The sequence below is a fragment of the Antennarius striatus genome, chromosome 16, assembly GCF_040054535.1.
Source record: "Antennarius striatus isolate MH-2024 chromosome 16, ASM4005453v1, whole genome shotgun sequence".
Taxonomy (NCBI): Eukaryota; Metazoa; Chordata; class Actinopteri; order Lophiiformes; family Antennariidae; genus Antennarius; species Antennarius striatus.
Window position 1 is genome coordinate 9,508,124 of NC_090791.1, and position 229,489 is coordinate 9,737,612.

The window sequence follows — 229,489 nt, forward strand, 5'->3', positions numbered from 1 at the left end:
AGGGCTGTTGCTGGAGCTCAGCGCTTTTCTTGTGGTTTTACATTCGAACATATTAAGAGCAACTTGTCTTACTTCCCATATTTCTTATACAGCCTACTTTGTACGTCACATCATCTATAAATATTTTAAGGACATCTAGAAGTTGCCTGTCTAGTTGCCTGTCATCTCTGCAAGTGACTGCTTTTCACTACCTGTTAAAAACAGCAGTGTCAGAATATCCCACACAGGAAAAGCACGTTTGATTTATCAGTTTATGATATCATCCCATTATGCAATCCGATCGAGTACTGTATGCTAAATGCTGTTTTAATCCAGCTGTGTCTTATTCCTCAGCGCTGAGGGTGCTGCTCCCTCTCTATAGATAAGAAGCAGCTGATACAATAAATCACTGTTTTTATCCTGAAGGAGCTCAGGATTGTCATCAGCTGCAGCTCCTTGATTAGTGCGGCGCAAACACACGCTGCTCTTTGAGAGCATAATGATGCAGTCCGCCTTTCCCCACCCAAGCTTTACCCGCTAATGGATTCCATGTGCAGTAATGGGGAATACTGTACTCCACACGGGGATTGAGGAAAGTGCAGTGTGTGCAGTCAACCAGTTGATAGAGTCCTTTATATTACTGCTAATAAATTTGGCCTCATTAAAGTTAAAGTACAATCTGTTTGGGGAAATGGATTTTAGTTATATTATACGTGTTTCACTCAACAACGGTTGTGTGTTTTTCTGCGTCTAGTGAGCAAAAGAGCAAAAGAGACATGACTTGACAGCAGGGAGTTCCTATTATCTCTAATTTACAACTATACGGGCCCCGTGGGATGTATCATCAGCTGTGCATGCATGTTCGTCATTCCTCGTATCGATGTGTGTGTGTCTTTTCCTTCTCGGCAATTTCTCACAGTCTTACACCCACAGTGGGTTTATGATTGGATATTGGATGAAAACCAGGTTGTTTTTTTGTTGTTTTTTTAGAAATGGGGCTGAGCCTCTGAGGCTCTCAGTTAGGAGACACATACAAAACATCTGCAGGGGCCCAAGGTGGTGAATAATTTTTACGGACCATATAATACACTTTGAAGATAATAATGAGTCTATCCTTTCTCTGTTTGAGCTTGAGATCCTGATTTAATTTACTGTATTAGATCTCATTCATTCTTTCATTCTTTCATTTAGCTTGCTAGTGTGAGATTTTACAGTTTTCACTATTTTCTGTCACTGTACAGTAAATTGAATTTGTCTGAAAATATGAGACACTTTCTGACATTGACATCTACATAAAAAAAACTGTCAAGCTTTTATTCTGGGTTTGAGGTCATAACATTATTGACACCAATGAACTGTTTGACTATGTGCCAGCAATGGCTGAATAGGAGAAGACAACTGCTTGCTGGTAATTACTGTGTGAACAATGCACATTTCAAACTGTTCAAGGATGCAAATGCATTCAACGCATGTATGAGACAAAATGTGTTTTGGTTCGAAACTTTAAATGCAAATCAATTGTTTTTTCTACCATAAAATTCCACATAATCAACAAATATAATCTGAAACCATAAATGAGATGTGCAGATGTTAAATATTTGTTGGAAACCAGAACACAGACACAGCAGGGCTCCGGGCACAGTTCAAACTGTTGTTTGCACCTCTATGTCTTCGTTTCACTTAAATGTTTCTTCTGTCTCTCTGCTCTGCTGCAGTAAATGTCTGCCTCATCAGTTCTGACCTATAGGTGTGGAGAGACATTTATTTGTGACTGCACATGCTTACACTAGAACAAGGACACAACACACACACACACACACACACACACACACACACACACACACACACACACACACACACACACACACACACACAAACACATGTGCAAAGAACACTGCAGATAAAACAGCACAGGATTGCTCCTCAGAGAGCGCTATGTTCAATTCCTCTTGTGAAATACATTCCACTTGAGACTCCTCTGCACCATAATGAATGTTTGCAGGGACATTAGTGAGTATATTGAAGCTGAGAGGGGGTCAGAGACAAAGATGACGGAGGAACTAGGAGATAATTCAAGAGAGGTGAAAAAATCTAATAGAATTGATGAATGTCTCACACTCTCAGATAAAGGTTAGCTGCACTGACAGAAGTATATAGGACCTGGTCACCTGCTGCATGAAAGGATAAAATACAGTGAGATTATTCAAGCGTTAAGCTGATTGTGACGGGGAAGGCTCCGCTTAAACTTTTTATTACTATCCCCCAAGAATGAAGGCAGAAGGGGCACAAAGAAATCAAGTTTAGTGTGTCGGTCATGGTCTTCCATCACTGCATCAAATTGCCTTTAATAACTGTAAAACTATTCATTTTTTCTGGAAACTTTCGACACATCAGAGACTTTCGTCTTTATTCTATTAGTCTTCCAAAAGTCTCCCCATAAGCAGACACAGTCGTAAGAAGAAGCCGCCCTTTAATGGAGACACGTCCTACAGAACCTAACTTCAGGTAGGGGGCCTAGCGTGTGTGTGTGTGTGTGTGTGTGTCTGTGTGTGTGTGTGTGTGCGTGCGCGCGCGCGTGTACATACTTTTTTTTTCTTCATGAAACATTCCAGAGCGTAAAAGCCAGTGATAAGATTTTGGTTCATCATTCATATTGGCTGAAGATCAAATGAAACATCCATGTTTTGCAGCTCTTCTCATCTCTAATCCCAGCTGTATATGTGGAAATAGGAAATGATCAATAGAGCTCTCATAATTAACAACAAATTATTCAAAAACAATATCCTACGACTCTTTAATCCCCTGGCTGTACATCGGCTGTATTACTGAGTAAATGAGCATGTCTGCCTGCAGGATTAGCAGGCTGTGTAATTCCAAAGTCTATCAGGAGACTCTAAGTATGAGAGAAAATGAGGTGATCAGCAGCAGGGACATAATCAGAGGCGACGACCCTCCTCAGGATCGCTTTAGCGGCAGCAACTCCACCCAGCTGCCTTGTTAGTGTTGTTGTTTTGCTGTTGTTGTTTTTTTCTACAAATGCAATGCAGTGCAGCCTGAGAGCTCAAAGGTCACAGGCATTCAGTGTTAGTATTTATCCTTGTGCCTTATGTAGCCGGGTTAAGTAACACACAGACTTCAAATGCAATTTTTTTGTGGGTCTTTATTGTGTTCCCCAAATCAAGATATAATATTGGAAATAATAATGGATGACAATTTAAGGTTGTTGTTGAATAAATTTGTCAATTTACCAAAACAAAATACAGTACATAGAAAAAAAATATGTAACAAAAATACGACAGTGGCACCTCTGGCTACAGAGAAAATAGACAACATTCATATCATTACCCTGTACAACTGCAACACAGTATTTCAGTTTATAAACAAAACAAATCATGTCCATATTACTGATTATAGTTTACAAAAGAAATACAGAGCATGAATCCTGAACTTGTCTTCAGTCTCTTACCTAGCTTAAGTCACTGAGCTTCGGTAGCACACATGCTAATGTGATCCAACAGCATCAGCGATCCTCGATTTGGCATCGACACACAAAACGTGGTTCTATGACAACATCGTAAAACCTTACAATAACAGATGTGTATATTGTGCAATCTTATCGTTAAACAACCTGTTAAAGTCCAGAAATCTTCTCACGGTTGTTACAGGTGACTCAACTCCGTGACAAAGTGGCACAATCTGCTGTTGTCCAAATTTAATTCCCACAGCAGGACTACTACGACTAAGAATATATTAATTACAGTGGTTTTCGTTCCCTGAGTATCTTTAAATGCACAGTTTTACCACATGGTTACACTGAAATGGAAAGACTTCTCCAGATGTTCTGTATACGGAGCATTGGACAAACATCCTTAAACCCTTGACCTACTATGCGTGAACATAGAAAACATGTCTTGACAATGCGCCTCTTCACCTGTGGAATAACCCTATCTAGGTTTTTATTTTTACAACTTTCCCAGTTTATTTTTCTCAATGCTTGGTTGTGTTGCTGACATAAACCTCATATGTATTCACAAAAATGAGTTTGAATTATAATTCAATATATGGCGTTTTTGTGCTGTTTTTAACTGAGTGGGATGTCAGAAAGGATTATAAATGATCACATTCTCTTTCATTGATGTTTTACCAATCTTCCAAACTTTTTTTGGAATCAGGGATGTAATATGTATGAGTTTGTGGATCATGAATTTTTTTTTAACATTATATGCTTCTGTATTATATAAATCTCAACCATTACTCTTCATCCTTGATCCTTTTATCCTTCTTTATCTGGCCCAGTCGGGAGGTGCTCTCTCTCTCCATTCTCCTGGGAGGTTATGTGTTTGCAGCTCATTCCTGACACAGAGACCCTCAGCTTTGTGCTAGACTTGTCTTTCACTTAACCTCACATGCCCGCTTTTCCTCTTATATTCTGGGACAAGACGATTCACAGCATAATCCCCTGCCTACACTTTCATCATGCCGCAGTGATAGCTGCATTGAAACAGAAGAGGACTATTCATTGAAACATAAGAGGCTGGGAGCAGCGATTCACAGTTTGTATAATAACAGTATAAAATGAGGGGTGGAAAAAGATCTGTGCAAATAGGTGTGTTCAGGGTCAGCCGAAGGACTGTGGGAAGAATAATATTTGTAACCTACAACATGCTATAACAAACCTGAAGACACTCAAGCATTTGAAACTCAGGGCTTGCATTTAAAATTCACATTGGAAGGTTAAATAATCTACAGTACCACATACAGCATACGTATGCTTTATGGTTGGAAAGGTTTGCATGTGCAAGCTGTGACCTTAATGTGTGCTAAGAAAATGAGAAAGTAGTTTAAAACCAGTCTGATTTGCAAATGTGGGAAACTGTATCCAACAGAAAGCCGACTAGACGGAGATACTCACCTCAGTCAGTTAAACAGAAAGGTCTGCAGAGTCTGACCCAGAAACCAGCTGCAGTGATGCTAACTTGGGGCTTACATAGGAAATCTCTTGCATCAGGACTCTGGTTGGCTGGACGACACATCACATCAGCAGGGTTATTCTTACACCTGCATATGAGGATGAGCTGGAGCAGCATTTTTTTTTTTACACTCTTTATTTACTACTCTTAACATGGATTCCAAATACAGGAGACATCCACTGATAGAAACAGATAAGAAGCAGGATCAATTAACTGATTATTAAAATACTAAATACTATTTCTTCTCATTCAACTAAAAATATTCCACGATATGAGATCAACATATTGCTCTTACAGATTCGATTACAGTATATCCTTCTTTCCCCCTCTAATAAATGTAGTGGCCTATGCAGGTATGATGTACCTCATTTAGTCTTGCCTGGAAATGAGCCAAAGAGCTTTTTGGTGACTCAGCATCATGCTTATTCTATGCTCTTACCAATATGAAATTTACTGACTAAATAAAACGTGTGAAGCAGGAAAACAAAATATCAACTACATAGTATATCAATCACAAACACACACACGCACACGCACACACACACACACACACACACACACATACACACACACACAATATGTTTGCCAATTTGATGGTTTTCATCTAAAATAAACCACTGCCCCCTTCAAATCAATCCCCTCCAGTCCACTCAAAAAAATAAATAAATAAATACAAACATTAAAACAATTATGGGAAAAATAAAAGAAGAAATCAGAAGCCTCTTGAAAAAAGACAATCAAATTAAAATGAAATTTTTTTGACATCTGCATTTTGCCACTGGAACTTGTTTCGGTACAATAATGTTTTAAATTCCTGTTTCTTACCATCATAGCCAGTGAGACCCAGCAGTGAGCTGGAGAAGAAAAAGAGAAAGAAGTCATGGAAGATAAAAGAACCAGAGAAGCAGGATCCATTTGCAACCTGACTGTCATGGTGACCATGTGGTTCTGCTCAGCCTGTGGTGACAGGGATTAAAAGGTGGCTTCTCACATTCTTATGAAGAATGCAGGCAGGCCTGTTAGCACACTAATTAAGGTCGATTAAATCCAAACTTGTTGAAATCTAGTGTATCTTAGTCCTGGGCATTAACATTCTTCAAACAGATGGTTGAGGCTTCACCATGAATTGAGACACACATAAGTTACAATACTTTCATGTAGCATACTTTACATGCACCAACAGAAATGCGCAAGTTGAGAAAAAGCCCAAGGTTAAGCAATAACGTATGAGCTTCATGCCAAACGAGAAATTTATAAAGACTATTATACATTATGTCTTCATTAGAGGCAGGCTTCAAACTGTACTCGAAGATTCAACCCAGACAAACTTTTTTATTTATACTTCATTTATTTGATTGATATTATTTATCATCAATCCATTTTCACAATCGTCTTGTCTGCAGTGTTATCTGTGTTATTCGGGTCTACTGGAGTCTATCCCAGCTGGCTACAGATGAGAGGCGGTTTCACCCGGGATAAGACACCAGCTCATTGCAGGGAATAAAAGTCAAACAAACCAACGAACACCTACTGACACATGGACAATTTGGTGTGACCAGCTGAACTAAGTTACCTGTTTTTGGAGGTGGGAGCAAGCTGGGGAACCTGTAACCTTCTTGCTGTGAGGTAACAGCTCTACGCACCACCGTGCTGCTCATATTTCAAATATCTTTAATTCATTTTTACAAACATTGCTCTATATAAAGTATGAGACATCAGTCTTTAAAGATGCTGTGTTTCACTTTAAATGCTGTAGGGGTTTTTTTTTATTGAAGGTGGAATTACAAATCAGCTCTCAATTATATAACTTGGTCGATATCCTTGAAAGAAGTAAGTTTGGTACACAACCTGAGAGTTTCATTACTGGTTGCTTTGATTTTTAGGTAAAACAAACTGATGGACTGATGTGATTTCAGCAAAATGAAGTGCCGGTGTGAGGCAGAAACACAGTATGAGGACAAAGCAGAGCACACAAGTCACAGGTACCATACACAGGAAGCCAGGCATCCCGAGCAATAGTCCAAAACAACAGGCAGAGGTAAGATGGTTTGGTTCATAGGCTGTCAAAGTCCAAATCCTTTAACCTAAAAAAGCAGGACACACAAACAAGGTCCAAAAAACAGGCAGAGTCAAATCAATACCACAAAAGAAAATCATTGGCGATGAATTCACATACAGAGGAAAGCAGGAGGAAATGGTCTGTCACAAGGAAACATTGACAAACTGACAACTCAAAGGGCAAAACACACAAACTATATTCACTGAGGTAGTGAGAGGAAAAAAGCAATCATAAAGGGGGGAAACAGACAAAGAAAGAAAACACAGTGACATGGCATCATGGAGAATGGTACGAAATAAAGCAGAATACTAACATGGAAGTTCTACTTCTTTCAAGCCTCAGAACATTTTTACACAATAAATAAAACACATTTTTGAGTTAGTATTTAAGGTTTACCTGTTTCATCATTCTGTAACAATTACGTAGGTAAGGCCTAATTCAAAAAAGGGAACCATTGTTCACGTCTCCGTCATTTTAACGGCCGATCTGGTTGTGAAGTTTGTCACTGAGCACTTAGCTCTGGTCAACAGATGTCCTCTCAGTAGAGATGTTGCCAAATGTTGCTGAACAAAGAGTGACCAACTGTTCATTATGTAAAGTGTGAGCTGGCTGCTGGTGATGATTATGTAATAACATGATAAGTGTTTTGTCACATCTGAAACTTTACTGTGATTCAACATCAGTGCTCATGACTCTTGTGATTTTAGTCACTCAACATTTTAACCCCCATGAGCATAAAATCAGCCCTTCAAAGCTGCTTCATCACAGCTTCTTTAAAATCTAAGCTTCTTTTTCCAGACACATTTGAGGCCAACTTTTAACCATCGTTCACAATTTTCTCTCACATTTCCAAAATAAATAAAAAAATTAGTCATATTTGTAGGTGTCGTGTTTAAAGTTTTCTGCATTGGAGGGATCTAGGTTCTGCTGATTATGATCAGTCACTTTATTCATTCATTGCTGGAAGTCTCACAATGATGCAAAAAATCAGAGAGCATTATCATGAGCTCTTCAGCATCAGACACTTCTGATAATTTCAGTTCAACTTGTTGAATACAATATTTACACACAATTGAAATATTACAGTTTCCAAATCTTTTATAATGGCACAACCTTAAGTCTGACCTCCTGAAGGAGACCACTAAAGGCGTATACGCTGCAGTTTCACTTTTCCAGTAAGTCTTCGTTTACAGCTTCACACACAGAGACTTGAAAATATATACACTGACATGGCATCTGTTGAGAATGTGTATAAAATTCACCAGCTTAATGAGTACAGCTCATATTTGAAAAGCGCAGATTAAGGATTTTGATGAATTACTGCCAGTAAACGAACTAGATTAAAGTGGTTTATGATGGCGTCTACTAAAAGAAAACATTTCTCATCTGTTTCATTCCCACACAGACACAAACATTATGTAGGTGTAATCTGTTATAATGAAGCTAGCCTTTGTATCTTCTTGTTTGTTTGCAGTTTTCAAGCTGTGAGCTTGATGTTCACAGTCTTTGGAGCCCTGGCTGTTGAGCAGTGTTGTCACGGAGACACCTGCTGTACCAATCTGACTGACCAGCTCCTACTGGGCCAATACGTGGCCTCCACCTGGACTGAGTGAGAAAAAGAAAAAAGAAAAAGTTGAGGAAAAGCAGCAAGAAATAATGGATAGAAAAAGAATGTGTGTATCAAAGGGAAGTTGCTGTCAGATAGGAACAAAGTGGAAAAGAAGAGGGAGCGTAAAAAGATGCAGCCCGTCAGAGCAATTTGAAATAAAAGATTCACAATAAGATAAACATTTTTATTTTTTACTGTCACAGAAGAGGTTTTTTTTCAATAAAATTATTTGGTTTCAAGGCAATAAAACCTCCGGGCTAGGTTGCATTTGTCATTTTCAATGTTAACTCTTAAGCTGAAATCCTGTTAATAAAAACCACTGCAGTCATGAAGGCAGCTGCTCCGTTCTCCTCTCGTGGCCCTATTGCTCCAACTCAACTGATGAATATTTGTGTTGTGAATACAAACACCTTCGATCAATCCAGAGCTAAAACTGCACCTGATTTAAAGTTTAAGGCATTTCCTTTCTTGGGTAGAGAGTCTGCAAAGTGCCTCTGAGAGTCTCCTGTCCATTTGTCTAGACCTACATTTAGAGATGACCTGCACTCCTGTTGTCAATCCTCTGTACTCGATCATCTCTACATCTCAGTGTCCACTCAAACAAGCTGGGACCTTCTGGGATCTTAATGCACATTAATGCAGCAATGACTATTTCTGATATTTCCAGCTATGGTCATATTTGAGTTTCTGTGGTTTTGCAGGTCCATCAAAACTACACATTTCCTTTTCCAAACCAAGACTATCAACTGCATTAGCCAGAATATGCCATCATAACTGCTCCTTGATTGAGTGTCTGACTTTACAAACCTCCATCCTATATTTAAGAAATCATTCACTCTGCAGCATCATCAAATATCTACACAAATACCCATGTGTGTGGTAGCAAGGTTACTGGGAAGCATCTGCACCACATTTCTCAAGTTCAAGAGTTAGTCTCTCCTTCTGCACCTGGCTCCCCTCTTATGATCAAATGATCTAGCCGCCAGCCTATAGCATGCCTCCAGGGGTATTATCAGGACCTCAGCTTTCTTCACCCAGAAGTCTTTGTTGATTAAGCACCCTCTTGTTCTTTCTCTTCAGAGAGGTCTGTGGTAGTGCTCCATCACAATGGTCCATAGTTGCAGGGTGCAACTGCATTCACAGCTGCTCATCTCAGGTTTGTTGCCTCTGACTTCTGTTTTATTTTTATGTCTAATTTCTTTCTAATATTTTTTCCTGTTTTTTTCTCAAGATAATCAAAACCAACCATATTCTTATTCTTATATCATTATTCTTCAGTGAAACCTGCTACATGCTATTTCAACCTCCGGACCAAACAATGCAGTAACGTTGTTGCTGTCTATATTCGAGTGCAGATCAACTGTTGTACACATTTGTATACGTATCATATCTTATATTCAATCTGACTTTTGCTGTAAATAGTAGACGACACATTAGATAAATGATGATAATTAAGCATTTTCAGGAGAACCTTTAACCAACCAAGAGCACTTGTAGAAATAAGAACAACCGGCTGGGGGCTGATGGGAATCAGCCATTTTGATTGGACTGTGTAATGTCAGAATTACTGTAGTTCAAAAGGTGCCCACCAGGGGATAAGACAAGTAACCGCTTGTACACAACAGGGTTCAGAATAGAGTCTTTACCACATCATGTATGAAGTAACTGCATTCACAGCTGCATTGTACATCACAAATGTGTCAATTATGGTACCCACATTATCATAGGGTTTAAGTAGAAAAGATGACTGTTAAAGTCAACAATGTAATAACGGCTGATAACATAATAACAGCCAATAATGTAATAAAATTCTCTTTTCGAAATGTAAAAGGCCAATAATGTCATAACTGGCCATTAGGTAATAAAAGTCCTTAACGTAATAATGTAATGATTTTTGGCTTATAACGTAAAAATTTATCATGTAATCCTTTAATACTGTATTGGCTAGTTATTTTGTTATTGGCCTGGTGAAGAAAAAAACTACTTGCTTAACTTAACCCTTAACCCTAACCCTTAGCCAAAAGTTATTGTTGTCTTTTACATTATTGACTTCAACAGATGTCACAGACAAACTTAGTTCTAATAAATAGGAAACTTCATTAAGTTTTCATTTACATATATAATTTGTTTATTGACCTGAAGGAATTTATTTATAAAGTGTAAATTGAGAAATGTTTTATTGCACTTTGTCTTTCATGTTTTATACATTCAGTATTTCTGACTTCATTAAAAATTTGACTTTCTAGACCTCTTGTCATTTCAATTGAAAACTGCTGTACAGGCGCCAAAGCACTTTACAAGCTTGTCAATGATTTCATTACATTTTTATTCATGTTCCACACCACTCCTCAACTTTGGTGCACACACACACACACACACACACACACACACACACACACACACACACACACACACACACACACACACACACTATTGTTATGCTGTGGACCACCCAATACACTGAACACATTGGAATACTTCTCTTTATTACTGCATCCAAATGACATTCTATGACTTGGGGCGTTTCATTTAGCATTGATACTCCTGGCTGCTCAAGGAGTATCAACGAGTAACTAAACGCTTACAAAGTGATCACGCTCCTGGAGCTGGACTTCTCTCCAGTAACTCAGTTATCCCATATTGCGTTCCTAGTAATTGTTCTGAGGCTGGTGCAGTCAGGTGTGGTGGAGAATGGGAATGAAGGGCTTACAATGAGCGGTTAACATCATCCTTCCACAAAGATATACACATTTAAAAGAAGCCTGGGCAAACTTAATTAGGCTGCCACGTTGTGTCCTCCCTCTTTCCCGACTCTTTTCTGGAGAGCTTTAGGTTGTCTCTCAGGACTCTGCCATCATCAGGAGGAGATGAGTGAATTGAGGGGCTTTGGCACAAACAGGAGTGCACAACGTGTGACAGATTAATGTTGAAGGTCAACTTGTCTACAGTCAACAACTAAATGGATTGGAAATGACTGAAGTTGTTTGGATCATAAACATCACCAGAGGAAACATGAAAAGTAATAAAAGTGTGTAAAGCTTGTCCTGGCCCCACATATCTATAAGTGGAACTAATTTGATAGAATAATATTTAACCTACTTTGTTTATCGTATGGCTGGTTTAACAGTTTAGAAGCATGAATGTCACTGGAGAATTCCTTTAATGGCTCTTCCTGAACTTTTGTTCTTTAATTTATGGAACTCCTGTTGGAACTCTTTTGCTCAGAGGGAAATAGTTCTATTAGCTCATGTTTATTCAACTTTAAACAAAAGCTAACTACAGTATAACATATTACAGTTGCCTTTTCCTTATTATTCCCATGAGATATTAGTCTCCTGTAGAGCATAGACACATCATTCACATGATTAGATTAGTGAGCATGTGTGTGTGTGTGTGTGTGTGTGTGTGTGCATATATAATTTGCATCTTGAGTATATTTGCATGCTCACTTGCATGGGTAACACTGCTGTGAAATCATTTGAGAATAGAGACTGTATTAGCAGCTGTAAGGGGTATACAAATGCATGGATAATAAATGTGACACACATGTATAGACACTGGTAGCAATAAGCCAAGAGATTAAAACTGATGCAGAGGATGGTCACTTATGTAACACTGACTAATGCTGACCAATAGGAGCAGTGTGGGTTTGATTCTGTGTACACTGCTGTTGACAAATCAGTTTGCTCATCAAAGTGATCTTGGTTTTGAAGAACTCTCAAAGAATGTTACTGTGCAGTCTTTTAGGAGAACACAAGCAGAAGTACATTTGAGGTTATATTTGGATGTACCTTTTCCTCTATGTACATCACCATGCACATGCAAATTTAATAAACTCATGCACTGATGCACTGATTCCTTACAGCAAAGCCATCTTCAAGTTCTTCTTTTATAGGATGTGCAAAGGAAACTCTCCCCAAAGGCTGAGCATTGAAACAGCAACATTTCCTCTCATCACGATTCGCCTCATGCTTCAGCTGCTCTCAGATACTGCTCACAGTGGCGAGTTTGTCATCACAGTGATCATTGGTTTATGAAATTGAAGACATTAATTGATCCACTCATTTTCTACTGAAAGGAAGAGTCAGCCTGACAAGTCTTTACTTGACCATCAGCCTCTCTCTGAAGGAAGCTCTATTATTTATTGATATGTCACTTGGTAGGAAAGAAAGACAAGAGGTAAGAGGCTCTCTATGAGTTTGTGACACATTTTTCATGAATAGGTTGCCTTCCATTGTAAAGATGTCTGCAATGGAGACAGGATAAAAGAAAGTGATGTGGGAGGGAGAACAAGACCAAATTTTCAAGGTTGAATGCTAACATCTATTTTCTATGAAACTATGTAAGTATGACACATCATAATACATCACCCCTTCTCAATCATTATTTAGCTCTGCACTTTTAATGTCCTTGTTTTGTCGTAACTTTTATTTTATTTTATTAATTTCTTATTATATTTGGTTAGATAATTTTTACTGTCATTCATTTTGTTCAATGTTTATTTTAAGTGTTTCGGGACTACGACGCTGGCAGTTTTGCACTTTAACTAAAAGTGGCTGATTGACTGATCAAGGCCATGGAAAGTGGACAAAAGGATCAAATAAATAGTTTAATGCTGTATAATATTCATGCCTGATGAAAAATGAATGAATTATGAATGAATAAAATGTTTACCATGAATAAATGATGTGACAATGTGGTAATATAATTTGGTATAATAGTTAAACATGAGTGCCATACCACTAGACCATTTTATACTTTGGAGACAAGTTTCTTTCCTTGTTTTCAACCTACTCTTGTTAGTGAGACGTCCCCCAGCAGAGTCTAATACTGATCTATTCAAGCCTGTTGCCACCAGCTCGCCATTGGAGTCAAAGGGAATTCCAGTGAGGCATTCAAACTCGGCTCTGACATCTCATCACCCACGCTACCTCTCTGCCCGTGGCTGTTTCTAATATAGTCATTATATTTTTATTTTTCACATGTGCAGTTGTTGTTTAAGCGAGCAACATCCTTATGATGCTTCTAAAATTCCAAATCCAGTGTTGTCAGAGCATTATTGACATGATGTAATATTTAGAACCAGACTAATGAACAGCAGCAAATCCTCCACTTTCACTTTACTGAAGGGGTTTATTAAAACATAAATCCATCATTCATAAAAGATGAATTTTGGGAAATATAATTAATCTTCTTTACAGATTTACATTAAAGTAAGAATCTCACATCACAGTGAAAGAACAGCCCCTACAAAAACTGCTGTTTATAACATAAATCGTGTAAATATTCCAAGCACTTGATTTCATTTATCTTACAAATACTTGATTTTGTTTATCCATTCATCCATCCATTCATCTATCTCCTTCGAGACAGGATAACTGCAACCGTCTGATCTACAGCCGCTCATCCTGCCTGCGGGTCACAGGTTACCTGGATCCTCATCTCAACTGGCTATGAGCAAGAGGCGGGGCACACTTTCATAAGATGTGGGTACACCCCACATAAGATGCCACATGGCCACACAAAAGAGAAACAACCATGCACGCTCGCACCAACACCTACAGACAATTTGATATATATTCTAGGTGGTTACCTATATACTGTCGATTAAAATACAGCGTTCAACTCAAATTGAATCAAATTAAAGATATGTTTTTACTCCTGCAGGAAAATGGTTACTGGAAAAACCTCCATCAGTGTGTGGGACTGTAACTACAGCAAAAATGTAAACCAATACTAAGCTGCTTGCTTCTGTGCCCACCTCTGCCTTAGTGCTATCTAGTGTGAAATCAAAGCTCAAGGCCATGTGACAGTAAGTGCTGTTGATAAACCTTTCATAATTTACTGGTATTACTTTGACAAGTTTGCAGAAATAAATGTTTTTGGTGTAAGTGTAGCTACATAAGGATGCAGCTTTTATTTACTGGAGCTTTGAAAAAACCCAGCAACCATTCTGGCTTTATTCAAAGGTAAAGTACAGGGACGTCTAATGCTCATGATGGCCTCATAACAAATAATAAAAAGCTCACATGGCCACAAAAGGTCAGGCATATTACCCCCACAGTGTCAATTTTATTTGGCCTTGGGTGGTCAACAAAAAATTTACAAATCGCTAATTCTAGGCCCTTTAAGGCAAGTTTGTTTGCGTTTTTCCATTTTTGGCTGCTTAAGAAGTCTTTCAAACACCCACTGTAGCTACAAAAGTATTGTAAAGACATGATTGTCCCATATAAGAACACAGTGCATTTTGTAAAATCTCAAACCTCTGTAAGCATTTGCAATACACAATGATAGAAATCATCACAGCATCACATTTTTATCTATGGCAACCAGTAGAGATGTTGTCATGGTTACCAGTCAGAAGAAGACACACACACACACACACAATTGAGGAGATGGTGAAGCTATACTGTACTTATTTTCACACTCATGCTTGGCACTTCTTTCAACTTCTTTCTTGTGTTTTATTAGCCAGTTGGAATAATGAACAAGACTCACAAAGAGGTTTACAGCCCACCATCTGGACCAAAAGGGACGCCTTGGCCCTCTGTCAGTCTGAGAGCCTCAGGTTTGAACAGGGTGTAGACTGTACCGTCCATCAGCCACTTATTAGACTGAGCCATATGGACGTCCCAGACTAAAGGAAATATTTTGTCCTCCTCAGACTCCCAGTGTCTCCCGGGCTCGTTCTCAAAGTGTTAACTTTATTGTGCTGATAACCCCAAATGACTTCATCAGTCCCGTGCTATACAGCAAAACAATTACATACTGTTTGTTTCAGGTCTCCAGAACAAAATGTCCCTCATAACTCATTTCATCACACCACCATATCAGTTTGACCTTTTCACATCCTTCTTCCCTGTTTCCATGTGCTCACTCTGCACGTTCCCACCTGCATTCGTAATCCATTTGTATGCACTCACAACCTGCTGCCATTGTCCTCGTTTCTGACAATCCTCTCACAGCTTCACCAAGTTGAATTTTAATCATCCATTATCTCTACTTAACCATTCTGCCATTCTGCTTTTCAGTAACATGACACTTCAGTTCCTGCAACTAATATCCTTTGACAGTCTACATATAAAATATGTATTACCAAAAATATCTGAAAGATAGTTCAAGAAAAGTGTTTAAGTTAAAAAAAATATTTGGATTCATGTTGTTGTCTAAATCCATTTTCTAGGTCTTATATCTGTTGTTCCTCCAGGGATTTCTTCTGCTTAGGAAAATGTAGTCAATTGATGATGCTCATAAAATCCCAAGAGATGGTGTGGGCTCCACTGAGATTGTATTGATCTACCAGCATTACACATGGAGGCATGCACAAGAGCAAACGTTTTAATACACCTCATTCCCAGTATATTTTACGATAATGGAGGAGCTCATGCACAGTGTGAGGGGTCTCATCAGAGATGTGTTGGAGGATCCTTGTAGTTTATTTCCATCTTCCCATTGGAGTTTCAGGATTCAATCCCACCTGTGAGTTGCAACGCAATGAAAAACTGTACATTGTCAGTTCAGCTAATGAATCCTCACACCAATGATTTCTTTATAGATTGCCAACCACACATGCTGGCATTCATCTTGTGACAAGCAGGAGCCTATAGATATACACAGTGTGCTGCGTATACAGTAAGAACAAAATTTACATAACCTGGAAAGAGAGACTTATCAGGTGCTCAGTTTTCTTGGATTGTTAAAAACAGTTTCCTAATGTCTCTCCTTTAAAATTTAATCTGCATCATATGCATTCATATTTTTCCAGAAAATTAGAATTTTCCCTCTGCAAAATCAAACTTTTTACTTTTAGCAATTAAGACTTTAGGGATTCTTTTTTTTTTGGCACATTCAGGGAAAGAATTTTTTTCTGTGGCCCAATACCTGAATAAACCTCCCCTGACCTGCTTACCAATCTATTGTCCTTGACTTTCACATATTTTTTCTCTTTTTTTTGTAAGATATTCGACTCATCCTGAGAGAATAAGCTCTCCATAATGCTGAAAGCAGAGTCTGCACCACAAAAAATATTGTTTTTATCCCCTCGCGACTCAGAGGATTTGATTCAAAATTCTACAGTCTGTTTGATGCTAAAGACAAAGATCAGAAAAATACATTTCCTACATTGATAGCAGAAGTTTAATATGTACTTTTGTATTGCAATATATAACACTATTGTCATGAGTACCAAAACCACCAAACAGAACCTTTTTGCAATAACATTTGACAAACACATCTTGGTCTCCAGAAATAAATAATTTAGATTTAATTAGTATAATACTAGAAAAGAAAGCAAAATGGAAATAGGAGAGAAATCATGTGTGTGTGTGTGTGTGTGTGTGTGTGTGTGTGTGTGTGTGTGTGTGTGTGTGTGTGTGTGTGTGTGTGTGTGTGTGTGTGTGTGTGTGTGTGTGTGTGTGTGCGTGTGAATCACATTTGATTAAATAAGGGTTTATATAACCTATAAAAAAGTTATAATTATTTTTTAATACTTTACCTTGGTCATTCTGGAACCATTAGTAATAGTGTGATACATTCCAAAGTGTTTCGGTGTGTGTGGGTGCACACTTGAGGCCAAACCAACCTGTGAAAGCACTGAAATGTTGAAAGAGAATCTGTCAGCATTTGCAGACCTTGGAAAGCAGAGGTTAAGCCAAAAGGTCTCTTCAAAAACAGTTTCACATCTTTCTATTTTTTTCAGTGACGACATTTGCAAGGCCGCCAGCCTATTCACACAGAGAAAGCCCACACATTCGGTGCTGTGTTGAACTGTGCCAAAATCTACGAGTTTCTATGTTTTCCCGTCGTCAGTTTGTGCCCTGAAAACTTAAGAGGAAGAGAGAAGGATGAATAAGTGAATTGGGTTAGAGAAAAAAATAACCAGAGTGGTTTTCATTCCATGTTCCTTTTAAATCTTTGGGCAGTAGAAATCAGATAAATTAATAATAACGTAAGGTTTAGTTTGCCTCCTTCTCCCCCGCACCACTTCTTTGCTTTGGGTGTTTTCAACTCCCTTGTGTGTATATTTGAAATTTGCATTATATAAAGGTTTGAAGAACCTGAGAAGAGTCAGTCTTGAAAGGAAACAAAGAAAAAATGGAAGATTTCTATACTTCCTGTCCTGTTCTCCTAACAGGTCAATAGTGTCATGAAGTCACATCCTGTAAAGACAGCTAGCGTGTGAACGCATATTGATTCTGCAACTAGTCAGCAGGTTGAAGAGTAGTTATGTTTTAAAGAAAAAATGAAACAATTATTCAGCAACAGCACTGGTGGGATGGAAATGACACTTATGCCTCAATTAACCTGAATGGAAATCACATATAAACGGTGTGTTTATATTTCATGAGAAATAGCCATCATTTCTCATGATGGCTATTTAGAGGCTCTCTACCATCACGAGAAAATACAAAATCTCTGTGATACCAGCTAAATGTAACTACCTCATGTATCCCTCACATTTGAATCCCTTCTTTAGTGTGAATATATGCTCGAAAACACTGTATTAATGGTGAGGGAAAAACATTGCTATTGTGTAAGTATTATGTAATGAATACATGTAGGATGGCTGTTGTCATTAATTATGCTAAACTGAGCTAGCCAGCTGACTGATAGGAAAGAGAAATGAATCTCCCGAAAATAACTATATAACTCTCAGCAAAGAGTTCAACTATTCCATTAAGAGTGCAACCACACAATGAAAAATCACCCTTCCAAAACATAACTGAATGATATATAAAAGCCCATCTACTGCAGGTTTTTTTGTTTTGTTTTTTTGTATTTAACAGTAAAAGCTACAAACACTGTAAAATAGTTTTTGTATGAAAGATATTTTAGCACAGTTATGTAAAGATATTAAGTGAATTTGGTAAATATGGAGAAAGTTTACAAGACATGCAGAAACTCATGGTGATGCAAGAGCCAGAGAGGATGTTGTGTGCTTGATCACACATGATCACATGTCACTCCCTCTCCCTGTAAACGTGTTGTTTCCATCCAGACATGGAGAGGGAGTGTGGATAAGCCTGAGTAGCGCAACCTGGATAACAGAAGGCACTCCTCGGGCAAGGAGCACCTTGCTGTGACCAGTCATATCTTTAATGCCTGTAAAGACGGAGGTGCCCGTGGATGCATCACAGCTCACGGTATGCTTTGTGAAAAGCAGCTGGAAAATTTAGCCTCTCCTTATTTCTCCTACAATCCTTGAGATAAATTGTGGATTATATTCATCTTTCACCACCATATAATGAAATAAATGTGGCTGGCTTACATTATACTGCATGCTCGTGAATGAAATTGCTTCCTCGGTAGGTCTGTGTGTTGGAATAATGGCCTTCGTATTCTGTACTGTATGGTAACTCCTGTCAAAGTGACAAAAAGCACCTCTGTTCGCCCTGCTGCTGATGTTGCAGATGAGAGCCTCAGGCTTATTCCTCCTAGAGAGAGAGAGAGGGAGATGAGGAAGAAGGGAATGGAGCAATGGAAATCGGCATAAACATGGACACATAAATAAACTGCAACCTCTAGGGCTCCGCCACCCACATTCTCCTTTCTTCTGCATCTGCTTACACTGCCAACGAACTGTTATTTATCCTCTTATTTACTATTATTATCATATTTCATCTCTGTGCTGACCCTGTTCCACCAACCCCTATAAATGTTGCTGGTAGCAGCTGAGGTCAGGTACACTGGTCCTTTATTTAAGAAGCCACTGGAGTTTCATCCTTGAGTGTTCAGAGTCACAGGAACAAGTCCTGAAATCAAAACCTAAATAGAAGTATGTCAGTTCTATAAGCAAAATATACTTAAATCAAAATTGAGTGTAGTCATTATCCAATCAGGAGCCCAGGTCTTCTCAGACACCCACACTAAAACATTCCCTCTAGAGCAATGGTTCTTAACCTGGGTTCGATTGAACCCTAGGGGTTCGGTGAGTCAGTCTCAGGGGTTCGGCGGAGACGGGGTTCAAGACACAATGTGTCGGGTGCTTTGTCGAATATACACGAATCACTGTGTCCACTGTGTCAAATCGTGATGACACGCCCCCCTTAGCCATCACTGGCTGCAGGTGATCACGCCACATCGATTAGCCTACCTGTGGTGCAGGGGATTTTGCGCACTCAGTAGTCGATTTATGCCTGTCATGATGGTCCGTCATTTGATTTCTTTCTTAATATTTTAATTCATAGTAACTATGTTGAGCAAAAAACAAAGTGGTCGGACAAATATGTGCAACGTGAATTTACATGTACTGTATAATGGAACGTGATGGAGTCAGCGTTCTGCTGAATGTCAAGTTGAGCAACTCTAGTCTCGCACTGGCAAAAATAAAGGAACACTTCCTTAAGCTGCATGGAAAACAAAAGAATCAGACTTTGCTGTGAAAATGATAGAAGAGCAGCACTTGTCAAGGTGAAGCCACGTATATCTGAACTGGTTTCTCAATAACAACAGCAGAAGTTACACTGATTTGCAGGTAGGTCATTTCATGTGAGTTCATGCACTGTCTTGGTTTTGTTGTTTGAAAAAGGTGACATTAATGCACAATTCATTAAATACACCAGTAAAACATATACTTATGTCTTAAATTTGAAAAAAAAAAACTTCGATGAGAGAGCATATGAAACCGCCAGGGTTCGGTACCTCCAACAAGGTTAAGAACCACTGCTCTAGAGTCAGTGAGTGGATCTGTAAGTGGTGCCAGTTAAAGAAAGCACACTCTAGTTAGTATTTCAAACGCATGCATACATATTAGTGAGTACAGGCCCCTGTACTCCACATAAAGGGGGCTGTAGGCATGCAATGGGCGTTAGAGTGGCGGGGCAGCTCGTTCATGGTGCCCTCCTCATTAGCAACTTGTAAAGGGGATGGCGCCTTGCTCAAGGGTGCCTCAGTAGTGACTGGGTGGGAGCGGGAATTACACAGCCCATTCTACCGCTGAGGCACTGCCGCCCCAACTTTGATTGGGGGAGGCAAAGTATGTGAACAAAGTACAAAGGTGTCATGTATGATATGTTTACATTAAAGCTGTCCTTACATATCTCTGTCTGTTTGTAGCTCATGATAGTTGTCCATAGACAAAGGACATCTGCAGAAAATTGATTTGCATCTCTCATTAAAGTTTTACGAGGATTAAGGTATATTAAATCACACATTGTCGTTATCATGCAGATGCCGCAATCATTATCACCACAGACTGCTGCAATCATTGGTTCAAGCACTACTGATGCACTCAGAGTGCAATTACAGTTCTGCAAAAGAAACAATGAAATATGGCTTGAATTAAACTCTGAATGCAGGACTGCTTTCAGCTTTTGTGCACTTGGACAATTTCCAGTCTGATTTTTTTACCGTTTGAAAACTGTTTGGATGAAAAACTGTTTGGATTCTTGATAAATAAAAGACCATAATCCAGCTAAGCAATAATGTTTTTCTTCGATCCAGTAAAGCTGACATTTTACAGATTTGACCTTCTGTGAGGGCCCCTGAGGCCCCAAACAATTGCTTCTGTTCAACTTTGTCTGTGTGCATAATGAACAGAAAAATGAAGAATACATTTCTGAAAATCTATTCAATGAACTTGTAAAAGATGAAAATTGTAATGCATATAATGTTCTCATTTTGTAAGTTTAAGTTATTTATCAGATTTAGAATGCTTTATTTGACAGTATTTCAAATGGAAAGTATTTTATCTTGTAGCCATTCTATCTAATCTGTATTTTTACTGACGGTAGTAATTTAGCTAATAGTGATTTAGAAATTTCAAAAGCTTGATAATAATAATCAACACTTGGGAGACAAAAATTGTTTGAGGTGACTATAACGCATTGTTCACTCATTGAATGCAGAAAACCAGAAAAATGAAATTGGTTGCTCAGCTAATAAGCTTATCATCTCTTTTTTTATTTCATTTTAATACTATAATATAACTCTATATAAAATACAAAATAAAAATTGTGTTATATCATTGAATCAATACTTTTACTGAATTGAAAGACTTTTGTACTTTGTACTTTCATAAAGCTATCATGCTGCAAGGAAAATTATTGTGTCAATTATGGAGTTCTGTTTTGATAAATCATGAAAATCAGAGGTAGGAATTGTTTTACCATAAATCATGTTTGTCTTAATCAAACAAATTTGTCATATTCAGGGAAAGTTACAGCTAAAAGACAGTGTGACTACTGTTCACTGTGATTGTCATCACAGCAGTTTTAAACACCTCCAGTTCAATCACCGCCCTCAATCCTGGCGGTGAAATGAAGGACAAACAACATCCTTTATATACAGGCTAGACAGACATGCGTACAAGGATTAAAATGGGCAGTAAACCTGCAGAATTAAAGTTCTAAGACGTGAATAGTGTACTTAGAGTTGAGATAGTCAAGGTCACTGAGAAAAATGTGGAAACAGCCTGATTGCTTGCTGCACAGTGTCAGGTTCATTAAGTGACAAATTTACAAATAAATCCCTCAGAGCGTCATGGAAAATATCCATCCATCCATCCATCCATCCAATCATCCATCCATCCATCCATCCATCCATCCATCCATCCATCCATCCATCCATTTTCTTGTAGACAAGATGACCTTAAAAGATAATTGAACAAATTAAAACAGATAAGTGTAATGAAGTGTCCATCAGGTCTGATGCTCATAATGACCACTAATAGTAATGACATAAATAATAATAATATTTCTTTTTTTTTTTTTTTTTTTTTAAAGAGGTTTTGAAAAGCACAAAAAAATAAGCAAAGGGCAAAGGTTGAACTTTGGTCATCTGGGTGACATAACTGTAAACCAGTTCAGCGAAAAACTTCATAAAACTTTGAGTCTCTGAAGCATCATGTGATCTAGATCAGTTGCCGATGGCTGCGCTACATCATGTCATCAGTCTACATGAGGATACAGCACATTTCACTTGTCTGGAAATGATGGCTCTCACATCCACTCATCTGCTAAACTCTGCTGTCAAACCTGGTTCCAGCACACAACAGGGACATCCTACTTAGAGATTAATCCATGTCTCATAAAACACCCCTGGTCTGAAATATTTGGGATGTTTGGGCTGTCTGGGCTCTGCCTGCACAGCTGAGCGATGACAGTGCATTTAACCTGGTTTTGTTTCCTGCGGTCACATATTCTCAGCTGGCATCCCAGGGTGGATTTACTCCATGTGATTATTTCTGTCCTAGCTTGACCTCCCTAAATGAAACACAGTGGGACCTGGATGCATTAATGTCACTCAAGCAGCCAAATAGCTTACACTTACAAAAACAGCTATAAATGTAATTGTGGAGATGTGGTACGATGTTTGCTTTAGGTAGACAAGCCACTATCTGTCTGATTGAGCGTGGTATAGCACTTTGTTTTCCAACTGAATAGTTAAAAAGATCTGAATTATTCACCAGTGCTCCTCATCACTCCCAGTATAATCACATTATTGTCAGTGGAGAGTTTTAGTGTCACGTAATGCTCTTCAACCCCTTTTCCAAACGTAGAAACTTAGAAAAACACTTTTCTGGGACAGAAACATTTTTGGGGTCAAGTTTCTGCTGCCATATCAGCTCTCAAAGCTCATACCAGTTAATTTGAAATAAATATTTGATGCTGGAAATATCTTTACTCTCACGATCATCAGGATATGCCTTTGTTTTCCTGCCTTTACATACTCGAAGCATTTCAAAAAGGCTAATTTCTTTGTCTTTCATACTTGCAGGCACCTCTGAATGACTGTTTCTTGGATACCTCGACGAATGGATCGACGAGTAAAGATCTGACGGAGGGTATGTGGTGATGAATATGGTCTGACAGGTTTTTGAGAGATATATTGTTTTCTGAGGCATTGAGCAACATTTCAATTTCAAAAGACATGTTATGAGAGTATGATTAAAGGCAAGGTACCGTTGAGGCGTGAATCTGTGCACAGAGTTATGAAAGAACTTCTGAAGAACACCTGTGGGCGTCTGAGGGGCTCAGAGGCTACACTGTGTTAGACTCCTAATCATTTTCTGGGTTTACTGTCCCAATCCTTCATATGTAGAGGTGTCACTCAGTTGAAGCCGAGAAGATTCACTCATGTAAAAAGCCTTCATGCTGATTATATCATTTTCACATATGCAGCTGACAGAAACACTATTGACATGAATACAACAACAAACAGACCTGAATATTATCTTTCTACCTTTTTCCCACAAGTACTGATGTAACAAGAACTTGCTTTAATGGAAATTATCAAATTTAGTGTATGCGGGAATTATTGGAGCTTCTAATTTGTGATATTTTAGGATTCCACATGTCAAAAGTTGGATTTGACTTCTGATATTAAAGTTATATATATATATATATATATATATATATATATATATATATATATATATATATATATATATAAAGAGAGAGAGAGAGAGAGAGAGAGAGAGAGAGAGAGAGAGAGAGAGTGAGAGAGAGAGAGAGAGAGAGAGAGAGAGAGAGAGAGTGTGTGTGTAGGTCTCCAGCAGGATTAGATTTCCAGCTGTCTGCAATGTGTGATTCAGCATTTAGAATAAGATCAAGTCACTTTATTTTATAGATGTAAATACATTTCCTCCTGAGATGTAAAGAGTCTAGAAAACAATGACGATGGAAGGCAAGGCAGAAAAATCCTGTCCCACTTGTATCACCTTGAAAGAAACCATTTCTCTTCAGACAAAGTGATGAACTGACAGCACAGTTTGATTTAAGTGTCATAATCAACTAGGTGCATTTGTTGCTGTTCAGAGAATGATGTTAGTGAGGCTGGCATGAAACTGTCCAAGGAAGGCAAACAGTGTTGCCTTGCGTAATAAAAAGCCCACCCGAGTTTACTCTGGCCCACCCAAATTTAAAATCCTGGCCCCATGCTTGAGACAGAGTCTAAATGAGGATATGAAACAACATGATCCCTATTTCCTCCATATTTTCTTCCATGTGCTTGCAGTTGTCCCCTCGCACTGATTTGCAGGGAGCAGTCCATTGCACTGAGACTTTGCCCTTTAACAGGTTTGATTGATTCAGCCCTTCTCGCTCCTGCAGAGTAGAAACTACTGTTGAAATTTGCATGTGTTAATCCTGCAAAGAACTGTGTAGGAAGTCCTCGAGGGCTGACAAACCCATGACCTCTCTGTGTTGTCTTCTCCAGCATGATCCCACTATGCATGAAGAGTCCTCAAACGATTATCCCTCACCTCCTTCATTGTCAGAGGCTTGCTTAATTCTGAAGTGCTCCACATTAGCAGACAACCACATTTGCATGCCTTATCAATGCTGTAAAAGTTGCATGTAGTAAATTGTCTCCATGTAGTATCAGAGATAACAAGATTCAGTATATTAAGCTAAAGGGTTGATGTGGGTTGGTATGACAATATTTAATTGTTTCTTTTTAATTAATGGAGATGTAGTGTGAAATATGCATGGCAGCATACCATGATACGTGATACGTGGCACCTACATGGGGGGCTTTACTAAAACAGCAACTTATGCGTGTTTTACCTATACTATACTTTCAAATTTGTTGCTCGTGGCTTTTCATTTTATGTTATTCAATAACAACTGTGGAAATGTACGATGATGAAGCTCCCTTTCTCTGGGGCCTGTTAGTCAATAAATTTAGTAATTATAGCAAAATTGGATGGTAAGAAAAGATGAAGTGAAAGATGTGGCAGAAGCTGAGGGCAAAGGAGTTACAGTAAAGTTGATCTTGTGATAACAATTATTCCACTTTGTGATATCCATGATTTTTGATGCAGTTTAATTCCAGTATATCACTTCCTCCTCCTTCCTTTACAGCTGTATGTGAGAGTGTCAACCATTAGTGGAGCATCATAAATAGATTTCTGCCATGAGTATACCTCTACAAATGAAATTAATATGGTTTGCCGCATAAAGTATTGCACATTTTTATTCCTCTTTAATGGAGGATTAGGATTAAGCAATGTGAGAGTCATCTGATCTGAACAAAACGTTAGGAATGAATTGCAGTTTTCTTTTAGCTTCATGTTCATGATATTGTATTTATTGAACTAAAACATTCCTTCTTGCAACAATACCCTTGTTTTACACAGAATCCCAATGGAGTCATAGATCACTGGAGGACAGATGACTAAACGCTTTCAGAGCTGCAAAAATTTCATTTTACAAAGCTGATGGTCACAATCAGAATTTCAGTGCACGACGATACCTGAGATGAATATCTGTCTTTTTGCAGCTGCTTCACCTGAGATCCGTCTGCATTATGAGACAATACATCACTGTCATCTACAAACCATGGCGCATGTGACAACATACCTGTGCTGTTAAACCTTAATTTTCTACTTTTTCTGTACCCATCCTCTCTTGCCTTCTCACCTTTCCCCTCCTCTTCCAATGGATCATTACTGTGGTCCTTGTCCACACCACCCAGCCTGCCTGGTATTTATTAACAGCTGTCACATATCTGCTGCATCAATAATTAGGCACCGTAAAGCCATTTGGGTCCTAATTACGCGTGGGGTTCACCGTCAGAGTGATCCATCAACTTGTCTCATAGAAAGTATGCATGCAAATGTAAGCATCATTTGGCGTTCATGTCAATGCCACATTTCTGCAGTGCATAATGAGGTGATACAGTAGGAAGATACTGTAATGACTTATCTCTGGCATATCCAGCATCCAATAAATCCTAACGTAATCACTTGTTTTAATTGCAAGAGATGCTGGCCATAGTAATTTGATTCAACAATGCTGGACAATTATTCCTTCCTTGCTTATTTACCAGAATAAATTTATCTTTATTGAAAAGCCTGTGTTGAATTTATATACTCTGAGTCAAATGGGAAAAAAGAGGAGAATCAAGGTGAAACTAATTTCTCTTCAAGAGGGTGATGAATTTATCACATCTATTTGATGTTTGGTCACCTTTTCTGGAACCTAATTTTATAGTTTTTCCAGATTATTTTCCTTGTGAACTTCACATTTATCTTTGGCTAATTTTTCTTGGGAAATGCTGGTGATACTAATACTGTTCTTAGCAGAGCAGTTGCAATTTTACGGATATTCTGCATCCTCTTTTGAGCTCTTATGCAAATTACTGTAGCCCATTGGGCGTTTACCTGCTCTGAATAGCATCAACAAATGATTAGCAGTGTGGTTAAGTGTTGTACTTAATGTGGTCTTGCAGGAGTTTTTGTGTTTGCATGTGTACGTGCATGATGAACAGTCTGTCGACATTCATTGATCCATAACGTTTCCTGCAGTTAAAGTACTGTATGTATGTGAGTCTGTGTGTGCATGCATTAGTTCTCTTTTCTTGTGCACCATTTATCTATTAATCTATTAACTGTTAGCCAATGCTGTGAAGATTTTCATGTTTACATGTTTTATTTATTTTGGGCTAATGTATTTCAGAATGTGATTTTTCCAATTCAGTTTCTCTTAAAGGCAGTCACACCTGCCTTGTTTGGTATGGATTTTTTTTTTAAAAAAGCTTCCTAAAAAAGATGGAAGAGAGGCAACAGGAGGAGCAATGACACATGAAGGTAAAGAAATGCAGGAGCAGGCTATGAAGGTTTGTAATGCTATCAGAAAGTGTTGCATCCAAAATGAGGACAATTTTCTTTTTTAAAATGACCTGGACAACATTCTGAATACTCCCTTGAGCCAATCAATCACCAGGTGCGGCCCAGACAGATGATGATGGCAGAATGTAGATACAAAGTTCTTTAGTGTAAAATATACATAATGTGATAAAAGCCAAAAACCTTGTTGCTGACCTCCAAACTTTCAGGTGTGAAAACACCTCAAGATGAGCTGAAAACATCATCTCAGCCACACAAAGCAAGAAATTCCATCGGCGCTAAAACCATAAAATTGTCCAGAAACAACTCTTGAAATGGATAACAAAATGAACATTAACAAAATTGGACTCTTCTCAAGAACTGACAAAGACATGTGCAAAGATGCACGCCTATTGGACTGAATGGACAGTTTAAACAACAATGTACCAAAATAAAATAATGGAAATTGATTTGTGACATGCAATGTATGCATTTGGTTGATAATATGCTGCAATGAGAGATGTTGTTGATGAGTTAGGGGACGGGAACTCTACAAGCCAATGGCTTCTACCCGTCAACACTTTTTTTTTTCTTTTCGGATGTTGTTGCTGATGTTCCAACACTGATGAAAGTGAAATCTGTTGTAATAACATGTCTGGAAAAAAGAAAAAATAAACTGACTAAATAAATAAAACCAATGCCATGCTCCCTACGCTAAGTAGAACTATTTCATGGAGGCATGACAAAAGCAGTTCTGTTGTATTTACGGTTTGCTCATATGGTCTGATATATTTTTACGATTTTTTTAGCACTTGAAAATGAAGAAAGGCAAAGAGGCCTGAACCTTTCATTCACCCGACCTGCCCCGATGCACCGACCAAAGGCTTTATGATGGGACCTGAGCTACAATTGGCCAGGTGAAAGTTTGAATGTACTCATAAAAAAATCAGAGTTCTGCAGTCTTTATCTAATATTACATTAGGTTCTGTTAGAGAGTGTGTGCATGTGCGTGAGTGTGTGTGTGTGTGTGTGTGTGTGTGTGTGTGTGTGTGTGTGTGTGTGTGTGTGTGTGTGTGTGTGTGCGTGCGTCCGTGCGTGCGTGCGTGCGTGTGTGTGTATGTAATTCAGAACTATAGGTATATGTAAGAAAAGTTTTATTTCCATCGAGTGAAAACGGAACTTCTCGGCTGTAGCAAAGCTAAGGGTTCTTCATGTTTCCTTCCTTTCTGTGGGTGGCCATTGAGATATGCTTGTTTATGTTATGCACTTTATGATCTTTAGTTATGTATTTCATTTCAATTGTGTATTAACTTGTCTTATTGTATGCGTTTACTTTTATTGTGTAAAAATACATTGAGCAGTAAAATGAGAGCCACTACTACTGTCATTGAACTGGAGGGAGCCACACTGTTCAAAATATATACACTTGTTTAGCACTGCATGCTACTGTACTGTTGTTGTGAACACCTATATCACTGTGTGTGTGTGTGTGTGTGTGTGTGTGTGTGTGTGTGTGTGTGTGTGTGTGTGTGTGTGTGTGTGTGTGTGTGTGTGTGTGTGTGTGTGTGTGTGTGTGTGTGTGTGATGTGTGTTGCACATGACAAGTCATAAAACACGTCTGATAGGGCCCGGTGTGTTTGGTGAGCACATTATCATCAGCTGGCCCCAGGTTTTTATGGCCTTCCTGCCACCTCCCTGAGCCATACCACAGCTAACCAGTGTTTTATGAGCACTGCTGCCACATGCAAGCCAGCAGGAAGAGCGTGGGTTAAGGTGGGGGCTAAGATGTAAGTTATAGACTATGCTAAGGGTGCAGAAACCATCACAGAGCTCCCGTGAATTATGGGTCCCCGGATAGAGAGGGAATGATGAGGTGGGAAGGGATGATAACATGGAAAGTACAGCTCTGACAACGAACACTACCACAATACCGACCATTGCCTGAACACAATTATGCAGAGTGGAAAATCATGAGCCAACAGAAGTAGCAAACTGAGATCTTGGAGTTATTGAGTGAACTGGAGGGTTTAATGATTTAGTGCCACATTTGGGTTAACAAATGTTGTTGCCTCCAAAATTCTATTTATCTTAATTTCAGAAAGTTTTTCATGGCTGGGTGTTCAGGTAGTGTGACCCAGATACGGAAGAGTGCCACCAGATGCATTATTTTGTCTCTGATCTTAGTCTAATTCCAGATCAACTCAGTTTATTCTGGTGGCACCAGCTTTCATCATTATGGTGCTCTTTCTAAATGTGTTTGGCCTCATTGGGACATTATTCAGCTCCTATGCCAAAAGACCACAGATTCATGTTCCCACAGATATGCTGATATTTGGGGGATTATGGGATCAGCAGAAATTAGGACGCTCCAGCTGCCGTGACTCTTGACTAATGTTAAAAATTGGCAATGTGCACTTGTGAGGGGGCATGGTCACGCCATTACCGCCAGTCGTCATCAGTCTGGCTGCATTTGTAAGCTTTAGTTTCATATTAATGCTTTTCTTATCGTACCAGACATGAAAAGATCTTTTACGTAAAAACTGTACTTTAGTAAAATTTGAGATACTTGAAGTCAACGTTACTTTGAACAATTTAGTTATTATTAATACTCCTAGTTGCTATGTAGTCTGCTGAGAAAGCTATGTCTGTAATTGCTACAGATTAAATAAAACGTCATATACTGTATTTCTACTGCTATGACCAAACTGTACTGAAATGATGCTGAGACATGAGTGCATGAGGATTAACAATAATGCTGATAATAAAAAAAAATCCTTCTGCTGCATGAGTGCTTTCATATTTGATATTAACAGGGTATAAATCCTTTAAATTTCCCATAAAATCCCATAAATTTGCATTTATGTAATTAAAAATTAAAATTATAGTATTTCACGCAACACTTAGAGATAAATAAATTAAATATCCTTTTTTTATTGATTCTGCAGCTGTAAAGGTTTTTACTTCCGAATTAAATTCAGTGGAACTGAGGTTAAAAGAATAAAGCGCAATTGTAAAGATCTGCAAAATGGCCATTTACACTGGTGTCTACATTACTTTGCCATCTCCTACATTATTGATAAGCTTCATTAAGGAGAGATTAATTGTCTATTGGCAACTCCATCGCCCACAGTTACCAGTGGTGAGATGTAGGACTGCTGACTCTGCAGTAGTGCACGGTAACGGGATCTTTACTGTCACTATGAATGATGCTACACCTCCAGTCATCATACAAGTTCTCAGTAAACCTCATCCAAACCTTTAGGCTGCACAGTGCAACATAATGCTGCCTCATGCATACATAACTTTAAGGAGACGTCAAAATGTTTGATGGACTGTTGCTATTTTTTCAAATTCACTTTGATCCAGGACTCAGCAGCATCAAGCAGTTTGTGGTAACGCTGTGTCTTTATTCTAAATGTCAAGGCTCTTCATCCTTCCCTGTTTAGCCTCGCAACATCTACAAGTGTGATCACTGTGAGTGGTGAATGGCCGTCAGAAATCAGTCAGCGTTGAGACATCCTGACACTTTGTTTTCCAGAGGGAAGGAATCTATCACCCGCAGGAGCGACACAACTTATTTAGCCGGGAGCCAGCTTACTTAAGTGAACTTCAACCCACAGAATCCTCCTCTTATTTGGTCCCCATGCCTGCAAGGGTTTTACTGGTTTTACAGAATTGTCAAGTCCATAAAAAAGAGCCGGGTGAGAGATAATATCCTCAGGCTGTAGAGTAGGGACGTTCCAAAGCCCAGTGAATAAATGCTTTTCTGATGTTTATCTTTGGCAACTGGAGTTCAGGGTTCATGATCCCAGTACAACATTTACTTCTAATGAATTAATATTCAAAGTAGCTTCATTGGTAAAGTTAGTTTCTGAAGATTTACACTGTAAGTATAATAATGATGAATGTCAAAACATAATAAATGGCATATTAACTCAATATTATAAAAATTAAAAAAATCCATAAAACTGCTGCATTCACAGTATGTAATTCTTCATGTTCCAGTATAATATAGGCTTTAAATGTCTGTCAGCTCAATTTCTTGGATTTACAACTGAAAACTTTTTTTTCAATTAGTCTCACTGCCCTCATGAGTGCTGTTTCTAGCTGCAACAGGAAGCTGTTTTCAGTGAAAACATTTCAAGTAAGTAACCAAGCCCATGCTCCTGACCTGCAGCAAATGCCACATACAAAAAGTGAACAGCTAGCTGGTGAAAATGAGTACATTTCACAGATAGACACGTATTTCCCTCAGGAGCTAGAGCACATCAGAGAATAGAGGAGATTGAATGTAGGACTAAAAAACTAATAACAATGTTACTTTTGAATTTAGTATTCATTCACCATATATACTGTATATTCAAATCATAGCATATTATTTTTACAGCAACAATTGGCCCTGACAATCCAGCAAGTTTATTTTTGCTCATTTCCACTTTCATCGAATTCATGAATGAGTATTTTACTTTTTTAAGATTAATGAGTTTAAAATAGATTTTTTTTTCCTCCTGATGTCTTCCCATCACAAATGACACATACTTTAGAATGTATTTATGGAAACTAAATCCTAAAAGCAACATCCCTCTCATGAATTTCAATCTCATATCGGTCAGTGCCACCAGATGTAACAGCAAAAACTCCTTTCCGTGTCAATATGATCTCATTTTTGAGCTGTAACCTTTATCCAGCTGACCACGGCGTTTTCTCATATTCGAGTCATAAATCACACATGACACGCGTCACACAGGGCAGAGGTGCTGGTCGGGTCGTGTGATTCTTGTGCTTGTATTTCTGGTTCGACATCACACATCATCCAAACGATAATCCCAACGGTTGTGGGAGGCCATGTCTGGAAGTGTGGGAGTTTTGTCATTTATTGTCACTCCTCTGGTGTGTGTGTGTGTGTGTGTGTGTGTGTGTGTGTGTGTGTGTGTGTGTGTATGTCTGTGTGTGTGTGTGTGTGTGTTTGTGTGTGTGTGTGTGTGTGTGTGTGTGTGTGTGTGTGTGTGTGTGTGTGTGTGTGTGTGTGTGTGTGTGTATGTCTGTGTGTGTGTGTGTGTGTGTGTGTGTGTGTGTGTGTGTGTGTGTGTGTGTGTGTGTGTATGTTTTTCATTTTTTTTGTTTTTTTGTCTAATAATATGCACTCTGGTTTTGTATTTGCATAATGTGTTTTTTATCACACTGCATTTGTTAATAGTTAACTCTTTCATCACATTTTATACTATTAGTCGTGCACAGTTTTTGCTTTTGCTACGTTGTCTTATCTCTGTGTTTTTCCATTACACCTGGAAGCTTGGCTTTGGTGATATCAAGGACTTCCAAATTGTAGCCTTGGAATTTTCCTGTTTAGTATAGACAACTTTTTTTTTTTTTCAAAATAGCCATGATGCGGCGGGTCCGGGTTGGAGTCCCGCTCTGTGCGGAGTTCGCTCTCCCCGTGTCCGCGTGGGTTCTCTCCGGGTTCTCAGGCTTCCTCCCACCTCCAAAAGCATGCGCTTCAGGTTGATTGGCTGGTCCCAAATTGCCTGTAGGAGTGACTGTGTGTGTGCGTGTTTGTATGTAAGACAGACAGACAGGCAGACAGGCAAGCAGACAGATAGACAGACAGATAGATTCTGAGAGGAGATTAAATTAAAAGTGTGCCTGAGGGAACAGGGATGATGTCTTACAGCATAATGATGAATTTAACCAGTAGGTGAGTGAAAAGTGGAAGAGAAAGAATAATTCTGCAGTTGAATGACGTGAAGGATAATGCACCAAATGAAGGTACAGTTTTATGGGTGCTGATTGGAACAGACTTTATTGGGCATGTGGGCAAAAACAATATCCAAATAGAAAGTGATTAGCATGAAATACAGAAGGTGATGCTGGATTCTGCTGGAGGTGATGCAGGAGAGCACAGAATGATGCTGAATGAACAACAAGACATTATGAAAACCTGACAGCTTACATCAACCTGACTGGATGTGACCAAAGCAACTACTCTGCCATGTTTCCAATTTCTTAGGTTCTTTTTAATCTCAATATACTTTGCATTATCTTATAATAAAATGGGTCATAATAATCATGATGTGCTTGTTTCAGTTTTTATATTACTAATGAAAGCGCAAAAATTGGTCCTGGCCTGAGTCAAACGTAGTTCAGCCAGTCCACACTCCTTCAACTGTTCCGTCAGAAGATCTGTTGCATTGGCTCAACTTTGTTTGAGGACTCGAGGAAGATATTTATTCAGAAGGTGCAACTTTAAAGAGATTCAAACGCACAAAGACACCCGGCAATAATGTAGCTCGACAGCATTAGATGCTTGTCAGTATGATGACTTTTGAGATCAAGAAGCAAAGGAGATCAAAAAAGCTGAGGATCAAATGTTGAAGCTAGGCAAAAAAGTTGTGTGGAAATCAAGGTATTGGTCGATGCTGGGACAGCTGCAGAAATGGTGTGGCAGATAGCTGGGTAGGACAGGAAGACATGGTAACTCGTTAGAAGTTCAAGAAAGTATAGTGAGGAAAAGTCCATTGATGAATTAGTCGTGGGATGGCCTGAGAGATGAAAAACAGACAGTAGTAGAAGGTATGAGGAGAGATGCTTGGAAGGTAAAGGGAAAGACATGTGGCAGTTTGTATGAGAGGTTGGACACCAACGAAAGAGAAATTGGCTAGAAAATAAAGACTGGTTTGAGAAAGATGTGCAGTGATTAAGGCTGATTAAGTATAGAGAATAAATTGTGCTCATAAGTGAGGGGAATGTACTGAGAAGAAGGAACACTGAGTAATCATGATACAGGGGAGAGTTCATCAGAGAGGCAAAGCAGATGAAGAATGGAAAGTATTTCATCCAGATGGCGTACCTGTGGAGGTATGGAGATGATAGAAAGTTTGAGGAAGCCTGAAGATGAATATGATCAACCATCAGTATGAATTTATGCAAAACACTCATAAAGCTATGAGCAGCATAAGACGTTTCAGACCAGGATGGAGGTTTCCTGGTGCAACGTTGATGGAGGTGTATAGAGAAGGTCAAGGTTGCGATGTGTCATTGCAGATTTGTAGAAAGCCTCATGATGTGGTGTGGTATGTGGAGTGGCGGTGTGAGAGCATGGTGTGGAGAAGAAGCAACTGATGGGTTCAAGGTTGAGATGGGCTTGTTTCGAGGATTTGTTTTCTGTTTGCAGTGTTAAGGGACAGTTTGACAGATGAGATCTGGCAGGAGTCTCTATGGACTATGATATTGACAGATGGCATTCTGATTTGCAGTGAGGGTAAAGAGCAAGTTGAAGAGGACCTGGACAGATGGAGGTATTCACTGGAGAAAGTACATGTGCACAAATGACAAGGACATCTTACTGTTAAAGATGAAAGAGCAGAAATGGCAAAGAGGGAATTGGAACATTTGGTTGCAACTTTTCGAAAAAATAGGGGTGTGGATTAAAGATGAAATAGATATGCAAGATGAAGTAAATGAATAGAAAAGAATTTAACTAACCCATCCAGACTAAAACAGAGGGGTTTTTCCCAGATACCCAATAATGAGTTTTAATTTAATGTATGGGACATGAATGTACATTGCAGCACATACTGTATTAAATTAGTAGTTTTAAAGGTTCATGATATAAAACTTGGGGTCAAGGCTTTCTATAGATGCATGCCAAAAGCGTCCATGCATTGCTGGTTAGGATCTTGCTGCATACCAGAGTTTTTTGATGTGACTTCATATGGCCATTGCTGTCCATCATGGCCTGTCGTTTCTCTACAGTTGACTGCTACTAAAGATATAGTAAAAAATAGAGAGTGCATGATTACAATAAGGAAGGAGAGCCTCATCGTGCCAGATTATCTGGAAGAAAACCTGAAACCTGTCACTGTCATATATAATTCGTTCTTTAATGTAATAATTGTTTTTTTTTTATTCAAATTCTTAACCGCATTTGATGGATACAGTGCGCCCTTGAGCATTCACGCATCAACGCTCATGATGGATTTTTGGTATGCAGTCACGTGATACGGTACACACATTCTATTGGCTGACAGCATGCGGAAGTGCGCTCGGTTCCGTGAGTCTCGGACTTATGTGAGAAAAAAAGATGCTTAAAACAGTCGATAAGAGTGTGGGAAAAGGTAATACAGATAGAAGGTGGTTTAATATCAGTATGGGAAGGGTCATAAATGTTTAAATTATCGTAAATAATAAGATAAATAGCTTGTCGCTCGATCGCGGAATTTCTTAATCGCGTGTGGTTCCTGGAACGCATTAACCTCAAAGAATGAGGGCGCACTGGAGTTTAAATTGGACTTTCATTGACAAATACACAATAGAAAAGATAGCTGTGAAAGAGCTGAATAAAGCCAGAGGGATTAAGACCTTGTAAGAGCAGCACGTGAGCAGGAGGTAGGCGAGTTTTAATCCTCTGGGAGAAAGAGAACGGGATTGAAAACGAACAAATCAGAGTGGTGGACATTTACGTCATGCAGCTTTCCATCACAACATCTGGAGGAAGGCAAACTCAGGTGGACAGAACAATCCTTTCCACCGAAGCGTCTCCCAGCCATGGCACCGCTGTTTGTAACTTACAAAGACAGAATGTAGTCTAGTGTACGGTACATCAGCTGCAACATATGCCCCCAAACACAACACTATACACATTAAACATACATCAGCAGGAAATGTGGGTGTTTGTGCTCCAAGCACAGAATAATTCACTCATCTGATGGTTTGTACATGTGATTAAAGTGGGCTTTGAGGCGCACTGAAGGTTTGTTTGAGAGAAAACAGGGGTTTAGATTACAGGCAATCATACAGCAGCTGAGATTTCACAATGTGGTTTATGAATGATGCTTTATGAGTTAGATTTTTACAGATAATGTCAAATAATTGGTGCCCAAACAGATATGCAAATTCTAGCAACGCTGCTGACTAATGTGGTCATGAACTTCTCTGAAAGGCTCAGCATTTCCTTACGAATGCAGTAGGTCTGAAAATGCCACCACATATTAGTAGACAAATTAGCTGTTTAGATGTTCGTGTTTATGACATGACTATGAATAATTTGACATTTTGGCCTGATGATGACAGCAATTTCAACAAAATGGGGATAACATGGTGACTCACCTGCCATATCACACCATGTAGCTGAGGTTTCATTTAGCTGCATGTCAGCCCTTCTCTCTCTGTTCCTCTCCTGTCTGTCTTTGGGTGTCTATATCAAGTACTTTCAACTCTACCTGTATTAGAAATCCATCATGCTGTAGTACCAGCAGTAATGAGGATGTTCAGTCAGATAATTGCAACAAAGAGAGATCTGAACCAGAAGGTAAAGCTCTCAATTTACTAGTCGATCTATGTTACGACCCTCACCTGTGGTCATGAGCTTTGGGTTCTAACTAGGAGAATGAGACGGTGGAGATGAGCAGCTGAAATGAGCTTCCTCCACAGGGTGCCTTGATAGTGTGAAGAGCTCTGACATCCAAAGGGAACTCAGTGCAGAGCTGCTGCTACTTTGTATGTGAAGGAGCCAACTGCTGTACTTCAGGCATCCGATTACCATTGGAGGATTTCCTGGGAGGAGACCCCAGACCAAGATCTTCCTGGAGGTGTTGTATAATTTGTCTGGTGTTTAGCACTCTAGGTTTGTTGTTGAAGTTTAGTGTCCTCATTTTCATATAGGTACCAAAATATCTCACATTCAACAATATATTTTGGTGGCACAGCATTGTAGTAACTGACCAAATGTAACCATCCCCAGAGATTAACACTCATACTAACTGTATTCTAAATCCAAATTGGAATATTTTCCCATCCAACCACCCACTGGAGGCAGAGTCTTATTGATGGGACTCAATCCTCAGACACCTTAAGGCTCCAGTATTCAGAAGTGGCTTCTTGTTAACCGCATACAAAAACGTTCCACCTGAAATGAGATACGTGCTGTTAAAAAGCACATCACGTAGGCTGACTTTAGCTGGCATAAATATGAATGTCACTGTTGAATATTATTGAAGCTGAGCGGTCGTGAGGCTTTTTACTTATGAATAGTAACATTTCAGAGAATGTCATCATCCTCTGACTGAACATCAGAATTCAATATAAGGTAACATTTTCACCCCAAGCCAGTACATATCATTCTAAAATAAAATTGATGGTGTGTTTCCAATAGAATAAAATGCAAAAGAATATATTTATGTGTCCCTGGGCTGAAAGGTAGAGAAGGAGATTAACCTGATTTTTTTTTTCTTTCACTTAGCCTATATTCAACCTGCAACTCTAATCAGATCCCTGCATGCAACCATCTGTCAGTTGTAATCTCCAACTATTGTTCCCCACCCTTTACTCACTGTCAGCTTCATTCACTTCCACTTCCTGTTTGACCCCCCTGCCCCTCCACCCCCTTCTTTGTTGACTGAAATAACACAGAACAGGTGGGATATTTTCAGACTGAGCTGAACTCTCCCCAACAGCATCCTTAACTTGGGCCACACTGTGAACATGATGCAGTTTTACCTTGACATAGATGGAGCTCAGTAAATGCCAAACCTACAGAGATGGGCTGATAGGGCACTCAACCAAGTAGCTCATTATTTTCTGCATAGGTTTTAATTTAAATGATGAGGTATATATCGCATTAAGGGCCCCACAGAGGCTGAACTAAAGGCCACCATTGTTAAAGATGCAGTTACTATAAGGAGTGCCCCTCAACTCGACTATTCAGTGACTGTCACCCCCTCACCTCCACCTACTCTTTCTGAGGAGACTGAACGTATGAATAGATATTATGATGATGAATTTGTGATATCTTAATGACCCAGTCAGATTCTTAATAGAAATGATTTGTGTATCATTGTAGTCAGTCTTAGGGCCATATCAAAGTTTTAGTGTCAGTCATCTTGTAGTCATCACAATATTTCAGAAACATAAAATGAATATTTTACAATCACTCAATCTTGTAACTTGTCTGGTTAGCAGACAAGTTACATTCATGTCTAAGATGTTGAAAGTCATGAAATCTTTATCGTGCATATTTGTACAAAGGAGTCCAGAGCTTTGTCGCATCATGCCACATCAATCATATAAAGCATAAGCTTGATACAAAACTCTTCAATTATGGATGCTGTTGCAAAGGAATACAGTTAGTCTTAGGGGAAATATTTCAAATACTGTTCAACCTGACCACGCAGAGTATCTATGCAATGAGCAGATAAATTAATGTCACCAGATTAGTATCAAAAGCAAATGTGACCTGCTCATAACCTCCCTTCATTTTTTAGAAGTAGGCCATTGAATAATTGCTAGAGGTGTTTCTAAGTTAAACACTCAACTTTCATTTATGCTCTCATTCTCTTGTCACCGCTTTATCCGCTGTCACTGGTCACGGGGAGCTGGAGCCTATCCCAGCTGGCCTAGGCCATGAGGCAGGGGAAACTCCAGGCACGAAGCCAGTGCACTGCTGAGCCACACAGAGACAGAAAAACACACACGCACACACACTAGGGTCAATTTGAGACTGGCCAATTAACCTGAAGTGCATGTTTTTGGAGGTGAGAGGAAGCCGGAGAACCCGGAGAGAACCCACGCAGACACAGGGAGAACATGCAAACTCCACACAGAGCGGGACTTCAGGGGTCGCTATGAAAAAGACAACCTATAAGTGAGTTGCTACAGATTCCTATCTAGATCCTAAATCCAGTGATGTTGAAAGATGAACAGACAATAAATGAAACTTGACCCTCCCAGTTGCTGAACACACAGACTCACACACACGTGCCCTGTAGTTTTCCTGTAATGCTTCTCGGAAATCTCTCAGTTGTGGTCTGAGCCAACTCAGCTGATGGCTTTGAACTTGGCTCCTCGGGGGGGTCGTCCAAGTCTTCATTTTGATGCATGTGGAGTCCCCAAGCCCAACTCTTACTGCTGTGAATTCATGAATAATGACAATTCACAGGCCCTCTGATGCGTATGAACGTGATCAAGTTGACACAGCACCCATGACCTTCGTTGACGGCCGAATAAGAAGAGGGTTAAAGGAGAGGAAAAGAGAAAGAGCTGCAATGGTGCAGTGATCAAAGGAACATTTGCAGCGGAATGAAGGCATCTGATCAGAAGACTGGTGAATTCACTTAGACAGCAGGTTGTTCTATCCCACACGCAATAAAATATAGCATGTGGTATCGGTATGTTATCCCAGTAGACAGATGTATACACAATAACCTTGATGATTGTATCACTCTCTTTCTGTACTCACATGCAAATTAAATATTTTTCAGAATATAGCTGAAGGTCTTGAGAGTATTTTCAAATAATGATAGAGGAATGATACGCTGAAGAGACTACCATCAGCTGGCCTTAAAATACACATCAAGTCTCCTGAGAGTGTCGAATGAGCAGTATGCTAAACAGGTGGCTTTGCCAGCAGATGGCAAGGAGCTTGAGGTTATGTTTGTGTAAAAGTCTCAGGGGTCAATTACCAGATGGACTGACTTATTCATTGGATGCAGAAGTGGGTTATGTAGCAGATTTGTGTTGGAGTGAGTTTAAAAATAGTTCAATAATTCACTTTGGGTGTTTGATTCAAACTCTTCAGTGTGACCATCTATGTTCGCACCTTCAGGTGTCAAGACGCACCAGGAAATTTGTTTTCCAGAATGTTACATTATATTATAGCATAGTATTGCTGAGAAAAATAAATCCCAGACTTTTACAGAAAATGTATGACATCAACTACGAGATAATTTTCTTGTTCACTTGAATGTGTTCCTTTCCTGCTAATAATAATCAAACAAGAGCCAATCAGAAGAGAGCATGCCCCCACCCCCCCAGCTTGCCTGCCTGTAATGTGAAGTAGATTAATTGCCTCCTTTGAATCAGCTATGTTTCCAACCACTGTTAAGGTTGTAATGGTGACAGCGTTTGATGCTACTTATCCTGGTCCAGTCAAGGAGATAAATCAGTGTCTAACCTCTGAATAAATTAGGCTCTGAAAGAAACCATAGGTTATATTGTTATATAGTCATCATAGTGATGACACAGTCATCACTGTGTATAATTATATGAATGCAGTGGTTATGGTTATGAGTGTATATATTGTGGGCTGCTTTTGTTTTCCAGTTAAGATCTTGTTTTTCATTCAGGTATTTTATTCATAATGTAACATTAGCTTAACAATGGCTAATGGGTCACCAGTATTGCTGGTATTTATTTTAAATGGTGAATAGCTGGGCTTGTGTGTGATCTGGTACATGATGACATGTTCTGGCTCAAAAGAAAAATTTGCAGCGTTTAAAATTGCAAGGATTAAGAAGAGGAGTGTAAAGTCAGTCATCAGTAGTCTTAGGGTGAGTCTCTCTCCCAAACTGCTGAGTAGACCGGGTATCTAAACAGCTCAAGTGATCTCTGGTCAGGTGCGTTCCATTAATGACTCAGCTGCTCTCAGCCAAACAGCAACCTGAGGAGACACAAACAGACATGGGGAGGACACAAGTCCTCACACAGTCCCTGATTGGCTGAGGATACTGGCACAACGAATTACATGTGTTCTCCATCTGTCAGTGTTAGCCATTAAACATTCATTCTCCAAAGAGAGTCCTCATCTGAGATCAATTCCATGTCTCACACAAACACAATGCAGAAGGGGGCAGGTTGCACTTGTTGGTTTGGAAATGTAACCCAAAAAAGTCCAGTATGATGCTTCTTGTGCAATCTACTTCTAAGGAGTGTCACTCACCCAGCTTTATATATTTTCATAGACCACTAATGTAATTACATCTGACACACTCGTTGTTTTCTCTCAGTTCTACACCTAATGCTCCGATGGGCACAAACATAATGGCATCTTTCCTGTTTTTTTCCAGCGTGTAAATTGGATCCAGTAATCACCTCAGGCTGCAAACAAAATGATTTAGAGAGTAATTTGAAGAAGATAACTTTGAGGTCAGTGGAGTCCACCCGTTCATTTGCATTTAGTTCTGTTTTTGTCTTGATTCCTGCAGTTTTGCCAACCAGGTATTTTCTCGCAGACAAATTTCTGTTACCATCTGTCGGTATTTAATACCTATACTAACTTCCTATTAGAGAGAGTGTTTCTGCTTCAAACAATTCATACCATGAATTCATTTTTAATGTTACTGACGCCCATTACTATTACCATTTACTCAGCAAACTTTTTCAATTCTTTCTCTGCAAGGGCATAGGTTTGGTCTCAGCTTTAGCAAGAAAAAAAGCAAAGACTGAAAAGTGTTGTTGGCATAAAATTCAGATGATTAATAGTCCTCTTTAATTAAATTGAGACCCGTTCCAAATTCCAACAGGAAGGTAGCACCATCAAAATGCTGCCACAGATTTTGCAAAGTTACAGGAAGTAAAAATGTTTTCTTCTTTATCTGGATCCACTTTGAAGTTCAATTGTTACTTCTTTGGTTCATAGTCTTCTCAAGGTTGATCTGTAAACAGCAAATTTCCCGATAGCACACTGAGTATGATTGTGTCTGACAAAGGAAAAAAGTTTTCAGAAATATCAGCATGCGACATCAATAAAATGATGGAGAATATTCAGTCAATTTAATCCATCCTCCGCATTCTGTCATTTCTGTTAATATTTCTTAGATGTTTTTCATGTGCTGTATTATTGTTTTGTCATTTCTCTAAGTTACACTCTTCCTAGTCTGTGAGAAATGTCGATTCATTCTTTTATACACTGTGAATATGGTTTGAATGACAAATAAATGAAGTTGAGTTGAAGCTGCAAAGTTAAAATGATTCTTGCCGTCATATTTATCTCTTTGTTCACTGGTGTTGAAATGAGGTGACATTGATTTCCACGAAACATATTAAACTAAAAAAATGGGACAATATAGCAAATAAAGGAATTAGAATTAGAACTTTAGAACTTTAGCATTTCCAACTGAGATTTAATCTTTGGAGCACCTGTTTTTAGTGTTGGTGTAGTAAAAGTTGTGGTGTGTTTTGGATGGATGAACAGTTGTTACACATTAAGAAAAGGTGATGTGGGAATTAGAAGAAGGTGATTCCGGGGTCAGAGTCAACTAGACTGCAGAGCACAGATTTCCCAGTTGCGCCATTGCTATGAAGCAACCATTCCGATTATGAAGCTGGGTCTTTGCTTGTCATTGTATTTCTCTTTTTATTAAATTTAGCTACTGCATTATGCATGTGAGGGGATATTACTGCAATATGTATTAGATTTTTGAAGAGGTTGGCCTTGCTTTTGATCGCCTGAAGGCTTTTTTGCCTTCAGTCACTGAGCGCGTGAACCACAATAACTCAAGGCCTGTGGCCTTAACATCACAGGATGTTTCCACCATGACTCTCTGTAGCCCCGTGTTCACAATTTGGCATTAATGACTCTTTCAAGCTACCAGGCAGTTCCTCATGGTCCCTCATCCATAATTATAGTGTCAGTCTGCTTCAGCTGCTAAACAAGGCCATCGTTCTGCTGTTGCTTGGTTTGTTTTATAGTAATCACATGCACTACTGCAGAATATATTGTGTATCACAGATTTTGAAAGGAAAATGTCTTTTATCTCTAGGGGGAGGGCACTGTCCATCCACCACTATGGTCCAGACTGAAGTACTTTTGTACCTCAGCGCGGTGGGATGGATGGCTGTAACACAAATGTATTTCAAGATACAGATTTTTTTTAATTTCATCATTATTTAACCAACATGAAGAATGACTGTAAAAAAATGCAACTTTATATATATATATATATATATATATATATATATATATATATATATATATATATATATATATACACGACTGTATTGCCCATAGGTTCCTTTCACCTATACAGCATGAACTCACATGACCAATAATTTTGATCTCAAAATGTAATCTGTGAATTACAAATTTCATGCAAAAACATAGCTATGTTTTTGCTAACACTAGCCTCCATTTCACAACATAAAAGAAGGAGAATGTGTCTTCCTATTACTTTCCATAATTATTATGGCCTCTGTGTCATTTACATGTTGTTACTGCTGAAACAAACATTTGATGGCTGTGATTACACAGTTTTAACCTTTTGAGCCATTGTTCTGTTGAGGCCCCAAACACCTCACATTTATCCACTGAACACACTTTGCAATTTATAGAGAAATGTTGTAATGAAAGAGGACATGAAGGTAGTTGGTGTGAGAGAATAGGATGCAGAAGACAGGGTCAGATGGAGGCAACTGATTCGCTGTGGCGTCCCCTGAAGGGAAAAGCCCAAAGGTCAAGAAGAAGAAGAAGAAGCCCTCAAAAACCAATGAAACTTTATCTCTGCTGTTCAACGCACACAATCCTTTTATAGTTTAATATAAAAACGTAGTTAATAGTTAACCAATGCTAATAAATATTAGAGACTATGGTGTGGGGGAATTTTAGCCTGAGTCATTCTATACAGAGTAAAACAAAAAGACTGATGAAAGCTGATGTTTACAAGCTTACAAGTGATAATCTATTTGACTGAACCACTGTTTGAGTCAAATAATATTAATCTATTCTATGGTAAACGGCAGGAAAACGTCTGAATTGTCTCATGAGTGGAGGTGACATTGGGAAATTATCCAGACACTTCAGAAACAGGTAAGAAATTTATTTTGATGTTGATGTTACATTCATATTGTACCATATACAGTATATTCACATACATATACATTTTCATGTTAAATACAAGGTAACTCCTCTAAACTCTAAGTAATATATTCATGTTGAACAAGAATTGAATACTGTATAGTCTGTATTTAGCTCCTGGTGGAGCTCAACCCCAAAGACATAAACTAACTCAGTGGATTTATTTAGCCATTGGAGATTTCCCTGCATTTTGTTGTGGTAGAAAAAGACAGCAGGGGTTTGTGCTGGTACAGCATTATTGGATGTGGGGAGTCATGTTGGTGTCAGAGTTATCTCCTACCCTAAGGACACGTTCATGTTCAAAAACCCTGACCACAGTCCCACAGGCTAATGTACTGTACTGTCCTCTTTTCCCAGACTACTGTTCAGTTTGTAATGTTGTATTTCAGAGTGAACACCAGCTGTACATCAGGTCAGGGCTAATTTGTATGTGTAGCTCAGGATGAGGCTGCTATTTGCATTTGTTTGCCTCAAGTGCAGGAAATAGAAACTGGAAAGAGTTCCTGTCTTATTGATCCTTCATAGATCTGACTCTGCAGGCAAAGGAACCTTTGTTGTTATGTAAGTAATACATTCATCAAGGAATCCCACAGCTGCCCACACCTGAAACTCAAAGCATGGGCTAGCTCAGTCATCCCTGCAGCGTTGGCTGACATGGAGCTTCAGCAGTGATGTGAGTCCTTCCCCTGGGTCCTGGAGACTTCCGATATTCTCCAAAACAAACAGACCAGTAGGCTTTGAAAAAAGAAAAACTTTGCTGTCTTTGTCAGAGAGAGCAGAACAAAGTTATGTAATGCTGGCTGAATTAAAATGGCTCACAAGTTCATGATCCACTGATAACATTTAATAATTTCCTCCTTTTTCAACCTGTAGCTTTGTTTTATCATCAGCTTCATCTTTTTATTATTATCCATAGATCTTTATCAATGATTCTTATAGTTTTGGACACCAGTGATGATGATTCACTTTGTTTTTTGGGCTGTAGTTTGGCTTCAGAATAAGTGGGATGAATGTGGCACTGTGAATAAGTGTCTAACAGTATGTAATATTGAACCTTATATCCATCAGATACTTACATGCAGGCATATCTGTCTGTTTGCATATATAGATCAACTAAATGAATATAGTTTTGCAACAATGTTACATTTGCGTTGTTGTCAAAAGAGTTCAAAAGTTAATTAATAACAGAATTATCAATGGGAATTACCACAGTAAGTGGTTCTGATCTATGATGGAAATGTTATTCTGCCTGAGGAGTTCTACAGCGGTATTGACACCAACACTGATAGTGAAGAGAAGTGGTTTAAACTTTCACCAGAGCTCATGAGGTAGCGTAGCTGTGTGCCATTGCAAGATTACAGGAGATGTACAAATGAAAGACTGGCTCGAGAAATGTGAAAACCTTTGTTCAACAAATACACAAGGTTTAAATTTATCCACCCTAATATACGAGGCTCAATAACTGATTTTGCTTGACATGGTAATGGGTCACAATCTCATGAATGGTGTATGTTGATTTGTGTGGAATGTGGAATCTGAGGTCTTACTTGATGGAATGTATGGAATATATTTCATATGTGCACGTGTATGGCCGAAGTAATGAACAAAGTCACTACAAGAGATTGCAGGAGAAAATTCAACTGCAACATGGAACGAACCATTTTAGGGTAATTTTCATACTGTTTTTTTCTGGTTAATTTCCATATTTTGTCTCCAAATGTCTTCATACAGTATTGGCATTTTAACATGTATAATGCTTGGATTCACTGACATTACTGTTTCTTTCTCTTTTCCTCTTATTTTCTTTCCAGCTCAAATCATGACTTTTAGGTCAATGCGAGTTTTCTCCAGTGGTTTGTTGTCCTCCTATGTTTTGTCCAAATATTTGTGTAGTTTCAGTACTAACAATATCCTCATGAGAACCTCTCCAGTGTCCACACATAACCCATCAGTTCCTTCTCATTTTTGGGCATCATTCTCCTGCTTCTAATATCCCATGACTTTCAAAGTCACAGGTGAAGTAAGGATTCTTTCCCAGAGGTTGGTACTCAAGGGATAGCTTGAAAATCCCACAATGCATCATGTTGATGGATCAATCTGACTAAAGCGCAGTTATCTGATTATGTTAAGGAGTAGTTGTCACTTGGTTTGAAGAGAATCTCTAATCTGCCACTCACTTGTTGGGTGTTTTCTGCGGGGTTAGAGGTGCTTTTAAAACTGAGTTAATACGATGATTTGTTCTCATGTGCCATATTAAATGCTCTCAATACTGCACAGAGAAAAAAGGATGTAAATCATCCACAAACCTTTAACCTGATGTCACATCATCAGGACATGATTGATGCCCCTGTGATTGTGCACTTTTCACAAGACATGGCATGACTTGACACAATCATTTCTCGAACCAAACATGTTTTTTTATTGTTTTAATACTTAATAGCTTAAAATGGATATATAAGATTTTTTTTTAAATATGAGTTTTAGTACTCCAATACTTTTGACAGTCTGAGCAGGCAAAGCTGTATAACCACAGAAAGATGGAAAAGTCCTTTCTCTTGACAAATGATGTTGTTTTGCAAAGGTAAAATGAAGACAGACAAAAAAAAGAGCAAAAACATGAAACAACACTGTCAGGGTCTCCCGAAGGAAGGTGCATGTCAGGGTGAGGCAGATTGCTGCCGCTCTTCCTTGAGTTGCTCCACGCCTCTCTGCGCTTGGCCGACCAACGCAAGAGCCGTGCCTTTCTTAAAGCCTCCCTGCCAAAACATCTTTTCAAATCACGCCTGAGTGGGGGGAGGGGGGTCTAGCCCACTGCTGTTTTGGTAACATGCTTCTCATTTCATGTTCCTGGCTTGCTTTGCAGCACTCCAGGTGAGATTTGGGAATAAGGCAAGCAGCATCCACCACTATCCTTCACAACAGCTGACTTCACCACATGCATTTCAAATTTTGGGTGTGAGAGGAGAAAAACATGAGGCTGTTTACAGAATTCTCTCACACACTTAAATCCTTCTCTTCAAAGCGAATTATCACTGACAGCTCTCACCAGCACTTAGGCCTGTCAGGAGTATAGAGGAAAGTTGGAGCTAATGTTGGTGCACTGAGTATCACAGAGCTTCAACTTAGGCAGACTTTCAAAAGGGATGATGATAATATTAGGGGTGTTACATGTTCATGATCTCGCCTCCTTTTATGGTAGAAAAGAAATGGGTACACCAAGGTCTGTCGCTAGCTGTAACACAGATATACCAGATTAATTGTCTTCAAAAGGTGAATAAATGCTAGACATGTTTTTATACATTATTCAGCATATTACTCCTCCCATCTAGACATGGGAAATTATCAAGAGAATAAAGTTGACAAGTTTATAGATTCTTTTGCAAATTTTTACTGTGTGAATAAGATGAACATTTTAATGTGACTGAATTCATGACAAGCGGCTGCAGTTCAGGATTCCAGTCAGTTTTAACTCATGCCCACTCTGTTGTTCTCAAGTAAGCTGTACAAGGCCCATAGTGAATTGCAGCAAATAGAAACCTGTTGGAAATAATGTTATTATCACCATAAAAGTACAACACAATTAGCAAACACAAATACATTTAGGATAAAACAGCATTTGCAGTATTTTTTTTTTTTTAAATCCCATTTTCCTTTTTGACCATATTGACCTGCCAAAAGATGTCAGATATGATCCATTTTCACTTCAGCTCTGGAGTAAATCAAGGTGTCAATTTCAGATTATCTGACAGATACAGAGAAAACAGAGTTGCATCACCAACAACAATTGTCATCTTTGCAAGACAGCGCTCTGGAAAGTGTTACAGTAAAATGACCAGTGCCTCAGTTGCTTAAATTCATTCATTCATTCATTCATTCATTCATTCATTCATTCATTCATTCATTCATCTACTTTATCCTGTTCTTACACTTTTGTGGGTCATGAGAGTTGCTGGAGCCTATGCCAGCGGACTTACAGGCAAGAGGCACGGAACACTCCGGGCGCGACGTCGGTGCACCGTGGTGCTTAAACCCAACTATATTTAAAATCTAATCAAGCCATGTTGTAGTTTCCATGACCTTTCTGTACAAGACACTGGGGTCCTGCCAGTCTGACCAAAAGACAAATTATAAACTCTTTCTACTGAAGGGATTCAAATCTAAAGTCTTCTTCAAAAGCACTATCACTGTGTGATAGCAATATACTGCATATTACATATTTATTCATCAAAGAAGAATTATTTACTGTTCATTAGCCATTACCTAGTCCCAGAGAGTGTCATTACCTTTCTTCTCTTCTCTTTTTGAGATAATATTTACCCTTCAGTCTGCAGTACCCTCAACCTACATACATCTGGCTCTCACTGCTGCAGACAGATTGAGTTGTTAAATCCACCTTTTAATCTCAGAACTCTGAGCTCTCCTCCTGCTGGTAAATGGGTCCAGATGAGAGCAGACTGATGTCATTGCAGGTATTAATAACTCCAACACCCAGCTGTCTCCTCCAAAGACCAGCGGCTCTCTGGAGGCGCTCCACCTGGTCCTCGCCACACAACTGTATGTGTCCACCAACCCAGTGGCACAAGCTCACTTTAACTCACTTGAATACTTGGATTTACGTAGTTGTGTAGACTGATTTGCATCTTTGTCTTTGCATTGACATTGACTTTGTATGATCTCACTGCATGAAAAATTCAGTTTTATTTCCAAACTAAAAAGGCTCTCTTAAAGATGACTTTTAAGGTGATATATTAGGAAACATTTTAAACCATTTTTACGATGGGTCCAGCCTCCATTGATTGACTGTAATGGGAATTAGGACCCAATCTGTGATATAAGAATATAACTGCATAATGTAGTGCAGTTAGGACCCTCTGTGGGGCTCTGATTCCTGTTCTTTTGATAATAATCCATCACAGAGGCCACTTTATTATCAGATACATTTTATTATCCTCAATTTGAGTAAAAAACTACAGTCTAAACCCTTAATTTCCTGTGCACTATTCTGTCCAATGTCACTTAATTCTGTGTACTGCATGCAGACCCTATCTACGCTTTCTATCAATCCAATGGAAAAAATTGAGAACCACATTATTGAACAAGCTTTCATACTTTTTCCTGGTGCAGATTTGATGCATTCAGCATCAAACACATGTATTGTAATGTTCAGTATTTATCAAGCTGACGCACCAGGCTGGAGTCGCAGATTGCATGTCATGTGTTTGATTGTGTGAATTTTTCCTCATTTGATCTCCATTGAAGATCAATTATTCATTCAGAAGTAAAATCTCCTTCTCTGAGGCAATCACACAGGCACGGACATGAAAAATTTGCTGCAGGTTTTCAACTAAATTGTTTTGTTTCAATTATATCTACACTTCTCAACAGTCATCCAAAATTTTTTTTAATTTTGTAGGTATTCTACCCACACTGATGAAAATTTGAAAAGATTGCAGCTGTGTTCTACTGTTATATTCCATGCATACATATGCTTTAAACTGTGACTTATAATGAGAGAATGGCACTCCCTGTTAACCGTTAACATCTTGGGAAGTTAAAATGTATAGTGTAGAAAAAAAAACCTTAAAGTGAAACAAACAATTTCATAAATTTCTTCCGTTTTGAGTGCCAGATGTTCAGAGATGGTCAAGGAAAGAGATTTAATGAAATAGATGTGAGGCTCAGGTCTATTTTACAGCTGAAAACCTTGTGCGTTCATGTTCATTTAAAACACAGACCATTAGCTGTCACCCCTGTGCCTTAAATGACAAACCAACACGGTAGTATCAGAGTTCACTGTGTTATAACAGGACACATACAATACATTCAAATACAAACTACAAACTTGTGGGTAGTATTGTGTTGTGATTTACGAGAATTCACAAATGAGTTGTGTATTTACGTCAATAAGCTGTAACTGCCAGTAAATGACTAACATTGTAGTAGGAAGTGCATCTTTGGTGTATCTCATTCTTCATCTCCTATTTGCCACCCCTGAATGCAATTACCTCCTAATGTGCCAAGGCTAATAGGTTGTATAAAAGAAAAAAAAACCTTATTCTTCTCAGGTATATTTGGTCAAAAAAAATAATTAGGCATAAGAATCATTAGAATACTCCTCCTTTCTGAGCTTGGTAATCAGCCCCACCTCTGTTCTACCCTATGTACTCCTGTTCACTGACAGAATTATCGTTCATCAGTACCAGGATCAGTCCAGGAGGTGGCTGCATAATGAGCCTCAGTATATTCCACACAGATTGCTGCCACCAACTCCCATAAATACTGAATCCAGGTTGTTCCTCTTCCTTTCATGTTCTTATACATTACTTTATTTTGCACAAGAGCAACACATTCCGGTCTGAAAGCATATTTGACCCAATCCTCTACAAGAGAGAATATTCAATCTCATATTTCTGCATTTGAGTTCTGATTTCCGATCCCATCAATATTACTTTGACTTCATCTTGAACCCGCAGTGGCTACATATCATGAACTATTCCGCTCAAATGATGAATTAAATTTTGATCAAAAAGCACTGTCAAATTCAGTTGGATTGAGAGTTCAGTCTGTCAGACTGTACAGGATTTTATAAAACCTATCTGCAACACAGTCCTACATATCATGATTATGGCTTTTGCATTCACAAAACCAACTTGGAAATACTTAATAAAATTTACCCATCACTGGATTAAAAGATATGACTTAGAGGACAATGATAACCTGAGACAAATCAAAGTTGAGGACAGGGTGTGATTTAAGTCCACCTCTGCTGTGTGTCTTTGCAAAGTATGTAACAAAAACTGGCCTGTGGTTCTTGCCTCTAAATTACTTTACACAGATTTCCCTTGAGTCTTCCGCTGGTCATGTATTTGGTTTGATACCACACAGCAGACATGAATGCCCTGTGCTTAGCTATAATTAAAATCCTTAATTGAAACCTGAGGGATTCTATGTTTATATTCACCACTCTAATCCCTCCTTGCAGCTGCATGTCACTCCATCTGATTACAATCGTCATACTCTTTTCATTATGCACTGCTGTAAAGTTGTAAAGTGACAGACCTGTGGGTAAATGCCATTGCTTTGCTGTGTCCCCACTTTCTCTGCAGCAGGAGGGACGTTGTCTGAGCCATCGCCACAATAATCACTGGCTGCACAGACAGGGGTTTGTCCTTCTTTAACATCTTCAGAAATATGTGTGTCAGCTTGTATCCTCCCACCAGGATGAAGCTGCCCCAAGCCTTCAACTCAGGCTCTCTTTCTGTAAACTTTTTTTTTAAGTCCAGGATTCGCTGCAGCATTATCAACAGTAACGCCGTGCGACAAAGTCAGTCAGTCTCGAGTATGGACTGTGGATGAGAACAAAACTGTTTTTATAACGTCCATGCATCGATGAGGGTGATTTGCACCCGCAACACCCAAATAGCCTTTGGAGCCCCACAGCAGTGTGAATTCTCAAACACACAACTGTGCATATGCAGTTTTTTCTCTTTCGAGGCAGTTCAGGTAAAGTTCAGGGGGAAAAAATCAAGTCAGAGTTGTGTGTTCCTCAGCCTGACATCTATTATAATAAATTATCATGTGGTAGAACTCAGGCACCATTGGCCTCATACCTTGACTAGTTTTTCTCTTAAGTCATTTCTCCCATGCAAAAGTTAGACATTGCAAAGAGTATATTCATACATTAGTGCTTCATTTGAAGGGAGAAATGTAAACAGGGAGGTTTCCTGTCAGCAGCTGCAACAGTATCCTTCACATGAAGTGGAGAGTGACTTAAGTTAATTCCTTTTAACCATCAATAAATTGTCAAGGTTGTAACACACATTTTTAACTATTGCAGGACCTAAATGATCCAGGCTGGATCAGGATTACTACAAGATGAGTTAACTGAACTGGGGTGTGTGTGTGTGTGTGTGTGTGTGTGTGTGTGTGTGTGTGTGTGTGTGTGTGTGTGTGTGTGTGTGTGTGTGTGTGTGTGTGTGTGTGTGTGTGTGTGTGTGTGTGTGTGTGTGTGTGTGTGTGTGTGTGTGTGTGTGTGTGCATGTGTGTGTGTACCTGAACTAAACTAGAAAGTCTTACTCTGTTTCATACTCACTAGTGATTTTTAGCATGAATGACAGGATTGGTGCATTGCAACACTTGAACATAGTTCCTTGCATACTAAAAAGTTTGCTCAGTTTTGCTTTTCTTCTCAAAAGGCTAAAATTAGATCTGAATTAGAATCCTGAATCAGTAGAGGATTGTGCATACTTTAATTTCTTCTCAGCCACTGCAGTGCATTGTGAACTTACTTTTATCAAAAAGAGGTAAAACCAAGGAAGCCATGTCTCCTATTTTATTGCTTCACTTCTGGATGTTGGGTGTTTCAGATCATTTAGATTTTTAATATTGTGCTTATGCATTTGCATAGTCTGTCCTGGAGGTATTTCTGAACTGTGGATATTTCTCCAGTTTTTGTGCAACCCAAGATTCTAGCAGAAGCCTCTTGACTATTACTGTATAATGTCAAATAAATAAATACATACATACATTCATACATACAGTACATACATACATACATACATACATACATACATACATACATACATACATACATACATACATACATACATACATACATACATACATACATACATACATACATACATACATACATACATACATACATACATACATACATATAGACATGCATACTTAAAGTTAATGTGAAATAGAAATTTGCTGTCCTGTTCATGCAAAATATTTTGGGGAAACTTACAGTAACCATCAGCAGGTCATTAAGTATATTCCACTTTACTTGCATGGACAAAAAATGTAACAAAAAATTAAGGATGAGTTTATTGTTTCCACTTAGCAAAAATGGAATCCGAACAAGGGAGGACCAATCTAATAAAGGATGATGATTTAAAATGAGTAAATCAACCCTCACCTACAGTAGATACTAAAGTATTTAGTATAGTTACTGTACGGTTAAGGGTTGTAACATTCTATACACATGTCAAACTCATGGCCCAGCCCAATCACCGATTGATTTTGATGAGGAAAAACTAAATGTAATCGTTTAAAATTGAACTTTTGAGGTAATATTTACTGAGCAACCAGGTTTGTATCTTGGATTTCATCACCTTCTGTGATCAAATTCACTCCTGCATGATGATTACATCTCCAGACCAAAAGCTACAAGCATTTTTTTTCATTTTAAAATATTTTCTTGCGTGTTCCTGTGGTTTATGCCAACATTAACCCGTTTCTAAAAAAATATGTGTACTTTGATCTTACAGCAGATAGATATTTTGTGTGTGTGTGTTGACACCTGTCTGAGCCCTCTTTAATACTACATTCATTTTAAAACAGAATATCTCAGCGTAACAACCACGAGAAAGTTTTTGAAGAGTGCATGAGAGCTCAGGATACGTCAGAGGTGACTGGAAAGGATTGTGGTTAGGGGTCAAAAGAATGTAGGTTTGCTTCCATCTGGCAACCTGTTCTCCAGGAAAAGGCCACATTCATTTTAAATAGATGCACCATGCCGTCTCTGATGTAATTAAAACCGTGTCTTATGTACTCTAATAACTCATGTTATCTACGGTGGAATTATTCACTCAAGAACTACTTGTTAACTCTACATTAAATCAACGCGTGTAATGATTTCTGAAGCATACCAACCACTCAATGAATTCAATATCATGGGTAGTTCTGATGAATCATCTCATTTAACCACATATGTTTTGAATTAATGATGAACCGATCTGCAGCTCCTACATTTATGTGTGTGTGATTTTTTCCGAATTAATTAGAAAATGGCGCAGCACGTCCCTGACTTGTTCAGCCTCTCGCACGCCTCATGCTCTGTGCCACAAGGGGGTTTTGTGCAGAACAAACCTGAGCCATGTGCTTTGCTGCAGTACAAAGATCCAGGGTTAACCCCTGAGAGAGGCGAGCATAGGTCCTAAAAACTTAATCTCGGTTTTGTTTTGTTTTTCCTCTTGGCCTGGTTTCTCTCACATTTGCTTTACATATCTCCATTTTCTTTCATAGTTCACCCACTAGGGATAACTACATCAAATCAACTCATTTTGAATTCATCATGGCCAATTAATGTACAGTATCTTTCATAAATTCAATGTGTTGATCTGGTGGGTCGTCGATCGTCTATTTTTATACATGGAAAAGGAGGACATGTCCAGATAGGTCAAGAAATGTGCATAATTATGTTTGCAATCCATTTCCCTGAAGAGAACATTTATTTCTGTACACGCTGCTTCAGAATCTGTTCTTCTTCACACACAGTTCTGCTTTCAAAAAGCCAGTGTGACTGGCTATAATTGGCAGTAAAAACTGAAAAGCACGTATGATATGGTGTCCTCCTAAAACCTGCACATTTCTACATATGCAAGTGTGTAATGTAGAAAGTCTGTAGAAGTCTGCAGAGGTGGTATGGATTGGTACTTTGGAGCTGGGGCCCTAGATCATCATGGTTGACTTTGTCAACCTCAGATCCAACTTGGTCAACTTTGGACATGAGACTGGAGGGGGATTGGAGACTGGCTGTTAACATCAGTAGTTTGATCACCATCCCTGTTCCAATGGTGTGTAAGTGATTGTGTGAATGGTTACCCCTACTAATGAGAAGGAGGTGCCTTGTATGGCACATATGCCACCACTGTATGAGTATGTGTGAATTGCTCAGACTAGAAAGGTTTAATAGAAGCATAGCAAGGGTGTTTGTGTTATTTGACATGTTTCCGTGCACCATACTGAGAATTATCCATCAAAAATCTTCACCAGAGCTGCTACTGGTGATCTGATAACATGCATAGAAGGTTGATTCCAGAATAAGAATATAGAGGTAATAGGAATATCAAATAAATGTATTTTAAATATCTGCAGTAGTCATACACCATCCACTGTACGTGGTCCTCAAAGAGTTGATGACCGGATCGTCTCCCTGGTCAGAATCAACCTCAGGGTACAGGGCATGCATAGGTGGGTTGTTGCTTTTCATCTTGTTTATGAACTCTATGCATCATAGCACATTCATCTTTTTTTCCCTGTTGATCCCGTGAAATCAAAGCTATTCACTAGCATCTTTGAATCCTTTTGTTATTCACAGATGAAGAGGACTGCCCTGAAGAGAGCTTCCTCATTATTGACAGAGCCATTACTATGGTTACAGTTTCTTTATGTTCTTCACAGATATTTTCTATTATCAATCCTTAACAAAACTCCCTGTCATTTTTTTTTTTTTTTTGCTTGGATACATCAAGAAGAACCAAGGGTACATGAAATGAATAGATGGAATGCAACACATCTCTCTGGTGATTTCAAAGAGACATGAATGGCTGGAGCGAGGTTTCAAAGCAGATAACAAGTCTCATGTCTGAATACAACACAGCAGAGGTCTCAGGTTTTGTTCAGCACGTTGATTATTGGCTTGTTTGGTCTTTTCATCTGCTCTGCAATTTGTCTCTGGAAATAGGCAAAAAGGTTAAGGACAAAGAAGAAAAAACTTTTTTTTCTTCATTCTTTTTCTTCCATCACTCCAAACCCTGGTGGGTCTCATTTCCATCTAAGGGTTTGGAGACATTCACCTCCTCTTAGCACTATAATCAGTCTCTTCAAACCGAGCAGACAGTCAAGTGCTGCAGTGCATCTGTTCTCCATCACATGCTTTTATCTCCTCCTTCCATGGTCCCTCCCTCCTTGTGAGACTTTTCAGTGTTGATGGTGGTCTGAAGCTCTGCAGTCATATTGGGTTTGGTTTTTTTTCAAATGAAGAAACATATTTATATGTAACTGAAATATCACATATCTTGTCTTTGTATATGTGAGTGGTGGGGCTTCATTGTGAGTCTAACCTATCCTGAATTTTGAGTTGAGCAGATTTTGATCCCCCCTCTGCTTTTTGTGCAGATGATGAAATATAGAGCAAAAATGATTCAATGAAACACATATTCTCAGCATAGGTATCCAGAGAAATTGACTACTGTTAAATAAAATCGTATTTCATTCATGACGGGTCTCTTCTGCAAGATTGTGTTCCAGGGAAATAAATTTTAAAAAATCAACATAAAGAGAGTTAGATCAGCAGTGGACTGCTCTGTCCGGATTTAATCTTCGGTTAAACTAATGCTGAACAAACCCGAACATGGCTGAGTGCAAGTTTGATACAAGTTTACAAATGATTGATTATGCAGCTTATGTTTCTTGATCGAAAGGCAGAGACAGGCTGTGTTTTCCGACTGAAGGGTTGAATGTTCCAGCTACAGCAAGAGGTTCCCATATGGACATCATATTCCTCAGCTCAATAAAAGGAGAGAGACGAGAAAAGTGACATGAGTTTTATTTTAAGAAATCTGAGTTGTTTATTAGGTCTGTCTATATATTGTTAGCTAACATTTAAAAACTTAAACATTAAAATAAAACATGGTAATTTATACATATATGACATATGTACAGTATGTGTGTGTATGTGTGTGTGTGTGTGTGTGTGTGTGTGTGTGTGTGTGTGTGTGTGTGTGTGTGGGTGTGTGTGTGGGTGTGTGTGTGTGTGTGTGTGTGTGTGTGTGTGTGTGTGTGTGTGTGTGTGTGTGTGTGTGTGTGTGTGTGTGTGTGTGCGTGTGCATGTGCATGTCTGTGTCATTGAAATATATCTTTGATCATTGATTGGCTGTTGAACCGAATTCACGCCTTGCTTTTTTTTTAACCAGAGTAAACTCACAGCTAAAGTCCAGTTTGAGCTACACAGCTTTTCAGACCAACGTACGTGCGGGAAGTGTCTGTCAAAAGAAATACACCTGCCAAGAATGTGAATTATGTGTGTACGTATCTATGATTAAATATAATTAAAAGTATAATCAAAAATTTAGAAGTTCAAAGGTGACTATTTGAACATGGATAGTTGGGAAGCAAATCCTTCTTCAGGAGCAGTCATATATTATAATATTATTTAAAAATTTATTCTTTTATATTACTACTTATACAACTTTCTAAACCAGCAGTTGGGTTTTATAACCAGGGGACGAATTCCAGGAAACTTAAGAAAGTCATCCTCACTCGCCTTTTTCAGCTGCCCTCTCTCCATCTGCATCAAGGTGGCCTATAGGTGGACCTCAGACCGACTGCAGAGCTGGACGTTATCCTTACCTGACCTGGAGGAAAGTGCAGTGGAAGCAGAGCTTTTAATCAAGAATGTACAGAGTTTCTCATGTTCAGTCTTCCCTCAGGCTCTTCAGAACTCTTTAGTGTGTTATGAGATCTGGATTTTTCTTCCTTTTAATTACAGTAACATTGAAAAGTATCTTTTAACAATGGTTCTTTTGATTTGATTAAGGTTGCTGCTTGGATCTAGCATTTAATTGGTCCCTTGCAGTGACTTCAGGGTACATGTGGGGGCTTGTTGGCACTAAATAACAGATTAAGATGTGTTTCGTCCTGTTTATTCTCCCTCTGTATTCAAGGACATTTTGATTGACTCATGTTCTGGTGGGATGCTCCACTGAAGTAAATAGAGACACTTAAAATTAGGATGTAAATTTTCAGCATTTAATTTGCCAAGGGGGGGCAGAGGGTAATTCAGAGCCAAAATCATCCATTTTAACTTAATTTTGTCCTGTGTCTTTTCCAGCTAATTAGTGTTCCCTCCAAAGGAGACACATTGTTCTGCTATAAAGGCCAAACTCGACAAATGCTTAGAGTTATGTAACACTGCATGTTCACGCTCAATAGTAAATTACTTTCTCTGCACTTCCTTTCTATTAACACTTTTGTCACCAAGTGCATCTCCCCTGTGTGCTGGTATTTTCTTTATAAAAAATCACTTGTTATGACATTTGCTGGGGAAATAAGCAAAAATGTCAAGCCGTGTAGATTCGGCCATATTGCTATCTGTATTTGCACAATAGTTTCATGATTTAACGGTGAAGAGAAACTTCAAATACACTGCAGCTCAGTGGTAAAAATACTTTGCTGCTGCTTCAGTGAAAAACTTCATGACCTTTATTCAGTTTATCTAGCAATTTATTTTCTGTCCAAGTACACGGAATCAACTCACAGAGGGAAATCATGCATCTATTCACTAATCAGAGGCTACTTCTGTTAGCTGTACCTGACGTAGCTCAGCTCGCTGCATGATGCTAGGAACAGCAGATCAGCCAGGATTGCAAACATTAGGGAAAACACGCCAAAATAATACAGATGATAAATATTGCCACTTTTGTGGCAAAACGTTACAATTTAAAAAATGTTGCACTTATTCTAAATTTGCAATCTGAAATATTTCTAAAGTGTCAAGCACACAGTAACTCTTGAGATGTTGTGTGGTAGGTGTACAGAAGCACGCTTTTCTCTCCTCTTACACAATGCTCTAAGTCTGACTGAGATCTGTACTGTGATTCTGCAGAGGAGCGACTCTAGCCTTTTATCATAGGATTTACCATAATGAGCGTATGGATTGTCAGCACGTTCTCCCAGATGCCCTCCTACCATTAGATGGACCCTCAAGATTTCATCTGGGGTTAAACGCAGACTTTAACCAGAACTCATGATTCACTGAGGTGGAACAGCTCTCGTGAGGATTGATACATTCTCTTGTTGATGCTGGAGAGACTATCTTGTGAAATAAATCCAACCTCTGAACAGGCATCCTCCTTCAGCTAACAACTGCAAACATGTTCTGGGTGTCATAGGAAAAACTAAAATAAGATATGCTGAATATCATTTCACCATTTGCTCAGCCTCTGAAGTTGGAGCACTAACAATACACCTCCATGACAGATCATGAGCCTTCTCTTTGCCTCCCTCATTGCTGGGCAGACTCTTCTTCACTCTAGTGTGTCAGCACTTTACTTTGAAGACAAACCAGCATCTATCTCATGATGTATGAGTACCCAAACAAAGATTCTCCTCTCTGGAGAGAGCTCTGTACGGAGGAGGCTATTTTGAGCTTGTTCTCCACCAATAATCTCGCGTACATGACACACATACACACACGCATTGTATTCCTAAAGCTATTGTCGGCATTTTTCCCGTGGGATTTGATAGGGCATTCCAATAAAACGATTGACACTTTGGTCCTGGTTGTGGTAGCACAAGAAGAATGTGAGGTATGTGGAACCAAGCTCAGCATCTCCATTAGGAGACCTATCATAGACAGAAAATTGAGTAGGATGTAGGTAATGCGGTCTTGCATTAATGCTGGTTGTAAAACAACAGTATATCAACTTTAATTATAGTGTTTTAAAGCCAAATGTAAACAGATCCTGGATGCTTGATAACTGTAGCTGGAGGCTTTATTGGAAATGCAAGGTTTTACCTGGGGAACCACCGAGCTGCTTTAAAAAGTATGTTGAATTTGGTTGAGGTATTTTAATGAACAAAATATCTTTAAATAGCTCAAAATTGCATTTGGAGAACTACAGGAATAAATAAAAAAATAATAAAGAAATTAGATTAAAAATATTAATGAACATAAGTACTTACATTGCAGTGCAGCTAGTTATAAAACAAACAAACAAAATAATAATAATAATAATAATAATAATAATAATAATAATAATAATAATAATAATAATAATAATAATAATAATAATAAACAGTTTGAATTACTGTCTTGAAATAGTTCAACAAATTAAATTCCTAATTCCAAATATAGGATGATTGATAAACTGTGAAGGAAACCACTCAAAGGACTCTCACCCACCGCTGGTAGTCAGTTATTGTATGTGTCAAGATTCTTGTAAGGATTAATTATTGTGATGTTTTTAGTTTAAATTGAATTTGTCAGGATATTCAGGATGTTTTTTTGTGATTTCTTTTGTACCAGGAAGAATAGCCACTGCAAAGGGGAAAAACTAAACAAAAACTGAACAAAGTGCATTTCTATCCATCTGCTTAACCTTTATGGAAATGTCAAAAGCACACAGCTCATAATGTAATCGTACAACAGGGGTGGATGAAAGCATATTATTTTTACTTTTTTTAAATATCTTTTTAAATGTGCTTGTATGTATAATTTTAGAGTGCATTGCTCAAGGACACTTCAGCCTATGTTAGATTCTGCTGCATCTTCCAATGAAGAGAAAAAGGCATGGGACAGAAGATGAGTTAGGCTCATGCTCAAACCAGCATGTGAACGTGAGGAGGCCTTGGATCCAGGTTTTTCTCTGTGGTGAGTACACAGCATGTGACTCAGAGAAATAACCCCCTGAGGTAGTTGTGATGGAGCTGTCCGCATACTGCACACTGTGATGCATGTGCTGTGTGAGAGAGCAGCAAGTGGAGGTTTGAAGGCTAGCTGTGCCGTGATGCACACATCCGTTAATGTTTTTCAGTACGGAACAATGAGCATGACTTTTCAGCGTGTCACCTCTGCTTCATTGTCCCACTGTAAACCTGCTGCTGTACCAGGACCTGGAGCTTTGTGTGATTCTCTCCAGTAAGCCTGTGAGAGTGAATTCAGAGAGCCTGTCACATCCAAGCCTCTCAGATCATTTATTATTGATTCAGCAGACATGAGGTGGGTGGAACAAGGGGGACAGACGGAGACAGAGAGGAATAAAGTCAGCGATAAGACCTATTTAGAAAAGAGTGAAAGGGGAAAAGCATTGCAAAAACAGACAGTGGAATATAGATTGAGTGTGATAAAGATGAAATGAAAGGAAAGAAAAGTAAATAAACAAGAGAAACAGGAGTAATGACACTTGAGCAGACAACGTAGAAGAGGTTGCGTGCAACAGATAGCCTCAAAGCTTCAGCTCTTGCAGGCTGCTGCGCCAGAGGCAGAAACATCTCCACATTGTCCCTTATCAACACAGTTCCCATTCTCAATTCATCCAACCTGGTAAGAGATGCGCAAACCCTCAAGGGATGCAACTGGCTTAACTCTGTCAAAACATGCTAGGCAGGAGGAGATGTAGAGTGGCTTTCTGCTCATTTGCCTGTAGCTGTGACAGTTAAAAGAAAGCACACACTTTCAATGTACAGACTAGTTTATGCAATATAATGTCATTAAGGTTCCAAAAAAAGTAATGGCAGCAATCATCTTTATAGAGGAACTGGACAAAGATGTCAGGAAGATATTTGGCAATGAGCAGGAGCAAATTTCACATATCAATATAGTGTTTTGTTATTCTGTAGTATGTCACATAAGTAGAAGTTTAATTCAGTTTTTACTCATCCCATAACTCTCTTTTTCTTCTCAGGCGTGTGTTAAAGCAGTTCTCGTGTAATTGAGAGCGACATAGGTAAATTTCTTATATTACTATTAAAACTTTTATCTATAGTGAAGCCATTGTCTTTAATTTTTTGTGCATTTTTCATCTCTTGCACAAACTATTATTTGTGTTTGAAATGAAGGAAGGCATACAGACCACAGTTTCTTTCACTTCTCAGGTCTACCCACACACAGATTTTGCAATTACAAATTACCCAACCGCAGAAATAAAAATGTTTCCTTGGCAAGCATTTTGAAACTCCTCTTTGTTACAGTAAATCATTTTAAGCTCCCCGTGTCTGCGTGGGTTCTCTCCGGGTTCTCCGGCTTCCTCCCAAAAGCATGTGCTTCAGGTTGATTGGCCGTTCCAAATTGCCCGTAGGAATGAGAGTGTGTGTGTATGGTTGTATGTCTTTGTGTGTGGCTCCGCGGTGCACTGGCGTCGTGCCCGGAGTGTCCCCTGCCTCACGCCCTATGCTGCCGAGATAGGCTCCGGCTCCCCGTGACCCGCTGCGGCGGATACAGCGGTGGTAATCTGAAGATGATGACTGGTTTTTGTTCCTGTGTCATTATAGAGGTTTCATGTCTGCATGCTTGAGTCCAATAGTAGTTTGACACCAGAAATTGTTTGACAGTCTGAGAGGAATAAGGTCAGTAAAGAGTTTGGGGGAAAGATATCATTTACACCATGACCCTTAGCAAGTTTGTGTTTTGGTTTGAGGAGACAACACACATGCACCTGCACTCAAAAGTCAGACGCTTTCACTAAGATACAGGAGACATAAAGAATCACACACACACACATCACCTCACAATTTTTATTCTTTTTTAAACTTTCAGACTTTCTGATTTAGACACGGAAAAACAGCAGACAGGTTTTGTGCTTTTGAAACTCTTGTTGGCCAACTCCAGTCCCATTATGGCAGATTTGGATGGAATCAATGAGAAATGTGCCACAGTGCACCCTGCTGGGACACTATACTTCTTTAAGTGAAATTGTTCACATTGGAGGACATAGAAATCATCAGCAAAAATGCTTGTTCAGTTTTGTATAGTGTGAAACCTTTTGTAAATAAAAACAACGTTGCTCCCAAGGCAACCAAAACCTTCAGTAAAAACTTACTCCATTACAGTAGTGGATGGGTGTGAAAGAAAGAGTGGAGAGAAGAAGCAGTCCACAGTCATCACTCATTCAAGGAAAGGAGGCCAACAACTTGCATATCTCTCCCTGATATTTAGCTAACATTAGTACAGTCCGGTTAAAGCTGAAAACATATGGCATTAGATTACTGAATATGAGCTAAACATATTTGCTAACCTTCGGTAGACATTAACATTAACTTTTGCATTAATTAATGCTCCTGTCATACGTTTTCCGGTTTTCCTAAGTTTGGGAGAAAATCACACATAGTTGTAGCAACAAATTCTTTTGGATTTGCATAATTGTATACTGTACATTGCATATGTGTAAAAATGTGAAATTGTGACTTCAACATCGGCTACATAGTTTAGCTAGGGCTATCCAAATATCCAAAGCACAAGTGATTCAAATTTCTAGAAAATATTCTAATAAATACTGACCTTAAAGATGTCAATTTGGAATGGATCACCTGTTTTGAAGTCATGGGTTACATCATTGATTGGGATTTTCATCCAATCCAGTAAGAGATGCACAAACCCTCAGAGAATGCAAATGTCTACACTCAGTGAAAACACACAGTCATGGAGAGGAGGAGATGTAGCCTGGTTTTTTGAACATTTGACTGTAGCTGGAACAGTTAACACAAATGTGGAGATTATTTTATGCAATATAATGTTATTAAGGTTCCTCAGAGAAGTATGTTAGAGCGGTGCAGGACATGTATGAGGACTGTAAGACAGTGGTGAGGTGTTCTGTAGGTGTGACAGAGGAGTTCAAGGTGGAGGTGGGACTGCATCAGGGATCAGCTCTGAGCCCCTTCTTGTTTGCTATGGTGGTGGACAGGCTGACAGACGAGGTTAGACAGGCATCTCCATGGACTATGATGTTTGCAGATGACATTGTGATCTGTAGTGAGAGCAGGGAACAGGTGGAGGAGAACCTAGAGAGGTGGAGGTTTGGCCTGGAAAGGAGAGGAATGAAGGTTAGCTGCAGTAAGACAGAGTACATGTGTGTGAATGAGAGGGACCCAAGTGGAATAGTGAGGTTAGAGGGAGAAGAGATCAAGAAGGTGGAGGATTTTAAGTACTTAGGCTCAACAGTCCAGAGCAATGGAGAGTGTGGAAAAGAGGTGAAGAAGTGTGTACAGGCAGGATGGAACGGGTGGAGGAAAGTGTCGTGTGTGATATGTGATAGAAGAGTTTCAGCTAGAATGAAAGGAAAGGTGTACAAAACTGTGGTGAGACCAGCGATGTTGTTTGGTCTAGAGACAGTGTCACTGAGGAAAAGACAGGAGACAGAGCTGGAGGTAGCAGAAATGAAGATGCTGAGGTTCTTTCTGGGAGTGACCAGGAAGGATAGGATCAGAAATGAGTACATCAGAGGGACAGCACATGTTAGAGGTTTTGGAGATAAAGTCAGAGGGGCCAGACTGAGATGGTTTGGACATGTCCAGAGGAGAGATAGTGAATATATTGGTAGAAGGATGCTGAGTTTTGAACTGCCAGGCAGGAGGCCTGGAGGAAGACCAAAGAGGAGGTTTATGGATGTAATGAGGGAAGACATGAAGGTAGTTGGTGTGAGAGAAGAGGATTCAAAGGACAGGGCTAGATGGAGGAAAATGATTCGCTGTGGCGACCCCTGAAGGGAAAAGCCGAAAGGAAAAGAAGAAGAAGAATGTCATTAAGGTTCCAAAAAGAGCAATGGCAGCAGTCGTCATTACAGAGGAACTGGACATGAATGTCAGGAAGACATTTGCCAATGAGCCAGAGCAAATTTCACATATCAATGGAGTGTTTTATTATTCTGTAGTATTTCACATAAGCCCATAAGTAGAAGTCTAATTCAGTTTTTACTCTCCACATAGCTTTCTCTTTCTCCTCCAATGTGTTCCTGCAGTACTGGTGTAATTTACAGTAATATAGGCACATTTCTTTAGTTCACTTTTAAAATGCTCTACCCACACACAGATTTTGCAATTACAATTTTTCTAACTGGAAAAAAATATTTCCAAGGCAAGCGTTTGAATATTCCTCTTTGTTACAGCATGTACCACAATCCAAACCAAAGACAAAAACCTCTCCGGAGTTGAGCTTTACATGCCGTTCAACCAATTTCTGTAGTTTGCGAACATTTGTTACACATTCCAGCTGAAAACCTAATAAAGTTAGTGGGGGCTGTGATTTTAATAAAGTTTATGGAGCACTTTTTTTAAATTTTTTGGACAGTAAATGTATTTGGGGGTAGCTCAGTCCACAAAGTCTGGGACTAGAGACTGGAAGTCGCCGATTCAAGACCTGGGTGGGCCAAAACATCTGCAGTGTGAGCTGGCAGTGGGAGGTACCAGCTCACCCCCCGAGCAATGCCAAGGCACCATCCTGCCTTGCTCAGGGGCTTCAGTCTTCCCTTCTAACTAGATGTAGCACACAACTGTCAACCTGAGCCTTCTGCCTGCTCACTGCTTACAGAACTTATCAACTTTTTTCTTTGAATTTGCTTTTATAGAATATAACAGCTGGTGATTGTGACATGAAATTAGGAGAAATAGTGTGAGGCTGACATGAGGCAAAGGGCCTTTAGTGGGAGCTGAACCTATAGCCACCACAGTCTCCATACCTGGGGTTTATGCTGAAACCACTGTGCTATGAGCACACCAACTTAATTTAGCTTAACTCAATTTTAAACAATGCCAAAGTTAGTGGAAAGAGGAGTTGTGCAGGTTGTGACTGTATTGAGACTTTCTTAGCTTTGAGCTCTGTTATATTTTGCTGCACAGGTAATGATATTTCCTGAAATGGGTTATTTGTAGAATCCCTCTCTTAGCACACTTGACACTAGTGGCACCAGGGGAGTCCTATTTCTGCCTTCATGCTGGCTGACACAGAACATTCAATGTGGATCATCTTCTGCAATCCATGTAATGAGCAGACTTAAAAATACCCAATTAATGTTTGACTGGACACAACTGCCTCATGGGGCAAGCTTGGAAGCAATCATTTCTGCATACTTTGAGCAAACATCTGCAGTGTTAGACAATGTCAAGTTGGATGAAATGTGAAACCCACCCATAAAAATGCAAAATCTACATTCAAATCTCCATCTGGGCTCACATTTTCATTGGGGACTATTATCAGAAAGACTGAAAAACATGTCCACACCATTATCTTATTGGCTGTGCAAGGACATACTTTCATCAACAGCAGGATAACACGACTGCAGCCCTTTTCAATGTGCTGTTAACAAATACAAGCAGTGGGAACTAGCCTGACCAGGCTGATTAGGACCATGTATGGTCAGAGGGAACAGTTTGTGTCCTTGTAACACACTAGTCTCCCACCTCTGTATCAGCTCAGGGAAAAATAAAATGTACCTATCTGCAGCCTGAAAGCATTTGCTGTTTGTAAAATGTGGGACACATGAATGTGGGAGGGAGAGTCATGCAGATAGAGCTGCAGAGCGTGTGGACTTCTCCTGCACCTTTCTCTGGTTAGTCTTCAGCAGCTCTTAGTGGTCACACGAAAGGATTGCAGGTTGCAGCACAGCATTGTATCCTCACTTATATTTGGACACACAATTTGAATAAAATCAAAACAACCCTCTCAGCAATAAAATCTTTGCACAGTACAGCATTTGGCAGCGAAATGGAGAATTTACTATTGCAGTCCATTCTACATATTGCCGTTAGTGATATTGTGAGGAATACACTGTACTGAGTAGAGTGACTGCTCCTCAGAGGATTCCTTATTCTAATGGAGAATCCATAGCGACCACTGTACTTGAGATTAATCTACAGCTGTCCAGCATTAATGCCTACTCTTCTTCAACTGGATTGCAGATTAAAAGAGGATCTGGCATTATGTTATGTTGCCTGATGATATATAAATCATTACCATGCCCTTAAAGCTTGCAACATTGTAAGAGCTTCGACTGAATGGAATGTTTTGAATGGTTCTGTTGCTCCTTCAACCCATGGTTTTAACAAGAGGGACTTTTTGCCAGAGGAAATATATTGATCTTATAGTGCCGTTATCATCCACATTAACTGGGAATGTGATCATGACTCAGTGGAAACTTTAAGTAGTTTAATAAAAACACAACAAACAGCGTTAACAATTATATATTGAGATGTTTGGGTCAAGTAGAGTCAGGCCCTTGCATGGTTCCTGTTGTTGTGGATAGTTTGATTCAAATCAACCCTCCAGTCTCTAATATTGCTGAGTGTGAACACAGAATGCGTAGTTATATCATAATGGTGGTAGAATTAATAGGAAACACCCTCCACACTAGGCTTAACTGAGAAAGTCAGAGGGTTTCAACAGATTTGTTCAAGTTGTTCTACTTTCACACAAAAAAGCACAACAAATGGTCAATTCCCGATGAACTAACAACCATTTCCTAGTCAGACAAGCAGCACAAGGAGTTTACATGATAAGACAGGGAACAGCCCTCCACCACTGTCTGACACAGTTTCTCCACCTCTGCCTTCCTTTGTCCCTCCCATGTCCTTCTGACTGCCCCTCTGGCCTCTGTCTCCTCAACTATCCGTATTTTAATCATACCATAGTGAACCACCAACACTCAGTATGGACTCCAGACCCCCCAACCTGCTGCTGCTCCTCACATGTATCCTACACTTCTGTAAGGAACCAGGGTTCTGCTGTTTCAAGAAAAACTGATGTTCTTACAGTAAATCTGACTCTCACTTCTGTCTTTTTTCCTTTTCTCCAAACACAGGGCAATGTGCCAGAGGGCAGTCATGTAAGTAATACTACATCACATTACGTTTGATTCTTGATTGTTAATTGCTCTAGAGAGTTGCTGACGTGAAAAGATCATTTCAGATTATTCAATTTTGTTGAATTACAGACTACAAGTTCTCACCACTTCACAGTTGTTTTGAGCAGGAATGGGCATTGGCTCATGCACTCCTGGTCTCCTTGCTATTTTCAACTCTTGAGTTTGAAGTTTTTGAACCTATTTTTATTTGTCAGGTAAAGCTGGGTAAACTGCCAATCAGCACGAGCTTGAAGGAATATACCACAGTATATTCTATTTGGAATAGCATTAGAACACGAGAAATTTGGGTTGAAGTGTTTGTGTCTTGTGTCACAATATGATGAACGATCCTTTCATAGAACAATTTTACTACACGTTAAAAAAGAGATTTCACTATTAATTAGTGAGCACTGGAGGTTGAACAAACCATGTTGTAAACTAGGGTTAGCTAAGCAGCTTGTGACTCTTCTTTCATGTTTGATGAATTTACATGAGATCAATCTTTTGATCACCGGGCTAGAAAGTAATGTTTCCGGAAATAATGAATGAATTCATTCATTCATTCATTCATTTTCACAACCTCTGCATCCGCTGTCATGGGTCGTGGGGTGCTGGAGCCTATCCCAGCTGGCTCAGGATGTGAGGTGGGGGAGCGCGACGCCAGTGCACCGCGGAGCCACACAGAGATGCAAACACGCACGCCCACACACTCACACCTACGGTCAATTTGGGACCGGACAATTAACCTGAAGCACATGTTTTTGGAGGTGGGAGGAAGCAGGAGAACCCGGAGAGAACCCAGACCATGGAGAACATGCAAACTCCGCTCAGAGCGGGACGTGAACCAGGAACCGCCCTGCTGTGCGGTGACAGCACTACCCACTGCGCCACCATACCGCCCATGATGAATGAATTACTCCTTTAAAATTGCTATACCTGTATGTGTTCTTGAAAATGATCTTGTTGAGAGATCAATCATTATCTAGTATTTTGAGTCATCTAAATGTGACATTCCATGCCCCCTCCAACTTTACAACATGCTTTTGTGGAGCTTTGAATCAAGATGATATGGTTTGTAGAAGACCAACCTCCAGGGTCACCTTAAAGACAGTGATTCCATGAAAACAGCAACATTTCTTCATTAGAAGATGACGAAAATTAAAATTGTACAACATGCCCATTTGCTCATCATAGTTGTGTAATAGATGGGTTAAACTAAAGTATACAGTTTAGGAAACAGAAAATTTTCCTCCATCAGTTTTATGCCTGTCGGGATGAAACCCAGTTGGCACATCTTGAGTGATGATTATTTTACAAATTATTAACTCTGTTACTCTAAACTCAGTTTGTACAAACCTCCTACAGTGGCTGAGTTGGAATCTTTCACTGCCTTGGTCCCACTTCTGCCACGGAGCCAATACTAACAGGACTACTTTCAGGATGTGGACTAAGTAATTGTTTCACAGCTCTTGAGGCAGGTGATACTGAACTGTTTTTGCTGAAGGAGAGCAAAAGCTGGGATAAATCAGCACAACTCTCCCACAGGAGTCAGGCAGGGTCACACACTTTTTATTTGAGGTTTTTTTTTTCTTCATTCAGCATCTTCTGCTCTCCCTGCAGTAGATTTGCAGCCTATGAGTGCCCTCTTTTAGATTTCAGCTTTTTAGCAGAGGGAATAGGTGACCTTGACTATTGTTCTGTATTTTCCACTCATGTAGTCCAGCTGACATTATTCCTTTCTGACCCTTGTGCATGTTTGTGTTGCTATGTGACATGTGTATCTACAGCATACACTATAGACACCGTTGGTCTTTCAATCAAACCCAGCAGCACGGTTCAGAGCGGGACGCCAGTGATTATTCGCTGCCAGGTTGGGGTCAGCCTTGACAGCATCCCTAACCTGACGCATACATTCCAGTTCACAAGGGACGATGTTGTCATCCACTCATCTACCACCATAGAGGACTTGGTGGAATACGAACTAAACCCTGCCAGGGCAGCTGACTCTGGTAATTATGAATGTCGGGTCACAGTCAAGGACAAAAGCAAAGCCAGCTTCATCCAAAAACTCGATGTCACAGGTAATGTTGGACATGAAGATGACGTTTTGATGCTATGATATTATTATTCTAAACTGATGGTTGGATTTGACTGTGATTTTTCTTTTGGTTGTGAAGGATTTTGGAATCTATATACTGATATTATAAAACTAAACCTGAATATATTCAATAGAAATCATAGCAGATGTTCAGGCTTTGCGAATCTTTTGCAAAGGTTATGCCATGGAAACTGCTCTTTTTTTTAATGGTTGGTGTCCTGGTCAAGGAATTTTCCACATTTTGTAGGGAGATTAAAATTAATTTATTATTAACATTATTAAAATGTATTAAAATTAGCAAACAAACTGTAGCAAACCCCAAAATAATAATTCCAGTCTTAAATTATGTTACAATAATCCTGCTGACATTCAAAATTGAAATTGCTGTAGATTTAATTACTCCGACTTACCAATGTGTTGTAATAAAATGTATTTGAACTTAAAAGCAAAGGATTCATTTTAAATATAAATGCATATTTATTAACTGTACAAAAGAGGGGTTCTCAAAATATCCATGGGGTGGATCTTTTCTACCAATTATAGCAAAATACACTATTTCTAATAATTTCTGTTCATTTAGAACACTTGTAATTGTTGCTGATCATAGTGATACAAGAATGTCCACAGGCCCTGCAGTTTTAAAACCTGTTAACATCCATCATCCAAACATAATGTGTTTGCAAAAGGACATATTATGCGCTGTTATACTTGAGGGAAAAATGTGGGTATGTATCAATGACTGACACGGCAATTAATGTTTGACTGGGGGTTTTTTTTCTGCTCAGGTCTGCAGACCCCCATTCTCCATTTGAATAAGACTATGCCCTACGAGAGTGAGGAGTTCATAGCCACTTGTAGTGCCCCAGAGGAGAAGGGATCCCTCATCTTCCGGTTTTACCAAACATTTAGGAGCGGAGAGTCTCAGAAGATCAAGCAGACAGCACCTGCTGGGAACTCCTCAGAGACCACACTGATTTTGAGGGTGATTGGAGATAGCTTCCTGACATGTGACTTTGAGATCAATTTGGTTTCTGGGCCCAGACGCTCCAACCGCAGCGAAGAGATTCCTGTGATAGTCAAAGGTGAGTGGATTGCACCAGAAAAATATTTGGTCTCAGCGAGGAGCATGTGATTGATTGTTCTGAGCTCTGTCTTGCAGGACTCTACATTTCCCCAATTATGAATGTGCTGCCCTTCTCAAATGTCTATGAAGGGGATGTAATTGAGGTGGTCTGTAAAGTTGTGAGTCCACTGAAAGACATTGCAGTATTCCTGACAAGGGACAGAAGAATCCTCAAACAAGCTCCTATCAGCCTCGTTCATCGATTCACTGCGAAGGAAGGCGACTCTGGGGAGCTTGTATGCAAGGCAGAGTGGGGCAATGTGCAGAAAGAAACCTATCACACAATCACAGTCCAAGGCAAGAACTGGATTTACTCCATCAAAGTGTCTGTCATGACATTAAGTTCTCTCTTATCTGAAAGTTAAAGCATTAAACACTTAAGAAATTGACCATGTATAAAGTTTGTTGAATAATGTTTGACATTTATTATCCCTGTCCAACAGAGCTTTTTTCAAGACCTCATCTGATGGTGGATCCAATTGACATATTCCAGGGAGACCGTTTAAGGTTGACCTGCTCTGTATCGGTTTATGTTCCAGAGCGGATCAACAATGACACACTGCAGTTCTCAATCTACAAAGATAATACCCAACTCATCAATGCACAGACATATATTACTGTGGCAGACCCTTCCAAAAATGGAAACTACACCTGTACAGTGCAGGCCAATTCACATACACAAACTTTTGTGAAGGAAAGCCAAACAGTTGTTGTTCAAGCGAAAGGTGAGCCAACAAATGCATAAAATTGCAATAAATTTTATGCTTTCAAGCAGTAAATATGTGTAAATGCATATGCAATATGTATTTCTATTTCTATATACTGCATAGAAAGAAAGATAATGATGAACATGTGAAACATGGGAAAGTATTCCAATTTAACATCAATATACTAGCATGGTTACTGCAACCAGGTGAGAAGCTGAAATTAGCATTTAACTCCAAGCCTCTTAATGACCAAGCAGAGTTGCTAGCATGATTGCATGCTTGTTGAACTGTGTCTTGTTCTGCTGCAGTGATTAACTTGTCATTAATCTAATCCCCAGTACCAGTCTCAAAACCGGTGCTGACTGTAGTGGGAGGTACGCTAGTCTTGGGGAAGCGCTTCCAGCTCCTCTGCCACAGTGACAGTGGTACTCTGCCCATCACCTACACCATGTTCGGGCCCAACAGGCTGCTTGAGACCAAGGTGGTGAGCGAAGAAGACGAATGGGCCATCTTTAACTCCTCAGCAATCTACAAGATTTCAGACTTAAACAACTTTCTCTGCCATGCTAAAAACAGTCAACATAGGACCACCAAGACGGAATCGGGGCAGCTAGGACGTTCAACCAACATCATTGGTGTGTTTGATACAGCAATGACTACAAGGCACACAAATAAATTGATGTTAACTCGGTCTGCATCTTCTGCACAGAGCCGGTGTCAAAACCAGTGTTGAGGGTGCTTCCCAACATGGGCGATGTCTCTGAGGGGCAGGACGTGACTCTCATGTGTTCTGTTCAGAGGGGCACTCCTCCCATCAGCTTCAGCTGGTACCGCACTAACAAAAAGGATGCTCTCGCTTCCCAGACCTCCATGAATCTGGAGGGATCACACAGCATCAGTAGCATCGCTGGGGAGCAACAGGGAGAATACTACTGCATGAGCACGAATCCTGCTGATGAGGCAAAACAAAGTTATATTGTCATAATTGGAGGTGTGTTTTATCCTCAGTGAAGGGCAATGATGATGGTTCAAGGTCTGTGTTCATGTGTGGCTATCACTGTCAGGATTTTTTTGAAAAGCCTTTTTTTTTTCTTTTTTTTACATTTTGAGCATTCTTCAACTTGACTAAATTGGGGGAAAAAACGTACAAGTTTTTTATAGACAAATTTATTGGAATACTCAGATAATTTACTGAGTATAAATATTTGAGGTATAATAATTTTTAAAAAGTAGAAGCTGGAATTTGCATTCATCCACATCTGCATGTGCGAAATAAATACAAATTAAGATTGTGAAATCATGCAATGATTGATGATTACAACTGTAATACAACTAAATAATTTTTATTCTGCAGTGAAAATGGCTGGCTGGAAGAAAGGACTTATCGCAGTCTTCTGCATCCTTCTGCTACTGGCTTTGATACTTGTTATCATTTTTAAAAAACGACTCCTTCAGTTTAAAAGGAAAACCACTGTTGAGCTATCAGTGTAAGTAACATTCTTTATGTTCTTAACAGGAGTCAGTGTTCTGAAGTTAACATCTGTTTCAGGAGTCGGTCATATGATGATGCCTGCCTAGCTTCCTGTTCTAAGAACCCGATTGTGTTTTGTGTCTTAGGAAGGCAGCCAATAATAAAGTGGAACGACTGAGCCTTACCCAGGCAGAGGTCAATAAGGATGCCAATGGTAGAGTATAGCATGGATATAAATACTGCATTACTGCTTCCAGTGTGTCTTGCTGACTGTTGATGATAAAGACAATTGACTGGCATTGTTTAAGTAAAGTATTTCTCTACTCTCTCTTTAGTCACTCCAGGCATTATGGGAAAAAGTGTTTGGAGTGAACATGTGTCAGGCTCTGGTAAGTAGTCTGTGTACTTTTCAAGGCCAGTCTTTTTTAATAATCTCATCAGAAAATCCAAACCAGTGGGCGTACGTGTATGCGCACATGAGTGTGTGTATTATGACAGAGAAGCATACTGTAACATTTAGTACAACAGTAATTTATGGTAATTAATGGGTTTTTAATACTTTTACTGAGCAGACAATATATGTTTAAGTGATTTAATGAATGTTTTAACATAAAATAAATATGCAATGACAACATTTTGTAGTTTAAACATCACATAAATGTTTTTGATCTATGTTTGCTACTGTATTGTAAATATTGCAGAGTCTGATGACCAGAACAGTGTGACTGCTCCAGAAAAGTCAGAACCCCAGTACACTGAGGTGCAGACCAAACAGACAGATCCAAACAGAGGTGAGACTAAGTCTTATTTTTAGAAATATACAGTATATATTTTGTTTAGTTTAGAAATAGTCAGACAATCCTTGTCCAAAATAATCTTGGATTTTATATTATTGCAACAGTTCCAGTGAAAAAGGGAACAGACACTGTGTACAGTGAAGTGCGAAACTCCAAGCAAGGTAAGACTGTCATGCTGTTCTGCATTCAAATCTCTCATTCATGTTGCAGACTGAGGGAAATCAGGCCAATGAAGAAAAAAAACCTTCAGGAAACAGGATCAACCCTAACTGTAAACATGGGCATTGTTAGTGAAAGAATGTAACACAAAAACAGAAGGCCCAGTCGCCAGGTGTCCACTTCCTGCTTTCGTCAACATTAACTTCCTGTTCTTACAATCAGAACCAAACAGTGTGTGCATCCGTTCAGACTAAGTCAGCAACACACTCCATTGTTTGATACTCATAAGGGAAACTCTTGCCCATTGTTCATTCATTGGCTCCTAATAACTTAAATGTCAGCTGTATGTAAACCAACAGTGATGCAGCAGAACTGGAGGAAAACACAAAATGAGGCGCACATTCGTGCTTGATGCACGTTAGAAGAGCTGTTTTGTACATACAGACTGTTGTGCTTATGAGTGTGAATGTTTAAGACATGATAAGCTCCCTGTTTCCTGGGATCTGGGAGCTCATCTGTGGGAGTTGTGATGATGAATAAACAAGCCTCTATCATCAGACTCCTCTTTTATTTCCTGTTTGTCCATTTGCTTCTTTTTGTAGGTGTTCCAGACCAGACTGATGGCGTAAGTAGACACACACACACACACACACACACACACACACACACACACACACACACACACACACACACACACACACACACATACACACACACACATCATACTTACAGTTCATGCACATAACACAAAGAGGCACTTAATCTGTTGTGTCTTTGTTCAGAGAGACCTCTCACCGAAAGACTCAATGCAATAAATGGAAACCCAGTGGAGTCAGTTTTTATTGTTTGTAGACAGGTAACTCAACACTTATTTTAATTTTACTGCTGCCTAAAAATGCGCAAGTTTATTGATTTGTATGATAAACGTAACCTGGAAAGAACATTGCGTTTTGCCCTAATTATGTTTTATTGTTAACCTAGAGCAGTGGTGCTCAAAGTGCAGTCTGTAGGACACACATGTTGTGTAGAACTTGACATTTAATGTAAATTGAATTTTGACATTTTTGAACTTTTAATTTCTTGTATTTAATACCCTACTTAGTTACTGCATCAAACCTCCGGTCCTACATATCTGTCAAGGAAGGAATGTGTTAAGAAAGCTAATAAGTGCATAGCAACGAACAACACATCACGACAGTAAGAGAAATGTTGTCAACGTTTTGTCATCAAAGTTAATGTTAATTTTTTTCGGAGGAGATTTCAACCAAAATTGGCTGTTATTTTGTCAGTCCTCAGATGACGGATTAAATGATCTTTTTTATCTGCAATGTGAATCCTGTACCCAAAAACAGTTTGGTGCAGCTGCAATAATTTGTGTCCAGTGATAGATAGCAATTCTAGAATGTGTCAATGCTAGATTAATTTAGTAAAAAAATCAGTAAAACCTGCTAAATATCATCATGTTTTCTTTATTACTGTGCACTTTAGCTTGCTGACATTTCTCAGCATTGAAAGCACCCCTTTCCCCCAACCCTCACAGAGAAGACAACAGACCTTTTTTCAGCACAATTTAGACCAGTTTTTTTGTTTAACTTTCCATAAACTATTACAAAACTTTTGGAAAATAACAGTCTCATAACTTTCCTCCCACAGTTATTTGAGTTGTTATATTGTTTTATCTCTCACCATAAGACATCAGCACTAGACAGCCTTTTGAAACTCCTTAAATTGTAACTCTTCCTTTTTATTTGCATATCCTCTCTGTTTTGTTTATTTCTTTTAAAGAAAAATGGTCTGACATCATGGTATAATTTGCAGATATGCAATCCCATCTGTCATGCCTTAATCTCTTTTTTCACAAAGCTTTGTTCTCCTTTTTTATGTTCCTTCTCAGCAGGGCACAGTAGAATATGCACAGCTAAATCGTGAAGCAGATCACAACACTGACCCCAGTAACCTTGATGACCACAGTAACCATGATGACTGCAGTGTCCAGGATGGCCGCACAGATGAAACTAACTGTGGCATTGTCAATGATGACAAAACTGCTGACACACAGAATGAAACTGTGTTGCACTGCCAACCTTTAAACTGACCAGCAAGAATATTCTCTTATTTATCAGGCTTGTTAATATTTCATGCTGAAAGACCATAAACATTCCTATGAAAATCATGTGTTTAATAATTTTTTAAGAATCACTCCACCCTGTAAATCCATTTCAAGGGCAAATAAAATGTTTCAGTGAAGTAAAAGTATTCTGCTTTCCTTTAATGGCTGTTTTCTTGCTAAGAGGATGCATGCCGTCACCCCAGAGGAAAAGACATTCATGTCTACATCCTTCCACGGTCAACAGTCTCAATGGGAAGAGAGGTTTTGAAGTGAGCCGGGTGTAGATGTCAAGTCCTCTGTGTCGAGGTGGGGGTGCATCCCTCGTGGGGGGTGCATCACTCAACCTCCTCTGCTGTGGGACGAGCGCAGCTCTCTGTGTAATCTAGTAGAAGACGGCCTTCAGGCAGCGCCGAATGGAAACTTGGTGCCACCTGCCTGTGATCTGTGTTACTGTGATAATAACTCCCAGTGTTGTGAAAGGATATCAATTTCATTTAGTATTATCTAACATTTAATTAAATTATGCAATATGAACTTGTTTAAGGTTGTCATATGTCAGATATGTCCTGCAGCGATGATGTTAGATGACCGAGAGCCTTTCAGCAAATATGAGATGTCAATTTATTCAAAAATTTGAATCCAAAATAAAAACGTTAGTTTACTTTAACCAACTACATCAGTAAAATACTGTTGGTATATTAATGTAAAATTTGCAATAATCCCTTGTTATATGACAGCTACCATTCTGCAATAGGTGCTTTTTTTCCTGTGATACTTAACAATACATTTTCCATATGCTCCTTGCAGTTATGTGGAAAGTTATATGCAGGACCAATACTTCTAATAAAAATTATTATAGTATGGTACTGGTACTTTCACTCAAGTAGAAGATCTGAATTCTTCTATCACTACTATTTAGAAGTTGGACATATTTATACATCCAATGTTTACTTTACTTTGTAACTCAAAAAAGTTGCTTGGCCTGATCAAACATCTGTAAATTTCTTTATTTCCATGTATTTTGCTAATACAAACTTGTCACCTATTAGCAGTTGGAAGAAAATCATAAAGATGCTGTGTAAACTAAACCAAATCTTTGAAGGAATCTATAACACCTGACACCAGAGTCAGCATGCCCTGCATGCTTTTCATTTCTGATATCAGCACTGACATACAGTACAGACCGTTGTACATGGTCTGTACAAATGTGCCTGTCTGACGTTGGTCCATGCACTTCAAGATATGTATGAGATACAGAGCATCTGATCCCTCCTGCTCCACAACCCATGAAATTTGTTCACAAGTCTTAATGAATCTGTGTGTAATATGTGACACCAGGCCATCTACAGTATTTCCAGGGTTTGCACTATTCTCTCAGGTCAATGTGGCTTGTGGGAAGTCCTGACATCTATTAATGGATACAACCTCAGCTGCAGGGCACCAAAATAAAAATCCACCCTGTTCCAGGGAAAGGATAGTCGGCTCACAATTCATTATGACATTACTTAACCAGAGGGTCGGTCATGATTTGAGTGAATAGCATGTTCTCAGAAGCATCAGGCACATTGATGGACATGACAGAAACATCAAGATTCACATAGTATCAGAATTGTTAAAAATAAGATGTTTCAGAAGGAAGATCATAGCCTGAAGCAGAATTGGTTTTATTTTTTTATTTTTGGAGTCACACATCTTACTTTCAGGGAGAATAGAATAGAATAGAATAGAATAGAATAGAATAGAATAGAATAGAATAGAATAGAATAGAATAGAGTGCCTTTAATGTAATCATACACAAGTGTACAACAAACAACTGATGATGTAAGATGGTGGATTTATCTTATTTCCCAAAGCTGTACAGTAACATATCCCAGTATTGTATACCTGTTACATGTAAGCACCCACCAACAACCCCAGAGAGTCACACAGTCACATGAGTCAATGCTCATGATCCCACTAGTGAGCTAACTAAGGTTAGGTTATTTGGTGTGAACCATGCAGGTTCCTCTTTACTGCTGCACACATGCTGTTCACGTCGCCACCATGAAACCCAAGACACCCCTCCTGTATCAGGAGCAGAACTGCTAAACAGCCATTGGCTACTGTGCTAAAATTAGCGTACTGACCCCTGTGAAATGCATTCTGGGAATATCCTGTTTTTTACTCGTAATAGGATATTGTTGTAGCTAAAGAAGCACCACCTCATACTGTGTGTGGGGTTTTATTCGTGAAGAAAATACAAAGAAATTTAATTACTATATGAATTGAGTGATTATAATTATAATCAAGTTATAGTAGAAATTTCTAATAATTTAAAAGCGGAAAAACAATCAATGAAGATGAGGTATGTAATTTCCTTAATGTAAGCATTTGAGGAATTGTTAATGTGCACTCATTTCCACATCTACAAATACGACAAATACTTAATATGACAAAGGCTCATTTTATATTTTTCTATAATGGTCCTTTATACAGCCAATTTCACACCAGTCAACATTATGTCTAACAGTCACAATTTATTGTAGAATATTAGTTTTAAACTGTAAATTGGTCATTACAATGACCTCAATTCAATGTCAAAACTGCCTGTGGACTTACAATGAAAATTAACTATCAATCCATGGAGTGTGTTATCAACAGGAGGATATTTGATGGCCCATTTATCTTCCTTTATACAACTCACCGGTATGAGACTCATTAAAGAGATATGCTGCTGGAACATTAGCGATGAAGTCTCATTGGGGTTCACACTGGGCTGGTGCTGTATTCAATAATGCACTGAAGGTACAGAACAGCAATTATTCCATGTAATGCTGCATTTTCACAGCATACACACACACACACACACACACACACACACACACACACACACACACACACACACACACACACACACACATACACACACACTAATGGGAACCCATGGAAATTCCACCATAAAACAATAATATCAGACTTTGTTTTCTTTTTTTTCTTCGCCATCGCACGAAGCCGTAGCGGCTCCATGTGTGTGGGACGGATGAACACGAAGACGAAGCGTTACGGTCCAGTTATTTGCTAAAGGAAATATCACAAGAGGTTAGTTAAAGAAAATACTAATTAGAGATATTAATTAGGTTAAATGATAAAGAAAAGAGATAGGAATTGGGTTAAGAAAAAGCGAAACAGAGAGTAGCAGGAGTTGATAAATACTGGTATAGTGGAAAAAGCAATGGTGTGCAACTATTAAATAATTCATGTGAATTTATGTTTATTGATGTACATCATGAGGAATACTGAACAGTTTAATTGATGATATGGTCATAGTCTGTATACAAGAAATAACTGGACAAATGTGATGCGAATTGTTTATTAATTTCATTGTTTGGGTTTTATCACAGTTGTAAGAAAATAGTAATGATGATTGTTGTTTATTTCTTTGTTTGCATTTCTTATTAGAAAACAAATTGATGATGTAATGATTGCTTATGCATTTCAGGAGTTTTGTTATTGCAATATGAAAACCAGTTTACAGTGATTTCTGCGTGGATTAAGAATGTCTGGTTCTGTCTTTGTGAAAATGGATTGGTTTGGTCTGTGAGCAGACGGGAGAGATTTGTGGGGTTTTGTGTGAAAAAAATAAAGCCAAAAAAAAAGGGAGAGCAAAGACGTCAAAAGAGTTGGTAAGCACTGTGTGGACGGATGAAGAAACAAATAAAATATACACCTGGATTAAGAAACACGGCATCGCTCTTGTAGTGATATCAATCCCTCCCCCTTTTCCGGAGTTTAACATTTGCTATTGTGTGAATGTGTGGCACTCCGTCCTTCATATACTAAATAAAGGTTACATTTAGCCAGCACCCCTGCTTAGTGTCCTCAGTCTTTCATTGCTTAAGCTCTGGCAGATTTTGAAAATTAAATCATCATAGCCTTGTGTAAACTGGCCACAATGGCCAGCAATGGAGACCGAGGTGCCCTCCTCCTGACCGACCACTAACCACTTCTAGGATGAAACACACACCCTCATTGCGCAATACGGCTTCAACAAATTAGGCTCAGATATGCACAACTTTTAACCTCTGACATCCTTTTCAGTGGATGCTAGCTCCAGCAAAGGTAACCCAATCCTCCAGCAAATATTCAGATTGCGTTATTGCTGCTCCCACTCCCCTCTGTGCTACATCTGACCCTTCTTTATTTCGCCGTGTCCTGGACAGCTGCAGTGCCTGTTTATTGCTGTTGCCTCTTGACCTTTAGATGCGCTCACAATGGGACTGCAGCTTTCCCCCCTGAATAACAGCTTTGATCCTTTTCATTAGTCTATTTATTCAAAGTTATATGGGAACCCTGATAATGAGTTGCACTCTGTACAGCACAGAGGTACTTGGGTCTAGATGCTGATTTTCATCTTGTGCTGACATTTAGACAGGGCTTGACCAATTCCATTTCTTTTTGCTCTGGTATACTAACAAAAATGCATCTCATGGCAGGCAGCCTGTCGAGTGGATTCACCTCCACCGGTCTGCACCAGTTATTGTTCAAGTTCACATGAAAGCTATGTCATTAGATCAGGATTTTATATTATAATACCTGTTTTTGACCTGACACTCCGGTGAATCAAACAGAGGTAAGCATTTTTAATCTTATACAGTCTGAATACACCCTATTATTTTAAGCAAATTTCTGATGCAGGCCCAAATATAGCTCTTTGTCACCACAAACAAGTGAATCTGACACAGGTGTCGCATAACTGTGAGACCTTATTGTATAAAAAAATCTCAGTTATAAGCCATGATGGAATTCAATAAATTGACTTATAATATATTTTACACTATACTCCATACGTACTACAACTAATTAACATATATCAGTAACTTCAATCAGTCTCCACCAGGAATATTTAAATCTGTATAATAATCAAATTTAACAGTAAGATTCAAAAATTGATACAGATTTGGCAGCAGGGTCATGCGCAGAGATGAGAAATCAAAGGTGAGCCCGGATAGCTCAGTCGGTAGAGCATCAGGCTTTTAATCTGAGGGTCCAGGGTTCAAGTCCCTGTTCGGGCGCAAGGATTTTGGTCAGCAGTACCTCAGTCCATTAGGTCTTGGACTGGGGACCCAGATTGGCCAGAACATTTGGAGTGTGAGCTGGCAGTGGGAGGTGTCAGCTCACATCCTGAGCACTGTCGAGGTGCCCTTGAGCAAGGAAGCCCCCCCCCAAGCTGCTTATTTGGGGCACACCAAAGAAGGACTGCCCGTCACTCTGCCTCCCATTGTATATATTGCATGCCTATAGGCCCCTTGTGTGTATGTGTGGTTGTTTCAGGGGCTTGTACACACATATATGCATGTCTCAATATACCAACAAAATAACACAATGAGTGAAAAAAATAACAATAAAAAATAAAGTGCATTTCTTTCTTTCTTTCTGAAACAGAGGTTGTTGTGGAGGGAGTGCCCTCCTCCATGTAATTATTCACCTGCAGTCACTATTTCTTGCTCTGTTCATGACCAAATCATTCTGTCTCCTATATTATGTTACAGTATCAGCCATTCATTGGCCTACTAAATATTCTTTAGTTTATTCCTCATATTTCCTTGTGCTATTTGCAGATATTTTTATCCCTTGCCAGGACCATGAGCATCCACCTTCAGCCACCCACTTCCCCTGTCACCTGTTGGCCGTCTGCCTTCATCAGCCTGATCATCTCTGTCTTTGCTTTAATGAAGTCGGCTTGTATCCATCAGCTCTGTCTGTATCCACCTTTCAACCAGTTTAAAAAAAACTTCCAACCTAACATGGAGAGCTCGGCCACGTAAGAGGCACGAGAATCACGACTGACATGCTATGCATGTGGGGCCAGATGGCATTTTGGCTCATTTTCAATAGCAAATGGCTCGACTGGTTTAAAGTTGGGGGACATGTTAGGGGACGTGTCCATTTGACACGTCCCCTAACAAAAGCCAATCTAATAGTCTTGCTCCACAAGCAAATTTTTGCTTTTTTCACTTCAGGTATCACTTTAATCAACTTATCATGAAGCTATATTCAACATTCTGTACATCCTCTATATGAATTTAAAGGCAAGGTGTGAGGATTGGGTGGTTGAAGTAGAATAAACGTGAGACCTTCTGGAGATCTACTACACATCTAAGTATTGCACTTCCCACAAATACCTACTAGTTTTTAGAGCTCAGATTGAATAACAGGGTCAATGTGCTTCATTAAAATCCTGAATCTATATTTCCCAAGATGGAGCCATCTCCAGGGTCACAGCAACCCAGTATCTGTCTTTTGCACAAAAGATCACATGCTCTCCTCTTTGCAGCCCAGTGTATTTGCTGCTACCAGATACATTTCAGCCCTTGTATCACCCAACAGTCTGTGGGATCCAGATAGAAACTTGTCCAATCAGTGTTTATAGCCCAATGATCCAGGTACATTTAAATGTGGGCTGTTGACAACACACAGAACCGCCCCTGTTGTCACCCCAGTGACTGCATGTGTCCTCATCAGTTGGATGGTTTCTCAGAAACAGACTTTGCAAAACGTTAAAACCAGGCAGTGTTTCCACAAAGCCATACCTGTTAAAAACTTGTGCTGTTCACCTTACAGCATAATCTGTTTAAAATTCCCACTGGGAGTCGCAATAACGCCATGAAATTTTGCACATGAAGTGATAATTCTACCAGAATTTTCACAGATACTGAACACAGGTATTGTTACACTTTTAAACTTCGGTGTTTATGATAATTGATTTCAGTATATGTTATACACAGAAAATGTGCTGCACAGTTCTTATTTTTAGTCACCATGCGACCTACCTGCATCACGTGAGACAGATGCATGTGAAGGAATGCATAGCTTCCTTTTCTGTAACATGTATAGCCCAGTGTTAAGCTTCACTGACAAGTCACTATTAGAACTGTCATTTGTTTAACTTCAGCTTAATGCCTTCAACTGTTTGTCCTTCAGCACCATCAGGTGTAGTCATAAGGCCACACAGCCTGACCCTTATGGAACACTCTGATGGACTGTCAAACATATTTTTCTAATAATAATTCAAAAATACCAGCAGAGTTTAAATGTCCAAGTTCATCTGTTCTTGATTTTTAGTAAAAGAAAGCAATAGATTTGTGTTGAACAAAATTAAATGACTGCTCCCTTAACAGCTCTCTTAAATAACATTCAACTATAAAAAAAAAAATTTTTTTAAATCAAAGTGCAAAACCTCACAATCTGACTTCAATTAATTCAAGAGTATAAAATGAATAAGGTGTGATGCTATCAAGAAACTGAATTTCACTTTTCTCTTCCAAACATATTCTCATCAACACTGACCAGTTTGTGATATTTGCGTTATATTTTTAAGTTTATTGGTCATCAGTTAACTGTTCATCCTTGTCCATAACAGCATCCCTTATAGTCAGAAGCTTTCAACAGTGACTCCTTGGTAATGTGACGAATCATAACATGTACCCTAAAGGGGTGGTCAAGGGGTGGAGGATGGCGTGGGACTATGTATAGCAAGTATCTGTAATGCCTGACACCTCTCTCTGGTGTTTGTCCGAGAGCTGGCCTAACACCATGTTACAGGAAACATTTTCCGACAGGCTGAGGTTCTGGTTTCTCCTGGTGGGGAGGCTCCTGCCTACATTAGCGAGGGAATGGGAAAGGACTATCACCATTGCATAGGGACACCTCTGAACCCCCTCATTAACATAAGGCAGGAGGTGAAAACTGATAGCTGCTTGTGAAACTTTCGCTCCTAACTTGCAAACATCCACATACTCTTACTTCAATTAGTCTTGACATTAGCTCAAAGCCTGTATCCCCTTTTTCCCACTGTTTAGAGAGCGGCACTGAAGGGATGTGATGAATAATTAATCATGCTGGCATTCAGAGCAGGGGTTGGCTCTTAGCACGACAGAAATTAATTGATCATCCTGCAGGGATAATCTGAGTCATGTGATCCCCCTGGAAATATGTTCAAAATGCTGCTAGTGTAAGAGTGGTCCTTATTGTGGTGAAGATTGCTGTGCAGATGCAGTCAAGGGAATTAATTATTTGAATGAAATGCAGTAAAGTTTTAGAGATACATCAAAACAGCTTCAAGTAAAATCAGACATTATACCCTGGATTAAGGTCGTAACTTCAATGCTTGCATTTCTGTTGAGAAACCAAAAACCTCTGTTACACCGGCAGCATGTGAAATGTCCGAGTCCTCTTCCAAAGGTTTTGGGACCTGTTACAAACTGCACTGCCCATCTTAATGGTCTGAGCGAAGGTGGAGCCAGCAAGACAATGCTAAAGCACAATTCAAATGCATTATTTGTCACTTGGGGACTAATCCTTAATATTCTTATTCTTTGGAGATCTACGGTATTTGATCAATAGGATTTTTGACCTTTGGACATCAGTCTTAGTTAGGAAGTTTTCCTGTGTTTATTTCAGTAGGTGGTAAAAGTTCAGTTGTTGTAAATAGCTGCCTTTCTGGAAACCGTGTGACCTCTCTGTGGCATGTGAAGGGAGTACTTACGGTAAATATTGCCCTCTCGGTTGTTGCAGAGTACACTGCCATACATAAACTCCTCAGCAAGTGAAGTTAATTGGTGTATCTGGTTATGATGAAAAGTGTCACATGACAGACCCATGGGTCAGCAGGGATGGCAGGAAGGAATGCATAAGAAGGAAGCAAAACCATTCCACAAAGATCCACCCATTGTACTGAAACTACAGAACGTTTAAAACACGTGTTTTGTTTTACAAATTTCTGATCCTTCAAGGGGGTAGCTGAAGTGTTTTTATAGTTTTGAAGATATTTCCCCTCTGATCCAAGAATTTTGTTTAATTCAAAAGGAAGAAAGTCTTTTTGTTCTTCTATTTTAAGCCTATTGTGTTTTCATTTTTAAGGATTATCATGACCACATGAGAATGTACAAAAACAAAGTGTAATGTCACTTGTGTTATATTACGCTGTCAGGTATGATGTAAGTACACAAATCAACAGCACCTGTTCAAATGACATCATGTCCTGTGGCTGTTTGTTATTTATTACATCCCGCTTCAAAGCAGTGATGTGTTGTAACTGTCAGTGTTTGTCCATTCTTTTGTCACAACTGTTGCAGATAGACAGATGAAACAAAAAGCACATTACTCGGGCAGCAAAGGGGGTGAAAATGAGATGATAACCTTGAACTTCAGAAAAGTAGGTCACGGTCAAATTTCAACTTTTGAACACTATGGAACTGAATAAGATAGACGAGGGAGAATGCCAGTGTGAGTAAGACCATAGATCTAAGATAGTGCTATGATCAATGCCAGTAAGTCAGAGCACTAGCTTTGATCTTTGACCTATGCAAGTTGGTCAGGGTAAATTTTTGAATTCAGGGATGTTGCAGGATGTTGCAGTCTTTGCCTGCCTTGTTGGTCTTGTAATAAATCTCCTTAATGGTACAAAGAAAAGAAGGCATTTGCAAAAAATGACTGCTTATAATAGGCCAAAATAATTGAGTAAGTAAATTCCAAGAGACCTACAATAGGAACTTGAGGTATAATCTCCCTCATTTTCCAATTTTTGGTACCAATACAACTTGATTTGCTGACTTAGATGTTTAAATGGGAAGTTTGTCTCAGGTAAAACTCAAAGGAAAAATTTGCCTGTCAACATTTTTTATGACCCAGGGTAGATGTGTTGCAACAGGCATGTGACTGTTCAGTGGGAGGAGTAAACCAATGGCCACTCATTTCTAAGCTGAAGTCACCAGATCTTTAGCCTTAAAATAGCCCTGCAGAGGATATATAGGGGTGCTCTTCTACTTGCACCATTGGAACATGGTTTTGTGCAACAGCAAACACTTTGCAAAAAAACCACCAATAACTTCAAACTCAGATGGGAGAGTTTCACAACAGATGACAAAAATGACAAGATGGTGACTGGATCACAGTGAAGTGACGCTAAGGATTTGGGAACATATTGTTTTCTACAGTAACAGCAGGAGATACTGCAGCTGGAGATTTAAAGGATAATAAGCAAGACGGGGATAAAGGAAAAATCTTTTTTTTTTCTTTTTTAATTTGCAATGGTGGTGTCTCTCGGATTCCCCACTTCCCTCCTCCTGGGCTGACAGGAAACAGAGCTGAAAATCACTGCAAGGATGAAGTACAACAATAACTATGTACCAATGTCAACATATTCACGCAGCTCACAGTACACACCTACATACCGCACAACTACTCACAACACCACCTCACTTTACACACCAACACACTATACATCATCATACCCCTCAACAACAAAGTACACTCCTGCACAACATAACACAACTCATTACACCACATCACGATACACATCCTCTTACAGGGCTGCATCAACGTACGTACCTTCATACAGCAAAGTGTCACGATGCGGTTCAACTGAGCGCACGCACACAGGGGAACAACCTGCACCTGTACTACCTGTCACAGCAGCCAAGAGGACTGTGCACTTCCCCAATGACATCATCTTCCAGGATATTGTAAGACGGGGAGATATGGAACAGATTGGTCGGTTCATGAGAGCAAGGAAGGTTCGTGTTGACACGCTCTTCCACTCAGGTGAGTGAAGTCTGCACAGCTACCATTCTGTGCGGAGTTTGTATGTTCTCCCTGTGCATGTGTGGGTTGTCTCCAGGTTCTCCGACTTCTTCCCACCTACGAAAACATGCAATTCAGGTTAACTGGCCGGTCCCAGATTGCCCGTAGGTGTGAGTGTGTGTGTGTGTGTGTGTGTGTGTGTGTGTGTGTGTGTGTGTGTGTGTGTGTGTGTGTGTGTGTGTGTGTGTGTGTGTGTGTGTGTGTGTGTGTGTGTGTGTGTTTGTATATCTGGTTTTGAATGAATGAATGAATGAATGAATGAATGAATGAATGAATGAATGAATGAATGAATGAATGAATGAAAGCTTACCCTAGTGCCAATGAGGGACATTGCTACAAAACTGTTATAATAATATAATTATTGACTGTTCTTGAACAAAACACATGACTGTGTGCAACAGGATTTGTCTGTGTAGCTTCTCAATTCTATTATTACTGCACAGGAATCTATTATTACTTTACATGTCTGACATGGTTTCATGTACAGGTATGGCAGCACTGCATGAAGCGGTGCTAACAGGCAACCTGGAGGTGGTGAAATTGCTGGTGAAATATGGTGCTGATGTACATCAGAGAGATGAAAATGGCTGGACACCGCTTCACATGGCCTGTAGTGATGGCTACCCAGAAATTGCCAGGTAACAAATGACTATTTCAACTTTTTGGTTTGAATACACACTTGAAACCGTAGTAACCGTCATACATGAAAGAATCAAGCATCCCTCAAAGAGGAAGAGTAAGCCACCTAATTGAAATAACCTTACAAAGACTGTTGTCTTTATCTGGCTATGTCACTGATAGTTAGACTATGATCATTGAAACAGCTAGTACACAAAATATAAGTTACATCTTCAAGCAAATCAATAAATTAAAAGAGAGGAACAACGTTGGAATGGAGAGAATTCACATCAAAACATTAGGATTGTATTTTGTTTTTATTTAGTTAAATCCATAGAGAGAGCTAATCCAAAGCGTGCATCTTAAACAATAAAATACCACTTTTGTTTGTGGTAATTTGAGATTAGAGTTAAACACCAAAGAGTATTTTTGTAAACTATAAAATGTTTTCTTTACATACAATTTACAGCTGTTTCATACCTAATCAGGTACCTGCTGTCAAAGGGAGCCAGCACAGAAGCAGAGAATGACAGTGGAGAGAAGCCTGTAGACCTCATCGACCCAGATTGCAACGAGCTGGTCAAACTATTTGAGGCACTCTAAGTAAATGGTGGCTCTGTTTTCTTAGATTGAAATGTCCAGGACAAATTGGACTGGAGAAGTTTTTGGGTTTTTTAATTATAGCCTTACAGCAATATTCAATTCAACTGTATTTTGTTTTGTGATTCCATCAATTTGCTTGAGCCTCTCCCAGTCGGCTACTGGTAAAAAGTGAGGTACACCCCAGGTAAGATACCAGCTCAGTGAGGGCCGCATTAAAGACAAACAAATACATACACTCACACATATGGTCAATTTGGTGTGACCAATTCACCAAAACTGCATGTTTTTGGATGTGGGAGGAAGGAATATACAAACGCTGTATAAAAAGGCATAAAACACAGAATCTTCTTTCTGTGAAAGCATTTTTGCATTTATAAATTCTCATAGTGCTACTGTCTATATGTCGATGTAAATCAATGTATGTCTCACTCTCAGATTCAACATGTCATCTTATTATGCCTTTCTCAAGAAAATTACATAAATTCCAACACCTACGACAATTTCAGCATTTAAATGTTTTCATCGCTAAGAAGCCAGGCACTGTGTATTGAAATCAAAGAATGGAATTTTGTCAGAGATATTTTTGCATTATAGTGGGAGTTATATATCCTCACTGCTGGGCAGAAAGAGGGTCAGTTAAATTAACTGATACTTAAGTGACAGTCAGAAGTAAAATTAGTAAATAAATAAACACTGCTTATGATATACAAGCACTGCAACATCTGCAGTAATGTACCCTAATTTATTGATGTTTCTTTTGCTATAGAAGTACAATTGTCAATGATGAAAGTCTTATAATTTCCTCATCAATGATTATTTTTTTATGTGTTTTCATTAATAAACATTTTATAAATATGACACTTGCGTGAGTTTCTGTTGTGTAATCTTGTGTATGACCTATTGCTGTTTTGTTTCTACTGCTTTCTACTGCTTACTTCTATGATTACCAAGAAAAAATCTAATTGTAGGATAAGATGTAAAGCAACATAAGGAACGGGAATATAATGTAAATCAAAAATACAGTTGATGTGCCGTATCTCAATGAATAAGACATACTTGTTCTAGGAATAAAGTGAAAATGAAAAAATAGGAATACCATTACAATCAAAAAGACTATTGTGTCCTATTTTATAAAATAGGGCAAAATCATTTTTAGAATGAAGTGATGTGAAAGTGTGTCATATTTAGTCATCCATTTATTGTTTTAATGAGTAGTAATTATTATTATTATTATTATTATTATTATTATTATTATTATTATTATTATTATTACTATTATTATTAGTAGTAGTAGTAGTAGTAGTAGTAGTAGTAGTAGTAGTAGTAGTAGTCGTAGTAGTAGTAGTTGTAGTAGTAGTAGTAGTAGTAGTAGTAGTAGTAGTAGTAGTAGTAGTAGTGGTGGTAGTAGTAGTAGTAGTAGTGGTAGTGGTAGTAGCAGCAGTATTGACGTTATTGACTAAAATGCGAGTTATAGCCTGCGCGTGACAGAGGTGTGTAAATTGTTTCACTTCCGTGTTTCCCGGAAATGATTGGTTGGCATTGGCAACGTTTTAGCCAGGTCTAACGGCGTACTGAATAAAGAAAATTGAAGGGAAGGAAAATAAAAAGGTTTGTTGGATATATTAACATGGTGTGCTTTGCTTGATATTTTAAATTACAGCCAAGTGTCTCCCTGATGTATACATATATTTGTGATCAATTACGCCCGCAACATATTAGCTTGATGCTAACGTTATTACACATCATTAGCTAGCTAACTGGCTAAAGTTAGTTGAAATTAATGTGTCAGCAGATCTATAGTTAGGCGTCCAACGAGGCAGAATTATAAGAGCACACTAGTGTTTTAATTCATAAAATTGATTTTTTATAATCTTAATTTACTGGATCGAGTTCTCTAGTGTTCTGCTAACACCAAAACCACCAAATTCAAACGTAAACAAAGCCCCTCGGCAGGCTGACGCAAATGTGTGTTTCTATCTTTCCAAAGCATGACTTACTGCAGGTGGAGAGGAATACGTTAACGCTGGTATCTATGACTAATCAACAGTCGTATATTTCCATGATTTATCAGAACTATTCAGATTATATAGTTTTTTTTTATCAGTACAAATGTAATTGTGGGCAAAGCAGCAGTGTCACTGTTTCTAATAGTTAATCAATGTGATGTAGCCTGTATTCTGCCATTTCTGAGATGAAGTGGGTTTCTATGATACAAATTTCTTTATACTCATAGGTTTCAGCCCAGGGCCAGTGAACCTTTGGATTCTTCAAATACACTCACCATAGAGGAGCGAGGAGCGAGTAAATATTGCAAACAGAATGACTAGGTCTGTAAAAAGCACTTAACTACACAGGTACAAAGATGTCAGGTGTAATAGCCACTAAAATTTTATTAGATATAATTTAAAGTATTTACTACATTTATCCTGACTCTTAAGTTTAATGTATGTTTTCAGATTGTTTTTTATTAATTTAGTCATTTACTTGTTTATGAAGCTCATCTGCTCCCAGGATGGTGAACAGTTACAAGCGGACTTCAAGCCCCCGATCTCCTACTAACACTGGGGAGCTTTTCACCCCAGCACATGAGGAAAATGTGCGTTTTATACATGATAGTAAGTACACACTTTGAAATATGCTCTTTTTTCTATCATTCATTCGTCTTCAGTACCCACTTCTTCGGCTGTCTTCGATCACTGTAATATAATTGTATTACATAGTATAAGCTCAGCATTTTGTTTACTAAATACCAGAGTAATAGACGTCTCTAAACTGAACAAAAACGGTTTTGTCCTTAATCCGTTTTCATTTTCCTGTTGACTCAACTGAAAAAAAAATAATTTCACTCTTTCTTCTTTAAACATATCTTGACACAAATAAGTGGGTGCCTACTGTTAGGTCTGTCAGAGATAACTTTAAATGTAAAGATTAAACTCCACTTTATTGTCTCCAATGGGGGAAATTATCTTTTTTATGAGACTTGCCTTCTCTTGTCTCATAAGAGTAAGAACATTTAGTATACAAGCCCAAAATAAACCTGACCATGATTGGATTATGTAATTGGTACGCTGTTGAAATCAGAATCGTCATTCTTCATCTGTGGCATGTTAACATATCTCTTGTCAAATTGTTTGTTGCACATATAAACACAAGCATAAAGATTACCAGTTGAATTGCTAGTCAATCTCAATTTGATCATGCTTTGCCTTTCATTGACAATTCTTCTTAAGTTCTAAAGGGATGGAGGAGCGTTCTTGATATTTAAGGTAGTTGGTGTAGTCAAAGTATTTATCTCACAAGGAGAGTTGTCACATAGGCTGGGATGTAATGTCCCACCTCTGAGGAAGGTGAGGTCACCTGGCAGTCGTTCAGATAATAGTTGTATCGTTTGTTCACCACAGTCATGTAAATAAGGGGCGAGAAACAAAGACTGCTACTCCTGAGCATGACCAAGCCTTTGTTTCAAATAGTTCAAGAGCATAGAGCGTACTTGGATGTTTTGTTTATTAAAGATCCATTTCAGTTTCTGAAAATACTCTGCCGCAAATAGGATGACAACATCATTCCATTTGCCTTCCCTCTATCTGTGTTGCATTTTGGGTCTTCTGGTGGTCCAAACAAAGCCCCCAACACAACATCCCAGTTCACTTTAAGGCCACCAAAACCCTGAGACAGGCCTGTTCAGACTAAGAATTAGACACTCAGACACAAGCTGAGTGGTGTGGTATATGCTGTTCATACAGTGGGAACTGCCCAAACATGTCCACTTGGGAGACAAAGCAACAACTCCACAAGCAGCAAAACACAACAGATTAAGCGCCTTAAGGCAGGACTCAACAGTCCATCAGCACCCGAAGGACAGAAGCCATTCGTTTGAGGATAAACATGTACACATGTTGGCCAAGGAAGAGAAAATGAGTTGATAGAGAGGTTAAAAAAGTCATCTATTTCCTATGTTTATGTTTATTTATTTGACATGGACATAAAAAACACATTGCTCATTGCACAGTTGCACAACTTGTAGATGCGTCATTTACAGTGTGTCAAAGGTGACTAGGTTTCAACGATTCTCCTTATTAGTTAATGACCTCGACCACTTTGATCAGTTTGATTAAAATAACATTGATGAGTGACTTACAGTGCAACACTCATAACCAAAGAACATTCTTCAAATCACTCATCAGAATTAAAAGTATAGGTAGTTGTATATACAGTATCTGAATAAGACAATACTACCCCCACTTAATTTTCCCATTCATTGGAAAATCAGGTAAATTAACTCAGGGTCATTGAAGCCTCAATGAAGAGTTTTCAGGCTACAAAATTTAATCACACACTCTGATGCAGTGAGATGGAGATATGTCTTTTTTTTGTTGCTAAATCTGACCTGTGATGAAGGGAAGAACACAATATCATATCCTATCCTATGTTGTCTTTTCATTCGTAGCCTGGCAGTGTGTGCTGAGAGACATCAGATCAACACAAAATAGTGAACGTAATGACCGTGGACCACAAGAGTATGTGGAGAAAAACCCAAATCCTAATCTACATTGTAAGTCACAGTACAATTTAATTGTTAAAGAACTAAATTATTCCAACACAGACCATTTTACAACTTTTTTTCTGTTTGGTAATGCAGCTTTCACGCCAGTGGACCTGAGTGACCTCAAGAAACGCAACACACAGGAGTCCAAGAAGTCCTAGTCGTTCTGATGATGCTACAGTGCTTTTTTTTTCCACCCATTGTCCTTGAGAACTTTTTTCCATCAGCCAAGTCAGCCCTGTTGGCCCTTCCAGCACAGAATATAATTTCTAAACTCTGGACCATTGCCATCCCCATCTCTTTCTTTACCCTCAATAAATGACTATGAAGAAAAGAAATGGGATTCCAGGGAGCACAAATTCTCCCATTTTGTTTTGTTTTTTCCATGCCATAAAATATTTATATGTACATTCTTTTTGTGGATGGGACGGATGCAAGCATTTGTCAAAATTTCCTGACATATGATGCTGAGGAACAAACTGTTGATACTCTCCACAGGACACAAAGACTGCAGTCTTAAATACAAACCCTGTTTTCTTTACTACCTTTTACTATTTTAGGAGGAAAATGTGAAGGGCTGACTTCTTTTTTCTTCTTTTTTTTCTCTTTTTTTTTTTTAAAGATAGTTTGATCAGAGAGTTGTAGAGGTAACGTTCACTTTGGAGACACTTGATGAGCAAGTTTCTGAAGCCAAATGCCATGCAGAAGGCCAACCCAACATTTTTATCATAAATTTTAAATAAGTAGAGATCTCCTAGAGAATGCCACCCCTGGTTAACTTCCTTCCTTTAAGCCTTGAAACAAAATGTTGAATAAAAGACTTTTACAGTTTTCCTGTTGTTTTGATCCTCATAAATATCTCCCACATATGAAAAAACAAAGTGAAACATAGGTAAAATTTTGCACTGAGAGAATTCATTTTATATTCAAGTTTTCAAAATAATGTGTATGATTTTTTTTGAAGTCCTGGTTTCAGTTTTCATTCTGCTAAAAACAAGTTAGAACTAGAATCAAAGCAGTCAGAGACTGCAACATCCCACAACTTACCCTGACCTACTTTCAGGGTAGGTCAGAATACCCTGAAAGTAGTACCTGACTAGTGCGTAGCTTTGACCTTACAGGGTAGGTCAAAGTTATGTACTAGCTTTGCACTGGCTTCAAAGATCAAAGCTAGTGCTCTGACCTACTATCATTGATCAAAGCACGGACTTTGATCTACTGTATGGCCTTACACTGGTGGACAAACGAACGGACAAACATACGAACACTGACATTCATAATACATCACAGCTTTGAAGCGGGATGTAAAAAAGTATAAGAATAGTACGAAAAAGACAATTATTATCAGGTTACAATCACAATGTTTTTATATTTATTGATTCATCACAACGATGTAATTAATGAGGAAAACTACAGTACTTTTTAAAGCTTAAGTAGCCTATGTAAATAATATATCTAACCAGTGATAAATGATGTTGAATATGCATGAAGTAGTAAACTTTCATCTTTAGATGAAGATGTTTGAGCTTGATCAATTGGGAAATGTAGTGGGGTTCTGTTTTTCTTACGACAGGACACAGTGTATAAGTACAAGATATTTATCAATCAAATCATGCATGGTTTGAGCAGAAGTCCAAAAATATCATCGATGATATATATCGATGATGAGATCTCTGGAGATGAAGAACAGTCTTTCGAAGCTTTATTGCAGAATATTTCTGGGTACAGGAGACTTACAGACAAGAGCTGCAGTGGTGTTCAAGTACAAAGATGTGAAAGGATCACACATTATTTATACTCTAAAAGGCATGTCTGTGGGTGGTATGAATCTGTTGTTTAACCTTGACATATCTGCTCTCAACCAGTTCTTTACTGGTTTCAGTTGATACATCATGACCTCCAGACGTTAACAAAAATGTCAATTTGAAAGTTTCACAAAACTATTTGGTGACACAACATAATCAGTCACGCGAACCCCGTGAGGACATATCTGCAGACAAAATTATTCCAAGGATACCGACAGTCATGCAAGCATTTCCAAATATGTTCAAACAGTAGATTATATCCATACAGAGCCTTCATGACCTCGGGACAGCCTGGTGCCATCTTCACAAGCGCTGATGATTTAACACACACACACAGATATAGATATATTGATGCAATACAGATCACACCAGAACACCAATACGGCAATCCAGATCTTTGGTTCTATGAAATGATATTATTTTATTGTATTATTTTATTGTATTTAAAACATTCCACCACATAAACCAGTTCCATGGCACATCTTAAAATATCCATGTATTACGGTCCCTTAATCAATTGGTGCGTATTTATTAAGATCTAACGAAAAAGTACATCTTTTGATTACAGTAGATGAGAGAATAACGCAATAGATTGCGTGAGGTTAGGAAGACAGGTTCAGACGTGTACGCTCATACGTGATGACGTTGATAACGTAAGCACGCACCGAACATGAAAGCCAATATACGCTAAGAATGAGCACGCCGTGTCTTCAGTCAGTGCAGTGAGCGAGCGTCGAGCGGAGAAAGGAAGCAGAGAGGGACCAAACTAGGCCAGGGTGTACTTTTAAATCTTTCGCGGAGAGTTTAGTGTTATTGGAGCAGCATTATGACCGACAAAATGGATATGTCTTTAGACGACATTATCAAGCAGAACAGGCAGCAGAGAGGTGGAGGTCGGGGAGGAAGAGGTCGAGGCCGCGGAGGCTCACTCGGCGGCCGTGGTGGAGGCGTAGGCCGCCTTGGAGCCGGCGGCGCAGGATTTGGAGGCCGAGGAGGCAGCGGATCCGGCCCCATGAGGAACCGACAGAACCTGAACCGCGGTAGAGGCAGACCAACGCCTTACAGCAGGGTATGAGAAAATTAGAGGATTGGGCAGAAAAAGGAAAATCCTTCGGCAGTCCTGAAAATGCCTGGTTAACGTCCTTCTGTTCTACGCAGGCTTGCTAGCTAACGAGCTAGCCAGTTTGCTAGTCAAGCCATAAAATGATTGCTATAACCGCCAATTGTCCCTCATGTGAGCGCTCTGGTTTGCGGTTAAGCATTTATGGAAATAGTATGCATAATGTATCTCTTCTCCATCAACCCATGTGTTTTACATCGCTTTTCAAGAAGAGGCCTTTGGAGAGTGCATTCTTTAGCTCTACTGGCTAACTAGTTACAGTTGGCCTCGGCGGCGCCATTTTGAATCCAGCACCTTAAATTACAGCTAAGTCGCCCACGGTCAATAATAAGGTCTTTTCAACCCAAGTGTCTGTATGATGCTAAGAAGAAACCACTTCATCGAGAAATTTTCGCATCAAAAGATTTTTTTCACATCTTTTGAGAATATAAAAATCCCACACACGGAGACCGGGTGGCCTTTTGTTCGGGAGTGGCTGGCGGGTTTCACAACAAGGCCTGTTTGGTGGCTTTTCAACCATTGTCGCCCTGCCTAGTGGATGGATCGGTGGACTTCAACCCCTCCCCCAGTAGTGTTGATGTAATCTTCACTCCTTAAGTGTGAAGGAGAATGTAAACGACCCAAACAAAGCCCCAGTCAAAATGGCGTGGTCTCAAAATGGACGCTTTAATCATCGCTGGTTAAGAGGGAGGAGTATCCGGCCCTAGTTGGGTTTTCTGATCCAACCCGATTGCTCTTATGGACAATTTGCCCCTTCACGAAAGCCCCTTTCGTGCCTTGATAAAGAACTTTTGAGCGGGCAGGAAGCCTTGGTGCGACGCTGGAGGCCACGCTGCTTCAGATGGCGACCCCGTACCCGAGGATCTGGAGAGCATTTGGTGGAGACGCAGATGGCAAGATTGGTATCTAGCTGGGGAGGGCAAGCAGTTTAGGACTTAGTTTAATGCTCAGTTTGTATTCTGTGTAAATGTATACGTTCTGTATCCCAGAATTTGTAATGCTTGAAATAGTATGCATCATTTGTACAAGCCATGTTCAACTTATCCCCTTGGTAGTTAGATTTGTATATATTTCTATCGGACCGATTCACTTGCTTGTGATGGGGTGGGCAGGGAACAATGGGGACCGTCTTGGGGGAGTTGAGCACCCTGGCCCTTGTGGAAGTGGAGCCCCTGCTTGCCCCAACACCCAGCCCTGTGGACTGTGAATGACAGAGGCAGGGGGATCCTGAAGTCAGCAGGTGCGTTCTCTTTCATCTGTTGCAGCCGAAACAGCTTCCAGATAAGTGGCAGCATGACATGTTTGACAATGGCTTCAACGGCTTCAATGGTGCTGCTGGCAGCGGAGGAGCCGGTGTGGAAACTGGAGGGAAGCTCCTCGTCTCCAATCTCGACTTTGGCGTCTCAGATGCAGATATTCAGGTATTTTATAAGGAACTTTTATCTAGTGGGTTGGTTTATTGTTTGCAACATTTTTGGAATGCCAAAAAAATGTTATCGCTGACACCTGTTTCCATTTTTCTTTCACTAGGAACTCTTTGCAGAATTTGGGACTTTAAAAAAGGCTGCCGTTCATTACGACCGATCAGGAAGAAGCCTGGGAACAGCGGACGTTCACTTTGAAAGAAGAGCAGATGCCCACAAGGCCATGAAACAGTACAATGGCATCCCACTTGATGGTAAGTCTTATTAGGGTCAAGCACGTAATGATATATATTGTTGTGACATGAGACGCACTCGATCCTTAAGCATTACAACCCAATTAAAATTGTCTTGTCTTCTAGGACGGCCTATGAACATACAGCTGGTCACATCACAGATTGACACACAGAGACGACCTATGCAGGGGTGAGTAAGCTTTCTTACGATTAAAAAAAACTTAACAGAATTGCAATCCTATTAATGCATTTTAGCTCATGATTTTTTTATATTCTTGTTTCCAGTCTAAATAGAGGTGGCGGCATGAACAGAAATCGTGGTACTGGTGGTTATGGAGGCATGCAAAGAGGACGTGGAGGACGTGGCGCAGGCGGCTCCAGAGGGAGGGGTAGAGGCGGACGAGGAGGGGGTGGCGGCAAGCAGCAGTTATCAGCAGAGGAACTCGACGCCCAGTTAGATGCTTACAATGCTAGGGTGTGTTTTGATGTCAATACTTTGACTTATTAGGAATTTCATATTTGCAGTTTGTCTAATTTCTTCTTTTTTTCCCCCTCAGATGGACACCAGCTAAGGGATGAAGATCTTGTGATTTGTCCCATCCTGTCTTCAGATTGGTGGTTGTTACAAATGTGTGGAATATTTTACATCTTATCACGTGATTGAATTTATTGTTCCAACCCATTTCTTTTAAATGCTCCATAATGTTTTTTACCAGTATTTTTATTTTATTGTAATTTTTCTTTTTTCTCTCACAAAGAATTGTTTTGGCTGTAGGTAAATGTGAGTTGGGTTTTCCCCAATTCCTCCTTGTACTCCTGTAGTTAATGGAACTTGTAATAAAACCTGCAGTGCATAGTAAAAAGATGTTGTCTCTCACTACTATGTCCATAGGCTTGACAACTTGGCATCTTTTTAAAGTCTCATATTTAAGGAACGTTAATGTTCATGATGCCAATTTGATTTGGTTTACTGATGTGTCAATGCTTGGATTTGTAAATGGTTTCTAATAGAGTAAAAAAAATGTCAACCACAATCAAATGTACATGTATTTTGTTATAGGTTTAACAGAAGATGATGTAATCAGAAGTATCAGATCTTGATTGAGGTCAATGAGGGACTGTGTGATTGGCCAGCTGATCTTTTAGAATAAACATTTTCATTGGGTATTTCTGAAGCCTTTTTATTTTGTTGTTGACTGAAATTTCACTATGGTGGTGCAGTGGGTATCGCTGTTTCCTGCAGCAAGGCTTCCTCCCACAACCAAAAACACAAGCTTGGGTGAATCCGTTACTCCTTGTGTGTGGCCTTGCAATAATCTAAGGTAGTCACGTGTGAAGACGTCAGGGTGACCCAGATATGTAGAAGCGGCTGTAAACTGACCTTCAGGAATATGAAATTCAGCACTGAAGCTCTAGTGACTAAAGGAGACTAAAAGCTGTTGGTACAAACGAGTATTAACAGAGCCGTGCAGTAGGACACTACTTCAACCAGTAGATGTCGTGCCGGACCTGAATCCACACGGAATTTCACAGCATCCCTTCTTGGAGGGATCTGGGCGTTACTTTGGTTGCCTGTTTTCTGCGAGGATGAGCTGAAACATGAAAGGAATTTTAAGCGTAAAACGTCCGGACCTGATTAGAGGAAGATGCAAGTCTATGCAGCACAAACCTGCTTGGCCTTGTCACAAAAAGCCGGAATTATGTCTACAGAGAAATTTCTTTTTTTTCACCTATAGATCCAACTTCCTTCTTGCTTTTCGTGATAGATGTTGAACAGCTTAAAAAAATGTAGGATTTGGTTGATTGAGTCATTGCCTTAAAATACTGTATGAATAAAATACTTTGGGGAATTTGAAAATGCACATTTGCTCACCTGTATAAACGATCTCCTTAATAATGAGCGATTTGATATATGCTCAATTTACATTTACTACATCGAGCATGTTTGTTCGTCTGGAGGGTGGAGGACATCATTTTATATTGAATGACTTCCAGGTGCAATTTGCGGATCACTTTTTCCTTTCGTTCAGAAGTGGACATTATCTTCATTTTTCCAATATCATAAAAAAATATTAATAGTGAAATTAAAATAAAAGATACCGGGGTACGGTATCCTACAGAATTTAATCCGGATATAGGGGCTTAAGTTTTAATGCTTATGAAAAACTATACTTGTGTTGATAAACATTTTAAAAAAACTGATATTTGTTTTATTCTAACAATTGACAGTACACGTCTGTCTTGTCTGACTGACTGACTGCATTTTTCATGTTTTCAGGTTAAAGCCAGCTTTTATTTTGAAGGCCTCAAACTGGATGCGTGTTTTTTTTTCTCTCCCCTTTTCGTTCACACCTTTTTCTCTGTCGCTTCACTTCGATCCATTTTCCCACCTTTGGCGAGAGTCGGACCTTACCGTCCAGCAGTACAGCGGTAAGAACGGATAAACTACTTTATAAACTCGTTTTCTGACTTGTTACCCACTGTTCACACACACACACACACACACACACACACACACACACACACACACACACACGCACACATCTAAATCGGTGTGAGGGTAGTTTCTGTATCTACACTTGAAGAAGGATTTAGAAACTTTCCTCATGAGCGTTTGCTGCGTTCACTTTCACCAAATACCTTGCGACTTTTGAATTTGACGGAAATTGTTTTAGCCAACATATTAATGTGTATAAAACATTGTCATTATTTAATAACTTATTTATTTAGAGAGGTTGTGGGGGGGGGGTCATGATAAATATTGTGGTGGTAGTGAGGAGTGTGTGGAAAATCATACGCATTTTCTGGGTTTACAATCTTATTTCAGATTCCATTCTGTTCTGTGTTTTAAGAAGTCTGGGTGTTTGTCATGTGCTGCAAGGAACGTGTAAGGCCACTTCCTGAAACTTTTTTTTACATTTAAGCAGGCTGGTAGAGCTCAAGATCCACCTGCGGAGTTCCTCCATAAGTTAGATGACATGCGACAAAATCATTTTCATTCACCCACCCGGACGGACAGGATCAATTAATACACTTAATAAATTCATTAAGTTCCAAAGGAACAAACGGACCGTCTGCAATCTGCAACGCGAATAATGAAACACAATCTAAATGATTGGGTTTGCACGATCTGTTCTGCGTTTGGGGCTTTGCAGACGGTCCCTGTCCACACAGACCAGCAGGACCCGTCCAGGTGGGATTGAGCTGGAGATGAGGAAAATTAAATTATAACTGATTGTTCTCTTGACTTTTCTCCAACGAGTCTTTGCTCTGCAAAAGTTTGACTCTAAGAATAATCTCCAACTTGACTGTGACACACCTTAATCACACATTTTGCAGCAGCGCACATGTGTCTCATCGGCTGATTTTCAGAATGTCACTTTTGTGCAATTCATAGCTTGACAGAAACAGACAGAAAGACTCGAATAATGATTTCCTGTAGAGGTCATCAAAACGAATAATGCTCATATGCCTTCCTGTTTTGTGATAAATGGCCCGGATGCTGGTTTTTTTCCACCCTTCTAGGCCTTGAGTGACTTTCAGATGTATTTCTGTTATTGCCTCACGTTTGCAGTTTTAATTCTCTATTTAGGCCTTGTGTAATCCATATGATGAACTTTTAACTATCAGATAAATCGCATGTATAATTTCAGTTAGGAATTAAAGTCAGTGTCAAACACAAATATGAAAGAGTGTAACGGTCACAACCACCAGGCTGCCCTCATCTACTTCCTATATGTGTAATACTATCTTTTGAAATTTAAGACATCCTTGTCCCGAGTTTAAAAAAAACAAAAAACACTTTTATTGTTTTGTTAGTGTGTGGCATTCAGTAATTGCTATCTAAGCAAGCACGTAATGGAGAGTATTCTTAACACTTAAGTCCAGTGAACAGGAAAAGAATTACCCAAAGCAATGCTTTGTGGAATGCAGCTAAATTAACCTGACACAATTATGTCAGTAAATAAAAATGTCGTTGAGGCTGTCGTGCTGAAAAGGTTTGAGGAAGTGTTGCACCAAGAGCTGGTGGCCGAGCTGATGAAACAGAGAGGAACCCAACGGCAACAGAAATGGAGAACGGGCCAAAAATAAACACAAGGGTCAGTAGACAGAATGAACAGAACAGTAAAAGCCTAGCAGAGAGATAGTTGTCAGAGGAAATGGGACGGAGCACGAATAAATAGGAAGTTAAAAAAAAAAAATCTGGTGAGAAGTCATTCTGTAAAGGAGGAAGCTGCCAGAGATCAGGGCTTATACCTCTGATCAAGGAGTCCCTGCAACGTGTCTGTGCATACAGTGGCTTGCAAAAGTATTCAGCCCCCCCCCAAGAATTTTTTTGACATTTTGCCACATTTCAGGCTTCAAACTTCAAACTTAAAGATAACAAACTGAAAATATTTTTCAAGAATCAACAAGATGGTAGACACAATCGTGAAGTGGAACCAAATTTATTCAACCATTTTATATTGTGTTCAGAAATAAAAAACTGAAAAGTAGGATGTGCAAAAATATTGGCCCCCTGTTCTCTCAGCTCATCCAACTGACTCCAGAAGTTCCCTGATGACTTCTGAATGATCCAATGTTGACCTAAATGACAACATTGACAGAGTGCCCCTGTGTGTCATTTGGTCCCACGTTTGCACATCCTACTTGTCAGTTTTTTTATTTCTAAACACAATATAAAATGTTGAATAAATTTGGTTCCACTTCACGATTGTGTCTACCATCTTGTTGATTCTTGAAAAATATTTTCAGTTTGTTATCTTTAAGTTTGAAGCCTGAAATGTGGCCAAATGTCAAAAAGGCTTGGGGGGCTGAATACTTTTGCAAGCCACTGTAATTATCAGGCAAGGTCTATTTTTGAGGAGTAATATATTATTGAACAATTACCATGGTCGTGGTCAAATGAAAATGTTAATAATCCTCAAACCCAAATACAGTATTTAATAATGTATTTTTCCTTCTCACTTATTTATTTTCATCTGTTAAAGTGACAATAATATATAACTCAAATTTTACAAATATGTATGTAATGTAATGTAAATAAACATTTCTGATAGTTTAAAATAAAATCAGTGACCAATCGCCACCTTTCTTTTCAATGATAAGCTTTGCATTCATGGATTCTGTCGGTTAAGAGCGTTGGCCTGTTTTCCTTCACGGTCAATCTGCCGCTGAAGAATCGCCCACAAGGTCTCCGTTGGGTTTAGGCGAGGTGAGGAAGGGGTCATGTCAGTGCAGTGGAGTCCTATGATGCATGCCATGGAGCTGACCACTGCTTGAAGAAAGTGTCTTTTAATCAGTTCATAAAACTGCTGAAAAATCAATCTTCTGATATTTGATGGCTCAGTCTTGATGTTTCAACTTGTGTGTCTTGTTTAACAGTTGTTACGTTTCAGCCGTCCTCACTTGGCCATGTCTGTGAGAACATTTTGTGCTCCTGGGCACTCAAGGTAGATTGCAGCTCTGGAATATGAAGGCACTGGAGGACAATATGTTCATGGTAGTTTCACATTTGATTTTTCTGTTAATTCACTTTTTTTTTCAACACTTTTCTCGTGACTCCGTTGACTTTTTACAACAAAACGTTTGATGGTTGTGTGATCACTTTCCATTATCTTGGGAATTTCAAAAGTGCTTCATCCCTCTGTTCTCAAATAATTTTTGTCAGTTTTTTGCCTATTTTGCCAGAGGAAAAGAACCTAGTTAATAATTATGCACACCTTGATATAGGGTGTTGATCTTTTTAGGTCGCACTCTCCCTCATTACACAACTGATATGCTTAAATCCATTAAGTATTCAGGTTTATACAGCTTGGAGTTGGAAAAAATATGCACAAAAATAATGATATGGTCAAAATACTCTTATGTGGTGTCCTCACAACATCTACTGGATAGTAGCAACACACTAAGTGCAGATAATTAGATGTGAAGGGTTAAAATCAGATAAACCTGGAATGTATATATCAGCAGCTTTGAGGCCTCTGACATCACTGATTAATGTAGGCTTAATGTTGTCACTAAAACACAAACAATGAACCTTTGCAGTTTAGATCGCTGCCTGAAAATTAGCAGTAAAGTTTTTACATTCCAAAATGGCCCGTTGGCAGACACACTAGTTCCATGACTACTTTAGAACGTGTAAATGCTTGGCAAATTCTCAAACCACAGTACACTTTTTGTATTTTGATATTATTATTATTATTATTATTATTATGGTCTATATTGCTAATAATATTTGTTTGGCGAAAACTAGGACATTCTCTCTCCTCAAGAAACCCTTGTGGATCACATGTTGATAATTCAGTGGCATTATCATCCATCCATTTTCTGTGGCTACTGTTCCGGTGCAGCTCATGGGGGTGGATGGAGCTCTTCCCAGCTGACATTCGGCAGGCAAGCATTTGTTTTGTGGACATCTAGTTGAAGATGTACCAACTTCAATGGCCAAAATCATTAATTCATAGAAATCTAAGTAGGGTCAAAATGCCAAAATTTGATAGACAAAAAAATTATAGCCAAAATATAGTTTTTCAGTCAATGGAAAGCAGCATGTATACGATGCATTCAAAAAAGAAACTGCATGGATAAAAGAGACAAAGAACAAACAGACCTTAGATGAAAGTGCCGTGGATCTGTGGCTGACATCTACAGTGCAACCGGGAGTAGAAAGTGAGGACTGAATGTCACCTCCCAAAGGTTAATGTTACTTTAAACAAGGACACACACACATACACACCCACACACACATGCACACAGATTATAGTGTTTAATACGTACCTACAGTATTATCCATCATTAAAAGATGGCTTTGCATTGCTGTAGCTGAATTATCTGGCAAGCTAGTGTCTGAGGCCGATACCGACAGTTTGTTCGACTTCACACCTTTGAGTATCCCTCACAGGAGAGGCAGTTGTATGCTTTGCAGTGAGAGTAGTCAGCAAGGCAACATCCATGGTTTGCAGTTTCTAAATATTTCGCCTAAGGATTTGTTTTGACTTGCCTTTCACTTCACCACATGGGTGTTCGTCATCAGGTATTCCTCCTGGTATGAATGAGCGGTATTACTGCGGCTGATTCCATGCCGATTATATGCAGGCCCCGCACAACAGTTAATGTCACACACGCATCGCATCACAAGCGCACACACAACAAATAACCATGACTGCTGCAAACATATCATCACCAGCATGGAATTTTCACCGTGAAAGAGGATAACTCAATATATGTTTCATAGTAGTCTAAGATATTATGAATTTTAATTAGACTTTTGAAAATTAAACCTTGAGAAATTCATACACACACACACACACACCAATGTCATTCTGCAGGGAGTTCCTGATCCTGTCATTGTCAGTGACATCTCAGTGAAGTTTATAACTCAAGATGATCCTGATGTGTCACAAGTGGCACCTTCTATTATTTTCTTTTCGCTCAATGCTTCATTAGGATTAATCCCACTTTCTATGATCTTAATCTTCAACTGCGTTGCTAAGGAACAGGCCTAATCTGAAGTTTCAAATGCAGTTTATTCTGTCAGTTTAAGATGTAGCTACTTAGCTGCAGCCCACATTGTTTGAGCAGGGTTAGCCAGAAAGAATGTGCACCATTCCTGGCCGGTGAAGTAAATATTGTCGGACTAATCTGTTTTAGTCAGAGGCACGAGCCTTTAATTTGCTGGATCAGCAACTTCTTACTTGGCTGAAATGTCATCTGGGAATGATGCGGGGGCCGTAGACATTGTGTCGGGCAGGTAGAAACAATTTGTTCTTCACATGATGTCAGTAATTGTAAACAAAGAACTAAAGAACACTTTGACCCTCAGACAGAGTCGATCAATAGGATGTAAATGTTACATAAAAAAGCTGTTAATGAACCTCGCATGAGGTCAAACACTGGTGTAATTTACAACAAGATGAAACTAGTTGCACAACATTTCACCCACATGTACCACCTGCCCTGTAGGAAGGAGGCAATCTTTATTAGGATCATTATGAGCAGATAAAAAGCCACAAATGTTGATTATTCCGAGGATCTGTTGGAAGAGTTTCAAAATTATTAAAGCAGTGATGAATATAGTAGAATAGTTTCTGGCACACATTACTCCATCATATGAAGGGACTTGGGTTGTGCGTATTATTAGGTGAATGGAAGTATCTCAATGGGCCTGATTAGATCCTGGTGGCTAGGGACTAGTGTTTTATGTCTATCTCCTATGGAGGAGGCTTTCATGTTCATAATCGAAGAAGGACAAACTACTTCACACGTAAGTTGCTTTCTGCAAAAGTGCCAAAGCATAGGCTTCATGGGTTTGTGTGCTTCAGTGTTTCACGATACCTGTGATTTTGACATTTGACAATTACTTCATTTGATTGGAAATGTGACTTTGAAGGCAGTTCTGATTTTTTCTTTTTTTATAGCAACTCACCTCCACAGCATACATCCAAAACAGGTCACAAGCCAGTTCTGGTAAAAGATTATAGGTTGCATCATTTGCTGATTGATTTCTTCTATATACTTTCTGGATGGGGTGGGGGTTGATATCGTCAGATGGCCCTGCTAAATGAATAGTACTGCTCTGTAAACACGTTTAATGTACAAAACTGGTTGAACACAGTATTAGCTCTATGTCTCTGTCCCTTGTAAACATTTCTTGCTGCAGGGCTATTGACTACACATCTCTATCAGTAGGTGTGTGTAGCACAGCGTCTTATGTATGCATTCCAGCAGCATAAGCACTTCCTTCTCCAGAATGTTACCAGTAACCAACAGATTCAAGGAAGTAACTAAACAACTGGTTGGTTGACGTTTGAGGAGTGTGATGAGCTAGAATAGCATAGTTGTCTAGTCGTGGCTTGTTGTCTCTTTGGAGTAAGAAATAATCATGTTTCCTCCTGACAAGAAACATGCAGCTCAACAGTCAAAAGTATTAGTCTGCCAAACAAGACGTTTTTGAATGCGCAGAGGCTCCTCCTGGAAAATGTGTGTTGTCACTTCCTGCGTGGCTCATACCGACTGTACACTGCAGAGAATTAGTATATCAAAGAGGGTGAACAGAACAGAACCATGCATGGGAGTGCCTGCCTGCTATCAGCACGTCAGCGCTGTAAAAAATGGTTATGATCAGGAAGTACTTCTCTTCCTCTTCAGCTTGCGTTTTTTTTAATGTGCACACATGTTTATGCACATTCTGTTGTACGTTTAAGGATTTCTGCTTCAGCAAATTCAACTAATAGTTGTTTGGGTGATGATCAAAAAGTAGTTATTAACATAATTCACAGATTGAATGTCATTTTCTCTCTATGAATTCAATTCCCCAGCTTTTTTTCTTTCGAATGAGTTTTTGTCCATGGCGAGCAGCCCACAGTAATTACAAAATCAAAAAGTTGTGAACTACATGCACAGCTGCACAAAACCTCATATTTTAAGCACCTACTAACATGTTTGAGCATTAAAACAGAATTATTATTCTTTGCAGAGGGTTTCATTATGACTCCAGCCCTCAAACCAGAGTCAAAAGACAAACATTTGAATGTGCTGCTTTTATGGTTGTTCTTTTAACATGAACAGTTGCTTTACCTCACTGGACCCCAGCCCCAGGTCAAAGGTCACTGAATTTCCTCCTGTTGAGTCATGCATAATGAGTACCCAGCTTCTGGAAGTCTTAATAGTGTCATGTTACCTTGCACCACATGTAGCTGGGATGGAAATTATTAAATCAAAATACACAATAGAAATGTTATGATTGTGTGCTGCCAGCCATCACTGCTTGATCTTCTTGCGTGCTAACCCCTTCTCACCCTGTCATTTTCTCATTGTCAATAGTACATAATGGCTGACGAAGAGCTTACACAAGAGCAGCTGGCAGAATTGTCAGTAGCTGATGAAGAAACCGAAACCCCCTCGAACTACAAAGTTCCTGCTAAAAAGACCTTAGAAGAAATAGTTAAACAGGATGAGGAAGATGAGAGTCTAGCCAAGTACAAGAAAACACTGCTGGGCAACCAGGCTGTGTGTTCAGGTAAGTGATCTCCATTAAGTCACTGCTGTGACCTTTTAGAATTTGATCACACATTCTTCACCAGTGCAACCATCTATATTAACAGCCTGCCACCTTCTTTTAGTTAGTTTTTGATTGTGTTTAGGCCATTTAATTGTGCTTAGGTACTTGCCTTTTCTTCTTAATTGAGTTCTCCCAACTTTTCACTCAGGGGCTATATATTTATGAAGATATTCTACATTTCAAGTTACTTTATTGGAATATCTGCTGTATGGCCTCAACTATAAGCATTACAAATTCAAAGAAAATATGTTGCAGTCATGGAATTTCAATTTATGCTTAGATGTAATTCATTAAACGGCTATCGTAATGTAACTTGACATCACAACAAAGCACTCTCACAAACAGACAAGCACCCAAAACCACGTTTATTGTTGTACATTGTGATCTTTCCCTCTGTCTTAGACCCCAACAGTCCCAATGTTCAGTTGACCAAGATGACTCTGGATTGTAAATCCTCCCCTGGAGATCTGTTCATTGACCTGACAGGTAAGCAAAGCGGCCCTGAATCTTTACAGCAGAATGAAACCGTGTCTTTACATTGTGTACACAGATTGTAACAAATATGAACAGGAATCACTCCCATTCTTGTGTGTAATGGCCTGTTGGGTCATCCTATTGTAGCCAGACAGGTTTCCTGTGGCAGTGGGTTAATCAGTCATTTCCTGACCACACCCTCTGCCGCTCACTGGTTCGACTTTGGCACTCTGCCACCTGGTGGCCAAGATCATTACTGCAGCTTGGTTTCTATCAACGATTCAACTAAATTATGAAATATTCAGTTGTTTATTAACCATAATCACATTGCATCATAATAGCTTCTCATATCTAGATGGCTCTGCTTAACTTTTGTTGTGTCTGTTTTGTTATCCCCTCTAGGAGACCTGAGCGGATTAAAGTCGAGGCCTTTTGTGCTGAAGGAAGGAGTCGAATACAGAATAAACTTCAGCTTCTTTGTGAGAGTCCAGCCTTTTTAAATCCCAATAGACTTTGTTTTTGTCTCAGACTGTATGAGGCAAAGAGATGTTGACCACCGCTGCTGACAAGTATTTTAAACAGGAAATTGTTGAACAGGATATTATGTATTTTGCCTTTTTGCAGGTCAACAAGGAGATCGTGTCAGGCCTGAAGTATATTCAGGAAACATACAGGAATAAAATTAAAGGTGAAGCATTGTTTTCTTTTCAGTTCTTTCGGTGGAGTTAAATTTGTTATAATCAGCTTTATTTGTCAGTTATTAACAATGTACTGAACAACTTCTTAAGTCCGTTTTTTTATCCTCCTCTTTTATGGACAGTTGACAAAACGGAATACATGGCTGGCAGCTACCCACCAAATAAGGACAAAGAACATCACTTCCTCACCAACATGGAGCAGGCACCGCATGGCACCCTCGGCCGGGGCAATTATGTCATCAAGTCCAGCTTCACCGACGATGACAAGCACGTGCATCTTTGCTTTACTTGGAGTCTCTCCATCAAAAAAGATTGGTAGTGATTCATCCTCCAGCAACATCTTTCTTCTGCTTTGTCCCCCTCCACATTTTCACTGTAATACTATTTCTATTGGGATCTATCTCTGGTTTATGTTTTTATTTATGCTTTTGCCTTTTCCATCCAGTGATCCCCGCTCTGTTTTTTTTTTTATTATTCCGCATTCCAGTCACTGCTACATTCCTTCATGTCATTAACGTTCAAGTTTTTTTTTATTTGTCTTTCAGTTAAAACATGAAATCAGTGCAATTGGAGAAAGCAAACTGTACTCTTGAAAAAATCCACTTTATAATTCCCTCTGTCCCATTCTCACATTTCCTCCTACCTGCTTTCGCTCATGTCTGTTTTTCAAATTCTTTTGTTCTATTTACATGAGCTGCTTTTTAAATCTTTGCCCAGGAAGCAGTCGTGTTGTACGTAGCCACCGTGCCATCACTGATCACAACCCACCTGAAGCCTCTGAGCAGATTATTTCAACCAGAGTCTTGTTATACAATCTTAAATTTCGGCCACCTCTTTCCAAAATTTTCAGAACCATTTAAACTGTGCTCTAAGCTATTTTGAAAGAATACTTGATGTGCAGCCGTTCTTCACCTGATCAGGGGATTCTTATCCTCTGTCCTTAATAAGAACTGCTCTATTTCCCAAACCCTCATTTTATCCAGTTTCAACATTTGTAATGAACAGGCCGTCAGGACTACGGGTATTGAACACCTTTAGTATGGGTTGGATGAGTCACTATATGTCTATTTACAAACCTTTTTCGCTGCCATACTAGACTTACTCCAGGCATAGTGGATCGGGTCCACAGTCGTACCTAAGAACTGAACAGTAATGCTGACTGTGCCTCCAGTCTCTTACATCCCACTCCTGCTGACCCAGCAGCATTGCTGTAATTGATTTCACAATGAACCAGTAGAGACACCAGTACTGGAGGCGACATGACAGGCAGTGTACACCCTGCTATGCAAGTCTTGTCTTCATTATACACTCCATTATGTCCATTCAGCCGTCATGTATTGATGGTGTGGCACTGTGTGACATTTGTCATTATCTACAGTTTACTGACCTGTTTTCACATTAAAGTGTTCAGACTGGGCCTGCATTTGTCCCGTTTGTTTTTTGTTTGTTTTTTGTGGGAAGGGGGTTCACTCATTCGTTCTGATGGATGATTTGAATAGGTCCCTCCTTTAGCTCGATCACGTCGGCCTCTTCACTCATCTGTTAAACATCAATTGAAAATCCTGAAGAGACAAGTTTCCATTAACCTTAAAAGTAGCAAAAATAGGGAAATAAGATTTTTTTTCAAATTGTTTTACCTGTTTGGGAGTCCAGTGTTATGCAACTATAATATCACGTGATGTGGTTCCCAGACTGGAGAATTTAAATTTCAGGATCAAATATTTAAGTTGCTTTTGCAGGAATGGCTTTGACAGTTTAATGCTGCAGTGCTAAATTGATTATTGATGATCAACAGATCAGAAACTGATCATTCTTCTGTAGACCTTTTAAAAATATTACAAGGGTATCTACTACTTCAGATGTCAACAGCTTCGCCAGTGAAGTTTTAATATATGCATAAGTAGACAGATCTCCAAACATTTGCACAGTGCAATCCAATACAATGTACACAGTCATATATCATCATCCTGTTATTTAGCTTCTTAATTTCTTTTTTTACAGAAATGGGTTACAAATGCGAGAACTTATATCAAAATCTGATATTTTTTTGTTCCAATAAATTATCTGGCTTTTTATTACTTCATGGCCACTCAAAAAAAAGCCGTTGCATCCACATCCTCCGTCCAAATAATGAAATTCAACATTTGGCAAGTTGATGGAGGTGTTCACTGCTAACAATACGCATACGCATTCATCACCCACCCTACGTCCGAACAGACGTAAATAGGGATAAGTCTTGTGCCTGTTTCCAGTGCTTGTTTCATCTCATTTCTTACTCTTCCTGCTCTTGGAGTTCATGTCACTCTTGGTCTTCTGCAAGCGGGAGAAGATCTCTTTGAACAGGGCCTTGTACTCCGGCGTGTTCTGACTGAGCCGTTTGTCCACCTGCTCCACCTGCCTGCTGATCCCCTCCATCGCCTCGGGGGTGGAGGGAGTTTGAGGTGGGGTGGGAGGGGCGGCAAAAGCTCCTGCTGTGGAAGGGCTGGCAGAGGCCATGCTGTACTCCTTCATGGAGGGGTCTCTGGAGACGGGCCGTGAGGTCTGCACGCCAGCGTGGCACAAGCTCTCCTCGTGACGCCGGCACTTCCCCAGCAGCTCCTCGTACTTCTCCAACAGGGCGTGATACTGCTCGTCCACCTCCCGCAGGATGGACATGCCACGTTTGCGCACGCCGTTGGCGTGGAGGGCGTAGCTGCCCTGACGCCTGCCGGAAGCGTCGCGGGCTGAGATGGCGTTCAGAGCCGTGTCGCTGCAGCTTTTCCGCACTGGACCCCCCTGCTGTCCTGAACCATCCACCTCTGCTTCACCTCCTTCTTCCAATGCAGTGTCCTCCTCTGGGGTGTCTGTCTCAGGACCGTTATTCAACAGTGCCTCTAATCCATCCTCCATGCCCCCGATCAGACACATCCTGGATTTTCTCAGCTGTTGCATCTCCTGGAGCTCAGCCTCCAACTCCTGAACCCGCAGCTGGCAACCCTCTGCTCCAGAGAGACGCTGCTCCAGACGCTCAAACTCCTGCAGCACAGTGGCGCACTCCCTTTCAGCACGCTCCCTCTTTGAACGCTCACCGGCCATGGCTATACGCAGGGAGGATACGATGTCTCTCAGGCGGTCATTCTCCTCATCTGCTGGCTGTCTATCAGCAAGATCTACACTGCCTGGGTTAGCAAGCAGAAAGCCATCCTCGTACCTGACAAAAAGAACCGCAGCACATCACATCATGAAGTGATACTTTACTTTCTGCTAAATTAAATTCACATGTCAATTACAAATGCCTACAAGTGAAACAAGAACAGAGAGTGACCTCGGTGCAGTGCAGAGCTCTTTGAGACAGGGAAAAGAGTGGACTGTCTTGCGCCGTTCCTTCTTCTCTCTTCGAACCCTCAGTTCCTCCAGAGTTCGCAGCTCCTCCATGCGAGACGTCAGACTATCCACCTGACCCTGCAAGGTGTGCATGGTGCCCATCAACCTGTGCACACACACAATGGTTTGTTCAGTGCCTGTTGGGTCATTAAGGTGATTTAATTCTCTGTATACACCATTACCACATCAGTGAATCTGTTAAAGCAAAGAATGCAAAGGAGCAGATTTAGAATGAACAGAGGCAGCCATTGAAAGCTACTTTAGCCTACTAATGTGATTTGTAATGAACTTTGATCTTCGGTTGTAAAGAAAGAAAAAGAAAGTGAGTGCAGTATTCATGCATGCATGAATGGAGGACGGGACTGGAACCCTGGTGTCCAGCGGTTGATGCTCACCTGTCTATTTTCTGCTGTGAGGCTTTGCTCTCCAGCACCAGCTTCTCGTTCGTGATCTCCAGCTCTCTGGCGGTCACATCCAGCTGCTCGTACACCTTTGCATGTTGTTCGTTCATTTCTCTCAACATTTCCAGCTGCTTGGACAGGTACTATGAGGACCACAAGCTCAGCGTCAAAACAGATTCTGCCTAACGTCTGCTGCTACCGCTCATAAAGTAGAATCTGCAGTCTGGTTAAACTTGAGATTTCCTCTCAAGGACTTGTTTAAAATCGGTGACAAGTCATGGATGGAACAGGCGTACCTCGATCTCTTGCACTTGCTCCTCATTGTTGATGTACATGTGTTGTAGGGAGTCCTCCAGGTCCTTGTTGCGTTCCAGCAGAGTCTTGCCGAGCTCAGCTGCCAAATGCAGGTCTGACAGGAGCCAAGAAAGAGGACGAGACGTCAGAAACAGAAAGCAGAGAGAGCGTCTAACATGTGAATTCCATGCGTGGTGTTGGAACTCGTCACCCCGGAGGACTCAGAAGCCTCGCCAGAAGCACTTACTGCAGCTGAAGTGTATGTCAAGCTTTTTGAACGTAATCATTGTGAGCGGTCAGTTTGCTTTAGAACACTTGATATCAGTGCTGATGTGCAACCATCTGCCCAACAGGGGCCTGTGCAGCAATGACTCCACTGAAGCCGCCCTCAGCACTGCAGCACAGCTAAAAGAATACATTATTCATGTTGTTCCTCTGGTGTAAAGAAAGCTACAGTTGGAAGCAGAATCATTCAATCTCTGCTATAGAGAAACACAAACACAGTTTACAAGCTGTTTGCAGTAACAATATTTTACTACTTTTACTGATTGCTGTAGACCAAATAATTCCTCCCTCTTAACAGCATGAATTTTCAAAATCAGATTTTGTAAAACACAGCTCCACCCCTCATGGACCTTTAGCAGTACAGTCAGAGAGTTTTTTCATGCTAAAACAGAAATCCCATTGAGCTAATTACAATGTCCCTTTTGAATTTATGTATTTATTGCAAACAGCTTATATATATTTTTATATTGTGTACATACATTTATATATATACATACACGAGCAGTATATACACAGTAAAGTACAGAATATAATCATTATCCTTCCAACTGTAGCCAGACTGGGGAGATTTTCTATCTTGGTGCTCTTGGAGTTCACACTGTGCAGTAGCAAGAAACAGGCCTCCTCACATCCATTAGTGAACAGTGTTAGATCACCACAGTGTCAAGAGAGAGACAAATACTGGCTGTACTTTCAACAGTCTGATTAGTTCTATCACTGTGTGCTGAGAAGGATCAGCAGGGCTTCACCCCGGGGCCCCACCGACTCATAACAGTCACATGACGAGTCATTGTTATGTAATACGCATACGAATCCCAGCACCCACACGAGGACACCAATTACCAGACACACAACCACATCCCCCAACCCCATCACATCTGCTCACAACACCCCGCGGCAAACATGTTGTGTCATCACTCAACACTGGCTCATGTGATGCGAATGTCACATTCTGAACATGACGTCAGCAAACATGACATCACCACATCACATCCATCTGTCCTGATAAATATACATATGCATTTATATATACATAAATATATATATTTACATATATATTTACACACACACACACACACACACACACACACACACACACACACACACACACACACACACACACACACACACACACACACACACACACATATATATATATATATATATATATATATATATATATATATATATATATATATATATATATATATATATATGATCAGCAGGTGATCGCGGGGTCTGGGGGTAACGCTGAGGCCACTCACACTACTCCCAGGGGTGTGAAAGTGCATCCGCTTATGTCATTACTGATGAGACGCACCGCCGCACCGCACACTGCACACGTCATAGATGTGTGAAGATGCAGGAAGCGGAACAGCGAACACAAAACACACAGATTTCCTTGCACCACAGAGATGACTACTGGCTCGTTCGATCTGTCACAAAATCAATCTCATCGAACTGAGCTATCGATGACGAGCAATAAGACTTGGAGGCCGCGGAGGTGTCAGGGCTTGGTTCCGTCTTTACCACACACATCCTGAATCACATCCAAAACAATCCATGATATATAATGTGTGTGATGCATTTACAGCTTTAGAGACGGAGGATGTGAGGAGAGACGGTAAAGGCAGCATTCACCCAGGCAGCCAGCGGATACTTATAGGATACTGTTGATGAGAAAAATAATTGGCAGAGGAAGACAGCAGTGATGAAGAGCAGAGGAAGACGTGCAGTTTTCATCGTGCGGCCGCTCTTGTATGAAATTAATTGGTGACAAGTGTTGGAATTATATCTTTTTATAATTATATCTTTTTCTTGTTATGTTGGAATTATATCTTTTTATGTTATGTTGGAATTATATCTTTTTATGTGGAAAGTTACTGAGCTTAAAGTTCATCTTAGGTCACATCACGTGACAGTTAGAACTGCTGACTTATGCTAAATTGCTTGCACAGCTAGTCGAGCAGAAACTCTTGCAAGGCCGTCTTCCGCTTTCTTCTCTGATAATTGGCGTATATCTTCTTAGATAATTGCACAGCTAGTCGAGCAGAAACTCTTGCAAGGCCGTCTTCCGCTTTCTTCTCTGATAACTGGCGTATATCTTCTTAGATAATTGGCGTATAGCTACGATAGTTTTCATGACCTGTCTGCTTATCACCTCTTGCCAGGCCGTCTGCAAGGCCGTCTTCCTCTTCTCAGATAATTGGCGCACCATGACATCACCTGAATGTAACCCACTGTCTTGCCTGCTATCTTGCAGCTGTTGTGATACCAGGTGAACCCCGCCTTCTGATGTGCATAAAATCCATGTGCTGCAAGTGCATCCTCGCACTCTGCAGGGAGTAATCTCCCATGAGACAAAGTGCCGAGAATATTCTCTTTGCAATTGAAAAATAAACTTTGAAGCTTCGACATTTCACTGAGTGTTTTGTTTATTTAACTCTGTTCAGAAATTGTCCACAACCAAGAGAAAACGAACACGAAGCTGGAGGACCAAGGGTCTTTAGGACCATATTATTTGGCTCCACTTCAACATTTGGTGACCCCGACGTGATCTTGGCTGGACTCCTGCCGGACAGAGACAACTCCAAAGGGTACCCCGACTTGTAAGGTAAGAGGAACTTTGCCTCTTAGGGCCTTGTCTCTGCCTGTCAGTATAAGGTTAAAATCTGTCTTTCCCTATTTGGAAAACGTTCTAGAATCATTGACTCGAACACCAGTGATTTGATTTAATAGACGTCTTTTTGTGAATGTCAAACCGGACGCTGTTTGGATTGATCGGTCTTTTAATTATACTTTGTGTCAGCGTCTGGTGGTTCTTACACCTAAATTATTCTTACAGTAAGAACACTCAACTAGGTTTACAGACGTTCAAACCTAGTTGTTTTAATGCTGCGGTTGCTCAAAGAGTTTGTGGGGTTGCCCCAGCTGATGACATTAGGCTGTAGAGGTTAAAGCAAACTATTGGCTAAAAACGTCTGGTAAATTCTTCCATAACTGAGTAGACTGAGAGGATTGTCTGGGACATCCTGCGCGCTAGAGATTTTGCGTCTGGGACGCCCGTCTGGGAATATTAGTGAAACGATCCGGGATCGTGGGTCGAGTGATACTGAGTTCCGTGTTGAGGTTCTCGGAGGAAACGACGCCGAATTTTCTTAACTAAATTGGGAAAAGGCCTAATAGAATTTACAATGGAAGGTGAATTCGATCGGGAAACAGACTGGTTCAACTGGAACTTAATTCCAGACGACCCAGATGGTGCACCATTAGAAAATCAAGCAAAAATTGCTATTTTAGTGGCATCCGAGGGACTGCCCACAAAGATCCGCAGTAAGACGGAGTCTGAAATGAAAGATTGGTTTGAAGATTGCTGTAAAAAGGATGGTTACCACCGCTAACATCCAAAAAATCATTCGTCTTACTGATGAAAGAGGTTGAAAAAGCATGCATTAAAAAGTTAAATGTACTGGCCACAACTGTCTCTGCAACAAATAGAATCAGTATTCCAGGAAGGCGGGCACGAGAGTCATATGTAAAGGTGGAAAAAGTTAAGTCACATGTACGATTGCTGTCAATGGGAGGATCAGTCAGAGTAAGTAGACAAGAGGTCAAAGAAAAGTGTGCTTGGAATAATCCTGACCCGCCTCCTTATCTGGGGGAGAATTTTGCATCTGTTTTTTCCAAAACTAACCCGTTTGCCAGTAATCCTTATGCAGAATTACAACAGACTCTGACTCTGACTCAGACCAGACCAGACCCGCCGTCACTATACTTCCAGGCACCAGTCTGGAACATCACCAGCGGGAAACTGCACATGGATCAGACCGCCCCATCCGCGCCCACACCCGCGACGTAAGGTAAAGTGGTACCGGAACATGTCAGAATCATGGCCGCGCCCTGTGAACGAGCTAACAAACAGCTTAAAGATGAGTTTGAAGAAATCCTCAGGACCAGTAAAACTTATCCGGACCTGAGGCTTGCCCTGAGTGAGTTCAAGACGGAGCTGCTGCGCAGAGGGAATGCCTCCCGCAGCGTCAGAGACGAACTCCGTCAGAGGGTCCTACAAGCAGAACAAGAAGCGGAGGAACACTTCAAGACGTCACTCAAACATCATGAGGTATCATTTGACAACGAACAACATTCCACTTTACAGAAACAGGTGGCTGCACTTCAGGAACAGCTCTGTCGCCTCTCTTCCCGAGTGGAACCTCCCGTCTCCGCTCTTCCCCTCCCTTCTCTCCCTCCCCGGCCTCCAGCAGCGGAACCTCCCGTCTCCGCTCTTCCCCTCCCTTCTCTCCCTCCCCGGCCTCCAACCCCGCCTCCCTGTCAGCCCACCTCAGAGGGACCTGTGACTCGATCCAGAGCCGCTGTACAAGCTCCATTGATGGATACAGTGGACCCCAACTCCGGACGGCGTGTTGCCGTCTACCGCCCTTTCCCTGCAGCAGATCTCAATGCCATGCTTCAGACATTGCCACCTATTTCATCGGGGGGACGCAATTGGTTTGCATCCGTGCAGCGTCAGGCTATGGGCCACGACTTGTGTGGTGGTGACATGCAAATGATTTTAACTAAAGTATGTCCTTTGTCTATCTTACCACAGGTTCTAGAGGAAACAGGGGTGGGTCGTATGGCTAAAGATGAACCTCTAGACCACGAAAATTTGGACCGCATTGACGTAGGTCTTAACGCACATTTCCCTTTGCCTCTGTGTGCTGTCCATGACATGGTGTTCACTCCAAAAGTTGGAGAGGACGCGACTACTTACGTTGATCGGGCCAAAACTGAATATCACATTAAAACAGGTTTTCTACATAATACTTCGCCTTTCCATGACTCAGTCTTTCGAGCTTCCATTTTGAAGGGGATTCCCAAAACAGTGGTTACCGCCATGGAAAACATACCAGATCTGGCTGAAATGACGGATGACCGGTGGTGTTCCTGCCTGAGACACTTTCTGAGGAGACATGCCAAAGAAAAAGATACTAAGGTAGAAAAACATCAAACTGCTGTTTCTCAATTGACCGTCATGCAGATCCAGGACATCAAGAAGAAAGAGGACTCTGTTTCCTCTCCTGCCTCTGCTCTTCCACCTGATGATGCAGATAGAATGATGTATCAGTCGGGGCCACGATCTTGGGGTGGGGCTGACACTCAACGTTACGTATGTTTCCGCTGTGGCAGAGAAGGTCATTGGGTCAAAGATTGCCCCGAGAGGCCCCCACCTAGGGGGCGTGGTCGTGGATTCCAACGCCCTCGTGGACGTGGCAGAGACATGGGACGGTGGCAGTCTCTAGATCGGCAGCAGTACCAACAGCGCCGCCCAGTGGACTCCAACCAAGGTTCGCCCGTCCCGAATCGCCAGCGTCTGCCCCCTGGTGAACAGTTCTCACAATGAAGATGCCCTGAACCCACGGACATAGGCATGCAGGAGCCTATGATCACCATTACGGTAGGAGGAGTGTCAACTCCTTTTATGGTTGATACTGGTGCCCGTTATTCCACCATCCAACGGCTTCCTCCTGGCGCCTATGTCACCAATGACGTAATTCCTTTAGTTGGGTTCAAGGGTGAAGAAATTGCCCTGCCAAAGACTTCCTCCATTTTGGTTTCTGCACACAACCAGTTATTAACTCACTCCTTTATCCTGGCTCCCTCCAGCCCTGCCAATCTTTTAGGGCGTGATTTAATGTGCAAGTTGTGTCCTTTGATAAAGTGTTCTGCCGACGGCCTGCAACTGATGTTTCCGGATGGATCATCCCGACTGTGCCTGTCTGCCACCAACCCCGTCAACACCATGTTTCCGGTACATGCCAAAGTTGCTGTGGTGTGCATGTATGCTGACATCTTTTGGGTTGTGATGGACACTGATGCTGGACAGTGGACTCCTGTTGAGACTTTCTGGACAAAGTGGTCGCCCTGGGTCCGTCACCTACGCCCCTATGATCTGGTCTCTGACGCTTTGCATTGTACTCTGTATTATGACAGGATGGAAGACACAATTTTCCTGGGAGCCTTCCAGGAGGTGGAAGGACTCCCGTGGGATCTCTCTCTCCAAGATCTCTACGTAGGACCTCAGGGTGTGGCTTGGGCCGTATCCTTGACGCCCGAACAGCAGAAGTGGTATCGTATGGATGATCCTCCAGATCCTTCGATGCCGCCTTGCTATCCTCATGTCTCCTTGGCTGTCTCCCCAAAACACACACAGAAAGATCTGGGTCCCTTCGTGAAAGCTTGCATCGATGCTGATGATTGGAAGCCGACATTCTACTCTGGTTTGCACTATTCTGCATCTCTTGACTCATATCGCATTTTGTCTCCAGAATTTGTGATCCCTTCCGTCCTAGAACACAGCGTCCTGGACAGGCACCATGGCAGAGAAACATCCGACAGCGATTTGGCACCTGCGCTGATTGACTCTCTTCCCGACTCCCTCTGGACCCAGGGTCCTACGGATGTCGGTCGTTGTGACGTCACGCCAGTCACGTTTCAAATGAAACCGGGTCCCATTTGGGTTCCTCAATATCCGGTTCCTGCGAAGGGTAAGGCCGGTGTAACTGAGACCATAAACGGGTTGCTTGAAGCTGGTGTGCTTGCTCTAATTGAAAGCTCTCCTTTTAATACACCCATTCTCCCTGTAGAAAAGAAAGGTACAGGCAAATGGAGGATGGTCCATGATTTGAGAGCTATAAATGCTGCAGTCACCACTCCCACCCTTCCGGTCCCGAACCCTCATGCTGCACTCTCACTGTTGTCGCCCTCTCACACTCACTTCACTGTCATCGACTTGGCTAATGCTTTTTTCAGTATTCCTCTTCATCCATCCATGAAACCTTATCTGGCCTTCACCTGGGATGGAAGGAGATACTCCTACAACTGTCTGCCCATGGGGTTCCTCCTTTCTCCTGGTCTCTTCAACGTCCATCTTCGTGAGCTTCTGAAACCTTTGTCTCTTCCGCCCGGTGTGCTCCTCGTCCAGTACGTCGATGACCTCCTGGTTGCGGCTCCATCAGAGCAATCCTGTCTGGACACGACTCACTCTCTGCTCCTTCGTCTCCATGAAGTAGGCCTTAAAGTTTCTAAATCCAAAATTCAAGTTGCCAGAACTCAAGTCTCTTTCCTTGGTCGCTGTGTATCCCGGATGGGCACAGGCCTCTCCTCCTCGCACAGAGAAGACATTTTACACTCTGCTCGTCCATCTACCGTGAAGCAAATGCTAGCTTTTCTGGGGTTGTGTAACTACTCTCGCCATCATGTTGTTGACTTCTCAGAGTGCACGCATCCTCTCCGTGCTATGGTCAAGGAAGTCGGCATGCGGAACCTTTCAGCCGCTTTGGCCTGGACTCCGGACGCTGATGCTGCCTTTTCTCACCTTAAGGCATGTTTGGCCTCTGCTACATCTCTTTCCATTCCTGACTACAATAAGATGTTTTTCCTCGATGTGGCTGAAAAAGCAAGCAGTGTTTCTGCTGTGCTTTTTCAAAAGGGGGATAGAGGAGAACGAAACGTCTGTATGTATGTCTCAACACCATTGGACAATTATGAAAAACGCCAAACGCCCTGTTCATCTTTTGCCTCAGCACTAGCTAGGTTGGTCCAGAAAACTGCCCACGTGGTACTTCATCATCCACTGACCATCAGAACTGGACACAGCACTGTCCAATACATCACAAGCCAATTCTTCACCATGACTGGAGGACGCCAACGCAAGATTGAATCGGTCATCACTCAACCACACATCATCTTCATCCATGAAGGGATCAATATGGCTGATGGTCTGATTGAAGGTACCCCACACTTTTGTACAGAAAAAGTCCAAGACGACACAAAACTCAGAGATGACTTGTACGAACAGCCATTGACTAACCCCGACATGACGTTGTTCACCGACGGATGTTGTTTTAAAGGCATGGATGGCCTGCAATCAGGTTTTGCCATAGTTCAACATCAAAACGACGATTTTGAGACAGTTAAGGAAGTCAGACTGGACGGACCACAGTCAGCACAGAGAGCTGAAATCCTAGCAGTCGCAGAAGCTCTAGGACTCGCAAAAGACCAAACTGTAAATATCTACACTGATTCTGCTTATGCTCATTTGGTTGTACATACTGCATTAAGTGAATGGCAACGGAACAATTATCAGACAGCAACAGGAAGTCCAATTAAACACCTGAAAGAGGTAATGCATTTCCAGGAAATGCTGATGTTGCCAAAAGCTGTTGCTGTTATCAAGTGTCCAGGTCATTCCAGAAAAAATGACCTGATTGCAAATGGAAACGCCGCAGCAGATGCAGCTGCTAAAAAGGTGGCAGGTTATCAGCCAGCACTCCAACTCTCGGTGAGTGACAAAGAAACTGATTGCAAAATAACGAATGATGTGATCCGAGAGTGGCAGGTGAAAGCTAGCCCAGAAGAAAGGAGTTTGTGGAAGGCAAAAGGGGGTGAAAAGAATGATGAAGGAATCTGGAACAAAGAAGGTAAACCTGTGCCGCCTCAAAAACAATTGAAAGTTTTGATTCAAGAAGCCCATGGACCATGCCACGTAGGCACGGACGAAACACTGAGACGTCTCTGTGGCTGGTGGCATCCGTTCATGAGAACAATTGTGAAAAGTGAACTGCAGGACTGCAGTGTTTGCAATAGGCATAATTGCCTGCCAACAACTAAACCACCTCCAGGGGTGCAGGACCAGGAAGTGACAGCACCTGGTCAGGTAATTTCAATGGATTTTACCGACATGATCCAATCGGTTAATGGGTATCGATACCTGTTAGTGATTGTTGACTCTTTTTCAGGATGGCCTGAGGCTTATCCATGCAGAGCAGAGACAGCAGCTTCTGTAGTGAAACATTTGGTTAACCATTACATTCCAACTCATGGTTTTCCGAGAAAAATCAGGTCAGACAATGGAACTCATTTCAAAAACAAACATCTACAACAGGTGGAAAGTATGTTGGGATTGAGACACACTTTTGGCGCTGTGTATCACCCTCAGTCACAGGGAAAGGTCGAACGAATGAATCGCAACATCAAAGAAAAATTGTCAAAATCCATGGCCTCGTCAAAGATGAATTGGCTACAGGCCCTCCCTGTGGCTCTGTTGAATGTCAGAATGTCATTGAATTCATCCACAGGTTGGACCCCATTTGAGGCACACACTAACAGACCTTTTCCAGCTCCCACAGCTCCATTGGAACCAGTTCCCGGATTCCAAGGCCCAAAAGGCCTCCGCGAACTAACAGTCAATTTTTCCCATCTCACAGAACCACAGGAGAAACCACCAAAAAGTGTGAATGTGTGTGAATGGGTGTGGCTGAGAGTAATCAAACGAAAATGGTCTGAACCTAGGTGGACAGGTCCCCATCAAGTCATTGAGAGAACCGGAACCGCAGTTCGGCTTCTAGGAAGAGGGGACACGTGGTTTCATCTGACGTCCACCAGGCCTGCAAAGACCCCAACGGGAGTCGCTCTCCCCTCTCCAAAAGCTGCTAATAGTGGTGACGACCACTAGGGCATCCGCCCCAACTGAGGACATCGAGCAACGGCTCCAACTGAGGACATCGAGTGAGTGGTTGTTCAACGTGGCGTAAAGTCACAAAGCAACCCGAGAGCAGGCAATTACGTTCAGTAACTGACCTAAGCTTTTGAAGAGACCCCAGCGGTCACGGTGCAGCGTTCCCGAGCATCGCTCTCAACCAGCGTCCGGACGAGCCAGTATCCAGAGGGGTCAACCCAGAGGAAAAGGTGCAAGACCTCCCTCTCTACAAGCAACAACCGTTATCTTCAGTCTAAAAAAAAAAAAAAAAAAACATGCTGTATTTCCTTGTTTTTAGTCTTTTGGCTGTCACTGCTGCATCCTCTCCTGACAAATGTTTACAACAGTATGGTGGGTTAACGCTTAGCTACACTGAGGGGGCTACAGCTTCTTATACCTTTGATCTCTGCAAAGTAATTAACTGCAGGGGTCCTGGCGCACCATGGCGACACTATGATGTTTACATCTGCGGTCACAGTGACAACTCCCTTAATGACCCGTGGTGTGCTTCTTGGTCCTCTGTTTGGTATTCCACAGAACATGGGTTCCAGCCCCCCACTTCTGGATTGGGCTCCTTCTTTTCTCTGCAAAGGGATTACTCCCCCACAAGTAATCCTTTAACTCTGTCCATTAAACCCCTATTTTTCCCAACATCTCAATGTCATGCTAGTGTTATGGAACCCTGCGGAAGGTTCTCTCCCGGCAGCAGGTTTTGCTCTACAGATTTTCTACATTTAATTTTAGGTGTTGGACTCTTTCGAGTCCAAAAGGGGGATTGTTGGAATTATATCTTTTTATAATTATATCTTTTTCTTGTTATGTTGGAATTATATCTTTTTATGTTATGTTGGAATTATATCTTTTTATGTGGAAAGTTACTGAGCTTAAAGTTCATCTTAGGTCACATCACGTGACAGTTAGAACTGCTGACTTATGCTAAATTGCTTGCACAGCTAGTCGAGCAGAAACTCTTGCAAGGCCGTCTTCCGCTTTCTTCTCTGATAATTGGCGTATATCTTCTTAGATAATTGCACAGCTAGTCGAGCAGAAACTCTTGCAAGGCCGTCTTCCGCTTTCTTCTCTGATAACTGGCGTATATCTTCTTAGATAATTGGCGTATAGCTACGATAGTTTTCATGACCTGTCTGCTTATCACCTCTTGCCAGGCCGTCTGCAAGGCCGTCTTCCTCTTCTCAGATAATTGGCGCACCATGACATCACCTGAATGTAACCCACTGTCTTGCCTGCTATCTTGCAGCTGTTGTGATACCAGGTGAACCCCGCCTTCTGATGTGCATAAAATCCATGTGCTGCAAGTGCATCCTCGCACTCTGCAGGGAGTAATCTCCCATGAGACAAAGTGCCGAGAATATTCTCTTTGCAATTGAAAAATAAACTTTGAAGCTTCGACATTTCACTGAGTGTTTTGTTTATTTAACTCTGTTCAGAAATTGTCCACAACCAAGAGAAAACGAACACGAAGCTGGAGGACCAAGGGTCTTTAGGACCATATTATTTGGCTCCACTTCAACACAAGAGATGCTTTACAATAGACGTAACCATCCACCCCCCTTTACAGAATCACTCCCATCCGGTGTGCAGTACAGTGTGATCGGATGAGGCATTGTTACATGATGTGACCCCCCCACGAGGTAGGATGTCTCACCTTGCTCCAGGTCCCGCTGATCGTACCACGGCTCCTCTTCCTCCGTGACGAACTCCTCCATCCTTCCCGCACGGAGCATCAGTTCAGATCAACTTCCGCACCGACGGCGTGATCGGCTAAGTCATCGATTGGCTCGAACGGAAGTGACAACAGCGGCACAGCCTGTCTGTGTGACCGTGCAACCCTTTAAGATGGGTAAGACCAAAATTCCAGCGGGTTACTGAAGCACCTGCTGATGAACGAGGTCATAATCGGATGTTCAGGTCAACAGATGCGAGCTAAAGCAGCTTCTTGAGAATGCCACGGCCTCTCTGGGTCCGGTCCACCGGTGTCTGATGTGCAGCAGGGCCCCGCAGGAGCCGCTTGACAGCCCGCTCACCGCTCAGTGGGCGAGTGATGCTGAGGCGTTCAAGTGCAATCGGAAATAGTCACAAAGATGAGAGGACTCTGTCATGCGGAAGATTTGCTGTTTGCAGCACAATCTTTCGAATTGTTATAAATACAATCCTGAAGCTAAGGAAGAAGAGTTCCCATTTTGACTCCCATTTGACCCGTACTCAAATGCATATTCTGACCATTTATTTCATAATTTTCAGAAGAGAAATGTGCTATATTATAGGTTATTATAGGAAAAATAGGTCAAAAATAAAACTTGTGTAGACACAGGGAAAATACGTTTAACCACTATATGCAAATAATTCAGTTCATTACCAGGATCTCTGAGGCAGGTCAGAGTAAAATCACAAATTTAGTGTCTGCGTGCCACATTGGTGAAATGATACAGTTCACTACTGTATTTCCTTCATTGTGATTCAAAACTCAATATATTTACCACGCACTATCACAAGTGCACATATTTCATTATTGTTTCTAAATCAGATCATAAGTCAAAATGTCAATTTACTTTGGACTTTGTGTTCAATTAGGAACGTGTTGCAGATCAATCCATCGCAAACTGCTTACTATTAATAAACCAGTCATTTCAATTCAACGCATTTATTCAAGTTTCAACCAAGTCCATAAAAAATTGGACACAAGAGATACAACTTCCACAGTACGCTACATTCAGTTGTATATTTTCATTGTTACCTCAAACGCCTTTTTATTTTGCTTGGCAAAGCTTACAGCGAGCACCTGAAGGCAACTCCTGTGCATATGACGTCACCATCTGTCCCAGCGCGGACGTCTCTGCGACGCTCCGCTAATTGTCTGTTGTTGTTTTTTCTCTGCAGCTGTAAACTTCAGTCCGACAGTCAGATCGCGACGTCCATCACAGCTTCAAGTATTCTCAGGGTCTGGAGACAAAAACTGTGGCCTCTCACGAACAGTACTAACGAACAGTACTAAAAGAACATTCAGTAAGAGAAATCTCTCAAAACAAAAACTAAAGACAAACTGCACAGATTTAAATCATACTGGAATTCTTGTTCATGCCCATTTACTTTGTCCTTTGTGATGCAGCCAAACAGCCAAACACAAAGTGTGTACAGCAGCTGCACTAAAAATATCTACTCCAGTTTATAATCAGCTGCAAAAGAAACATTTTTTGTATTTTTTAAACCTCGTTAATTTTAAATTGTCAAGTTTGAACTGGATTAATGATGATTAAAAAAAATAATTTAAAAAAGTAAGCTGGTCCTTTTCGCCCACTAAACTGAAACATCTCAACAAATGGACAGCTATGGCATCTGGTGCATCCCCAGGGAATGAGCCAACCCTGGTGATCCTGAATTAGCTGATCCAGCAGTCAGGTCAAAATTTTAACGTGACCAAACACCTGCAAGATAATTTTAATATTTGTATTAAACAGAAACAGCCACTTAAGCTAATCTGTTAATGTTCAACTGAACACAAAGACACACACTTTACATCCTTAGCTAAAACAGTCTAAACACTTTACACCTGCTGTGTTTTAGCTGATATTAGCATTGCCAGTGAGTTTGTCAACCTACTGATATTAGCATTCAGCTTTGGTATTTTTACATTATGCCCTGCGTGTGAAAAGAGTTTACAGAATCTTCTTTGACACGTCAAACTGAAGCCAAGACGTCTGTCTGTAATGGAAAATCACTTTGGTCAGATGTATAGTAAGGTGATCACAGTTACCACTGAATGTAACATGAAGCATATTTGTTGAATTATTTACGGTTTTACCTCTGGCTCCAATGATCCTGAACAATAAGCTAATATCAAATCAAAGAGCCTGGAGAAAAAATGTAACAAAAAAACAAACAAACCAAAAGAAGGACTTCAGGCAGCAAATCAGTAGTCATGTGTGATAAAGACAGATCAATGGAAAAAAGAAATATTAGGCACTGACAAACAGAAAAGGTTCAATCCCAACATTAGCTGCATCTCTCTTCCCATCACTCCTTGCTTTAGTTGGTTTTAGAGCTTCGATGTAACTTCAGGTGCTTCCAGTCGGCCTTGCTCTCACAGCGCTTGACTTTGCTGAAGAACTCGTTGATCAGAGCCATGGCTTCTGCTTTGACTGTAAGCACAGAGATCAGCTTTAGTGGGGAGTCCATCACATGCAGCAAAGTGTACCGTTGAGATCATGTGTCCCCTGCGTACCTTGGCCTTTCCCCATACCCCCTGCCTCCGTGAGAAGGTGAGACAAGTAGCGTGCAAATGCCTTGAACAGCTCCTGCAACCAAAGAACGCAAAAAGCTGAGAAATCCGCCAGCAAGCTGGAAAATGTTTTCGGAAATATCCACCTCTCTCACCCTGGTGGCAAACTTTCCGTGGGTATAAAACGGGTCCAGGCAACGAACCACGACGTCAGCAACCTCACTCAGTGTGACTGACTGATTTCTAGGGGGCGGGGCACTCTCCTGCACGTTGGGGTTGAAGGTCACTTTTCTGCTGTCTGCACAGCGGCTGCGCTTCGCTGGGGGACAAGACGCTGTGTCCGCTTTCTCATCACTCGTCAACTGAACGCAAAGACACACACCTACTGTCACGCACTGAGGGGGGAAATAAAAATAAAGACTGGAAAGGAAAGAGTCGCTTACCCCCGGTGGTAGATGGGTGTTAACTTTTCTTCTTGGTTCATTGTTTCTGTGGGGGGAAAACAATGTTAGGGTTGAGAGAGGAAGTCCTGTCCATTTTCTTAAATGGCTATGTTGAAGGGTCTTACTCTGTAAAGAACTTTTTAGGTGCATCTTGCACCTTCACCAGGTCCACTTGTGAGGCTTCCTCCTCTTCATCATCAAGTATGACAATTACCTCTTTTTTACTTTCTTCTTGGACCTTGCGCTGAATTTCTGACTCCAAAGAGCTGGACTCTACAGCCGCCATTGTTTCAAGTGAGTCTTCCTGCAGGTTATTGCATTCTCCGGAAAAGTCTCTAGAACTATCAGCCTCCTCTTCGCTTTCCTCTGTCCTTTTGTTCATTACAAAATAAAGAGAAATGTTACGAGAAGTCTTTGCTGCAGCTGCTAGCTTCTGCTGTTTCTTGCTGCATCTGCTTGTCTTTGTTGGGCTGTTCATGGAATCAGCAGCAGCAATTGTTCTGGCTCTATTGGATGACATCGCAGCCGAAGAATCATCTTTGTTTGTCTCTCCGAGGCCTCCTGAACTGTCACTGTAACGTCTGTCAGTCTCTGTTTCTGAGACGGAGTGCTTCAGCAGTTCACCAGCAATCACATGGGGGTTGGATGAGCCCCTCTGGCCTGCTCCGACTCTTTTACGTTTCAGCTGGAGGATTATTTGAGAAAAAAAAAAAAAGGATGTTTATAACCATAAAATAAAGTGATTTCTGTAATAACTGAATGTATCAAGATGTATCGCACAAGAGGTGTAACTCAGTTTTGATGACTCAGGGATATGGAAACACAGACAGTTAGGAACACAATGTAAAAAAATGTGGTTGCATGATAAAATTGCTATCTTAGGGAGACACACAAAAACATTCAGTGGGAAGGGGGGCTTCCCCTTCTGACAACTTCAGAATTGATTGGAGCAGAGGTGTAATAGAGGCATGGATACACATATGCATAAACCAAAAAGGACCAACCAGAGAAAGGCTCATGCACCAATGGGGGGAAAAAAGCACCATGAGAAGAAAAGTTTAAAAGTTGTTTAGACTCAGAATGGGACTCTCTCTCTATATATTGAACTCTGTGTTTTTCATTGTTTCACTAATAAATCTTGTGTTTTCTTTGACAGAGTGAGTTGTCGTCCTTCACAACAAATAAATGTGACAATATTCTTGGACTACAAGTACTTATGATTTACAGCTTGTAAACAGGGTAAAACGTGTATAATAAAGATTATCTTACTGAGTAGATCTCAGATGCAGAAGTGAACCCTTGAAAATCACCGGAACTGGAAGACGAGACAGATGCTTCCTCTTTTTGCCTGCATTCACTGCTGCCATCTGTTTCTCTCCCAGCAGACGCAGCAGCTGCGTTCTTCAGCTCTGTTCCCTTTAAAACAAGAAACAAGTTCAAGAAAAATATACCCCAAACATTAATCTAAATTCTATCAGAAGAACAGTGAAGTCACCTTCTTTAGGAAAGCAGCTTTGTAAAGGTTGGAGGCCTTGCTGTTTTTGAAGATCTGGTATTCCAAATCCACTGCTAGAGACAGCACTTCGCTGTTGGAAGAAGGGCAAGATGTCAAAGCAGACATTTCTGAAGGAAATTAATCACCGGCACATAAATCACGAAAAACATGTGTTGGTTTACGTACCTAGAAGAATATTCTGCCCCCTTCTGTTGACGCAATGCTTCCTGCAAGTAGTACAGACCATATTCTCTGGCCTGGAAAATTATGATCGTTATTCTTTACAATTTTATCAATAACAAAGTAATGAAACTGAAATGATAAATAAAAGGGTATTGATCAAAGAATAACAGTTTAATATAATTCTGTAGGCATACAGAAATTATCAATCTCTGAAACGAGTAAAATTCCTAGAATGCTTCACATAAAATGCCCTGTAATTGTTTGAGGGTGTTTATTCAAATACCTTTACAGCTTTGCATTTTTCTACAGCAAAAGGTTCAGAACCCTAAGCTTCAGAATGAACTAATTGCCATAGCTTAATTTTCATTTCCTTCCAGGGGCTGCATAGTTATTTACAACAGTGCTGTGTTTCTACTGCCTTCCTTCACATATAGCAGATGAGTCACTGAATTCCAGGAGGCGTGTTAATGAGTGCTGGCAGTGTGAGGAATGTGTCCAGGCATCGTGTGTTACCTTCACAGTGAGCATTGGAATCCTCTGACTGTCGGCCTCTCTGAGTGGACAGTCAGGATCTACACAGGAGGACACATCAGTCAGAGGGTGGTGCAAAAACATTGAGTATCCACTGCTAGTTATTTTATTTTAACGTACAACATACCTGGAGGAATAAAGTCTTCACTCAGACTGCCCCTTCCCTGAAGAAACATGAGTGAAGAGAGGAGTTAGTCATCAGATGCACTAAAGGGCAATACACAATGGTACAAAATTCCTCCATCGCTGCAATATCACGACAGTCACCTATTGACTGGCCCATAAATGTCCACATTGACAGTTAACCCTTATATTTCTACACAATCCCATCTCAACCTGAATCTCTTGTGCAGTTTTGGTGAAGTATTTGGATTAAACCAGCAACAATGAACATTTACATCTAGGTTCAACTAAGTCAGACTCCTTTTATATTTCACCTCTCTACTTAAAATATACAATGAAGGCACAAATATCCCCTCAAACACATCTTTTGTGTTTGAAACAGGTAATTTATTGGTTTAAGAATGATTTTAAGTATTCTCCTCTTCCCCAGAGATCGACAGCTGTTCTGTTCCAGCTACTCCTGGCTGTGATCAGTCCTTTCAGCGTCACATTTAAACTACTTTACAGAATAATCTCACCATCAGTTCCAATATTTGTTTGGCATGTTCTGAAAAATACTTTGTTTAGGATGAAATATCACTTCAACCAGTTTTGCGAACAGATTTTAATGAAGTCATATTTACTCTACTTTACAATCTTAGCACTTCTTCTTGGATGTTGTAAACGACATATTCCTCTGTTGGTTGCATAACACAGTTCCACAAAACAGGTGGGAGTGATTTACCAGGGTCACAAATCCTGCTGCCAGCAGCTGGCACACAGCTGCACGCAGGCACAACACATAGTTGTTTTGCTAGTGGTGGTAAATATTCCTTAAGAGTGCTGGTGTGCATTGATGATTATGCGTCACCTTCCGTAGGTTCATCTGCTTCTTGTAGAGTTCAGAAAACTCCTTTTTCCGCTTTGCGCTGTCGTCTTCAACGCTATCACCATCTCCTTCGTCATGCCTGAAAGGTGCAACGTCAGCATTGACTGACAGGCTACTTCACATTGTTAAAGCCATCGAGCGTTTCAGTTTGCATCAATGAAATTGCCCTGCCTTTCAAAGCCGTAGCCCTTCTTCCCTCCTTCATAAAGATCCCCCTGGAAACCAAACGGTCCTTTGGCCTCTTTGCTCTGAGCTTCGATTTTAGTGCTGAGGGTGGCCGCTCTCTCCAGCTGGGCTCGGACAATTTTGGGGTTGCGGCAGAAGTCGCAGGATCCGGCGCAATTCGGAGGCTTATCACCGAAGAACTTGGAGATGGTGGCATGGCGGCAACTAAAAGGAAGTGAATAAATGTCAGGACTGGCTGGGGATCCATGAACAAAATGGATGAAAATCAGAGGATGATAATAGCATTTAGATATGAAAAGCTCAAGATTAGTGATGCATTTGAGGACACAGCGAGCATCTCTCCATTGTCCACTGACCACTAAGTGCATCATCAATCAATGAGCTGTTGTGTAACCATCACACATGGATATGATCAATGATTCTGTGATGAAGTAAAAAAAGATTTTAAATTAAATACTGAACTAAAGCCATTAATCCTAATACTACCTGCAGTACCTCTTCATGAACTACCAATAAGAACGCACTTGAGCAAAAAAATGTTTGATAAGTGACATAATTAGTGTTTATTTCTAATTTTTGGGCACAAAGCTCATATTCATTCCTGATGGTAGCTCACCCTCTTTATGCATTTTTTTGTGTTCCTATTAAAATCACATTTTTTCAATGCGATATTTTTTTAAATTAGCCTTGTTTTAGATGTAGTACATGTATTATGTAACACAACAAACCTAACACACAAACCACACATACACACAGTCTGTGTGAGAACACCATTAGTCGTGCCACTTCAACAACATACTAAGAGAGGAGCGGTTCTACCAGAGGAGGTGGGGAGAGACAGGGAGGCACACAAAAACACAACTGAGTCTGTCTGAGGGAGAACGGCAAAGGAGAAAACTCCCTGGAGGCAGACAAACTAAAGTCACAGCAGAGAAGCAGTTCTGTGTGACGATTACAACCCACAAAGGAGAGATAAGCAACAAATGAGGACCAAAGCAAAGTGAAGACAGCCAGGCGGGCGAGAATTGAACGGTTTGTCTTTTGCATCACTTCTCTTTTGCTCTACTTGAGCAGAAAATTATCCGTCCTGAACATATTCTCAACCTGACTGCTTATCTGCTCATCTGAAGATTGCTCTGGATGACAGACGGCAGGTTCTGACAGCGTCACGTCTTCACCAAAGGAGTAACACGTGTCCTCCTCATCAACTGGTTTACTGACTTCTCTCTTGCAATTATTTTTCAAGTCAGTCGGGCTGGGCTGAGCGTGTGAAAACAACGAAACCTCCAGAAGGTAGGTGCCTTTCTTTGTTGTGTGTGTGTGTAACTTAAAAGGAAAAACAACAAATAACGTTAAAACTAAGATGAAAAATTACTTCATGACAAAGTTTGACTGAATACTTTGTCAGTAGTAAATACAGTGACATTTTTGTGTCTATGAGGCTTTTCTCACTGTTAAAAGACCATCTCAGAGTTCATCTTCAAAATGCTGAGACATAAGCTGGAGCAGACGTATCTTTGTCTTAGATATTTAGTCATTCTCACTACAGCAGCTCTGCAGTCAATATTAGCTTCATTACAGTATATTCAGCTTGAGTTTAAACTATATTGGTTGGGTGTTGCTTCAGCTAAATGGCTGTTTTTTTGTTCAACAAAGCAAAACCACATATCACAAAAAAAATTGATGTGACAAATGTTAAGATGCAATAAATCTATTTAGCTCAGTTACTCACAGAACAAAAAAACAAAATTACATAACCCTTCTTACATTTAGTTTGCAGCACTACCGGTAACTGAAAACTGCGACTAGCTTGGCTCTGTCAGTTCCAAACATAACAAGGCTGTCAGAGACTGCAACATCCCGCGACACCCCTGAATTCAAAATTTTACCCTGACCCCATAGGTCAGGGTCATTTAATAAAAGACCCACGATCCAACATGTAACTTATGCATTCTATTTGTCATGAGGTTTCTGAGATCTACTCCTCCTTTCGGCTTTTTCCTATGTGTACCTAAAAAGTACTGTATATTTCAAGGTCAAGGTGGTGATCTAATTTTAATCCCCTTGCCTCCCTGCATATAACGGCTTTTGTTTCATCTTTCTATCTCATCCGGTTCCTAAGATATGTGAAAAAATATCTCAGGATAGATAGCGCTTTGATCTATGGATTTACTCACGCTGCCCTTCTCCCTCGTCTTTCTATCTAATCTGGTTCCTGAGTTGAGGCGGGATGTAATAAAGCCTGCCTCCCTACATCAGTGAGGAAAGTTGATTAAGACTTTATATCCTGTCTAATCCATACAAACACTAAAGTTTTTCACTGTTGGTGATACTTACATGAGTTTTCTGTTCCCAACTAAGAAATGATATGTTTTGCAGCAGCTGAACACAACAGATATGACATGTTAACCAGTGAGCTTGAGAACTGCTGGAAGCTAGATTTTCTATTTTATTCTTGTCTTTATATCCATAGTGCTAACCTAAGCTAAGGTAAGCCAAGATAAGGTAAACTAAAATTAGCTTTGTGAGACATAACTCCGTGTGAGAGGTGTCAAGGGAGCCTTCAGATCACAGAGCTCAACTAACTGATGAACCCTGTGGTTCGGATAAAAAGACCGACAGACTGCTCACCACCTGTCAGTTACGCTACCAACCAAACAGCAGCATCTCTTAACTTTACTGGGAAAACCTCACACTGTGCTAGAAAACAAAAAACCAATCTGCTCGTTCTGCCATTCTTCCTCGATATCTTTGCAATTCCTGTTAAAAAAAAAGGAACTACTGAAGGACAATTAAAGAAAAAACCTAAGCACTTGTGTCAACACATCAGCGATGTAGTTTCACAACTCCGGGTTTCAGTAAGACGCAACAGGAGCTACATCCTGATCACACCATCCATGGGCAAATAACAGATGCTGTGTACATTTAATTCAAGCGGAACTGTTTCAACCTCACACATCCACCTTATTTCTGCTCCAGCAGGATGGATGCAGGGGAGGAGGCACTCGGCCTCATCAACAGGATATGGCTGAAGCTTCAGGGTCTACCTGAAGCCACTCCTGTGGAGCTGGGAGCTTTCTTTACTCTCCTAACCTTCATTGGTGCGTCTCTGTTATCACTAATTGATTCATTGTAAAAAAGTTGTAGATCATGATGCTGTTTTCCTACACTCCCACAGTGTTGGTCCTGCTTGTCATGCTGTTCATCTGCCTGAGCTGTTGCTGCAGCTGCTGTTACAAAAAAAAGAGGAAGGGGGCTGATATTTGAGCAACTGAGATTCCACCATGCATGGAAGACTGAGCTGTTGTAGCGCAAAGCATCCCCAAGACTCATGGTTGTGTACAGTAGTTATATAAAAGACCTTGACATTGCAGTCAGACAATGAGTTCTTAAACAGGTTGTGCTCAGCTGTGCTGGAAGAGCCCAACCCTTGAACAACAGAGCACCTAAAAACACAGCAAGGGAAGAATTTACCATCTGCCAAATACACCTGAAAAAGCTGCAAGATTTTCAGGACAATCCACATTTCTTGACTATTCACTGCCATTCACAAAGCAACAATACCCAAGAGCAAACAGCAGGGGTCTACACAAACTATGTGTACAGTGTGTGTGTGTGTGTGTGTGTGTGTGTGTGTGTGTGTGTGTATAATTTGGGTGAATGCAATCTGAATCTGTAATCTCAGGAATCTCATTAGCAACAATTAGTCACAGAGTAAAATGAAGAGGAGGATCAAACCAGTTTGTTCATGTTTTTGAAAATGCAGCTATTTGTCATTCTCCTGTGTAAAAGGATTCAGACTTATGTCAGATTCTTCTATGTTGTTAAGTCGTCTCAGATCTGGAAGTGTTCTCCGGGTCCCTCTGCTGGAAATGTACTGAATGGACTAGAACTGCATTTTAGAAAGACATGAACGTGTGAAATAAAAGTTGTGTTGCATGTAAAAAACTACTTGACATTGGTATGAAAGGAAGACATTTACTAGCATGCATGTGTGATCCAATGAATGCTTTACTCACGAGTCTTGCACACAGTACGACACCATGGCTTCAAAGTCTGTCATGGCACTTTTGTCCACCTCCTTTATAGAACCCCGTTTTTCCTATAGACATGTTCACAAAAAGTTTAAAACCTTGAAATGATAATGATTATTAGATTCAAGGGATTTAAGAATGTGCCATCATCTTTGTTAACATTTTTTTTTTGTTACATACAAAAAAAAATGGGATCCCCATGTTTTGTTACTTACTAACCTTTATATCAAGTAAAAGAGACAGTAAAAATTACATTTACATTTTGACATTTCTTGAGCCAAAGTAAAGATAATGCTAAAGACTTCCTATTGATACTTCATGATACGCCCATAAAATTAAACCTCTCCTGACTGAGTTTATGAATGCATCTTATGCATTCATAAGATCCTCTATATAATGAAGTCCGCTGCTGGACTGATGACTTTAGAGGACAAAAGAGCAGCATGAAGCAGGACTTAATCCACATATGATGATCATCATCAGGTATGAAAATCCTGACTCGTGGATGTAATTTGTGGTCAACAAGGGACTCTTAACAAATTCTCTTCTCATACAGATGGGTTACAAGGAACTTGGCATTTGTGTTACAAAAACACATTTTGGCCACTTCTCAAAAAACTGTGCTTTCAGACTCAAGACATCAAAGTGGACCAAAGATGGTATATTAAAAAGTATCACAAAGCCTTTTCTGTAGCTGCCCAAAGGATTTTTAGAAAGCCTTCCTCAGATTGGGCACAAACATAAGTTTTGCATTATTAAAATTCCTTGAATGTGTTTATAGGAGCTCCATAAAGGAGTTTTAATGTAATTATACTGACCTGTTTGCGGGCAACCTCCTGTCCGATTAGGAAATTTATTTGTGCCTTGTCTTTTGGCGAGTAGTAAGTACGACAGGAGGAGGGAAGACCGTCTCTCCCAGCCCGCCCAGACTCTTGGTAGTAACTGGCCAGAGATTTAGCCAGGTTCCAGTGAGCCACAAACCTGTGTGACCAAAACACAAATGAACATTAGCTCATGAAAACAAAAGATTTGCAGCCCAAGACAATTAAATCACAAAACCTAATTGCCTCACCTGACATTGTGTTTGTCAACTCCCATTCCAAAACTGATGGTGGCTACTATAACTAGTACCTTCCCGTTCATCCACTCATTCTGGACCGCTGTGCGATCCTTGGCATTCAGACCTACAACATAGAAGCAAAGATGAGCATTTGAATGAAAATGTTTTCATGCTTGCTAATCCGACAACCTACGTGATAGAAAAAAGCCTAACCTGCATGATAAGCTTTGGATAAGATTCCAAGTTTGGTTAGCTGGTAAGCCACAGTTTCACAGCCATCTCTGGTCCGACAGTACACTATCCCACAACCCTGTTCACAAAACATTTCATGCATGAGGTTAAAGGAACCAGGGTATCTTTGCTTTTAAGGGAAAGATGAAAAATATTGGCTTATAGTAGCTGCATACAGGGCATGGCAGGTAAGATGAAAACAAAACAAGACCTCTATGCTGCGCTTTAACGGAGAAATAGATGGAATATCAACTGTAAAATAGTTAGAAAAATCCCTTTAATGAACTACAACTGAGAAAAATATATCACACTTGGAAAAATATATGATGGACATATATACTATTTACTGTAAAATGAATGCACTCATAAAATCTGGCATTTTTTAAAAAATCAATTAATGTTTTTCTGAATGGTTTATGCTCTGCTTTAAAATTATTCTCAGACCCGATCATCTGGTCCATTCGATCGCATTGACACATCTACACAATACCATATATATTTAGGACTGTCAAATGTCAAAACATTTTGACACTCACTGCAAATGTAAAACATGTGCCAAAAGTACATGGACAGCTCTGTATATTCAGATCCTTTACTTCAGTCAAGGTACTAATACCAATATGGGTCTTCAGTCTTAAATAGTTTCTTAAATTGTACAACAAAAGCACATGCATCATTTTACTTAGCTATAGTCTGATAAATACCAATCATGCAGTGTGATCTACTGAATACATACTTTGACGTTTGCTTTTAAATCTCAGGTAAAACAGATGGTATTATTGATAAAGCATCAGCCTTGCTCTAGTACAATTTAAGATTTTGAGATTTACTTTAGCTTCTTCTCTGATTCATTTTTTAAAAAGTCTTTTCTTGAACACTAAGTAGTCCAATGAAGACATAAAGCTGTCTTTGGCTTTCCAGTCAGCTATTTGGGGCGGCAGTAGGTCAGTCCACTAGGTGTTGGATTGGGGACCGGAGGGTCGCCAACTGAAGTCCCATGTGGGCCAAAACATTTAGAGTGTGAGCTGGCAGTGAGAGGTGTCAGTTCACCTCCTTAGCACTGCTGAGCAAGGCACCACCCCCATACAAGCTACTCATTTGGGCACACCTAGAAGTAACTGTCTATCACTCTACCTCCCACTGTATTTAATTGCATGCTTATGCCCTGGTGTGTGTGTGTGTGTGTGTGTGTGTGTGTGTGTGTGTGTGTGTGTGTGTGTGTGTGTGTGTGTGTGTGTGTGTGTGTCTGTGTGTGTGTATGTGTGTTTCAGGACTGTACACACATATACACGCATGTTTAAAAAATATAGTTATGGCTCAAAAGATAATTTCCATGGGGATTAATAAAGTGTATTTCTTCTTCTTTCTTCTTCTATCCTTAATCCATAAGCTAATATAAATGTAAATCACTATAAACACACTTGAATGACATTAGTAACTGTAGTGTCTACTCACCTGTTCATGAGACCCATTGTTCACTCCCAGCGCTTTCTTAATAAAGGCATAAAGGTGGACATAAGGGTTCGGAAGCAAGTCCCTGAAGATGACATCATAGTGCAAATTGCTCCGGAAGACAGGTGTAACAAAGTAAAGTGGCACACACAGCCTCAGGGAATGAACAATGTCTGCCTGAACCCGTTTTGGTGCCGTAGCTGTCAGGGCCAAACACGGAACTCCTGGAATACGAGCACGAAGTTCACCTAGTTTTAGGTAATCTGGCCTGAAATCATGACCCCACTGCGAGACGCAGTGAGCCTCATCCACAGCTAAATAGGACAGCAGATTACGAGAGCACAAGTCCGTCAGGCAGGGCTGGAACGAGGCGGAAGCAACCATCTCTGGAGTGATGTAGAGCAGCTTCAATCTGGGACGACTGCTTCCTAAATCAGCCAGGATCATCCTGCGCTCACTGGCGGAGAGTTTGGAATTGATGGAGCATGCAGGGATGTTGAGACTCTTCAGGCGGTCTACTTGGTCCTAGGACGAAACAGGAAGAGATTAACACAAAACACCTAAGATGCATCTGAGGGTTTTGTAGGTCTTTTAAGAACCTACCTGGATGAGAGCGATGAGCGGGGAGACAACCAGAGTGATACCCTCAGCCAGAACAGCCGGCAGTTGGTAGCAAAGGGATTTCCCTGCTCCAGTGGGCATGCACACAAACACATCCTTCTGACCTGCAGACAAAACCATACATTCCGCGAAAGAGATACGTCCCAAAGAGAATGAGAACTGAGATGCGTATTAGTTAATTCGCTGTTAGAGGAAGACATAAGCCGACCTCCTGCTAGCTTGTTTCTACAAACCAGCAAACTAACGCCCGTCAGCTCGTATGAAGATGATTATAGCAAATTCACCTGCGACAACCGCTTTCACAACATCTTCCTGTAGCTTCGACCGAAAGTTGTCGAACCCAAAGTGCGTCTTTAAATTTCTTTTTAATGTTGTTGCCGCCATTTTCCTTTTTTTCCCGGAAGACAGTGAACGGTGCACGCTCATGACGTCACTAAGGCGAGTGAAATGGTCCAAAAAGTGTTTTTTTCCACTGCCCCTCTGGGATTTCTAGCAAATCTGGACAGCAATTATTACAGATGTTTAAATCCCGCGAAGCGGTGTTGTATTGTAATTCATCAGTGTTTATCTGTTCGTCCGTCCGTCCGTTAGTCCACCAAATATCTTCGCAACCGTTGCAGATAGAAAGACGAAACAAAAAGCACATTACTCCGGCGGCAAAGGGGATGATCAATGTCAAATTGCAACTTTTGTACACTAAGGATTTATGTGGGTAAGACCATAGATCAAAAGCTAGTGCTTCGATCTATGGTCTATGGCTAGTGCTTTGATCTACCTATGCTCTCGCTATGATCTATGGTCAAAGCGAGTGCATAGCTTTGACCTACCCTGAAAGGTCAAAGCTGTGCACTTGTCAGGTACTTCTTTCAGGGTACCCTGACCTATCCTTCATGGGATGTTGCAGTCTCTGACTGTCTTGTTCTCATCATTAGCTTCTCATGACTATTTTTGTTAGTCATTAGTGAAGAGTGTTTTAGACAGACCGACAGATTGTTATGTGTGTTATACATGGATGACTAATTATCTAATAAATGCCATTATAAACAGTCCACATAAGAGAAACGCCAAGAGTATAGGACTGAGAGCAGGGACATTGAATGTTGGAACTATGACAGGAAAAGGTAGAGAGTAGGTTGGCATGAGGAGGAAGGTAGACATACTGTGTGTCCAGGAGACCAGGTGGAAAGGTAGCAAGGTCAGAAGTTTAGGAGCAGAGTTCAACTTGATCTATCATGGTGTAGATAGGAAGACAAATGGAATAGGAATATCTTGAAGGAGGAGTTTGTTAGGAATGTCCTGGAGGTAAAAGGAGTGTCACATAGAGTGATAAGTCTGAAGTTAGAAATCGAAGGTGTGATGTTGAATGTTGTTAGTGGGTATGCTCCACAGGTAGGATGTGGGCTGGAGGAGTTGAAATTCTGGTGGGATTTTGATGTGATAAAGAGCATACCTAGAAGTGAGAGAGTTGTCATTGGTGCAGACTTCAATGGACATGTTGGTGCAGGAAACAGGTGATGAGGAGGTGATGGGCAGGTTTGGTATCGAGGAGAGGAATGCAGAAGGACAGATGGTGGTTGACTTTGCAAAAAGCATTGAAACGGCTATAGTGAATAGCACATGTTAGAGGTTTTGGATATAACGTCAGAGAGGCCAGACTGAGATGGTTGGACATGTCCAGAGGAGAAATAGTGAATATATTGGTAAAAAGATGCTGTAGGAGCCATGAATGAATTTACAGGTATTTTGTATTATGAGATGATATGATGATGGTTTGAATATTGTATTTGTTGTTGTTTGTGATGTTGTTTTTTGTGATCTCATTGAAGGAATAAGTGGGTCAAATGGATGTGGGCGTGAACGTCAATATAGGTTAAATAGGGTATCTTCTCACCTGTGTGGAGGAGAGAGGGTTGCCGTATTTTTGTTGACCGCCGCAACACGCAAAACACGCAACACATCACGCAACGTTTTTTATTGATACGACTTTGTGAGTCACTTATATGAGTTTGTGAACAGTTTTTATGAGTTGATTATTCTTTTTTCGTTCATAAAGGATAAAACGTATTTTTATGTATCATGGTGATTTTTGCCTGGAAGAGCGTCTGACAAAGGAGGCCCCGTCGTCAGCCTCTCAGCGACTTATTAGTTTGGAAGTCGCTACAGATGCCGAGTTTCGAACTGCCAGGCAGGAGGCCGCTAGGAAGACCAAAGAGGTTTATGAATGTAGTGAAAGAGGACATGAAGGTATTTGGTGTGAGAGAAGAGGATGCAGAGGACAGGGTTAGATGGAGGCAACTGATTCACTGTGGCGACCCCTGAAGGGAAAAGCCGAAAGGAGAAGAAGATAAACAGACCACAATGAGACATGGAGTTTGGTTTATTTGTTTCAGATTCTTAGTGCAGGCTTAATATTACATTAGACGACAGTACATTAACATAATTTTCTGATACCACATACGAAAATGCACAGGCAAAGAGCAGCAGTATAGTTCTACAGTAAGAAGTTGTTTCTACAATCACATTATAGCAGCAGAGCACAGAGTGTGATCCCATAGTGGAGCTATTCATATTATAATGACAGTGTTTTACATCAGGATCTCTGATTCCTGTCAGTGATTATTAACTAACCCCATTTATTGCACTTTGTTATGATCATTACCAAATTTTCAAGGTAAATTTCACAGGAGACCCCAGAGGCAGGGAGCAGGGCAGAGACATTGGGTTTTAGCAGTTGGAGACTTGATGACCAGATCCTTAACAATCTCCACTGTGCCAAACAATGGGTACAGCTTCTCAGTGAATCTCTCATTATAGGTGTAAATATGGCCCTTTTTGTCTACATCATAGAAGGACAGCTGGCCACAATCAAAATCAAGGTGGATCCCCACCTTGCGGGGAATGAGGTCAGGTGGCAAGGAAGTGAAAGGCACTGTCAGTGCCTTCAGCTCAGTGCCCCTCTCTAGCCGCAGGGTCAGATAACCTGTATCTGTGTTCAAGGACTTGAAACCTTTCCTCAGGGCTGATTCTTTGGCCACGCCCAGTCGCCAGTCCCTTTCACCCACCTCCACCTCCCAGTAGTGGCGACCAGAGGTGAAGCCCTCTACCCCAGCAGCGCACCACCAGCCATCAAAGCGCTGGTGGTAGTTTGGAATATCCTTTCTCTCAAAGCCACAGCGCATCCTCTTCTCATCACCAGAGATGAAAAGATCAGGGTTGGCAGTGTCCAAATTCAAAGTCACGTCCACTGGAGTAAAAAGTTATTTTTAAATCAGAATATGAGATAGTTAATGATTACATAACTATAATATCATAAGTGAATTCTGCATACCTGCAGCATCTGAGATCCATTCCCACACTACAAAAAAGAGGAGGTTAAGAAATGTTTTCGAAAAAACAAAACAACTCACGTTAGTGTATCCTAGCACTGTGTTGCGAATATGTTAATAAAGGCTGTATCACCAATATGAAAGGAGCACATTGAAATATTCTGATGATGCCAATCCTGTTGTCAGCACTGAACTCTGAAAAATTTTAACTGTTCTCATTCAGGACATTTTGAAATTCTGTATAAAATAAATTTCTCCTTATAGGAGATACAACATATTGCATTATTTGATCCCTTAATTGCTAATCAAGCTGGGGGGGGGGGGGTTCTATTCTGTTCGATGTTTCCATGGTGAAGATCTTTCATATCAAGACTTTGCATCATTTAAGGTTTGTGATACTGAAATCTTACTTTGAAACTCTTGTTATTTATCCTTAATATTTGCAGCAGCAAATGGTTGTATATTGGCACGTCTGTTTTTAAGCGTGTGCTGATATTAGTATATCACTCACCTGGTAGAGGAATGTAAGATGTAGCACCTAGAAAAAAATAATAACTCATGAGGAAATTTATGACTTTGCATGGAAAAAAAAATCCAGTTTGATCGAGTAATGGTTAACAAACCAATTTTCTGAGTCCTTTGCTTCCACATGAGCCACTGCTGCGGTATGGTGTCCTGCAAAGGACACACCACACAGATTTCTATCAAACTTGCATTTGACTGACCAGTTTTAATTGTTGTAAGAAAAGCCAACTTCAAAATTGTTACATGAACTCATACCTTATCTGGGCGCTGCACGATTAAAGTCCACATAACCAGCTCCATGGCGGGCAATAGATTGGGCATACGGCCCCAACGCCAAGCTGACTGTAGGTCTTCCAGCGCCTTTACCACAGGTTCACCAGGCCACACACTTTGCTGCAACATTAAAAAAGGCAAAATATGGTAATTTTTTTAAGTGATCTTGGTAGAGCCAGGTTATTTGAATGTTCCCCACCTCAGGCTGAGCTCTTAGGTCCTTGATCCAGTTGTGGATCACAGTTTTGGCCTTAATCAGGTTCTGCTCATCAATTAGTTTGGGCTGTTTGACCTCATCCATCTCAGGCCAGCCATCTGTCTGCATTGGTCTCTTCTTCACACAGAAAGATATGACCTCAGTAAAAAAAACAAAAACCTCCCTCACATCTCCCGTATACGATATACAGGTAACTATGTTTTTTAATATTCTGCCTATATTCTCCCTTCTGATGAAGGATGAACTTCACTGGTAAGCACCTTACTCTCCAGCATTGAGGCCCACTGTAAGACAAAAGTCCTGCAGAGAGAAGAAGGCCAGCTGTCATCCTGCTTCCAAATGTGCTCCAGGATGGCCGAACTCTGCAGGGGCAGAACGGAGAGGAGTCATTTGTTGTTGGTAGAGAGACTAAACCACGTCCGTGCCAGCTACTGATCCCTCATTTGTGAAAATAAAGATGAACAAACATGATAACTTGCAGCTGATGTGTGTCTAATGATCAAAACTATTTTTAGGGTTAGGGAATTGTTACCTGGCATACGCGGCTGAGATCTCGAGCCAGCTCTACAACGAGCAGCTGATCCTCATCTAGAGGCTCCTTCTTCTCCTTCTTTCCCCGCTTATGTGATTCCTACGTCGATATTCAAAAATCAAGTTTAAGTGTGGCAAAATATTGGAGAGGGAAGACTTCTCACCAAATGACACTAAGGCAACATAAAGATGCTTAAGAGTAAAATCAAACTAGAAAGGATGAGGTTGCTCCTGATCAAAATATCACAAGGCAATAAAAAATATGAAGTATGAAGGTGACTCCCACCTAAAAAACAAGTTTGCACATTCAACACACAATGATTCACCCAATCTTGATACCTTTATTTTGGTCGTTAAAGTTTTGGCTGGCTCCACCATGAAGTGAAAACACTGCATCATCCTGGCTTGTGTGTATTGGAACCCTGTAAAAAATAACACACATGCATGCTGATTTAGACAATGATGTATGATAATCCAATACTCATTTACCTGACAAAAATTAAACTCCTGGTTATTGTAAAGCCAGAACCAGGCCTGCCGGCCTTCAATCTTCTGTAATGAATAATGCTGCTCATGTTTACTCCAAAAACACCACTATGTCATGTAAATAATTAAACGAGGAACCTTTGCACGTCGCTTCAAAAAACTTAGCACAGGAGTGTGATCATGGCAGTTATGTATCACTGAGATCTACCTCATCAAAAGATTAAAGCCCCTTAAGAGAGACCTGGTGGTCCAACAGAGTCACAGCAGAGGGATGGATCAAACTAAAGCAGTAACATGTGAAACGTCCACGTATCCTGAGTCACATGCCTCAGTCACTGTCTGACTGCCCTTCAGTGTCTCTCTCTCTCTCTCTCTCTCTCTCTCTCTCTCTCTCTCTCTCTCTCTCTCTCTCCCTCCCTCCCTCCCTCCCTCCCTCCCTCCCTCCCTCCCTGCCTCTCTCCCTCCCTCCCTCTCTCTCTCTCTCTCTCTCTCTCTCTCTCTCTCTTTCTCCTTATCTCTCTCTTGATTTCCTTCTCTTACTTTTCTCTCCAGTATCAACAAATGACCCCAGTCTGTGTCTCGTAATCTCCACCAAGGATGATACGCTTTCACCCATGTCTATTTGTTATTTGGTTGGTTCTGCATGATTACGCAAATACTGCTGGACAGATTTCTATGAATCATGTTGGGTCCTACAGTCTGAACAGGTCCTCTTAAATGTTGGTGCAAATCCAGATAAAGGTTATTCCATTTTATTTTTGATATTTTCTTTAGTTTCTGTGGTATGATGCATGGATCCTGATGAATAAATATGTCTGCATGTAACAGATTTTACACATCTAATAATTTTGATACAATGTTGCAGAGCTATGAGATTGTTTACACCAAAACGGGGATGTGTTTGTGCTTGCTTAACAGGATTTGTAATAACATGTCTGGCCGTGCCCTTTCACTAATCATCTCACTACGTGACCTACATATTTTGCCGTGTAATGATCATTTAGTACAAACATGCAGGTGAAATTATTCAATCACATTCGCATGTGAACAAGGCTTAAAAACTAACAAACGGGACATTTAACAGCACATGCTTCGTCAAAAAGGTCTATTGATGCCATGGGAAAACATGACTAAGCAATTTCTGCCCTTTGAGAAGACTGAGAGGCCAGCTGACGACTGCGCATAAGGTAAACAAACATCCGCTGTGCGACTTTGCGGTAAAACTATATTAAGGTTCACATCGTGACGCACATCTTACCTTTCTCCTCAGACGTTCGGAAAACACGTTAAAGTTTTCTGCTTTGGTGCAAAAAGAGTCCTATCTTGTCATGAAAAGTGATCGGTGTGTTCCGCAGTGTCTGACCTTGTTTACATATGAGACTGACAGTCGGCCGTTCGGACCAGTTCGGTTTTCTCCGTCAGTGACGCGGAATTCTCCGGTGATGACGTAGTTTATGATGCTGACGCAAGTTTAAAGGGGAAAATATCTGCAAACTCGATATTTCAACAGACGTTGCAATTCATTTTAACATTTTTTTTGGTGGTTTGTGTCGCATTAAAAATTCACATTTAATATCTTACCTCCTAAGTTTCGATAATAATCCTAAAAATAATAATAATCATCATCATAATCACATTATTATTATTATTATTATTATTATTATTATTATTATTATTAAATGATTATTATCTCATTAGCCTGCCAGCCTTATTAACAATAATAATCATATTATTATGATTATTATTATAGATTAGTTTTTAGATTAGATTAGATTTTTCTTCTTTTTCTATCAACATGTTTATGTGTTTATTTAAAAACATTGTCTCTGTGTGACGCCGCACTGGCGTCGCAACTGGAGTGTCCCCCACCTCGCACCTCGCGCCCAGGACCCTGTGACCCACGACAGCGGATGAAGCAGGTTAGGAAAATGAATGAATGAATGATGCTCACCATATTTTTTTATCTGCTGAGAAGTAAACAGACATTACTGAAAGATACGCTGTACAAATATGCATGCATGCACTAAATGTGCAACTAGTCCTTTACGTTTTCTTTTAATTATTTTTTACAAAGGCTGGTGTTATTATTGTCACCGCCAGTTATACTTGATTTCTATAGTTAGTCAAGACCTCAACACAAAAGAACGTCGATTTAAACCAGAGGAAAAAATAAAAAAGAAGAAAGAAATTACTTAGATACAGCTGTAACTACTGGTCCTTATATGGTAATTAACATACTACTGCAATATATAATTATTGCATAATCACAATTGTCAAACAGAAAAACAGAAGTGTTTATTGCATTTGTTTTGAGTGAAAAAATTCACAAACAATGTTCTTTAATAAATATAGTCCATCAAATGACATGTGTACATTGTTGGAGAAAATAACTTGACTCAAGAATAATAAAGCAGGGCATGACAAGAAACCTTTCATTATTTTCACTTGGCATTTACTCTTGAGGACAGCTTTAAACATAATCAAACATTGAATGAGAATGTGAGAAACCCTGTTTCTACCTCATTCAAAAGAAACAAATAGTAAAAAAACCCAATGCATATTCATATTATTATGACGACTTCACAGAAGGTGCTACCATTTTCACCTTTTCAAATTCCCCGTCTCCCAGGCTGAACCACAACATGTAAAGTATGACCCAGCATCAGCTTTGTGTAGAAATCTCTCAATAATGTTACAAACGAGATAACAAATGTTCTGGCTCAGAATCAGCAGAGTAAAAAAGAGACCTAAACAGCAAAGGCAAGTCTTCACTGACACACAATCAACAAAGTAAGTAGTGGTAATTTTTTTGGATTGGTGAATCATCTCCAGGATGCACAAGTCACCTCAGTAAATGTTCATGTCGGCAACTGTCTCTAGTGTTTTTAACATTCAAATGTCCACAGCTGCTGGTCCCCTTTTTGGGGGGTTGCAGATGATCTTTGGTTGCTCTATTTTCACCCTTCTCACAGCTTTAAGTCGATATTGAGTTATTTAAATCAGCTGAAATGTGAAGGATGCAATCGACCTCCTGATGCTTATTGGTTTAAGGCTACTTACCATCCATGATTCATGGGCAGCATTTGATCAGCATCACACTGGTAAAACACCACTGTAGGTATCAGAAATGACAAAATGAGGTGTTTCAGTCTCTGTGTTAGTGTAGATGGTAGCAAGAGGAGAGATGTCCCTATCAGATGAGAGGATGTCCACGGAGTGGCAGACACTCTCTTCGTATGTGGGAGGAGGCTGAAGGACAAAAACAGACATATTTTGATACAGAGTTGTACAACACACTCATCTGTTAAAATGGTTTTATTTTGTATTTACTAAAAGAACAACTTTTAGGTGATAAATCATAGCACTGTGACACGGAACACCCCACAGAACTCCAAAAATGAATCATATTATAATGATTGTAATTGGTTTTGTTGTAGATTTTAATGTAGGAAAATAACAAGAAAGATAAATACAGGTGTTGTGAGTCAAGAAGCAGCAAAAAAGTTACTATTTAAAAAAAGATATGGGCAAATTAAATCTTGGAATGATTCACCAAGGGATGTGCAGACATACAATCAGGGTGCGATTTGTTTGGCGGGGATGGAAGGGATCACCCATCATTGTTTTCTGTTCAGAAGTTTGCAGAAAGGTGGTTAAAAGAAGAACTAAGCACTGCAGATGACACGTCAGGAAAGTCGAGAAGGCCACATGAAGTCCGACAGTGATAGTGGCGCTTTCATGTAATCTACCGTTAACTGCAATTAATAGAACTTGTGCAGGGAGTATTTAATCATCTGTTATTGTGTAGGTGGGGTTTTTTCACCAAGCACATGCGCGCACACACACACACACACACACACACACATACACGCACGTGCACACACACACACAAACCCACCTCCATTTTATTTTAACAAATTGCACCCTACAAGTATATTTAAAAATGTGAAAGGTGACAATCTCCCATTTTGCCACATTTACATGAAAAAAAGTTTGTTTGTACGATTAACTGCCTCTTTCTCCAGTCAGCAACTTTTGCGCTGTTTTTGTTATTTTTCTCATGAGGCTTATTTTCAGTCACAGCATTCATCTGTTTTCACTGTACACGTTCTGCCCCACAGCAAACAACAAACATGGAAGGATAGCAGCTTGCTGGTGAACATAGAGTAACGTGATGGATATTTGCCTCAAGAGTGAGAGGCTTTAAAAACGGGGCGACAACCCGACACACCAAATTAACTCAACGCTTCCAAACGACGGCTTGTTGCCCTTTCTGACTGCTGATTTGTCCATGTTGGGTTTGACAAGGAAAAAAAAAGCAGTTTCAGAAGTAAAAATAAATCTTTCAATTACAAATGAGTGGTTGAGTTTTAATAGATGATAAATCTGAATGGAAAAACAACCGATTAATTATCTCATTTATGTTTCACTCTGCAACCCTTGGGCATGTTTACATAGTGTGAGTTTTCTATTTTTCCAGCTTTTAGTGTATTTTTCCTCATTATTTACATCTTTAGGGTATGCTGACCCATTTCAAACATTATTTCTATTGTATGACATGCTATAAATCAAGAAATAAAAAGTCACACTACCTGAAAGAAATCAAATTCTTCAGAAAGACTTAAACACGAGAAGTAAAATGATAATGTCATTTGAAAGGATGAGAACTTTGCTTGAAATATCATTAAAAAAATAATATATTGATATTTACATTACATCAATCTCTCTCTCTCTACATCAAACACCAGGAAAATATTTGCTTTCCCAGATTTACACTCCCTAACTGACTCTTCTTATCTTTTAATTGCTTGGGAACCCTCAGGCGACAAGTTAACCCTGCAATCCTCTGTTAGACACAGCACTCACACAAAAGCTCAAGTTTTACCTCCGTCCACGAGATAGACACAGGTACCTAAAGTAGGGGGTTGAGATCTGAAGGGAGAGGCTGAGTATTTAGCAACTATTGATGGGTCTTCTGGAAGGAAAAGGGGGAGTCGTTTTGTGTGTCGAAAGAAAAAAGAGAGAGCGAGAGCTGTAGAGAGCAGTCAAGCTAGGAACTGTTTAATTAAGGAAAAAAAATGGGAGGTCAAAGAAGAAAAACAGAAGACAGGCACACAAAGCTGCATTCCCAGGCGCTGTTTGCGCTCAAAATGCAGGCTGTAATTATGTTTGATGAGCCCTTTTCTCATTACCTTGTTTGCTCAAGCGTTGTGGGAGTCAAAAGCCTGATCAACATGGCAAAACCAGGAAATGCCGTGCCTAGCACAATTCAGCAGTGAGCATTACATGAGCTGATAGGACGCCCTGTTTACTGTGCTCTGAAAGCAGTTTAATCTTCGAACAAGCTTACAATATTGTATGACAGTATGGTTATAATGGAGAGTCTTCTTATTATTTCCATTCACTGTGAACATGAGGGGGCTTTATATAAGCTTTATATATGCTCAAGCCTTTTGGTCAGGGCTATAGTAAATTGTAATATTGTAAGGAATTGTAATAGGAGTCAACATCTCAACATCTCAAATACTTCATTGTCAAAGTATTTGTCACCATCAAACACTGCAACACAGTCCTAGTGGCTAATTTTAGCCTACCTCAGCTTCAATGGGTCCATTGAGGCCAAAGCGATCTGCAATCATCATGTGGATCTGCCTCTGGCGGTCCTTCTTTCGAACACTTTCATAGGATGGGAGCCTCGGTAGGGGGGCCTCTAGTGTGGGCAGGTTGTAGCTCGAGGGCAGACCGACATAGAACAGCTGTGCAGCCTATGAACACACACACACGCTCAAAGTGAGATTTATGAGGGCAAGAAGCAAAAGCTTCTTTCTCTCTGAGAAATATGCACAATTGTTCAAATGTGGCTCATCATTGTGATCAACTCAGAACGGTGAAAAATTAGGGCACAGACATTGATACACTTCTGAGACGAAACGACCCACTTGTGTGTGTCATGATAACTGGAGTAGTGAATGTCAGTTCAGTGTGAAGATCTTCCTCACCTGAATGTTGTCATCGGTGATCTGAGTCTGGTTGAGACAAGGAGATCCCACCAGTGTCTGCCTGCTGCTGTGGTACTGAGAAGGAGTATCCTGAAAAATTAAGTAAATTGAATCTTCACTCCTTTTCCCACTTTGTTGTATCACGACACAAATGTTGTGCCTTGCAGCTACACTGCCCTCAACCCTGGCGGTGCTCCATTCTGTCCATCTTACATATCTCTGTAAGCTTTTTCAAAATGTACCCGATAAGCACAGAATGGAATTCAGGAGACAGAATCCATCTTTAACTTCAAACATAAAGATTCCTTGTGGTTGAAAGCAACACAAATCTGCTTTATTTTAGTATTGACTGTTCACTTTCAATGGTATATGTGACTCATATCTGACATCATTGTGAATAGAACTGCACAATGGCCACACATATACAACGAGTATGCTGGTGAACTACAGAAAACATCACTGGTATACTAGTTCATTATACAAAATTTTGTATAACAGCATTGTTTGCTGTGGAGGAAACTATAGGTGTGAGTCTTCTTAGCAAGAGAAATGTATTTATTTACATTGCCATTACATTAGTAGGAATCAAATACCTATCAGAATTTAGGGCTGCTGGTGATGCAACACATATCAAAGCACCTGCAGTGTAAACGACGCCTAACTGGTTCAATCATTTCCATTCATATCCTGACGAGATGTTGTACTTGTTGTGCTGCTGCAATTAGTTAGAAATCAACTAAATTCAGCTCAATTGACCAATTTTCATGCCCTGTTTACTCTCTGTAGTTGTTGAGTGGTTTAGCACCACCATAAATTATCTAATCAATAAGAAGAACACCCTCTGACTTCCATGCCTCCTCCCTGTCCCACCCCCTCTAAAAAGAAGACATGACAGAACCTCACTGTATGTGGCAGAGGAATCCTAAAAAAAATGCTGCCAGGAATAAAAGGGGTAATTGCCTTGGGTAAATGAGTCTCCTTTGTGTTGAGAACAATACTGTGTCCTACTGTGTCATAAGGCTCCCCAGGCAACAAACCACACTGTGTGGTATTTCAGCTTCTCTATTCCCTTTGTAGCGTTAGCAGGTACTGCTTAACAAGCACACTCCAATATACATTATGGCCTCATATGTCATTTGGAACAGCATTACAACAAAGTCAACTTGTTGCCTGAATGCCAATTAATGAATCCAGCATTTACCATCATTTTCTTTTACTAACAGGCACAATAGTTCATAGGTAAAAAGCCTGGTTTCGTAGCATTCCATTCAGCTTCTACCCAGTCAAACGATGACATCGCTCACACTTGGATTGACAGAGTCTAACGACCTCTTCCTTAACACTTGGATCATTTCAGAGAGATGACTCCAAAAAGATGATGTCAAAGGTCACGTTCTCTCACTTGTTTGTACTCTTAAGAGACTAAAATGTCCCCAGGAAAGAGTAAAATAAAGAAAAAAGCTTGTCCTTTTTGTGTCTTGGCTTTGAGTCAGCCAGTGTGAAAAAGCACAACCGTGTAAAATCAGCGTTGAAGTTGGGGGAGGACCCCAGCGGCAGTATGCCTTTTTGCACCACCAGGAACCTAAAGGAGATCCATTGTCCCCCTTGTGTCCCCAACACCCACAGTGGGATCTGCCCACTATTCATGGTGCAAACTGAGGCAGGGAAAGGTATGTGACTATGAAGTTGAAGACATGAAATGTCCCACATGAACACAATAGAAGAGTGTCTGTGTGCGTTTTCCTCAGGGAATGTCTTGGCTTTCTGTCTCACAATCAAAACAACATGTTTTGTTCCCTGTTTGATCAAATTTCTCAAATCTTAAGGAGAAATACTCGATGTGAATGTATTAAGGATCGCTTAACGTAACAAACTAATATAGCCAAGAGCTCTGCACACTGACCTGATATCAAGGAAATATACCCCCCCTGTGTTATCTTATCAGTTACCGTAGCTACAAATGAACATGGACCAGTTTGTACCAGTCAAACTGCTCAGGCAATTCCTTTAATGGGGCAACACGCTACAACTTCTCCATTTAAACCGCAGCAAAGTGGAGCTTCCCGTCTTGAGTTGTTTTTCTTGCAATCTGAAGATAACACTCAAACTTCACCCCTGAGATTCATGGAGTTGAGAATCATGACAGGAAGTGGAAACAGAGGGAATGAACCAATAAAACGTTACCTCAGCGATGTGTTTAGATTTCCTTTACACCTCATCTGCACCACTGCTTGCAGCTTCACAAGTATTCAAGCAGTAAGATGGAGAGATATGGGAGGATTGTCATCGATTCATAAAACATCACAAACTCATTTAAAAAATGATGCTACAAACTAAATCTGATATGCGATCATTTCATAATGCTGTTGCTGAATATACCACTAATGTGTCCTTCGTGCAAATACGAACCAATTCTATTAGAGCAAGAAGCACTCACAATTATCTCCAAAGGGCAGCTACGTTAAGCGTGGAAAATCAATTTCCTGTCAGTGATCATCAAATTTATTCTAGTCCTTTTCTCACAGCCAGGCAACTTAAATACAACATGTCTTAATGTGACTAAAATTGGGTACTCTCTCTTTCACTCTTTCCCTCTGATCAACTGATTAGACAGGTCACTTCAAAGGAGAACGCGTGAGACAAATTTTGGTTTACCCCCTTTTTTTTCGCTCAAGACCTTACCATATCTACATGTGGCCCCTGATAGGAGCAGAGTTTGCAGCAATGGATGTCCTTACGGTAAATAAGAGACAACAGCACCGCGATGACCACAAACAGCACCAGAGAAGAAACTGCAGAGGAACAGGAAATATCTTTTAATTCCAACAAAGCAGATATTAAGTCTCCACCATTCAGAACAGCTTGTAGGACAGCTTGTTCAAATACAGCATCAGAACAAACAAAAAAAAGACAAAATGTACAAACTTGATAATTAAATATGCAATGTCTTAAAATTGGCTTGATCGCCTGTCTATATTTGAACTCTTTGGTGTAACTTTTTTAGTATAGATTACTGTCAAAAACCAAGACAGACTGAGAAAATGCATTTTACAGAGTGAGTCTTCCATTAACTGTAATTATATGCGACAATGGGTTGCAGTGTGACAATAAAAAAAGCTGCTATTCACACCACATGTGGAGCATGAAATAATATCGTGCAATGTGGAGAAATACTTAACTGAGCAAACAGACTGAATTATGTCAAGTAGAAATTCTTTTTGAATGTTATTGACAGCTTTACTCACAAGATGCTGCTACCACTGCGAGTTGATCCGACGTCAGCTGTGAAGAGGGAATGCTTGGACTTGCAGTTGCGGACATGTCTTCAGTAAAAAAAAATCTCAAAATTCCCTTCAGAAATGTTCCTGAAGTCGTCAGACTCAAACCAAAGAGGTTCTCTCACATATCGGCGAAAACTAAACGGACACCGGCTCGATCATCTGTCTTCATCGTCCCTTCGCAGACCGGGACGGGAGAGCGCTCCGCAACTCCAGTCGAACTGTGTCTCGGTGACCGTGGCTCGGAGGGCGCGCTGGGAGTGAAAGCGCTCTGACGCGCGTCTACCGCGTGACGTCACTCTGTCTGCCGGACGCGTTATGGTGGGCACTGGCTGAGAGACGCGGCCACTAAATCCACTAACTTAATACATATACTAATTAATGGACTTGGTTAACTCATGGATTTCTTACATTTCACGATGAACAAGCGACATGTTCGTACCTTTATCGTATGCTGCTGTGTGCAGTTACGCACACAGCAGCAGTACATGAACTTCTTAAAAAGAGCCGGAATTCCCATCACTGCTGGGTGTAACATGAATTAGGGGCTCGTCCGTCTTCTTGTCACGCTTCGTTCTGGGTGAGTTCGGAGAGGGGTTTTTTTTTCGGTGGAGAATAGGAATAAACAGTTTGAAATGCAAGCCATGCATCTCTGTATCAGGGCTCAGGAATAGGAAAAGAGGCCCCACCCCAAGAGATAAAGCCAGCACAAAACTGCAACAGGTGTGGGTGTCATCAACACCGCGTCCCCACCTGAAAAACACCCTGAGTACAGTATTTACCTAAATCGGAGGTAATCTAGGACGTCGATCCCTTTTTTAAACCGTTTGTGACGCGGGGAGTTGTTTCGTTAAATGGGAAAGTAGCTGATTAATTGCCGGTGACTATTTTGCGGGACACTGCCGCGTTTCATTCATTCATGCTGGCTGACGTACTGTCAATCTCAGATGAAACTTCGTGTTATTCTGATTTATTGATGTGGGGAATTAAAATGAGCGAGCTTAACGCCCCGTTCCATATGATCTACTTGCATTCACCGCTCGTATCGGGTCGCGTAAAAGTTGCCGTGGTCCCACGTTTACCGATAAGTAGCACTTCGTTCATTTTGGGCAACGATCTGGCCCGAGGAAATGTGTTTCCTCTGGCCGAGGTTGTTGCTAATCCGTCTGACTGCTGCCTTGCTTCTGTCCCTTCATAATGAGAGGGGGGGGGGAGAAAAATGGAAGAAATAAATTAAATGGTTATAAATGGTTATATTTATCCAACGATGAGTATTATGAATTTATTTTATATTCAACGTCACCAATTTTAGGTTATTTTTACTCAAAATCGCTGAATTTTCCCATTCACCGCTGAAATACAGAGCAGAGACCTGCGGTGAGGCTCCAGCCAGCCGAGCCTCACCGTGGTTGATCAATGGCCTGGCTCGCTGTGCTGGTATGCTATACAGTGAGACCGTAATGCTATCTCACTATATGTCGCAATTAAAATGTTCAAACACGTTTGCTCTATGAAGTAAATTTCCATAATTTAGCAAATGTATTAGTGTCACTGGAAAAAAAACAAGGTCTATGTTGTGAGATAAAAGTCGAGTTTGCAAGACGTCATCACAGCAGCAGCACCGGCTCCATTCTCACGTCTGGGTCGGTAATGCCTCATCATTGATGGTGTGTTGTTACTGTACGTCAGGTGGAGGGAACAAAGCAAACACTTCACCTGTAAATTAAAAATGTGTGGTTTATTATTTTCTGTGTGAGCAACAGAGCTCACAACATAGAATTTATTAGAAATTAATATCTACTTTGTTCGGCGGCACCAGTTCTAAATGTTCCCAGACTTGAGATCTCTTTCTGATTATGAGAATGTTGCGTTCATGAACCTGTGGGAGATTCAAGTATCGGCCGATACAGTACTGTGGTTTTACATTACGTAAGTCGAAATTTCTTTCGTGTGTAGAGGCAATATTTTCCTGCTGAGAAATTTCGTAGGTAGAGACATTTGTAAGTAGAGGTATCACTGTATGTTTGTAAATCTAATTATGATGAGTTCAGTGCCTCACCAGCCATCACCTCACCACACGTCACTGGTGTGTGCATGCATGGTTGTTTTTCTCTACGTGGCTCCGCGGTGCACTGGCGTCCTGCCCAGAGTGTCCCCTGCCTTACGCCCCCCTAGTCGGCTGGGATAGGCTCCAGCAACCGTGCCCCACGACAGCGGATGTAGCGGGTATAAAAAATGAATGAACTAATGAAGGTTACATACGGTATAATATTACAGCTAATACATAAACGTATTCCACAGGTTGGAATTAGCCATACTTATTTCTAATTAATCAATAAATGTGTTTGTGCTACTGTTATGTGTTGCTATGGTGATGTTATAAGGGCCACCAGCATGCTCGGTGCTGATGTAGTTTACAGTGTCATCTTATCCAGCAAGAGGACACTTCATAGAATGCCTGTATGTTCAACTTTTATTTATTATGCTATTTGTAGTTTAACCGTCACAGCTAACATACTTTTTTTTACAGTTCTTTTAACAATTCTGAATGTGTGTTGTAGATTATATTACTGTTTTTATTTACAATTTATTCACAATCAGCCTTTTTTTCAAAAGCGTAAAATATTCAGAACATGTGCATTTATACATAATAGTTTTTATGAAACCTATCCAAAATTCTAACTTTTTGTCAGAAGCACTTGTTTCTCTACTCTACGACACAGAACGCTCTCACCACCTGAACCACAGCTGCCCCATTCAGAAAGTAGACAACCACTTCCTCCTGTAATTAATCCATCCAGACCAGTAAAGCTCTGGATGCCTGAGCTAGATTCCAGTTACCCAGGAGACTGAGGGGCATCCTATGATTTCTAGACATACAAGGAGGCTAAACAACATTAATGCTCATGCATTAATGTTGTTTAGATCTGGTTGTGACCCTGATCTTGTATTTCCATTCATAAAGATGTCTTAAAATAGGTGAAAATAAAGAACCTGCTAAATAGAGGTTCTGATAGCACTACTGATGTCAAAAATGTATTGAAATAAGTACGGAATTCAAGTTTGTACAAAGTTTAAGTACTGTAGATGGCTTATTTATTAAACATTTAAATTAACTGAAGATATGTACTGTGCTCCATGGGAGTGACAAATCTTCAGTAGGAGAACTTCTATGTGAGGGACTACATCAAATAAGGACAAAATTATTTTTTAGCCCTCAGAGAATGAAAGTGTTTTGAAGCCTTACATTACTTCTGATTTGCGTTCATTTAAGGACAACTTTAGTGATTTTTATTTACATAATAATTTATTAATGAATCTGCAAAACACTTCAAATCCAGTAAATAATATTGCAGTTATTAGTTTTCATCAAAGAACTCAATAAGTTGTGCAAGTGGGTTTAGGTGCATACAGCATTAATGATTAATCAACCATAAATTTGTGCAAAGGTGCAAGTTGTGTGTGTGTGTGTGTGTGTGTGTGTGTGTGTGTGAGAGAGAGAGAGAGAGAGAGAGAGTGAGAGAGAGAGAGAGAGAGAGAGAGAGAGAGAGAGTGAGAGAGAGAGAGAGAGAGAGTGAGAGAGAGAGAGAGAGAGAGAGAGAGACAGCAAGCAATCTGTTAAATTTTGGTGATCTAGATTAATGCAGGTCCATAAGGCAATACTCATTAACAAAGAGTCGAAGTCCACAGCATACAGTCCAAGATTAGAGGCCAAGTTAGAACTAAAGAGTTTAAAAGATAGTGCTCGAATACTAACAGAGAGCATGTGAGGTACTAGAAACACTGGAGGGCAGGCTGCCCTGTGCATTACATTGATAAACAGCAGAGAAAACTTGTATTTGGAGTCTGACTGTCAAATACTGGGAGGAAAAGGAAACCAGGTACAGGTGAGAAAGGAGGAGTGAATGATAAAATGGAGCAGGACCTGAGAAATGGGAAGTACTGCCACAGAAGAAGAAAGTGAGGGAGACTGTAAAGAAAACTTGGAACTCCACAGATGGAGCTAAAAAATTGTACAGTATATGGAAAATGCATGTGATATGGAAGGAAGGGCTTGTACAAAGAATGAATGGGTGGTAAAGCTTTTCCGTGGGTATTCGGTCAAGTTAAAAACAGAAATGTCGAGCAAGTGTGAGATCAGAAATTGCAGGTTTTATTCCTATTTCATTGACTTTCGTGACAAATTACATTTTTGGAAATTTATCATTGAATGGTGGAAGGTTATTTTTTTGCATGTGATGGGGCATCATGGAAAATATGAAGAAATCTGAGTCCTAATGAAAATAAAATATGAGACAGAATAAATAAGGTTGTCAGATGGGGAAGAAATCGGGCTTTAAGTTTTCAGTTGATGATATTCATGTGTTTTACAAAAGAACTGGACGAGGCATTAGTCTGAAACTATATGGTAATAAGCTAGAAACAGCTATTGTTTGGGTACATAAGACTATCTTGTCTTCGGACTTACATAGAAGGGTTGCATTAAAAGTGTTGTGGATTATTACAAAAAAGTTATAAATGTCGTGAGATGTCTGGTTTGAGGACCTGATATTTTAATTTGAAATTTAAATTAGAGTTGGACAGTGAACACTGTGTCTCCTTCCATGGGTTGATCGCACATCTACGCCTGGGCGATGAGCGGGAGCAGCAGATGTGAAGTATTCTCTCCATTGGCAGAAAAATGGAAAAAGAAATATAATTTTTTGTTCCATGTATAAGCTAAACAGTGAACACTAAACTAATTCTCAGTAGATCTGTATGGGCCTCTCAATCATCTGGGTCGGGGTAAATCAAGTAGAACAAAAAAGGAATCAACTGGACTTGTTTCTGGTTGTTTTTCACCACTTTTTCCAGGCACATCTTCAGTTGTAACTGACTGATAGAGAGTCAAGATTTAAACTGTCTTGTTGGGGCAGAAACAAAGGACTGAAATCACCAAGACAATAAATCTGTTTGGAGTCGTTACTATTTATAAGGGATGCATTGTCCCACTCATCCTCATGCCAGCTATTATAGTGAACTGCACCCAGGTATGAATTGGTGCACCTGGGTGCAGCTCAGATTTTGCTCTCCTCTTACTGATAGCTGTTTAGCAGTGTAGTAGATACTTAAAACCAGAAGATGGCATTAGTTTGACAGTAAAGATGCCAGCTGTTGTGGAAGTACAGTAGACACCCCAGCCCCAACACTCCGCTATTTTCCACCAAAGCTTTGCCTTATGAGACTGAAAAGTAATAAGTAAAAGAACACTGAAACATCTTGAAATGTTCAGCTTTTAATATAATATTTATTCATGACAACAAAAAACGTGAAATTAAAAAATATATGAGGCAATAAACTGAAGAATATCTGTAAAAAGACAAGCAAAATAGTTTGTATGGCTGTACACTGTGCATTTTACAGTGATTTAAATCTTGAAGGCTACTGACACTGGCCAGGTTCTTTTTGATATATGAAGCGAGTGAATAAATACGGTAATGTGATCTGTGCTGGTCAGGACACGGGATAAGTCAGAGGCAGAAGAAAGGTTTTACAGTTCAAATTATAATGGGTTGTCAAATATTGTTTATTTATACATGAACTATAATTATCAACTTCATACGTCGCCCTGTAATAAAAAGGCAGACTACTGGCTTGACTGCTCTATAAAACGCAAAGTTGCGAAATGTTTAGGAGAAAAGAAAAAATGAATTCTTTGTTCTTGGGAGACAACCCTCTGATGACGAGCGACATCTCGTGACCGCGCAGCTCTCTATGTACCGTGCACGCGCTCCCCTCTTCTCCATAGAGTCGAAAAAATGGTGGCCAGTGTACGAGTGCAGAAGCTCTTTTGCCGATATAAACTAGCAATTGCCGCCGCATTAACCATCCTTTTGATCCAAGGGCTTGTGGTATGGAGTCTTAGGAGTCTAGAAGAAAACGAGACAGAGGTGAGTTGTTGTTCCTCGGTAGCTTTGTCGCGACAGTGATTCGATTTGGGATTAATTGTAGAGCTAGCCGCTTGCGGGTTTCTTAGCCCCCAGTGTGTTATGATACCCTCACGTTAGCGGTGACGTTAGCTTAAGTAAGCAGAGAGAGAATACCGCTGCTCCTAGACAACCGGACAAAACACTCTACTGCGTATTCATGACTGTGGAATGACGGACACTTATAACACTGTTATGTGACATCGCTAAACTTATTTAAAAGACAATTGAGTGTCGTGAGGTCAGAGTATTGGGAAGAAAATATCCTCTTGGGGATGGGAAGCGACTTACATATGTCACTCATTTAAATGTAATACAGTATATTAAAAGTGATGTAACTTTTCGGAAACGTGTTTAAAACACTGTAATTATAAGTTAATAGTTGACAGTTCATCGGTGTGACCTGTGTCCTGACGCCGGCCCAGGTCCTCTAGTGTCTGTTCCGTTGTGATTCTTCTTGTCTTCTCCCTCATCTCTCACCGCCGGGGGCCTTTTCGTCAGGTTACTTTACTATCTGGCCTTAAATAAACTTTGAATCTAAGCAGGACACTGAGTGAGAAGAAGCATATCCCATTGATAAATACGTGTCTTAAGTTAGACAGAGTTGGCGCCAATACCACACCACCGACACACTGTTCAGTCCACCGTGGGAAGCGTGTCTGTCTCACAGGCACACCTGGATGGAGGAGCCCGAGGCAGTGCCTGTTTTACTGTCCCCCCACAGGAAGGACGGGGAGATGCTAACTAATGTGACCCACTAACAGTCACAGGAATGCAGATACCAGAGTTTTGAACTGTCCTCTTTTTATCATGATATCCAAACTGTGGACAGCGTTCACAGTTACCTTGCATGGGTTGATCACACATCAATGCCTGGAGGATGAGCAGCAGATGTGATGTATTCACTTCAGTGGAGGAAAAAAATGGAAGAAGAGATCATTTTGTGTTTTCATGTATGTAAGCAGCTGGTTCTTCTGTCTGCAGTAAAGTTTATCTGAAATGATAAATTTTCGCTTGACAGTGTAGACAAAACAGGAAATGTGAAGTGTGTGTCTTCATGTGGCAGAAGTGATGTGCTTTTTGACAGCGATAGTATGTTTGTATTACAAGCCCCTGGGTTCCATACAACCTTATCAGGTGGAGTCAGCTTAAACATGCCTCAGCAAAGATGCAACGGAATGTCTAAGGAGATTTGTATTTAAATGTACAGGGGTATGTATGAAATGGAGTAGAGTGAAATGATTGCCTGAGCTCATCTGCGGAATGAAGTGCTTGCTGCTGCTTTCAGCTCCAACAGATGGCAAAACTGATATGGTTTCACTCGACTTTAATTGGAAAGTAAATATTCTGCCTGGCTTGCCTTTGACTCTATAGATTTTTGATGTGATGGTGTTAATTAAAAGCTGTGAAAAGCAGTGATGAGGAAAATTGAGATGTTAGCCTGTGCTGCATGATTGTGCCCTATGTTGAAGCATTTACTCTTGGTGCAGAAAAGAAGGTGGTTTCATTATCGATGCAGGCAGACACAAAAATCAAATGAAAATGGAAAACCCATCATGCTGCTCAGCTAATCGTAAGCACATTGGGTTTCTACTGACAATTATGTTACCAAAGTGAATGTGGGGTTGTTCAAAGTTCTGATACTATAATTTTTAAATATCTGAATAGTATTAAGATTATCATAGAAGTAAGAAACAAATCTAGAATTAGGCAGAACAGTTCCTCAGGGCTTTGCTCAAGGGCACTTCGGAGGTGATTACATGAGAGCACAAATGATACACAAGTGCTGCTTTATTCGCATCAATGGAATCAAACAAGCAACAACGCTCCATTGTCCCATACCTGATTGTTTTGATTTCCTACTATATTATGAGTTTCCTACTATATTATGAGTCCGGTTTGCCTTATTTTGGTGACAAAGATAAATTTTCAATAGTGGATCAAAGGCCAACATGCTAACAATAGCTGTAAAACAGCTATGGAAATGATCAAAGTTTCTGCAAAAAATTCTCAAGCAAAAATGTTTATTTCTTTTCCTATTATTTCATTCATTCCATTGACCCATTGAGATATCAATTGGTGAATGCTTCCAACGGAATTAAACTTAAGTCTAATTTGTCTACTTCTACTAAATATTCAACTGTTTTGTGCACAAGGTTTCTCACTTTAATGGGTTTGAGCAAGCAGTTGGCAGTCATTATCTGACTGTTTTTTGTTGGGCTGCTGGTCTGTTGGCAGTGTATTATCTGGCCCGTTGTCATTCCACACAGCCTGAGTTACTCGTCTGCTCTCAGCATTTGTGGGCTGCCTCGATAGGAATGAGTCCACGAGCAACTTTGTGTTCCTCCACATTGTCTGACATAGGTAGAAAATCCTCAGCCCATTTGCTGCGCCGCTTCTCATGAAGGACCTTTCATGTGATCCAATAATCAACTATGGCAAAGCTGTAATGATATTAGGAGACTTCATTTTTTCCCCCCAGAAAAACAATTTCTGAGGTTTGAGTGCTCTGGTAACACAATTCTGTATACTCTGCATTTATATTAAATTATGTACCATATGGTATATACAACACTGGATCCCCACATCATGACAGTTGCTTAGTATCTTTTTGTGCAAAAAAAAAGGTTCTGAAATTGGAGCTATCATCTCACACAGACACACAGTAATTAAATGTGTGTGTAGCCATTCAGAGTTCTGTATTTTACAAACCACAGCTAAAAATAACCGAGGGCTGGGAACTGAAAAACAATAGCAAATAAACATATTTCCTTGATGGCCTCTTTCTGCTTTTGTCCACAGAGCAGTTTTCTTTTGCTCATGTCATTCTTGTTTTGCAAATCACTGCGATTTTCAATGCTGCTTTTTCTGAAAATACTGTGAAATTTCTTTTTTTCAATTCTGTTTCTGTTCTTCCTTTTTTTCATGCTGTCTCAGAGAAAATCACTACGTTCTAAACTGCCAGATCAGTTCAGCCAGGACATCAAGAGAGACGTCACGCATTGGCAGAAACCAAAGTTTTTGCCGGGGAGAAACAGAAGTCGATGGAGCAGCAGGGTGGAGCAGATTGTAAGCAATGCCCCGATCAAAAATAGCCAAAAGAAAAAAACCTTCCTTAAAACTGAACTATCTCGTGCAGGAGCAGACTTTACATCCTGTGCCGGTGGATGTAGCATTCCTTGCCGACCTGTCCAGCAGTCGTAACCTCAGCGAGACCAAAAGCAGTAATGACGGCGCTGGAAAGGTGCCTGCTGCTGCCGTTCTGTGGGAGTCAGGCAGTGTGGACGGTGCGCACCAAGCCTCCAGCCGTGACTTTGTACCTAAATGTAATATCGTAGGCAAGGATGCGTTGTCTGCTCTTGAACGGGCTGAGACACAGCAGTGCCGACAAGAGATCGCCAACATCGTGTGTCAACATCAAGCTAAACTGCTCATGCCAGGCACTCTTCCTAATTACTGCCCAAAATCTGGTAAGGACCCTGTAACATGTAGAGACGGTGTCATGATGCAAAAAGATGCAGACAGTCCACATACTGATATTTCTGATCTAGTACTGTACTCAAACCAAAATATTTGTTACTCTTAAAAAATGGCTTGGTTTGATGTCCTCAGCAGCCAATCAAACACACCTAACCTACAGTAAATTTTTCTATGACTGTAGTACACAACTTAAGTACAGTGTAGATGTTTCCCTAAAAAAATAACTGAACCACTTCTCTTGTTTATGCATTCCAGTGGGAAACTTTGTTGGAGGAAAATAAAAAATTAGAAATGAGGACAGCCTTCCATTCCTATACACTTCACAAATTAATCCAATATGCAAACTTCCATAATCGGATTCTAATCTAACAGGGTCTTTCTCAACACTGGTAATATGAGATCTTCTCTATAACTCTTCAGTTCTTAAAGTCTCCGTCCTGTATGTCCAGGTGCATCAAATCAGGTCCAGACCGTTGGTGAGATGAATAACAACTTGTCCAAGGTGGAGAACCCCGTTAGAGTGGTGTTTGTTCTTATGGTTCACGGCCGCGCTTCACGGCAGCTCAGGCGCCTCATCAAAGCAATATATCACCGAGACCATTACTACTACATCCACGTGGACGAGGTAAACCCTGAAGGGGACATGCAGTTCATTCTCAATTGTGTGCACAACTGTCCTTTCAAAAACACAGACGAGTAAAATAAGAGATGGTATATTGTTCAATTTGGAAGGAACTGCAGGAAACCTGTATTTTTTATTTACACTCTAGCTGACAGCACAGAGAAAATAGACACTTTTAGGTTTATGACTTGGCATTATGAAAGACAATTTATCCCATGGCTCTCACAGTGTGTTAAATTGGATTAGCCTGGATTAGGCAAGAGTGGTTATTCTTAGAGGCTTTACTTAGTGGCGGAAATGTTTGCTTTCATGCAACTGGTAAGAAAAAGACCTGACGTGCATTTCATGTGGCAGCAGGAAAAACAGGTGCATCTTGTTGGTGTAGCCAAAATGACCGCTGAGCTGCTCTCTTCTTCTGATGCCAAGGACAGATGAAGAGGCTCTACACAGGCAGGAATGAGAAAGATGTCAGGGAGACAGACACAAAGCATATACCATCTTATACAGTTTGCCCTGCCTACTTATGTAGGAGAAATCCTATTGTGTTTGTGGGGCAGATCAGGTTGTAGGGGGAAGGACACTTTTTGTCCTCTGTTTGCTCCTATAAAAACCAGCCCGTTTGATTATATGAGGCATTTTATAATGACATTTTTTCTGGGGGTGTGCATGTTTTAAGACACAGCTGAATATAAATACTGACATCAGATGCATTCTTTCCACTGCTGAAGTACTTAAACATCACAAGCTTAATATGAAGCTCACACACATTGGACAGTGATGTACTGTATGTATGCACTTTATGTATGGTGCATGAAAAACATTTCGTAACCTGTTGGCCCACTGGGGATTGTTTTGTCCTGACAGCCCTCCCTGCCTTTACAGAGGTAGTGACTCACAATGCTGTATTTTTAACAGTTATGTGAAACGAATTTTTATGACACATGTTAGGTTAATAATCAGAATTTGGATTTGGGTCTAATTGAATTTAGAGTTTAGCTCAGCTTCTACTTCCCAAGTGTCTTTCTTCTCTTCAATTTCCCATATATTGCTACATAACATTTTTTAGCTCTGTTTACAGGGAAATTGGCTTTTTATAATTGGTTAACTATGTTTCACCACCTTTAATGTCCCTGCATAAAGCCTGGATTTTTCCGTCTCATCCTTTATTCCCATCTGAGGTTTAAGCCGTGCCTCTTCTATTTTTTATTTATTTTGCAGTGTGGTCTTTAAGTGTAGTTAATCTTACTTCTGTCTCATGCCAGTTTAGGAATGAAATTTGCTACAGGGCATAAAATGTTTCCTATCATGTCGGTGACGGACAACATACAGCAACATGAGGATGTCATGCTCGGATCAGTCTCTTCAGCAGGAGCCAGCTCTGTTAGCACAGAGACAGCTGCAGACCTGTGGGAACGTTTTGTGATGCAGAAATAGTTTTCACTGATTTAACTGTTGAACCTTTTGCCTTCAGCGATCTGGCTATTTGCACCGGGAGGTGCTGCAAATAACCCAGCAGTACCCAAACGTAAAAGCCACACCATGGAGGATGGTCACTATCTGGGGTGGTGCCAGCTTACTTAAAGCCTATCTTCGCAGCATGCAGGACCTGCTCTCCATGCAGGACTGGAAATGGGATTTTTTCATCAACTTAAGTGGCACAGATTTTCCCACCAGGTTGGTCCAGCAGAGTAACGATATGTATCTTCAGAAGTCCACTACAGAATACTCAGATATTCTTGTTTACCATCATATTCACAGCATTCAACCCTGACTCTTGCTAAGTGTAACCCGCAGCATGTCTAGTGCAACCGCTGGTCTTTGCATAAATTTTGACAATTCTTCCAGTTTGTGTTGATTGCTTATGTCTTTGGTGCCTTAGTCTTCAAAACTATGCCCATATAAGCAGCTGTAGCATTTCTCAGATGAAGGCTTTGAGAAGTTAAAAGTGTAGACTGTATACTTTGGCCAATGAACGACAAAGCTGACAGTCTTCCTACTTATCACGTCTTGTCATATTAAAGCAACCCAAGGATAATCATTTCTGATTGGTTGGAATCCTGCAGACAAGCCTGCGTCTAACAAATCCTGAGCAAATTTGCCGATTTTACTTCCATCAGTGAGGATTTTACTTCCAAATAGAGTCTACTGTACTTTCTTTTTTGAAATGACTTTGTCCTTTTTAAAATTCTACTCCGACCCATCTCCTGCAGGACCAATGATGAACTGGTGGCCTTTCTGTCACAGCAAAGAGACAAGAATTTCCTCAAGTCCCACGGGAGAGAAAATGAAAAGTGAGCTGGAAGAAATGACCATCAGAGAAGTATACTTTTAGATAGCAGTCTAACATTTAATCAGAGCATCTTCGTTGTTTTTTGTGCTTTAAACAAAGGGATAGTTGAGATTTCTTGACATAAATTTGCACTTACTGTCAGTGGTGGTATATTCAAGCTAGTGGGCAGTGGTATATAGCCATTAACTCATTAGCTGCGAGCACTTTGAAGTAATTGATCTCCTTCTCCATTTATCGGCATTTTCTTACTGTTCTTCATCGATCGAATGTTCTTCAAACTGTCTTCTGTGTTTAAGGTTCATTAAGAAGCAGGGCCTCGATCGTCTCTTCCATGAGTGCGACCAACACATGTGGCGTATAGGCGAGCGCAGCATCCCAAAGGGTGTGGAGGTCTCAGGAGGCTCAGATTGGTTTGCCCTTACCCACCACTTCGTGAAGTACGTTGTCAACTCCCAAGATCCCCTTGTGTCAGGGCTGAAGCAATTCTATTCATATGCTCTGCTCCCTGCTGAGGTAAGTAAGCGTTACAGGGTTTTTTAATCTTGTGGTTGACTCACAGTTTGCCATGTCACGCTGTTTTGTGCTTGCCCTCCCATGCCAGGTCAGGACTGTCTAGCACCTGAGATAATATAATGCTTTAAGCTTTTAAACTCGCTGTATGTCATAGGTGATGGTCAGGAGCTAGGTTTACTGAAGTTAATCTGTGTGTGGATTTACTTGATTGAGATGTAACATTATTCTTTCTACTGTTTGTTGCTGTGTGTGTGAGCTCAGTCTACATTCTGTGGTTATAAACTATTATAAATGTGTTCTGTGGTTTACAGAAACATACTTGTAATGCATTGTGTTTTTAACGCACATTATGAATGATGTCTTTACTTCTTCTCTCCAGTCTTTCTTCCACACAGTACTTGGAAACAGCCATATGTGCGACACTCATGTAGACAACAACCTGCGTGTCACCAACTGGAATCGCAAGCTGGGCTGTAAATGCCAATACAAACACATTGTAGACTGGTGCGGCTGTTCTCCCAACAACTTCAAACCACAAGAACTCATTCGGCTCCAGGTGAGTCAGATGCAAGTTAGATGCAAAACAGCTCAGTTTGTGTTCTGATTTCAGGTGTTTCATAACTCCCAATCTAGTGCAGTGGCTTATTTCCATTATTTTTGTTCTTTCTATTTCATAGCAATTGGCCCGTCCAACATTCTTTGCCAGAAAGTTTGAATCAACAGTGAACCAGGAGTCTATAGACATCATGGACACTCATCTTTATGGCCATTACGCTCCCGGCACTGTTGCTCTCAAGGCGTACTGGGAGAACCTGTATGAATCGTTGGATGGTGTGTCTTCGTTAAGTGATGTAAAGCTAACTGCCTACACGTCCTTCTTCCGCCTCGGCCTCAAGAATCTGGAAACCATCCAGGGCGACACAGAGGCCTGCAAGTCTGTAGATGATATGTGTTTTTATGTTATTGACTTAAAAAAATAGTAATTTTCTCCAATAGTGTGTGTTTTTGTCCTTTTTTACTCCATGTAGGTTTAAACCAATGGGCTTCCCTCTGTCAGTAGACTTGTACTTTTATGATGACCGTTTCCAAGGTTACCTTGTGCGTCAAGAAGTCCAAGCTGTGGGTTCAGAAGTCAGGGAGACACTGATGATATGGGCTGTTCCTCAGGCCAAGCTGGTCCTCGAAAGTAACCTTAAGGAGTTTGAAAGGCTCCAGTCTGTGGATGTAAGCATCATTGTTATCTGTGTGACCTGTAGAACTTTTAAAAACAAGACATCTGCTAGAAAACTGCTGCCTAGAGAGATTTTGTAATCAATATGATGACACCGGGGGTTGAGCTACTCAAAACATTTGAAATGAGTTCAATTTGGAAATCAAAAACATAATAGTTTCTGCTGTGTTGTTACTTAAACTATTGTTTTTCTAGACTTACTCTTTGTCCCTGTCAGGTTGGTACAGAGTGGGATCCTAAAGAAAGAATCTTTCGGAACTTTGGTGGGATCATCGGCCCCCTAAGTGAACCAGTAGCAGTTCAGAAGTGGGCGTACGGTCTAGAACTCACAGCTACTGTTGTATGGATTGACCCAGCTATGGTGGTGGCAGCATCCTATGACATAACTGTACAAGGGGATGTACGTTACACTCAATACAAACCCACATTGAAGCGGCCCCTGAGGCCCGGCACCTGGACGGTACAGGTGTTAAAACAGTGGAAGCGTGTGGCGGAGACGCACTTCCTTGTCATGCCCTTGACCTTTAAAGACAAGCAGCCTCTCCGCAAAGGTAAGGGTTGTAGTTAAATATCTGTGCATTTGATTTTAACTATGTCAGTTTGAGGAAAGATTATTTTTACTGCCAGCAGTTTCTCAGAGGCCACGTCCGACAATGTGTTGGTCTGGCTTTATGTTAAGGAGCATGCTATATTGCAGCAGTCTGGCTTACTGGTGTGTTTTAAATTGTTTTTGAATAATACAACCCTATAAAAAAAATTGGATTTATCAATGATTGTAGGCTTATAGTTAAATGTATGTGTTCCCCTGGATAGTTCGGATCATGTCTACTTTTGCTCTGTTTCTCATCGCCCCTGCAGAAGACGTCTGGCTCCATGATGGTCCTCCAGAAAATTTGTACCTGCAGAACTTCCAGCAGCTTAAATTAGTGCTGAAGCTGCCTCCACAGGAGCCGGCCATGCAGGAGGCCCAACGTAAAGCCCAGCTGGTGGGTCAGCCTCTTGAAGCATGGGTGGACAGTGCTGTCGGGAGCTTCTGGGTCGCAAGCAAAGCATGTGTTGTACAGACCTCTTCTTGCCCAGCTGTGGAACCTTGCTCCAAGACCCCCTGGAGTTCTCTGTCTCCAGACCCCAAGTCTGAACTGGGCCCAGTAAAAATTGATGGGCGGATTAGGTAGCCCCAACAGTGGAGAAACTGTAGAATAACAAGCATGCAGGAAACCCAAGGCGCATCTGGATCCCTTCTGGAGCGCTCCAGGAGAATCTGTATGAACCACATGTTGTCTCAGAGGTCGTGTCAGCTCAAGGGCGCATAGACAGCAAGACCTCTTCCTGCACTGAGGTATTCCCAGTAAAATGGTAACAAAGACTTAAAAGACTAAACTGCTCAAAGTTTGCACAAACGAGTTTTCAAGCAGGAAGACTTGTGTCTTTTTTTTTAATGGTTACGCAGATGGATTGGGCTAGTTTACTGACACAGAGGTTTTCAGTCCGGGTCTGTTCAGGCCCGATTGACTGAAATATTCTGCTCCTCTTAGAGCGCAGTTTCAGATTGCTCTGCTGATCTAAACTCAATGCCGGGCTTTTTGCCATTGTCATTTCAAGGTAGAGCGGAACCATTGAATCATATTATTGTGCTTATGGTGAAGCATTATAATGTAAGCATGTGGAGCAGATGGATGAAGTGCACTTTACTGAAGGTGGCCAGTCACACGGAGAGGCATCGCCAGTGAAACCTCTGTTTACCTACGGTACGGTGCAATGGCCGTGCACTTGTCTCATGTGCCAAAAGTGGCATTTCTCTTTTTTTTAGACGCACATACGTTCAAATACTTCTAGTCTTATCACGGGAATCACTCTTTTGAAGTGTTACATTTGAATTTTCTGTTACGCAGGCAGCCCTGCTCCTCGGATTGCTACTTGATGTAAGATTTCAATGTTATGAAGAGGTCACTTGGTTATCGCGTGAGGAGTTAAAACCAGTGGATAAGGTCACATCACTTAATCTGACAAGAGGCTGAATGCCAAATACCTGCACGGACACATCACTTAATGCTTGGACTTCCAACCTGAATTAGGAAAATGTAAGGAATGACAGTAATGCTGTGGGTTTGCAGTCTTCTTTCTTTTTTTTATTGTCATAACAAGATTTTATGATGTATTTGTTTTTTCAAGGATTTTCTTTGAACATTGAAAATCCTCTGAATTAGAAAATGGTCTCAACTAAAATCAAACAAGCAAACATTACAGAACAAAGCCCACGTGACAATTCAGACTGTTGATATACTGTAAATGTGTTAAGAATGTTCTGCAAATGTTTTTTTAAATTCTTTTCTTTCTACTCTTTGGTAAAGTATGAATAGTTACGGTTTAAACTTATCTCATTTTTTATTTTTTGGTAAACATAAATTTTCAATTAGCAGCTGGCAAACACAGCTTAGCACATACACTTGAAATAGAGCAAAGCTGCTGAAAGGTGGAAAACCTGACAAATTAACGTCCAATAGATGGTTATGTCTCAGGTGGGAGAAATTGAATCACATTAATAAATAGTCCACATAACATTTGTAAAATTGCATTTTGATTTTGATACCTTTATTTTGAATGAATTGTTTATTTTTTTAAAAACGTGTTTTCCTCTGAGCGGAGTAAGGCTAGCTCCCTCAGCACAATTACTAGACAAAGGTGAAATTGTATGGATCTCCTCATCCTCGCCTCGGCAAGACGACCAAACAAGCATCCTTGTTTATTTGTATATTTATTTTAATGTTGTCAAAAGAATCGAGCTGCCTTGACAAAGTGTTTATTGTGAAATAATGGCATTCAGAGATGAAACATTCTGTTGGTATGAGCATTTTGTAATGTGTTTAATGTGACAAGTTTGTCCTTAAATAATAGGTGGCCAACACTTTTCAAGTGACCTTGTTTACCTTGCACAGTTGCTTCAGTGAAGCTTAGGTTTTAATGATGTGAGCAGAATAATCGGTGTAACAGATGTTATTTTTCTATACTGTTTGAGGGGTCGCGTTAAGGTTGTCTGTTTGTTTCCAGTTCTCTGTTTAACGCTTAAAAATGGCTGTCTCATCATTTCCATTGAACATTGTTGGTGTCATTACAAGGGGACCAGTTTTCTCTGGGAGGTGGGAGATTGTGGTCTCCGTCCAGGCTGCGCTCTCCGCTTTGTGAGTCATCCCCGAGTGCTTCAGCCTGTCACTGTTTGCCTGTGGAAACCTCATCGAAGAGACTTAGTGACCGATGACTCAATAAAAAGACCACTTAAAGGAGGGTTTCTTTCATGGTGTTTCCACCTCATCTCTTGTCTTCAGCTGACTCCAGAGTGCTGAGCTCGTCTTCATTGTCACTTTGTTGTAGAAATGTCCCTCGTGGTTTCACCTCACAAACACTTTCAACCGTATATCTGTTTGTGTTTGTGTCTAAATGGAGTGCCTTCATGTCAATGTGTAGTGTCTTTGGAGCCAATTGTAATTATGGGGACAATCAGTAAGCTTTACATCATCCTTCAAGATATAAAACCAAGGTGTTGCTTAAAAGAGGTGGAGGTTGGCCGAACAAAGTGATGGAGAACAACATTTAAATGTTCTTTTTATTTGCAGAAGTTAATTTGCTTTTCACAAACAGGTCAGTCCTGTTTGTTCCTGTATTTAATTACAGGAACAATAAGATGAATGACAAGTTATATGAAACGACTTGCACGCAAGAATGAAATCTGTTTTTTTCAAGCGTCACCTATCATCTGTGATAGTCATACACAGGATGGACAGACTGTCACCTTTTGATCAATTTTCATTTCACCATAGTCCTCACATACTGTACTATCTAAAAAGTAATGCCAGTACTTGTGTCAGATCCAGTGAATTATGGAAGCCCAAAGTAGATGCTCATAAATAAAATAAAGTATATTTATTAAACCATACTTTGTGAAACGACTGTAAAAATTATCCAAGCTTAACTCAGAATAAAATATTTAGTCAGTTATGTTTGCTTTTCTTTGTTCATTTTGGAATTCTTACAGTCATTGGAAAATAATGCTTGAGAATGCAAAAAGTTGTTTAGTTTGTGTGATTTTTTTTTCTTAAACAATTCATTTTTGTCAGAAAAACAGCGGATTTTATCAATTCAAAGACAAATTTCTCTGAATTTTGAGGTTGCTATAATTTCAAACGTTTTCACTGCATAGCGGTCTGGTTAAGCAGATCAAAGTCTTGGCTCTGAAGTGAATGCTTTGTTTTCTGTACTCTTTAATAATGCCACTCATGACGTTGGCAAAGGTAATGACTCATTGGATAGTTTCTCCTAATTTTGCCCTAGCTGTCTCTGAGGCTCCTATCAGGTTCAACCAGTTACTAACTGGCATCACTTTAATGCGTTAATAAAAAGCACCTCAGTGACGTGTCCCAATGGAGTTTTAACAAATGGGGTTTGGAAGTTCCTTTTTCTGCATTCAAACCCCAGACTGAATTAGCTATATTGTATTTTAATATTTTTTCCATTACACCCTTCTCCTGGAGAGAGTACATCATTGGTATTCATGACGTGAGTCTTGTTAATCCTCTGTTTATAATCACATACAACAAGACAGGAGGCACCTTACTGATTTGTGCCCCGGATGCAGAAACACAACACAATCAGGGTTTGGAATGTTCTGGCCTGTCGTTGCAGTACAGGGTTGTAATGGTAATACTCTATGCATGCCTCCTTTAATGTTATATTTTCAGTAGAGCTGAGCAGACGTCTTACTTCCACCATGTGAGAGACAAATGTTAGTTTAATGTCTTCATAGTTTCACGGCCACCGCCACCTGTTTGCTCAATAATGACATCGCTGATTGTATTTGTTTAAATAGTAAATGCATACTGCAAGTTTATGAGCTCTGAGTTCCTAGTTAACCGGCTAATGTGTGATAAGAAGCTGTCACAATGAAATGTGATAGAGCTATAATATCATACAGCACTTCCACAATACAATACAATAGAGTTTTTTCCCCAAACTGTTTTGTTCTTTTTAGGTTAAAGAATATTTAAAATTCTGCTTCAGTTGGGAAACACAGGACATAGAACTTTTTCAACGCTCCTGAATCATAGTGCTGCTCATATTCAAAATAACGCTGGATTGTTCTTGAACGGTAGGTTGTTTGAAATCAATTTACATTTAAGCAAAATCTGCAGGAGGGAAAGGAAGACAACATCTGAGTGTCAAGATTTTTTTTTTCATCCTGAAGGAATAGTTAAAGTAGAAGCAGAAATCATTCAACTATCTATTTGAAATGACATAATATGTACATATTTACTCGTGATTAATATAAGCTGTTCAAAAAAAGTGTTGTGGGTTATCTGGTGTGTTGAAGGATGGACGTGTGCTAATGAGTGTCTTCTGTCCGCCTCCCCTCAGACATATCTCTGCGGCTCACTTGATGAGTGTTTGTCATGTTGCCAGTGTCTCCATTCTGGTTAAAGGACCTTGGGCCCGTTTCACAAAGGCGGGTTAAACAAATCCTGAGGTAAACCTGTGGTTCGGGGTTGACTTAACCTGAACTTGGAAAACCAGGGATTTCAGTTTCACAAACGCTTTTCAAACTACTCTGGGTTATGTAATTTGACCCGCAGTTTAACAGGCGCGTCAACTCTAAAAAAAAAAAAAAGCCATCATCAATGGAGCCCCGATTCAACAATTCACCATGACGACGGACGAGACGCGTACCGCAAGGCTTTACGGCAGTCGAAGTAAATTTTAATTCATGCAAAACTTTTATGAAGACTTTGAGCATATTGTGGTGCAGCTGCAAAGAAGAGATAGATGGCGTGGGAGTGAATTGCTGCTCGAGTCAATACGTGAGTTTACATAATCATAGTAAAATTACGTAGATAAATGGATTCATTATTAATTGCATACATATACAAATATATATATATATATATATACACACACACACACACACACACACACACGTCCTCCAGTGTATGTACCGGATGTTTTCCCCCCGCTCTCCTCCTGGAGGCAAAGCGCCAACCTTCAGCTGTCAGATTGCGTTACAGGATACAGATCTGTGCACTGAGCAACAGATGAACATGTACAGTAACCCACACTATGAGCACACACCATGCACTGGCTTCAGGCCAGCATGCAGCGATGGAGCCAGGATGCATGATGCTGCATCTTTGTGACTCTCCTTCCAGAAAATCAGCCGTGTGGACAAGGCCTCTCTGATAGCTCAGTACAACCAGGCCAAGTTCACCTCATGCTCCTTTTCTGCCAGCAATGGCACTGGTTTCACAGTGAATCCACATTTCCTGTCCTCACATCCTCTTATCTCTCACCCATTCTTTTGTAGCTCCTGTTTTCCTCTTCCAACACCAGGGCAAATGTTCTTTACTCCTGTTTATGCAGCAAAACAGTGCCACATGAATTTTTGGTGTTCTCCAGAACGGGATGTCACATCTTCTCACTGTATTCATTACACTCTGTAACACAGCGTGTGTGTGTGTGTGTGTGTGTGTGTGTGTGTGTGTGTGTGTGTGTGTGTGTATCTGTGTGTGTGTGTCTGTGTGTGTGTGTCTGTGTGTGTCTGTGTGTGTGTGTCTGTGTGTGTGTTTTACTGAGAATAGTGCTCTAGTAATAAATGTCATGACAGTAGGCTTTTTGCTGCTGGATGTTTTGCAACAAAGCTGTTTCTAGCAAGTCTGACTTTATGCTTTATGACATGTGAGGAGGGGGCTTCCTTTGTGGCAAGACGAGGAAAGAGACAAACAGCAGAGATTATGGACTTTTCAGCAGCAGTAGCAGTAACTTTGGCTTTGTGTCAGTGCCGTTAGAACAGCACAGAGGAGGCAGAATGCTCAGGGTTGCCACTGTATGTTAGAATAAGTTTGCGGTATGATTCAAGGTTCAAAACCCTGCAGAAAAGTTCTCAGCACAACAAAAGAAGATACTCATCTGCATGTGTCAACTGGATTAAAAGTCAGTGGTGAGACAGGCCTGCTAAATATACTAACACTCTGCTTTAAATGCACAAAGCTAAAATATATATCCCGTTTTTATCTGTGCTACTTCACGAGTGTTGTCATTTCTATAGTTTGACAATCAAATAGCATTAAATAAAATATATTTTGAATATCTAGCATCCTGAGGATGCGATGACGTACTCTTTTTTTTATGACAGCAAATGTGGAGTCTGAGTTATGGACTGCTGATTGGAGAAAAGAAGCAATTTGAAGATGTTGCTTCAGCCTCCTGGAGACGTAATGAGTTATGTATTGGCGGCAGTACCATTTATCTACTACAGCGCTCCCTCGTTCGTTGTGCTTAACGAATTCCGCGATAGAGCGACAAACTATTTATGTCATTATTCACGGTAATTTAAAAGTTTATGAGCCCTCCCCATACTGATATTAAACCACCTTCTATCTGTATTACCTTTTCTCACACTATTATCGACTGTTTAAAGCACTTTTGTGTCTCACGTAAGTCCGAGACTCACGGAACGGAGCGCACTTCCGGATGCCGTCAGCCAATAGAATGCTCGTACGGTATCATGTGACTGACTACCAAAAATCCGCGATGAGGTGGAGTCGCGAGCGTTGATACGCGAATGCGCGAGGGCGCACTGTACTCTGTTAGTGTTCTGAGAACCAAAGCATATCACCCCCTCAGGATCCAATAACCCACGTCCAGGTAGTTTATTCTTACTGGCCTATTTTACTGGTAAAATGCAATAAGCTGTGTTGAAGAAAGGGAAATAGTGTCTAGAATCCACATCAGTAAGTGATTTTAAAATTCTATTAACTCTTCTTTAGTCAAGATTCATTATTCAGTAAAATCTTAACCTCCTTTAGAAATCATGTGATTTGTGACACAGGCAACCTCATAGAATAACATTCAGTGGTGATTAAATTGAGATTAAATTAAGGCCTTATCATAAAATTAAGACACTGGTGGTGGTGGCTGATGACTTTGCTGAGACTGTGATATTAACTGGCAATTAGAACTGAAAGGTATATGTATGATATTGATTAGATAAGAGATAATTGATTTTAAGTGTCCAATTAAACATTCTTTGCAGCTGTGGTTTTTTTGTGACTGTCAGCTGGGATGAATTTCACTTATTACTAGTTTGTCATTCTGCTTTGGAAACATTTTATATTCACTCATTTTCACTGTTCAGTAATAAAGTGTTGAGCTCCAACCGGGCATGTCTGAAGGCTTCTTTTTGGCATTTAGAATTAAATGGGTCATCCATCCAGTCAGCTCCATCTACAAATCTAAGTTTTATCATGACGTTCACGTCGGAGAGGCGAGATGCTGCCGTCAGCGGCGCGTCACACAGAGACGTCTTCTAATGAAGAGATTCCACGTCATCTATGTAACATTAGTGATCCCTGACGGTGACATTAGCCCTGACGCCACGGAAACAAGTAAATACTCTTTATTTCAAGACTTGAACACTGGAGGGAGACAAACACCAAGGGGAAGAAAAAAAAAATCAACGTTCTCACCCAACTGGGAAATAGTCTCAGTGAAACCATTTTAGACATGCATGATATGGTAATTAAATAAATGGAAGAGACGGTATTTACAGGATCACGTTTGCTTGACGGACATTTGGATGAATGTGAAATTGTTCACAGCAAGAACGGAGTTAAGGATGCTTTCAAAACGGTAAAGGATGGAGATGGGTCAAAAAAAAGTTTATCATGTCACCATTTTACAGACTACTTTAAAAAGAAACATTTGTAACGTGGTTTGTGGGGAAAGGATTACGCAGAGACGCGCCCTTTTTACGCACAAATATAAAGAACAGTTTATAATAATCTTCCCATTACATCCTACATGAGCTGCGTTTAATCCAATAGGGCGCAGATCCCCCCCCCGCCCCCCTCCGGATGTCTTCTCTCTGGTCCTCTGAACGATCCAACACCACCTGTGGCGGGTGAGTCAGCCACCAGCCGCACACTGACCCCCGCAGCCTTTGGAGGAGCAATGTCAGCCTGAAAGGCAGACCGATGTTTCCTTGGTGAGGGGATATGGTGCTGCCAAAGCCGACGACGTCCTCGCACACTCATTAAACACATCTGCCCACGCCAGGATGTACCGCAAAAATCAGAGAAATGTTCCCGCCTGTCTGTCATCACCTCTTTCTTAACGGGTCCATGTAGGAGCGCCGGCGTCACTGCTGCTGATTGTTTTGTCAAGTTTTCATCGTCTCTTCCGTTTTGTGTCAGTGTGATATCAAGGTGTGATTCTCCTCCAGAGGATCCTTTTGGTCGACACAAGCAGGAATGCGAGCAGAAGAGCTGCCGGAGGCTGGAGGACACCGGGACTGAATAGCGGAAGATCTCACGGACGACGCGCGTCTTTCTGTGGACACATCACGGAGATAACTGGTTTGGCTCTCCCTAAGCCGACACTCTTTTCCGGGCATTGCGATGTCTGCAAGAAAGACATCGTTGACGGACAAGCAGACTAAAAACGGAACGTCAAAATATGTGTTGGAGAGATGTGCGTCCATTAACGAGTATTATGATATTGCCTTCAAGGTGTGTATTCTCCTATTAATTGTATTTTTTAAATATTTTTTTTTTGCCGTCATAACAGCTTTCTAAAATTGTACTAAGGGGTTTGTCGTTGAAATATCTGGTTGATCCTGCAACAACAGGATGTTTACTGAATCCACATGTTGGAAGATGTGCTTATTGCATGTGAAAAGCATTCATCATCACTTGGCTACGCTTGGATTTATGCATCTTCTTCGTTAAAGAAAGAAGCGACGGTCACTGCTCGCACGGATGCGTCAGAGCCATCGACCTGATGCTTTCATCTGTATGACAAAGAAGTCTTCAGAGCTCGTAAAGGTTGATCTGTCTGCGCGGTCTGATGCACGCAAATGTTTGCCGATGGTGTGTGCTACTTGTTGCTCCTGACTGACCCTCCCAGGCTGTACACACACACACACACACACACACACACACACACACACACACACACACACACACACACACACACACACACACACACACACACACACACACACACACACACACACACACACACACACACAAGCCACTACACAAAAGGAGAAGTTATGTTCAACTTTAACTGCTATGCATTTCTTGCACATACAGAACAGTTATGGTGTGAAAAACAAAGAAGGTATGTTTAACATGCTGCTAGATGAGTCGTATAATTACACATCCAGTTGTTTTAATTAGTAGAGATGAGAGAAGTAGGACACGGTAATAACACAGTTGGTTTTAACGCGGACAGAGTGATCACAGGGTTGTGTTGTTTGTGAGGAAAACGTGAATAAGGCATTTGCACAACATCTTCATCGGACTGAAATGTTATGATCCCAGTTGTGAAATATTTCACTCGTTTGCAAAATAATTTAGGCAATTTTAACTTCCTCAATTCAGGTTTATGTGATGTGATTCTTATCCCACCCGTTATTTACACACTGTCAGTAATCTGTTGCTTCTTCTCTGATTGGTTGGTTTGGCTGTAGGTGATGCTGCTGGGAGACTCATCCGTGGGGAAGACGTGCATCTTGGTGCGCTTTAAAGACGGAGCATTTCTGGGAGGCAACTTTATAGCCACCGTCGGGATAGACTTCAGGGTGAGAGAAATGCAAACGCATCACCCCAGACTCACAGAATGATTCAAAATATTCTCAGCGGTTTTTCATTCCTGTTATATTCCACTTACTGCTAAAAATAACATGAGATTTATGAAGCACATAGTTTTCCACTTGTCAGAGCGTCACTGGTCCAATTATCACCTTATTGCCACGCAGAGCTCTTCATCATTCTGCGAGAATAGCACCAAATGTACAAATCCTCTCACCAATCAGTCAGGTTCACAGACCACTTGTGCTGTGAGGCACTGACGATGGCTTCATAAATGTCTTGGCAGATGCCTGCCCACGTCCCTGTCTCTCCTGCAAAGTCTGGCCTCAGCTCAGCTCGGGCTTGGAGGAGACACGCTGCTAACAGACACACTCCTACCTTGTGCCATTTACTTCATGCACACACACACACACACACACACACACACACACACACACACACACATACACAGTGACTGAATTGGAAGATTTCTACAGCACATCCTCCTCTGCTGGCATGAACCTGATAATAGGAGCAAGTGGTTTGTAACCCCCCCCCCCACACACACACACCATTTCCCTCCAGTCAAAGCAAAACACTCTCACTAATGGCAAGTCAAGTAGAGGTGATTTGAGTAGGAAACTGTGCTGCATTAGTCAGACCAATGTCTTCTTTGGACAGCGAAATAGACATTAGAGCACGTAATGGATGTCTGACATAGAGCTATATGGACACTGGCTATTCAGTAGCATGGTTAGTTCATCTTGTCCCCACTCCATCGCTGCAGACATTCATAAAATACATTAACAAGGGACGTGACTCCAGTTCACACTCAGAAAAAAAGATGGATTTAGTCATATGGTATTCATTCGGAGGGGTGTTTGTCAATGATTACAATCTTGTTTTGTTTTCCTGCTTATTTTTATGAAAAACTGACTAGAAACGGAATCATCTGATGGAAACAGTCGAGTCAATATGCTGATGTTGTCCTCCATGCATGGATAGGCAGGCAGGCTGTTGTGGCAGCTTGTAACATGGCTGGTCTATTTTTGGAATGCTTCCTTGTAGCAGTTACTCAGCATGCAGCCTCCTTTCACGTCATAATTGGGGGAAAAAATGGAATCCCATGGCAACTAATGCAGGGTTGAACCATGTCGATTCTGTCAAAGCAGAGGGTTCAGCAACTGGTTGTTAAAGCTGCCAGTGAAGGCTTTCAGCACATTGCAGAGGTTTCCTTTGTTACTCTTAGCGAATTTTGGATTTCTTTGGGTGCAAATTTGAGCTTTTGCAGGAAAGACAGTAGCTGTTTGTGGTGATCTGTCACAGATGAAGTTATGAAGAAGTGTTTGACTAAGTGCTACAAAATATTTTTCTGGTCACACGTCCTCCATCTCTGACTCTCTCTGTTTGGTGGTTTTTGCCGCTCAAGGTTGAAGCGCTGGTATGACTTGGTGTGTTCCTGTCAGTGGTTATAAAAACATTGAGAAAAAGAAAGAACAAAAACAAGATAGAATACACATTTAAGGTGAAAGAGTGTGGGAGAAGCAGTTTTTGCATGTTGAAGTATGCATTATAATTATCTGCACATTATTATTTCCAGTGCTTTCTTAATTCCCTCAGGGCTTTTGCTAGTTTTGCCCTTTCAACACATTGACTAGTAACAACAATTGGCTTCAGGTGGGGTCCCTGAACTATTTTAGGCTAGTCTTTTTGCTACAGGAAACCAGAGGGCACCCCTTCATGGCCACAGGATATTAATGGGGGAGTCACTTGTTATGTTGCCGGGCGTCTTTATCACTGTGGTACAATTAAGTCTAATCCCAGGACCTTGTTGCGTGGGTGTTGCAAATTACTTTTTCTGCCAGCATTTAAAGGCACTTTTAGTTGTCTTGTCTGTTTTACCGCACGCTGAGTCTCTAAGCTTTTTCACTCCACTGTGATTTTTTTTTTTGTCATTCAGTCCTGTGCTGTTTTCACAGCACTCCAGTCGTTACAGCATATGCTGATCTGTCAGTCTCTCACAGCTTTTCTCGTTTCTGCAGAACAAAGTGGTGGACGTGGACGACTTAAAAGTTAAACTTCAGGTAAGAGCACAGACCTTTACCCTAGACCCGTGTCATAAAAAAAAAGAATCTAGATAATGGATAAGATACGATACGAGGAAAGATAAGATAACCTTTATTTGTCCCACAGTGGGGACATTTGTGAGGATAATGTAAAGTCAAGGTAATCAATAAATGTTGGCCTTTGATATGCTTTGTACTAGTTTTACTAGTACTAGTTTTACTAGTTCTGTTCTTGTTTGCGTTTCCAACTCAATCATCATGTTTGATATGGCATCAGCATAATGGACTCATGGGACTCAGCTGCCAGCAGCAGACTGCTCATCTAAGGCTGATACCATCTATCATTATAACCTGTTCATTCAGCAGCGAGTGGGAGGTGCCTCCAGTAAATTCTTTGCTTTTTTCTTTGCGTCGTCTTTTACACATGGTAGGATCCTGTGCTGAATTCCAAAGGAGGCTCTGCACCATCAGTCTGTGCTGAGCAAAGGCAAAGAGCAATGGCTTATGAAAGAAAGAAACGGGTTTCGTGATTTCATTCTGGTTAAATTGTGGGACAGATGGATGGGATGCCATTCCAGAATTTCTTTGGAAAGACAAAGATATATTAGGAAAATATTAGCAAACAAAGTGTGCGCTCCCATCTCCCCTACAACAATCATTGAAACTGACTTGGATATGATTCATTTATAACCCTTCCCTGTTGTTAATGGCTTCTGGCCCTATCCATGGTACTGAAATAGCAGATCTGTCTATACAGTATAACCCCAAACCAAATGACCCATGCTAAAGTGAATCCTACCCTAACATTAACATGTGACAGGAAGAAAACTCCTACGAGATAGGATGGAGGTGTCTGTTCAGAATAATGAGCCTTTGGATTTGTGTTCATTTCTGTTAGGGATATCAGGCTATTAGATCGGTAGGAATGGGACATGTTTCAGACTCATTCAGCCTTTTTTTTCCCAACCCTCTCTGTTCCTGATTTAGGTTCAACTCCATTAATGTGGAATACCTAAACTAGAGAACACACAGATTATAGATACCTCCACCAGTGACATTGTCCACATTATATGACATCACCATGGCGATGTATGTTTACTTTGAGTAAAACATTTAATTCATTGACCCAAGAAAGTTACTCCAAACATATGAACTCCACAGGTCATCATTAGTTTATTGGTTAGATTCTATATTGGTAGATAGAACTTTAATTTAACCTTTAATGCAGACCGGTCTGTTGTTGGTCTTGTTTATGTGTACAGACACTTCTTCAGATTCTCTAAATAATTTAATGATATTGTGTCTGTAGACAATGCAACCTCTAATCCTTTGCAATTTTCCATCACAATATTATTTAATTTTTGCACTATTTACCAGTTACTAGCCGAGGGATGAACTCCATTGAAGCATTTTCCCAAATTTTTTGAAACAATTTGCTGTCATCAGTCAAAATAGGCATATAATTATGAAAAAACAATTAAATGTCTCATTTTCAACTTTTGATTTGTTGTCTTTGCACTGTTTTCAGTTACATGAGAGGTTTCAGTAATTTGCACAGTGTTTCATACAGTGTTTTTATTTACATATTATACAGCAGCTCAGCCTTTTTGGAAACAGGTTTGTGCTACAGCTGGTATGTGGATGGTTTGCTATGAGGACTGTTCAGTGTGTTCTGCCATGTTAGCTGCTGTGTAACTGTGTGGTTTGATACACAGATCTGGGACACAGCCGGCCAAGAGAGATTCCGTAGCGTAACACACGCCTACTACAGAGAAGCCCAGGGTAACCTTTGCTTTTTGAGTTTTACTTCCTCATGCTGTATGTGTGTGTGTGTGTGTGTGCATGCGCGTGCATCTGTGTTACAGAACACTAATGGTGTATATGCAGGCAACAATAAAATGCAACTAAAGCAAGTCTGTTTCCTGTTGCAGCGTTACTTCTGTTATACGATATCACCAGCAAGCCGTCATTTGACAATATCAGGGTAAGGCTTAAATTACTTTTCCCTCCCACCTTGTCACTTTTTTTTTTCTTAGTCCTCACTTTCCCATCCCTAAACCCTCTTGAGCTGAATGCTTCATTCTGTCTATTTACATGCAAAGTAATACGAGGTCTTCCAACATTTTCTCACAGCCCTCTTTGGAAATGACATGATGTTATCATTTGCTTCACTGCACAGTTGCCACTTTGGGTAATGAAAAGCAATAAAAGTGTTCAAGGATAAGATTGACTCAGTCCCGCCATGATTGATTGCAGCTCAAGTGCAGCTCTGGAGGAGAGGGGACAGGCAGTCTTTAAGAGTTGGTCTTTGATTTGTCTGCAGACAATCCTCTTCCCTCCCTTTTATGTATCTGAATGTCACTTGTACTTTTAAAGGCCTGGCTGACTGAAATACACGAGTATGCCCAGAAGGATGTGGTCATCATGTTGCTCGGCAACAAGGTGAGCGAAGCTTCCTTTTTGGCGTTATATAAAAAGATCACAAGGACAACTGATGCCTTAACGCAATTTTAACACACTCTTATCACACTCAGACAGATGTGAGAATGTTAAAAAGCCAGAAGATGTATCCACAGGGCAGTACATGCATGAATGCAAACTCTCATTGGCTTATTTTAACATTTACAACGATGCACAATTCTCTTTTTTGCTCATGTTGCTTCATATTCTGAATGGGTAAACCGAAAAATAATTTCCCTGCAGGGGAAATAAAGTCCACATAATCATTTCTTACCCATTATGAGTGGGTATGATGCGTTAAAAACATGCAACAAAAACTGTTTTATTACTTTCTTCAAGCTTTTCTGCCACATTTTTTTTTTCATATTGATGCTGGTGAGAAAAGCACCATTTTTTATTTTCTCATTGCGACCCAATCATTGCCAACAAATTTGTCAGCACCAGCTGGAGGTGTGGAGAGGAAGGACTTAACCTTCTCCGGTGTCATAGATGTCACCCAGCAGCAGATCAGATCATTTGCTGTGAGAGCAGCAGGACTGTCAGCATCAGTCTGTTGGATTGCTGCTTTTCTGCTGGAGGTGAAGTTTATGATATCTCACCAGTCTTGAAGAGGTCTAGCACAGCAGCCGGCTGCAGGGCTGCCAGATAAGAGTATGTGTGGCTTGACATGATGCTGCATCGCTGGAGTAGCATGGGGAGCTTGTGACCTCTGACCGCGACTACTGTTTTACAGGCAGACATGGCCGCAGAGCGGGTTGTAAAGACGGAGGATGGAGAGAAGCTGGCAAAGGTAAAGTGTGAGAGCTCGGTGTGGTCCTGCTTTCAACAGCAAACTGTCCACTCACCCGTCTAATGTGTTTCCATCTCAGGAGTATGGCGTACCTTTTATGGAGACCAGCGCAAAGACGGGAGTCAATGTAGAGCTGGCCTTTCTTGCCATAGCAAAGTAAGTAAGAGCTTCACTAATCAATGCTTTTATTCCCCTGGCATATAGTGTGTGTGTGTGTGTGTGTGTGTGTGTGTGTGTGTGTGTGTGTGTGTGTGTGTGTGTGTGTGTGTGTGTGTGTGTGTGTGTGTGTGTGTGTGTGTGTGTGTGTGTGTGTGTGTGTGTGTGTGTGTGTGTGTGTGTTACTTGACTAACACATCCGCCACATATATTTTCAAAATATTCAGCATTTGTCAGGGAAAATTTCCCATTCATGTTTTTAATAATCCCACATTTTCACTGTTTGTCAACGACTGACTACATCTGCATATACTAGAAACTCAATTCAAATGTTAACATCTAGAAATTTTGGCAAGATTTAACTTTTTCCATAAGAATTTTACACGGTAAACTTTGTCCCCTGAAGTCCTTGAGTTATAGAGTTGGTGATATTGTCATTAGTTTGGAGGACCTAATATTGTTCTCAGTAAATTGTCCTCAGTCCCATTACATTCTCTATTCTAACAGAGTTACAGTTTTGGTATTGGAAAGTCTGGAGCACCAACACTAGTGACAAACTGCCCAATGTAAATGAGAGAAAACTTTTAACAGAAAACAGAAAGTTACAGTTTAAGTAACTTCTTTGAACTTAATCCAAACACATTTAAATAGACTTGCTTCAGATGCTCTGAACGAGGTCATCCCAGTGATATGACCTGCAATTTACTCCTGTGCCTTATTAGTTTGAAGGCTCCTCTCTGTTTGCTTCATCTCTCTTTGAGCCAGATTAAGAACTATCATTTGCTGTCACCATAGCAACCCTAACTACAGTTGGGTACATAGCTGATTTAGATGAGCTAATTAGTTTATTTTTACACACATGCATGCTCTGACACCTGTTACGTTGGCATTGGTTGAAATGACCCCACTATACATGCCAGCTCTGACTGGAAACCCCAAAGTCTGAGCGCCAGTTGTCCCACGATGGATTATCTACAGCTTTGGTCCCGACAGAAATTCATTAGATTTCCTACAACAGAAGCAGTTGTCAACTACATTTTAGAAACTATTTTTTAAAATCCTTATTTTAGTCGTGTGACCAAGGCCACTGGCTGGTTTAGTGGTCAAGATTCCTGTCTTTCATGTAGGTGACTTCACATCTTGTAACTTATTTTAAAATATTTTAAAACTTGTTTACGTATTTATTTATTTTTAAAATGAGCTTTTCTTTTTGTTTTGTGTAATTTAAAAGGAGTGACTCAGTCTATTATCATGATGATTGTGGCTCTTTGTTTTGGGCTTCTGTCCTAAAATGTTACGGTTCAGGTTCACTCCCCACTCTCATCTACTTCATTTCAGCATCAGCAGGAAACAATCGACTGAAAATTGCTTCAATAAGTCCACTGTACATTACCTGCCCAGCACTACATACAGTTGCTGCAGGGTGTAGCATTTAGCAGCTCGAGAGAGATGAGAGCTAAATGAATATTATACTGACTTTCATCAGCTGAACAAACTTGAGTCCAAATGACTGATCCTAAAAGATTAATGATCCTTTGGTGTTTTTTTACCGTTATTTTCCACAAAAATCAAGCCTCTTCTATCAACATCTATTCTTGGACAAAGTGAGGCTCGTAAATAGTTTTAAATTAAGCTTTGGTTTGTAAGATGTTATCTGACGAGGACATTTTCCGAACATCGATCCCATCCAACAGCTTTAGCATGAGCTGCAGACTTGTTGCCCTCCTCTGTAATGTTCTTGTGGCTGAGTGGGAGCAAATCCCTGCTGCCAGCCAGGTTCTGAAATTTAATGGTTAGACATGTTATGGCTGTTAAAGCTGCATATTAATTGCCAGAGTTTGAGAATAAAATGTTCAACACTCAGATAATTAAAAAGAACTCTATGTAGAGTAGACTTATCTCCACATATTCTCAGCCTACGTGAAAGAAATGAAGAATAAATTATAGTAACAGCAACAAAGTGAGAAAAAATAAAAATACTCCCAGGATAAAAGTGATACGCTGCCTATACTTCTTTCATTCCCAATGTCCTTGTAAACAGATCTTGTGGATCAAAAGCCACATTTTTAAAATAGTCTTCTGCAGTGAAAAAAATGAAGTTTCTAAAAAATGAAGTTTCTAAAAAATGTGCTTTCTGTGCTTGTAGTGGAAATGCAGTGACAAATAAAAGGGAAATCCATATTTTGCTCAGTCATAGTAACGCCTGTGGAGTAACAAACACTGAGGTTCATGTGAAAGACCCACATTTTAATCTGATGGATGTTTCCAGCACATGACTTGTTGAAGACTGAGTATTTTCACTATTTTCTTTAGTTCCCCTCTGACTCCAGCAACTAAGACATTAACCGGCTAGTTGGTTGTTGGTCCATGTTGATTATAATAGGTTTGTTATTTGAGGGTCTCTTTGGATGTCAAACATTAACTGTCTGAATTCTGTTTTTGACTCAGTTTCCTTTGCATATATTTTTAACTGACTGACAGGAGAGTAAAAAAAAAGTTAAGTAATGACAGGAAGGAAAATAATGTTGGAGAATTTTTAATCTACAAGTTATGGCTACTTTAACTGTAAGATTAAAGGATTCATGCCAGAGGCATTTTGATTAAATCTCCAGTCCACAGGGACTTCTCTCTCCCTTGCTTGCACTTGGTCGGTCTCCTTTTTTTTATTTCTCATTATCTTGATTTGCTCACCTTGCCTGCGCTGCTTCCCACACATCCACCTCCTCTGTATCTAATGTCCTGCATCTCTCTTTCCATCAGAGAGCTGAAGCACAGAGCCACACAGCAGCCCAATGAACCCAAGTTCCAGATTCATGACTACATCGATTCCCAGAAGAAAAAGTCTGGTTGCTGCGACCTTGCGTAGCTTATCCTCATTGCCTGGTAGAGAGATGCACAGAGAGAGGTTGAGATGGAGAGAGGTAAAAACATCTGCTCTTACAAAAAGCCAATCCCACCATCAGAGATGCGGACATCCTTGTGTTCTCCTCTGAGCTTATTAGATGGGAGTGAATCCGGATTGGCCATCATCCCTTGACTGAAATGTGAATTTAAATCTCTTTATGTCATGTGTAGAAATGTTTGTTGTATTTGTTGTGACTGTTCTATCAAAAGTCAGGAGTTCTAAAGTGAAATGCTATATCCAATGGCAGGGACAAACACATAAATGATAATCTATAAATTATACAGTGTTGCTCAGAAAAAGAGACGGACACTGACAATCACTCAGTGTAGCGTGGACAGCAATACAGAATGAGCGCTTATCAGCTGGAAATTCATTGTCAGTTACTTGATCTTCACTGGAACGATAGGGAGTCACTGGAACAAGTTATGGAGCGCTGATGGTTACGAGAAACAACACCGTGTGAATGCATTGCGTTAGCTGTTGGCTAATAGCTGTACTACGACACACTCTCCAGTCATAGCCTTGGTTGTCAGGTTAAAGCCATTCACTCTAAATATCTTGCACAATCTCCTGCAGGCCCAGGTATTGGGCCTGCAATGTGCAAAGTTGCGCTCATTGGACTTGATAACGCTTCATGTGACGAGTTCAAGCAGAGACATTGGGCCTGACTCCTGATATATGACAGTTTTATATGACCAATCAGTGCGGCTGTTTATGTGCATATAGCATTTTACACTGTTAAGTGCATAGTTTTGTTTTACCAGGCCATTAAAAGATTCCCTTTTGGCCTTATGATCTTCAAAATCATGTGTTTGAGAAGTGGTCTTCAATCCCACAGTCAGATTGTAGCTGAAGGACCCCGTCTGTTCACGTCTGTAGTGCTGTTAGAGCCGACATTTGGTGTGCCATCGCCTACTTTTTATGCCTGAATCTTCAGGGCCAGTGACATTTAAATTGTATTACATTCAAAGTACTTAACATGTAATTGTGCTGGAGGATCATCCCACTGTGGCACCTGGCTACATTATGAAAAGATTGTTATTATTAGGGCCAGAAAACTCAATGGGTTTCGATGCTTCACTTGTGATGAAAATTTTCTGGTGTCCTCTAAAGATCGTAGGTTTCGTATACCTTTACACACTTTTTTAAATGTGTGTCAGATCTAGATCTACAAAAACTTTTATTCCATGACCCATGAACTCTGTCACAGACGTCTCTGAGACAATTGTCTTAATCAAGCTCGAATTTAGTCCTTACAATCTTTACACCTTAAGAATGAAGATTTGTTCAGATTATGAGTTGTTGTTGAATGTTGTTGCGTGGAGATACAGTGAATTTCTATGTTCTGCCTTTAAATAGAAAATAGTGTGTAAATCAACTGTACATATTCCAATCTGCCTCAAATGTCACATGTTGGAAGCCAGTCCTGGTCTGAAGACATGGCCATGCCAATGTTAAATTGTTGTCAAAGCGCCACCGAGTGGTAACAGGAAATGTTTTATATTTTGGTGTACTCCTAACAGGTTATATTAACAGTTTGCCATGCCGTATGTCAGAAAAGCCATAACAACTCGGTGATGCTTTATTGTGTAAATTGTGAGCTTTTGTTGAGCGGCATAGCCGCTGTGAATGCCAATATTTTTCCATAAAACAGAAACTTGCTGTTGATGGGTAAGGAGATTTTGAAAACTCCTGAAACTTTGCACACGTGTTACAGTGCTAAAAATTACATGTCGAAAATATTTCAAGTTTGGGTTTGGCAAATGAATCAGTAAAACTCCCCTTCATGTTTCAAATGAATTAGCCCTCGCTTTTACATTTCATTTACAGGTGCAGAATTTGATGTAACATCTCAAAGAAAAATGTGTCTTTGTGTCATGACTTAAAAAGGAAGTCAGCCATTTTGAATTAACTGTGCAATTTAGGTGATTTTTGCTATTTGCAGATGCTGTACTTTAATAAACATGACTGAGATATTACCAGTGTATGGCTGTTCACATTTAATGGAATGGTGATGGCAGCCTGGTGCATGTTGACAAACAAGAAGTAGTGACTCAAATGCGAAATGTCTTAAGAGGATCAGATTTCACATTTATAAGATTCCAAGCCTGAAGGCATCAACTTGTCAGTTTTTGAGTTAAAGTCATTATGACCCCTACTGGCAACAGGAAGCAAGCCTTGTGTGACAACCATCATCTGTATGTATGTTACTCTCACGACGTCAACAACACTTGATAAACTGTAAGATCTCAAATAATTGGTGGTTATTTTCTCATGCCATTTAATTCACACTGAAATCATTTTAAGATAAAACTCATGACAATGTGGGTTTTTCTATGTCAATGGTACTTTGCATGTAATTTGCCTTTGACCATTGACACAGAAGTGTACACAACAAACTGTTTCACATTTGTCCACTCTCTGAGGTGTCACATTGATCACAAACTGCCAGGAAAAAAGAAATCAATTAATTAATTTAATTGTGTGTGGACATATATACGTATATACACACACAAAATAAAACCCAACATACATTACATAATATATATATTATATATATTATATATATATATATTATATATATATTTATTTATATATATATTTATATATATATATATATATAGAGAGAGAGAGAGAGAGAGAGAGAGAGAGAGAGAGAGAGAGAGAGAGAGAGAGAGAGAGAGAGAGAGAGAGAGAGAGAGAGAGAGAGAGAGAGTGTGTAATGTATGTGTTGCGTTTTATTGAAGTCAAGGACAGTCAAGTGACGGGATGTGCTGATGTTAGGGATCCACTGTGTGGCAGCAGTCACCCTGTTTGTTGTCACAAAACAAAAGAGAAGTGTTGTGTTTGCACAGTTAGGTTCAGCACACATGTAATTACCACATTTTTGCCAGTGCAGAGCTTTAGTTTTGGAACGGACACGCAACTCCTATGTTATGATGTTTTTGTGGGATATTTGTATTAAAGTTGTGTTTTGTGGAGTTTGTGGACATTATATACATGAATACACGTTTCATGACTCATTCATCTTGGCTGCAGGCCTGCACCTGAATGTGCCTCCCTTTTCGTAACCATGTACTGTATCACACTGCAGACACAATAATGATGTAATCTGGTCCTTTACTGTGGAAAAAGTCATTGTGTCGCCCAATCTGAGTTGTGATCATACCACATTTATTTATATTGATGCTCCTTCAGCTTTACATTCCCAGGTTGTGTTCACAGATGTCTTCTTTCCAAGTCTGACGTTCTCAGCTGAACAGTTGACTCCTTTCTGTGGTTTTAGTTCAGCAGGTTCCTGTCAAACGTTATTTTTGCAGGTCACTCATTTCTCTGAGTGGTCAGAGGAGCACTGAATCAACTGACAAGATATATTTTTATACATGACTCCACTGAATTTGTGTTCTTAATTAAGATTTAATCTGCAGAAGTCTTATTTAGTAATTGGAAGTAATGGAACTGGGGTAAAAACATATTGGAATTCTATTATATCATTGAACGAAACAGCAAACGTTAAGTTTTCAGAACAAACTAATATAAATGTGTATTTTGTGTAATTCCTTCATCTAAAAACGTACACAAAAATAGACATACAGCATGTATGTAATAAAATTTAGAAGAACATTTCAAAAGTTCTCAAAGTTAGAGAAATTTTAACAAGAGTCATTTGAGTATGATATATCCCCACCTGAAAAAAACATACATATCCATATCCAGAATTTAACAAATCAACACAGGTCGGAAAATATGTACATGTGTGATCAAATCAAGAGATGAAATCTTCAACATTTAAACTAATATAACTTCACTTTAGTCCATATTCATTTTAAACTACGAAGTGATATCCAGAAAAAGACAAAAAGAAATACTGTATTGGTTGAAAAATGCCATCTCCAGCAGCCTAAATTACAAAGACCTGACCTGAAAGGCAGGGACGTGAAAAGGTAAATAAATAAATAAATAAATAAAGAACTACAAGACAGGGGGTTATCATTTCATTAAAATAAGGTTTTATATTAAATATGTTCAGATAATGACTTTGGGCCCTGGCGGTATTAGTTTTGGTTCCGACCCGTTTCCTGTGCGTTCAGCCTCGGGTGGTGTTGACTCCTCCGTCCCTCTACTTTGCATACGGCTGCCAGCTGGGCTGGTCCGTGAACGCACCTCCTCCTTCCTCAGAGGCTGATAGCGAGCGGCTGATCGTCGGGACCCTCAGTCTCTGCCGTCACGGCGAGGATCCACGACAGGTGTGAGGGTCAAATCAGACCTGATATCGACTGGAAAAGTGGGCGACAGAGTGGAGCAAACACCAGCCGTTTCCCACGGACTACTTTCCCGAGAGAAGCGGGTGGGGGCGGGTGTGTATTTCCAGGGGTCCCACTCAGTCACCTCCCGGACAGCATCCCGAGCAGGTCGGCTTCGCCCCAACAGGTTGATCAACAACTGCATCAAAGCCTTAATCGAACATGCCGAGTAAAAGCCAGTATCTGCGGCCGCGGCTGTGCACGCTGGAGAAAGGGGACAACGGCTACGGCTTCCACCTCCACGGGGAGAAAGGTAAGACGGGGCAGTTCATCCGGCTGGTGGAGCCCGACAGCCCGGCGGAAACCTCCGGGCTCCGCGCGGGAGACCGGCTGGTGTTCGTGAACGGAGAGGACGTGGAGAACGAGAGCCACCAGCAGGTCGTGACCCGAATACGAGCCACCGATGGCCGGCTGGAGCTCATCGTGGTGGACCCGGACACGGAGCAGCTGCTGAAAAAACACAACTTGAAGTGTCTGCGGGAGTACGTCACCGACGGCGTCCCGCTGCCCCTGGACGAGGAGGAGGAAGAGGAGGAGGAGGCAGTGGTGGTGGTGGAGGAGGTGGATGGGGATGGGGAGGTGGACGCCAATGATAGCGACGATCAGCGGCAGGCGGGCGGAAAAGTGGTGGAGGAGGAAGAGGAGAAGGAGGAGACGCGTGAAGAGTCCACTCCGGTCCCACGGAGCAACGGAGAAATCGACACCCACGTGGAAAAAAAGCTGAGCGTCAGCTCTGATAAGGTGAGTCACAGTTAGAATAAGAGCAGCTGAAAGTTTCTGCATCTCACGGTCACGTTTCTCCATTTACCATGACATGAAAACTCCTGAATGCAACACAGAGGGAGGCTTTCCATAGAAAAAATGCAGTAAAATTAGAAAATTACTAGTCGTGTTTTTTTATGAAGGGGTTCAAATAGTTTTTATACTCCAGTACTCAGTAAAAGCAGAATTTTGTCATAGAAATTTTCCAGGGGAAATATCTGTGATATGGTGGTTTTTAGACTGTAACAGCTGCTAGATAGTAATTTTCCATTAAGCATGACCTACAGTGGGCATTGGATAATTATGCATCCAGCTGTAGGTGCTCTGCATCAGTGTCATGGATAAGCTGCACCCACAGGCTCCTGGCTGCAGCTGCGCAGGGTCGTGGGTCGGGTCATCTGGCAGGACATTTACTGTGGGTGAGAGGACAAACAACCTGGTTCAGCTGGGATCAGGAGAACAGGGGACCAAACAATCCCATCTCTGTCAGCCAAAACCTGAAAGTGCTTCAAATAACATGGCGTGATTTGTTTCACAGCGCTTCAAAGTTCAGCTGAAATTACTTCCTGTAGCTCCACAACGAGAAAATACTTTGAAAACGCATCACAAACCCCTCAAAGCAAATGACAGGAAATGATTGGTGTCTCTATTTTTTTTCAATTTCCACAACATGAGTCACACCGAGGGGATCTTCCCACCTTTAATCTGTCTCTGTAAAACATTATGGGTGCATTCCCACTCTTGCAGAGGCCACTTGTTGCCAGGTCAGATGTTTGGTTTTTTTCCGCCATCTGCAGCTGTGAGCTCAGCTGGACCATGTTTCATTAAAAAGCACTTGAAACGAAGACAGTCCATCCAATCTAGAACCCTAGATGTTTACCCCTGAGGCTGTGTCTGTCCACATCTCCTCACTGCAAAATTACCGTAGGTGGAAAAGAAGTGGGAAGAAGGGCCACATTGAGCTGAACCAGCAGCAAACAAGCAAGCAAAACAGATATTTTTTCCTGTTTCTCTGTGTCCTTTGTTTGATACCATGTAACATAACGACAAGGTCATTTAGTTTTCCACCCATGTGACAGAAGGTTTGTATTGATTAGAGCTGAGTAATAATAGAATTATAGGCCCAACAATCGAAGCTTTTCTACGCAAACTGCAGGAGCATAACAAGCGTCTTCATTGTGCTGCAGCTCGGTCAATGTTCGTGATGATCCCCGAAGCTGATGGGAGGTCAGGGAGGTCGTAAAAGGTCAGAGCTTATTGTTAAAGCGACGCTGAGGAGGTAAGATAGCAGATATGTCTTTTGTGAAATCAGTTTAGGCATTGTCTGACAATTTGGTAACAGATTATTGTTTAAAGTAAAAAAAAAAAAAGACTTCTCCATAGTAAATAGGCCACTAGCAACGGTTTAGCGTAGCTTAGCACAAAGAATGGAAACTGGGGAAAAGCAACAAATCATCCACCTCTCAGTCATGAGACTGTAAACCAAACTAAGTGACCAGGTTAACCAGCTTCCTGTTTACTGATCTCGTCATTTTGACATCTTCAGAATATTTCCCAAACATTGAACCGTTTCATCCATAAGCAGCATTTAAAGCTACATCCAACAATTGAATCAAAGCCATGCCTAAGTATTTTTTTAAAGATTTCCTTTAAGTTTCTCCATTGTAACATGATTACAAGATTACGGTATTTTCTGCACTATAAGGTGCACCAAAAAGTCTTTTATTTTCTCAAAAACCAACAGTGTGCCTTATAATCTGGTGTGTCTGAACAAAGCCGTATTATGTTGTTTGTTCTGAAAATACACAGCAATTGTTTCTTTATTTATTCTCAATGCTATCCACAGATGGCCTGATGGAGCTGTGTCTGTGCAGTTCACACTCGCACGCAATCCCCAGGGAAGTGGTGCAGAAACAAACAAGGACACTCCTAACAAAGTCATTGGATTTTTAATCCAGACATCCTCCCAGAGTTTTATAAATCCAGTGAAATTCTGTCAGATACAGTCAGAAATAAGCACAGTGTATAAGACCACAGTGTATCAGAGATAGATTGAGAAAATTACTTGAGGCAAGAAGACATAGCAGCCATCTGTCTGTGTAAATTGGACCCGAGGGATGCTGTTTAGTTTCCCTCTGTCTCCATTTTACAAATTTGGAGGCACCTCAGAGTTTGTTTTTCACATTGACTCTTTCTGGAATTTTTTCTCCTGCATCCTGTCCCACATTCCTGTGCTTTGCCAGTGAAACACACACACACAAACACACCCATGCAACCCTCATACAGCACAAACTCACACACGTACAGCCGTGTACGACACACACAGCATCTGTTCAACAGTGACATCTGAACTATGTTTGTCTGGTCTCTTCTTTGAAGAGCCATGAAAGAGGGTTCGAGAGAGAGCGACACCTTTCTGCAGAAACTGAGAGCCTCACCCGAGGTTGCCATAGCTACCTTGATGTGGTGTGTGTGTGTATACTGTGCGTGTGTGATAAAGGAGGTAGGTGAAAGTGAGACAGTGCAGGGGAGGCGTGAAAAAAACTGAACAAGCAGTGATGAAGGTCAAAACATGGAGCATGGTCCTGGGAAGAAAATAGAAGCCGCTGTCGTCATCGTGGAACAACACACACACAGAAACACACAACTGGTTCCAAAGGTCTTTGTTTTGTTTACCAGGCAGTAAAACTTTTACTCAGCCTTTGCTGACTGCAGTTGATGCTATCTCCCTGTCTCAGATCATATTACAAATATACGTAGATCCATCTAGAAAAACACATTTCATAAGTGTCTGGTGATTTGTGTTTCTTGTCTTACAATTTGTGAAAGGTATCATTTCTGTTTGCAATGGCAGAAATACTTCATGCAGAAACATTTAGCAGCTAAACTGCATGCGTCATCGCTCTTCTCTGGCTGTATCCTCAGTGATTCATTCGGACTAGAGAGCGAGAGTGTGAGAGTGAGAAATTTTGTGCCAAATCGGTGGTGGCTGCTTACATCAACCCTCATCAAAGGCTAATGTGGTTCGAACTGGCTGTAGATACAGTAGATGAGATCTGGGACATTGTATGATTGACCGTTATCTAGATTTCAACTCTATAAGTGAAACAGAGAGGATGTATTACCCCTGAACAAATCACTCTCAAGCTGTTGCTTGAGAGGATTCGGTCTATTTGTAGTCACTCCACCGTATGGCCTTCAGTGCAACGCCGGACAAAGGTCTTTTTAATGAGCCTTTTTAGCTCATTTCAGCTGAGCTGTCTAGTATCTGTATGTGGAATAAACAGTGTTTTTTTAACAGACTATTAGACGGGATTAATTAGATGATTATTTCATTCTTCATGTCTAGTAACAACACATCCATGTGGCATTTCAGGTTAAAGTTGCTTGAGTTTCCAGTCCACATTCTGATCGTAGAGTATATCATGTCGTGCACAATGGGAAGAAACAGTCACACCCATCACCGTTATTTGAGCCAGGATTGTCAGGACTTTGTTTTTGGCTGCCTTCTGTTGTCTGTGGGAGTCTTGGCCTGTGCACAGACCCCCCAGGACATTTGTGTTGATTTCCCATGATTGTTGCAGTTGGAAGATTTCCCCACGCCGTCATCTTGGTGCTCTTCACACTCCCATGGAGCCCCAGCAATTCCTAGCACAACGGCAAAAGAAAAGAGTGAGAGAAACTGTCTCACCTTCATGGTGTCTGAGCAGAAGTAGCAGCTGAAGGTCTGCAGTGAGTGCAGGGTAGGAGATGTAGCACAGCCATACAGATTGTGGTTGAATATCTGGTCGATCCAGTGACAGATAATGAATCACTTCTCAAAGTAAACAGTAAAAGTAAGCAGGGCCATTATCGTGGAAGCCATTGTGACAAAGTCAGGTATTGTTCAGTGTCTGTTTAGGTAATGGAGTGTTTGTTCCACGGTCTCAGACGCAAGTCTTAATTCATTCTTGTCATTCACTCTTGCATTATATTTATGTTTGATTATTTCACATTTATCAATGGGCAAACTTAAAATTCAGTCGTCGTGGCATTAACTTGATGATGACATTATAGATAAAAATAGAAAGAAGCTTGGAATAGGTTCAAAAAAGTCACCAAATAAATTGAATAGCAAATCAGTCTCACATCTAATACCGTTTCAGTGACATCCGTTTGTCTGACATGTCACACGAAACCACATTCTCTGTTTAGTTACCACTGTGTGCTCAGTGTGTCTTTGTAACAATCACTGAACAGTGGCAGTAGTGTGTGTGTGTGTGTGTGTGTGTGTGTGTGTGTGTGTGCAGGTGTGTGCTTGCATGCATACATGCATGTGTGTGTTATGGGTGGACATTGTGGCCTAACTCTTCATTCAATCAACAAAGTGTTACCTAACCACCAGTGTTTTGCAAGAAAGTCACACTCTATTCCTTTTTATTGGTAGACAGTGGAGCAATGAAAGGACAAAGGGAGGGTTGGGCAAAAGAGTCAGTTTTCACATTGTGATATACTGCAGATATATAGGCAGATATATGGGCGTATGCAGTTTCTGTAGTTTTTGTCACTCCTTTTCATGCATGGCACGCACAGGAAATAGAGGAAATCCATCCTGTTTACTATTTAGACTATTTTCAGTTGTGAATCAAATCACCAGTAACTTTTTCTATCACAATATCATATAAGACAGGTTGGTTTTAACATATTTAACGTCTGATGTTGTTCAGCAGATTGCAAACTGGTGATAACATCTTGGTCTCATTGTATATATGTGGTATTGTTATATTAGAGACTTGTTTTCTGCTTGGTATCATGTGACAGGTCCAGAGCCATGATAAGATCATAGAACAATCCTACAAGATCTTTTTATTATAAACCTTGCCTGTATTCTGTGGCTTCCCAGGGTTTAATTTGTGCTTTTTTCCAAAGCTTCTTGGCCTCATAATCATGTTGGACCCCACTTGTTCCTGTGGACAGGCATTTTTTATTTTTTTTTGCTGACTTAGATTTCAAATTTTGCATATGCCTTAATACAGTGCACCCTCGTTACTCGCAGTTAATTGAACCACAGAAACCACACGCGAATAATGAATTCCACGTTATAGCGACAAAATATTTATCTTTTTATTTACGTTAATTTAAACGTTTATGAACCCTCCCCCATACTGATATTAAACCACTGTCTATCTGTATTACCTTTTTCCACACTCTTATCGACTGTTTAAAGCACTTTTGTGTCTGGAAGTCTGAGACTCACGGAACACAGCGCACTTCCAGATGCCGTCAGCCAGTGCAATGCGTGTACGGTATGACGTGAGTCCTCCTCTTCTTTTCCTTTCGGCTTTTCCCTTCAGGGGTCGCCGCAGTGAATCAGTTGCCTCAATCTAACCCTGTCTTCTGCATCCTCTTCTCTCACACCAACTACCTTCATGTCCTCTTTCACTACATCCAAAAACCTCCTCTTATCCTATCCTTCCTGGTCACTCTCAAAGAGAACCTCAGCATCTTCATCTCTGCTACCTCCAGCTCTCTCTCCTGTCTTTTCTTCAGTGACACTGTCTCTAGACCAACAACATCGCTGGTCTCACCACAGTTTTGTACACCTTTTCTTTCATTTTAGCTGAAACTCTTCTATCACACATCACACCTGACACTTTCCTCCACCCGTTACATCCTACCTGTACATGCTTTTTCACCTCTTTTCCACACTCTCCATTGCTCTGGACTGTTGAGCCTAAGTACTTCAAATCCTCCACCTTCTTGATCTCTTCTCCCTGTAACCTCACTCTTCCACTTGGGTCCCTCTCATTCACACACATGTACTCTGTCTTACTGCCGCTAACCTTCATTCCTCTCCTTTCCAGGACAAACCTCCACCTCTCTAGCTTCTCCTCCACCTGTCCCCTGCTCTCACTGCAGATCACAATGTCATCTGCAAACATCATAGTCCATGGAGATTCCTGTCTAACCTCATCTGTCAGCCTGTCCATCACCATAGCAAACAAGAAGGGGCTCAGAGCTGGTCTCCAATGCAGTCTCACCTCCACTTTGAACTCCTCTGTCACACTTACAGCACACCTCACCACTGTCTTACAGTCCTCAAACATGTCCTACACAGCTCTAACATACTTTTCTGCCACTCCAGACTTCCTCATACAATACCACAGTTCCTCTCTGGGCACCCTGTCATAAGCTTTCTCCAGATCTACAAAAACACAATGGAGCTCTGTCTGGCCTTCTCTGCACTTCTCTATCAACATCCTCAAAGCAAATACTGCATCAGTCGTACTCCTTTTACGGCATGAAACCATACTGCTGCTCACAAATGCTCACTTCTGCCCTTAGTCTAGCTTCAACTACTCTTTCCCATAACTTCATTGTAAGGGGTCAACAGCTATATTCCTCTGTAGTTGCCACAACTCTGCACATCTCCCTTGTTCTTAAAAAATAGGCACCAGCACTCCTCCATTCCTCATGGCTGGTTAAGTGTGGAAAAATAATCACCTGCAGTGATGATTGACATCTGGATAAGCAGAAGTCATAAAGCGCTTGATATGCAGGCCAGAGATGGATGTTGCAGAGGATTAACAAAGTGCTTTGAATGCACTGATACACCATTCCAGTATATACCTGTGTACTGGCTTTATTGTGGACCCTTAGAAATAAGGGAAGACACTCAAGGAAGGCCTGCAGCCAAGACACTGAAACATCAGAACAGCTCAATGGTAGTTTTTTATTGCTGGCCTTAGGGTGCAGCTCAATAGAGATCATTATATTGATAATTCATTTATTAAATTGATTAGGACAAAACAAACAATCCAGCTTCATCCTTTCAACTCTCAACACTCTCACTGAACGTCCTCAGTGACGTCAATCCAAACAACAGCACCACTGTCCCATCCCCCATGGCCAAATCCACTGAGGCCCGGGTCAGAATTGGAACCCGAACCCTGTGTATTTGTGTGTGAGTAGGTAGGTGGTGGGTTTTTTTGTGATTCAGTCCCACGGGATTCTGGTCAAACTCTACAATGGCACATTCCATTTCCGTCTCCATTCTGATGAAGGTTCGCCACCCCCAGCCGTACAATGAACCGGAGGGCCGCACCCTGCAGAGGGTGGGAGCGGGGAAATGACTCGCCCCTTGCCCTGAAATAGACAAACCCTCTATATGCAGCCTCCCTTCCTATGGTATGAGATGGAGATGCCTGCTGTACATCAAGAACACCCAATACAGCAAATTGTTCATACAAATAGATTAGATATTCATTTTTATAACAACCGAACCATTTAGTAAATTGTGTAATATTTGTCATCTTGATTAATTGTTCTAAATTTTTTCCCCTGTTAATCTTTCTTTGCTGCCCACAATCTACACTCAAAGCAAGCATGCAGGTGGGATGCCTGTGGCTGCCTCTCATTGTCTCCAAATGCTTTTTGATATGCTGTATTAAGCAATGTAGCACTCCGACTGTTTGCAGGAATAATGAATGAGATGCTGGTGTTAGAGGTTTTCCAACTAATACTGATTTCAGAGCAACAAAGGGGGGTTGGGTGGGTAGAGAGGATGAGGGACAGGAAGACTGGTTGAGGAGATAAAAGTTGTTGATTCCTCGGTTTGTGTCTGGCCAAATGCAATCAGGATTCATCAAGATGCTTCTTGAGGAAAAGCAGAAAAGATTAGCTTCGTTTTCAGAGCCTCTCTGGTAATCAAGACCTCTCCATTTGGCCTTATCAGTGCCAGAACCCCTGCTGTGATGACTGACATTACTTTTCTATTTGCAATCCTTCCCCAAAAGACTGCATTGTAAAGGGGACCATCAGCAAAAAGGTTCCTTGGTGCCTTTCGAGAGCCAGTTTGTCCCATCCTCAAATGGAAGGGGGTGGGGGGTGGGTTGTAAGGGTGGGGTGGGGTGGGGGGGACAGTAGGGTGCTTTGTTCCTCTCGTGTGCCTGCTTAGCAGCTGGTTCAGTGGTCCGGCTTGAAATCCAACACCCCCATCCTGCCTGAGTGAGTGGTGCACTCCGTATGCAGAAGAAAACAAAACTTGTGCTGTTCTAGTTAAAAAGGAACCAGGTTTAAATCAAACATTTATCAAGTCCACCCTTGGGGCTGTTAATCACTGTCAAAAACTATGCAAGACAATCACAAGGACTGGGAGGCCAACGATTTGTCATGTCACTCAGTAACCATGGTGCCTGGCAATGCATCAGTGTAGTGGTTATTCTTTATGCTGATCAAAGAGGCCAAACTCTTGTGAGAGCTTTGTCTCACTCTTGTTAGAGCAATGTGGAGGTTAGCGGCAGCAGGAGAAAGGGCGCTTCGTCGAGCTGAAAATGAGACTGATCAGAGGACATCCTGTATCTGCACTCACTGTTCAGCAGAGTGTGACAGGTTTTCATTTGCAGGACATGTGAGATAATTGGACATCGTCTGAAGCTATACGAAGAACAGAAAATATTTGAAATGGGTCAATGAGGACTTTACACAATTAATGAAATTGAATAATGTGACCTTTTTTTATGTTTGTGAAACAAAGAGTATTTGAGTCAGATAGTCAGGCTTGTACAGGAATGACAAAAACTGACAGTAAGACAGTCTATGACATTCCAAAAGTGTAGTTAACTCTAGTCCACTGGCCAACCATAGGGAAACTATGAAGTAACTGGGATGATGAATGGTGGAGCTCTGCTCTGCGGTCATACCTACAGCACTCTCTGTCACAGAGAATCAGCAGGAAAGCCTGGAAAATATCCTGTGGCAGAGTCAAAAGGAAGCATGGGTGATAAACAGGATTTTTATAGAGGTACCAGACTCTTTAATATTCCCTCAGAAGGTTTTGAAAGTAAAAATGAGGCCATCTGACTTGTCAGACACTCATCTGGGGGTGCTCTGTGCTCTTGAGTTATTTTTGTCAGGCAGTATGCATTTATAATCTGATAAATAATCATTTTTATGTACTGTCAGCATGTTTCTCTCAATGGCAATGTTGATCTGTCAGTTTGTCCTTGACTTCCCGACTAAAATGTCAATTATCATATCGATCACCATAGCATGACCCTCAGAGGAGTACTTAACTGGTCCTCTAATCTTTCCTCTAGCACCAGCATGATATTACATGGACTGCAATAAAATGCAGAAAAAAACACATTACACTCTGGATGGGTCACATGACTCATAATATTTCCATCAGCAACACCTTTTATTTGGTGCTTATTCATAAATTACATCATGCTAAATAGTCAACTAACATGTTGCATGTTTAAGAAAACATTTCTACATAACAGCATGTTTACATGCATATGTTAGAATGTAGCTCAAAGCAACACAATTTTAAAGTACAGCAGAGTTGTAAACTTGGTCTTTTTTATATGAAAGTTTATTTGTATGATGTTGATATTCTAAATATGTGTTTATGTTTAGAACATATGCGACTTTCACATATGGACAACTGTCTTTCCAAAGCTGTAATTTGAGGTTTAAATATTCACTTCTGCATGCCTGAGAGAAAAGATTTTCAGAAAATTAATTTTCGTGTTTTGAAGTTGGGCCCTTAAGCTGACATCATTCCTCAGGTTCCATACATTCTGAGGTGTTACAGCTGTGTCGGAGGTCTGTAAGTTCAACTTTGCTGCTGTATCTTATCTGTTAGTTATCACAGTTTCCTGAGGAAAACCAGGAACAAGCCCAGAAGAAGGGTTTGTTCCTTCTTTCCACCCAAGCTTTGGGTGGAACCTATGTAGTCTTAAAAATATGTAAGGGAAGAAGCAGTTTTCTGGACCTGTAGATTGCAGTCCTGGTTTTATTTTGGAATGATCTGTATTTTAAGCAATCACTTACTTTCAGTTTCGATCATTTTAAGTAATTTCAGTGAAAGCAGAAAGTACTCTCAGACATGAGTGCCCTGAACAGTGATTCGCTGCACTCTAGGGTGATGTTAGTGAGCGGAACTTTTACTTCCTTTTTTGCGATGTAGCATTTTCTATTGGAACTACCCTCGATTCACTAGTAGTGACATCTGATAAATGATTACCTACACCAGTGGACACTGGGGCATGTGTTATTAACTACTGATGAGCTTTTGAGAGGAAGCGTTTTGGTCCTTGGTGTTATTTGGCGTTGTTTGTTTCTCCTTTCTTTTGTCACATTCAACTGGTTTAAGAATACATTTCACTTCGAGACTCATGTCTCATCTTTGCATTGGAGACTGAATGAGTTCCTAGGACAAACATCAGCATCTCAGAATGGCTTTTTAATATCAGCCTTCTTTGCTCTGTTCTCTTGAAACTACCTACCTTTCCCACAATTGTGTGCATTTGTGCTTAGATGTTTTTGGCATGGTTGGGTGTGTTTTTGCGTATTGATTTCTCTTTTATGACCGGAAGTTGAGACAGTATAGAGGGAAGGAAATTAAAGGAAGATGTGTCAACAGTTCCTGATCAACACTTCCCTCCTCAAAGGAAAGTTATTGTCACAGAGAAAATATGTTTGAATATTTTCCACAAAAGCAAAGTTTGTGACGTGAGTCATAAAGGGGTACAAACAAGAAAGTTAATAATTATAGTTATCTCATGCAGTAGTCAGGTTTTTTGTTTGAGTGTGTTCATCAGATGCCAGACTTTTCAGATTATGGAGATTATTCATGCCTCCACTCCTCTCTGACACAAACCCTCCTCTGTTGTCCTTCCTAGAGCCTCTGTCACCATCACACCATGCAGGGACAGCTAACGTTAGCCAAAGCCCCCCAGCGGGTGTCAGTCTGAAGCTGAGGCTGCGGAGGCGTGAGGCGATGGCTCAATGTTACGTCTACATTTGGGTGTTCACTAATGCTGGGAAAGGATGGCTAGTCTTTAACGGATTAAGAGCTTATAACAATCAACACAAATCCTGTTTCTTCAGTAACAACCCAGTAATCTAATTTCTGGTGAGCTTCACACTTCAGACATCATGAGAATGATTATCTACGCTGTTCCTGAATGTCTTAAGTACAAAATAGAGTCCTGTTAGTTAATTGCTGGTATTCAGGGGAGGGATAGTGAGTAATAAACATTCAGCAGATTAAAAAAAAACTGCTGAAGAAAAGAAAACTCAGCACTTTTCTGTTCAGACTATACTTTGGATCACTTCTTTTACTTTTACAGAACCTATAAAAAAGGTGGTTTCATTTGAAGTTTGGGTGGAACACTTCAGAGGGTGAAAAACGTGTAATCAAACCTAACTGGGTGCAATCAGTTACTATTATGTGGCTGGGAGCACATCTGATCAGCCAGACGGATGCCCTGAGAACAAACGGCTGTAAGCAACTTTTAATGTATTAAATACGTATATTCTCCTGTTTAAATTTTTATTTTGACATTTTACCAAACAAGTTTATTTACTTTTGAGGCAATTGGCTTAACTTAGCATCATAAATACTGAAAACAGGGGTGGAATTTCTGCCTACATGATCCTCTAAAACTCATGTGTTTGATGTGGTAAAAAAAAATAACGAAAAAGTATGAAAATAACCTTTCTTAATTTTGCTGGGGTTATGTGCTGGGTGCTTTCTTAACCATCACACTCATCCAGTTATACTGATATTGTCATTTATTTCTTGCCAAGAGAGCAGAAAAGTATTTTTCCTGTATTGTTGAGGATCTTCTAAAAATCTGGACTATCCCAGCAATGAAGGTCTTTCTGTCCAAATGGACAGTCTTCTTCTCCTTTCAGCTTTTCCCTTCAGGGGTCGCCACAGTGAATCAGTTGTCTCCATCTAACCCTGTCTTCTGCATCCTCTTCTCTCACATCGACTACCTTCATGTCTTTTTTCACTACATCCATAAACCTCCTCTTTGGTCTTCCTCTAGGCCTCCTGCCTGGCAGTTCAAAACTCAGCATCCTTCTACCAATATATTCACTATCTCTCCTCTTGACATGTCCAAACCATCTCAGTCTGCCCTCTCTGACTTTATCTCCAAAACCTCTAACATGTGCTGTCCCTCTGATGTACTCATTCCTGATCCTATCCTTCCTGGTCACTCCCAGAGAGAACCTCAGCATCTTCATCTCTGCTACCTCCAGCTCTGTCTCCTGTCTTTTCCTAAGTGACTGTCCAACCTAGCATACAAGTCATCATAAGCCCCTTGTTTGGCCTTTGCTACCTCTACTTTCATCTTACGCTGCATCTGTCTGTACTCCTGTCTACTCTCCTCAGTCCTCTCAGTGTCCCACTTTTATCTTAGCTAACCTCTTTCTCTGTATACACTCCTGTACCTCCTCATTCCACCACCAAGTCTCCTTATCTACTTTCCTTCCAGATGACACACCAAGTACTCTCCTACCTGTCTCCCTGATCACATTAGCTGTAGTTGTCAAGTCATCTGGAAGTACCGCTTGACCACCCAGAGTCTGTCTGAACTCCTTCCTAAAAGTCATGCAACACTTTTCCTCTTTCAGCTTCCACCATTCACCCATTTTGGCCAGTAATAATCATTATTTTGTCTTTGCAGGGAATATGAATTAAAACAAACGGTAAGGGAAAGCTGTGGACTTTGGACACAGTAACTTGAAACCCATTCCCTCTGTCCCCCTTTTACTGTCCCATAAACCTAGCAGGGACTAAAGATCATCAGATAAACAAAAATGTGGTGGAAAAGAAAAACCGTCAGTTGCAAAGTCCTGTTCCTCATTTTTTAATGATGTTTTCTTTTTTTCTAAGACATACATCATAATCTTTTCAGTAGTTTCTGGAAATTGTACCAAAGTCAGCAATGTCCCTTTTTTCCAGGTGGTTTAATGAGAGAATCATTGTTCATTATTGTGGAGGTGTGTTGGGTGTTAGCCACTAACGTGTTATAATTGACTGAAGTGACAATCGATCATTGCCGGTGTGATGAGAGAAAGTGTTGACTCAGATCCCATTGGTTACCTGTTGATTTACATCCACTGATGTTTGAAAGTAGCTTTACCCCATCAACCTGTATGCTCTCTAGAAGGTTATTCATACGGACTTATTTATAGAAGTTGTTCATTGTTGCGAGTGTTCGGCTGACAGAGGACTGGAACACATTGAGGGACTAATATAGAGGGAGTGTCAGGTCAGATTTGGTCACATTGACAAAGATTATCCTGACTGCTGCTGTTCCTCCTGCATTCTGTGGCTCCTGTATCTCCGTCTAAAGAGATACAGAAACCCCTTTGCTATATTAAGAAACTGCTTCATTCAGAATAGCGGAAGGGAGGTTCTTTGTTTGAGCTCAACTGTTTTCCTGAATGACAATACAATTCTAACTCTTCCTGCCATCCTGGATGGCGAAAAAGGTCAACACCCAGCTTCCATTGTCGTGCTCGGACCCTGGAGCAAGCATGGCTCTTGGACCATTCCGGAACCAGCCCCTTCCTCTAGACGTCAAACCTAGAGTGGAGTCAACTGCCCCCATCCACCCCCTCCCCAATTCCTCCACAAACCTCTCCAGTGGACTTCCAGTCACATGCCTCCGAAGCCCCCTTCCTTCCTGGCGAGTAGTTTGGAGACACATGAAATCAAACAGCAGGCTTTTACTCATGAGTTTCAAAAACACGCTGCTGCCCAACGCAGCAGCATGCAGCAGCTACCTGTATGTTCAGCCTCGGCTTTATATTCATGGTTAACGATTCACAGGAGCTCTCTGTGATCTTTGTTCCTCTTGTTCTTCCTGAGCAGACAGCCATGGTGGAGGTATTTTTTAAAGCTAATGTTTTGTTCTTTTAGTACATATCAGATTCAGTGTATTAACATGTAGCGTGTCTTCTCTGTCCTCTGGTCTCTTCCAGGAAGCCTGCACCGAACTGAGGCCTCGACTCTGTGTAATCCAGCGAGGATCCAACGGATATGGCTTCAACCTGCACAGTGAACGGGCGCGGCCGGGACAGTACATACGAGCTGTGGATGAGGACTCCCCAGCAGAGAGGGCAGGCCTGCATCCAAAGGACAGGATAGTGCAGGTAGTTTCATGAGGCCAACTACAGATTACTGTGAGATTAATTGTCAGCAGATTTTGGGCTTCAGACAAGAAGCATTAGTGTAACTCCAGGCGGATTCTTTTAGGGAAATATACTTTTGAATGCCACTTTATTTGAAGTAACTGATTGCAATCTTTAAAGTTAAAGAACATCCAATTCTTCACATTTTTCAGATTGTTCTCCCAGACGTCCACTAGGGGCAGCGTTGAGAAAACTTTATTATCAGAAAAGCATTGACCTTACCTATAAGGTATCGGTAAGAAACCTGTTTACATTGTATGACGAACACCTTGTTAATGTAATCTTTTCATGGGATCAGTTATATCAGTTGTTGATTCCTTAAAAGACTTTTTGGGGCTGAAACAAAAGAAGGAACTAAGACCAGTCTGAGGGAGTGACCTCCTGGAACATCTTATCTTAAAATACAGATTGCAGCGATGACAGGATAAAAATACTTTTCATGTAACCTTCCAATTGTTCTCCACTGCAACTCAGTAGAAAATACTATATCATACAATTAGCATATTTTACAGCTTTAGTTAATAATTAATTAATAAGGATAAATAAGGATCTTTATATTCCTCCATCACCAAAGAAGAAGAAGAAAGAACTAATATGATTAATCCACATCCACCTTAAAGTAATATCCGCCACAAGTCATTGAGAATTCTGTACATTGTTCTCCATCAGCGTGTTCCCCAAAGTTAATTGTTCAGGGGAATGTGATGTGAACCTACAGTAAGGTCATAATTCCCTCAAAGGTCTCTGGTGGAGCTGTCGCAGTCAACTTCAGGCTGGAATAATCAACTTCTCAGCTAATCTGGGGTTTGCTCTGTCTACCTCTTCACTCCACTGATTTGTCAGTCCAATTGAAATGTGGCTTCTTGATTGGATTCTCCCAAATATCTACACAGTAGATCATACAATTCCGGGTCATGCAACACCAAAGTCCAGAGTCATTTTTATTATAATATTGATTTTTAAGCCAGCAGAAGCTCTGACACAGTGGAATATATTATATATTTCTTTAACACATAATCAAGTCAGAGCAGCGGCTTGTCATTCATGCGTCCCTCCCTTTGCCCTAGAAGAATTTGACTTACGTGGAAATGAGGAATGAGAAGAGAAGGAGGATTGAGGGATTAAAACCACAAGACTTTTAGGTCTGTTAAAGATTTCCAGTCCCCCAGAGGGCCCCAGACAGCCACACCACCCACTGAGGAGCAAAGCTTTGTCAGGAGCCAACAGCTATTGTTGCTGCTGTTACAGACCAAGCAGCTATTGTCCAGCTTCCTCTGTGAGACTGGCTTAGACATGCAAGTCCACCCTATGACCTGAACACACACACACACACACACACACACACACACACACACACACACACACACACACACACACACACACACACACACACACACACACACACACACACACACACACACAGACCCTTCAAGACATTTCTAACATGCTTTCCCATGGCAATTTCATTCTAGAACCCTCAGCTGGTCTGAGATCACCTGACATGTTGACTTACTGTATACCAGAGTTAAAGTACAGCCATCACACAGTTAACTAAAACAGGAGTAGTAAGCTTGTGGAATTTAATAAAAGAGAAATTGAATTCAAATAATCATGATTTGGCAGGCAGCCAAGCACGTTAATGCAATCGTTTTTAAAGTTAATGGTTGAAAGAATGTGTGTGAAGACATCCAGGATATCCTGCCCTGGAGTTTCCGGCAGAGAAAGAGATAATATTTAGAAAGACATCCTCACATTGATTAAAGATGTGGGAACAAAAAGAAGACAGTCGCCTGTTTACTAAAAAAAAAACCAGTGGCAGCAGATTTCAAACCAAGTTAAATAAATCAGAACTGATGTTTTTCTCAGGTGAACGGCGTGCCGGTGGATGGGAAGACACATTCAGAAGTCGTCGCCGCCATTAAAGTGGGTGGGAACGTGGCCCGTTTGCTGGTGGTGGACCCCAAAACAGACGCCTTCTTCAAGAGCTGTAGAGTGGCCCCCACCCTGGACCACCTCACCGGTGAGAGTCAATTGCTGCAAATAGTTCATGATGCATCTCCTACTGGGTTTCTTCAGTTTGCTTATTTTTCTGATGTCATGGTTTCTTTCTTCTCCTACCGCCGAGAAACAGAGACAATGAGCTCCGCCCCCAAACACACACACACACACACACACACACACACACACACACACACACACACACACATACAAATCGAGTTAATGCCTTGTTGAGAGAGTAAATATATTAATAACTATGAATTAAAGTTAATAGTTCAGATCAAGCAACTCAGAATAAATGGCACGAGCATCTGTCAATAAATATAATGCAATAATTTGACATAATTAATTTGACATGATTATATAAATTAATTCATAAATCTCCTAAGAATTTTAAAGTAACCGAATGTTCAAACTCCAAAACATTCAGGGTCAATTAAAAAAAAACCTCTGTGTTTGTTATGATTGATTCACAGGTTTGTGTCTTTATTTTCCTTCCATTCGTTCCATAAAATCATATTTGTTGCTCAATAACTGCGTTTCAACAGCCCCTCTACTTCAGACACATCTCGGTTTATCTACCACTGCCTCTAGGGGGAACTGTAGCACAGTCTGTGGTCTTGTTGATGGCCTCCCAGGGAGTGTGTGTGTCCTGTACTCTGTCGTATAAGTGCCTGTCAACACCATTAGACCCGTCTCGTAGATATAGTGGTGCAGCTCTCTACGTCTGGAGAGGAAATTGATTTTTCTTTTCATTGGTTTTTAATGTTGTGTTTCATTGGAAATGTTGACAAGCGTGAAATTTGGTGCCACACGCACACGCACACACACACACACACACACAAGCACACACACACACACACACACACACACACACACACACACACATGCACATACTCTTATCTGAACAAGGAAAAAACACACCTGGAGGAGCAGAAAATAAAAATATGAGCATGAACATTTCCCGTTGGTTATTATCCCCCACCATGAATAAACAGAAGAGGGAGATACTAGAAAGTTTTCTGTTGTGTTCCCCACTGCCCATCATGTTTTGTTCCCATAGCAGATTTCAAATATTATGTAACACATTTCAACACCTTTTTCCACACATTAATTTAGTATTAAAATCTTGTATTTTCATTTGCATGTTTTTTTGTCATCATAGCTTCAAGTTGAATTTTGGCTCCATTTATGAGTGGGATTACTCTTGGATGAGAGATGTCTGCGAAGCTTCTTCAACTAGGTCATGGTAGATCTTGGATGAGAGGAATTAATGGTTGCTAATGAACTAGTATGATTTATATTCATTTTTGAACACATGGGTAATATGCTTCTGCACAGAAGAAGGAGTTTTATAATCTCCTGTCCTGGATCCTCAAGCGTTCCAGTCCTGGATTAATAATACTGATGTCCTGCAGGGGAGAGATTCTATTGAGGTGTTTCCCAGGTAACTGCCTGTGAGGATCCCTGCCTGCACTGACTCTTAACTTCATCACATAGCCTCTCACTGATCCGCTCGGCCAGCTATAGTTTTGTTTGGTTTCCAAGGCGCTCACTCCAAGTGGCCTCTCAGGCTGGATCTGGAGTGGTGTTGATAATTGGAACGGCTCCTCTCAAAGTCAGATATACACACATGTATGCGCGCTCACTCACACACACACACACACACACACACACACACACACACACACACACACACACACACACACACACACACACACACACACACACACACACACACACACACACACACACACACACACACACACACACACACACAGGAAAGACCTGAGCAGATACAGATGATCTCAGATTAACTCTGCGGGAGCAGCTGCTATCGCTCTTAATAATCAACATTAGCTTAATAAACTATTTGGGCTGTGTGGAGGCAGATCCCAGGAATAGAAGGTAATTGATGTCAAATCTCAGTGATGATGTCTGTCTGCAGCTACCATGTGCTAAAATGTGGCTGCATGGGACCATTAATGCATTTTTATTTGCAGAAACTGAGCATAAATGCCTCAGTACAATAATTTGATGTGTGGAGGGAATCATTTTTAGCTGGACAAGGAGGAGGAGGAGGAATAAAGGGGTATAGGGCACCAGGATGAGCTTTTCCTATAGAGATGAACTATGTGTGAATAATGGATGATCTGCTCATACTTGTGCTATGTAATAGAGTACGTGTTAGGGGAATGAAAGGGGAGCTGCAGAGAGACTCTTGATCTAGTAGAGTGGGGCTCCTGCTCTGGTGGTGCAGGACTGGGACAGACGGACTGCAGATATCACTGACATCAGTCCTGACAGGCAGGGAAAGACAGGAAGAGGTGATTTTTGGAGTCTAATGACCAATTTTTGTGTCATGCCTACAGGTCCTCTACCAGAGCCTGTGATAAATGGAGGGATGGAGGAGAAGGTAAGACTCACCAACAGCAATAATATCAACCAGGATGACACTTTAAAGAGTGGGGAGCCATCATTTGCTTTGGGAAATAGCTTTAGAGGGAAGCCAAAAGAGGGTTTTCAACTTTAAAGGATGTGAAAAGCTGTCGGCCTCCTACTGTGGCCACTTCCTTCTTTAGCAGAGGAGCCATGTCTTCCCGGCAGAGAAGAGTTCAATCATAACTCAACCTTCAGCGCTGAATACTCTGTAGCTTCTTATGTTGACAGAAAAGCTCAGCAGGCCAAGGTCAGACGGTGTTTGGAAGTTAACGTAGCGTTTTCTCAGGTGGGGTTTGTCACATCAGAGAACTGGTGAAGTGTGCTATTAATCACAAAGACACGGACTGAACGGACTTTCCTGTGATTGTCTAAATGCTCTGGTTCATTGTGTGTTTCTGTGTACAAAACCCCACCCAGCTAGTTGTTTGACCAAGGATAGATTGAGTATAAACATAGAATCCACTAGAAGTACAACTTTGAGCTGAGATATGAAAAATATACTAGTTTCATGCAAATCATGCTGAAGTATTTGAAGAGCAATCAAATGAGAAGCTACATCTCAATTCAGGGGTCAACAAAACTGTGTCCTTTGATGATTGCTAAGGCTGAGATTTTAAATGAGATGCCTTCTTTTGCGGGGAATTTCGTCATTTATTCTTGTCTTTCCAAAAAACCCGCCTGTTTCCTGGCAACGCTGACAGATAGAATTGAGTATTTGATTACAATAAATATTAATAATAATGATAATAATAATTCAGTAAAATTAGATTTACACTCTCAGACCTGAAGGAATATTTTGGGATATTATATTTTCATTTTGCCAAAGGTTAGCTTGTACTCAATCATTTCTATACCTTTGTAGAAACTAGTTTCTACTCATTTTAGCATAGCTGTTCATATTTTAGTTTAGTTTAATTTAATTTAGTTGATTTTATTCTTGTTTAGTTTGGCTTAGCTTAGTTTAGCTTAATTTACTTTATCTTAGAATAGTTTAGTTCAATCCTGAAAACAGGGCAAAACAACTGTCCTGGTCCCGGTAACTCAGGTTACTTGGCTGGCAAAGTCACAGGTGAAAGTGTTACCCAACTTTTAGCATTTCATTTTGATAAGAGAGAGATAATGACAAACTTGTACAAAGACACCAGAACAGAAACTTTAAAAACTGTGCTGACAGCGGCTGCCTTCCGCTCAGACAGTGAGCCGGATATGCAGAGTGAAGCTTGACAAGGCTTCCTGTTGTTCAGGGCCTGCATGTGCTGTGGTAAAGTTTTTCCTCGTATTGTTGCATAACTGACACTGGTTAAAAGGTTGGAGAAGAGAAGTAGTAGGAGGGGTGGTGTGTGAGTTCAGGGACAATTTGTTTTTAAAGGCTGGTGCTCTGGGGCAGAATAAAAATCTTTGAGTGCTCCAGTTCCTTGCCCTGAAACGTTTAGTATATGCTTCAAGAAAAGCTTAGGATTGAATTATGTCAACAGGGAAAACAAGCAGGAGCAGTTTCACAGTTTTCACCATTTATAAAACAAATTTTAAAGTGATTCCATCACATTCTTCTTAACATGAAAACCTTTTCAAAGTTAGGCCAGAAAGAGAAGTTAACAGATGTAACATAGATCAGGAACAACATTAATTAGTTTTACTCAAAGAAGTTCTTTATCAACTTATCATTCACATTTGTTCTCAAATGATAACATCAAAATGTTTTTTGAAATGAAATGCCAACTAAAAACCACTGCTGCGCCCCTGTGGTGAGCTGCGATACTGCATAAGGCTGAAAAAATAGTTTTCCAATCACACATATTAAAATGAGAGTCCCTGGGAGGTTTGATTATCATATTAAAATTTATTTTTAATATTTGGTCAGCATTTATATACAGTAATGAAGAAGAAATGACTGTGTGTGTGTTTCTAGGTCAATGGTAGAGGGTCCAAAGAGGAGGAGAGGGACTCAAAGCTGTCTGTCAGTCCATCGCCATCCAACGCCTCATCCAACACCTCAATCACAACTCCGCCCACAAACACTCCACCTGAGGTACATTTCAGAAAATGCTGTACTCTATCTATCTGTCACAGAAACATCATGTATAGCATGTTTTCACAGATATATGTTAATGTTTTTGTTCCCTTGTCATTATTCAGGGTTTGATCTCGGAGACCATCCCAGCACTTAACCTGTCCCTGCAGCAGGTCAAAGAGCTCGCTCATCAGAAACGGTCCAACAAGAGAGCCCCGCCCATGGACTGGACCAAGAAAAATGAACTCTTCAGCAATCTATAGGGAACCTGAACTCACCTCACACAGATTTTTATAATTCCTACATTGAGATGACAGAAAACTTCACTACACTAAAAGAATAGTTCAGCTTCTGGCTGCAGACAAATTTAAGATGTCCTGTAAAATAAAGTATTGTTGTTATTATTACTCTTCATATTAGTTTAATCCAGATATTTTACTGTATATGTACAATGTACTCCTAACAAGAAAGATACGTACTGGAATGTCAATACTTGTGTGTGTGGACCCTGACAGTCCCTGCTGGCCGGAGTCTGCTGCCTGTGGAAATGACTTTAATTTTCCACTTTTTCATCTGTGAATCTGTCTTCTAATGGTTTATACTAAAAGGTTAAATGTCTTCCGTTGGGAGGACAATGGAAACAGCCTGACAATCAGTTCATCATTCATGTGCAGTTTACTTTGCTATTAGTATGAAGGGACCAAACATCTGACAAAACACTGGCATAAATTACATTTCAGGTTATTTACATCATCAATAGTTTTATGTAGATTTTACTTTACCTCTCTGTAGTATTTTTTTAAGTACATTATCTCAAAATAAGGCATTTCATTCCTCAAGAAATGATTTCTAACTAATTTGTAACTCAATTTTTCCATTCAAATCCTGGCTTTAAACTGGAAACAGGTTTTTTTGAATGATAAAAATGTCTGCATATATATATATATATATATATATATATATATATATATATGAAATTACTATTATGTTACTATTATCATTGTTAAATGTAAGCTACAGTTTATTATGGGTAACTTATATTGTCTCTGCTTGTGAGGGATATTTCTGCTTCTGGAGAAATGCTAATAGTTTTACTCATTTCTCTCACTGTCATAAAAACAAAACTAAGATTGTATTTTCTAAAAGAATGTCTGTGCATCACTAGGTTTTATTTGTCCAGTATACAGAATAGCGATATTTTTTTCAGAATGAATGACTGAATTATATAAAGATTTTTATGTGGCTTCTATAAGCAGTAAATGATTTTCTATATTGTAATAAATCAGTCATCACAACATTAACTGCTGATGTTGGTTCTTATTCAGATATATGAGAAAGAACGACTGTTGCGTGAATCACTTCTGTAGATCACGCTGTAAAGGCCATTTATTTCTGAAAACATACTTGACAAGAACAACAACTGAAGATGAATGATTTTAAAGGCTTTTTTCATTTTATTAGAGACAGTGGAACGATTGATGACCGTGAAAGCCAAAATCAAATAATGAAACATGGTGATAATTTTATATTGTAGACTGTGTTAGTGATGCATTACAATAATCTCCTCTATCAATCATTAATTAGCCAGATACACATAATTGATGTGAGGTATGTAATATTGTTCATATTGCATTTAAAAGCATTACGTTAAGAGATGTTCTTGGTTTGCTCATGAACTCAGATACAGAATATTCTTTCAATTATTCAAGCAGCAGATAAAATAATCCAGTACAAAAAATATGTCTGATGCATTTGAGACAATCGATATTTAATGTTTATTACATGATGCCTTGCAAGGCTGCTCATTACTGTAGATTAAAGTTGTTTTCAGCCTGACAAGGAAGTCATTCTCAGAGAACGAAATGAGCGTCAGAGCTGTAAGACAAATTTAGCAGCATGAGAGCCAACATACCCGAAGAGTGGGTGGGAACTCAAAGCTGGTGTTCACTTGGTTCTGTTGCCCCCACGTGGCCAGAAAAAGATATTGCACTTTAACAGTATCAGTAGGACAGCTTTCAACGCGCTGCTAGGCTGAAGCTTTTGACTTGGTGGAAACAACTGATCTGACTGTGGAGCAGGTGTCATCTCACTGTGATGCCCAGCGGAAATATCCTGCTCACCATGACTCAGTAAAGGTTCTATATTAAAATCACCAGGAATAGTTTGCTTTTATAGCTTGACTCTTCTTCCTCTTTGCTTCAGACCATGTTGATATTGAATGATTTTCCTGGACTCACACTTCCAGTGGAGAAATGTCTGATCCTCCTACACTCTCTAACATGTCTCCGACAGCTGTCTCTTACTAATGGCCTCCACCTCTCCTCTCCTCCAGCCTCCTTCTAGCCCTGCCATCATTATCACAGCGAACTGTCACCATCTATGCTGCTCACTCTACTCTCGGTGGGATAATTAACATAATAGGACTACATGACATCGATGGACATCTTTGAGTGGTGCATAATGGTGATGGCACAGAGAGATAATAATACTGATGAAGTAATGATGTAATGATTTAATATGAGAAACCCGAGGTGTGATTTGTGATATTAATTTAAGAATGACGTTCAAACCAGACAAAGGTGATGACAGATATGGTGACGATGGAGCTTTTTAAGTATTGGATTCAAGAAAAATCTGCCTTTGTGGTGTAAATGAAGATTAAAAATGTAATGATAATTATCAGTGAGGACATATTACACATGATATCTATTGTGATGTTACATTTGACAGTAATTACAGTAGAAATACTTTATTTGGATTGTTTTAAGCAGAGATTTTATGTAAACAAGCAATGACAACATTTATTTAATATAAAAATCCAATGTAGTTTCACTAAGTCTTCTTAGAAGTTTTTGTAGCACAATAACCTCTTGCTTTATGATGTACTCTATTATCTATATGTTTTTATGGAAGTTATTTTTGCTTGTATCTTGAACAGCTTTCAGATGAGGATGCAAACAATTTTTGTTAGTTTCACATGCAAAAAAATAAGATTTAAACTTCCATATACATTTATATTTGTACAGTATATATATAAAATATATACAGTATATATATACAGTATATATATATACACACACAGACACACACACACACACACACACACTCACATACACACACACACAGCGGAGATGTAAACCAGAACCTTTGAACAGAGTTTATTGTGTGAAATAGGAGGTTTTATATATATAATATATATATATATATATATATATATATATATATATATATAAAAACCTCTAATAAATACAATACCTAGACAATATTACTCAAGTTCCTATTTCACACAATAAACTCTGTTCAAAGGTTCTGGTTTACATCTCCGCTTCCTGATTATGTTTGAGTTATGCTTTGAGTGTGATGCATGAATAGAAATGTCAGTCAGGAATGAAAAATTACAAAATAACTTGAAAAGCAGCCGGGGTGTGGGGCACCACACGTCATGCCTGCATGAGGCCAATGTTTTGAAGCTAAATTATTATCTATGAGTAGAAAAACATCATAATCTCCAACAAAACTGTTGGCAGTTGAGGTCTGGTGTCATTAATGTGGGAACCAGTTTTAATGAAGGGAGAGGGCACGAACGAAACGGCACTGGACAGCTCATCTCTAATGCGTCATTGCACCTATGATGATGATAATTCCTTCAGCATGAAAATCTACATCTGGGTTTTAGATTCACACTGGACATGAAGGTAGTTGGTGTGAGAGAAGAGGATGCAGAAGACAGGGCTAGATGGAGACAATTGATTCGCTGTGGCGACCCCTGAAGGGAAAAGCCGAAAGGAAAAGAAGAAGACTGGAATAATTTCCTCTAGCAAGCAGGCTATCTTTTCATCATCCTCTTTTTATTCGTCCCCATGAGCCATCCTGTTTACTGCTACGCTATGTTAATTGTTTTTATTCATAATATAGCTGTCACTTTTGAAGATGCACTGAGATTTAGCATTTGATTCACAAATGGAAGGGGATATAATCAAATTTCCTAATCATAAATTGTTCACTGAGCTTTCCCTGTTTCATCAGCTCTCTCAAGTGAGGTGTGTAAGGACTGACCACCCAGCTAGAACGTCTCTCTGCAGTTATGCCAAGACAGAAATGTGATGAACAAACTGTTGAAGCTTTTTTTAAAAATCAAGTACACAGTATTTTCCAGGTGTCTCAGCGGGTTCTTGCACCACAGTCAGAATAATCCACCTCCAGCCTCTCTTTTTGCTTCAAAAGAACACTAAAACATTATAGGAAAAGTTCTTAACAGGCATTAAGATGATAAGGGGCAGGTGCAGGTCGTCTGCTGGACCTTTACAGCTTAGATGCAAACAGAGTTGGTTGCCAGGCAACCATGTTCACTGGGGGGTCCTTGTAAGGCTTGGAGCTAGGGTGAGACAAGGGGTCTGCATAAGTCTACCTTCAAGCCCACACAGCTAAAAATAGGCTGTGTGTGTGTGTGTGTGTGTGTGCGTGCGTGCGTGCGTGCGTGCGTGTGTGTGTGTGTGTGTGTGTGTGTTTGAGAGACAGACAAGGACAGTGAAGAAAACACGGCAGAGAAGACTAGAAGTGAAATAAGTGAAGGATGGAAGGTAAGATTCAGAGAGGCCAGTGAGTTAATACAAAGTGTGACACATCAGATGATCGTGCGCGCGCGCACACACACGCACACACACACACACACACACACACACACACACACACACACACACACACACACACACACACACACACAGCCTATTTTTAGCTGTGCAGGCTTGAAGGTAGACTTATGCAGACCCCTTGTCTCACATCATCATCTCCTTTTATAAAAATACCCAAGGACAATCCTCACTATTAATAGGAAGTGTTGTCAACTGGCTCTGGAGAAATGGGACCTTCTGCTCTGCTAACTATTTTTGCAGCTATTTCTAGCCACAATTCCTCATTCTTCCAATTAAATATATTTTCTGAACTGCAAAAAGAAAATACTGCATGGTTTCATGTATTCCACACCAAATCCTAAATTGCGTGTCAAAAAATCTCAAAAACAAATCACAAAAAAATCAACTGAAGCAAACATGGTAATTTATTAGAGCATGAAAATATTCAATCCATGCATATAGTATTTTTTCCTCTGGAAGGCCATGGACATTATTCTCTGTAAATTGCCCATAGGACGGGCAATAATGTCCACAAAGAATTTTACCAGAGCAGCAGTGATGGATTCTTTATTTTGCTACTCTTTCAGCACCGGGCACTTCTGGTTCCAGCCCTGAAGTGGTAATCAAGCTCCACGCATACTGTGGGTGATTTATAGGCCCCGGGGTCACAATCCAATACTCAGCTATTCCCTCGACTGCTACAACCTGACTTCATGTGAAATACTCCTGTTCTTCTGTTACATAGATGCAGACACCTTGTGACGTTTGTCATTGGTTTATGAGTTGTTTTGAAACTGTGTGTACCTGGTAGAATCTAAATGTATGACCTGTACACATAGAGTTAAATTTACATTTGTTGTCATTTCGACAGAGAAAATTAATTTTACAGGTTTTTTGCAAATACTGTAAATTGTAATTTCTGGCAAGACAGTCATTGAAAGAGATTGTTGGGCCTTTACGGACATACATGTTCTACTGAGTGGCGAAAGCTGAAATGTGTAAGTGTGAGGAGACCTAAAAATGTCTAAAAATAAGGATTCAAAAATAGATAAGCCGTATCCTATCAGCTAATTCTTTATTGTTTTTTCATTAAATTCAATGCAAACCTAAGTCATGTATCCATCAAGTTCTATATGCACTATTATTTAAAAAAATGTTTTTAGTTATGTCATACTTAACAAAAATGACTTTTGATGAGAATATCAGTAATATTCAACTGTAGCTAAGCGCTATACTAACATATGCAAATATCAGTGGTGGGCCGTCTGACTCATCTTCAATGGTCTTATGTCAAATGCAGACATCTACATTCATTTTATAACACAAATCTTTTCTAATTAGAAATAATTATAATATAAAACCCAATTCAAGTGACTATGCTGATGACTTTTATTTCAGAATACAGATATTTACAATGAGTTCATCCAACGTAGGAGAAATACTGATTATTTCTTTGTAAATGGTTGAACAAATCAATCAACTAACACTTACAATGTAAATTAGTATTCAATTAGAAGTTTAGGGCCAATGTCCTTAGTGGCGGCGGTGTCAATTCTTCACCAACAGTTAAAGGTTTCTTCGCCTTAGCAATATGATTAGCCACTAAGTATGACGCTCTCAGTGCTCACATTTGTTGAGGTGCTGGCCATCAGTAATGGCTTCTGCACTTCGTGTTCACATTTTTTCTTTCTAAAAACTTCAAACCTTAGTTTTTTAACACTTTGGTGCTTTGATCTCCAGGAGCCGAAGCAGCTTTGAATACTTCATTGACTCATTTGTTAGCTTGTCACCACATGTTGTACACAGCGTGCTCAGCTCATGAAAATTCACCTGTGAGGATAAACCTGTTTTGTAACTAGGACTCCTCATGTTGTCTTTTAAATGCAGATTTTGTGTTCTAGGAAGTCGTAGGTTCTTCTGTTTCCTCATGGGGCCTTTTCCCCTTTCCAAAGAATCTCCCAAAAGATGTTTTTTTAATCATTTTTTCTTGGCTAGTAACCTGTCACGTGACCGAAACCTGTCAAGAGGCACAGACGCAGACATTCATCTGTGCGTCATTCTGCGTATAAGTCGCTTTTCAAAATAAAACATCTTTAGACTGATAATCAATTTTTTTAAAAATTCAAACAATCTGTGTGTCCTAATGGCCCTCAGCCCGGTACAGTCTATAAGGGTGTTGGAAAAAGTAACACAGATTTTAAAAAAAAATCATCCACCCATCCGCTGTGGACCATCTGCTGTGGACCCTCTGCTGTGGACCAGCACCTCCCATCCACCAGGATCACCCCTCACCTAACCATCGGCTGGGGACCTGCTGCCTCGCTTCCTTCATGTCATCATACTGTTCCACCCCTCATCCGCCCATCCGCTGTGGACCTTCCTCTGTGGACCTGCACCTCCAAGCCCACCAGTAACACCCCCATCTATCCATGTGCTGTGGACCTTCTCCTCCAAGCCCACCAGTAACACCCCTCATCTATCCATCAGCTGGGGTCCTGCTTCCTTTCTTCCTCCGTGCCGCCATACAGTCATCCACGCAGCTGTAATTGTGCCTTGACTTTAGCAATGGGAAACATAACCTTAACCGCATTGACACTGACTCTATCTAGTCTATCTGCCACTCTCTCTCTGTCTCTCCTTCTCTTTCCCTGTCCTTATCTTCCTTTGATTCCTTTTCCACCCAACCAGTCAAGGCGGATGGCCGCCCAAAAGAGTCTGGGTCCTGCCCGGAGGTTCTTCCTCATCGAGGGAGTTTTTCCCCGCCACTGTCGCTTATGCTTGCTCTGGAGGATTCAGTTGGGTTTCTCTGTCTGTTAAAGCGCTTTGAAATGTCTGTTGCCATGATTAAGCGCAATATAAATAAAACTTGATTGATTGATTGAGATAGAAGGTGGTTTAATATCAGTATGGGGGGAGAGTTCATAAATGTTTAAACTACCATAAATAATAAAATAAATAGTTGCTATACCGTGGAATTTTGTTTTTGTGGGTGGTTTGTGGAACACATGAATCATTTCTCCAGCTGTGGTGTCATAAATGATCGTCATTTTAGTCATTTTGTTCTGTGACGTAGCTGTGTGACGTTTATAAAGGTGTCGCAGCAGGTTCTTCTGTGCGAGTTACAGATCCATCCATCCATCCATCCATCCATCCATCCATATATCTATCCATCTATCAGTCTGTCTGTCCATAAATTTCTTGCAGTGGTTGTAAAGGACATGCTTTTAGTGAGGATAGAATTTATCAATTTCAAAATTGTGTGAGATAGATTTTATTCACAGTTTTTGTTTGTTTGTTTATTTGTTTGTTTGTTTGTTTGTTTGTTTGTACAGTTAGCTAGAGCAGCCTTGTTTAGTAATGGTCATTCTTTTTAAAGTAGTGTGTGGTAGCAGAGCTGAGCATAGATAATAAAAACTCACCTGGGAATATTCACTTTTATACAAGATCAATGAACTTTTTATTTTACAGATATTTGGGTCTCTGGTTGCATTTTATTGTTTAACATTTTTCACTTTATTTGTATTTATCATTATTAAACTCAGAGAAGCAACTGGAGGGTTTGCTGAATTGCTAGTGAGGATGCTGCCTGCATCCAGATCTAATACCCCAGAAAACACCTCAAAGACATTCTCAGCATAAAACAGAAAGCTCAGTGCTTCTCAAAGTCGGGTCCAGTGACCTCTCGCAGGTCATTGACAAGGTTCTGGGGTGCCCAAGCCGACTTGGTTATCATTTAATTTAACTATGATCACACTAAAACAAAATCTTTTTCAATATAAAAGGAATTAAATTTGTCTCAGGCCCTGCGATTAGCTGATGACTCATCCAGGGTGTACCCCTCCTTTCACCTGTGGAAAGCTGGGATGCGGCTCCGGCATAATTTGTGTAGGATAAGATGACAGTGACAGTTGTCTCATCTTCCAGAATGAAATTAGTCTCAGTTTATCATTGTAATAAGTGAATTAAAATATGGAAGATTTTTCACACTAATAAACAACACAGTACATGGTCTATTGATTGGGCAGCTGTATTGGCTATGCACTCACCTTGTTAACATGAACTAATCAAAGATGAGAATAAAAAGTATTTTCTGATGACACACAATAACATTTTGTGCTTGATATAATTAAAAGTAGCTGAGGTTCTTTTTTTAAAATTTAATTTTATATACTGATTTGATCCTCGAAGGGAAATTAAGAAAGCACTCTCTAGTTAGTTGTTCAAAAGCATGCATACATATCAGTGAGTATAGGCCCCTGTAGCACACAGCGCACACACACACACACACGCACACACACAGACACACACACACACACACACACACACACACACACACACACACACACACACACACACACACACACACACACACACACACACACACACACACACACACAAGGGAGCCTATAGGCATGCAAGGGGAGGTAGAGTGGCGGGCGCCCCTTTGTGGAACGCCCCAAATGAGCAATTTGTAAAGGTGGCGGCGCTTTGCTCAAGGGCGCCTCGGCAGTGCTCTGGGGGTTGAGCTGACACCTCCCACTGTCAGCTCACACTCCGGGTGTTTTTGGGCGGGAGCGGGAATGGAACCGCCGATCTTGAACTGTAGGACGACCCGCTCTACACGCGCTCTAACATCAAATTTTTTCAATTTTTAACATGTCGTTTTAGATTCCAATAAAAAATGACCCCCTAACATTTTGAGGGGCATGAATCTCTTAATACAGCCCCGTATAAAGTGATTCGGTATTTGGAGAAATCCAAACACTGACAGGACATGTTTCAGTTCCAGGGATGGGTTTGTTCAATGGTCTGTTGGATCTTCATGGCCTTATAAGAAATTAACCTCCGTGTGTGTGTGTGTGTGTGTGTGTGTGTGTGTGTGTGTGTGTGTGTGTGTGTGTGTGTGTGTGTGTGTGTGTGTGTGTGTGTGTGTGTGTGTGTGTGTGTGTACCCCAGAAATAGGGCTTTGGTTGGGACAACACTTAAAGCTTAGCACCATTCCAGATAAACACCTGTCACTAACACATATGCACACCCTCGCCTATGCCTGGAACACACACACACACACACACACACACACACACACACACACACACACACACACACACACACACACACACACACACACACACACACACACACACACACACACACACACACCTGTCTGATGCATACCATACACTCTGTCTGTCTAACCGTCCATTAGTCTGTCTGTTTCTCATTCACACTTGAATGTACATACACGCATAGATATGTGTGCAAGGTCACATTTCTCCAAAGCTCTTTAAATCAATCCACTGGCCTCTAAGAAAGTTTCTTCAGAAAGTTTCGCCTCTCATCCAAGAGACTTTGTCAGTTCTGAATGTGGCTGGTCTTGTCCCAGTTTATTAACCCTGTTGGGTGTGGTCAGTGCTATTCACATTTCAACGACTATAGTTTAAACCCGTCTGGCTCCTCAATGATTGTTGATGGGGGTGCTACTACACAAACGCATGGCTCATCACAGAAGAGCCAACTCATCAGGACAGGACTCAGCAGTTCTCCTTCGCTGCAAGGAAGAGGGACACTCATTTCAGGATACCGATGTTCAATTCTTGGACAGGGAAGACAGATGGTTTGAGAGTGAAAGAAGCCATCCATGTCAAAGTGTAGAAGCCATCTCTGAACAGGGGGTGTGGTCTGCAACATCACCTTTCATCCATTTACAATCAGGTCCTTTTGAAACTCCCAAAAATGTTTCAGCAGATTAACCCAGGTGATGTGTCTCATGCTAATGACCCTCATTAGTATACAAAGGCTCGTGAAACTCACATTTCAACGACCCCCTCTGTGGCACCCTCTGGCACCCCCATCAACCATCGTTGAGGAGCCAGATAGCACTGACCACACCCCACAGGGTTAATAAGCTGGGACAAGCCCAGCCACCTTTAGAACTGAAGAAGCCTCTTAGATGAGAGGCAAAACATTTTCAAGAAACTTTCTTAAAATCCAGCGGATTGATTTAAACATATTTGGATAACCATGACCTGGAGAACTGAGAACCTAGAGAGACAAGGTCACATTTCTAAATTTTATCACGTGGTTGCTGTTCACATGTTTTTCTGATTATAGCCTCCATCTGTACCACAAACAGATCTTCACAGGCAATTTTGCTGTTTAACTGACAGCTTATATAAGCTCATTCTCTCAATTGTTTACTTTTGATACAACTTCACATTGTCAGTGGGTTTTAATTCCTCGTAACCTCCACCAAAGAGGTTTGTATAGAAAAGTCAGTCATAAAACTTGTGGTAAATTCTGACACACAGGTATGTGGTCTACTCATTCAGCTGGGAAATACCTTGTTACAACACTTTTGCTGGGTGCATAAGGAGCTGACTTTTAGTAATTTGTGATTCTCACGGGACACTGACACCACAAACTAAAAGATAAACCACCCACATTTATGCAGCAGCAAAATAGTCTAAAAACACCCTATGTAGCAGTAAAACAAAGGCACCATGTTTCACCATGTGCTTCTTTGTTTAAACATTGACAACAAGATTGCATATTTTTACTCCATCCACCTGAAGACTGATTAGTCATTCTCCACGTCCCCATCTCTCTCAACTTCTCCATGATGGAGCCCCTGCTCAACAATCATCCATCATTCTGTTATCGCTACTGTTTATTCAACCCTGAGCACCTATGTCATTCCCAGTCCGCAGACCCGTATATGGCAGGGCCATCCGGCCGGGGAGCCCAGGGTTAAATATACCCTGCAGCTTCGAGAATTCCAAACTCCTCAAACCAACTTGCCAAAGGACGATGCACCATGGACCATGGGTGTGATAAACTCCACAATGGTCGTTTGGACATGTTGTCTCATTTTGAACACCATCTCAACTCTTCTGATGCAAACTCCCAGTTACTCCGAGCTACAAGGTGCATTCAGAGTAAACATACAACCTAAAACAAATATATGTTTAAAATATGGTGGGGTAAATTGCCAGAAACATATATTTTTTGGAAAATAAGGTCTTAAAGAAACCTTCTGTCAAAATTGGCAAAAGAAATGACATAAATTTGCATGTTTTGCTAGATCCAGATATTTTTCACATGCAAAATGCAGATGGACACATCTGACTGTATACACCAGGTTTTTCAGGAAAAAAATAAGAGTGGAGAGTAAAGTAGAGTATAACTTTATTGATCCCTTAAGGAGGTTCCGTCAGGGAAATTAACATCTCCGTCACACACAGCACAGTGATTACACAAAACACAGAAAAAGCACACAGGAAGCACCAGCACATAGAAAGTAGTACCAACACCAAATAGAAAGAGTAATAAATAACCCATCAAGAATATATAATTAGAAAATCATAAATAGGCATAGAAATAAAAAAAATAAACAGACCTAGTTGGGTATGAGTAGATTGAAATGTCTATAGCAGGGGTCACCAAATGGCGGACCGCGGTCCAGATCCGGACCGCGTGATGGTTCCGTCCGGACCCGTGACCACTCCATGATAAATTCACGAGTAGATTTTCTTGGCGCATTTTTATTGACGGTCAAAGTTACAGACGGCGGGCGCTGCTACTCCAGTTCATACGGTAATAGCTCCACTCAGTTCAGCCAATCAGATCGTTTGTTTATCTGCTCTGTCAGCGCACCAGGAAGTGAGACAGCTCGCTGCTGCTGCCGCTGAGTTTACCGCTACAGGAGCACAGAGGAAGGGAGACGGTGAGGACAGAAGAGCTCCAAATGAAGGGAGGTTAATGAGGAAAACCGCTGGTTAACAATGAGTGGACGAAATGTATGTATATTCTTCCGTCAGGCAGTTCAAACCATTTTACCTCATATAGTCTGAACACATAGCGTTAATGAATTAATTAATAACATGAAGCGCCACTACGAAACAAAGCACAGAGTTTTTGCGCAGAATTATCCCCTGAAGTCCGAGCTGAGGACAAAATGACCGAGAAAAATGCAAATGAATGTTCACTAAATGCATTGTGGATTTTGGTGCAATATATAAACAGTTTAGTGATGGGACTGTTGTGAATAAGTGCTTAAAAGCTGTTGTTGAGACATTGAGGGAAAACAGAAAGATGAGATGTGTGGAAAAACTCCCAATATCAGCTTCAACACAACACTGAAATATTAACAGCTTGATGCAGCTAATCAGAGTGCACCACGCATATCTGTGGCCATTGATGAATTGTAGCTTGTGTGTGAGTGTCAGGTTCCTTCACAAAGAAGGAGTTCTTTGCTCAGTGTAACACCACTATGAAACACACACAAGAGGAGAGGACATACATGCAGCAATAAAAGAGATGCTGACAAAGTCCAGTGGTCTCTTTCACCACACATGACAGAGACCACCACAAGGTGTGCACAAGGTTACTTGTGTACAAGTAAATTACTGGCAGGCCACATGCCCCTTTCTGTCATGAAGAAAGTTCTGTTTGCATTTTTCCCCAGCAAGAGCCAGTTTTTATTTATGCTTTCTGAACATTTTAATGTTTTTTTACTTGAAGTGTAGGCCTTCAGTTCTTTAGGCTGGGACGTCTTTAATTTACAAGAAAAAGGATTATTCGGCTCTTTTTGCACTTCATTTTTAATTCTGAGGTGTCAATCTAACATAAAGGCTTGAAATTTATTTGCCTGGGTCTATTTTTATTTATGGTGAGGTAAAAGAGCTAGCTGTGCACTCACTGAAACATATACTGCATTGAAAATTCATAATAAATGATAATGTGGACATATATATAGGGACCGGCTATAAGACACAAACTGGACTTGGGTTCTGACCTTTTACGAAGAGGAAATTTTTATAACCGGACCTCCGTGACTTTTAATTGAATTCTATAGTGTTTGCATTGTTTTTGGAGCATTGTTTGTATCATCCCTCAGCTCTAGATTCATAAGGTAGATGTCTGAAACTTTTGAAAGGTCGTGTATCAAATACAGTGTGATGGACTTGGCTTTAAAGAGGTAATCAAAGTAAAAACTCAAATTCAAAACAATATGTTTTACAGCACCACAACTGATCCCCTGGAAAATAAATTTTGTAGAGATATGAATATTTGACTGTTTGAAATGACACTGATACTCCACAAATGTAACTACGGAACAAAATTTTTAGTATTTATATTTTTCAGTTTGGGGGAACACATTGGCCTACTTTGAGTCTGCAATAGCTTTAAAACTTTTACATACATCTTCAGAAAAATGTGTGTTCACACCCACCATATGCTGGAGTAGTGTTACTGCTATTTTTGTACTTTTCAGGGTTCAACTTTTCTGATGGCTATTAGTTTTAGAATACTTTGTTGGATTGTAACGTGTAAGAGTGAAACCTATTAAATATGAATAAGTAAACCTGAGGTCAAAATCTATAAATTGCAGGATGTTGACTTCCTCCTAAGTTTCTCAAAGTTTTCTAAAACCTTCAAAAAGACATGGCCTCACTGTTGATAAGAGTGACCTGTTAATGTGAAGTCTGGGCATCTTGAAAATGAGTTCTAACAAGCCTGTGAGTGTAAATAGTGCTTGTTAACACATCATTAAATCAGATCCAATGTCCCCTCCAAAGAACTAATGTACTGAGAAGTTTATGTCATGAAAAGGTGAAAGTTTATAAATTAAAAAAGTTTCATCTACTTTGAAACAATTCCAGATCAGTTTCCACCTTCAGACAACAAAAGTAAAACAGGTTGAAATGTGTGAACCTGGTGGAGAGACATTGATATGATGTCATAAAGACCTTGTTGGGACAATATTCAGACATATAACCTGAAATGCAATCACCAGAACACAACTCACAATTAAAGTGGGAGACATCTGAAGATAATGTAGCCCTGCAACCCCCCCCCCCCAAAAAACAAACAAACTGTACAGAAGTACAGTATCAGAATATAACTCCTTTTACACTGGGTTCCTTTTTCTATTAAGAACGAAGTACCTGGCACCTGGCACTGCTTTTTCAATGCTGCCTTGCTACAGTTCCAAAAAGACCAAGCAGACAATCCTGTCTTTGACTGCTGATGGGAGGATCACAAGAGGTGTGTCATTCAGAAGTGCACAGTCACCCTGTCTGGTGCACTTATCCTGTCATGTAATTGAAAACAAACTGTAGAACAATACCTGTACTAAGCTGGGTGGAGTTGAGCAGAGCTGGTACTACGTAAGCGAAACATGACATATCCTCCATTCATTCAGTTAGTCAACTGAATACTAGGTGCTTTCACTTATTATTGATTTGCAGGGTGGTCAAGTGAGTACTGCTCTTGCCTCTGGGCAGGGAGGACCACCGGAGGACCTGGGACTTTTCTGTGTCAGGTTTGTATGCTGATTTCATGGGTTCTTTCTGGGTTCTTCCTCCTACCACCAAAAGATGGAATAGAACTGAAATGATGACTTTAAAATTGAGTGGGGTTGTTAGTGACTGTTGGATCCTGTTCGGTGAAGCTTAAGTATCTTTGCAAACTATGCTGCAAGATACGCTTTCAGAGAGTCATATAAAATCATGTTTGTCTGTCTGTCTACACACTCACACACACACGCACGCACGCACGCACACACACACACACACACACACACACACACACACACACACACACACACACACACACACACACACACCAAACACAGTGGATATGGAAAGTATGCTGCAGCCAATAATGTAATGTAGTCGTTCAATAACAAATTTGATCTTTTTGAAATGTTTGGCTAAGAGTTAGGGTAAGCGTGAGGGGTTCTTCTACCAGGCCATCGTAATAAATTATTACATTATTAGTCAAAAATTATAAACTTATCCGTTCAGAACTTTTTCTACATTATTGGCCAGTTATTGGCAGCAGGCATAATTGGCAACCATTTGATAAAATCATTTAGGTTAATTTTTCTGTCTTTTTTCTTTTTTTCTCATTAAACTTCACGCAACACACCATTTTGACAGAAAAACACAGAATTCTTGACATCTTTGCAGATTTATTAAAAAGAAACTGAAATATAACATTGCCAAAAGTGCTGTGACACTTGTATATTTAACTGTCCATTTCTTCTGATCATCCTTGAGATGGTTCTGCACTGTCATTTGGGTCCAGTTGTGTTTGATTCCACTGAATGGACTTGATTAGGAAAGCTACACATTGGTCCTTACAGCTCACAGTGTACGTCAGAGCAAGTGAGAATCATGAGGTCAAAGAAACTGCCTGAAGAGCTCAGAGATAGAATTGTGGCATTGCAGAGGGCTGGCCAAGGTTACTAATAAAATTGTGCTGCACTTCACAGTCATAGTCAACTTTATTGTCAAATGTACCATATATAAGGTTCCTAAGAGCACAGTGGTCTCCATAATCCTTAAATGGAAAAAGTGTGGGACGGCCAGAACCCTTTCTAGAGCTGGACGTTCAGCCAAACATAGCAATCAGGGGAGAAGAGACTGGTGAGCTCCAGATGTGCAGTCGGGAGATGTCAACCATCACTGCAGCCAGTTGGCGCTTTAAGGCAGAGTGGCCCTACGGAAGCATCTCCTCAGTGCGAGACACACGAAGGTCCGCATGGAATTTCCTAAAAAAACTGCTGAAGGACTCCAAAATGGTGAGAAATATGATTCTCTGGTCTAATGAGACCAGGGTAGAACTTATTGGCCTTCTGACTGGTGTGAGAAACTTGCTGTGTCATCCCCAAGTTTTCAAGTTTATTCAAAAAGAGTCATGGCTGTATTAGCTCACAAGGGTGACTGTACTAAATACTAAGCAAAGGGTCTGAATAAGTACGGCTGTGTGATATTTTTTTGTTTTTTAAATAAATCTGCAAAAATATCAATATATCTGTTTTTCTATCAATATGGAGTGTTGTGTCTACAGTAATAGGGAGAAAAAGTTAAATGATTTTAGCAAATGGCTGCAATCTAACAAAGAGTGAAAAATTTAAGGGGCCTTAATACTTTCTGTATCCACTGCATATATACACATATATACACAAATACATATGTATATGTACATGTATATATATACAGTATAGTGACCTGTTGGCCTTTACTGTGAAACAGGAGAATGATGTGATGACTGCATGGAAATGCCCTCCACACTCTTCTCCCACCTTGATATAACCTTCAAGCCTCAGTGTAGCGTCTGGGGGGGTCTTCGCTTGCATGGTGTCACATTCCCAAACCTCCCTGAAAGAACACTGAAATTCTGCCATTGTGTCATAACAGCCTGCCCACATGCCCACTGACTATTTATACCAGAGGAGCACAGCTGCTTCTATAGGTACAGTTACAGTGGGTGGACTTCAAGCCCTTGCTGCCTCAGCTAATAATACAACATAGCATATACACTACACACACACACAAACACACATGTCTGTATATTTTTGACCCTCTTCCATCCTCTGTCAAAGTGCTTCCTTTATCGCAGTGATGAGCAGAAATTCTGACCCGCACTCCTCCACTATGTCACCTGCCAACAAGCCATCAATCAGCCCGGTTACATCACAGCTGAACTTGTCCCCGTCCCAGCTTCAAATCATTATGATCATAATCACTTGATGGCTAGAGAGAGGGAACATGGCTGCAGGATGTTTGTGACGTCTGAGAAAGCCACTGTCAAATTAAAGAAATTCAAAATATTATGTCACTTGTTTGAGCCAACTAGCTGTACCAGGGATTATATAAGAGTGTTAAAGGTGAATATTTATACAAACTTTTTTTTATTTTACATCTGCAAATACTTCAGATTACTTTGCAAAGATATGGTTTGAATTTTATTATGCTTTTACAATGGGGTTAGATCTTTTTTTGGATGCAGGTGCATTGAAGGTCAAGGGTGAAGCATTTATAGGATTTGTACTGATTCATCTATATAGCTGCAATGATTAACGTCAGTGGTCAGAATGAGATGTTTCAGATCATTTCAAAAGTTTTCAGGTTAAATGACATAAAATTATCCAGTTTCAGTTTCTTCCCTGTGAGGATTGGCTGCCTTTCTGTTTTATAATAAAGCAAATGTTAGAATATCACATAATATAGCGAATTTGAGAACATCACATTGAAACTGATGTTTTTCACTGTTATAATCATACTCATGGAACCTTGGACTCTTTGGAACAATTGTCTTTCAGTATTAGTCCAGAGACTGAGACATGCTTGTACTGCTGGAAGAGGCTAACTAGCTAGGCTAACTAAGCATGAAACAACTTTCAAAAAAGGTCTATCGATTATCTTGAGTAAGTTGAGTCATTATTTCTGTCAATCACACTGTTGGGTATTTGCACGTATTATTTAATGTTGTCAGTTTTGTCTTGTTTTAATATACAGTATTTGAAAAGAAAAAAGCTTATGTCAAAACAGAACTACAGTAATTATAGTACAATATTTATGGTTTAGGTATCAAGCCGATACCATAACAGTGTTTAATAATAATTTTTTGTAGTCCTTTAATAATTTGTCACTTTTACATGAAGGTGAAGGGTCTAGTTGTGAACTGAAGTGTAACCGTTTAAATAGCTGCTAGAATGAAAGAAGCACAGGCAATATTTAGAAGCACACCTAACAACTACTTTTCATAAAAATGATTCAAGTGTTTGTGTGTGTGTGTGTGTGTGTGTCTGTGTGTGTGTGTGTGTGTGTGTGTGTGTGTGTGTGTGTGTGTGTGTGTGTGTGTGTGTGTGTGTGGGTGTGTGTGGGTGTGTATGTGTGTGTGTGTGAGGGAAAGAGAGAGTCCCTCTACAAGGGTGGTGCAGCATTATCACCACTGTGTTTTATTAGCATTACAGGATGAGCTTCAGAAACCTGAGCCCAAAGGGAGATTGAGCTAAATGTCAGTGAGCCACCTTGAGCTTTTGTGCTACAAACAGCCACAACAGCTCCTCGGGTCAGAGGGAAACGGCGCAGCAGCACAAACACAGACACTAGCCCAAAGGCAAACAGGAAAAAGGTAAACGTCCCGATTACACTAAACCTAAAATAAGATGCTACGCAGAATCCCTAAGAGAAATTTTTGGGTCCACTGGCAGTGATCTTGAGTAGCAGCAGGTGTCACGCGCAGGTCGATTTCTGTTTTAATGGACGCCCAATGAAGCCTTGGGAATTATGAGGTGGCTCAGCATCTCCTATCACCCCAGTGGTTGAATGCAGGCAATATTTATTTTACATGACAACAGTATTTCTATTTAAACATAAACAAATTGATTTTATTAATGTCACGGCTTATTTATAATAGTGGCATGTCTTCTATTGCGTGTATTTTGCTGTCCAGCTTGTTCATCTGTCATTTCTGATATCTAGCATTACCTTATGTGTTGACACTGAATGTATGGATAGGGAAGCTGCAAACGAATTGCCCTATTGGGATAAATAAAAATGTTTGAATCTGAAATCTGACCCTAGACTACAGTCACAACTTTGGAAGTAAAACTGACACATTAAGTTGCCTGTTTGAGAGTCATGAATGTGAGAAAGGAGCTGAAACACAAATATTGCCTCTTAGATGCAGGGCAGTAAAAGTGTGAAGTAGAATAAAGGAAACCCTCAAGCTTGTAATTACACTATTTACACTACTTGTCTTTGTAGTGAAAAAGAAATACTATAAGAATTGAAAATAATATGAATAGAAGTATAGAAGAAAAATGTTTTTGTAGTTGTTGCAATATTTGTCCACAAAATAGGCATGTGCACACACACACACACACACACACACACACACACACACACACACACACGGGAC

At 40.4% G+C, this 229,489-nt stretch overlaps 13 protein-coding genes, 1 long non-coding RNA gene and 1 other non-coding gene across 28 annotated transcripts; 11 read left to right on the top strand and 4 right to left on the bottom strand.

Annotated features, from left to right (window-relative positions):
• Positions 1 to 66,681: 66,681 nt before the first annotated feature.
• pecam1a (platelet and endothelial cell adhesion molecule 1a) lies at positions 66,682 to 75,519 on the top strand. 4 transcript variants are annotated; one of them, XM_068337068.1, is made up of 16 exons: positions 66,682 to 66,773; positions 66,870 to 66,893; positions 68,699 to 68,992; positions 69,795 to 70,091; positions 70,169 to 70,429; positions 70,576 to 70,857; positions 71,178 to 71,474; positions 71,549 to 71,830; positions 72,194 to 72,326; positions 72,457 to 72,524; positions 72,646 to 72,699; positions 73,012 to 73,101; positions 73,212 to 73,268; positions 73,869 to 73,891; positions 74,049 to 74,122; positions 75,164 to 75,301. In XM_068337068.1, the coding sequence occupies exons 1-15, from the start codon at positions 66,719 to 66,721 to the stop codon at positions 74,079 to 74,081; spliced, it is 2,250 nt and encodes a 749-aa protein (XP_068193169.1). In that variant the 5' UTR covers positions 66,682 to 66,718; the 3' UTR covers positions 74,082 to 74,122; positions 75,164 to 75,301. The 4 variants fall into 4 exon arrangements, with proteins under 4 accessions (XP_068193169.1, XP_068193168.1, XP_068193166.1 ...); XM_068337067.1 differs by having other exon boundaries at positions 75,161 to 75,298; XM_068337065.1 differs by lacking the exon at positions 74,049 to 74,122 and having other exon boundaries at positions 75,161 to 75,519.
• Positions 75,520 to 80,354: 4,835 nt separating this feature from the next.
• trnak-uuu (transfer RNA lysine (anticodon UUU)) lies at positions 80,355 to 80,427 on the top strand. The gene has a single exon. It is a non-coding gene; the product is annotated as a tRNA-Lys (tRNA).
• A 4,777-nt stretch (positions 80,428 to 85,204) lies between these two features.
• ppp1r27a (protein phosphatase 1, regulatory subunit 27a) lies at positions 85,205 to 88,054 on the top strand. 2 transcript variants are annotated; one of them, XM_068337375.1, is made up of 3 exons: positions 85,205 to 85,957; positions 86,484 to 86,634; positions 87,084 to 88,054. In XM_068337375.1, exons 1-3 carry the CDS (start codon positions 85,519 to 85,521, stop codon positions 87,142 to 87,144), a joined length of 651 nt encoding a protein of 216 aa, XP_068193476.1. In that variant the 5' UTR covers positions 85,205 to 85,518; the 3' UTR covers positions 87,145 to 88,054. The 2 variants fall into 2 exon arrangements, with proteins under 2 accessions (XP_068193476.1, XP_068193475.1); XM_068337374.1 differs by having other exon boundaries at positions 87,103 to 88,054.
• A 620-nt stretch (positions 88,055 to 88,674) lies between these two features.
• On the top strand, positions 88,675 to 92,735 carry mcrip1 (MAPK regulated corepressor interacting protein 1). 2 transcript variants are annotated; one of them, XM_068337364.1, is made up of 5 exons: positions 88,675 to 88,825; positions 89,451 to 89,571; positions 89,714 to 89,832; positions 91,665 to 91,769; positions 91,857 to 92,735. In XM_068337364.1, exons 3-5 carry the CDS (start codon positions 89,730 to 89,732, stop codon positions 91,919 to 91,921), a joined length of 273 nt encoding a protein of 90 aa, XP_068193465.1. In that variant the 5' UTR covers positions 88,675 to 88,825; positions 89,451 to 89,571; positions 89,714 to 89,729; the 3' UTR covers positions 91,922 to 92,735. The 2 variants fall into 2 exon arrangements, with proteins under 2 accessions (XP_068193465.1, XP_068193464.1); XM_068337363.1 differs by having other exon boundaries at positions 89,451 to 89,544; positions 91,857 to 92,732.
• A 1,528-nt stretch (positions 92,736 to 94,263) lies between these two features.
• Positions 94,264 to 97,509, top strand: alyref (Aly/REF export factor). The gene is made up of 6 exons (XM_068337511.1): positions 94,264 to 94,634; positions 95,951 to 96,106; positions 96,216 to 96,363; positions 96,469 to 96,532; positions 96,628 to 96,817; positions 96,900 to 97,509. Exons 1-6 carry the CDS (start codon positions 94,392 to 94,394, stop codon positions 96,912 to 96,914), a joined length of 816 nt encoding a protein of 271 aa, XP_068193612.1. The 5' UTR covers positions 94,264 to 94,391; the 3' UTR covers positions 96,915 to 97,509.
• Positions 97,510 to 98,649: 1,140 nt separating this feature from the next.
• Positions 98,650 to 108,994, top strand: LOC137609119 (rho GDP-dissociation inhibitor 1-like). The gene is made up of 6 exons (XM_068335885.1): positions 98,650 to 98,772; positions 106,168 to 106,363; positions 106,808 to 106,891; positions 107,282 to 107,358; positions 107,504 to 107,567; positions 107,700 to 108,994. Exons 2-6 carry the CDS (start codon positions 106,174 to 106,176, stop codon positions 107,894 to 107,896), a joined length of 612 nt encoding a protein of 203 aa, XP_068191986.1. The 5' UTR covers positions 98,650 to 98,772; positions 106,168 to 106,173; the 3' UTR covers positions 107,897 to 108,994.
• An 87-nt stretch (positions 108,995 to 109,081) lies between these two features.
• cdr2l (cerebellar degeneration-related protein 2-like) lies at positions 109,082 to 123,669 on the bottom strand. The gene is made up of 5 exons (XM_068335883.1): positions 123,125 to 123,669; positions 111,638 to 111,750; positions 111,336 to 111,484; positions 110,882 to 111,046; positions 109,082 to 110,767 (listed from the first exon to the last, which is right to left on the bottom strand). Exons 1-5 carry the CDS (start codon positions 123,201 to 123,203, stop codon positions 109,843 to 109,845), a joined length of 1,431 nt encoding a protein of 476 aa, XP_068191984.1. The 5' UTR covers positions 123,204 to 123,669; the 3' UTR covers positions 109,082 to 109,842.
• Positions 113,173 to 122,868, top strand: LOC137609116 (uncharacterized). 4 transcript variants are annotated; one of them, XM_068335882.1, is made up of 5 exons: positions 113,173 to 114,198; positions 114,374 to 114,534; positions 115,669 to 116,601; positions 116,788 to 116,913; positions 121,272 to 121,406. In XM_068335882.1, the coding sequence occupies exons 3-5, from the start codon at positions 115,810 to 115,812 to the stop codon at positions 121,296 to 121,298; spliced, it is 945 nt and encodes a 314-aa protein (XP_068191983.1). In that variant the 5' UTR covers positions 113,173 to 114,198; positions 114,374 to 114,534; positions 115,669 to 115,809; the 3' UTR covers positions 121,299 to 121,406. The 4 variants fall into 4 exon arrangements, 2 of the variants coding, with proteins under 2 accessions (XP_068191983.1, XP_068191982.1); XR_011038297.1 differs by lacking the exons at positions 113,173 to 114,198; positions 114,374 to 114,534; positions 115,669 to 116,601; positions 116,788 to 116,913 and adding exons at positions 116,920 to 118,465; positions 118,565 to 119,710; positions 120,118 to 120,261 and having other exon boundaries at positions 121,272 to 121,409; XR_011038298.1 differs by lacking the exons at positions 115,669 to 116,601; positions 116,788 to 116,913 and having other exon boundaries at positions 113,205 to 114,198; positions 121,272 to 121,409.
• Positions 123,670 to 123,836: 167 nt separating the features above from the next.
• Positions 123,837 to 137,333, bottom strand: recql5 (RecQ helicase-like 5). Of its 2 annotated transcripts, XM_068336961.1 has the most exons (19): positions 137,207 to 137,333; positions 136,905 to 137,026; positions 136,305 to 136,826; positions 134,832 to 134,928; positions 134,631 to 134,742; positions 134,377 to 134,539; positions 133,544 to 133,626; positions 129,510 to 129,728; positions 129,321 to 129,417; positions 128,475 to 128,511; positions 128,330 to 128,388; positions 127,820 to 127,890; positions 127,634 to 127,724; positions 127,408 to 127,554; positions 126,264 to 126,823; positions 126,139 to 126,184; positions 125,851 to 126,057; positions 125,699 to 125,771; positions 123,837 to 125,615 (listed from the first exon to the last, which is right to left on the bottom strand). In XM_068336961.1, the coding sequence occupies exons 1-19, from the start codon at positions 137,304 to 137,306 to the stop codon at positions 125,503 to 125,505; spliced, it is 2,919 nt and encodes a 972-aa protein (XP_068193062.1). In that variant the 5' UTR covers positions 137,307 to 137,333; the 3' UTR covers positions 123,837 to 125,502. The 2 variants fall into 2 exon arrangements, with proteins under 2 accessions (XP_068193062.1, XP_068193060.1); XM_068336959.1 differs by having other exon boundaries at positions 125,699 to 126,057.
• On the top strand, positions 129,754 to 133,479 carry LOC137609726 (uncharacterized). Of its 2 annotated transcripts, none has more exons than XR_011038374.1 (4): positions 129,754 to 130,556; positions 130,655 to 130,817; positions 132,504 to 132,625; positions 132,703 to 133,479. It is a non-coding gene; the product is annotated as an uncharacterized lncRNA (long non-coding RNA). The 2 variants fall into 2 exon arrangements; XR_011038373.1 differs by having other exon boundaries at positions 132,507 to 132,625; positions 132,703 to 133,478.
• Positions 137,334 to 139,283: 1,950 nt separating the features above from the next.
• si:ch211-120g10.1 (butyrophilin subfamily 3 member A3) lies at positions 139,284 to 143,689 on the bottom strand. 3 transcript variants are annotated; one of them, XM_068336784.1, is made up of 10 exons: positions 143,539 to 143,689; positions 142,134 to 142,216; positions 141,796 to 141,894; positions 141,524 to 141,625; positions 141,246 to 141,377; positions 141,029 to 141,166; positions 140,872 to 140,923; positions 140,760 to 140,786; positions 140,251 to 140,277; positions 139,284 to 140,166 (listed from the first exon to the last, which is right to left on the bottom strand). In XM_068336784.1, the coding sequence occupies exons 2-10, from the start codon at positions 142,191 to 142,193 to the stop codon at positions 139,601 to 139,603; spliced, it is 1,203 nt and encodes a 400-aa protein (XP_068192885.1). In that variant the 5' UTR covers positions 142,194 to 142,216; positions 143,539 to 143,689; the 3' UTR covers positions 139,284 to 139,600. The 3 variants fall into 3 exon arrangements, with proteins under 3 accessions (XP_068192885.1, XP_068192884.1, XP_068192883.1); XM_068336783.1 differs by having other exon boundaries at positions 141,246 to 141,380; XM_068336782.1 differs by having other exon boundaries at positions 141,246 to 141,401.
• A 903-nt stretch (positions 143,690 to 144,592) lies between these two features.
• On the bottom strand, positions 144,593 to 151,783 carry si:ch73-364h19.1 (uncharacterized). Its single transcript, XM_068337219.1, has 5 exons — positions 151,525 to 151,783; positions 150,962 to 151,071; positions 148,280 to 148,369; positions 147,875 to 148,045; positions 144,593 to 145,529 (listed from the first exon to the last, which is right to left on the bottom strand). The coding sequence occupies exons 1-5, from the start codon at positions 151,598 to 151,600 to the stop codon at positions 145,374 to 145,376; spliced, it is 603 nt and encodes a 200-aa protein (XP_068193320.1). The 5' UTR covers positions 151,601 to 151,783; the 3' UTR covers positions 144,593 to 145,373.
• A 5,572-nt stretch (positions 151,784 to 157,355) lies between these two features.
• xylt2 (xylosyltransferase II) lies at positions 157,356 to 170,064 on the top strand. The gene is made up of 12 exons (XM_068337344.1): positions 157,356 to 157,487; positions 160,461 to 160,592; positions 160,663 to 160,993; positions 161,453 to 161,628; positions 163,097 to 163,299; positions 163,836 to 163,916; positions 164,212 to 164,428; positions 164,808 to 164,984; positions 165,106 to 165,362; positions 165,457 to 165,652; positions 165,877 to 166,210; positions 166,518 to 170,064. The coding sequence occupies exons 1-12, from the start codon at positions 157,356 to 157,358 to the stop codon at positions 166,832 to 166,834; spliced, it is 2,553 nt and encodes an 850-aa protein (XP_068193445.1). The 3' UTR covers positions 166,835 to 170,064.
• A 4,522-nt stretch (positions 170,065 to 174,586) lies between these two features.
• Positions 174,587 to 187,107, top strand: zgc:112183 (uncharacterized protein LOC550410 homolog). Of its 2 annotated transcripts, XM_068336653.1 has the most exons (10): positions 174,587 to 174,822; positions 174,893 to 175,207; positions 176,173 to 176,283; positions 178,315 to 178,356; positions 180,054 to 180,120; positions 180,270 to 180,322; positions 180,715 to 180,780; positions 181,532 to 181,588; positions 181,668 to 181,744; positions 184,505 to 187,107. In XM_068336653.1, the coding sequence occupies exons 2-10, from the start codon at positions 175,097 to 175,099 to the stop codon at positions 184,608 to 184,610; spliced, it is 690 nt and encodes a 229-aa protein (XP_068192754.1). In that variant the 5' UTR covers positions 174,587 to 174,822; positions 174,893 to 175,096; the 3' UTR covers positions 184,611 to 187,107. The 2 variants fall into 2 exon arrangements, with proteins under 2 accessions (XP_068192754.1, XP_068192753.1); XM_068336652.1 differs by having other exon boundaries at positions 174,587 to 175,207.
• A 1,533-nt stretch (positions 187,108 to 188,640) lies between these two features.
• On the top strand, positions 188,641 to 211,444 carry LOC137609746 (Na(+)/H(+) exchange regulatory cofactor NHE-RF1-like). Its single transcript, XM_068337004.1, has 6 exons — positions 188,641 to 189,694; positions 203,483 to 203,653; positions 205,559 to 205,712; positions 208,063 to 208,106; positions 210,042 to 210,161; positions 210,269 to 211,444. Exons 1-6 carry the CDS (start codon positions 189,116 to 189,118, stop codon positions 210,404 to 210,406), a joined length of 1,206 nt encoding a protein of 401 aa, XP_068193105.1. The 5' UTR covers positions 188,641 to 189,115; the 3' UTR covers positions 210,407 to 211,444.
• The last annotated feature ends 18,045 nt before the right edge of the window (positions 211,445 to 229,489 follow it).

Excerpts from the sequence above, each read along its gene's own strand:
- zgc:112183 (XM_068336652.1), top strand. The coding sequence starts at position 175,097 with ATGTCTGCAAGAAAGACATCGTTGACGGACAAGCAGACTAAAAACGGA. Across the intron at positions 178,357-180,053 it reads ACTTAAAAGTTAAACTTCAG|ATCTGGGACACAGCCGGCCA; the intron begins GTAAGAGCACAG and ends TTTGATACACAG. Across the intron at positions 180,323-180,714 it reads CGTCATTTGACAATATCAGG|GCCTGGCTGACTGAAATACA; the intron begins GTAAGGCTTAAA and ends GTACTTTTAAAG.
- LOC137609746 (XM_068337004.1), top strand. The coding sequence starts at position 189,116 with ATGCCGAGTAAAAGCCAGTATCTGCGGCCGCGGCTGTGCACGCTGGAG. Across the intron at positions 203,654-205,558 it reads CAAAGGACAGGATAGTGCAG|GTGAACGGCGTGCCGGTGGA; the intron begins GTAGTTTCATGA and ends TGTTTTTCTCAG. Across the intron at positions 205,713-208,062 it reads CACCCTGGACCACCTCACCG|GTCCTCTACCAGAGCCTGTG; the intron begins GTGAGAGTCAAT and ends TCATGCCTACAG.
- si:ch211-120g10.1 (XM_068336782.1), bottom strand. The coding sequence starts at position 142,193 with ATGATGCAGTGTTTTCACTTCATGGTGGAGCCAGCCAAAACTTTAACG. Across the intron at positions 141,167-141,245 it reads ACCTAAGAGCTCAGCCTGAG|CAAAGTGTGTGGCCTGGTGA; the intron begins GTGGGGAACATT and ends TTAATGTTGCAG. Across the intron at positions 140,787-140,871 it reads GCAAAGGACTCAGAAAATTG|GTGCTACATCTTACATTCCT; the intron begins GTTTGTTAACCA and ends ATTTTTTTCTAG.
- xylt2 (XM_068337344.1), top strand. The coding sequence starts at position 157,356 with ATGGTGGCCAGTGTACGAGTGCAGAAGCTCTTTTGCCGATATAAACTA. Across the intron at positions 160,994-161,452 it reads TAATTACTGCCCAAAATCTG|GTGCATCAAATCAGGTCCAG; the intron begins GTAAGGACCCTG and ends CTGTATGTCCAG. Across the intron at positions 165,653-165,876 it reads AAAGGCTCCAGTCTGTGGAT|GTTGGTACAGAGTGGGATCC; the intron begins GTAAGCATCATT and ends TGTCCCTGTCAG.
- mcrip1 (XM_068337363.1), top strand. Across the intron at positions 89,833-91,664 it reads TGTGCGTTTTATACATGATA|CCTGGCAGTGTGTGCTGAGA; the intron begins GTAAGTACACAC and ends TTTCATTCGTAG. Across the intron at positions 91,770-91,856 it reads CCCAAATCCTAATCTACATT|CTTTCACGCCAGTGGACCTG; the intron begins GTAAGTCACAGT and ends TTGGTAATGCAG.
- recql5 (XM_068336959.1), bottom strand. The coding sequence starts at position 137,306 with ATGGCGGCAACAACATTAAAAAGAAATTTAAAGACGCACTTTGGGTTC. Across the intron at positions 133,627-134,376 it reads AGGAGGTTGCCCGCAAACAG|GAAAAACGGGGTTCTATAAA; the intron begins GTCAGTATAATT and ends ACATGTCTATAG. Across the intron at positions 129,418-129,509 it reads AAGGGCTACGGCTTTGAAAG|GCATGACGAAGGAGATGGTG; the intron begins GCAGGGCAATTT and ends TGCACCTTTCAG.
- LOC137609116 (XM_068335881.1), top strand. The coding sequence starts at position 117,349 with ATGCAGGAGCCTATGATCACCATTACGGTAGGAGGAGTGTCAACTCCT. Across the intron at positions 118,466-118,564 it reads ATATCCGGTTCCTGCGAAGG|AAAAGAAAGGTACAGGCAAA; the intron begins GTAAGGCCGGTG and ends TTCTCCCTGTAG. Across the intron at positions 119,711-121,271 it reads GGCTGATGGTCTGATTGAAG|GTGGACAGGTCCCCATCAAG; the intron begins GTACCCCACACT and ends GTCTGAACCTAG.
- cdr2l (XM_068335883.1), bottom strand. The coding sequence starts at position 123,203 with ATGCTCCGTGCGGGAAGGATGGAGGAGTTCGTCACGGAGGAAGAGGAG. Across the intron at positions 111,751-123,124 it reads TCAGCGGGACCTGGAGCAAG|ACCTGCATTTGGCAGCTGAG; the intron begins GTGAGACATCCT and ends GGCTCCTGTCAG. Across the intron at positions 110,768-110,881 it reads GAGCTCTGCACTGCACCGAG|GTACGAGGATGGCTTTCTGC; the intron begins GTCACTCTCTGT and ends TCTTTTTGTCAG.
- LOC137609119 (XM_068335885.1), top strand. The coding sequence starts at position 106,174 with ATGGCTGACGAAGAGCTTACACAAGAGCAGCTGGCAGAATTGTCAGTA. Across the intron at positions 106,364-106,807 it reads CAACCAGGCTGTGTGTTCAG|ACCCCAACAGTCCCAATGTT; the intron begins GTAAGTGATCTC and ends CCTCTGTCTTAG. Across the intron at positions 106,892-107,281 it reads TCTGTTCATTGACCTGACAG|GAGACCTGAGCGGATTAAAG; the intron begins GTAAGCAAAGCG and ends TATCCCCTCTAG.
- ppp1r27a (XM_068337374.1), top strand. The coding sequence starts at position 85,519 with ATGAAGTACAACAATAACTATGTACCAATGTCAACATATTCACGCAGC. Across the intron at positions 85,958-86,483 it reads TGACACGCTCTTCCACTCAG|GTATGGCAGCACTGCATGAA; the intron begins GTGAGTGAAGTC and ends TTTCATGTACAG. Across the intron at positions 86,635-87,102 it reads GGCTACCCAGAAATTGCCAG|GTACCTGCTGTCAAAGGGAG; the intron begins GTAACAAATGAC and ends ATACCTAATCAG.
- pecam1a (XM_068337065.1), top strand. The coding sequence starts at position 66,719 with ATGGACTCCAGACCCCCCAACCTGCTGCTGCTCCTCACATGTATCCTA. Across the intron at positions 72,700-73,011 it reads TGAACATGTGTCAGGCTCTG|AGTCTGATGACCAGAACAGT; the intron begins GTAAGTAGTCTG and ends TAAATATTGCAG. Across the intron at positions 73,102-73,211 it reads ACAGACAGATCCAAACAGAG|TTCCAGTGAAAAAGGGAACA; the intron begins GTGAGACTAAGT and ends TTATTGCAACAG.
- alyref (XM_068337511.1), top strand. The coding sequence starts at position 94,392 with ATGACCGACAAAATGGATATGTCTTTAGACGACATTATCAAGCAGAAC. Across the intron at positions 94,635-95,950 it reads GACCAACGCCTTACAGCAGG|CCGAAACAGCTTCCAGATAA; the intron begins GTATGAGAAAAT and ends CATCTGTTGCAG. Across the intron at positions 96,107-96,215 it reads TCTCAGATGCAGATATTCAG|GAACTCTTTGCAGAATTTGG; the intron begins GTATTTTATAAG and ends TTCTTTCACTAG.
- si:ch73-364h19.1 (XM_068337219.1), bottom strand. The coding sequence starts at position 151,600 with ATGTCCGCAACTGCAAGTCCAAGCATTCCCTCTTCACAGCTGACGTCG. Across the intron at positions 151,072-151,524 it reads CGCAGTGGTAGCAGCATCTT|TTTCTTCTCTGGTGCTGTTT; the intron begins GTGAGTAAAGCT and ends GTTCCTCTGCAG. Across the intron at positions 148,370-150,961 it reads AGGGGCCACATGTAGATATG|GATACTCCTTCTCAGTACCA; the intron begins GTAAGGTCTTGA and ends TTAATTTTTCAG.